The 288358-nt window shown below is 40.6% G+C and overlaps 3 protein-coding genes and 1 long non-coding RNA gene across 11 annotated transcripts; 2 read left to right on the forward strand and 2 right to left on the reverse strand.

Annotated features, from left to right (window-relative positions):
- Positions 1–4561: 4561 nt before the first annotated feature.
- Positions 4562–136171, reverse strand: LOC117135856 (neurotrimin). 4 transcript variants are annotated; one of them, XM_033296376.1, is made up of 7 exons: positions 136033–136171; positions 135777–135982; positions 115665–115781; positions 75986–76073; positions 17105–17232; positions 4766–4934; positions 4562–4708 (listed from the first exon to the last, which is right to left on the reverse strand). In XM_033296376.1, the coding sequence occupies exons 1-7, from the start codon at positions 136070–136072 to the stop codon at positions 4611–4613; spliced, it is 846 nt and encodes a 281-aa protein (XP_033152267.1). In that variant the 5' UTR covers positions 136073–136171; the 3' UTR covers positions 4562–4610. The 4 variants fall into 4 exon arrangements, with proteins under 4 accessions (XP_033152267.1, XP_033152266.1, XP_033152268.1 ...); XM_033296375.1 differs by having other exon boundaries at positions 4563–4708; positions 75986–76079; XM_033296377.1 differs by lacking the exon at positions 4562–4708 and having other exon boundaries at positions 4883–4951; positions 75986–76079.
- Positions 136172–136290: 119 nt separating this feature from the next.
- Positions 136291–140601, forward strand: LOC117135857. The gene is made up of 2 exons (XM_033296380.1): positions 136291–136455; positions 139773–140601. The coding sequence occupies exons 1-2, from the start codon at positions 136453–136455 to the stop codon at positions 140157–140159; spliced, it is 390 nt and encodes a 129-aa protein (XP_033152271.1). The 5' UTR covers positions 136291–136452; the 3' UTR covers positions 140160–140601.
- Positions 140602–175251: 34650 nt separating this feature from the next.
- Positions 175252–179843, reverse strand: LOC117137291. Of its 5 annotated transcripts, none has more exons than XR_004459148.1 (4): positions 179805–179843; positions 178598–178624; positions 178376–178477; positions 175252–175699 (listed from the first exon to the last, which is right to left on the reverse strand). It is a non-coding gene; the product is annotated as an uncharacterized LOC117137291 (long non-coding RNA). The 5 variants fall into 5 exon arrangements; XR_004459147.1 differs by having other exon boundaries at positions 178598–178897; positions 179805–179837; XR_004459145.1 differs by having other exon boundaries at positions 175252–175525; positions 175625–175699; positions 178376–178897; positions 179805–179837.
- A 590-nt stretch (positions 179844–180433) lies between these two features.
- LOC117137290 (sarcoplasmic calcium-binding protein, alpha-B and -A chains) lies at positions 180434–233433 on the forward strand. The gene is made up of 6 exons (XM_033298664.1): positions 180434–180523; positions 180648–180744; positions 202946–203112; positions 219105–219185; positions 226048–226200; positions 233141–233433. The coding sequence occupies exons 2-6, from the start codon at positions 180693–180695 to the stop codon at positions 233255–233257; spliced, it is 570 nt and encodes a 189-aa protein (XP_033154555.1). The 5' UTR covers positions 180434–180523; positions 180648–180692; the 3' UTR covers positions 233258–233433.
- Positions 233434–288358: the final 54925 nt, after the last annotated feature.

The following is a 288358-nucleotide window of genomic DNA, read 5'->3' on the forward strand; positions in this document are numbered from 1 at the left end:
TTCAATGAAATATTCAATAACCACATTCCTCAAGCCTACAAAACAAGCCTAATCATCCCAATCCTCAAGCCAAACACCGATAAAACGAAAACTTCTTCATAACGACCCATCTCCCTCAACTGCTGTATAGCAAAGACACTTGATAAAATAATAGCGAAAAGACTCTGGTGGCTAGTGACATATAACAATCTAATTAACGACAACCAATGTGGAAGAACGCACATTCCACGTCTCTGTTGATGGGTACAAATCGTCAATCAAGCCAATTGCAGCTGGAGTTCCTCAAGAAAGCGTTCTTGGCCCAACCCTATACTCAGTTTTTGCTTCGGACATGCCTACTCACACACCAGTCACAGAGGTAGACGAAGAAGATGTGCTCATAGCCACCTACGCTGACGATACTGCTGTGCTCACGAAAAGTAAAAGTATCCTGGCTGCCACTTCTGGTCTACAGGAATACCTGGATGCATTCCAGCAATGGGCTGAGAACTGGAATGTGCGCATCAACGCTGAGAAGTGTGCCAATGTGACGTTCTCCAACCGAACAGGTAGCTGTCCGGGTGTCAGTCTGAATGGGAGACTGATCAGACACCATCAGGCTTATAAATACCTTGGTATTACCCTCGATAGGAAGCTCACCTTCAGCAGGCACATCACAAATATTCAGCAAGCGTTCAGGACCAAGGTTGCTCGGATGTCTTGGCACCACGCAACAAACTGTCGCTTGGCTGCAAGGTCAATTTGTATATATTGGCCCCCTGCCTGTTCTACGGCCTGCAGGTATACGGCATAGCTGCGAAGAGTCACCTTAATAAGATCCGGATCTTACAGGCGAAGACCTTAAGAAGAATTTTGGGGGCTCCTTGGTATATGAGAACAAGAGACATCGAACGCGACCTCAAGGTGCCCAAATTAGGAGACAAGCTCCAGAACATCGCCCAAAAATATATGGAAAGGCTTAATGTACACCCCAACAGCCTAGCAAGGAAGCTAGGAACTGCAGCTGTGGTCAATGCTGACCCTCGGACTAGAGTCAAAAGAAGACTCAAGCGACACCACCCTCATGACCTCCCTGACCTGGTTTTGACCTAGAAAGTCTTAGTTTTAAAATTCATTAGAATAATCAAATAAATAATAATTATTATGTTATATCAACTATTATAATTCTCCCTATCATTTTTAGGATTAAAAATCTGTTAGTCTTAAGTAACCAAGACATATTGTAAAATAAAATAATTTAAGCAGATCAAATTAAGTTGCCGCATGGGTAACAGTGCGTTGATCAAATAATAAAAACATCATCGTTCAATAAAGAAAAAAAAAAAAAAACAACAAATACAAATGGAACACACACATAAACCTACTTCTACCCAAACTACACAACAAGCTAAATATAATAAAATGCTTATCTAGTCTTAAATTTAATTGCAACACGCATACACTACTTAATGTCGCAAAAGCAACAATTATAGCCAAACTAGAGTATGTTTTGTTTCTGTACGGCCATGCTCCCAAAAGCATTTTAAACAAAATAAAAACACCGTTTAACTCCGCTATCCGTCCAGCTCTCGGCGCCTATCGCTCTACCCCAATAAATAACTTACTTTACGAATCGAATACTCCCCCCTTAGAAATGAAACGAGAACTTCAAATAGCCAAACTATCCCAAAACCTAATCTTCTCCAAAAACACACCAATACATAAGTTCTTGAAGCCTAAAAAAGCTAATAAGAAAAAAACATCAACAATAGACCGAACAATCAAGCTTAGCCTAGAACTTAACCTACCCTACAAACCAATAAAACTCCATAAACACAGGCCATCATGGACCCTCCCCAATCTAATAGACACGTCACTTAGAATCCATAAGAAAGAACAAACATCTCCAGACCAATACAGAAAATTATACGAACACACAAAGAATGACCTCAAAACACATAATTTCATATTCACGGACGGTTCAAAAATTAATTACACAATATCATTCGCCATTACAACGGAGACAGACGTCTTGAAATACGGCATACTGTCCCCATATTCATCCGTCCTCACCTCCGAAACAATCGCAATCCTAGAAGCCATAGAACTTACTAAAAACCGAAGAGGCAAATTTATTATCTGTTCCGACTCCCTATCAGCAATAGATTCAATTCAAAACACAAATAATAACAACTTTTACCCAAGCAGAATACGATCGCTAATAACGCAACACGCACCTAAAATTAAAATAATGTGGATTCCTGGCCATTCAGGAATAAAAGGAAATGAACTAGCCGATCAAGCTGCAAAATCAGCAAGCAGTATGCCACTAATCCTCACCCCAAACATAAATACCACAGATATAAAAAAACACCTTAAAGCCGACCTTGCGACAAAACAGAAAGAACACATAATAAACTGCAGTCCATGGTACCAATCTATTAACACGAACACCTCACACACATGCGATTACCTTAAACAATCCCACCCAAATTGGACCAGACTCGACCAAATAAAAATAATACGACTTCGACTAGGACACACAAACATATCCCACCAACACTACCTAAATCCCAATTCAATACCAACTTGTCCGTTTTGCCAAGGTGATATTTCTTTAAACCACATATTAAACTCATTCCCATCCCTCCTACAAGCCAAGCAAGATATATTTAACAACACCAACCCTCTAGACCTTCTTAGCAAACCCAATCCAGATAACATACAAAAACTGATACTTTTCCTCAAAAAAACTAAATTATACCACAAAATCTAAAAACAAAACAGACATTTGTACATAACAAGCCAGCAATTAGTTACCAAATTAGATATTAACTAAATTAAGATATAATAACATTGTAAATAAATATAGCTGTAAGCCCCGTAGATAATGCTATACTATCCAAGTTAGTCTAGTTTTGTAAACTATTCTATCTATCATAATAAATAAATAAATAAGTGCATGGTCAGCATTCCCACGCCGACCAAATGCATAATACATAAGTACATAGCTCGCTCTCTCGATAAGCCTAGATATATAAGATATAAATAAGAAAGCCGCTCCGCCGCTGGTGTATCCGGCAGCGCAGCTACGCGGCTTAGCCTAAGACGAAATATATTCAAAACTCACAACGCAGACACTGTAAAGACGTTGAACTGGCAGAACCATTTCTGCCAAACAAAAATTAAATAAAAATCAAATAAAAACCTAAGTCAGCCTGACGGCTGCAATCAAAACCAAAAGACTTGTGTTATCAATGAACGAACCATTACACTAGCTAAATCTAGCTATTAAAAACTAGTAAGAAAAGCTGATAACTCCGGAGGGAAATATTAAATAATTATCGGAAATTATTTAGGTTGGTTGTTTTTTATCCTCTAAGAAATAAAAGACTAAATCGGGGGGGAAATAATTAGACAGAAAACCGGGAAGCATGCAAATATAATTTTTGGTTAAATATATCGCTACAATTTTTTATTTATGTTTGGAACGAAGGACTTTTCTTTCTCAATTTGGATGTTTAGGTTATATTTTTATATCTTTATTTGTATTAGTTGTATAATATAAATGTGTATTGTATTGTGGTATATATTTTTGAGGACATTTTTAACAGCAATTTAGGGATGGACGATATAAATGAATTGCGGATTTGTGGGGGTAATATATATATATATATAAATGCTTGGGCACTAGCGGATCACAGTGAGACGTAGCAAGGTCCCATATAGGCAAAGTGCTTATGTAAATTATTTTCCGTTTAATTAAAAGCTCAGAAACTTTAGGTCGTTGTGGTTTTATTCAACTCTAAATTGTGACTGAACAGAAAAGATCTTATGGTACCCTAAGCTAGCTGTGGGTGTTAGGAAGCGACGCGGCAGAGCTCGGCACATCTGGTTTGAACTAACCATGATCTACAATGTCAGCAATTTGTCGTCAAGGGCCGAAAATGCGCACGCAAGACAAACTGCGGACGCTGTTAATGACACTTGCGACGTTTTGAACGGATGATTAGTTTATTGAACTGAAGAGTGTATTACAATGTTGCAGTTCTTCAGTTGGGTCGGCGGATGTTTAGTTTATTGAACTGAGCAATGTTGCAATATTTTGTTATTTATTATTTTAGGCATTTATTGTTAAATGTTGTTTTGTGTTATTAGCTGTGTTAACTTGTATGCACTTTAAAACAATAGAGAATGCTATAGACGAGTTCCCCGACTATCAGATAGCCGTTACTCAGCTAGTGTGAATGCGAACCCGAAAATTTTATTATTCTGGAATATCAATAGATATTGTGGAATAAAATAAGTCAAAAATTTAGAATTGTTCAATAGTGCGTTTTGCAGGTGAAAGGAAAAAACCGCTTCCACTCTAACGACCCCAAGCCGCACTTGTACCGAAATGCCAAATAATATTGAAATTCCTTGTTCACACTTCCAGCCGAGTAACGAGTATTCGGGAAACTTGACTATAGAATTCTCTTTTGTTTGAGTATATAATTAAAAAGGCACGAAAAAAAAAATAAATTTACATATATACATATAACAAATATATTCTCAAAAAATAGAAATTTTTAATTAGAATTTTGAAATTTTTATTTGGAAATATAGTTTTATTCGCAATTAAGAAGTACTTATTGAGCTGATAATTTTAAACAAATCTGAAGAAAACACAGACTTAAAAGTTCCGATACCAGTAAGTGGGATTTTTGAACTGCTGCTGGGTGATCACCTGGTTATGTTGAAAAGAAAATTATGAAAAATATAAAAGTCATTTAAATGTATTTACCCTTTAAAATATGAACATTTACGGACTTGGAGTTTGCATTTGACGGTAAGCAAGAATATTGCCCTGAGTCAGCAATGCTTGCTCGTTGAATCAACAGATACGATGTTGTTATGTCTCCTTTTTCAGTTATTACTGAAACTCCTCCCCTTGGTGAATCATAGTTAATTTCCTGCGAAAAAAGTAATGCTTTTTGTTGGTTAAAGAGTTATCAATTAGAATTATCGAATAAGAAAGATATATTCAAAACAAAATTTTTTAGAATCGTGGCATTTGGGAAGATAAAATCTATGGTTATTAAATTAGACTAAACCAATTAGTGCATAGCTTGAGGTGTGTCAGATATTCGTGAGAAAATTTATATATATACCCAGTATGTACCAGGCAAAAGGACACGTTTCTGATTTCGTTCACTTGCTTCAGCAGTATCAATGCCCTTTGCAGTAAAATTGTGGCCACATGGACGTCGCCGTCGATTGAGTTTACCCTGGCCATCATTTCGTCAACCCTCCGTAGGGAGTCATGCGTAGCGTCGAGAACCTCGTATTTATCATTGATGAGTATCTTTTTCTATCCGGCGTAACGCAGGTGGGCCGTATTATTGCCTTTTGGTATCTGAACCTACTAAGGTACGGTTGCCACACAATCCACTAGGCGGTCGCTTCTGTATTGATAACACTGGGCGTATCTAGTAGATTACCCACATCAATTTCCTTGTCATTTACATAGTGGTGTATTTGCGCCACCCAAGCCGGCCAATTTCATTAATTCCATGAACAATAAAGCACTTAATTGGTTCCCGTACCGTATGCAATCTGCTCAGAATGTGTTTTGATAAACAAATTCTTTGGCAACGATAAACGAATTTTTTGGCAACGGCACTTAGCCATTTATGTAAACAAATTCCAAAGCCTAACCTAAGCAGTTTTGCCTGCCCTCTCTGAGGCTTCTCCTCAACTCAAGAATCCAAGAGCAATGCTTTCCCAAAATGCACAAACATATTTCTGAAGTACAGAGGCTTCTTCTCAATTTCACTTGCATTTAATTTAAAATCTTAAGCTGAGCATTAGACAATATAGAACAAAATTCGGTCTCAATACTTAAATCGTCTTTTTTATTTGGAAAACACTTTGATTTCAGCGTTGGACTAAGTTTGTATACGAAACGGATCATTTAATAGATTCAAGGCGATTTGTTTTAGCCTTTTACCTATAACTATATACCCGCAAGTACACAACGATAGTAAGGAAATAACATCACCAGAACGAATGAAGAAGAGGGACTAGCGTCGAAGAAAATCTAGCCAGTGCAAGGCGTACGAAGACCAGAAAATGGGGATCGTAAAGATAGAGTCAAGTTGACGAGTAGTAAAAGAAGTCGTCGAGGGAGGTTGTCCGATCATAGAAGTTAGTGGGTCTGAGGGTCAATTGTCGTCAATCGTACATCTCGCTGGGGCTTATCGCACACTTGCGCTGATGCAGCGTTACCTGTTTCTCTTCCTGGATCGTTTGATACATCTTCATAAGGTGATACGGTTTCTTCTTTACCTTGGGGAAAAACAGTATGTACAAGATTAAGGTTCCATTCGTCATGAACGAGGGACGCAATAATTCGATGGCGTCAACCGTATTCTGATAAGGCAAATTACTAACCTCTTCTAATATTTATTCGACTTCCACAAGGTCCAATCTCTTAGACTTTATGATTCTCGTCTAAGCAAGCTCGCAAGCTCTTGTGATTTCAGCGACTTTGCTGGCAAAGATGTTAGCCTTGCTTAGGATACCAGTCGCCGCGTAGACGTCTCTATCGATAACATTTACTCTAACGATAACCTCTTTTATTCTCGTAATTGAATCGTGCGTGGCTTCAAAAAATCTTGAGTCCATCCTCAGTTGTTGGTCGCTATTCTGCGAGGCCATGTCGAGTGAGGTTTAATACCATCAGTTACGGTTTTGAGACCTTCTGTCTTCTTGACCGATTTCCTACACTTGTCTTATTTATCCCAGGTCCACGACGTGAGCCAGCTTGAAGACGTGATTGATCCTCCAGATATCGCCGTGATGAAGCGGGACTATCGAGCCTTTGTTCTTGTAGGTCTGGACGGCTACCACTATGCATGTGAGAACAAAGCTTACACAAAAGGGCTATACAAATCATTCCTATGCTGTATTGTATTAACAGGGGTAGTTTTTTTGTTATATAGATTTCATAGTGTTTTTGCGTGTTTATGTAGTTGTGTTCACTTGTTACTTGTTAAGTTTTATACCCTTTACTCGAAGAGTAAAGATATATACAGTATGTCTAGAAACTGTTTACACACTGTGAAAATTTTTGACTTTAAAGGTAAAGATTAAGGGTTCTTTGCTTAATTAAACGCAAATTTTTTATGAAATATAATTAAACAATACTTATTTTACTTATAAATCAAAAAACAAATCAAAAATATTAAACATACAAGAAAATAAACAACAAAATCCTAGATTACACAGCTTTGGCACTGTCAAGAAACTCTTTACACAAAACACTAAATCGAAGGTTAATCCTAAATTTTTAAATTATTTTATTAAAATTTTAAAAGTCCCCCATTGGCTATGGCTACATATACATATATATATGGCTATATATATGTATATAATTAAATGTTTGCAATACTCATATGTGAAAAAATATAATTTTATTTCACTGAATGATTACAATATTTTATTTGTTGAAAAACGCCGACCGATTACAATTAGGTCTCAAACTAAACTCATCTAATTATTCTGATTTGATTGGCGTTCAAGCCTTGGTATCGAGCTTTTCTGATATGGACTTTAGACCTTAGGGATCTGATCAAGTGAAGAGAAAGAGCTTTGGAGTTGCCGACTTTAATTGTCTTTGGATTTCCCTTGGATTCAAGTGCACTCGCTATTGGATACAAGTGCTCTTAGATTCTTATAGTTTTGTTTATTGAAATCTAATATTTTTGTTTTCGGGATTGCGAGTCCGAGCTTTGAACGTGGGAACGTGACGATGGGGTGAGGGCTTAGGCAAGGAATGTTTAAATTAGGGGACGGATGTTTAGTCTACCAGTGGGTAACTTATTTGGACTTGTAATTTTTTCCACTCAACCCAGTCTTGAGGATCATATGATAATCTTATTCATATCTGGTATCTGTTAGGTACATCCTGAGTAGTGTAGGGTGTATATGTTGTATGTGTATCAGTGTGTAGGCATGTGCTTAAGTCAAAGAGACTTATGGATATGTCACTATATATATTATGTCGGATATTGAGTAGATCTAACGTATTATTTTAATAATTATTTTAATGTAACCGAAATTAAGTGGTTGATCCGTTATGTTAAGAAGGAGCAGCGAATACTAAAATTCACGGTAAGCGTTCCGTCATTGAGTGGGCATCAATTGTGTGTTTATCAAATGAGCATGGCGCCTGTTGTTGTTTTGGTAGAGTTTCGTGGAAACGAAGTAAGGATGATCAAATCACAATATGTACGGTGAAGTGAATGAAAAATCGCGCTCGCCTTCTCCGACATATATATATATATAGTGACGTATTTGGGTGGTCCAAACCGGCCACTTCAATTATTTCAAAGAAAACAGTAATGCACTTTAGTGATTTTCCATAATGTATCCCAGCTGCGCAGCATCCGTTTCTAATAAAGAATTTTTGGCAGCGGCACTCAGCCGTTCTTGTAAACATCCTAAAGCCTGACCTAAGCAGATTTGACTGCTCTCTTTGAACACTTTCTCATCTTAAGAACCCAAGAGCGAGGCTCTCCCGAAATACAAATATTGTTAAATACTGAGGCTTCTCCTCAATCCAATTTGCATTTGATTTTTAGTCATAAGCTGATATCTGAATAAAGAAGTTCAACAAAAACCTTCGTTAAAAAATTCTTCTCGACGTTGTCCTTAGTCAACTGACGGGACATTTATTCGACTCAAATAAAAAATATTACAACACTTACACTTATTTTAATATGGTGTTTTGTAATTCCTAAGAATATTTATCCACCCTGTGATGTTAAGATACAATATTATGATGTACGGATACTTCACTTAATAAATAATAATTAAAAAAAAAACTTTTGTATAATATATAATATTTAGTTAGTCCAAGGTACTTGGCATATGGGTGTAAATAATATTTGATTGTCATTGATTATAATTGCGAAGTTTTTGGGTTGTCGTTTTAATATACACAAAAACAAATACCGATGACAGAGTTGGAACCAAGAAGATTAAAACGCAGAACTCCATCAGAATTAAACTATTAAATTATTAATTTATTAGCGTATCCTTGCACTGGGAAGGGCCGCTTCTTTTATTCTTCACATCTAATCAACAATTACTTATTGTTAATTAAAAAAAAAATAGATTGTAACTTAAAGAAAAATAATTTAAAAAAAAAAAAAAAATAGTTTACAAAGGTCACAAAGGTGCTGTTCCACGAATTTCGAAATGGTCTGTTCCATCGGCAAAAGATTCGGCGGTAAACGTTCCTCCTACTTGGTTTCAATATCGACGATTCAAGATTCTTGAAGACAGACTATCTAAAAATGAGGGCAAGTGCTGAAACTTCCCGAATTTGGGTAAAATTCCTTGTCATCAATAACTGATCTCGTAATGATGGAATTTCTGAAACACGAAACGTGGGTATAAAATCATTGACGGCATTAGTGTAAAGATTCGAAGAGAGAGGCTGTTAAGCACCATTAACTTGCAGGTCCCCGGCTGTTCAATAGAGCAGGTATCAATTCGATCATTAAATAAATTTAGTTGGTGTTCTTGGATGAATAAAAAAAATGTAGTCCCTCTTTCGGATGTCGACAGGTGAAGATGAATCGGAGGGATGGATAAATGTGTGCATTTATCAGGTGACTTATCTAGAATCCCCAAAGGCGTTTCACGGCTTAAACTAGAGAAATCTAAATATATTCATGAAAATCATATTGACATCATCCTTTTTTGAAAACGTCTTACTGATAAATGCCACATCCAAATAAGCAGATTTTTGTTCTTCGGAACAAATCATCCAGATGGAGAAGCACATGGCGGAAAAGGCAAGAAATGACCATTCAGTTTCTGCATTCTACCGACTCATAAGAATATTTTCCTTATCTCACCCCCTACTTAGGACACGTATGGCAGCGTATCAGTTTGATTTTCGAGATAACATGGAACCATTGAACAAGTCACTCGAATAACATTAGAAGAACGAACTGTTTTGAAAAACGGGAATATTGCATGGCAATATTTTTGTGTATCTCCAGGCTTTTGATTTAATGGTTTAAAGTTCAAAACTTAAACAATGCGTACTTAAAACATCCACAAACTCGTGAAATCGTGTCTCTACTAAAGAGCCCTTGCTGTGAGATGGAACTCTGATATATCCGACGACCATGCTATAAACGCATAAAACCCGAAAGCAAATAAAGCTTCCCCCTCCCAACCCCGCTCGATACCACCACTGCAGCTACGGTCATTGTTCTGCAAGCGTTTATAGCATGGTCGTCGTAAAAATGTGGGCGTGACAGTTTTGCGCTGTTAAAGGGCGTTAGGGTGGGCGTGGCAAAAAGTTTTCTGCGAGTAGTGGGAGTTAAAGTGGGCGTGCCATCGTGACGCGCTGCGTCTTTGTCTCTAAAACCTCATCTCAACCTTCTTGCTTTTTTAGTTCCTGAGATCTCGACGTTCATACGGATAGAGGGACAGACGAACAAACGGACTTGGCTAGATCGACTTGGCTATTGATCCTGATGAAGAATATATAAATTATTTAAAGATTAATCGAACCGACTTGCGATATTGTCACCCATCGCTTCCATCGCTGGCTGCTCCGGGTGGTCCGGGGAGCAGGAGAAGATTATTATTTACGTTGAGAGGAACTTTCCTCTTTCAACTGCCAGCCATGTGGCAGAGTAAGTAATAAAAATGTGTTTTACGACATATATTCGGAATAAAAAGTTGACGAGCTGCCGCTCTTTATTCTGGTAAATGCAAATTCAAACTGAAACATAAAATGATTCTTAAAGCTAACAAAGACTCGCAGCGGCCACGCAAATATGCTGTGTTTGCGGGCTGCACACGGGTTTTCGGACAAATGCTGAGTCAGCACTTTGATATTATGTTTTATACACTGAGCCAACTGTTCTAGTTCGTTGGCTTGTGTTAACTACTCCCCCTTCAAGATTACGATATCAAGATATCCCGTTTATTTGCATCGCAGATCTCCGCGCTTCGATGAACCGTAGACAAGTGATGCCGGTACAAATCAATGCACAACAAGTGAATGATGTGAATGATTAGTATCCATTTCTCTTCCAAACTCTTTGATGAACTCCAAGTTACGTTCACTCATCTGGTGAAGATAGGGGAGACTCAGAATATCCCTGTTGGCGTTGATATTCAATGATGGGGAACTAGCTACCTCTGGAGCTCGTATTTGGGCCTTGCCGTGATTTATAAAGGTGGTGTCATTTATCACGACGCGATCGTTGAAGGTGATGACATGTGTGCCACGTTGATAGACTTCTGTTCCGTTGTCCACCGTGACCCTGGCTGGCCGGTCATTGATGATGATGATTCTCTCATCCACGCGGGTTAGGTCGCTTGGTTGCGACTCGCAATGCGCTAGAACGCTGATTGTTGGCAAAAGGTAGCCCCCGGTGTTGGGGTGCAGTTTTTGATTGTATGGACTTCTTCTCAACACTTTGCTACTATTTTGAAAGTGACTGGAAAAATAGTGACCTTCTTACAAGATAATTTTATTTTAGGGAAGTGTATTATGTTAGAGGATTGTAGTATTTTTACAGACGATGCGGACATAAGATCCAATATGGGGGTATCTGTGGGTTCTTTCAGCCAAACTGATTTTAAGTCTGCATGATCTAGGATATTTGGACTGACAATATTATTTTTCGTCAGTGTTACAGCCAACATTAAATTTTGTAACTTCATCATTAGTATTCTATTCCTAGCCAGCAGTGTCTCATATAAATGGCCGGTGTCAATTCGGGTATTTTTATGTGTTTGCAAGATTTGATTTACAGTGGTTGTTAATTGGTTGATTCGACTTTGTATTCTAGTATTAATTTTGATTTGCTTATTGTTTGACTGTGTCAACTGCCACTCTGTGAACCTAACTCTTTCTAGATCATCCGGCGTCCCCGCTACTACCTTTAGAATTGAGCCAAAAAAATCTAAGCTCGTTGCGATTCTGTGGTGGACTCTTAACGAATCCGTAGGTGCGAGGTGTCCACTTTTAGCAACTTCCTCATTGGAGACTGTGGAAACATCTCGTTCATGCTGCTTGTTTCTTCTATTACGCGCATGTGCGATGACACCAATGACAGTGAGAGAAGGATGAAAATTCTGCGCCTGTGGAAATGTATTTTTTTAAGTCGCTTCTTCTTGTTCGCTGAGATTTATCCCATCACCAATTATACTAATACTAAAACATCGTGCCTTTCCAACGGACTTAATGTCTATTAAATGGAAGTTTGCCAAACGGCTGATGATAGGTAGTAATAATAAAAAGTTTAAAATTAATTGAAAGAGTCATTTAAAGTTGTCTTTGTAGACCACCCTCCCTTCAATGAGGAATGTGGTCCCAGGTCTGCTTGTATTGATTTTTCGAAATGCATTCTCTCTAGACCTTAGCGCGTCTTGGGCACTCTTAATTTTGTCAGCAATCCGTTCTTGTGTGTCGTCCGTGGATTCTTGTATTGCGTCGACTGGCCTCTTATCGATGAGCGAATAGATTGATTTATTATATCTGGTAGTGGCTAAGAAGATTATCTCCACCTGGCGAGCTCTAGTAGAGTGCTGTGAAAACGTTCCACTTGCCCGTTTGAAACTCTGTGAAGGGGTGGCGCATTTGTGATGCTGACGCCAAAATGGTTGTCTAGCATGGCCGTGATCGTGTGCGATTTTAACGATGGCTCGTAGTCGCAGTAAATCACTTTGGCGCTTGGGAAGACATTTTTGACCTGCAACACGGCCGGTTTTAAGTCCTCAATTGTACACGCTGTACGACGGCGAATTTAAAAATTTCTTAATGCAAGTGAGAAAATATTTACTATCCGTTGAGAAAATGTCTATGTGTCGCATTTCTCCTACTTAAGATTGAATCGGTGACTCGCCAATCTCTTGTTTCTTCGAATGCCTATCATATTTACCTTTCGCGCATGCTTTGCAGTTTTGGACAATTGCATTGGCCAGTTTGGCCATTTTTGGGAAGTAGAACTCTGTGAGATCCTGCTTCACATTTTCTTTGGCCGACCGGTGGGCAATATTGTGTTCTGCTAATATCACTTTCTTCCTTTCCTCGACCACAAAAATATCTGTAACATGGTTTATGCAGTGCCAGAATCTTGTAGTCGGGAATCTCCGCACTAAATCGTCCTGCACCGTTGCTAACGTGTGCAAATCGCAATGGGGGACGCCCTTGGGGACTATTGAATCCGCAAGGTCAGGAGTAATGACTCCTTGTCGGTGAAGTTGATTGCATGTCGATTCTTATCTTTGAAGAGAACGAAAGAGCGTTTTAGCGGACCTCTTCTAGAATTATTTGTACCTGGAAGCAGTTTCGGGGGTTATCCGTTGATTCTATGGCGTGTTCTTCTATGGCATTAATTTGCTGCATAGACAGGGCATCAGCAACCAAATATTCTTTTCACGGTTTATATACTACTTTCGCACCCGTTTCCTGGATGTGACCCTTCCACCTTTTAATTTTCGCGTTAGAGTTAGAATTTGATACCGAGAATGACAATGGCTAATAATTCTCTTTCATTTGTGGCGTAGTTCATTTCCCTATCCTTTAATGTCCTCGAGATCATTGTAATAGGACGGTTCTCTTGTGAAAGAACTGCTCCAATAGGCTTCCATGCTCCGTAGGCTGAAGCATACGTCGTTAGATGGAATGGCTTATTGTAATCCGGGTATCTGAGCATAAAATCTTCGGAAGCCAAAATGTTGCGCAGTTTTTCGAAAGATTTTTTTTGTGCCTCATTGAATTGTACTTGGATGTGTCGCGATCTATGTCTGCTTACACTTCCATTTTCGCCCTTTAAGATGTCCGAAATAGGCCTTGCTATGGCTGCAAAGTCCTTAATAAAGCATCTGTAATAGCTAGCGAGACCTAGGAATGATCTAACCTCAAATACAGTTTTTCGTTCGGGGAACTCTTTTATGGCTCTGACCTTTTCTGGGTCGGTAGTGGTGCCATCACTGGTGACTATTAAGCCAAGAAAGTTTACGCTTTTTTTTTTCCACAACTTGACTTTTTTACTGAGACTCTCATATTTGCATCGCTTATGGTTTTTCTCATTTTCTGAGAAGATTATTACATCATCGACGTAGACATAGCAAGTCTTGCCGACTTGCTCTCTGAGAATATCATCAATGGCTCTCTGGAAGATGCTGGCAGCATTTTTCAAGCCAAAGGGAAGCCTCTTGAATTCGTACTTCGGTCATTTTCCGCTAAGACGATCTGCTGATACGCGGACTTGAGGTCCAGTGTCGTAATAAATTTGGCCTTGCCCAAGTTGCCCAGTATCATAGAAATATCTGGCATCGGGTATTTGTCCGGGATAGTCCTTTCGTTAAGCTTACGAAAGTCTATCGCTAATCGTCTATTTTGATTGCCGGCCTCGTCGGTTCCTTTTTTATCAGCCACCCATATTGGGTTTTTAAAAGGAGACACCGACTTCTGAATTATACCATTTTTAAGCAGATCTTGGATCTCGTTGTTGACGAAATCTGCTGCCGACATGGAGTATTGATATAATTTGGCGTAAATGGGCTCTTTGCTAGTCGTTCTAATCGTGGCCACTACCGATGTGTTATATGGCAGGGCCTCGTTGGGATCTGCGAAGGCGTTTTTTCGGCTTCTGATCATCCCCAGAAATGCCCTTTTCACCAAAGGTGGTGCGTCTGCGCACTCCACGTTAGTGAATTTGACATCAGTGCATTTATGGAATGAAATCTTCTCAACCTCGTTACCCCATTTGAGTTGGGCGGACGCGAGGTAATGTGACGCGCGGGCCTGTGTTAACAGATCGGCCCCGATTATCCCGTGGAATATTGTAATATCTGGTAGAATGAAAAAAGTCGCTTTCGAATTAAAAATCGAGACGAAGCTTTTTTTGTCTGGAAGGACACTCACGTCAGTGAGGTTGCGTTTAAGTCCCGTGCCGTTGCCCACATGGAGAATTATTAGTTATATCTATGGGTTCGTAGGTTCTGATTACGGGGCCACGGCTGAGGTGGGGCGACATGTGCTGCTGCCGACCAGCTGGCCAGCTGAATTTTCTGACGCATTTCATTTTGTGCGAGTTCCTTTTTGGCGGCCTCCTCCGCTAAAGTCGGACTCTGAGTCTGTGGAGCATGGTTTATTATTCCTATACTGTAAGTATCCGGGCTGCATGAGCAGTCCAACTCGCTTAGGTATGCAAAAGCTGCCTGTGTGAGTGGCAGTTGACCAAAGACAGACAAACAATAAATATAGACAAAGGATGCAGCATCGAATGTCGCGCTTGGATCGAATGAAAATATAAAATGAAAAGCGAACGTACGCGCTGTTACAAAAAATAATTATATGATTTTTGTTTCTATTCACATTGATTTCTGTTAAAAATATATTTTTTGTGTGTTATTTCGTCACTTATTCCCCTTCATTTCTCCCGCGCCGCTGTCTTTTGCTTTGCCGCAAATTTAGAAGCTTTGCTTTGCCGCATATTTAGAAGCTGTTTGGGCGGTATTGGTCATGGTGGTGGTGGGTGGTGGTTTTTACCACTAGTTGAGCGCCAATTATTTAACGATTAATCGCGACGTATTGCGATGTTGCCATCCGTCAGGTTTCCTCCAGAGGTGAAGGGCTTCCTTGGCTGGCTGCTCCGGGGGGTCCGGCGAGCAGGAGAAGATTATTATTTACGTTGAGAGGAACTTTCCTCTTTAACTGCCAGCCTTGTGGTCTGGCAGAGTAAGTAATATAAATGTGTTTTACTAAGTTTAGTCGGAGTTGACGAGCTGCCGCTCTTTATTCTGGTAAATGCAAATTCAAACTGAAACTTAAAATGATTCTTAAAGCTAATAAAGACTCGCAGCGGCAACGCAAGTATGCTGTGTTTGCCGGCTGCGCACAGGTTTCCGGCCCAATGCTGGGTCAGCACTGTCAGTTCTAGTTCGTTGGCTTGTGTTAACTTATGTACTTTATATAGTCACAAATGCTTCGTTCTTCCTGTTACATACTTTTCAACGAATCTAGTATACCCTTTTGCTCCACATGTAACGAGTGTAAAAAACTGATAATGTAAAAGTGGAAAAATTTTACTTTTCTTGCGCTTGGGACATTTCATCTTTTAAGATGACTTTCCCTAATGAGCTCTTTTCGACCATATGTTTTTGTGATTTTTGGCCGGATAATATGGTGGTACAACAGTTCGAAACTAAGATTAAAAATAGGATAAAGGGACCCGTGGGAATTAAACTTCCCTTTTCCGACACTGTCCCTTCTGACCACGCCAGGCCCTGGTCGTCTCTGCCAACGTACCACCTGCCGGCTCGAACGGTGGTTAGGTTGCTATGGGGTGTGTATCCGTTAGTTCAAGCCAGCGCTCCTCCCACGACCACGACCTTTGCCGACCAATGACTACACTGTCCCTTGTGACCATTTCAGGTCCTTTTATTCTCCTGTACCGTGGATATCTGGATTTCTCTGTTCTGCACTTGCAGTGATCGTCCTTAAGTATCAGCTTTGACACTCACTAAGTGATTCCCTTACCTTATCGACGGGTGCGCGCTGATCATTATCGCGGCGTTCCTCTTGCTTTCTCACTGTCCGTTCTCACTCGCGGATCTCTCGTCGACTCGATGGTATAGCTCTCCACGTGTTCTAGCTGGCTGCCCCGAGCTGGTCCCTTTATAGACCGCCGGAATGCCGGTATTTCCCCTATTGCGCTAGGCCCACTCGGGTGCAAGGCCCAACTAATGTCCCGTTAGTTAACGGTGCGTCCGCTTTGAGCCAGACCTCTGTGCCCTTGGCCGGCTCGAGTCCACTATTTCCCGTTTGACCTGGCTGCCTTTGACTCCTCTCGCATTCTAGCCTTTTTCGCAAAGCAGCTCTGCTGTACACAGACTTGTGGGGAGTTTTAAGACTCCTTACAGTACATTAACCGGTTTATAGTATAGTCACATGGTAAAGGCTAATTTTAATAGACTTAAATATGTATAAATAAAAGATTTCTCTTTAATACGAACTTTCTTTCCATCCTGGTATATCTTCCATAAATATTATTGTCATCAAAAGAAATTTTTCTTTTAGGATATTTAAGTTTACCTGATTGTTATGATTCCACTGCACTGAAATTGGCGGGTCCGGTAAATGTTTTATCACGCATGTTAAATTAACCGTTGATCCCAAATCAATGTAAATCTCTGGACCGCCAAGGATACTAGTAATAGGCTCTAAAAATAATAAAATAAATTGGAAATTGAGTCACGTTATTTGTAAAGTAAAAGAGAAAACAAAATCGTATTTAAAGTTTGGAGCATTTAAAAATATATATGATATATACTTACGTAGTTATTAATTTGTCAGTCGAATAAATGATCCGTCAATAACAAAGACAAAGATCAACGCTGAAAAAACTTTAAATCGAAACACGAACAATTTCGGTGAACGTCTTTATTTAAGAAAAGTCATCTTAAGACTAACTGAGCAAAAATGTGAATTGGTTTTATGTGTTTATGCATGTGCAATATTGTATGTACATTGCTTATGTAAGCGTAATATGTGAAGCATATTATGCTACTATATAAGTTAACACCACAAATGTTTTGATAAGAACATTTGAAGCTGCACGCGTATCCGTTTGCTCAACACTCGTCAACAAAGGTACTTGGGGTCGCACGAGCGTCCGGTTGCGAAACATACGTTGCACCTGCATAACATAAAAGTGCGGACGTAGCGTCTGCCCAATTTCCGTGAGAATCAGCGAGCCAGCGAGTGCAGCAAAAATCAAAGCAGCGCAGCACCGACGCCGGCAGAATAGGTGGGTAGGCGAAGTTAGGTAGGGACAAATTTGTCAAACTAAAATCAGTTCTGTTTTTGCAATCAATTAATAAAGACCTTACGGTCCTAACACAAATAAAAAAATATTTTTTTATTTAATTGAAACTCCTTTGGAATTAACTTATATAATTCAATAACTACGTCAAAATCGCCCTCCAAGCTCAGAGAAATCACTAGCAAATCATCTAAGTAATTGAACCCCTCATTTCTGAAATGAGAAGGCACGCTTTGTCCATTTACTAAGTCGTCGTACTTGTACCATTGCACAGCCATGGCAATGGCATTACCTTAAGTTGGTTCAAAAGGACTGTGAAGGCCATCTTCTCGAGGGGAGACCTCCAAAGGCACCTGCCAATACGCGTCCTTCAGATCAACGCTAGATATATATTCAGCTTTTGGCAAGCGACTCAAATTATATTTATTTGAGGAAGAGAGCAGCACCCTTAGCGGCAAAACTTTGCACTTTGCACTAGTTGGGCACTCCGGGAAAAAGTCGACTCAAAGTTAGGATGTTACAGAGTTGGCTGAAATGTTCCCATATGTCAAGGCTGTAGGTATTGATGATGATTTTTTTAATTAATAGAGCAGCAGAATGCGTACGGGTTCGTCTTAAGCCCGTTTTCAACATACACTGATTATATAATTTATTCAGGAACTCAAATTCTCTTTTGTGTTGCCTTGTATTGTTTTACCAGTTTCATAATAATCCAAAGATTTTGTACTTGTTGGTTCATTATTATTAGATAGCGACTTACTGGTCACTGCTTTAGATTTTTATTGAATGCTTAAAACATAGCCATAAATCGAAGGGCTGAGCTACTGCTGAGGACAGCAGAAAAACGGCTGCGGTGTATATTACTTACAAACATGTTGTTGAGTATGCTAAGGTAGGCATATTCATGTTACCATATGGAAATCAAGGATCATATAACATTTGAATTGAAGTCCAGCGTTTATATGCGCATTCCAAAAGTGTTACAATGATTTGGCTGCTATTCTTTATAACCGTACTGGAGTAAAGTGGTTATAAAATAAGAAACCGCATACACTACAAACTGTACCTTTCCCCATAAACTGGATTATCGGATTTTCATTTACCCGCAGAACCTCCGTCGTTTTTACTGTTCATTGTTCACTGTTCACTTGGGGCAATCACTCGGCACCACCAAATCACATTCGGAGTCCAAGGCTACATTTTGTCGTTCCTTGAGCCGGATCTTCGAGGAATAGTTCACGACAGCTAAGTACATACACATATTCGACGACATTTCCCTTGTGTAACCCGGTACCCGACTGCCATATCTATTTTCATTTCCATTCGACATTTCATTTTCTTTGGGAACAGTTTCAAGATAAGCGGAAGCCTTTCGCTGCTTCAGATAGGTATAAGCATAAGTTTATCTAAGTAAGTTAATCGTATAAGTTAATCGGTTTACAAAAGATGTGCTACCCAGTTAAATCAGTATATTGACCGTCTGTCCGCTCCCAGTTCTCAGGCAAGGGCAAATCCATCCGTTGAGACGTTCTCAAAGTGCTACAGTCTTCCGATATGCAACACGGAAATCTTCGATAGCCCACCTTTCGTGACCCATTTACAGCTATCTAAGTTAACAATTCTCTGCTAACTCCAGTGGAAAAATTATTTTACTTAAACGCAAAACCCAGCGGCGAAGCTCAATCCATTGTTTGCAAGATAGTTTTGAAACTTCTTTCGAACGACCACCAGATCTCTTGACGGGAAATATGTAGTATCCCTACCCTTAAAGGATTCTGAGCACATCAACACATCCAAATACGGACACAGTAAATTTCTATCTCCCGCACCACGCGGTTTTCAAGAGCGTTTGTATGACTACAAAGGTACCGTGTGGTATTCAACGTGGCGGATATTCAAATTTGTATTTTAAGCCGAAATGTAGAAATGATTGTAGAGTCATTACAGACTATGAACTTCAGAACATCATCTTTTGGGGCGTGACTGCATCTGAGTCTTTATATGCAGTAGTCGACCTACTGGCAACAGCAGTTATTGAATCGTCGGCCTCGAAAAAAGAAAAGAGTCGAGCAGGGAGAGAAGGCCATGTCCGAAAGTCGCAAAACAAGTCACGGAATGGTCCTTCCACTAACGGAGAAGAAAAACTTCTCGAGTTCCTGGAGCAAGTGGTGCGCAGTTAAAAAAAAAACGGACTATCTGATTATTACTTGGAAATGTTTATGAATTCACATTCAAACATTGAAAATGGATCGGAAGCTGGGAAGAGAGAATGGATTTTGACCGCTGCTCAGCGAATTTTTTGTGTTTGTACTATCAGAGGAAACTTTAACGATAACTACCCGACAACACCAGCTACCTTCAGTAGCCCAAAAAAAAACATAGAACGGCCTTAGCACCAACATCACTCCAGCTGTGTGATAAGAGATATTAGCAGCAGCCATCGATTATAACAGGATGCGTGGTATGTAAAAGCAACAATAACCAGAGGGCAAACAAGAAAAATTAAGAAAAAAGAGCAAGAAGAAAGGATGGAAAGCCTAAGGAAAAATCGAAATAAGTAGAGTTAGAAAATTGTAAAATTGGCAAAATGAATCCAAAAATAAATAGCTCATTTGTAGAGGCTACTGTATTCACAAGAAAATCCACAAAATTGGTCAACCGCCTGCAAACTACAAGCAGAGCTGGACAATTTTAACAATACTCCAAGCGAAATAAAGCCCACAAATTGATATAAATGTCTTAAGACAAGAATAAATAATAAAACCTCAATCTCCAAAGGTGATACCACAACTGAAAAAAAACTGTCCAGCTGATTGCCCTGAACCGATGGACAGTGTGCGTTGATATTCCACGTGCCGACACTGCAACACGAAAAATAATATGGAAACAAAAAGTTACTTTTAATGTGTAAAATCGATAACTAATTCAATGAACCGAAATAGGGGGTTCGAAAAACGAAAAATAAAACAAGTTTAATAGTTACAACAAGAAAAACAGGAAATAAAACTAAATGGATATAAATCAAAAATTTTTATTTTTTTTTTTTATTTTTTATTTTTTATTTTTTTTTTTCGCACGGGTCCCACGGCCACACCTCCCGCCCAACCGACCGAGGGGCGCTGCCGTGTATCGTACGGCTCGATTCGCGAGAAGATATAGACGCGATATAAAAAATAGAATAGGAACGAGGAAATGAATATAATGAGGAATAACTACCATATGTTAAATATTAGTGTTAGTAGGATCTAATTATGTAATAGAAAAGATAAAATCGATTGTTTTAATAGCGGCAGAGAGTCAAGATTACAGATAATAGGATAAAGTCTATTATAGTCAGAACATAAAACTCTGTAAGGGTCATGCAACTCATAATTAGATCTACAATGATTTAAGATAAGGGGTATATAGTTTCTAGTGAATCTACTTGGAACCGAGAAGTTAAGCCGACTAATCAAGTCGGGACTCTCAACATCCCCACGAATAAGTTTACAAATAAAAACTGTTCCAAGCATAGTTCTACGGTTAGCTAGGGATGGTAAATTAATTAAAAGTAGTCTACTGGAATAAGGGGGTAATATATGGTTTGCATCCCAATTTAGGCGCCGCAAAGCAAAAAGTAAGAAGTTTTTTTGGACCGATTCAATGCGGTCCGAGTGGACTGCGTATTGTGGACTCCAAACAGGTGATCCGTACTCGAGAATCGGACGGACTAACGAAATAAATAAGGATTTAGTCAAGTAAGGGTCATCAAATTCCTTAGACCACCTTTTTATAAAAAAAAATAAATTAAAAAAGCACACCCCTGGCCTTATTGACAATAGACGAAATATGGTCAGAAAATTTTAGTTTAGGGTCCAGAAGATCCACCAAGATCATCAACTCGTGTTATTCTGTCCAAAGGGCACCCTCTTAGAGTGTAAGTCGTGCGTATTGGGTTGGCACCACAAAAGGTCATAACTTTAAACTTGGAGCCATTTAAATTTAATACGTTATCACAGCACCATATTTGAAAGCTGTCTAGATCGGATTGTAAGTCTAAAAGGCGCGAAGTGTCCTTGTGCTGGAAGCATAATTTAACATCGTTTGCGTACATTAGTACACGCGAATAAGGTAAAAAATAGCGGACCAAGGTGGCTCCCTTTGGGACACCGGATGTGACTCGGAGAATACAAGACAGATAATTTTTAAAGAGGACTTTTTGCGTCCTGCCATTCAGATAGCTTTAGAATATCAACAGGGAAACCTAATAGATCAAGTTTCCTTACTAGAAGGTGATGATTAACAGAGTCAAATGCTTTACTAAAGTCAGTGTAGATGACATCTGTTTGAAGATTATTTTTGAAACCCTGTATTACGAATAAAGTTAACTCCAAGAGGTTAATGGTTGTTGATCTGCGTTTCATAAAACCGTGCTGACACGGTGATATGATTGATCTACAAAGGTGAGTGATAACATTTTTAAAAAGTTTTGGGATAGCCGACAATTTTGGCTGACAATTTAGAGATTCCTCTGTAATTGGTTACATCCAGTTTGCTACCTTTTTTATGAAGAGGAATCACAAAGGACTCCTTCCATATATGAGGGAATTGTGAAGATTCCAAAGATAAGGTAAACAGTTTCAGTAGAGGCTTGCACAAGGCTTCCGCACAGAATCTGAGCACACAGCCAAGGATTCCATCGGGACCTGGCGAATAGACCGGTTTAACACGCTGAAGATCGTTAAGCAGTGAGCTTTCGTTTATAGTGGGGCAAAATATTAAATTCGACTTAGATACCGCATAAGAGTATGGCTGTTCGGAATGAGGTAAAGTTGAATATGTTGTTTGAAAAAACTTGGCGAATAGATCGGCTATTGCCTGATCCGATGTAACCGTAGTGTTTTCAAAGAATAGCGAGGAAGGGTAAGAACTTGTTTTTCGCTTAGTGCTAACGAAATTATAAAACTGTTTCGGATCCTGTGCAAACTGGAACTTACAACGGTTTAAATAATTTTTGTAGCACTGAGCATTAAGCACGGTAAAGTTTAACCGAGCGCTTAAATATTTACAAAGGATGGTCTGAGAACCGGTATTTTTAAATTTCATATAGAGTCTGGACTTTACATTTCTTAGGTGTGTCAACTCTTTATTATACCAAGGAGGTTTAGAGATTGACGGATAGTACATCGGAACAAAAAATGATTTAATTGCGGTATAAAGCATATTAATCGCATCCGCCATTATGTTGCAGGAGTAAAGATCGGACCAATTAAATCCAGCTATAAAATTGTTTAGCCTCAGAAAATTTGCCTTGCGAAAACAGGGAATTCGCTTTGTTGACTTCTCTAAATTTACTTTTAATACCGTACCTAAGTCGATTTCCACCTCGAGTAGGATGATATTGATCTTCAGGTTGAGTAAGAGGTACTACCCTGGACAGAAACACACTTTCAGGACTTGTTACAAAACATAGATCCAAAAGTCGACCAAGAGAATTTGGAATATAATTAACTTGCGACAGCGATAAGTTAAGCAAGAAGGATATTCGATTGTTTTTCTGGGGACCATATTGTGCCAGGTATATTAAAATCACCTAGAACTACCAATTGGTCCCTGTCAGAAAGTTTATTCAAGATGGACTGGATAGCGGACAGATGATTCTGATATTCTGGGAATTCAGAAGATGGCGGAATATAGGAGCACGTAATATAAACTGATCTGTCGGAAAAAGACAGCTTTACACATTCGAATTCCGAGTTACGGGAATCGTCCAAAAGTAACTCCTCCGACGCGAGGGTAGATCTAACCGCAATTAAGACTCCACCTCCCCGTCTGGAGGGACGGTCAAACCTATATATAGTGTACATACCTGGGAAGACTTCGGAGTTGAGTATCTCCGGCTTTAACCAAGTCTCGGTGAGCACTATAATATGGGATGTAAATGAAAGACTATCACAATACAATTTGATTAATTTGCTACGCAAGTCTCTAACATTTTGATAGGAGATAGTAAGTTTTGTAGTTAGTTTTTTGAAGAGGAAGAAGATGAAGAGGCGGATGGTGCAGTGGTCTGGCCACGTGAGGGAAGTTTAATTCCCACGGGCACCTTTTTCTTATTTTTGGTCTTAGCTTCAAACTCTTTTACCACCATACTATCCGGCCAAAAATCACCCGAACATATGGTCGAAAAGAGCTCGTTTGGGACAGTTATCTTGAAAGATGATATGTCCCTAGCATAAGCGAAATTAAATTTTTCCACTTTTATATTATCGGCTTTTGTTTTGTCTTGTATATAAGACAATACATCCGACGATGTTTGATCAGGGGAACGCCGAGAAACAAAAATTTGTTTCTTTAGTGGAACCACCGCGAGGGGTTTTGGCCCTGCAGATTGTATTTCTGAAGCGCCAACTTGTGCCGGTAGTCCGGACTCAATGTTCCCTTGTGGTGGTAAACTAATCGAGACAGATGGAATCACTGGTTGAGAAACCAGTGCAGACAATTCGGAATTTTTAGCAATCACAAGGTGGGGTCCATCCACAGCTGATTGATCGGATTGCTCCGAATCTTTTTTAGCTGCCGATCTTAGCAGCATATGTGGATTTGCTGCGATTGACAGCTGATCAGTTGTGTAGTCCTGTTGATCATTTATATGCATATATATGTATAAAAAAAACCAAAAGCGCAAAAAATTCAGCCACAGTGGTGCTTCTTTTAATACATATTAACAATTGTAACAGTCGCTCGGTCATATTAACGCTATATGTTAAGCACAATAAACTTTTAAAATTAGGTTATATAAGAAGAGCGAATCATTTGGATAAAATTTAAAAATAAAATTGCAAAATTGCAAAAATATAAACAAGTTTGACTTGGTCGTTGACTAATTACTCGAAACTCGGTAATGCTAAGGTATAATCAATTTTACCTTATGTAATAATGAACAAGTAGTTGAATAAAATAGCTATCTAGGAGAAAGAATGAGATTTAATGTTCTCCTGCATAGATACATCTATGTTAATAAAGAAATGGACTGGCAAAATATACTAAACAAACTTGGAGAAATAAAAACGACTTTCGGTAAGTCGTCCAAGTGCATAGGCCAGAATCGGGAAGTGCAACAAGGGACTCTGCATAAACATGCACAAATATTGGTCGAATTCTTTAACGAAGCACACGAAAGAAGAAATCACATAGCAAGGGAAAGACTAACAAAAAGACATCTAACGCGAGCCGTGAAATTTTTAAACAGGTTCCGTGAGAACTTGCTGAATATAAAAACACGGCAAAATTTGAATTTAAAAATCCCTGTGATACTCAACACACCTGTATTTGTTGAAGTAAGTGATGATATTGAAAGCATAACGGACTCTGATTTAGACATCAAAAAGAAGATCTTTACGATCTTTCTATCCCAGCGGTAATAACTTTACCAAAATTGTTAAAGCGTAACAGCTCAGATTCCAATACAGTAGAAATTCGAAACACAATGACCGAATCAGCTGAAACCTCAAGGGAATGTGCGACAAATTTCGTCCACAAAAACTCAGTTTGGAACAGTAGAGGAAATCAAGACAAATATAATTGGTCATTTTACGTTATAAATCAATGGACAATTATCGGTAAAATACGTGTATTAAAGGCACTAGTTGAAGGAGAATCGCTTAATGTCATTAAGGCTAAGCTGCTTACTACACAGCAGCGCGGCAAAACTGCAGTGCAAAAACCTACGTATTTCGCTTGAAGCAGCCTATATAGATGATGGTCTAGATTTTGACAATGCAGATAAATTCGCTAAAAAGGAAGCGATCTCTGCAATGACAAAGAATTGCGAGCACGATAAGCTTAAGGCCATACTGGAAGCATGAATAGTGTGATTGAAAAATATGTACACTTCTTTACCGAATTGACCGGCCACTTGAATAGTGTATTATTCTTCAATAATAGAGGACACGTTCGAGGAAATAATAACCGAGGAAACTACGAAAACAGAAGTAATGGCTGAGGTTATTATAATAACTATAATAATAATAATTATAGAGCCGAGGAGTTTATTATAGTAATGTAAAGAACATACAGACGGAAATCGAACATCCCCCTTGAGCAACAATCAACAGTAAGGCTGTATAAAATTAATCTCAATTTTAGCATTTTCATCCAATTAAAGAATATAAGTAAAAATTAATTGGTAACTCTTTCAGTAGATACAGAAGCAAAAATTTCCTGCTTAAATGTAGAACAAGTAACGTAAATGATTTAAATTCACTGAACACAACTAGTATATCAGGAAAAGGGCAAGGGACTGTTCAGTCTTTAGGTACTATAAACTTGTAAATGTGTGTTGCATATGCAGCAATACCATTTGAATTCCATATTGTGATATGATGGATACTCTAAAGGCCCATTGTACCATGCAGTAGCATAGTTTACAAACTTTAGGTGAGCTTTATCGGGATCAGTTATCACCGGAGCCGCCCTGCAGGTGGTTCTTGTTCTGGACGAGATAAACGCAAGCGTGGCCGTATTGCAGAAAATTTACGCAGGAACCAACGAATCGAACAACTCTTTGCGTGTTCGCCACAGACGTCTTCGAAAATAACATTGAAGACTCTTGCACATTTTGACGTACTCTAGAAGCACCAATGTTAAAGTTAACAGCACCAAAATAAACATCACCTATGATAGCACTGGTGAGGAACATACCAGTGCTAGGAAAGAGACTGCTGTCAGTGATGATCAACACCAGAAAACAAGCGTAAAAAAACTTCTTGAATCTCCAGCAGCATCTCTAGCCTTGGCAAAAAAGGTCAGAATGGAGTACTAGGGCAATTTATTTGCGCGTAAATGGGTCACACAGCTTCAGAACATTGGCAAGTTTTATAATTTGGACGACGGCTGGATGCATATGCTTCAAATTGCAGATACTTCAAAAAGCAAACTCAAAAATCAAATCATTATAATTTTCGCGCATTTCCATTGACTCGGGAAGTATTCCAGTCTGAGCATGGGATTGTATATGTATGTCAGCAATCGGATGCTGGTGACTTGTCTCTCACTTGTTAACGCACAGGCCGGCGTGAGATAAGAAAATGATTTCTATTTTTTTCCGAGTTGAAAATTTAGTTATTTATTAAATGGATAAAAACACACCTTCTAGTCCACCGGTCTCGGAAGAGCTGAACTGATTCGAGATGATGAAGAAAATAGCTGGACATACTCAAGCAGAGAACGAGCCATGATTGCCTCAAGGCAATACGATTCTTTTGGCCTTTCACAAGGAAGTTTTGGTAAAACCAGCTCTGCTTCAACAGTAACTAATACAGTTACCACTTCCCTTGTTTGTTCAACAAAAACAACGTACACTGTGGGAGCTTCGACAAGTACTGCTGCCCCGTCTGGGGTGCTCGTTTCAGACCATCCCCCCTTCTGGACGCAGGAAGCGGAACCCTACCGATTCTGGAAATGATCCTACAATATTGAAAAAGCAAAGAAACCATTTCCCGTGCGTCTACAAAACAAACAAGCTTCGTGCGAAAAACAAAACAAGCTTCGCCCTCAACTAGTCTGTGCAACAACCGTTTCGTACCTTTAGGTTAAGAAATAAGCCTTACCCAAGATATGGAAACTGATGAGGAATCAATTGAATTTAGCGCTGACAACTCAAATATTGACCAGCCGCGTCAAACGGCAGCTCCAAAACCTCCTCCAATATGTGTTCCTAATGTTAACAGTATCAGTAAGCTAGAAAGCACCCTCAACCAGGTAATCTCTGAAGATAAATATGACATAAGTACTTCCAGAGCAGGATTTCTTGAATCTACACAGCAGATGCAACGTCATTCAGAAGTGTGGTTCGTAATTTGACTGCCCTGAATTGCCAGTTTTGGCATCATCAACTACGTGAGGAAAAACCATATAGGCTGGTGCTGAAGAACATACACTCAACTGTCCCAAGAGAAGAAATAGAGCGCTGCTTCACAGAAAAAGGCTTCGTTGTACTGAACATCTACTCCCCAAGGAAGCCTGGCTGGAATAAAATCTTGGCTGATGGAAATGACGACGAAGAAGCCATTATCGCACAAACTAGATAAAATCTGTTCTTTGTAAATCTTAAGCCGACTCCGAATGTGGCCGAGTCTCTAAAAGTAAGCCATATTGGAAGGCACAGGGTTACAGTTGCGAAGGCTACTCGCAACAAGGACATAGCTCAATGTTACAATTGCCAAAATTTTGGCCACACCCGCAATCGCTGTCATTTAAGCCCAGTCTTCGGGAATTGTGCGGGTGAGCATCCTACCGGTTCTAAATCATGTGAGACACACCTAAACAATCAATACGTATGTGCAAACTGCATGGAGAATCACCCTGCCAGTTTTACAGGCTGCAAAGTCAGAATAGAATAGAAAAGAAGAAAAAACTAAAGCCAGGGCCTAGACCACCCAACTACACCATTAACAGAAATAATGAAATCCGCCATGTACAATACGCGTCGTCGTCAGCTGTCAGAAATGGAGTCTTCTATGCTGATATAACAAGAACTAAAGCTGAAAACAACTACAGCGTTCCTGCTAAGAACACAATCAATCTTAATATTGGGGAGCAATACAACTCTAACAGGAACCTTGCCACTCTCGAGAAGGCAATCTTGGACATTAACGCCAGATTGGATCAACTTTTTAAATTAGTCATGGAAACAATTGAGTCCAACAAAGCTTTTCGTGACCTAGTCCACGTTCTGATTTCTAAAAAATGATTGTCTTAAACTTAAAAATCGGATTGTGGAACGCAAGAGGATTAGTACAGAAGAATGAAGAACTTCGACTTTTTCTTATTGCCCACTCTATAGACATCATGCTAATTACTGAAACTCATATGCGCCCTGGACTAAAAGTATACACTCCTGGCTATGAACAATATTATGCCAATCATCCAAGTAACCCCGCAAAAGACGGTTCTGCAATCTTCATCAAAGCTCATATTCGCCATAGTCAAAATAAATCAACAATGCGCACTGATTTACAAGTCACCAGTCTCAATGTGGTGGTATTATCAAAATAGCTTCTCTGTATCTTCCTCCAAATAAGCGTTGGACTAAAAACGACTTTGATCAGCTACTGTTCACATTAGGCCCCAAGTGTATAGCAGGAGGGGATTACAATGCTAAGCACCAATGGTGGAGCAACCTAAGGGCATGCAGTCGAGGAAAACGACTACAAGAGGCCATCATAACTAGTTCTAGCGAAGTTCTAGCTACAGGTAAACCTTCCTTTTACTCATCTAACACTAGACTGACGCCAACAGCTTTGGACTTTTTTATCGTAAATAGGGTGCCAATAAATAAACTTTCAATTGAAACAAAATACGATCTATCTTCTGATCACCTACCTATAGTAGCAACATTAAGCCACACTCCCCAATATAAATCCAGAAAGAAATCCTTACTAGCTCCCGGCTCCTCTGTCGAAACATTTAGGAATGTCCTAGACAGAAGCATTAACCTAAACATGGACATAAATTATCCAGAAGACATCGAAGATGCTATAGTGATGTTCATGGACAAAATTCACGTAGCTGCGACACTTGCTACACCAGGAAGCAGAAATTCTCCTACCCAGAGTAGACGCAGTGTACTTCCACAAAACGCTTCAGTTCTCATACATCTCAAACGAAGAGCTAGACGAGAATTTTCCAGAACAGGAGACGCACGCGCTCACAACATTTACAAAAGATTGTCAAATCATCTTAACAAAGTTCTGGTGAAAAACAAACAAGACCACTTTGACCGAATGCTGGAAAATGCAAGTCCTGATGCATCGACTAACTACTCGCTGTGGAAACTCATGAATAACCTTAAAATACAAGTTATTCCAAAAGCTCCCATCAGAAATCCAGCTGGTGGTTGGTGCGGCTCCAGTCAGGAAAAGGCCGATATCTTTACAAACAGCTTAGAGGATAGATTTAAGCCATTGAATCTTACTCCGGCAGAACACCGAAACAGGGTGAAAACACTCTTGGACCAACCTTTTCAAATGGCCCTTCCCACAAACCCTGTTACTTTGGAACCTTAAAATCGCCTGGTGAGGACCTCCTAGATAACAGGACGCTCAAACTCCTTCCCATCAAAGCTGTACTTTTCTTAGTCCTATTGTTCAATAGCGCCCTAGGCTGGGACACTTTCCAAGCAAATGGAAATCAGCAATCATAACGATGATTCCGAAGCCTGGAAAGCAACCCACTGAAGTAGATGCATATAGGCCCATTAGTCTTCTACCCGCGCTAGGGAAAATGTTAGAAAGGGTAATATTAGAACGCATCCTCAAACTTCCAAGCGTGAGCCAAGCTATTCCAAAGTGGCAGTTCGGTTTCCGAAAAAGTCATGGCACTCCAGAGCAGCTACACCGAGTGACAAACTTTGCTTTGGAGGCAATGGAGGACAAGATGTATACAACAGTTGTATTCATGGATATACAACAAGCCTTTGATAGAGTTTGGCATGATGGTCTTCTAAGTAAGCTTAAGACCATTTTGACGCCACAGCTATTTCTCCTTATAAAAAGCTTTCTATCGAACAGACAGTTCAGTGTGGTTGTCGATGGCGACAAATCGTCTACGCGTACAATCTCAGCAGGCAGTGTTTTAGGCCCGACTCTTTATTCGTTGTATACTTCTGATATGCCGGATTCCTGGTGCTGTACAGAAGTTGAATACGAAAACGTTCTTATTGCAACCTACGCAGATGACACCGCGGTAATGGTCAGGAGTACAAGCATAAGTGATGCAACCAGGGGCCTAGAGGAATATGTGACGGCCTTCGAGAAGTGGGCAACGGAATGGAATATCGGCATTAATTGTAGAAAATGTGCTTGCATCACATTCACAAAAAGGCCGTTGAACTGCACTGGAATTTCCATGCTCGGCTCCACACTTCGACACGAGACCTTCTACAAATACCTCGGTGTGATTTTGGACAGAGGACTAACGTTTCAAAGACATACGACTATGATCAAGCAAGCAGTACTTTCAAAGGCTGCAAAAATGTCGTGGCTCTTATCGCCGAAGAAAGATCGGCTCTTATCGCCAGAGATATAGAAAGAGATCTTAATATTCCAAAGATAGGCGATGTATTGAGGACCCATGCGGAAAGTTATATGCGGCGACTAGGTTCCCACCCCAATACCCTGGCGAGAAGGCTTATCCATCCCCCGAAAAAAAGAAGGCTAAAAAGATTCCACCCACATGATCTCCTATCGAGATTATTATAATTATATAAATATTGTTAGAATAACTTAATTAAACTTGTTTAATTCCAATTAATAAAGTTTCCAAAAAAAAAAAAAAAGAAAAAAAAGACTCGCCTACTCGGAGAAAGAAAAATTACGAAAATAGCTAAATGAATATTTAAAATAAGGAATTATGCAACCTAGCGAATCAGAATATGCTTCAGCACCAATCGTTTTGGTCAAACAGGAGACATACGGCTACGCATAGACTTCAGGAAACTAAACCAGGTGTTAATTAAAGACATTTATCCGATACCACTTCTCGATGACCTTTTAGACAAGCTGGTCAAAAAGAAAGTCTTTTCGAGGCCTAATTTATAAAATTTATTTTCCTGTATTTGTTGATAAGAAATCGTCATTTGTTACACCGTTAGGGCAATTTCTCAGAATGCCAATGGACCTAAAAACTGCGGCAGCGGTGTTTCAAAGGTTTGTAAACCAAATTTTCGAGGATCTGATAAGGGATAACAAAGTCATTGCTTACATGGACGACATCATGATCGCCAGCAAGGAAACTGAGTACATTTAAACATTTAAAGGAAATTTTTCTCATATTAGCTCAAAACAAATTGGAATAAGAATGGATAAATGTGAGTTCTTTCAGACAAATATTAAATATTTAGGATTCATTATAAATGGCGAAGGCATTAAGGCTGCTGATAAAGGGATATATCCCATTCAAAATTTTCCAGTTCCAGTCAAGATACAATCCTTTCAAAGTTTCAAAGGTTTATGCTCATACTTCCGTAGATTCATAAAAGAATTTTTAACATTTGCGAAACCATTATATGATCTGTTGAGAAAAGATGAAAAATTGAAATTTGGAGACAAGTTTTAGCCATTTATAATTTCAAAGACGAAATAGAACTGCACTGTGATGCAAGTGCCTTTGGTTTCGCAGCTGTATTATGCCAAAAGAAAGAGCACGGAAAATGACACCCCATTATGTATTTTTCGAAGCTGAGGCAAAATATCACAGTTTTGGACTCGAAACAATGGCAATTATTCACGCGTTGCGATGATTTAAAATATACTTGAATGGCAAACGCTTTAAAATCATTACTGATTGTAACGCTCTTACTTTAACGCTTAATAAGATTGAACTCAATCCGCGAATAGCTATATGGGCGTTAGAGCTCCAGAACTACGACTATGAGCTTATACACCGAGAAGGTTACAGAAAATTTAACGATGGCAGATTATTATTTTATGTTCCCACAGACATGGAAGATCGTATTCTATATAAGATAAGTATCACAATGAGGTTGGACACATATGTAGAGACAAAATGTTAGAGGTCATTTGTAAATCTAATAAAGTTTCCCAATGCCAAAGACAAATGTTTAAACCATAAAGAAAATTGCTTAAAATGTGTTACGTTCTACCCTAAGACGGGCAGGGAAAAAACAGTTGACTCAGGTAGATCAAAAAAACATATTTTTGTTGTCATAGAGGGTTTTACAAACTTCGTTCGCTTATATGCTACAAAGACCACTAATACAAGGGAGGTCATTACAGCCCTGCAGGACTATTTTAGAGCTTCAAGCTAATGCATAATTACAGATCCGGAAAGTTATTTTACATCCAATGAGCTTGAGGATTTCTTGTTAGAGTTCGATGTTAAGCAAATAAAGGTTGCGACTGGATCACCCCAGCCGAACGGAGAGGTTGAAAGAGTCAATAGAAATCTGGGTCCAATGATAGCGAAATTGGTAGAACCGGAGAAAGGTATATATTGGGACACAGTAATAGAGCACGTATTAAATAATACACAACACCGCAGTATCAAGCCAAGTGCTGTTTGGTTTAGAGCAAAGAGGAAAAATAAAAGAAGAATTAAAATAAAAGAGGGTGATGTGGTAGGCACACATAACGGGTACCAACTGGTCCCATATATCAACAACCTTTTAATATAAGTTATTGCCCTAGAAGCGATTGTCCCACATCTTGTGTTCCAATATTGTTTCTGGGTAAACACAAGTGCCCAAAATGCTGACCAGAGGTCTGAATAGTCTCCGCTGCCATCAACGCCAACGAACGGTTAAAGTGCGACATCAGCACTTCTCCGCTGCGCCGCTGCTGATGCCACCACTTGATTGCTAGGGACTTAGGGAAACATTTTTGTATGTTAGTTTTAGTTTCAAATGATCAATTACAATAATCGGTTGCTTGCGATCTACAAAATTAAAACAAATTAACTGTAATTATTAACTTATATAAGTAAACGTTTTTTAAAGTGTGTGATCGTGTGTGCGGCTCCGGAGATTAATAAATAGCAAGATGAATTCGTTGTATCAGATTGAGAAACTGGACGAAACAAATTATGAATCATGGAACTTCCAAATTATAAGTGTTCTAGTGCATTCTGGGCTATGGAGAGTTACATCAGGGAGCTGAAACATATGGAATGGTGCTATTTGCAGGGGTGCTATTTTGTATTGTAAATAAAAGAAGAGCTTTGCTTCTGCTCTGTTCGAGGTTCTTTATTTGAATAATCAAAGTGTGCTGAAGTTGGGTTCAGCTAACCCGCACATACATTGCTTATATCTATGTATTCTTACTTATATTTATACATATACATATGTATGCAGAAGGCATTGACCACTTGAGCTGCAAAGTGCATGCTCAGCATTCCCACGCTCCGCGATCGGCTTATGTATAAGCGTTAGATCGTATTACTGGGGCGCTGGAGTGCTTACGTAGTTTTTGGTGGTCTTTTTGTATATCTGTATATTTATATTTATTATGACAAAGTGTCACAATGTATTGACGCTAAGTTATACCCAATCATTTATTGTATTTTTAGGGTAGATTAGTCCAATATGCTACACCTCCCTTTTTAAAGAAATGACGTAATATATGTAGTCATTTAGTTATCAATATTAATATTGTGTTTAGAAAGGAAAAAATTTTTTTTTTTTTAAATGATATTGATTTTTCTTATTAATTATTAGCAATGTTTTGTCTCAAAGCATTTTTGTATAATGACAGAATAATACAAAAAATGTATGTTGAATTATGATATTTTTGGATTTATGTTTAACTTTCTTAGAAGGAAAAATAATTAAATTTTTTTTTTATTATTTTTTTTTTATTTATTTATTTTTTTTTTTGTTTTGAGGTTGATCAGACCTTTTCTTAAGTGAAATGAAACGTTTCATTGATTATATATTTTTAGTCTATCCTTATGTACTTTTTGCTTCTTTTGTTTTGTATCTCTAATTACTATGTTATCTCTGTCTTCTATGGTTTCTACAGTATAAGGGCCTAGATATACTGGATCTAACTTATGACCCGATTCGTTCCTTAGTATAACTTTATCTCCTATTTTTAATTGAAAATCTGAAGTTTTCTTATCATAAAGTTGTTTTCTATAAGACTTAGCTTTTTCTAACAAAAGTCTAGCTCTTTTATATGCTATTTCTAATCTAAATTTTATTTCCTTTGAGTAATCTTCTATATTATACAGTGGTTCTATTCTATCTGTTTTATTAAAATTTGCGAACTGCCTTGGTAATCTTCCAAAGACTAGTTCATATGGACAGTAATTATGCATGACTGATGGTGTTGTGTTGAAACAATATGTAAAGTATTGTATCCAAACGTCCCAATCAGTTTTATCTGCAGAGATGTATGAACGAATGTATTCATTGAATGTTCTATGACTTCGTTCGATTGTCCCTAAAGTCTGGTGGTGATATGCAGTGGATGTAAGATTTTCAATCTTCATATATTTACACATATCTTGAATTACATTGTTTTCATACTCGGTACCCATGTCCGAAATGAACGTCTTCATTGGACCGTACTTTAGTATAAAATTTTCGAATATAGCTTTTGCGACAGTATTTGCGCTCTTATTTGCAACAGGTATGGTTACTAGATACTTCGTCAAATCACATATTAGTGTGACGATGTATTCGTTGCCATATTCTGATTTCGGTAGTGGACCAACTGTGTCCACTATCACTATATCAAAAGCATTTGTTGGGGTTTCTGTGTGAGTCATTGGGGTCTTTGTATGTGTCGTTGTTTTTGACATTTGGCATTTATGACATCTACGTATGTACTCTTTTATATGACGAGTCATATTTTTCCAATAATAGTGTCTTTTTATTTTCGCTAGCGTTCTTGTAATGCCTGTATGACCTCCTTGAATTGGATCGTCATGATATGTAGACAGTATCGATTGTATCTCTTTTTCAGTTTTTATAATGGTCACCGGCTGGAGTAGCGCTACTCTTAATGATTTCAATTTTATATTGCCCATATTTTTGAAATTATCTATTGAAATGGTTTCAAAGATTTTTTCACTCGGTGCCAATTTGAGTTGGCTGATTTTTAGTATACCGGCTTGCATTTCAAGCCTTTGGAAGAACTGACCTAAATCAAAAATTCCATTGGTATATAAATCGTCAACATCAATTCTTGCAATAACTTTATTTCCTCGTTTTAGTAAACAAATAGATTCAGTTATTCGCAAGGTCACTACTTTTCGTACTTCATCATTTGTTATGACTTCGTGTACGTTGGGCTTAGATACATTTTGGATACTTTGCCTAGGCAATAGTTCCTTATTTGTTACTGTACAGTTTTCTTGTCTACTTTGTTGCCTGGTAGTGACTTTCAGGACTTTATGTTGCATGTCTTTGAGTTCCTTTATATTTATACGTGAGAGTGCGTCTGCTACAAAATTATCTTTCCCCCTTAGGTATTCTACTGTGAAGTCGTATTCTTCAAGCTCTAGCCGCATGCGAGTTAATTTTGAACTGGGATTAGTCATAGAAAATAGGTACGTTAATGGTCTGTGGTCCGTTTTAATGGTGAAATGTTTGCCATAAATGTATGGTCTAAAATGGGTAATTGCCCAATGAATTGCCGCTAGCTCTTGTTCCGTTGTACTCTTATTGCTTTCTCCTTTTGTAAATGAACGTGATGCATAAGCTATTGGGAGCTGAATCCCGTTACGGTTCTGAGTTAGAACCGCTCCGCAAGCTTGTTTACTAGCATCCGTTATAATGCAAAATTCTTTGCGAAAATCAGGATATTGTAATAGTGTGGGGTGCATAAGATTTTCTTTAAGGTATTCGAATGCGTTCTGGCATTCGCTTGACCATTCAAAAGGGACATTCTTTTTACATAATCTAGTTATGTGCCGTGAATAGTCGGCGAAGTTCCTTATAAATCGACGATAATAGTTGCAGAATGCTACAAATCGTCTTGCACTGTCCGCATCATGAGGGACAGGATAATTTTTGATGACGTCATATTTCTTGTCATCTGGCAATACTCCTTTGTCTGTGCATTTGTGACCTAGGAATGTCACTTCGTGCATGAAAAATGAACATTTTTCTGGATGCAACTTTAGGTTATATTTCCTACATACATTAAAAACGTCAGTTAAGTTTTTAATCATGTGTTTTTCGGAACATCCTATCACCATTAAGTCATCCATGTAAAGGAATGCCTGAGAGGGTTCTAATCCCGAGAATGATATAGTCATCATCCTCTGAAATGAATTTGGTGCTATTTTAAGACCAAATGGTAATCGCGTGAAGCGATATGAGCCATTGCTCGTTGAAAAAGATGTTATATTCCTAGAGTTTTCTTCAAGTTCTATTTGGTGGAAACCTGACATCAAGTCAAGGCATGAAAAGTATTTAGCTCGACCTAGTTGATCTAAAATGTCATCAATTCTAGGGAGTGGAAATTTGTCAGAAAGAAGTTTTTTGTTTATTTGACGATAGTCAATTACTAATCGCCATTTTTTCTCTTGTGAATTTGGTAATGATTTTTTTGGAACTAGCAAGAGTGGGCTGTTATACTCAGATACAGACGGTTCGACGATTTTGTCGCTTATTAATTTCTCTACTTGTTTTTGAATTTCCTCAATTTGGCTATGCGGGCTTCTATAGTTTTTTATATAAATGGGTTCATCGTCTTTAAGTCTTAATGTTTGTTTATAAAAATTATTTGTTGATATTGGTTCGGTTTCCAGTCCGAACACATCACTATACTGTGTGCATAATTCTGTTAATTGATTTTTAAATTGGTGTGGAAAATTTTTCTTTAGTTTTGAAAGTATTTGTTCGTTTCTATTTCCAGTGTCGGTATTATGAATGTCATAATCCTTTAGATTTTCATATTGTATTTTATTTACTTTGACCACTTGGTCGAAATTAGTTGTATTTAGAAATCGAACGTATACATGTTTGGATGCTGCTATTGTATTTGCAACATAAATCCCATTGTGTATTTCTTGATTAGGAACAAATATGAAATCATTTACAACATTAATGTCTATTTTCCGAATAACTTGTGATCTGGCTGGCAGAAGAACTGTATTGTTTCCAGCGCTATATGTTATCGGAACATATATTGGATAATTTAAATTTTGGGGTCTAATTATAAACCAGTCTTCACTTGGTTTGAAATCTAGTTGACAATTGAATTTCTTTATAAAATCAATGCCTATTATTCCATCACATGGTATTGCAAAATTTGGGTTTACCAAATGAAATTCATGTGGAATAATATATTTTGTTGATTGGAGTTCTATTAAGGTTGTTCCTTGAGACTTTATCACACCTTGGCCTATGCCTTCGATGTTTATTATTTTTTCATTTTGAATTATGAAGTTATCAGAATTTACTTTCAAAAGTGAGATATCTGCACCAGTATCTATGAGAAATGTTAGTTTATTTTCAGTTGAATGATTATAGAAGGTTACGAATATATTAAGACTATAATTGATGGAATGAACTTTTACATTTATTGGTTGTTTCCTAAAGGGTTCTGTTAGTTTTCCGACGTATTTTGCGCGATTCTCACACTGCTATTATTATTATTACCATGGTTGTAGTTTCCGCGGCCTCTCCCTTGGTTTTGGCCTCGCCTACCTCCACGGTTATTATAGTTATTATTATTGTTGTTATTGCTGCCTCGGTTGTAATTGTTGTGGTAGTTATTTCTTCCACGATTATAACCCCGGGCGCCTCTATTATAATTATTTGCACCTCGTCGATAATAGAGTACAGTGTTACTTTGACCTGTTATCTCTGTGCAACTGTTTACAAATTTGGAGATGGCATCATTCATGTTTGTGAATGTGCCTGCTTGCATGATAAGTTTTACCTTATCAATGGAGCAATTCTGTGTCATTGCTTTTACAGCTGTTGTAGTGCTGTATTTATTCGCTAAGGATTGGCTGAGACCTTCACTGATATAGGCACCTTCAAGGGCCTTTGTCAGTTTCTCCACCTCTTGTGTGTATTGGTTAGCCGTTTTATTTCTCTGTTGTAGATTCAGAAGCTTGGCAGATATCACTTCTACCGATTCTCCTTTTACTGCACTTGACAGTTGGGTAATGATTGCAGCAATCGTCTGCTCATTACTTATAAGGTTTCTTACATGGCCTTTAAGTTTAGTTTTTATTAGGCTTATTGCTGTCGTTTCATGTGTGCTCTTTAAGCTATCTAGTAGACCTAGAGCATCCAAAAAACTTTGTAGATTTTCTGGTTTACCATCAAACTCTGGTATCAGAGATGTGGCTAGCCTGATAAATTCTATCACTGTCTGTGCCATTTCAGAAATTGTTTTTGGTTCAAATTTAAATTCAATTCGGTCGCTTCCTTCTAGCGTTTCAATGTCACTATCGGACTCAGCGCTGCTTGATTGAACAGATTCGTCTAGTTCTTTGAACTGGTCTGTGTTGAATTCAACCAATTGACTTAGACTTTCTGGTACATCTAGCAGAATATGCCTTCTTTTTCTGATGTTATTTAATCTTGTGTTTAGGGATTTTATAACCCTTAAACATTTGTTATTATGTTCAGATGTGAGCCTATTTGCATATTTATTTACTAATGTAACTATATTATTATATTCTCCTACTAATATCTCTATATGATTTTTCAAAGTTTCGGATTTTATTACTGCGTCTCTATTGATACATTTATAAGACTTATCGAACCTGAAGCGAAATTCATCTATTCGTATCGCTATTTCGCTCCATTCCATTCTTGTCGGTAAAAAAAAAAGTTTTTATTAAGCTTTCTTCTAATCCATATTATTTTTTTAAATCTGGTCTAAACGATTTGCCCTATTCATATAACGTCTTTTGATGATCTTGTTATGCTTAACATAAATTGTAAGCAGAAATTGTAGAAGTAGTACTATTGTAATGATCAGCAATAAGATCCACAACGCATTTATATCGTCTGTGTGATCTATAATTTTTACGTTATTAACTACGTTGGCAGTATTGTCCTTTGCCTCACTAGAATCGCTAAACCATCCCATTTTTTTTTTTTGGTTATTTTCAGTGAAACGTTTCTTTTCTATTTATGAGTTTTTTCTCATTATTATGATATTAATTTATTCTTCTAGAAAATCAAAAATAAAAATGTTTACGTTTAATGAAGATAAGAATTGTTATATTCTGTCATTAAAAAAAATTTTTTTTTTTCAGCTGAATATATATATATACTCAGTAGCGGAGACGTGGAAATATTAGTTGTTAATAAATGTGGTTGGCTCACATATTTGTTTACAATATAAAAAAAATACTCCAACCGCATTGTTAGTAAAAAGCCTAACAGATATTAGTGTTTTCAAGCAGCGGTTTCCCGCATCGGCTTGGGTTTAGAAATTAAAATTAAGGCAAATTGGGGCATTGGCATTTATTTATGCAGCCCGTTTGCGTTGTTTCGCACCTTGCGAAATCTTGCTTTCGATGTCCTCAAGACGCTCTTTGTAGCGTTGTCGGGATGCCTCGTCCTTAGCCAGTTGGGTCATCTCCTTGACCAGTCGGCGTTGTTTAAGTAGTTTTATCCTTTTTCCGGAGCGTTTGTGCTCCCTTGGTTTTTTCCTTTCCTGCCTTGCCCGGTACTCAGCTATTGTGAGTGGGCGTGGTCCATCTGCAGGATTTTGCTGCAGAGCTTCTTCCAACGTTGGCAAGTCCCTTTGTGTCGTGGGCTGCGCGTTTGAGAATTGTGGCTCTTCCGCCATCAATTATTATGTTTTATGTTGTCATGTTTATTTATCAATTTATTTAGTTTATAGTCGAATCAGTCGACTGTAATTATTAACACTTTAAACACTGTGTCCTTCAATTGTCCTGCAATCGTCCTGTCACGGTCGCCATATGGAATGGTGCTATTTGCAGGGGTGCTATTTTGTATTGTAAATAAAAGAAGAGCTTTGCTTCTGCTCTGTTCGAGGTTCTTTATTTGAATAATCAAAGTGTGCTGAAGTTGGGTTCAGCTAACCCGCACATACATTGCTTATATCTATGTATTCTTACTTATATTTATACATATACATATGTATGCAGAAGGCATTGACCACTTGAGCTGCAAAGTGCATGCTCAGCATTCCCACGCTCCGCGATCGGCTTATGTATAAGCGTTAGATCGTATTACTGGGGCGCTGGAGTGCTTACGTAGTTTTTGGTGGTCTTTTTGTATATCTGTATATTTATATTTATTATGACAAAGTGTCACAATGTATTGACGCTAAGTTATACCCAATCATTTATTGTATTTTTAGGGTAGATTAGTCCAATATGCTACAAACAGCTGAACAGCTGAAACAGCTTCTGTGCCAGAAGCTGTGGATTGCCAAGGTCAAAAGGCTTTGGCGACGCTAATATTGAGCGTGAAACCCTCACAGTTTGGTTATATTAAACACTGTGTGCATTCTTTTGAGGCGTGGATAAAATTAAGGGACGTACATCAGCCAAATGGACCGATGCGCAAGGTAGCGCTGTACAAGAAGCTATTGGGTCTCAGGATGGCATGTCCGAATGATTTCGTCAGAATTTGGGATCAGTTGGCAGCTATAGGAATAGCGGTAGATGATGAGCTACGAGGAATTTGATTGATTTCCAGTCTGCCTAAAGACCTCGAATATTTTGTTGTCGCCATTGAGGCGGATTTCGAGAGTCTTTGCATTAAGTTGAAAGTAGAAGACGAAAGGAGAGACGAGAAGAACACAGGGGCACAGGCATTGATTGCTACCACGAGTCAGCAACGAACCAACGGTAAGAGGTATACCCCAAAAACGAAATGCTATAAATGCGGCAAAAAGCAGCAGCGCGACAATTGAGAATGGAGACAAAACGGAACACAAGCAATGCACTTTGCTTGGCTCTCTGGACAGGGAAGGCTTTGATCGTTCGATGTGGTGTCTAGACAGTGGCGCCACCAGCCACATGTGTTGTCAAAGAGAATTAACGAACTTCGAAGAACACAATGAGAGTATAGGACTAGCACTCTTGCTCTCCGTCGTTGCCAAGCACAGTTCCAAATTTTTTTAGCGAAGAGTGCGCTTTCCCAATGCCGCAACCAACAACAAATTACTCACAACTCAGTTAACCATTGCTAGCCTACTCGCTTAAGCCTAGCTTCAGTAACTACCAGCACGGTTGCCTCTCTCACAACTGCAATCACATCGAGAACAAAAACAACCGCAACAGTCTCTTCAACTCAAACGATTCTGTCAACGACCTCACCGGCTTTTCATTGCAAGCAAAACAATTAACAGCTAAATATCGATTTATATGAGTCAAAGAACAATCCAAGTGGCCGCCCGAATTCGGTCATGCAGACTGGTATGGATCGCGACGTTTTTGTAAAACGTAAACGGAGTCCGCAACGCACAACAGGTAATAGAGCCAAAATAAATTGTGGTAGCAGAAAAAAAAACTACAACTACCAACAATAAAAACATGTTTGCACTGCTAGCAGAAAACGCAAGCGAGGAAGCTAATAAAACAACAGATAGTGTATCTCAAAAACCAACGTTTCTACCAATATACATCCGAGAGATTACTACGAACGCACTGATTAATAAAACAGTTCAGCTTATCGGAAATAATAATTTTCACGTTACACCTCTAAAAAGAGGAAAAATTTAAGAAACTAAGCTTAAGGTTAAAACCGAAGACCAGTTTCATGCGGTTTCGAAGTTTTTAAACGCAAACGGCAAGAAATATTACACGTACCAACTCAAAGGCAGTAAACGCAAACGGACGCATGTGGTACTAAAAGGCATTGAGCCTGATGTCACACCCAATAAACTTGCGAATGCACTTCACGAAAGGGGCTTTAACGTTAAATCAGTTATTAATATGCTTAATAAAAATAAGAAGCCCAACCGCTCTTCAAGGTCGAGCTAGACCCAACTAGCCAAACACTAAGGAGAAATGAAGTGCACCCAATTTACAATCTCCAATTCTTATTACACCGTAAAATTACTGTAGAAGTACAATGCTCCAACTGCCAAGAATATGGCCACACCAAGACATATTGTACTCTTTATTTCGTTTGCGTCGCCTGAGGGAATCTGCATGAATCTGGCACTTGCACGGCTAATAAACTTGATCCAAATTCAAAAAAATGTGGCAATTGTGGGGAAAACCACACAGCTAATTACCGGGGATGCCCCATCTACAATGATCTTAAAAGTCGCATGAACAAACGAATTGCTTCGGCACGTAGTACTGATAATACCCAAAAATTTATGGTACCCTCCAAATCGTTTACTGACATTTTCTTCTCCAACGTCAAAATGTCATCCCTTCCTCCAGTAAGCACCATACTGTGTGTTTCAAATGCTAGTGCACTAAAATCGGGAAACGGAAGGTCCTGCATCCACAACTGAGTTCTCAAAAGCGCCGCAACCCAGATACGTGCCAGACGACCTACAACAACCCACAATTGGTGTTCTGGCGTTCATGAGAACAACAATGCAGGATCTTTCGCGTGCCTTAGTACAAGTACTTGCATCTCAACATTCAAAATAAAAAAAATTTCCCCCCTTCGTATATGTTTATGGAATGCGAATGGTGTCTCGCGCCACAAACTTGATCCCGCTAGGTTCTTGAAAGATAAAGAAGTTTATGTAATCTTGATCTATCTAACCAGCAAGTACAATTTTCAAATAAATGGCTACGTGTTCTACGCCACTAATCACCCCGATGGAAAAGCACATTGAGGAACCGGCTACTTGATCAGTAGTCGCATTAAACATAACTTCCTTGATCATTTTGAGAAAAACTACCTACAAGCGACATCTGTTGTGGTCCATGGCCGCCGTCTACTATCCGCTCCGTTTCTCAATTACTGAGAATCAATTTAGGGAATTCTTTTGCACCCTTGGGGATCAATTGTTTGCTGCGGGCGACTACAACGCCAAACATACACAGTGGGGATCCCGTTTAATTAATAACAAAGGTAAACAGCTATATACTGCAATTGTCAATCCGATAAATATGTTGAATGTTATAAATATATCACCTGGGAAACCCACATACTGGCCTACAGACCCACGAAAACTACCAGATCTGATTGATCTTGCGATCGTAAGAAAAATTCCTTTAGTGCTTCTTAACGCTGTAATACTTGAAGATCTCTCATCTGACCACCCGTATTCTTCAACATTTTTCGGCAGCCAGAAATTAAATAAAAGGCCGCGTCATCTTACAACATCAGCCACAAACTGGTTAAAGTATAAAAAATATGTCAGCACACATTTAGACTTAATCCTATGCTATACAAAAATTCAGATATTGAAATTTCTGTAAGAATATTTGAGTCGATAATAAAAAAAGCTGCTAGTGCTGCAACACCTCAAATGACTTCTAAGCAACACTAAAGATATGGGACTACGAACAGGCAAATCGAGAACTTAGTGCTAGAAAAACGCACAGATCACCAGCCACAAAGCAACGGCTGAAGACGGCCACACGCGCCCTAACGTGAGCTCTTAAGAACTATAAGGATAAATAACATCGTCGGTATATTGAGAAACTATCGCCGACAAACACAAGGCAGTCATTGTGGAAGGCAAATCTTTGCCTAAGTATGCCTATGAAAGCATATCAACAGAGATCAGAACTTCTTTTGAGCACAAGGAATAATGCATAGCCGTATTCCTCGACGTCGCCCAAGCATTCGACCGAGTGTGGTTGTAGGGCCTTATGTATAAAATAAAAACACTCCTACCACCAAATACACACAAGCTGTTTGAATATTATCTTTTCAAAAGAAAATTTACCTTAAGGTGCAATGCGAATACCTCCGAGGACCATGTCATCGACGCGGGAGTCACTCAGGGTAGCGTTCTTGGTCCGACACTGTACCTCCTATACACAGCTGACATTCCTACAAGTGATCGAACAACACTATCAACTTTTGCTGATGACACCGAAATTCTCAGCGCACCGCTGGGCACCTAACTGTTGTGGAGAATTGGCTGGCTAACTGGCGTATTGCAATCAACGAGCAGAAATTCAAGCATGTCACATTTACGCTTAATGGCGTAGCTGTCCCCCATTAACTCTAAATAACGTCCAAATTCCACGAAGTGATTCAGCAATTTACCTCGGAGTTCATCTAGACAGAAGATTAACTTGGCGAAGGACATTGAATCCAAGAAAACGCTTTTGAAGCTGAAAGCCGGTAGGTTTCGTTGGATTATCACGCTTTCCACTAAGTTTGGACTACAAGGTGCTGTTATACAATTTGATAAAAAAAGACTATGATGAATACTTTAGGAAAACCACCATTTGTTTCTTAAATGAAAGAAGAAAACGACAAAAAAAAAACAACAAAAAACACAAAAACAAGGCAAGAGCAGAGGAGCATGATAAGCGTAATAATCAAACAAAGCTTAACAAGAAACAACAAAGGCAAATATAATAATGAACAACACAATCAGACGAATAATATCTTTCAAATAATAACACTTGCAACCATTAGTCATACTTACTACTTTATCTATAAATATAAGACTATACCCCAACACTTAATTGTAAAATTTGAAAATCAAACCCTAAAAAATTAAAATATTATAAGTCCTGAAACAGACCATAGTGCACCCCCAATACCCTAGTATTGTACCCTAATCTAAACGCCTGAGGACAGGCTTTTTTCTTAAGGATGGGGAAGTAACATATCCATTCTACACCCACAACTCCCCAACCACACACACTATTGTAAAATATCACACACACACATTAATGTCTAAGTACGAAATGTAATCAAATCGAGAGCGCTTCGATTAAGCTTAGCTGTCATTTACGCACAGCAAAGTGCCAAAGTCCGAAGTCCAAAGTCTAGACTCTGCTGCGAGCCAACGTCCACGTCCCCTAAACATTCGATTACATGGCGAGACAACTGAAATATCAAAAACTACCGCCCACACAATCGTCTCAGGATTCTCAAATTACTCCTATTTTTCGGGAGCTCCTCTCTTAACGGGAGAATAGACACCTCTCTTTTCGGGAGAATATACACCTATCTTTTCGGGAGAACAGACGTTGATAACTTTATTCTCTTAAACTTTGCTCTTAAGCTATCCCAATACGCCTATATAAACCCAAACATCTCCCCATACAGTAGCTCATCAACAAGTCAATACCTTGCCGGATCATCAATTTGGATTTCGAAAGGAACACGGAACTATTGAACAGGTCCACAGACTGGTGAAACACATATTACAGGCTCTTGACGACTGCGAGTACTCCAACGCTGTCTTTATAGATATGCAACAAGCCTTCGACAAAGTATGGCTTCTTGGATTATTATGAAAGATAAAGACCCTTCTACCTGCGCCCCACTTTTGTACTTTAAAGTCATATCTGGAAGAACGACAATTTAAAATCACGGTGAGAAATAGCTACTCCTCTATATACCCAATGAGAGCTCGAGTCCCACAGGGCAGTGTTCTCGGACCGCTACTATATTCCTTGTACACTGCTGATATCCCTTGCCCGAGTTTCGAACACATGGAAGCACCGAACAGGACTCTTATTGCAACCTATGCAGATGACATCGCAGTTGTATATAACTCTAGGGACAGGAGAGGCAGTTAACGGTCTACAAGAATATATTAATGCTCTGGCAGCCTGGTGTAAACGGTGGAACCTAAAAATAAACCCACTGAAAACAACAAATCCATTATCCTTTAAATAATTATCCATAATTAGATCCTACTAACACTAATACCTAACATAGTTATTCCACATTATATTCATTTCCTCGATTCTTCTCGCGAATCGAGCCGTACGATACACGGCAGCGCCCCTCGGTCGGTTGGGCGGGAGGTGTGGCAGTGGGACCCGTGCGAAAAAAAAAAAAAAAAAAAAAAACTTATCCCGAACACCCCTCAAATTCGGCTAGAAGGAGTTACCCTGAATAAGCCCCTGCAAGCATCATATCTAGGTATCACCCTGGATAAACGGCTCACCTTTGGGCCGCATCTAAAAAACACGGTAAAGAAATGTTGTCACAGATCACAACAGCTAAGATGGCTCATGAATAGAAGGAGCACTCTTTCGCTGAGGTACAAAAGAGCTGTTTATGCGCAATGTATCGTACCGATGTGGTTATACGGGATCCAGACTTGGGGAATTGCCACCAAATCTAATTATAAACGTATCCAGGTGATGCAAAATCGCGCACTACGACAAATAACCAACTGTCCCTCGTATGTACGTAACTCCGCACTCCATAAAGACCTCAATATTCACACAGTTGAGACACAAATTGGGAGACATAAAAGTCGATATAGTGACAGATTACTGAGCCGTACTCTTCACTCATGTTCCTACTTCACTTATTTTAATATAGTGTTTGGTAATTCCTAAGAATATTTCTCCACCCTGTGATGTTAAGATACAATATTATGATGTACGGATTCTTCACTTAATAAATAATAATTACAAAAAAAATGTTTCTTTGACCTGTTATGTCTGATCTCAAAAGAAGTATTTTAATTAAATCAGTGCTCGTGAATATGCGATAAGTGGCAATTTTTTTGCAAATGTAACCAATATATTTTTTAGCCTCGGTCTAATCGGCTGCAAATCCCTTATTTTGAATGCTTATTATTACTGAATTCAGCACAGCCTGAGCTTTTTCTGCATACGAGCCCTCTTCTGTGCACCAAAGCTCAAAAATATGCATGTGTGAAAACACAGCGCCTATCAAAATATTTTCAGAGGACAAAATGACATGCAAGTTTATTATAAATAACAACATAAAAAAACAATACCTTTAACTTTAAAATCCATTTTAAATCAATTTAATCGGAGCACAATAGCAAAAGTTGACCCCTATAAAGTAAAATTTTATTTTCAAAATAGCTGACAGACTGCAACTGCGTCGCGCCGATGAACACGCGTTCACGACTTTGAGGAATTTTTCTGAAAGTCCCGTTACATATCTAGCAAAAACCGGCCACTTAGAAGCTTGGACGTTTTAGAGACAGTTGCAAAAATTTGTTGTGAGGGATTTTTTGATTGGTGGCCTATGGACACAACCAGTGTGCGTGTGTGATCGTGGCACTGAGTACTACGGAGGCAGAATATGTGGCGCTTTCAGCAGCAAAAAAAGCGGTGTTTAGAGGTTGTTGATGACGCTGAAGGATGAAGCCCGTGAGGCAGTGAAGGCGCTATTAATTCATCCAGGGAATGAGCCGTCATGGAGCAGCTACGCTTTAGATTCGGCCGACCGGAGCAGCTTATACGTAAATCTGATCTCTAAGCAGAATTTGGCAAAGATCATTCCCTTCGCGACTCGAGTGAACAAACTTGCGGCAGTCAGCGAAGGCGGAGCAGCACCTGAGAAGGCCAACCCTCATGAAGGAGCTAGTGGCCAATCTTCCCACAAGCAAGCGAGAGGACTCGGCCAGGAATGCTGTAGCGCGTAGCTACAGGAGTACGCAAACGTGGTTTGCACTGTCTTGGATGCCGAGGAGTCGAGTTCTACATACAAGTGTCGACCATTACGAAGGCGAACAGGATGATAGGCATGGAGGTTGTCCCATCTGCGGAAGACAACACGCAATCACGAATTGTCGAGAATTCGTTGGAGCTTCGCCGCCGGGAAGGTGGAGCACTGTAAGGAGGAACATGCCTACGAACATGCCGGGGACGCTTCTAAAACTTGTTACATGCAATCTGAAAGCGGTTGCAGCCGGATGAGGTTGTGGTGAGGAGCGACCGGCTCTGGTGTCGAAAACCCCAACAAGCCCGACAGCTGTCAAGGCCATCACCGACTACTATCAGCGTATCTACCCGGTTGATGGAGACACACGCGGATGCTGGATTCAAGTTATGCCAGTTATGCCACTGGTGAGAGCGAGAGATCAAGAGCGCCCGATGGGCTTAGGCTGAGCAAAAGATTCTCGAAATGTGTTGGCAGGTAGCAGCGTCATGAGTTGAGATCGAGTCCCTACGAAGAGGGAATATTTGAGCCTGAGCTTGGTAAAATCAACGTTTACTGCAAAGCTGCTGTTGTGATAGATTTGGAGACAGAAGATCCAGTGGGACGAAACGCTACCGGAGGAGCTAGGCAAGGTCTTTGGCTTGTTTAAGGGTTACGTATGAGGACGACGGCGTCCTCCAGCCAGCAGCTAGCTGACCGGGTTCCTGATGAAGAAGAGATGGCCAGTGAAGTTGCGTTAGACTACGTCGGTAGCTTGAGCGACATTCGAGAGAACTGAATTCCGTGAGTTTACGGCAGAATTAATGCTGCACTGTGCATGCCGTACAGTGCGAGGAGTCCCGTAATAATGTCACACAGGCACAGTGTCACAGAACTTTTTTTTATTATATTTCTTTAAATTACAATCTGTTTTTTTTTAAAAGTAACAATAAGTAATTGGTTGACTAGATGTGAAAAAGAAGAGTAGCGAACCTTCCCAGTGCAAGGATACGCTAATACATTAATAATTTAATAGTTTAATTCTGTTGCAGTTTTGCGTTTTAATCTTCTTGGTTCCAACTCTGTCATCGGTATTTGTCTCAAGTTTGAGTTTTGGTGGCTAAATAGTTTATTTGTGTGTTTTTGCTGCTATTTCAATAGTTTCGTTGACTATGTTTCGTTTCTATGTTTAAATCATTATGTATATCTTCGTTTCTAATGTACCTTTCGGCTTTTGTGATTATTCTGAGCATTTTTGATTGCGTTCGCTGAATTAGCTGTAAGTGGGATTTACTGTCGGTTCCCCAGAGTTCTATTCCATACGTCCATATTGGTTTTATTATCGCCTTGTATATTGCTATTTTATTATGAAATTCTAGTTTTGAGCTTTTTACGATTAGCCAGTTAAGTTGTCGAAATTTGTTTTTCATTTCATTTCGTTTAATTAGAATGTGCTGTTTCCATGTTAGTTTTGAGTCAATAGTTAGTCCAAGGTACTTGGCATATGGGTCTAATAATATTTGATTGTCATTGATTTTAATTGCGAAGTTTTTGGGTTGTCGTTTTGTGTATATTACTTGTTGAGTTTTGTCTTTATTTATCTCTATACCCTATCTCTCAAAGCAGGATACTGTTTGTGTCATGATTTGTTGTAGTGTACTTGCAGCTGTTTTTTCGCACGCGCTTGACGACATAAACACAGTATCGTCTGCGAACGTCGCAATCATTGATCCAGGGGTCTTTGGCGCTGGGATATCGGAGGTATAAATCAGGTATAATATGGGCCCAAGCACACTACCTTGGGGAACACCCGCTGACACTGGCATAATATCTGATCATTCATTGTCGTATTTAATATAGAAATATCTGTCCGTTATATAGCTTTGAAGGATGGTATATAGGTTATATGGTGGTATATTTCTTAGCTTATGCAGCAGTCCTCTGTGCTTTACTTTGTCAAATGCTTTAGCAATGTCCAAGTACACAGCATAGGAAAACTTATTTTTGTCAAAATCGACTGTTATTTTGTTAATTACTCGATGGACCTGTTGGACAGTCGAGTGCTGCTTCCGAAAGCCGAATTGGTGAGGATGTATTATATTTTTTTGTTTTAGGGTTGGCTCGATTCTATTAAATAGGACTTTTTCAAATACTTTTGAAATTGCTTTAATTTGGCCTACCTTCCCAGTTATGGGAAAGTAATGAAATCGAAGGATTCCGTTAAACAAGTTTCCAATATAGGTGATTATAGCGTCCGGTAGTTCTTTAAGAATTTTTCCTCCGAATAAATCATATCCGGGGGCTTTCTTGTTTTTAATTTGTTTTATGTGAGATTTAATTTCTGCCTTTGTTATAGTTTTAATTGCACAATTTAAGTTGGTGATTTGTCTTGCAAGCTCAGCATTGTCATTGTCCACGTCATTGGTAAATTATGTTTTAAAGTGTTTAGCAAGAGTGTCTGCTTTTTCTTTGTTTGATCTCGCCCATGTGTTCTCGTTACTTTTTATAGGTGGATCGTGTATAGTTGAGTTCGTCAATTTTTTGGATGCTTTCTACAGGGAATAATTTGTAGATAAGAAAGTTCGAAGTTTGCTAAGGTAGTATTGAAGCCGCTTATTCTTGTCTTCCCTGAGAATTCTCTTGATCCCGTCTGTTGCCTGATTTTATATATAATAAAAGCGGGAGTTTTCTTTAATGTGATCATTTTTATAGATGGTGTCGATTGCGTTGCTGTATATATGATGATATCATTTAAATATGATATTGCAGAGTCCAATTCGTTGTTTGTCTTTAGAGAGATATTTATTTCCATGTTCTGTTCCAAAATGTCGCGAAACATGTTCCAATTTGTTTTGTGGTCATTGTTGTTTTCTTCTGGCCCACCATGTAATGTTATTAATATTGGGGAATGGTCATGATTTTATTGTTAGGTTATCGCTTGTTATATTTCTTGTAATGCAGAAGTCAATTAAATCCGGTAGCTTATTTGTGTCAGTTGGTCAGTAAGTCGGCTCTCCTGTGCTTAGAGAACGGCTATTATTGTTTCTTATTGCTTCATACAGTTGTCGTCCTTTGCGGTGGTAAGTCTGGACCACCAAGTTATGTGTTTGGCATTATAGTCACCTCCTCCCAAGTACCGATTACCCAGTGATTTTAGAAAATCGAGGAATTGGTCTTTTGTATTAGTAAATATAGGTGGGCAATAAACTGCAGATATATTTATTGGCCCCGTTGTGTCTGAGGTCGATATAGTAGTAGCCTGTATGTAGTCCGTTTTGAATCCATCCAGCTCTATGCACATGATGTTTTTTTTAAATTATTACTGCAGTACCACCACGGGCCTTACCGTCCGGGTGATTAGTAGAGAAAATATTATAGATAGGTATGTTTATATAGGTTTTCTCAGTTGAGTATGATTCAGAAATGAGCATGACGTCAATTAGCTTTTCATTGAATGTTTTTAGTTGAAGTAAATGGCGTGAAAGTCCGTTAGCATTCCAGATGGCGATTGTTATGTGTTTATTTGTCAAGTTTAGATAATAAAAGCGTGAAAATGTTCATCATATTTGTCATTTGGGCTATTAATGGTTTCATCATTCGTTTAAGTTCGTCAAAATCATTTTGTGCAGTTTGCAATGATGTAGGTGTTCAATTTTATAAATGTCTTTATTATTGTCTTTCATTTTGAGATGTTTTTTGCTGCATGTTGTGTAAATTTATAACTTCATGCCCTTGCTGAGCTAGTTCATTATTAATATCGTCTTTGTCTGTAGCATGATGGACGTTACGAAGAATTACCTTAAACCCTCTCTGGTCTTTTGGTCTGAAGATGTAGTATTTGGTCGATTTATCTTTTAATAGGCTTAATATGTTGTGAGTAGTAGTTTTTTATTTAAAGCAATAGTTAGTGCGTATATGTTTTCAACATTTTGAACATATATAGGGGGCGGTTTTGCTTTTTTGTGCTTAGTTTGTGTTGGGTCATGCAGACGCCAAAACTGTGCAGTAGACTAATCTCATATTCTTTAATATTATAAGCCAAATTAGTCAATGGTAGCAGTTGCGATGCCCATAGTGCAAACCGCTGTTCTCGCACGCATTTATCTGTACGGCGCTCATTCCTTGTTTGTTGTTGTTAGCTACCTACGTTTAGCTTGGGCGCTGCATTTCGGCTGCCTGCCCCGCCAATTGCCAATTCGTCGTGTTTCGGAAAAGACTTAGCTTAGGCCCTAGCTGCCTTAAACAATTCGCAAAATAAACAGTGTCGTAATATAAACAAACTTTCTTCGGTTTTCTTATTTTTCGCAACAGCTATTGAAAAAGCTCAATAGCAAAACATTTGGTGACCCCGACGTGATAGTGTTAATTTGCATGCATTAATTAATGCACTTATCCCGTTTATAAATAAATATAAATACATTAAATCGCAATCGGTTGGACAAGTGAGTGGAGATTTCGGTGATAGTGGCTGTGTTTAAGCGAGCTAGCATTGCATATATACATACATTGCTACATATATCGTTACGTGCATTGACCCCGCTTGCATTTTCGGCATCTATTTTGTGCTCATCTTCCCGTTGAATCGAATTAAAGGCGATTTGTTGCTATGCCCGCTGAAGGTGAAAAAAACAGGGTGACCTTTTTAAAGCGCAAAGCCAATGCGCTGTTCAGCAGGTTGCAGAGGCTACAAACGTCGCTGTCTAATGAGACGCTAAGCGGATACGACGAACCCACTCTTACGGTGAGGCTGGAGCAGATTGATGAGCTGCAAAGTGCCTTCAATGTTCTGCATACAGAACTGGAGGAATTGGACTTCGACGAAATTGGCAGTGAAACGCAATGTGCATTTCGCGCCGCACTCAACGCTTGCGGAAGGTGTTGTGCCCCACCAGTGTAATGGTCCTCAAACGCAGCCGCGGCCGAGGCCGATGCCGTTGCCGCCTGTGCAGCTGCCAACGTTTGGCGGAGGCTACGCAAACTGGGCTGATTTTTACTCCGTGTTCACGAGTATAATCGACAGCCATCCGGACCTCTCCAACATTGAGAAATTTCAACATCTGCGGTCATGTTTGAGGGATTCAGCGCTGGAAACTATCCGATCATTGGAGATTTCAAACAGCAATTACGAAGCGGCTTTAGAGTTGCTTCAAAAAAGGTTTGATAATCGGCGTCTCGTTTTTCAGGCGCACATCACCGAGATTCTGGGTTTAAGGGTAGTACGGAATGGTTCAGTGGCATCGCTTCGGGAATTGTCGGACAAATTTAACGCTCACATTCGTGCGTTGAAGGGTTTGGGCACCACTGAGCAAATCGCTGGCTGCATCATAGTGCAAGTGCTGCTGCAAAAGCTGGATGCGGCGAGTCAAGCTAAGTGGGAGGAGCGCTTGGAGGATCCGGTCGTTGCCAACCTTATTCCGTCGTGGGAATCGATGGCTGCATTCCTGGAACAGATGTAGGACTTTGGAGGCCGTGGATTGCGCCATGGCAACCTATGCGCCAAGCGTTCAGGTGGGCAGAAATCGCTCGACGCTAGTTGCTACCACCCAAAATTCTCTTGGTTGCATGCTTTGCCATAGTGCAGAGCATGCCATATATTATTGCCCGCAATTTAGAGACTTAGCGCCAGTAGATCGTCCGCGCGAGGCAAAGAGACTAGCACTATGCCTGAATTGCCTAAAGGCAGGTCATCAGCTACGGTAATGCAGCTCGAGCCGCTGCCGCACCTGTGGAATCAGGCATCATACGCTGCTCCATCTGGATGGTCCGCCTTCCTCGCAGCCACACGTTCCGGTGTCCTCAAGCTCCCACACTGAGGCTTCTGCCCCGCTTTCGACTTCTTCTACTCTAATTGCCCAGGATCTCGGTAGTGACCTTGTGCTGCTAGCCACTGCAACCGTTCTAGTGCAGAATCGGTCAGGACTGTTCGTTCCCTGCAGGGCCTTGTTAGATTCTGGCTCTCAACTGCACTTGGTCACCTCTCGGTTTGCAAATCAACTGCATTTTAAAAGGTCGAGGTCGTCCGGCTCCGTCACTGGAATCGGGGATTCCAATTTCGCGACTGATGGATTCTCGGTAGGAATTGCGATTCGGTCTGTCACTTCGGATTTCTCAACGAGCATAACAGCAGTTATCGCTCCCAATATCACGGATCGCCAGCCAAGTTTTAATGTGGACATTGGGGACTGGAAGATTCCAGAAAACCTGCAACTCGCCGATACGGATTTTTATAAAGCTCAACGTGTTGACCTGTTAATAGGAGCTAGCCTGTTTTATGAGCTGCTGTGCGTAGGTCAGATAAAGTTGTTGCCAGGACTGCCCCTGCTGCAAAAAACTCGTCTGGGCTGGGTTGTGTCTGGAGGCTGCGCGCGCCCTTGCGGTAGCGCCTTAATAGCTTCACGCGTTCTCTCTTCAGCCAGCAAGGAAAGCAGCATTGATGTTGAACTTGATTCACTTCTGCAGCGCTTTTGGGAGGTAGAAAATTGTCCCGGTCCAATAGTTCAAGCCACTAAGGAGGAGCTAGATTGCGAGGCCCACTTTGTTAAAAATTACACCCGACTGCCAGCTGGCGATTACTCGGTACGGTTGCCGCTAAAACTCCATTTGGACTCTTTAGGAGATTCCTATCCTCAGGCTTTGCGGAGATTCTTGTCGCTGGAAAGGAAGCTTACGAAGCACCCTGGCTTGAGGGTTAAATATGCGGCGTTCATGAAGGAATATCGTGATCTGGGACATATGTCGCCTGTGCCTGCCTCCGAGGTCAGCTCGTGCCGATATTTTTTGCCACATCATTGCGTCATGAAGGAGGATAGCACTACCACCAAGCTTCGCGTTGTCTTTGACGGATCAGCTGCCACTTCCACTGGTTACTCGCTTAACGATGTGTTAACGGCTGGCCCGGTCATCCAGCCCAAGCTATTTCACATCCTAATTCGATTTCGCTCACACCCCTTTGCCGTTACAGGAGACATATGTAAAATGTACCGATGTGTAAGGGTCTCGCAAGAAGATAGCTATTTGCAGTGCATTGTATGGAGGGACTCCCCGATCGATGACCTTCAAGTATACAAACTCGACACAGTTACCTACGGCACCAAACCAGCCTCCTTCTTGTCCGTAAGGGCTATGCAGCAGTTGTCAATCGATGAGCAGGCATCGTTTCCCATTGGATCAGAAGTCCTTCGGCGTGATTTCTACGTGGATGATCTTATCTCCGGCTCAGGCACGGTAAAGGATGCTATCAGCATAATGCAACAGACGGCTGGCATTCTTGCGAAGGGCGAGCTCAAGCTAAGGAAATGGTGCTCTAACATTCCGCTTGTGCTGGAGGGTGTGCCCGCCGAGGACAAGGAGTCATTCATGAAGTTTGAAGATGGTAGCGATTTCACCAAAACTTTAGGACTCGCTTGGGATCCCGCCTCCGACCAGCTATTGTTTTCGTTCTCTGCCTTTCAGTCGCCACTGAGACCCTGCAGGCGCTCTGTTTTGTCTGCGATTGCTAAATTTTACGATCCTCTCGGCCTGGTCGGTCCGGTAATTACAAGGTGTAAAATCTTTTTGCAGCAGCTCTGCAAGGAAATGCTGTCCTGGGATGAAAGCCTCCCGGAAACTCATAACACGAAATGGCTTAATATATGTCGCAGTTTTGAAATAATAAGTCATGTTAGTTTCCCTCGGTTGGTGTTTAGCGCAGAGTCTGGTCTTGAGGTGCATGGTTTTTGTGATGCAAGCATTGATGCCTATGGAGCCTGCGTTTATGTGGTTTCTAAAGGGAATCAAAGTTTTAGCCATTTGCTTTGTTCGAAGTCGCGCATAGCTCCGTTGAAGACCATAACAGTACCAAAGCTGGAGCTTTGTGGTGCGGATCTTCTGGCTAAAATCATGAGGGAAATAGTTGGCTTGAAAGTATTTAAAGGACGCTACTATTGTTGGTGCGACTCGACGGTGGCACTTTCCTGGATCCGAGATGAGCCCGCCAGGTTCAACATATTTATGGCAAATAGGGTTGCTGCCATTCAGGAGCTGACAGATGTCACGGCTTGGCGTTATGTTCCAACAGCGTTAAATCCGGCTGACGTCTTATCCAGAGGATCCCTGCCGTCTGAGATTAGCGAATCGTCACTCTGGTCGCATGGACCCGCCTATCTTACGGAGCCTGAAAGAGATTGGCCAACAGCTGTTTGTCCTGACAAACCGGTGCTTGAGCTTCGTCGAAGTGTGTTCATCGTAAAGTCGCCATACGTGGATGTAATTGCTAGCTCCAAATTTGCAAATTCTTACCCCTCACTGCAACGAGTGTTTGCATACATTTACAAATTTTGTAATGGAATTCGTCATCCTGGGCTCACCGTCACACACATTCAAGAGGGTACTCATATGATGCTGCGGTTGGTGCAGCGTGTGCATTTATGGGAGGACCTGCAGTCCCTAAAAACGCTGGGAAGAGTTTCCTCGTCTAGTCCCATATCATCGCTCTCGCCGTTCCTGGATCAATTTGGACTTCTTAGATTAGGCGGTCGCCTCCGGAATTCGTCATTGGACTTTGATGGCCGCCACCCGAAAATCCTTCCAAGGTCCCATCCGGTGACCGCCATCAATGGTGGTCCGCCTTCGTCGTTTGATGAGCCAGATATAAGGGGCCTAAACTATAATCTGCTTGACTCTTGGCAGCGCATCTCCTTTCTTCAGCAAATATTTTGGTAGCGATGGAAGGAGGAGTACTTGACGTTGCTCCAGCAGCGTTCCAAGTGGCGCACCCCAAAGCCTGGCGTAGCCGTGGACAACGTCGTTCTTGTTAAGGACGAGAATCTACCCCCAATGAGATGGCCTTTGGCGAGAGTCATGCAGTTGATTCCTGGCAGAGACGGCGTCGCTCGAGTTGCAGAATTGAGGACCGCGTCTGGAGTAATAAGGCGGGCAGTGAACAAGCTGTGTCTGCTTCCCCTTGAGGACTCTGTTGGAAGCCAAGCTTCCAATGGGGGGAGGATGTTGGGTCATGCAGCCGCCAAAACTGTGCAGTAGACTAAGCTCATATTCTTTAATATTATAAGCCAAATTAGACAGTGGTAACAGTCCGCTAAAAAACCGCTGCTCTCGCACGCATTTATCTGTACGGCGCTCATTCCTTGTTTGTTGTTGTTAGCTACCTACGTTTAGCTTGGGCGCTGCATTTCGGCTGCCTGCCCCGCCAATTGCCAATTCGTCGTGTTTCGGAAAAGACTTAGCTTAGGCCCTAGCTGCCTTAAACAATTCGCAAAATAAACAGTGTCGTAATATAAACAAACTTTCTTCGGTTTTCTTATTTTTCGCAACAGCTATTGAAAAAGCTCAATAGCTAAACAGTTTGCATTTGCGTGATATAATATTCGCTGAAGAAGAGCATATCGGCTTTGAAGCATAGCAAACTGTAGTTGTTGTTGCTATAGTTGCTGCAGTTGTGGTGTTGGTTTCTGAAGTTGCTGAGAGCGGAAGAGTTGAGAGTGGGAGAGCTGAGGGCGTAACTGCTGTGAGCGGGAGAGTTGAGTGTGTGTTTATTGGTATAGTGGCAGTTGTTGTTGGTGTACGTGCAGATAAATTTGGCGCTCATTCTGCGCTCCTGTGCTGAGAGTGATTGTTGGGTCTCTCTAGTGCTGGAGAGCAAGATCGCGTTCTTCCATAACTTTGAGGGTGTAGGCTTTGATAATTGTTTGTGTAGTTTGATATGTGGGTGAATGAGAGGTAGGAGTTGTTTTTCACAGTCACAGAACTGATGGTCCGACATTTTCACGCCAGGATGAAGCATCAAAAGGTGAATGCTACAATTGCTGAGATCCGGACGAAATTCTGGGTCACGAAGATGAGGCGTGTGATTCGGAGAGTGATCTCATCGTGCACCGTGTGCAAGTTGCAGCCAGCGCTGCCGTTGCCGCCGATAATGGGACCCTATCCGGAAGACGGACTGGATGCGGGTGGATGGCTATTCAAATATACTTGATTGGATATACTTGACTGGACTACTTTGGGAAACTGTTGATGACTGTGACCCGGCACAAGGAAAAGCGTTGGGTCGCCTTGTTCATGTGCTTGACAGCAAGGGCGGCAGCTAGCGCATAGCCTATAAACGTATTCCTGCATAATTGCGATCAGGAACTTCGTATGCTGTAGAAGGCCAGCAAATAGACTGCGCAGCGACAATTGCAAGAAGTTCGTGGGAGCTGACAGGGAAGCCAGACGCTTTTGTGACGTGTTCAAGATGGAAAATTTTTAGAGTGATTTGTCAAGCAGAAGTGAACCAGTGAACCCGTTTGAGGGAGCGCATGGTGCAGTGAGTACCGCGTCATATCCTGAAGGAAGTTTCGCCAAGAGGCCACGTATTGGAGAGTCTCCTGATCGAGGCGAAGAATATCTTGAATTCGCATACCCATTTGCCTGTGGACACGGACCAGGAGGCACCGTTGACGCCAAATGACCTACTCAAATTGGCCACTCCTATTTTCGGGATAGGCCTGGATTGGATGTGGAGCTGCCCAAGGAGGGTTCTACGAGAAAGCAGTGGAGGATTTCTCGCCTGCTACGAGACCCTTTCCGGAGGAGGTGGGGCCTGGAGTATCTGCCTACGCTTGTTCGCCGCGAGATGTGGTCCCGAATAACGGAGCCCGTCCACCAGGGTTATATGGTCTTTGTCTGCCTCGCCCCGACGAGAGTGATTCAAGGGCATCGTGGAGTATGTCTACAGCGGGTCCATCAGCGATTCGTCAGACGCGCTAAGGTTCGAGTAATAGACAATGGCCTATAGAGGACAATGATTCGAACCGTCTCTAAACTTGCACTTCTGGTATTTCAGTAAAGCGGTTCTTCACGTGGTTAGGGTATTCGGGGAGGTTAAGTGAACTTATGCTGTGAACCAGTTTTAAATCTGAGGGGATTTGTTAGCTAATTGTTTGCAGGCACACTGTTTTTTCGCCATCGCCATGTTGAAAATTAGCCGGGAAACTTGGCTTTTTAATTGTCGTGTGAAAGTCTGGAGGTTGTAAAAGTTAGTTGTAACTGTTATAACCATGAATTCTTTCAGAATAAAACGAGCCTACTGCCACGAATTAGTTTGCCACTTTCTTTCGGGATCCAGGGTGGAGTAGCCGTTTAAGGCAACTCCGTTCGCGCAACGTCAAGTATATGGCCTTGGGGGCTTCTCCTAACACCCTTAAGTAGCCTCTTACGACATGCCGGGTACGCTGAGGTAGTATCCTTCTCCCGCCATCACACATGACACCTGCTTGGTTTCAGCCAGTAGTCTAGTGGCTAGTAGTCTAGTGGACTAGTGGTAGTCCAAGCATTTGTGTTGGCACTCTGCCCATACCGACAAGACCTCCTTCCCCATCGCAACGTTTGCCATTTGTTCTGCCACTCAGCAGCCACTCGTGGGCTGAGAGCATTGATCTTCAGTATGCCAGTGCTAGTGCCGCGACTTCGGATATCGTCCTGAATCCTCTAATGAGCCTGAGGGATATGGATCGTAGCACCGAGCGCACTCCTTTTTTGGTGCAGCTTATAGAAGCGAAAGTTGGACATGAGTCTACCCAATGAAGAAGCTGTGTTTGCTGCCTTATTGCTCGCGTAACTCGTGTGGTTCCTGAACGATAGTCTGTGGTCTATCATAACACACAGGTACTTTGGGGACTCTTGAGTGGTCACCTGTGTCCCATTGACAGAGACTAGCATAGTCTCCACCTTTTTCCTGCTACTGAGTTGAACTGCCTAAGTCTAGTGCGCCGCGCTTGCTATCCCGGCTTTCTTAAGCTAGTGGATGGAAGATCCCATCGTGGCGTTATATTTATCTTGCAACTCTGCAATTGTTTTGGCGATTCCTGTAATTGACACATCGTCAGCAAAACAGTGCAGATCTATTCCCAAGGAGCTGTTGATGGCCGAGATCCCATCGAACATGATGTTCCACAGGATCGGATCCCTGGGAAATTCCAGTCGAAACTTGGTATGGGCCAGCTTCCGTATATATATATATGGGCGTGCATTATAGTGGCTCATAGTTTCTTTTAGGCTCGGTCTGTAGGTCGGGCACGCAAAACTAACTCTCGAGTGGTTTCTGTCCACCTCACTGCTGCAGATTAGGCATTTTGATGGTGCAATAGTAATGTTTGTGCTAGTTTTGAAGTCGCTACAGGCGCCGCTACATGCTAAGCTTTATTATTGTATTAACGGAATTTTTATACCAGATACTTTTATGGTAAAAGGATAAACATGTTGCACGCCCACTGTAATGACCACAAACCGCACCAAACTGCCACCCACACTCTTTGGAAAAATGTTTTGATATTTTTTCATATAGTTATTAGTCTTTTAAATTTTTTTTTCCCAAAAAGCCCACGCCCACTCTTACGACTACAACTCACAAATTTTATTTTCATATTATTAACCAATACCTATCGATATCTTCGTCATCATCATCATATCATCTTTTCATTTATATTTAAGGATAATTATTAAACTAAGATTAATTAAAATTAAACTAATTAAAATTATATTAATTAAACTAGATTAATTATACCCGATACTCGTAGAGTAAAAGGATATACTAGAATCGTTGGAAAGTATGTAACACGAAGGAAGCGATTCCGACCATATAAAGTATATTTAAATGAAGTCCTTCCTGTCCCGTGTCGATATAGGAGGCGTGTCAGAGTACGTTGTCCAGCGGCGCTAGCTGTTGTTCGTGAAATGTTGCAGTGAAAATGCAATTTGGTTACAACCAATCTTCTTATGATGTTTACGTTTACTCCCTAATCGCTGGCCTTGTTGCTCAGTAATTATACTCACAGATTAGACAAAGTTATTACGGCTAAAGCCGGACCAATGTTGTATTCTCGAAGCGTAATCTTTTCGATCTTGTACAGAACTAAAGTACAAAAATATTAAGCATAAGTCTATACTAGCTCCAATGCATAGCGCCATAAAGTCATGGTCGGAACGCCGACTCGCATGCACCGCATGCTATGCGAGGGTACGTTCTTGCTGAATCATATACATCGAGTGCTCTTTTCAGTTATTAACTACCCCCCTCCTCATATTTATGAGCGTCCCCGGTTAAATTAAACTTGTAATGATTCGCTGGTTCTTATTGAAGGATCGTTTTCTACTTAACCAAAAAAAATTATGAACAAATCAATCAGACCAACGTTCCGGATCACTCCAGCCGCGAACCAATGTTTGGGGAAGCCTGCGTCAACCTCGTCCTTGAAATCTTGGTCGGTGTAGAAAAGGTATGCTCAGCACCGGGTCATGGCCGACAATGTTCAATAGTGGTGATTTTACTATGCCAGGGTTCTTGTTCAATGTTCTTCGCAAATTTACAAAGTCCGTTCCGTTAATGGTGGGCCACCGCCCGTGCTGATGCGGGCTGTTGCCTCGTTGATGATAACGATGCCGTCATCTACAGCCATTACAGCCCTCAGGTGGCTGGGTTGAGTATGACATTGGGCCATGTTTTTCGCACGGAACGAACGAGCTCAGGTTACGCGACGATATCGCTCGCTGATGGTGTTGTGCGCGGCTTCCGTGCACTCGGTGACCGCAAAGGTGTCTTCTTCACATTCTGCCAACGTGTCTTCTTCTTCGTCAAGCCGTAGGATTACTTGATGGTGTAATACCGGGTAGACGAAGACCTCCTTACTTTCACTCTAGGATACGCTACTAGTATTTGGATTATGTCATCGGACTGGAGAACCCTATTTCTTCTAATAAGCTAACTATTTGAGTGTCTTGTTTAATAAGTGATTTCAGATCGGCATGGTCAAGGATCGTGGGATTTACAATGCTAACTTTTCTACAAACAAGAGAGATTAGCGTTGCTCGACCGATAACTTCACTCACATAGTGAGATTGCGAACGAGAAAGCTCAACATTATTTTTTGGCATTTCGATAGAAATAATAAAAAGAATAACATCAAAAGTGTGGGCGTGGGAGCTTGGAATGGTTTGTGGGCGTTAGAATGGGAATGGCCAAAATCATATAAAAAATTAAAAATTAAAAAATTTAAAAAAAATTATAGTCCGTTTGCCACTACAACAAACCACCTAAAACTACAACGTCCAAACTTTTGCAAAATGTTGTTTAATTTTTGTATATTTTTATTTGTCTTGTAAATTTTATAGTGAATTAGTACAGGCAATTGATTAGGTATTGATTTTCCAATACTGTGAATCGGGGAGGGCAGTATACGACCGCTAGTGTTAGGTGAGTGATGTCCTCCAGTGATTCTCAGCCAACTCTCTTTAACAGTGGTGCTTCATTCATATGCAGGCCACACCGTGTGATTTACCGAGAGTGCCGCATCAGTCCGCATTCTCCATAAAAAACCTTACTACTACTGTAAAACCCTGTTGCTGTTTCGTCGATTTATGGTTCTCTGTCATAGATAGTAAGTATACAATACAAAAATTTTGAATTCAATGTTGATTTATTTGGATTTGAAATCGATCTCCGGTTACCACCCTGATCAAACGGTGATCCTCAGTGATTGTAAGGTTCCAAAGAACCTACCATTATTAGACCCTTATTTCAACAAGTCATAAAAATAAGTATATACCACCATGAATACAACAAAAATGAATTTCTAAAAACTTAAATGCTGAGCTCGGCTGGACATAGGGTACCAAAGGGGCCACTGGAGCCATGCTCTTACGGAAAGTGGTCATAGTAGGGTAGGGCAATCCGCGAACACGATTACGCCGGTGTTTCGCAGGCAAAAATTCTCAAGCTGTTCCTCTTCTTCTAGAACTGTCTCCTTTCGAAAATATTAATTTGCGTCCTCCGATTTTGTATACTAGCTGCTCTATTCTTTTGTTGCGAGCACGCTCAATTCTTAATCTTATTCATTAATGCCTGTAGCGAAAAGGTATCTGTACAAGCCAGACCACGTTTCACAGTTTAAGGAAGGCTTACAGCCATTATACTTCTTGGTCTTATTTTAATAGTATTCGTTCTTTAAAATACCAAATACTTGTCCAACGTAAATTGGTTGGAAGATTTGACACTTCATCACAATTTTGCAAAGAGGCATTCGCGAGCTATGTGAAGATGAACCGAAAAAAAGCAAAAAAATATGACTGTATCGGAAGAATTAGTAGCTATTGAGCAACAAAAATTACTGTTGCTTAAAAAGAAAACTAATAACAAAAGGAGAAAGACGACGATGAGACAGTTTTAGACAGCCTAATACCATACATATATGCGGCAAATGGATCCAAAGAAAAAATTATTATGCTGAATGGAGATATAGAAAACCATTTTTAATTTTTCTTTTGCCAGTAGTTCCGATACCAATGTTACTAAAATTATACAATTGAAATATATTAAAAACTTACCAAAATGTTATTAGGGTGTTTAACATAATTTTGCCAATTCTTTGTCAAACGACTATTAATTTTATTTTAATATAATCAAAAGTGGAAATAGACATCCGCGCATAGTTAAAGAACTTTTCTGGGTAGTTTTGTAAATCATTATATAATTTATTGAATTCGCATTTTTCAATTCTACTCCAGTTGCGGGGGTGGACGCCAGTTTTTTGAAGAAAGTTAGTAGTTGCGCTTGATGCAAAAAATTCCTCGTCCTAATCCATCACGTTCACTCTGCCATCTTCTCGCTTTGCTCATCGCTTCTCGCGCGCACCCTGACGTCAGCATAACGCTGGATTGTATTATTTTGGAATCCAAGATAAAAGAAGACCTTGGTTTGCGTGCATTTCCCTGGCTTGTCCTGCTCAAGCTGATGATGCCAAAACTGCAATTCACCATTGATAAATGCCTTAAAATAGCACGAAAATCTAGTGGTGCGAATACTATAGTTATTCTAACCAGCGCATGAATTCAGACCCTCACATAGCTGGGGGCTTGGAGGGCATATTTGTGGACTGTTTTCTACTGACTAGTTTGGGAAAGGACCGTGTTGTTCCAGGACTTGCGCCAAGAATTTTCCTCAACTCCTCAAAGTCCCGCTTATCTTTAAAAAGTGTAATGAACTGTTTTTGCTATATAATGCTTGCTACGAATTGCAACGGCTAGGTCAGAGAGTTTGTGCGTTCGTCCCACCAAATTTATGATTTTTGTAATTGCCCGACCAAGGAAAAGCAGATGGTTCTAATTATAGTCGATTTATTGTACTGTTTTTACGGCTGACTCCTCCGTTAGTCGCGCTTCTCCTGCAACGCCTTGCCATCGTTGTCTTGTGCTTCCTTGACATCAGACGACGTGCTGGCCCGAACGGGATTAGGATGTTATGGGGCAGGGTGTATCGTCCACGGGCGTGGCAACGCTCGGCCTGGTACCACCTTTACCGACCACTGACTCCACTGACCCTTTCAGACACGCCAGGTCCTTGCTCCCCCAATCCCAGGATCAATCTTCACTTGCCCTGCTCGTCCTTCCGTGTCCTGCGGGCCTCTTGCTGTCCGACGCTTCCAATGTTTGTTCTTTACCGACTTCTTTGCTCATTCTTACTCACAAACTCTTTCCACGCGCAGTCTGGTTGACTAACTCCTACTCTTCCGCCTTCAGACTTCGCCTTCTGACCTCGCGACTAGCACCGGTAGCGTATAGTCTCCTCGACTATTCTCACGTACGTACGGCTCCTAGAGTGTTGTGACTGACTGCCCGGGCTGCACTTGCTCCGTCCCTTTATAGGCCACAGGGATCCCGTTATTTCCCCTTTTGCGCACGTCCCGCTCGGATACAAGATCCAACACATGTACCGTTAGTTCACAGTGCGTCCTCTTTGTGCATGTCCAAAGTCTGCACCGTTACCGTTCGACCTCCGTGCCCTTGGCCGGCTCGTTCACGGTCTCTCCGCTTTGACGGGGTCCAAGGTCCAGCGCGGTACCGTTTAACCTGACCGCCCTTGATTCTTTGTGCATCGCAGCCGTCTTCGCTGTAGCTAGGCCGCTCCACTGCACCCAGATTTGTGTGGAGTTTTTGAGTCGATGATTTTTCGTCAACTTTTTTCACTATCAAGGCAATAACCGCCTTCCGCTTACGCTGAGGGCAGGGCGAGACGCGTACTAAGTGATGAGTTATATTTTCCACAGAGCAATTGATTCCTCGGACCCACTTTTATTAACAATTTGTTCAAAAGAAAGAGGGTGAAAAAATAGGAAAAAACCACTTCCGAAGGCAGTATAAATCTTTTAAAAATACAGTCTAATTTTAAACCAGATCCATCAGACAAAATATTGGATTCACATTCTGATTCTGATTTGAGTTCAGATTCGGAAATTAATATTATATAACTAGGAGGAAGAGGGCGATTATTCATAAATCAATATATCTATACACATTTATTATATTTAAAAAAAACAATAAAATTTCGTTGACTCCTGAGTCATACCAGTAGTTAATATGGGACCCAAGGAGGGCGTGGTCGCACGGATTTTGTGTGCAAACTATTTGTGATTTAACAACAAAATGTACGTTCTGTAGATTAATTTTTAGACTTTATGCCAAAAAAATCGAATTCTTAATCACAGTGCAGTGACTAAAAATATATAAGCAAAGATGAGACCTATATTAATAATCTTTTTCGGACACTTTATATAATAACTTCTTGCTTCCTTATAGCGGTCAGCGGTAAAGCTTCTTGCTTTAGCGGTCAAAACTTAAAATATCGCCGCCAGTTTTTAGGTAGCCAAGACAGAGGTGAAATTCCTGCCATTTGCCCCTGTTACTCTAACCCAGTCTGAAAATTGCTGCCTCCCCGTTTCCAAAAAGATTGCGGCACCAAAATACTACTCGAATCGACAGACTCACATACTTTCCTTTGGTGCAAATGCATTATAATAAACTTAATCCTATTATCTATAATTCTGATTCTGCCGCTAGTTTATTTACGAGGCTATTGACCAGGATCATTTGGCATGAAAACATAAGGCGGAAAAGGTGGTAAAAGAAGTATGGAAATTTTGGTATTCACCACACATAATCGGATAATGGCAAAACGTTTATTGGGGCTTTAGTATCCACATCCAAGGACTTCATAGAACCCACGAGGCTTCTGTGTACCTTGGCCCTTACGGCGCAGGGCTTTAAGTCTCGCTTCTACTAGCAGCAGGCTGTCGAAAAATACATATTTGAAGAACTCGTTACCCTACTAGCAGAATTAAGTTCCTGTCGGAACTCGAACCCTATATCTCGAATGACCAAAGAAAAAAATGTAAGGCCTAAAATAATGAAATGGATAATTCAATAAACCGTTGGCAGCGTCTTAATGTTCGTCAGCAACAGAATTATTTTCTGTATAAAGGAGAGTATCTGAAGGGCGTCATTAACGAAATTTCCAATGCGAAGCACTCATGTCAGGCGCAGACAGAACTAATTTGCGCCATCCGAAGAGGAACCGAAAAAATGATTTTATCTCCGAGGGGTACAAACGACTCCAAGTGATTCCCTTGCCTTTCAGATGGCCACTGGCAAAAAGTCTAAATAGTCCTTGTTCATGTAATCCTATATTATCAGTCCTCATATATGGTCATTAGCATCATCCATAACATTTAACCTCTGTTTATTAACTGCCAATGATGTAACCAATGATTCCAACTGGTAGATGGTTGGAAGCTCGCTTGACCATGGCAATGAAACGCATACAGAAGCCGTCAGAATATGCAAAAGCTTCTCCGCGCTCCCCGTTCTGAAGCGGCTCCGCCTAAATTCTACACTGATTAAATTCTAACTGGAGTCCCCCCTAGTCGGAACGGAATACCCACGGTACAGAACACTGCATTGGGGGGCTCCCTTCGGAAACTTGTTTCCTCTGTTGAGCTGGAATTCCTACCAATGCGAGGCGAGGGAAAATGTTTATACCAAACAAAGCTGTAGCTATATCGACATCATCTAGTATGGGCTTATTGTATGGTAGTCAGTCCAGCCATCATTACCGTTGGCATTCGACTCACTCGATATCTGTATGCTATCTGCATTCACTTATATGGTCTTAAATGCAACTGCAAGCGAAGAAAGAACAGCACTAAGCTTTCAGTTATATTACAGTGTATCAGTATTACTTATATATAGCACACGAAATAATTAAAATATCCTAATACCTATTATAAGGTTTAATAGGAGTACTACAATAACAAAATGACCATCACACAGTATAACTCCTACAATTCGGCCGTCCTGACATTACAAGATCTCCCGATCTTTATTATTTAAAACTGATTATCCTTTATTTGTGAGTCTTTTTCTATTCTTGTATCGCTTTCTAATTCAAAGGCGTGGAGGTCACCTTGAAGACTACAAGCAACAATAACGTTCGCATGATGACCCATGACAAGAAAAGCTTCACCGCCTTAAAGGATTTTTTTAATTAAATCCAATAATAGGATTCAAATCTTACAGCCCTGAGATGAACGCGCCTATAGGGTAGTCATCAAAGGCATTCACTACTCAACGGACGTGGATGAAAGTCGTCAAAGCCAATAAAGTCGAACGACACTGCCAGATAGAGCACAGATGTGTGCTAGATATTACCATTTGGAACGCAAACGGTCAGATCCACAACAGGCCCGAGGTCGAGCTATACTGCAAGACCAACCAAGCAGATATTTTTATTTTTTTTTTTTTTTTTCGCACGGGTCCCACAGCCACACCTCTCGCCCAACCGACCGAGGGGCGCTGCATATCGTACGGCTCGATTCGCGAAAAGATATAGACGCGATATAAAAAAGAGAACAGGAATGAGGAAATGAATATAATGTGGAATAACTATGTTATGTATTAGTGTTAGTAGGATCTAATTATGTAGTAGAAAAGATAAAATCGATTGCTTTAATAGCGGCAGAGAGTCAAGATTACAGATAATAGGATAAAGTCTATTATAGTCAGAACATAAAACTCTGTAAGGGTCATGCAACTCATAATTAGATCTACAATGATTTAAGATAAGGGGTATATAGTTCCTAGTGAATCTTCTTGGAACCGAGAAGTTAAGCCGACTAATCAAGTCGGGACTCTCAACATCCCCACGGATAAGCTTACAAATAAAAACTGTTCCAAGAATAGTTCTACGGTTAGCTAGGGATGGTAAATTAATTAAAAGTAGTCTACTGGAATAAGGAGGTAATATATGGTTTGCATCCCAATTTAGGCGCCGCAAGGCAAAAAGTAAGAAGTTTTTTTGGACCGATTCAATGCGGTCCGAGTGGACTGCGTATTGTGGACTCCAAACAGGTGATCCGTACTCGAGAATCGGACGGACTAACGAAATAAATAAGGATTTAGTCAAGTAAGGGTCATCAAATTCCTTAGACCACCTTTTTATAAAAAAAAATAAATTAAAAAAGCACACCCCTGGCCTTATTGACAATAGACGAAATATGGTCAGAAAATTTTAGTTTAGGGTCCAGAAGAACACCAAGATCATCAACTCGTTTTATTCTGTCCAAAGGGCACCCTCTTAGAGTGTAAGTCGTGCGTATTGGGTTGGCACCACAAAAGGTCATAACTTTAAACTTGGAGCCATTTAAATTTAATACGTTATCACAGCACCATATTTGAAAGCTGTCTAGATCGGATTGTAAGTCTAAAAGGCGCGAAGTGTCCTTGTGCTGGAAGCATAATTTAACATCGTTTGCGTACATTAGTACACGCGAATAAGGTAAAAAATAGCGGACCAATGTGGCTCCCTTTGGGACACCGGATGTGACTCGGAGAATACAAGACAGATAATTTTTAAAGAGGACTTTTTGCGTCCTGCCATTCAGATAGCTTTAGAATATCAACAGGGAAACCTAATAGATCAAGTTCCCTTACTAGAAGGTGATGATTAACAGAGTCAAATGCTTTACTAAAGTCAGTGTAGATGACATCTGTTTGAAGATTATTTTTGAAACCCTGTATTACGAATAAAGTTAACTCCAAGAGGTTAATGGTTGTTGATCTGCGTTTCATAAAACCGTGCTGACACGGTGATATGATTGATCTACAAAGGTGAGTGATAACATTTTTAAAAAGTTTTGGGATAGCCGACAATTTTGGCTGACAATTTAGAGATTCCTCTGTAATTGGTTACATCCAGTTTGCTACCTTTTTTATGAAGAGGAATCACAAAGGACTCCTTCCATATATGAGGAAACTGTGAAGATTCCAGAGATAAGGTAAACAGTTTCAGTAGAGGCTTGCACAAGGCATCCGCACATAATCTGAGCACACAGCCAGGGATTCCATCGGGACCTGGCGAATAGACCGGTTTAACACTCTGAAGATCGTTAAGCAGTGAGCTTTCGTTTATAGTGGGGCAAAATATTAGATTCGACTTAGATACCACATAAGAGTATGGCTGTTCGGAATGAGGTAAAGTAGAATATGTTGTTTGAAAAAACTCGGCGAATAGATCGGCTATTGCCTGATCCGATGTTACCGTAGTGTTTTCAAAAAATAGCGAGGATGGGTAGGAACTTGTTTGACTTGACATTTCTTAGGTGTGTCAACTCTTTATTAAACCAAGGAGGTTTAGAGATTGACGGATAGTACATCGGAAGAGTCAAAAAATGATCTAATTGCGGTTTAAGACATATTAATGGCATCCGTCATTATGTTGCAGGAGTAAAGATCGGACCAATTAAAGCCAGCAATAAAATTGTTTAGCCTCCGTAAATTTGTCTTGCGAAAACAGTGAATTCGCTTTCCTGATTTCTCTGAATTTACTTTTAATACCGTACCTATGTCGATTGTCACCTCGAAAAAAGGATGATATGGATCTTCAGGTTGAGTAAGAGGTACTACCCTGGACAGAAACACACTTCTGCAGTGTTCTCGACCTCTACCTACTACTTCAAGAACTTGATGTATGGCTGGGGCAGGCCGTTTCTGAGCTTCAGGAGGAGACCGGGGTGCCAAACCCGATAAACGGCCTGCTTAATGTCCATCAGTACTGCAAGGCAGTATTTTTTTCGGTGGCCTGGGATATCGTCTCGGAGCCTGCGAGAAGTTTGGTCAAGAGCCTCCGCCTCAGACCCCCAAGAAGCATCAGCCATCATCCAAAGCCAACTGGATGCCTCATGGTTGAAACGATGGAGTATCGCAGAGAACGCAGAGAAGTCCTCACACACCACATTCTCGCTGCGCAGAGGAGGCTGCCCCAGTCGTGCTTAACGGAGAAACCATCCCATCGTCAACCGAATGAAGGTGAAGTAAGATCTGTCTGAGAAGTGGGCTTAGTAGTATACATCACATCGTCTATTAGCTTTGAAAGCGAACGGTCGTGTTTTTTTTTGCTCCCCGGTTTTTATTTTGTGTTTGTCAAACCAGCCGTGGTTTTTAAATAATCTTCTTTAATTATCATATATTTAAACATATTTATTAAAGATCCGTTCGCTTCGCGAGTGATTCTTTTGTGATTTGTGCAGTAGTTTAAACAAATATACAAAGTAGTTTGCATTTTTCGACTCTTTGTTTTGTTTACTCTCCCTTTATGTGCGTTGTTCGCAGTGGTGTTTGGTGTTATTTTTTGCATGCACATAAACTGCACTTTTCGCTCTCACTCTCTCTCTCTCTCTTTCGCTCCCCCACACAAAATCTAAATCTCTCAGCGTGCAGACTGCTCTCGTGCGGTTCTTTTAACAGCTCGCTTGAAAGTTTTGGTCTTGTGTTTTCGTGCACGCACAGTGGTCTGATTTCAGTTAAACATGGAAACCGTAAATGTTGTCTGCTTTTATAAAAATTGTTGCCAGGTTAAAAAACCTGAGCAGCCAAAAATGACTTGTTGGCTATGTGATAGAATGGTGCATACTAAGTGCGCTGGTTTTAATGGCCGTACAAGTGATGACCTAGCAAAGGGTAAAAATCTAAATTACTGTTGTGATGCTTGCATTGTGGTTGCGAACGAGATGAAATCGTTTATGCGCCAAACTAAAGGTGGCTTGAAAGAACTGATCAACAGTTTTGGCGTAGCTAGAGATAGTTTTCGTCGAGCCGATGATCTTCTTTCCGCGCTTAATTCACAGTTTAATGGCCTTAAGCTATTAGATGAATCTCCAAAGCGCAAAAAAGCCGCTGGTGGTAGGCTGCCTAAGGCCCCGCAACCACGGGCAAATGATCAACAGGACTCCACAACTGATCAGCTGTCAATCGCAGCAAATCCACATATGCTGCTAAGAACGGCAGCTATAAAAGATTCGGAGCAATCCGATCAATCAGCTGTGGATGGACCCCACCCTGTGATTTCTAAAAATTCGGAATTGTCTGCACAGGTTTCTCAACCAGTGATTCCACCTGTCTCGATTAGTTTACCACCACAAGGGAACATTGAGTCCGGACTACCGGCACAAGTTGGCGCTTCAGAAATACAATCTGCAGCGGCAAAACCCCTCGCGGTGGTTCCACTAAAGAAACAAATTTTTGTTTCTCGGCGTTCGGCCTGATCAAACATCGTCGGATGTATTGACTTATATACAAGACAAAACAAAAGCCGATAATATAAAAGTGGAAAAATTTAACTTCTCTTACGCTAGGGACATATCATCTTTCAAGATAACTGTCCCAAACGAGCTCTTTTCGACCATATGTTCGGGTGATTTTTGGCCGGATAGTATGGTGGTAAAAGAGTTTGAAGCTAAGATCAAAAATAAGAAAAAGGTGCCCGTGGGAATTAAACTTCCCTCACGCAGATCTACAACCACTAACCTCTTAGAGCTAACTTCTTTTGTAATACAGGGTTTCAAAAATAATCTTCAAACAGATGTCATCTACACTGATTTTAGTAAAGCATTTGACTCTGTTAATCATTACCTTCTAATAAAAAAACTTGATCTTATAGGGTTCCCTGTTTATCTTCTAAATTGGATTTCAAGCTATCTGAATGGCAGGACACAACAAGTCCTCTTTAAAAATTCGTTATCTTCTATTCTCCGAGTCACATCCGGTGTCCCACAAGGGAGCCATCTTGGTCCGCTTCTTTTTACCTTATTCATTAACAACCTCCCCTTAATAATAAAACATTCGCGTGTACTTATGTACGCAGACGATGTTAAATTATGCCTCCAGTACAAGGACACTTCTTGCCATTTGGACTTACAATCCGATCTAGACAGCTTTCAAATATGGTGCTGTGATAACGTATTAAATTTAAATGGCTCCAAGTTTAAAGTTATGACCTTTTGTGGTGCCAACCCAATACGCACGACTTACACTCTAAGAGGGTGCCCTTTGGACAGAATAAAACGAGTTGATGATCTTGGTGTTCTTCTGGACCCTAAACTAAAATTTTCTGACCATATTTCGTCTATTGTCAATAAGGCCAGGGGTGTGCTTTTTTAATTTATTTTTTTTTATAAAAAGGTGGTCTAAGGAATTTGATGACCCTTACTTGACTAAATCCTTATTTATTTCGTTAGTCCGTCCGATTCTCGAGTACGGATCACCTGTTTGGAGTCCACAATACGCAGTCCACTCGGACCGCATTGAATCGGTCCAAAAAAACTTCTTACTTTTTGCCTTGCGGCGCCTAAATTGGGATGCAAACCATATATTACCTCCTTATTCCAGTAGACTACTTTTAATTAATTTACCTTCCCTAGCTAACCGTGGAACTATGCTTGGAACAGTCTTTATTTAGTCATAAAGTCGCGGAGTTACCAAACACAACACAAATAGTATCAATGATAGCCACTGGTCAAGTGCAAGCATCTTTAAATAACGTTGTAGTTCAAAACGGATTGGCCACTACCCAAACTAACAACAAGGCCGCTACTGGTGAAGAGGTACCACAAAACATTGTAATAACTACTCGTCGTCAATATATGTTACCCGACGACGCTGTTGTGTATTGCAATTTTAATCAGCTATACAAAATCGATCCACAAACCCTCGAGTCATGGGTAGAAATTTTAAAAAATGTGCCTAAGTCAGTTTTGTGGTTATTAAGGTTTCCAGCAGTTGGTGAGCAAAATATTAAAAAAAACCGTCAGTGACTTTGGAATATCTCCTGATAGAGTAATATTTTCCAATGTTGCGACAAAAGAAGAGCACGTACGACGGGGTCAATTAGCTGATATATGTCTTGATACTCCTTTATGCAATGGGCATACAACATCTATGGACGTTTTGTGGACGGGTACCCCTGTCGTAACTTTGCCAGGAGAGACATTAGCCTCAAGAGTGGCTGCCTCTCAGCTTGCTACCCTTGGATGCCCAGAGTTAATAGCGCGTACAAGAGAAGAATATCAAAATATTGCTATACGCCTGGGAACAAAAAAAGAATATTTGAAAGCCTTACGGGCAAAAGTATGGAAAGCCCGCGTAGAGAGTCCTCTCTTTGATTGCTCACAGTAAGCCAAAGGATTAGAAAAATTGTTTCTACGAATGTGGGAAAAATACGAAAATGTAGAAATTCCGGACCACATTTCAGCAGTATAAAAAAACTTTTATAATGTCAATTGCAATTTGGACATGGGAATCAAGAGATTCATATAATTTTAATATAAAAAGCAACACTTTAAGTAGCTCGTATGTAACACATATGACTAATACTTCTATGTAAAAAGCAAAAACTGCATACCCTATTTCGTTTAAATATTATTAATAAGATGTTACTTTTTATGAATAAAGTTATACGACATATAATAAGGAATTTGTAAGCTTATTCGTGGAGATGTTGAGAGTCCCGACTTGATTAGTCGGCTTAACTTCTCGGTTCCAAGTAGATTCACTAGGAACTATATACCCCTTATCTTAAATCATTGTAGATCTAATTATGAGTTGCATGACCCTTACAGAGTTTTATGTTCTGACTATAATAGACTTTATCCTATTATCTGTAATCTTGACTCTCTGCCGCTATTAAAGCAATCAATTTTAATTTTTTTAGTATATAATTATATCCTACTAACACTAATATTTAGTAGAGTTATGTTATTATTTAGTTACATTATTATTATTTCTTACATTATGTTCATTTCCTCGTCTCTGTTCTCTTTTCTATAACGCGTCTATCTTCTCGCGAATCGAGCCGTACGATACACGGCAGCCCCATATTGCCGTGTCCCTCGGTTGCCTTCTGTTGAGCCTCCTTGGTGGGCGAGGTCTGTTTAGAGCGCTGCCAGCCGATTTCTGTGGCGCTCCAACCTGTCATGGTATCTACTCGAGTGCTGGTTTATCTCGTCAAATACCGTTGCGAGTTTCAGGTCTCTGTGCAGGGTGGTGTTTCGCATAAACCACTCGCAGCTGGTGATGAGTCTTGCGACCTTATTTTGGATAGCCTTGATCCTCTTAATTTGGCTGTTGCATGCCAAGCCCCAGATTTGGCACCCATACTTCCAGTTTGGTGCTAAGATCTGTTTGTAAATTGTCAGCTTGTTGGATAGCGACAATTTACTGCGTGAACAAAGTAGCCAGCAGTGCTTCACAACCTTAGCACATAGGCGCGTTCTGATGTCGGTCACATGCTTGGCAAATGTGAGTCTGCGATCCAGAAGCACTCCAAGGTACTTTGCTGCGTTCGGCTGTGGTACGAGGGCTTCCTCGATGTAGACGGGCGGTGGCGTTCTCCGCTTTAAAGTAAAGCAGACGTTGTTGGATTTACTGCTATTGATGCCAATGTTCCAACGTCTTGCCAGTATGCAAAGTCCTGGATACCATCGGCTGCGTCGTGCTCGCATCGGGACCTGTAGGTGACGCACACGTCATCGGCAAATGTGGCCAACATAGATTTCCCGTAAAGGCTTACATTCGACTGAAAGAGCACAGCAAACCTCCTTCCTTCCAGGTACGATTTTAGCAACCCAAAATATGGAGCAGGCAGCGTCTGCTTGATTTTTAGTTGAAGTCCAATGTGCCACACTCGATCAAACGCCTGTCGAATGTCCAAGAAGAGGCATCATCATCATTTATATAGTTTACACCACTACAGATTCACTTCATTGTTGTACTTTACCCTTTAATAACTATTTTCCATTAACTCAGACCCACATGATTTTCTTTGTTATAATTTACTTTTTGTTATGTTTTATCTATGTTTACTTATTTTTTTTATATAACTCACATTATAATTTACTACACCATTCTCTCACATACATTGATATAGCGATTACGATTTTGGGCTCTCTTCTTCTGTCTTTAGAATAAATTTCAGCGCTTATATTTCGCTGGCTATGTTAACTCTATTCTGAAGATAGCCAAATAGGATAAGTTTTTTTTTTTTTTTTTAATCCAATCGGAGATGTCGATGTGGTTGGGTTCCGAGTTGAGCGGAGTTTCGGGTTGGGATCAGCTTTATAGACCCAATTTCCGAAGGCCGTAATAGTTTCCAGTGTCTTGTGGTACTGGAAAAAGTCATGTCATCCCTGAGATGAATGGCGAACCCCTACTAATTATACCTGTTACTCGTAGAGTAAAAGTATACTAAATTCGTTGAAAAGTATGTAAGAGGTAGAAGAAGGTGTTTCCGACCATATAAATTATATATATTCTTAATCAGGATCAATAGTCGAGTCGATCTGGCAATGTCCGTCCCTCGGTTCGTCTGTCTGTCCCTCCATTTGAACGTTGTCCGTCCGTATGAAACTATAAACGCTGGATGGTTGAGAATAAACATACAGATTCGAGAGACATAGATAGACGCAGGGCAAGTTTGTTGATTCATGTTGCCACCCCCACTCTAACGCACACAAATCGTCCGAAACTGCCGCGCCCACACATTTTGAAAATATTTTGATATTTTTTCATATTTTGATTAGTCTTCAAAGTAATTTTGTTGATTTGCCAAAAAACTTTTTGCCATGCCAACACTTACTCCCAAAAATCGCCCAACCCTTCCGAGCCCACACTTTTGCAAAATTGTGAAATATTTTCACATTTTTATTTTCTTGTATATTTCTATCGATCTGCCAAAAAAACTTTTTTCACGCCCACACTTTCGAACAATTTAAAAATTTTTTCTCATTTTATAGATATCTATCGATATCCCAGAAAAATTATGAAGTTTCGCAACCGCATTTCCAATAGCTGAGAAACCGTATTTGATAGACAGGAAAGTCGACTAATTTGTTGCAAAGAAAAAGTATCTGACGCACGACTCAACCGTTAACTAGTTAAAGAGTATTAAATTCTTGGGAAGATAGATGACTTTTCTAAATGTCGTATGATTTGTTTGATAATATCCGCTTGCTGTTAATTCCAAGCACAACATTTAAGAAGAAGGACTTACCTACAACTGAAAATACCATGGTATATCCCACTGGTGGTGTTGTGGATACTTGACATTCGTAGATTCCCGAATCTCGTAATTGAGGAAACTTTATCTTGAAATAAACAAATTTAAATTTAAAGTATGTGTATTATAAAAATAACTTCAGATAAAAAAAAACAAACTAATTTCGATATTATAATATAATATAATATATAATATTATATTTTTTTAAATTTTTCTGTAAGTCCGAACGTTTTTGTAATCTATTATTTAAAAATTACGGAATGCTCGATTAGACTCTACTTTTGCTTGGACTTTTAGTTCGATCGTGTCTGGTATATTATTAGAAATCAAACTTTGTGAAATCGTTCTACCCGACTGTTATGGAGCAAAGAAGTATTGTACTTAAGAATAGTCGGCACATTTCCGTTTTGTATTGTTTGAGAAAGTATTGATTTAACTATCGCGAAATTAGGAAATTAATTAATACAGCTAATAGATGTTTCTTATTAGTTGACCAAAGGCCTCTCGCCTGAATATGGTGACGTGCTCGAGGCAATATTTCTTTAAATGTATATCGTACTTGAAGTCGCTAACGGAGAGTCCGGGCAAGTGGCGTCCGCCTGGTCTGGTTAGCCTTACCCGGGAACTGCAGGTCTCTGACCGGGTGGACCGCTTATTTCTCTGCAACTCGTGGGAACCATGAAAAATAGACCCAAAATTGTTAAAATACCGCAGGCTTTGACTGCGAGAAATGTCGCAAGACAGTTCGAGAACCGTCTCATTGACGGGGAGCGGCCTACTTCGGTGGTAACACCAAAAAATACTCACTCGACTGTTGTCCAAGCCGGCCAAGCGGGACGGGCTAACAACACGTTACCACAACGTGGTCAGCCTGGGGCCCGGGATGACCCTAACCGTAAGGGGCTGAGCGTGGACAGTACGAAGTGGTATCTTCGTTACCTTCAGCAAGGCAAGTCACCTGCGGAAGCTTTGTCTCTGGCTAAAACACCGCAGCCGCTAGAGCAAAGGTCCAACTCTGCTTCGAAGCGGGCAAACTCCATCCTGACACCTCCGACGGAAACGCCTAAGAGGCAGAATGTGGAGAAGAGCAGGCCTCTGACTGCTCCCTTCGATGGCCCAAGTACCTCATGGGCTGCAAAGGCAACTGAGGTACGCAAGCCATCATATGCAGCCGTAACTGGGGCCATTAACGTTGCGGTCGTACCAGAGGGGTACCCCAAAGTCGTCCTCAGCAGTGAGAACCTCTCACAGCTCGAGGACGCACTACTGTAAGAGATACTCCTCTCCGGTTGGGATTCTCCAATCAAGTTTGGAGGAATCCACTTCACGGTGGGTCACCTGATAGTGGACTGCCGCAACGCAACCACTGCTGAGTGGCTGCAATTAGCAGTCCCCAGCCTCAGTAAGTGGAGCGGTGTCTCCCTGGAGGTAAAGATGGGCGACGACTTGTCATCGTCACACAACATTACCATCTTCTGCCCCAGGACATGGGACAAAACAACAAAGTGGATCATGGAATTGATAAGGAAACAGAATGACTTGGACACTGAGAACTGGCGTCTCATATCAAGGAAGAATGAGGGTGGTGGCTCGCTCCCCAGCCTTGGCTTTGATGACAACTCATGCGATAAGATTATTTCTAGTGACCACAAGCTGAGCTTCAGGTTTGGAGACATCTCAGTTTGTGGTTTAAAGAAGGCCAAAGCGATCAAATCCGGCACAACACAGGTCGAGACTCCTCGAAATCCACCAGTCTCCGCGGAGAAGGAGAAGCAGAATAGGCTCTCCGAATCCAGCCAAGAAATGGCGGATGATGAGGATCTCAATGCGACCATCATCGAAATGGGGGATCAGACCCCGATATCCTCTCAGGAGCTAGGCATGGAACTAGACCTGCTGAGTAAGGAAGAAGCGATACCGGTGGATGGTGATCTGGGTATCTCCAGATCAGCAACGCCGACGATGTCGGAAGTACAGGGATAGCTCAGGTGAACATCCATCGCGCCAAGGCGGCCTTGGCTGTGCTGGCAAGGATGTTCACCAAACAACATCTTGGGCTAGCCCTGGTACAGGAACCCTGGTATAACCAGGGAATAAAAGGACTGTACGTGAAGAACGCCAAGGTAATTTGGGATCAACGGGCCTCTAGCCCTAGAGCCTGTATCCTGGCATGTAGAAGTATAATTTGCCGGTGACGAGGCGTGCCCACCGCCTGAAATCACTGCACTGGCAGAATACTGCAAGAGGACACACCCATCATCATCGGATGTGATGCAAATGCACATCACGTGATATGGGGCAGCAGCGACGTAAATCAAAGAGGTGAGTCACTCTTAGAATTTATCTTGAATAACAATCTAGAAATCCTAAATGTCGGCAATTTTCCGACATTTGTTACCAGGGTAAGATTTGAGGTTCTGAACATTACACTTTCCAGCAGATCAGTGGCTTCGCATATAAGCGACTGGCACGTATCTCCTGAGGAGTCAATGTCAGATCACAGAATTATTCGTTTTAACGTAGGGCTAAATCTAGAATATAGCGAGCGTAGGCGCAATCCCAGGAATACGAACTGGGAAGGGTTCAATGTCTCCTTACTGCGGAATCCAGCTTCCGCGTGCTACTAATTGGGCCAAAGCAAAATCAATAGTAACAACGGAGAGATTATGATGGGCAATTGGTACATTCCAGCCCTACTAATCTCCTGGTCCAGATGGCATACAGCCAATCCTGCTACAACGAGCGCTAAATCAGCTCGCAGTGCCGATCAGGAAAGTACTGATCAGCAGCCTAGCTTTAGGACACATTCCAAAAGCTGGAAAGAAAAACATCACTGATCCGAAGTCGTTCAGACCCATCAGCTTGACATCGTTTTTAATAAAAACGTTGGAAAAGCTAGAGGATGTCAGCATTAAAAGCACTCTGCTTGTGGAGCATCCGCTCCAACGGACGCAGCATGCCTACAGGTCGGGCAGATCAACTGATACTGCCCTATATCACCTGAAAAGCCTTATTGAGGATTCACTTACTGCTATGTGCCTTTTTAGACATACAGGGTGCATTCGACAATACCTCTCATGAGGCGGTCAACACATCCCTGGCAAGAAGAGGACTAGATGCAACAACATCTAGGCGAGCCATGGCCACTATAGGAGGACAGTCGTCCGCAGTATCTACCACAAGGGGTTGCCCCCAAGGGGTGCCCTCTCGCCTCGAGTTGCTGGACAGACTGACCGGCAGAGGTACACTTTGCCAAGGCTATGCTGACGATATTGTCCAGAGCACTTTTCACGTGTAGGAAAATTGCTGCAAAGTCGTGAGGAATCTCACCACGCAAAATAAGATGGCTGTACCTCATGGTAGTCAGACCCATACTAACCTATGGGGTAATAGCCTGGGGTGATAGAGCACGCCTTATCACCACTAAGGTGAAACTTTTTAAGCTGCAAAGAATGGCCTGCATTTGCATGACAGGAGCAATGCGTACCTGTGTCCCACTGCAGCCTTAGAAGTACTAATGTAGGTAACGCCGCTTCATACCGTCATTGAAATGAAACGGAAAGCCACCCTAATAAGAATTGAGGGAGCAGGAAATGACTGCAACCTTACAAGAAAGGATGCTGAAAGCCTAAAAAGGGATTTCCCTTTGCTGATGCAACCAAGGGATGAGATGCCAGCTGAGCACAGGTTCGCTCAGAACTTCAGCACTCATCTCAGTAGTAAAAACAGTTGGACAACCCTGGGGAAAGTACACCCTATGAAACCACAAACAATAAAGTGGTATACAGATGGATCCCTCACCGACGAGGGAAGTGGGCTGGGGGTTTTAGGCCCCACGTTAAAATACCACGAATCAATGGGCAGATACACGAGCATTTTTCAAGCTGAAGTCTGTGCTATTGGACGCTGTGCGGAGTTCAATCTGCAAAGGAACTATCGTGGCAAGGACATTGCTATACTGTCTGATAGTCAAGCAGGCTCTAAGATAACATCTAAGCTAGTAAATGAAGTGACGAAAGCATTAGATAAACTAGGAGCTGTCAACAAACTCACAATAAGGTGGGTCCCGGGACACAATAACATCCCGGGCAATGAGCTAGCGGACAACCTAGCCAGGAAAGGGGCAGAGAACCCTCTAATTGGGCCCGAACCATTCTGAGATGTTGGTCACCACAGAGTACTGGGCTTAATTAAGTCAATAGAGGAAGAAAAACGAGGAACGAGGAAAAAATAGAGGAACTTAAATGACAGCTCCGACTTGTGTCGTAAACATAATCTATTTTCACGTGAGGACCCACTCATTTCAAGGCAGAGATTACAGCTGAAGGGCCGCTATCAACTGTAGGAGAGATAAGGAAGAACGAGCTACCGTCACTGGAGTAACGGAACGGAAGACTTCAGATAGGCAGCTAACCATTAGTAAAGAGATAATTTATATACGAGTAACGGGTAAAAACATTAATGACAAAAAATGGGATAGAAGGGAATATAGTTTATATTATTTTATTAATTATTAGATTTATTATTAAATAATTGTTAAACATGTCGGAGATAGATTTTCAATAGCGTCGTTCATGTTTGATAATTTGTTTCACTGTCGCGCAGCGTGTCGCAATGGTCACTTCTGTTCTGTTCGGAGGCAAATTCGAACTGTCTTTCCTCTTCTTGTTTCTTCTTCCTCCTCACCTCACATTGCGCCACGCTCAGCAGGGATGTTCGCTATCTTTCCCCACAGCGCTCTTATACAGAAACTCTCATACACGCGCTCTCTCAATAAAGCGCTCTCTCTCTCTTCTCATTACTTTTTATCATCATTTATTTCCATAGCGAATACACAGAGAGACTTATAATTAACATTAAATCTTATAGACCAAGTAAATTCCCGACAAATATAATAATTTACGTCGGTCTTTAACCCACATATGGTATACCCCGATATATATCGCATTTAATGTTATCGCATAAGTGTAATCTATAAGTTCTTTTTCTGTACCGAAGAAAATGTGTGTGCGCAATCACCTAAATCCTTAAATAAAACTATTACTCAGCGCAAAAGCACAACAGGTTATGGGCCCAGCACGCTTCCACAGCGCCAGAAAATAGTTAGAACAAGAATAGTAAGCACCTTTGAGTTTACATGAAAGATTTCTTTTTGTGGCGAAATTGACGACACACATATGCATGTACTAGTCTGAGACTTCTGGGGACCAAAATAAGGTATCTTATTGGCGACAGAAAAAACAGGCAGAGAAAAGAAACTTTTTCGTTGCTTGCGTAGAATCTTTTTAATGTGGCATAACTAATTGCAAAGAAATCGAGTATTGCTACTAAACGCATAGAGCCCTTGGGCAAAGAAAAGTTTGACACATGGAAAATACAAATGCATGCGTTATTGATAAAATAAAACGATTCGTCGAAATATGTCAACGGGACTCTTTTAAAACCCGCAGATAACTTTGCACAGTGGTTAAGCGAAGACGTGGTTAAGCTAAGTCCGATCTCATTTGGGCCATGTCAACATCGGAACCAAGGCATACTAAAAACTGCGAAACAGCAAATGATGAAATGAAAATCTGCATAACACATACCACTGAAATGCACTGTTGTAATCCCTTATTCCACTGAAAATGAATGCAGGCGGTGATATGAGAAGTCACATAGATAAGTTTTCCGATCTAAGAGTCAAAATAAAGGAAGTTGATCTCATGAATATTGACGGTTTGTTAACCATCATGCTACTATGGTATACAGTATCCCAGCGGAATACGAACAGTATCGAATCGCGATTGAAACTCAAGAAAACTTAATCTCAACGGAGGATAAGTTTAGTCCTCAAATTTAATGATTGTCCGCAAAGGACAGTTTTAAATTAATACATCCAAAAAAAAAAAAAAAAAAAAAAACTGAGGCTTTTAAAATAAAGTTATTAGACGAGTGCGAAGCATGAAACGGAAATCCAAACGAGTCAACGCCTGGAGCATTAATGGTGCATAAGAAGTGCAATCCCAAAAAAACCGAACTGTTGCTGCGGAAAAGTCGGTCACCGTTCAGCTGAGTGGTGTCTAAACTTAGGAGCCACGTCACACATGTGCTCAGAGCAGAATATGTTTGATATCCTGGAGCCTGAAGAATGCTCAAAGCTCAGACTGACAAATGATGAGGCCACCGAAATAAAAGGATATGGAACTGTGCAGTTCTCCACAAGCAACAAGTTCAGCGCCAGCCTGTAAAACGCTCTCTACGTACCGGATTTAAGGACCAATCTGTTATCGGTCTCAAAAATTTGCGATCACGGCTTCAACGTAATCTTCAAGAGGGATAAAGCTGATGGGAAGGGAAGAGAAATTGTTTTTACGGCTACCCGTAAATTGGACTTGTACCAAATCAAAGAATCACACGAAAGTAGCCAGCACGCTGTAAGTAAGCGAAACAGCATCAGAGAATGGCATAAGCTTTTTGCCCATTGAAATGAGTCGGATTTGAAAGACCTTTTCAAAAAAGGCAAAGTTCAAGGAGCTGGGGTAAACCTAAGAGAGAGAGGTAATTCAAGAACTACGAAGCGAAGCGGAAAGAAGCTAAAAATAATCAGGTCAGATAACGGAATACACTAATAATGAGTTTAAAATCAAGAGAGAATGCTATATTCAAGTTCCCCGACTATCAGATACCCGTTACTCAGCTAGTGTGAATGTGATGGCGAAATTTCATAATTTCTCTGGGATATCGATAGATATTGGGAAATAAAATGAGAAAAAATTTGAAACAATTTTAAAAGTGTAGGCGTGGCCGTTTTTGGGCGTTAGCATGGGCGTGGCAACATGGGTCAACAAACTTACGCTGCGTCTTTTTTTATTAATTTATTTATTAAGGCATACGGGGAAGTCTTGAAGCCCCTTTGTGTCCTTCTTATCTATTAATTCAGCCCATATGGGCTCGCCGTCTAACTATAGTTAGCTTTTTAACTGAAAAAAACAAAGCCGACGTCCATCTTCTGCACCAAGGACAGCGCAGCCGACAGCTAAGGACTCACACCTTTTCAGAGACAGTTAGGGTAGTTTAGTTGCTAATGGGGCTTAAATCTATATGGACATTTATTTTACATCTACTTGAAGTCCAATTTTTGTTATACCCGTTAGTCGTACTAGTCTCGTTGAAAAGTATGTAAGAAGTAGAAACGCTAAAAACTTTAAACGAAACGACTAAGTAGAGACAAGCAGTCATAAGCAAGGAGTTAATGGTAGGGGTCGGTTTTCAGTTCGGAGGCATCCACCTTCGATCTCTCCTTTTTACTAGAAATAACTGGAGGTACAAGCAATTTATAAGAAATTTTTTAAAATATATGCAAACTGATCATCTGGTTTGAATATGTGTTCACAGTTGAACATGGGTATAAAAGAGTATAAGTTAAGACAATTAATGAGTTAACTTAAGTCGGTATAAGTCTTGGGTGATTATTAGATCACCCTAGAATCTTTATATGCTAATTTAGCATCAACGCCTTTAGGAGTTGTGCCTAATTCCCATTGGTTGCCGGTATGGTGAGATATGCTGTTTCTGCCAGTGTCAGCACTTTGGTGGACGAACGGTCGGCTGGCAGGCCGCTGTTAGCTCTAGTACAGTTGGATACGTTTTTAGTTTTGCTTTGACCACTGATTCAATAAAGAGCACAAGGACATAAATAAATAAATCGAAACTCAGGCGACTAGCCGTTATATCCTTATTATCACGCTCTAGGCCAGAAGCCTTCGTAATCATCCTAATTCTACATTTGGATCTACAACCTGGAATCCAGGGCAAAGACAGTGGCGTGGGAAACCGTAACTCCCGTATACGCGGAGCCCCCTAGTGATTACATAATTTATATATGAATTGTATGTACACGGATTATCAACGCTTGAGCGTTAGAAGTGAAGGCAATCACAAATTAATTCGGCTCTCGTACCCGCGTAGCTCACCTAGTTAAGATAACGGACATCTTAATGGATCTCGTAAAGAAAGCTCCCCAGAAAGTTATTGTTTAATCGTGTGTTTATTTACTCCTTCGTTACAACAGAGGTTTTTGCTTGTAGGGATGACTGCTCGAGTTGGGGCTGGTTTACACCGGCTCTAGTGCTGAATGCAGTGTTTTGCCAATACAGGAAGAGGGGCAAAACCCAGCAAAGCATTTGGATTACGAAAGATACGCTTAAAAAAGATACTTCAATTGGAGCGGGACCTTGAAAGACCTGAGGAAAATTCTGAGTGATTAGAGTTATAGAAGTGTGAGATGGGAACAAGGCGCAGTGGTGTGAATAAAATAATACAAAAAAGAATAGTGGCTATTAGATTCGCAAGAAAATGCACCATATTGGTCAACCGCCAGTAAAATACAACCAGATTTGGACCATTTAAAAAATAGTTTACTCGCAATTAAGCCCACACCTTCTAAACTCACTCAGAAAACTCACTCACCCTTGCAAACCCTTGCGTCTGTCTTCGAGGAAGTGTCAGCGTGCCAACACCGGCGACGCCCAGCTGACATTGGAACGGCAATATCGTGGTGACACGAAGGAAGATGTCATTTTTTTTTTACCTTAATGTCAATTTAAACAAACATAATAGTGATCGGTATCATTACTGCCCAATACGCTCGTGGACCCGTAAAGTTGACAAAGAGTTAGAACATGTTAATCAGGAACGAAATCAAAGAGCAGAAATAGGTGGTTTGAAAAAAAAAACACGAAAAAAAAGTGGAAATGAAAACCACTAATTTAAATCTAATTACCGTTCTTCTGCTAGGAACTTGTATACTGTTAATTATAAATGCATTCATAAAGGCATACAAATTACACAATGCGCCTACTTAAAAATTGCGGAAGCAGGTCTAAACATTTAGAAACAATTTAAAAAAAGGAAAAAACAAGATAGTATGCTATAGTCGATTTCCCCGGCTATCAGATGCCCGTTACTCCGCTCGACGTTCATACAGACAGACGGACATGGCTAGATCGAATCGGCTATTGCTCCTGATCAAAAATATATATACCTTATATAGTCGGGAACGCTTGCTTCTGCCTGTTATATACTTTTCAACGAATCTAGTATACCCTTTTATTCTACGAGTAACGGGTATAATTATCTTCAACTCAAGGAATAAGGCACGAGTATTTTGTAGAATATACCCTTCAACAAAGCGGTACACTTGTAGAAATGTCTCTCTGCCTGATGATACAGGCCGCACTTCCTGCGAGTTATTGGGCGGAAGCAGTCAGCGCTGCGAACTACGTAATAAACAGATGTCCCTCAAGAAGACTATGCGGAGAAACTCCCTTCAAGCTATGGAACAATCGCATCCCAATCGTAAGGCATATGCAGAAATTTGGTTAATTTGTATACTAGCTAAACAAACAATCGAAGAGTAAGTTTAGCTCGAAATCCAAGAAATGTGTTTTCGTTGGATACTGCAGTGATGCCAAAGCTTACAGGCTATATGATGCGGAAACGCAAACCTTAATTAAAAGCCGAGACGTCGTTTTCACAAATTTATTTGGGCATGAAGATTTTGGCAATTTTCAATCGATATCGACATTGAACCAGTATAAGGTGATCGATCAAAAAATAACAACCCAGATGACAACGAAGGCAATCGAAAGGAACGAAGGAAATTTTAGAACAAGGTATAATTCGTAAATCAAAGTCACCTTATTGTTCTCCTATTTGGGTGATCCTCAAAAAGACAGATCAGTCTGGGAAAAAAAAACTTGGAATGGTAGGAATCTCAATGAAATTATAGTCAACGGCAAGTTCCCCCATTCCTAGAATGGATGAAATATTGGATAAACTGGACAATGCCCAATATTTTATAACAATTGATTTAGCTAAAGGCTTTCACCAAATTCAGTTTTCACCAAAATTACATGGCGAAACAGCTTTTCAACTAAACATGGGCATTACGAATATATTCCTTTAGTCTTAAAAAATTTCCCTGCAACATTCCAAAGATGTATGAACAATATTTTGGAATATTTAATTTACAAAGATTGCCTAGTATACTTAAACGACATTATAATATGCTCCACGGCATAAAATTCCCGTTACCCAAGACACCAAAACAAATTAAATCAATTATGTGAATTATGTGCGCTCTATCTCAAGTTCATTCCTAACATTGCCAATGTAATTAAACCTATGAACCTTAAACTGAAAAAAGGCGCAGTACTTAATACCAAATGTAAAGGTTATGTTAAGTCGTTTGAAAGTTAAGTCGTTGAAAGTTTTGATAACAAATATGGAATTTGATTATAAAATTAAATATCTTTCAGGAAAAGAAAATTATGTAGCGGATATGCCGAATTTAAAGACTAAAGGCTACTAAAAAGGCATAAAGAAGTTTTACATCCAGGAATAGAAAAAAAACTATTAGCTGGTTTCATGAAGAATACTATTTACCGGAGTTATTCAAAGTAAGAGAAAAATATATATATAAAAATATATATATAAAAAATATATATACAGCTGCGGTTAAAATAATGATAAATTAATGATAATGATAAATTTCTATCCCACAGATAACCAAATATGTATGTCTTTCATGCATTGTCATCTATTCGAAATCTGAATCACTAGTTGAGGAGAAAAGTAAAGATTCGTAAGGATTTACCCTTATGTGCGCGGAGGTCGTAAACATATCGCAAACAGGAAGAATTGAAGAGCTAGACGATAAGCACTTTGAAAAAAACGAACCAAGGTTATGATCTTTCTACCGCGGTTCGTTTTTTCAAAGTGCTTATCGTCTAGCTCTTTAATTCTTCCGGTTTTCCTAAATACATTGGTTAGTTTGCTCTTTACAACTGGAGTTTGCCTATATTTCGTGTTGGCTGCAAAATAAATTCAAATTACAAAAACAAAAGAAAATTAGTAAGAGTACATACGATAATTCCAGAACAACGGAAGAAAGCTTAACAACATCACATACTTCCAATATTACTTGTCTGTATGATACCTCATCTCACCATGGCCCAAGGCAATAGTATAGAAATAAACCAAAGACACTAGAATAACAAGATGCGTAACGCCATACAATTTTTTGGCCGTGGCTCTAGAGGTGGCTCCAGGCTCTCTCGAGTTTTTGTTCGAGAGAGAAAGAGCGGAAAGCGCTACAGCAAACAGCTCTTTTCTACGCATACAGTGATATCAGACAACTGTATGTGTGCACACGTAAGCTCATGCATTGTAAATTTGACAAAATATGACCTTCACCTTAGAAGTTCGTTGACTTTAAATCTATATTATTTTTTATCAATTGGCACCATGCGAAAAATTATTGTTTTGCATTGCCTTAACGTTATTACTATTTAAATAAAGCTTAGAAATAGTAATAGCCTAATCTATGTACATCACAAAATACATTTCAAAAATGACTTTATATTAGAATACTTGTCATTAGGGTATTCAGCTTGCGACGTGTGAAAAATGAATAAGGCAATGATTGTTGAGTGCTTGTGTCCGGACTTCGTGCCTCAAGATCTAACTTTTGCAATAAACAGTTTCATATTTTTATTTATTATATAAATTTGTATTATTCAATAGACTCGGGTTTCGGGAAACTGGAAAATGGTGCCTTTACCATCTGTTTTTTTAATATTTGTAAAATACACATTAAAGTTTTTGAAATATTTTGTAAGTTAATAAGGAACAAATGTGTATAAAAAAAATTATTGTTGAGCAATGCATTAAGTGCACAAATGAAAGTAGTGCGTTCTCTTTATGGTTTTATGTAAATAATGAATGTTATATATATTACACTTAATTAATTATCAACATAAATATAAATATGTAAACGGTAGCTAATTCGAGCGGCGATCTTAACAAATGAATTTAAAAAAATTTAAAATTATAATAGTCAGGGCGTGAATTTTTAATTATTATTTTATTTCATCATATTTCCAAAACTCCAAATATGTAATTTCGTGGGCGTTGCATAATGTTTTATTGCAAATCGATAAAAATTTACACGACTAATAAAATTATGAATAAATATCGAAAAGTTTTTCAAAACTGTGAGCGTGGCAGTATTGGACGGTTTAAGGACGCTAGAGTGGGAGTGGAAAAAGATTTTTGGCAAATCGATAGAGGTATAAGCGACTAATAAAATTTGGAAAAAATATCAAACAATTTTTTAAATATGTGGGCGCGGCAGTTTTGGGCGGTTTTAGGGCTTTAGAGTAAGGGTTACAAAAAGTTTTTTAACAAATCGATAGAAATTTACTAGACTAATTAAATTATGCAAAAAAACTTCAAAAATTTGGGCGTGGCAGTTTTGTTATTTGTGGGCGTAAGAGTGGGCGTGGCAACATAGGTAAACATAAATGCGCTGCGTCTGTAGGCTGAATTTCAACCTTCTAGCTTTGGTTGAAGTTTGGTGTCATTGACATTTCAAACCCTATCCAAAGATACTTTGGTACTACTTTTCACGATTCTGAATTAAAAACATGCCTCCTAAAAAAGCATATAATCATAAAACCTTTAAAAAAAGCCGTAAACGTATATTACAGCTACTTTCAGTTCAAAGTTAAAAGTACTAATAACTGTCATCGATAACTTCCTGAGCCCTGACTCCGGTAATCCGAAATAATTTCCTAACGAGAAATGTACTTTTATCTGGCCTCATTTTCATTACGCTAGTAGACCCCATAAAAACCATAGCTCACCCTCCTTTTCTGACTTCACCATTGCGGTCTGCAGTCTGGGAAGGCTCCTTAATTCGAGAACCAATCAGGTGGATTCCAAGAGTATAAGCCCCCTCTAGGTGTCAAACTCTCTAAACATCGTGTGTAAAAGTGGATCCCCTTTAATTCCTCAGGAGCAGCACTGCATACCAATGGATCTTACTGTAGAGTTTTTCGGCTGAGTAAATGGAATAAATATTCCATTAACCCAAACCCCTAATGTAGTAATAATTAAAGGCGCGGATCAAGAATATGTGGAATACTTGTAGAATATTTGTACCATCTATGTCACCTACACCCAACAAAAACATTGGAACAGAATTTGCGATTTTCCCTTTGGAGCGGCAACCCAGGACGTTTTAAATACGAGACAATGGAGACAACCATGAAATGCCATGTGCATGGCTATTTATTTAGATGAACAGCACACAGATCACAGATAATCTATGAGTTCCCTAGTTATGATCATATCTTTGATCAGGTCATCGAGCCAAGTCAACCAAAGATTGACAAAGATAACCAAGCAATGGTCATTACCATACGTATTAGAAAAGTATCCTTTTAGTTGTTGCTTATTGTACCAATATTTATAACCGTTAGATTTTAAAAATGTCACAAATCAAAAAATTCTGCTGACTTGCGTTGCATTTTGAAATGTTTAAAATTAAACGGATCTAGTCCTCTATTGCCTGAGTATGAACGGTTTTTAATCTGTATGATGAAAAGCTAGAAACTTTGGCTATTGTCCAATTACCGCATTGTTTATAGATAGCGTATTGTTTCCTGGGTAAATTGTAAACGATTTTACTTCTACTTTATTGAATGGGTAAAGAGAATTTTTTGTTTTTAAAACATGATAATTAGCCAATAAAATGCTAGGGTTCACAGTTCATGAAAAGTTTTTCTGCTAATATCTTTCAATTTGATTCGGTATCGTTTTCCATTAAAAAATTCAGTTTTTGTAATTTTTAAGTCAACATTATTGACACGCAGTTTCGTTTGATTAAATATATCACCGTGAATTATTTTAAATAGGCAACGGAGTCGTAATCTTCTTCATCGGTGTTTTCTTCCGGCATGAAGTTGATTTTTTGTCGAGACCGTGCCGACTGCCCTTTTTGCCATGTTGTGGGTTGTTTGAACCGGGAGGAGGTGTCGACCTCCATTGGCTCTGGTGCCTCTGGTTTGGGTTGGTCTTGGCTCCACTCCCTTTGGAGTTCTGACAAAATGGGGATTCTTTTTCACTGCTCCCGAATTTTGATTATGTTCGTTGTAGGAATGCGAATTTCCCCAACCTGCTTGTCGCTGGTTGTTTGGCTTATACGTTTTTTCCTCATTGTGTCGGGCGAAGGTCGCCGCAAAAACACTTCTTTCATTACTTGACTCAGCTTCTTGGGCTAACGCCCAAGCTGAAGGCAAGTCCTGTGGTTGTGCCGGAAAAACGGCTATTTTCAATGATTTTTTTAGGTCAGATATGAATGCGTGTAAAGCGTCATTTCTGTGCTGCTCATTCAAGACGGCCGCTGCGGCTGCGTCATGAGTCATGATTGTTTTGTTTGTTAGAAGTGTTAGCTTCCGCTCTATTTCATCATAATATTTGAGTAGTGGTAAATCGCCCTGTCTTGACAGACTTAGTTCCTGTTTTATTACATGTGTCGGCGTTTTGTCGGCATATGTAAAATCTAAACGGGCCAGAATGGCATGGAAATTAAATACCGTATTGAAGGAGGCCAAAACAGCAGCCGCTGGGCCCCTTTTTTTGTTTTTTAAAATTCCTACGGCCTGATAGTGCCGGTTGCTACCCTCGTTCGACTGGAAAATTTTGTGTGCCGCAGTAGCGGCTTGTCTCCAAGATACGTAATCTTCTTGCTTCCCATTGAATTCTGGGACAGATTTGACCATATCAGGGGGTTCATTGCATTCAATCTCTGGTTTAAATTCAATTTCCTTGAATGTTTGGATTTTTGTATTTTTATTTTTTAACAAGTCTAACTCCCCCATAATTGAGGCTAATTTTGCATCGAATAATTCTTCCCGCCATTGCAGTGCGGCGGTTATGGATGCCTCCATATTCGCAATTTGTTCTGCCTGCATTGTTGCTACCTTACTGGTTGATGGATTTTCGAACTGATATTTTTCTGCCACCCTTTTATGGGCGAGTTCTAAGACTTCTTCGTCTGAGGAGATGTTCCGGGTATTTCTGTACATTAGTCAGTGTAAAAAAAAAATTGTTGGTGCCACATTCAATCAAAAGTCTGTAGATAATTATATTTTCCGCATCTATGGTTATTCACAACAAGAACTTAATATTAAATGAAATTTGCATACAATAAAAGCTTTTGGGTCTCTTTTTTTTTGCTGTATTTATTTTTATTTATTTCTGAGATAAAAATTTTTATTCACGAACACTTCGCAACAAGAATTTGGTATCAAACTAGTTTGGCATTTATTGAAAATTCAATACATTTTTTGAAAAATTTCCATTAGCTGTATTTATTTTATTTATTTAAGAGTTGCTTAAAGTAAAGTAGTTAGATCACCATGTAACTCCCCCTGGTACATGAGAACCAGAGATATAGAAAGAGATCTTAATATTCCAAAGATAGGCGATATATTGAGGACCCACGCGGAAAGTTATATGGGGCGACAAGGTTCCCACCCCAACACCCTGGCGAGAAGGCTTATCCATCCCGCGAAAAAAAAGGCTAAAAAGATTCCACCCACATGATCTCCCATCGAGACTATTATAATTATTTGTTCTGGTCAAGCTGCCACATAGGTAGCAGTAAACTTGTTTAATTCCAATTAATAACATTTACAAAAAAAAAAAAAATGTTTATTTATTTCTTAGATATATTTTTCTGTATTAATTTTTTTTTATTGGCGTATAAAGACAAAATGCCTACTCAAATTTCTTATATTTTATCGTCGTGTGTTTTGCCGACGGTTTTTGCCACTGGTACTGCCACTGCCGCTGCTCTGCCGCTGTCACTGCTGTCGTCTTCGCTGCTGTCGCTGCTGCTATTGCCGCCGCTCGTTTGCGGGGGGTGAAGGGATACCTTGTAGTTCCTTTTTTTAAGTTCTTTTTTGAAGGGGCTAAGGGAATTCCTATGGCTCCCGTTGCAGTTTTTATCTGAATTCTCCACTTTGTTAAAAGTTGGGAATTTATTTGTCGATTTTGTTTTATTGTATTTGTTATGTTTTTTAATTTTGGTGTTACACTTAATGTTGCACCGCGCCGTTTTGTTTTTTATCGCATGAGACTTCGTTTTCACTTGAAATTTTTATTGCACCCGTATCGCGTGAGTCGACAACGTTGGGCGACAATTATAAAAGTCGGTTGGTTGATTATTTATAATTGATCCTTTATTTCTACACACCCGTTAGGGTGAGGGTAATTTCTGGAATATGTTATTTCGGAGCGTATGCTCTGGAGTACAAATTATTACTAAACTAAATGACGATCTAGCTGCAGCTTGAGGGCCCCGGCCCGCTGCAGTGCTGCCTCCTTCGTCCGGTCCGAACACTCGCTCCGCGAGTGCTCCAGACGGGCTCCGGGCCGTTGGCCCTGGAATGCACGGCCAGCATTTTTCTGACCGCGCGTGCAGGCTTGCAATTCTGCACTTTTACTCCGTGAGAACTGCTTGGGTTAACTTATATATTTTATCGTGTGAAAACGAATTATTGCTTATTTCTCGTTTATCGTTAATTTTATTGGGAATTTCAGATGATTTATTTTCCGGTAAGTCCGGAAACTCGAAACGGTGGACTTAAGCTTTTTTTTAACATTCAATAACTTAGAAGTGTCTTTTGATTTAAGATCTTCTTCATCAGTTTTTTGAGGTAAATTCGAGAGCTCAGTCTTGTTTGGAAGTGGAGAAAACTAAGGTTAGAAGTGCTAGGACTTATATGAAGCAAATCTATATTTTGAGATTCAGCTGTTTTCGTTAAATTTAAGTATGAATTATGAAATTAACAAGATTTACTACACTTTTTATTTTGATAGGAACTCAGTTTTTGTCGAATCTTATCCACTTATCAAAATAACTTATGTAGTTTTTATTTAAAATTGGTAAAAATTTTGTAATTTTTAATTCACTCCCTCGACCATTGTTAAGTAATTGTTGAAAGGTATTGGGGTGCATTAAAATTACTTTATTTAAATTATGCCTATTTTTATTCATTATTTAAAATCTTTCCAAAAATCCTTAGAGCTATTAGAATTGGTTAAAAACCACAGAGCTTAATGTGAGCTTTGGAAGCAATCACAATGCATTATTATACATTTTTTATGCATTCAGATACGATTTTTTGTAATGAAAACTATTTCTACTATTTTTTTTACCAGCTCATTATCACCATTGCTTAAAATTGCCTCCCGTAGTTTGTTGTTGGACCTTTTGAGAACATACAATATATGTTTGTTAGATTTCAAGCGAATTAGGCTCTTTTCGTAAACCATTTTCGCTCGTATATCCCGTATATCTCAAGAGATCGTTTATTCCCTGAGTGAGATCAATAAGTAACGACCCGTGCGGTTCCTCTGTTACTTGTTTATATATTATAAATAACTCCATGGGGGTTTTTGGATAAATTTATTTTTCCAGACATTGAAATCGAAGTTTGTCGCGAAGATTTTTAAATGCAATAATAAAGTTTGTCTCTGGTATGCGATGATTTATGAAATATATTTTGAGTAACCACAATAACATATAAATTTCGGTGGTGGGAACCTTTAGTAATGCGTTCACATACATTTTTGTTAAAGGCTCACATCATCAAGTCGTCCAGTATCAAGTAAACAGGCTCATTAGTTTCATTTTCGATGGTTTCAAGAACTCCTTTAAAGTATTCAATATTATTAAAATTCTTTTTAATCAACTGAATTTGAAAGGTCTTTCTCCTTCATGTACCAACAAGATCAGAATTTACTTTTAGTTTAAATAAACCACTCTAAGCCAATGGACACATGTATAACTAAAGGAATGAATCTGGTTGCAGAGCAGGCGCCTAGCAACAGTGAAGACGGCTGGACTGCAAGAAGAGTCAAGGGCGGTCAGGTCGAACGGTAATTAATGGACCATGGAGACCGTGAACTAACGGTACCGCGCTGGACCTTGAACTAACGGGAAATTAGTGGGACTTTGTACCCGAGCAGGCCGTGCGCAAAAAGGGAAATAACGGGATCCCCGCGGCCTATAAAGAAACTGCGCAAGTACAGCTTGTGGCAGTCAGTCACAACAAGCGAGGAGCCATAGTCCTGGAGAGTACGGGAGCGAGTCAGGACACAGAAGGAAGGACGAGAGAGGACCTGTCCTGTTTGAAAGGGAGAGTGGAGTCAGTGGTCAGTAGAGGTGGTCCCAGGTCGAGCGTTGCCTTAACCCACGGACGATACACCCTGCCCCCATGACATCCTAATACCATTCGAGCCGGCACGTGGTCCGTTATCAAGGAAACACAAGACAACGGAGGTAAAGCGTCGCAGGAGCATAGCCGTGCAGCAGACGGCGATCACCGGAGGAGTCAGCTGTAAAATACTACTCGGCCATGATTTGCATGCAGCAAAGTAAAAATAATTACGTTGGATTTGATGAAGACGAATGGATGCACTGCTCTCATATAAGGAATATATACAGCTGAAGCTTGACCAGTATGACTTCTGATGTCAGATACTAATATTAAGCATCCTTGCATGCCTTCAATAAAGTGTAATTTTAGATTTAGGAAGTCACATAAGCACTACGTTTTTGTACAATTTTGTAGCAAAATTGAGTTCGATTGTTAGTCCTGGAGATCTTTATTAAGATTGGGTATCTTTTATATAACATTTTTGAGCTAGTATTCCATATTACGACAAGAAGATATTTATCTTTATCCCAAACATATAATTCCTAAGTGTGCATCCTTACAAAAGTCAGATATTCAACTGTCTGATTAAGAGGGTTCTATGACAAAGATGTGCAAATAGATTTAACTTAAACAAATCAAATCCTGATGATGAGAAAACAACAAGTTGCCTATGAAATTCATAAGCCTGCTCGGTAAAACTTTAAACGCCGTGAATTCGTTCAAAAGGGAATAAATGATACATGGCAATTCAGTTGAAATGATTCCATTTAGTAAAGAAAATAAATGATACAGATATTTACTGACCGTTATTTGCCCGTTTTCAACGTATGCGTTTGTCGAAGCGGTTAAGACAAAGTCTGCCCCAGATGTAGTACAGGCAATGGAAACTGTTTTTAGAAAGAGTAAATGTAGTCAGATCAAGGAAAAGAATTTTTTAATTCTACTTTTAGGGAATTAAGAAAACAATGTCATATAAATCATTACCGTACTTACACACACCTAAAGGCTTCTATGTGTGAACGCTTCAATTGAACTCTAAACAAGAGAGAATGCTATAGTCGATATCCCCGACTATCAGATACCCGTTACCAAAGACACTAGAATTCTAGTGTGTTTGCCGTTAGACAGCTAGTGTGAATGCGAAATCGAAATTTCATTATTTTTCTGAAATATCGATAGATATTAGTGAATAGAATGAGAAAGAATTTAAAAATTGTTCATCAGTGTGGGCGTGGCCGGTTTGACGGCTTTAGGGCTAGAGTGGACGTGGCTAAAAGTTTTTGGCAAATCGATATAAATTTACCAGACTAATTATATTATGAAAAAATGGCGAAAAATGGTTCAGAAATGTGCGCGTTGCTATTTTGGGCGGTTTTAGGTCGTTAGAGAACGCTTTAGTCGAACTCTAAAAAATTGTATGTGGAAATATTTCAAATTTCTCCTAGATAAATACAATAATTCTTATCATCGAAATATTAAAATGAAGCCTGTGGATGTGTGTGCTGAAAATAAAAATGTAATTTTAAAATAACTATATAATATATATAATTATATAATATAAAATATTCCCAAAACATAAATTTTCAGTAGATTTTTTCGTAAATTGTTCATTAGAATAAGTAAATACAAGGGAGTATTTATGAAGGGATATGAATTTAAATGGACTACAGAAGTTTTTAAAGTTAACTCTACAGGGCCTACAATTATGTATGAACTAGAAGACTAGGAGTAACCCTTTCCATGTTTTGCTTATTTATTGAATCTTCCCTCATACTTAAGAAACTAACAATAAGTTTTCAAATCTTATTCTAAACTAACTAAATATCATTTTATGAAATGATTCGTGCTGTGTGGCCTAAAAAATTTAACGCTGGGCTGGTTGGTCGTTCCGGTGCAGGCGGATTTGGCTGCATACTCGAATAAGTTTTCTTGCAAGAGGATTTGAATGTGAGGCTAGTTTTTTATTGTATTTTACTTTCTTCTCGGAGTAACCCTATTCAAGGTTTGTTTTATGAAGAGGAACTAATGACTGTGGGCTAGAGTGTCATAATTATCTTGTAAAATATATCTCTTATCATCCTATAGTTACGACAAATTATACCCGTTACCCGTAGATTAGAAGGGTATACTATATTCGTTGAGGAGCCTGTAAAACCCGTAAGAGTAAAGTTAAAGGGTATACTAGATTCGTTGACAAGTATGTAACATTCAGAAGGAAGCGTTTCCGACTGTATAAAGTATATATATTCAGGATCAGGATCAATAGCCGAGTCGCCATTTCCATCTGACCTTTTGACTTTTTGCCACTATAACGCTCTATAGGACCCGAACCAGCCACGCCCACACTTTCAAACAATTTAAAATTTATTCTCATTTTATTCCCTAATATCTATCGATATCACAGAAATATTGTGAAATTTGGCGTTCGCTTTCCCACTAGCTGAGTATCGGGTATCTGATAGTCGGGGAACTCGACTATCGCATTCTCTCTTGTTTTTTAGTTGAATGAATCAACTTCTTCCATACAAATTATGGAATCAAAATAATAATAAATAGAATGGTTCGCCAAGTACGCGAATATATTAGTAGTTGTGAGATCTGTAAAACGATGGGTCAGGCAGCGGAATCGGAGCGTCCTTTCTAACGGATGTACGTTGACATGTTAGGCCCTTTTACTTGGACTAATCAAGGACATGTTGGATTATTAATAGTAGATCTTTTCTCAAAGTATCATTGGTTGTGCCCTTTGAATAAGTTTACTTCAAAAGCGTTGCAGGAATTTTTGCAGAATGAATGAGATTTATGTTTGGAGTTCCCGAATAATGGTGATAATGGCTCACAGGCTCAGAGCGTGTGAGCTTCACGCTTTTTTAACTACATATGTGGTATGGCTTATGAATTCGTCCATTTATTCGCCGCAATCCAATGCGGCAGAACGCGTTAATAGGTCAATTATTGCAGCTATTCGAGCGTACTTGAAAACAGAACACACCGAATGGGATCACCACATACAGGCAATTAATTAAAAATTAATTAATTCTTGCAATGTTCCCTGTGCTCTTTTCGGATTTTATATGGTTGTTCACGGATCGCAGTTTCGGTCGTTAAAAAATGTATCAGTACTTAAAGAACGTGCATGGAATTTAAATAAATCGGACCAGTTAGCTTTATTTCGGGATAAACTGAGAAGTAATAAATAAAGAGTTGACGATCAGAATGCCGCCACTTCTAATCTGCGGTCTAGACCCGTTGAGTACAAAGTTAACCAGGATGTTTTTCGCCGGAATTTTGCGCAAAGTAAATTTCTGAAAAATATAAATGAGAAATTTTTTCCCCCCTTTCTTAAGTCTAGAGTGCGAAAAAGGTTGGGAAATTCCTGTTATGTGTTGGAGGATATGCTAGGATAACTAGTTGGAACGTATCATACGAAAGATATTCGTCAAATTATTTTATGTCTAATTCGCGACGTTAAGAACTACTAATTAGACAGTGGTTGTAGGAGACCGTGGGAATCAAACGGACATTGAAAGTAAAAAGGCTTGGTTAAAATTTTAGTACTTTGTTAACAGACGGCAGGCGAATCCGCGAATGCGACAAAACGCAGCGAAATCACGATCAGCAAGAATTAGATACGAAAAGAGTGCGATTCTTTGTGAAAGCTTAGGAAGTAATGCAAGTATGCTGGTCTATTGTCTACGATTGTGAACATTGCAAAAGCACTGATCAAAAAGCGTTGCGCATTATTTCGCTTATAGTATTCATACGACAGGCTTGCGCCCAACTGGCGGATACCTTAATCGTATGACAGCAAAGCTCGAGCTACATTAATCTTACCCACGTTGCTAGGTAGTGGATACATCTGGAATTTTGGCAGCTGCCCGAAAGGGTCATTTAATAACGTTAACCAGAAGTCGGAATTCGACCAGGATCAAGAACACGCAGACTCCATAACGAGACCCAACCTTAGTTGTACCCGTTCTGAGCGTATGCACATGGAGTAAGTGTTGCTGAAGGTGTAGGTTTAAGTAAACATAATGTTGGGTCATGCAGCCGCCAAAACTGTGCAGTAGACTAAGCTCATATTCTTTAATATTATAAGCCAAATTAGGCAGTGGTAGCAGTTGCGATGCCCATAGTGCAAACCGCTGCTCTCGCACGCATTTATATGTACGGCGCTCATTCCTTGTTTGTTGTTGTTAGCTACCTACGTTTAGCTTGGGCGCTGCATTTCGGCTGCCTGCCCCGCCAATTGCCAATTCGTCGTGTTTCGGAAAAGACTTAGCTTAGGCCCTAGCTGCCTTAAACAATTCGCAAAATAAACAGTGTCTTAATATAAACAAACTTTCTTCTTTATTTTTCGCAACAGCTATTGAAAAAGCTCAATAGCTAAACATTGGTGACCCCGACGTGATAGTGTTAATTTGCATGCATTAATTAATGCACTTATCCCGTTTATAAATAAATATAAATACATTAAATCGCAATCGGTTGGACAAGTGAGTGGAGATTTCGGTGATAGTGGCTGTGTTTAAGCGAGCTAGCATTGCATATATACATACATTGCTACATATATCGTTACGTGCATTGACCCCGCTTGCATTTTCGGCATTTGTTTTGTGCTCATCTTCCCGCTGAATCGAATTAAAGGCGATTTTTTGCTATGCCCGCTGAAGGTGAAAAAAACAGGGTGACCTTTTTAAAGCGCAAAGCCAATGCGCTGTTCAGCAGGTTGCAGAGGCTACAAACGTCGCTGTCTAATGAGACGCTAAGCGGATACGACGAACCCACTCTTACGGTGAGGCTGGAGCAGATTGATGAGCTGCAAAGTGCCTTCAATGTTCTGCATACAGAACTGGAGGAATTGGACTTCGACGAAATTGGCAGTGAAATGAGCGAGTCTTTCGATGAATTCATCGTTGAATTCAAGGCTAGTGTGCGCGCGGAAATAGCCAAACGCAATGTGCATTTCGCGCCGCACTCAACGCTTGCGGAAGGTGTTGTGCCCCACCAGTGTAGTGGTCCTCAAACGCAGCCGCGGCCGATGCCGTTGCCGCCTGTGCAGCTGCCAACGTTTGGCGGAGGCTACGCAAACTGGGCGGATTTTTACTCCGTGTTCACGAGCATAATCGACAGCCATCCGGACCTCTCCAACATTGAGAAATTTCAACATCTGCGGTCATGTTTGAGGGATTCAGCGCTGGAAACTATCCGATCATTGGAGATTTCAAACAGCAATTACGAAGCGGCTTTAGAGTTGCTTCAAAAAAGGTTTGATAATCGGCGTCTCGTTTTTCAGGCGCACATTACCGAGATTCTGGGTTTAAAGGTAGTACGGAATGGTTCAGTGGCATCGCTTCGGGAATTGTCGGACAAATTTAACGCTCACATTCGTGCGTTGAAGGGTTTGGGCACCACTGAGCAAATCGCTGGCTGCATCATAGTTCAAGTGCTGCTGCAAAAGCTGGATGCGGCGAGCCAAGCTAAGTTGCCTAAAGGCAGGTCATCAGCTACGGCAATGCAGCTCGAGCCGCTGCCGCACCTGTGGAATCAGGCATCATACGCTGCTCCATCTGGATGGTCCGCCTTCCTCGCAGCCACATGTTCCGGTGTCTTCAAGCTCCCACACTGAGCCTTCTGCCCCGCTTTCGAATTCTTCTACTCTAATTGCCCATGATCTCGGTAGTGACCTTGTGCTGCTAGCCACTGCAACCGTTCTAGTGCAGAATCGGTCGGGACTGTTCGTTTCCTGCAGGGCCTTGTTAGATTCTGGCTCTCAACTGCACTTGTTCACCGCTTGATTTGCAAATCAACTGCAACTTAAGAGGTCGAGGTCGTCCGGCTCCGTCACTGGAATCGGGGATTCCAATTTCGCGACTGATGGATTCTCGGTAGGAATTGCGATTCGGTCTGTCACTTCGGATTTCTCAACGAGCATAACAGCAGTTATCGCTCCCAATATCACGGATCGCCAGCCAAGTTTTAATGTGGACATTGGGGACTGGAATATTCCAGAAAACCTGCAGCTCGCCGACCCGGAATTTCATAAAGCTCAGCGTGTTGACATGTTAATAGGAGCTAGCCTGTTTTATGAGCTGCTGTGCGTAGGTCAGATAAAGTTGTTGACAGGAGTGCCCCTGCTTCAAAAAACTCGTCTGGGCTGGGTTGTGTCTGGAGGCTGCGCGCGCCCTTGCGGTAGCGCCTTAATAGCTTCACGCGTTCCTTCTTCAGCCAGCAAGGAAAACATATTTGTGGCAAATAGGGTTGCTGCCATTCAGGAGCTGACAGATGTCACGGCTTGCCGTTATGTTCCAACAGCGTTAAATCCGGCTGACATCTTATCCAGAGGATCCCTGCCGTCTGAGATTAGCGAATCGCCACTCTGGTCGCATGGACCCGCCTATCTTACGGAGCCTGAAAGAGATTGGCCAACAGCTGTTTGTCCTGACAAACCGGTGCTTAAGCTTCGTCGAAGTGTGTTCATCGTAAAGTCGCCGTACGTGGATGTAATTGCTAGCTCCAAATTTGCAAATTCTTACCCCTCACTGCAACGAGTATTTGCATACATTTACAAATTTTGTAATGGAATTTGTCATCCTGGGCTCACCGTCGCACACATTCAAGAGGGTACTCATATGATGCTGCGGTTGGTGCAGCGCGCGCATTTATGGGAGGACCTGCAGTCCCTAAAAACGTTGGGAAGAGTTTCCTCGTCTAGTCCCATATCATCGCTCTCGCCGTTCCTGGATCAATTTGGACTTCTTAGAGTAGGCGGTCGCCTCCGGAATTCGTCATTGGACTTTGATGGCCGCCACCCGAAAATCCTTCCAAGCTCCCATCCGGTGACTCTAGCAATTATCTCGCATTACCATGAAAGCAATCTTCATGCCGGACCTCGAGCTCTTCTGGGTGCAATTCGATCCCAATATTGGCCTATTGGGGGGAGGAAGACGGTTACCAAGGCCGTGAACAGGTGCATCAGATGTTTTCGGATTAGGCCGCGGCTGATAGAGCACATAATGGCGGACCTTCCCAAGGAGCGCTTGGAAGGATCTCACGCTTTTGAGGTGGCTGGTATAGACTTCTGTGGACCCTTCTTTCACAAGTCGAATAGTCGCAACAAGCCCGCGGTTAAATGCTACGTCTGCGTATTTATATGCTTTGCAACCAAGGCAGTGCACCTGGAGCTGATCAAAGATCTCTCGACAGTTCCCATTTCAGAGAACCCTGCCGATCTGGATGTCCTCACTCCGGCGCATTTTCTCAATGGTGGTCCGCCTTCGTCGTTTGACGAGCCAGATATAACGGGCCTAAACTATAATAGGCTTGAATCTTGGCAGCGCATCTCCTTTCTTCAGCAAATATTTTGGTCGCGATGGAAGGAAGAGTACTTGACGTTGCTCCAGCACCGTTCCAAGTGGCGCACCCCAAAGCCTGGCGTAGCCGTGGACAACGTCGTTCTTGTTAAGGACGAGGATCTACCCCCAATGAGATGGCCTTTGGCGAGAGTCATGCAGTTGATTCCTGGCAGAGACGGCGTCGGTCGAGTTGCAGAATTGAGGACCGCGTCTGGAGTAATAAGGCGGGCAGTGAACAAGCTGTGTCTGCTTCCCCTTGAGGACTCTGTTGGAAGCCAAGCTTCCAATGGGGGGAGGATGTTGGGTCATGCAGCCGCCAAAACTGTGCAGTAGACTAAGCTCATATTCTTTAATATTATAAGCCAAATTAGACAGTGGTAACAGTCCGCTAAAAAACCGCTGCTCTCGCACGCATTTATCTGTACGGCGCTCATTCCTTGTTTGTTGTTGTTAGCTACCTACGTTTAGCTTGGGCGCTGCATTTCGGCTGCCTGCCCCGCCAATTGCCAATTCGTCGTGATTCGGAAAAGACTTAGCTTAGGCCCTAGCTGCCTTAAACAATTCGCAAAATAAACAGTGTCTTAATATAAACAAACTTTCTTCGGTTTTCTTTATTTTTCGCAACAGCTATTGAAAAAGCTCAATAGCTAAACACATAAATTTAAACCGTTTTGAACATTTGCCTAGTGTCCTTGAAATTATGGAGCAGTAACGGATAACAGTCTCCTTCACAATACAAAAGGGTAATCTAATCATGTTTGGGATCTCTAATATATATACAGTCGCACCGAAGGGCTCATAAGGGAAGGCTGGGTTAAGACGCGATTTCAACGAGCAACATCCACGTAGGAGCGGAAATAGGGGTCAATAGCAATTTCAGGTCTCTATTCGAACTTCACGACCCACGTAAATTAAATATTTGGCAAGGATTTCCTATATTTATCGTGTTACAGCTCACGGAGACGGACATTTTCAACGAGTTTATTGGCAAGCTGATTTTTGAAGGAAATTCATCACAAAGGTCTTCCGTCCGAAAGAAACGAGGGTAATCAGGAAATAGCTCCGAGAAGTATGTTAAGTTCTTGCTCAAGAGAAACAGCAGCTTACTGCCAGTACTCTCCAAGATACTCGAAAGAGTATTTTTGTGCAGAGTATTGCCGGTGATTGAGGAGGCTGGTCTGATCCCTGATAACCAGTTTGGCTTTAGGCGCCGCCACGGGACACCAGAGCAAGGCCACCGAGTAGCGCAATATATCCTGGACGCCTTTGAGAATAAGAAATACTGTCTAGCAGTAATGCTGGACATTAAGCAAGCCTTTGATCGTGTTTGGCACCCCGGTCTCCTCCTGAAGCTCAAAAACGGCCTGCCCCAGCCATATTTCTAGTTCTTGAAGTCGTTCTTGGAGGGCAGAAGGTTCGCCGTCAGGTGTGGAGAAGCGCGCTCAGGCGTCAAAGAAGCCCGTGCAGGAGTTCCCCAAGGAAGCGTTCTCGGTCCGCTCCTCTACAATGCGTATACGGCCGACCTGCCGGTGATACCGAGCCAGTACATTATGGCAGCCACTTACGCCGATGATACTGCGTTCCTAACAACAGCAGATACCCCAGCAGAGGCCTCCCAGACTATGCAGGAGCAACTAGATCTACTGAACACGTGGCACAAGAGATGTAATATATCGGTAAACAGCGACAAGTCAACCGCCACCACCTTCGCAACTCGGCGCGGCACTTGCCCTCCAGTCAGTCTCAACGGGTCCCCAATCCCAGAGGTAGCCAATCCAAATTATCTTGGCTTTACACTGGACAGGAGACTTACATGGAGACCACACCTGCTAAAGAAGCGGAAACAGGCGGAGAACCGAGTCCGTGCATTCTACTGGCTGATGGGCAGACGATCTAAGCTACCGACTTCCACTAAGCTCCTTATCTACAAAGCGATCATAAGGCCAATCTGGACGTATGGCATTCAACTGTGGGGCACTGCATCGAAATGTAACATCAACATTATCCAGACCTTCGAAAACAAAACGCTCCGCACCGTCACCAACACTCACCCTTTCCACGATAATGCCACTATCCACGAGGTCCTCAGCTTCCCCTGGGTGAAGGATGAGATGAAGAAAAGCAGCAGGCAGTACATGCAGAGGCTTCAAGACCACCCAAACAACCTGGCACAAAACCTGCTGGATTCCAGTCAACGCACCAGGAGGCTGCACAGATCCCACCCTTTGGACCTCTCTGGGATTAGACACGCACATTAAAATTAAATTATATAGATACATGATGATATACATCATACATACAATATCGACAGTTATTGTAAATTTTTCGCAACATGTAATCCATTAATTCTCTACCGTTAAGTTTAGTCCTCAAATTTAATGATTGTCCGCGAAGGACAGTTTTAAATAACTACACCCAAAAAAAAAAAAAAAGAGAAACAAGGAAATGCGAGGCACATCACATGTGTCTCCAAAGTTGTCATATTTACAAAAAACATTTTTAGGCGGCTGGGAGACCCGGACTTTCGTTTTTGTCTCTGTGACGAAGTTATTTCCTTGATTTCACATTTTTAATTGTCGTAGTGTTAAGACAATAACGAGAATGTTATTGTATTGATTTTCGTGTTTTATAAAATCTTGTCTTTTTGGTTTGATATATTGTAAAATAGTTTTTACAGGACTTGTGTTCAGAAGCAAATAACTGTTACTCGAAGCTGTTGTCAACGTTATTTTTGTTTATGTCAATATTGAATTAATTTTATCCTGCCTTTTGAAAAGGATTTACTAAATTCGCATTACTTTTCATTTCCTTTTTAACATTACTAAATTTAAATTCTAATTCATCTTCCTCCCGGTTTTATTAATTTGATCTATGTCATGTTATTATTATTTTTATTTTTTTTTTGTTATACTAGAAACAAATATTTGTTATTTTGGACATATCATAAAAACTTACGTGAACATAAGTGACTTTTTCAATATTCATTATTTTATCTCAGTTCTTAATTCTCAGTTTTTCGCAAATGGGATCTTTCTATATCAACTATACAATTTTTTATCGTAGTAATTTCAATAGAAATATTTTCCATTTTACCAGTTTTGTAATTTTAACATAGATCAATAAAATAATAGTGTACTGAATATTAAACGCGAATATTTTTAGCTTTCGGAGTCTTACGAAAGGCAAAGACAATTTTTTGCGTTCTGCTCTACATTGTTTACATTGCGACATTATGTGCACATGTAATCATTATATTATTATATACTAGAAAAACGTTCAGTCATATTACTATTAATTATTTTATAAAAAGTAAAAAAAAAAAAAATTTGTCGTTTGGTGATTTGTACGCAATTCGTTTTCTTCTTATATTCTATACCAAAGACGCAGCTCTCGCTTGTTGGCCCATGTTGCCACGCCCACTCTATCGCCCACAAACCGCACAAAACTGCCACGCCCACACTGTTGAAAAACGTGTTGATATTTTTTCACATTTTTATTAGTCTTGTAAATTTATACAGATTTGCAAAAAATCTTTTTGCCAAGCCCACTCTAACGCCCTACAACCGCCCACTCTTACGTCTATAAGCCTACCAAAACTGCTATGCCCACACTTTTAAACAACTTTTAAAATTTTCACATTTTATTCACCATTTGCATTTCTACTAGATTAGTAACGGGTATCTGAAAGTCGGAGAAGTTAACTATGGCTTCCAAATCGTCGAAAATACATTGTTTTGCCACGCTAACACCCAGTGAAAAGCTACCATCACCTTTGGCTTAGCATTCTGCTTTTCGCTCTGCAATTAAGAAGCCCCTTTTTGTCCTTTGCTTTCGTTAAGTTGTACATATAGCATCGTTTAAAAATCATTACATAAATTTCGGCTTTTTATTATTAGATATTCTTTAAGTATCTTCCTTGAATATATTTAAGATTTTCAAATCAGTTTACAATTAACAAGAATAGAAATATTTAATCTTAAAATATTCAAACATGAAGAGTATCCGAAAATAAACGAAGTAAAATTATTATCAATTTTAGTGTGCTCTCCGTGACAGCTCAACGACGACTGACTCTACATTTATTCAGCACGTATGTATATACTATTTCGTTCGCGACTCTTATAATTAGTTCTCACATTCTAATAATGCAATGGGGCTTATACTACTATACTTATATACAATTACTACTACTACTACTACTACAGCTCGGCCATTCTGATAATTAGGATCTCCTGGTCCTCGCCGCTCTACTTGTAATCAATACATTTGTTTCATTTTCGTTACTTATTTCAGTATTTGTTACATTTGGTTTGGTTTTCTTTTTTACATTTACTTTAGACTTTTGTTTTTCTTTATCCTTTTTCTTATCTGTATTTTAATTATTTGACACCGAATTCTTTTCTCGAAGCCATGGTTTAATGTTATGAGCCGCCCATATTCCATCGTTTGGTTTTTGTGTCAACTGAACGATTTCATACGGCCTTTATATTTGGTTATTAATTTCCTAGACGCTCCAACTGTTGAATCAAAATTCTTGACCACAACGTAGTCTCCTAATTTGTATTTATTTGCTTTTAATCGTTTAGCGTCAACATATTTCTTGTTATAGTTCTGTACTTTTTCCTGCGAAACTTCTGGATTTTTTATAATTTTCTCTAAATTAATTTCTTTTCTTTCTATCCTTGACTCCAATACATTATCTTATAAACAAGCTAGCATTTTTCCTTTTTGATTCACTCCAAACAGCATTATACTTGGGTGTTCATTTATGCTTCTGTGCTTTGTATACTCATTGCATACTCTACTTCTTCCAAAACTTTGTGCCACTGTACGTTCTTTTCTACATCTACGAGCTTACTAATCATGGGTCCTAGGTCTCTATTTTTTCGCTCAACTTGTCCATTTGCTTGTGGTGAGTCTGTTGCCATTTTGTAATTGATAACATAATGCTTAATGTTTCTTGATTCCAAAAATTCTTCGAACATATCTGATGTAAAACATGTCCCTCTGTCTGGAACAATGGTCGTGAAACAATACGCTCTAAAATTATCACTTAAGGCTTCCATTGCTTCTTTTGAGTTCGTTGATTTCGCTGGATACAATCTCACAAACTTTGTGCATCCATCAACAATTACTAATACATGTTTTTTTGTAGAATTCTTTTGATTTACCGGACAATAGTGATCTATATGTATGACTTCAAATTGTGTATTTCCCTTTGGTACAATATTAATAGTTCCTTCTTGCTAACCATTTCTTCCTTGAAAAGCTATACATTTTAGGCAGTTCTTAACATGTTCATCTGCTTCACTTCTAACATTTGGAAACCAATAACTTTTACCGACCATTTCCGTAACTTTGTCTTTCCCTACATGGCCTATCTCATTGTGGTATTTATACAATACGTGTTCTTCCAAAGCTTCCGGGACATAGAACAATAACTTATCTTTTACTTTTTTGTAAATCACACCATTTCGCATTTCATAGAATTCGCTTTCTTCTTTAATCTTTCATCATTTCTTTAATCTTTCTCAACTTCTCGTCTCTGTTTTGGCATATAACTAAATTTTCCTGGAACGTATTTTCCTCTATTACCAAAATCGTATTACATCTACTAATAGCATCAACGTGCTTAATTCTCATCTTGCTATTCTTGGGTTCAACTCTTTTTTGTTCAACTTCATTGTGAGGGAATTACAGTCTGTTACTATTTTGAACTCAACTCCTTGAAGGTACACTCTAAACCTTTTTAATGCATATATTACTGCCTGTGTTTCCAGTTCAAAACTATGATACCTTGATTCTGTATCCGTTGTCCTTTTTGAGAAGTAAAAAATTGGATGTAGCTTACCATCTGCTTTCCTTTGCAAAAGGATTGATCCGAAACCTATCGAACTTGCATCGCAATGCAATTCTGTATCATCCTCAGGACTGTACAATGACACAATAGGCGTTTTTAACAGCACATCCCCAAAAAACTTTGAACATCATGAACTTTTTGTGGCACGGGAAAAGTTTCAGTTGCTTTCACACCGTCGTCATCTGCTGTAATACACTTTTCTGATATTATATATCCTAAATATTTCAACTCACATTGGAAAAACATTCATTTATCGATTCGCAGCTCTAATTTGTTTTTAACTAATCGCTCATATACTATGATAATCGCTACCATTATATCATCGAGATAAACTATCACTTTCTCTTCCCTAATCATGTCGTCAAATACTTTGTTGACGAACCTTTGAAAAACAGACGGAGCATTTGTCGGCCCAAAATTAATTCTTGTGTACTCATACTTTCCTAGTGGCGTGGTAAATGATGTATACTTTATCGATCCTTCGTCCATATAAAAATGGAAGTATCTATTTTTCAGGTCTAACTTCGAGAACGCAACTTTCTTTTCTAGGGTATCTAATAAATGAAATTATTGGCATCGGTTATCTAACTTTCACCGTGATCCTATTTAGTTTCCTATCTATGCACATCCGAATGCCACCCAATTTCTTTTTTACCAATAGAATTGGCGAGCAATACTCAGACTCACTTTGTCGTATAATACCATCTTTTAAATAATCATCAAGGATTTCTTGTAATTTTGCATTCTCTACATATGCCTGGCGCCTTGGCGAAAAACTAAAGGGCTCGTCTTCTTCTAACCTTAGCTTCATTTCACATTTTATATATTATACTCGGTCTTTTTGGTTTAATGTAATATTCTTCAATAACATTTATAAATTCGCATCTTTGTTTAAAATTTAATTGTGAACATATCTCATATACCTTTTCATTATCATTGTAATCTATCATATTATTAATAGTTGTTTTTAAAAATTATTTTGTTCGTCTGCGTTTGTCTCATAATGACTTTTAAATTCTTTATTTTTATTTTGATTTTCTTCAACTATCGAATCTTTTTTAATTTCAGATATTTTTTCATGTTCATTTTCAATTCAAATTTTTGCCTTTACTCTTGTTAAAAAATCCCTTCCCAATAACATAGCATATCCCATAGATTCATCATCCACGACATATAGTAACATAGGAGTATCTTTATTTGAGAACTTAACTGAACATTTTACGCTTCCATGTATTTATAATTTACTTAAATTTGATCCAACGTAACTTAAAGAGGTAGTCTTTTCCATTTTTATTTGACTTGGTATAAAACGTTTTTTAATAATACTTATCGGGCTGCCAGAATCTATGAGACATTCTATGAAAATGGGGTTCAGCATATTATTCTTTGTACAAAATGTTAATTCAATATAACTTACATAATCGTTGTCTCCGTCCTTCGATTTCTTGTATTGGTCGGACTCTTTAGCCACATGTCCTTGCAAGCCACATGCGTAACAAGCCCCATATTGTCTCTTAGGCTTGCGGCACTCTCTGGCCAGGTGGTCCCGACTGTGGCAATTGTAGCACTCTGCATTAGCTCGTGGCTTCTGATAATCTTCTGCTCTACGGTCTTCTGGTAACTTGGGCTAAGGAACGTAGCCCAACTCAACATTTCGGAATGCATCCAAAAGCTACAATCCGGTCTTGAACGAACGCGACTTAGCCAGATTGCGTAGATTGACATCGTGTATTCCGTCAATGACATATTCCAAAAATTCATCTTCTGCCAGTGCTAAATTATCTGCCAGCTGCCAATTCTCATTGTAGTGCTTGGAGAACTCCTCACCTTTGATCCAGACGCAGTTCTGTAGCTTCTGCCGCACTTTGACTCTTTGGACATTACGAACCTTTTCTCCAGGTGGCTTAACATTTTATCCGCTGTCTCCATGGTAGCGCTTGTGTTTTAATACAGCCATATTTCAGCATCGCCCTTAACTTTGTAGTGAATCAGCGCATCATTTTGTCACTGACCTTAAAATTGATCTGGACCTTCAAAAGTTGAGATAGCCAAACATTGAAATTGTTTCCGCGATCTCCTTTAAAATTTCGAAAGAGTCTGTGTCGTCACTTCGTTGTTGTTGATTTTTTGATTGGTCGATCTCATTTTGCAGCTTCAATATTTTAAACTCATTTTCCAGTCTTTGAACATCGCCGCCTTGCGTAGTTACTTTGTTGCGCATCATTTGGTTTTCAAAACATTGTTCCTGCTTATTGTTGCCAGCCATTTGCATCTCAAGATCATTGTTGCTAGCCATCGGGATCGCGAAACATTTGTTGGACTCATTGTTGCTGGCGCTCACCATCTGCCTCTCAGAACATTGCTCGATCTCATTTTTGTTGTTGACATCCATTTCACAAGATCCCGTTACTTTTCGCGAACCTTCTGTTTCTTGCATTCCTTTGTATGTATGTTCAAACGTCGCCGTCATCGTGTCGCCGTCGTTGTCGCTGCCTCTTGCTGTCTCGTTTTCGCTACTTTGTTCTTGGCCGTTGTCGTTGTTTTCATCCTTGTCCAATTTACTTTTTTTTTTTTTTTTTTTTTTAATTAATCTATTTATTAAGGCATACGGGGAAGTCTTGAAGCCCCTTTGTGTCCTTCTTATCTATTAATTCAGTTATTTAACTAGAATTACATAACAATCACATATAACAAATAGGGTTTAAGATAAGCGTCAGCTTCTGCGGACCCTTGTCAAAGGAGATCGGGAAATGAGATCCCTCGGTTGCCTTCTATTGACCCTCCTTGGTGGGCAAGATCTATTTAGAGCGCTGGCCAGCCGATTTCTGTGGCGCTCCAGCCTGTCATGGTATCTGCTCGAGTGCTGGTTTATTTCGTCAAATACCGTTGCTAGTTTCAGGTCTCTGTGCAGAGTGGTGTTTCGAACCAACCACTCGCAGCCGGTGATAAGTCTTGCTACCTTATTTTGAATAGCCTGGATTCTTTTGATTTGGCTGTCGCATGCCAAACCCCAGATTTGGCACCCATACTTCCAGTTTGGTGCTAAGATCTGTTTGTAAATTGTCAGCTTGTTGGATAGCGACAATTTACTGCGCGAACAAAGTAGCCAGTAGTGCTTCGCCACCTTAGCACGTAGGCGCGTTCTGATGTCGGTCACATGCTTGGCAAATGTGAGTCTGCGATCCAGAAGCACTCCAAGGTACTTTGCTGCGATCGGCTGTGGTACGGGGGCTTCCTCAATGTAGACGGGCGGTGGCGTTCTCCGCTTTAAAGTATAGCAAACGTTGTTGGATTTACTGCTATTGATGCCAATGTTCCAACGTCTTGCCCATTCCGAGAACCGGTACGCAAAGTCCTGGATACCATCGGCTGCGTCGTGCTCGCATCGGGACCTGTAGGTGACGCACACGTCATCGGCAAATGTGGCCAACATAGATTTCCCGTAAAGGCTTACATCCGTCTGCGGCATGTCGTGGCTATACAGGCAGTAGAGCAGGGGGCCGAGGACACTACCTTGTGGAACACCAGCTGCCACGTTGTGCTCGGTAAAAATTGCTGAATGAAAGCGCACAGCGAACCTCCTTCCTTCCAGGTACGATTTTAGCAACCCAAAATATGGAGCAGGCAGCGTCTGCTTGATTTTCAGTTGGAGTCCAATGTGCCACACTCGATCAAACGCTTCTCGAATTTCCAAGAAGAGGCTGTTACAATATTCCTTACTGTCGTAGGCAGTCAGAATTTTCTCGACGACTCGATGGAGCTGCTCGACAGTACAGTGGCCAGCACGGAAACCGAACTGGTGCTCAGGGGTAATCCCCTGGGCTTCCATAATCCTTACAATCCGGACAGCAATCAGTCTCTCAAACAAATTCGAAATTGAAGGGAGGAGACTGATCGGCCGGTAGGAGGCGGGCTCCCTTTCCGGCTTGCCAGGTTTGTGGATCATGGAGATTATCCCGAGCTTCCACTGATAAGGGAAGTATTGCAACCTCACAATAGCGTTGAAAACCAACGTTATGTAGAGGATCGCTTGTCTGGGCAGGGCCTTCAATGTGGCGATGCAGATGACGTCATGTCCAGGTGCTTTGTGGTTACTCTGGCGCACAATGACTTCGGCTACCTCGCAGGGTTTAAACGGCGTGATTGGCAGATCCATTTGAAGCGCTTGGTGCAGCTGGTCCTGAGTTTCTTCAACCTGTTGCAGGCTGGCAAGTTTGAATGGTTGAAATCGCTCGGTGAGGTGCGCAGCGAATACCTCCGTTTATCCCAAGTCGGTCCGACACCGTATCCCGTTGCTATCGACTAAAGGCGCCTTCCTCGTGCAACGCCTTTTGATTGCGCGCGTGGCCTTCCACAGCGAATGCGTCGCTTCGCTTTCGACTCCAGTATTGGCAAGCCTTTCGTTGAACCATACGGCTTTGTGCAGCACCAACGCGCATCGGAGCCTACTCAGCGCTCGATTCCATTCCGTTTTGTCCAACGGGTGCCGAGACCTCATCCACCCAGTGCGTAAGCGCCTCTTCTCAGCTATAAGCAGCAGGATCTCCCTGGGTATTGGGATTCGATCTGCCGCGGGCTGCCGAGATATTCTGCGAGTTGCCAATCTAGCTGCTGACTTGATATTGTTGGTGAGCAGTTCGATAGCATCATCAACGTCCTTTCCAGAGTTTAAGGCAGTGTTGAGGGGCAGTGTGGACTCCAGTTGCGATTGGAATACCTCCAGGTTAGTACGCCTAGTAATAAGCCGCTCCATCTTAGGGTAGGATATTGCCCCCGCATCCAGCGTAATTACCAGAGGCAGGTGGTCGGAGCTAAGCTCAACAACCGCACTTATACTAGCGTGGATGCCCAGCACACCCTTTGTCAGTGCAAAATCGATGTATCCTGGTGAGCCTCTACTGCCGTACGGGTATCTTGTTGGTCCTCCTGTTGCTAGCGAATTTAGGACGAGATTCGCTAATGCAATGCCTCTTTGGACTATTATTTCACTGTTAGTGACTTGGGGGGTCACTATTTGCTATATGTGCCAGTATTCTGGACTTGTCCATAAGTTTATTACCGCGAAAACTAATTTCACTTTATCCACTTTGTCAGGTGCGTATTGTTAGACACGAACCTTTTCACCGAATCCCCAATTTACTGGTTTGTTCTGTGGCGTTGATTTTTTTTATTGCTGTTTTATTTTTTTCATACGCGCACCACTGAAATTTAATCTTTTCAAGTCTTTTAATCAATTCGATTTTTGGCCACTACTTTTAGGTTTGCTTTGCACGCACAGAGCTTTTAGTTCTTTCAATGTATAATTGCCAGGATTACAATTCATTAATGCCGATTTTTTTTTTCTGGGGGGTGGGGGGTTAGGTATTTTATTTTCCTCTTCCATGAGAATCAAACCAATAATTTCGATGCCATTGGTTGCACAAATCACAAGCCACGATTCCATTTTTAACTGTTTATAATTATTTTATATTTATGTATGTTTTATTTGAAGTTATATGTTTTTAGTTCGTTATTAAAATATTTCACAGTAAATGGTTTGAGTACTCACAACAAATTGGACCGGTTGTCGTGATACCCCGATCAAGATCGAACGAAATTATATTATATATATTATATTATAAGAGCAACATAAGGGGATCCATTTCTATACACAGGGAGTTTGACATCTACAGGGGGTGTATACTCTTGGAATCCACCTGATTGGTTCTCGAATTAAGGAGCCTTCAAAGACTGCAGACCGCAATGGTAAAGTCAGAAAAGGAGGGTGAGCTATGGTTTTTATGGGGTCTACTAGCGTAATGAAAATGAGGCCAGATAAAAGTACATTTCTCGTTAGGAAATTATTTCGGATTACCGGAGTCAGGGCTCAGGAAATTATCGATGACTGTTATAAGTACTTGTTACCTTATTATTACTGGATACTTTATAAGTAAGATTGTAACTTTATTATTACTTGTTACTTTATAAGGCATAAATTCAAAACTCGTGTAGCCTTAAGATGAAAGTCGCTATGACTTAAGATTATTGAGCCTTTCTTCTCGACGGTTCCATAGCTTTGAGTTGAAAGTAGCTGTAATATACGTTTACGGGTTTTTTTTAAAGGTTATATCAAAGACACTAGAATAACTTTAATAAACTTTAATGTGCGTAATTGGCGTATTTGGCCAACATATATTAATAAAAAGATCAGATGGTGCCATTAGTTTTCCGAAGTATTAAACATTTAAGTAATAAAAATTAATAAAATAAATAAAAATATGAAAACTGTTTATTGCAAAAGTCATATCTGGAGGCACGAAGTGCGGACACAAGCACTCAATAATCTTATAATTTTTCTCACGTCGCAAGCTGAATACCCTAATTACAAGTATTCTAATATAAAGTCCTTTTCGAAATTTATTTTGTGATGTACATAGATTCGGCTATTACTATTTCTAAGCTTTATTTAAATAGTAATAACGTTAAGGCAATGCAAAACAATAATTTTTCGCATGGTGCCAATTGATAAAAAATAATATAGATTTAAAGTCAACGAACTTCTAAGGTGAAGGGCATATTTTTTCAAATTTACAATGCATGAGCATACGTGTGCACACATACAGTTGTCTGATATCACTGTATGCGTAGAAACGAGCTGTTTGCTGTAGCGCTCTCCGCTCTTTCTCTCTCGAACAAAAACTCGAGAGAGCCTGGAGCCACCTCTAGAGCCACGGCCAAAAAATCGCGTGCCAAAAAATCGTATGGCGTTACGCATCTTGTTATTCTAGTGTCTTTGGCTAAACTAAAGATAATAATTGGTGGCGTGGCAGTTTTCGGCGGATTAAGGACGTTAGAATGGGCATGGCAAAAAGGCAAATCGATAGAAATTTACAAGACTAATTAAATTTTGAAAAAAATATCCGTAAAGTGTTTAAAATTGTGAGCGTGGCAGTTTTGTGCTGTTTGTGGGCGTTAGAGTGGGCGTGTCAAAATATATTAATATAATTGATATTATTTATATATTTTATAATGATAATGTCCAGATCGACAAGGCTGTTGATCCTAATCATGAATACAAATACTTTACCATATATGGTCGGAAACGCATCCTTCCCTTTGTTACATACTTTTCAACGAATCGAACATACCCTTTTACTCTACGAAAGGAAAACCTAACCAGAATCTAAAAAATACTAACAACAATGTCGAGTGATATGACTTTCCAAAGCAGACAGTGATGTTTTGTAGTTTTGTAGGCGAACTTGCATTTTCGTTAACGCTATAAAACTTTCCGTAGTACATCTTTAGAGAGGGACCACATGGTTAATCGAAAATAATTTTTTTTAATCTGATTCTCGGTATGCAAATATTATTGAAGCTTTTTTAGAAATATCACTGCAATTCCTAAAATTAATACTTTGTAAATATGGCAACTTTTAGCTCTGCGGCACCTCAGCTGTGCTATTATTTTTCGTTATCTAAGTTCCTCTTTCTTGCGCTCTTTCTAGTACTCTCAAAATCTCGTTCGCTAAAACCAATAAAAACATATCGATCGCTACAAAAATCTCGTCTTTTAATGTCTCTAAAACAGCTAATAATAATAATATCAGTTTTACCGCAAAATATAATGAAAGCTATTGATGTTATTATACACATAACTTGTAGAGTAAGGAAGCGTTTCTGACTATATAAAGTAGATATATTCTTGATCAGGATCAATAGCCGAGTCGATCTGGCCATGTCCGTATGGCCGTATGAACGTCAAGATCCCAGGAAATAAATATTAAATAAAATAATTATATTTAATAGTAAGATCCAATCATAAGTTAAAATATTTAGAATTGATTGCTTTAAGAGCAGCAGAGAGTCACGATTAAAGACAATATGATGATGTCAATTATTGTCAGAATATATTACTCTTTAAGATTCATGCTCAGTTAGATTTTCAATGATTTAAATTTAGAGGTACGTAGTTTATAGTGAATCTACTTGGAACAAATGTGTTTAGCCGACTAACCAAATCGGGACTATCAACTTCACCACGGATAAGCTAACAAATCCATCGTTCTACGGTTAGCTAGGGAAGGTAAATTAATTAAAAGTGTACTGCTGGAGGGAGTTGATATAAGGGTTGCATCCCAACGCAGGCTCCGCAAGGCGAACAGTAAGAAGTTTTTTGAACCTATTCAATGCTGTCCGAGTGACCAACGTATTGTGGACTTCAAACAGGTGATTCATACTCAAAAATCGGACAGACTATCGAAATGAATAATGTTTCGGTCATTTAGTTTAGGGTCTGGGACAACACGAACTCGTCCTCGCGATTAGGAATATAAATAATGTCGAGCTTGAACATTAATTACCACCCACAATGCATATAAATATTGGGTATATATATCTTTACTTAAAACTAAGTGTCGTACCTGTAAGGACCAATCTCCAGTTTGCTTATTGTAAATGGAAGTAAAACGCTGATCCGAAGTGTAAGTGCTTTCAGATACAGTAAGTAGATGCAAATCCCTATGCCGTATCCATGACACCTATTAAAAAGAAAATTTTGTTTGAGGGCGTTTATTATTTATTTACAATTGGTTGCGACAAAAAATAAATTATCTCTTAGTCTACAGCATACAAGCATACCTTTAGATAGTGAAAGTGCGAGGGAGAAATCGTAAAATCTATCTGATATATCGATGCAAATTTTTGACCAAATAATATTCAAATATATTCAGGTATTTTTTAAAGATGTAAAATGACTATGACAGCGTTCAGAAGTTCAGAAACCAACTTCCCAAAAAGTTTACCTTATACAGGAACCATTTCTGCACACAATGCTATATACGTATTAAATAAGACATGCGTAAGGACAAATGCAAGAGAATAACGACGAAGACGAATGATGAACGACGATTATGGTGGGAAAGCCACATTGGGTACATAAACAAGAATAACGACGATCAAAGAGATTGATTGTTCAAAAGTATGGTCGTGACCATTTGGGCGTTTTGTAGATGAAAGGAGGGGCATGGTCATAGTGTTTTTGGTATACCGATAAAATTGGCAAGACAAACAATAAAACGAAGAAAAATCGAAACATTTATTAAAAGTGTGGGCAACAAAACTGGCGATCAAAATTTAGAAAACTAATTTCATTTATTTATGAAAAAATATCAAAACATTTTTCAAAAGTGTGGGCGTGTGGCAGTTCTTCGCGGCTTGTGGGCGTTAACAAAAATGGTAAAATGGGCGTGCGGGCAGATCAACTGATACTGCCCTATATCACCTGAAAAGCCTTATTGAGGATTCACTTACTCATAAGGAAGTGGTGTTATGTGCCTTCTTAGACATACAGGGTGCATTCGACAATACCTCTCATGAGGCGGTCAACGCATCCCTGGCAAGAAGAGGACTAGATGCAACAACCAGTAGATGGATCAAATCACTACTGGCATCTAGGCGAGCCATCGCGACTATAGGAGGACAGTCGTCCACAGTATCTACCACAAGGGGATGCCCCAAGGGGGTGTCCTCTCGCCTCTCTTGTGGAGCTTGCTGGTAGACGAGCTGCTGGACAGACTGATCCGAAGAGGTATACTTTGCCAGGGCTATACTGACGATATGGTCATTATAGCCAGAGGTAAATATGAGGAAACACTCTGCGATATCATACAACTGGGCCTCAATATGACCAGCGAATGGTGCAAGGAAGTAGGCCTGAGCCTAAATCCTAGCAAAACTGTTATTGTTCCTTTCACAAATAGGTACAAGCTACAGAGAATGAATGCAATAACCCTGTCAGAATGTCGCATAGAGACCAGCAAGGAAGTTACTTATCTTGGGATAACCATCGACTCCAAACTTTGCTTCAAAACTCATGTCGGTAACACAATTGATAAGTGCACCAGAGCACTTTTCACGTGTAGGAAAATTGCTGCAAAGTCGTGGGGAACCTCACCACGCATAATAAGATGGCTGTACCTCATGGTAGTCAGACCCATACTAACCTATGGGGTAATAGCCTGGGGTGATAGAGCACGCCTAAGCACCACTAAGGTGAAACTTCATAAGCAATGCGCACCTGTCCCACTGCAGCCCTAGAAGTACTAACGGAGGTAACGCCGCTTCATATCGTCATTGAAATGAAACGGAAAGCCACCCTAATAAGAATTGAGGGAGCAGGAAATGACTGCAACCTTACAAGAAAGGATGCTGAAAGCCTAAAAAAGGATATTCCTTTGCTGATGCAACCAAGGGATGAGATGCCAGCTGAGCACAGGTTCGCTCAGAACTTCAGCACTCATCTCAGTAATAAAAACAGTTGGACAACCCTGGGGAAAGTACACCCTATGAAACCACAAACAATAAAGTGGTATACAGATGGATCCCTCACCGACGAGGGAAGTGGGCTGGGGGTTTTAGGCCCCAGGTTAAAATACCACGAATCAATGGGCAGATACACCAGCATTTTTCAAGCTGAAGTCTGTGCTATTGGACGCTGTGCGGAGTTCAATCTGCAAAGGAACTATCGTGGCAAGGACATTGCTATACTGTCTGATAGTCAAGCAGCCATAAAGGCGCTCAGCAAAGCTAAGATAACATCTAAGCTAGTAAATGAAGTGAGGACAGCCCTAGACAAACTGGGAGCTGTCAACAAACTCACCATAAGGTGGGTCCCGGGACACAACAACATCCAGGGAAATGAGCTAGCGGAAAACCTAGCCAGGAAAGGGGCAGAACCATTCTGTGGTGTTGGTCACCACAGACTAAGATTCTAAGATTCTCCTTCGCGAATATAACCATAAAAGATTCAAGACCTTAATGACACACGGGAAAAACACCGTGCGCATTTTGACTGGCCTTCTAACGGGGTATTGCCGACTTCGCAGTCATTTGCATAAGATTGGCATTGCAGACAGTGAACTCTGTCGCTTCTGTTGAATGGAGGAGGACAGCTCTGCACATATTATATGTGACTGCACGGCGCTTTCCATCAGGAGGAACTGAATACTGGGCATGTAGTCCCACGGGAAACAATTGCAGCCCTGAACCCCAATAAAATTCTGGCTTTTATACAGTGCATTGGACTTCAGGGAGATCTTTGAGTCATGAAGGGGTAGTTCAATAGATACTACTGGGTCGCAGTACACATAGAAACCCATTTAATAATAATAATAATAATAAAACTTGTCTCCAAATTTCAATTTTTAATCTTTTCTCAACAGATCATATAATGGTAATATAATGATCAAATAATAATAAATTTTTTAAATTAAGCCTCGAAAAGACTTTCTTTTTGACTAGTGTTCATAAATAAACCCGCCAGTGTTACTGTTTAGTTTGATTTATTGGTTACTTCAGACACTTAATAGTAATTAATTCGACACCGATGCGTACGTTTTCTCGACGATCAAAAATGTGACTAACTTAAGCTTTGGCTGTACTCACGCCATACGATTAAACTAGCATAAGACGTAAACAAGTTACAGTTAGAAGAGAGTTAGAAGTTTGGAAAAGTACTGGGCAAGCTCGCGGACAATTACAGCAGTGCGATGCTTACATTGATTCCGCTGATAAGCTCCGCTGAAGCTGCAGACAAATGTAAACAAAGATAAAGGGTGACTTGTTCGCGTAGACAGGCTGTCTCGTTCCCAAAAATACCGGCCCCCCTGAACGGTTGTTCAGCAGAGAGGCAGTACAGCGATTTTGGCAATTGGGCGTTTGTATAATCCGTGAGCAGTCTTCACTGTAACGACTCGGACCTTGTTGTCGATACCTGCGTGCACTGCGGTGATGCGGCCAAGAATCCATTTAGAGGGCGGTAGATTGGGCTCCTTGAGTACTACCAGTGTGTCGATCTTCAGATTCTCGGTTTCCAGATGCCACTTTGTCCGCTCATGAAGAGAGGTCAGATATTCCATATGCCACCTTTTCCAAAAGCCTTGAACCTGGCTTGCAGCTGATTCCACCTCTCCAATCGATTGACTTTCATATCCAGACGACAGGGTTCAGGCAATGCAGTATACGGAGATCCAGTCAAAAAGTGAGCAGGCGTCAGTGGATCCAAAGAATTATCCCCAGTTGGGCACAGCGGGCGTGAATTCAGGATAGCTTCAATTTAGGTCAGGACAGTAGAGAGCTCCTCAAACGTTAAAGCCTTTGATCCAAGTATCCGTTTCATATGGAGTTTAATTGAGCGAATTCCAGCTTCCCACATCCCTCCAAAATGGGGAGCAGACGGGGGTATAAAGTGCCAAGAAATCCCTTCATTGGTAAAGAATCCTGCTAGTTCCTCATCTTTGGCTTGTTGAATGGCCAGACGTCTCATGTCATCCAAAGTTTGCTTGCCTCCATGAAATGTAGTTCCATTGTCCGAATACAGGTCAGTAGGCTTCGCTCGGCGGGCAATGAATCGTTGAAAGGCTGCGATGAAAGCCTGTGTAGTTAGATCACTAACAACCTCGATGTGAAGTGCCTTTGTAGTGAGGCACACGAAAATAGAAAACCATGCCTTTCCGATGCGTGGAGTTCTTCCCTTTGATTCCTTGATTGCGATCGGTCCAGCGTAGTCCAGCCCTGTGTGTTGAAAGCAGCGGCTAGCTTGAACTCGAGGAATTGGTAGCTCTCCCATGATCTGGTTGCTTGTGCCCTTTCGTTGAAGAAAACAGGATTTGCATTGGAAGACTGCCTTACTGACGAGATTGCGGGCTCCCAGAATCCAGTACTGCTGACGAAGATTGGTGAACGTTGCATCAACTCCAGTGTGCAGATAGGAGACATGAAAATGTCGAACCAGCAGTCCAGCTAGTGGTGTATCTTTAGGTATCAGAATCGGGTGCTTGGCGTTGTAGTTGAGTGTAGATTGCTCGATTCTCCCACCGACTCGCATTACTCCATAATCATCCAGAAACGGAGAAAACCGGATAAGATGCGATTTAGCGTTAAGCTGGCGTCGATTCTCTAGCTGCGCATATTCTCTGGCAAAGGATTTTTGTTGCACATGTCGAATAAGTCGGCGCTGTGCGTCCAGCAACTCTTCAGACGTAAGGAATGGTGCCGAATTCCTATGATGGGATCGAAGAGTGTGAATAAAGCGATGACAGTAGCTAGATACCCTTATATGGTAAGACGCGTCCAGGTTGAGAATTTGTGGATGAGTAACTCGTGTATACTTTCATCAGGAAAGTTATGTAGAGTCGTGGGCTTTATGGCTCGTTCTTCAGTGTTGACATCGAAACTTGACGATACGCTGAACTTGCTTGTAGAAGGTGGCCACTCAGAGGTGGGTGTGGCCAGCCAGGACGGACCTTTCCACCACAGTCGATGCTCCAGAAGCTTTGACGGATGAAGTCTTTGGGAAGCACAATCTGCAGGATTGTCTTCCGTGCGAACATGGTTCCAGCAGCTACGGGGAAAGTCGCTCAATATCTCAGAAGTTCGGTTGCAGACGTAGGTGTTCCACCGTCGAGGGGGAGCTGAAAGCCAATGTAGCACAATTTCTGAATCTGTCCAGCAGCTCGTGCTGAAAAGAGGAATTGTTAATGATGTTTTGACAATAGAAAGCAATCGAGATAGAAGTAACGCAGCGTTTAGCTCCAAACGTGGAATTGATACGGGCTTGATCGGGGCCACTCGTGTTTTGGCGGCAACCAGAGTTACTTGAAAGCTGCATCCAACTGCAACTCGAGCGTAAACTACCGCACCGTAGGCGTGCGAGGATGCGTCGGCGAATCCGTGTAGTTGAACATCTTGAAATGGTGACGCAATATACCGTGGTACTTGGCATTGCGTAAGTGCTGGCAAATCCTCTACTAAGGCTCTCCAGCGCGTACGTAGACTTTCAGGAATGGGGTCGTCCCACTGCAGGACACTTGTCCAGCTTTCTTGGAAGATTAGCTTGAGTAGAACTGTGACCGGCGCTACCAGTCCAAGCGGATCATAAATTCTTGATAGCTGAGACAAGAGTTCTCTTTTCGTCGGAGAAATGGTCGCATCGCATCCCTTTAGGTTGAGATACAGAACGTCCTTCCCAGGGTTCCATTGGATACCAAGAACTTTGACAGGTGAATCCGCAGCTGATTTGTTGAGGAGCTGGATAGGTTCAAAACATCTATCTTCATCTGGTAATGATTTCAGAAGACGCCAACTATTAGAACTCCATTTGCGTAGCTTGAATTTTCCCTTATCCAAGAGGGCTATAAGCTCGTCCTTGAGAATCATAAGCTCCTCGAATGTGTTGGCGCCTGTAGGGATATCGTCCACATAGGCATCGTGCAGAAGAGCGTGAGCTGCTGCAGGGTATTCATGGCCATGATCGTCGGCAAGTTGCTTTAGAACTCGAACAGCCAGAAATGGTGACGGTGCCAATCCGTAGGTAACCGTCAGCAGGCGAAAATGAAGCAGAGGTTCATTCTCAGTCGTGCGCCAAACAATGCGCTGAAAATTGGCGTGTGGCTTAAAGATTTTAATGCCTCGAAACATCTTTTCGACATCTGCGCACAAAACATATTGGTGCTGCCGGAAGCGTAGACAAACGCCAAGAAGATCGCGTTGAATCGGTGGACCAATATGTAGTCTGTCATTGAGCGATACTCCAGAGCTGTCCTTTCCTGATCCATCAAAAACTACACGACATTTGGTAGTCAGACTGTCCAGTTTGATGACAGCGTGGTGCGGCAAATAGAAGCAGGTGTCTGGGGACTCCTCAACCTGAGCCGAGGTAAGTTGTTCCATATGTCCACGTTGCAAGTAGTCGTCCAGGAAAGCTTCGTACTGCTGCTTCAATTCTGGATACCGACGAAATTTGCGTTCCAGCGAGAAGAAGCGATTGATGGCCTGTGGCAAGGTTGAATCAATAGGCGGTGCCTTCTCCTTGAAGGGATACTCGACGACGTACACCCCGTCCGTCGAGCGCTTGTGTGTGGCAACAAAATGACGCTCTGTGGGATCGCTGGCGTCCAGGAGAGCCTGGTTAGGCTGAATGCTGTCCATCTCCATGAATGAACGAACCATCGTGTCTAGGTCCGAGTGATGAGTAACCGCAGAAGTAGGGTGATCATCGAATGCAGAGTAAGAGCCTGCAAGAATCCAACCAAATACAGTATTGAGAGCGATAGGAAAGTCGTTACCAAAGTGTTTCCGATCTCCTGTGTATAGAGACCAAAGCTGATCCGATCCAACAATGACATCGATTGCTCCAGGTGTGCAGAACGTTGGGTCTGCCAAAGGAAGCTCGCAGATTTGCCTCCACGTAGAGGATGAGGTGTCAATAACTTGGGCAGGAAGTGATGACGTCAGCGAGTTGAGAATGAACGAGACCAATTCGACAGTTTGGCCCGAATGTCGAGAGCGCAGCTTGATATGTGCGCGTCCTCGGGTAACGCCCGCGCTGTTGGCGGCGAGACCGAGAATAGAAATCCGTGCGTGCGTTCGACGCACGCCTATTCGCTGAACAAATGATTCCGATGCCAAGGTTATTGTAGATCCAGTGTCCAGGAGCAGCCTGCAGGTTGTAGTGTTTCCCCAGGCGTCGATGACGTCAGCAAGGATGGTTGGCAACAGAGTCTGAGAACCAGCCGCCGGAATATTCTCCAGAGTATGATGCGTAAAGTTGTTTTCCGCGGGAGTCTCGCTTCCCAAGCGATGACCTTCTCGAGCTAGCGGTTGATTGTGGCCAATTGTAGATCCCGCATGTGAGACTGCTGGTCGATCGCGGCTGTCAACACTTGCGGTGTCAATGTTGTTGCCATTTTGAATTGGCTGCGACGAGCCATGAACCAAAGTATGATGCTTGCGGCGGCAGATCCGACAAGTATGCCTCGATGTACAGTTGCCCATCATATGAGCCGGGCTGAGGCAATTGAAACAGAGCTTTCTTGATTTGAGGAAGTCTCGGCGAGATGCAATGTCGAGTGCGATGAATTGAGGACACTTAAACAGATGGTGATTCTGCTGGCACGATGTGCACTTCGGCTCTTCCCGTCTTGGATGCGTGTCTGCGTGGTGCGTGGTAGCTGCGCGTCGAGCTTGGGTTGATCGAGTTAATTCAAAAGCCTCCAACGTATCGCAGCGTGATGTGAGAAATTTCAAGAATCGGTTGATGGTCACACCTTTTTCCTCGGATTCTGCGCACTGAGCCCAGGCTTGGCGGGTATCGCTATCTAATTTTGAAAGTAAAATGAAAATTAGCCAGGGATCCCTCTCTTCGCAATTAAGAGCTCGTAGACCACGAATAACTTCGTCTGCACCATCGGCAATTTTCCGCACTGTGCCGATATTTGAATTTATAGCACTCGGAAGGCTCATGAAACTGTTTAAGAACGATCGAATAATTAGCGATTGTTTGTTATATCGCTGTTCCAGCCGATCCCATGCTTCCCGATAGTTGTCATTAGTAACTGGAATATGTTTAACTAATGCAAGCGCGTCTCCGGCAAGGTACGATTTTAAATAATGAAATCGTTGGCAATCCGTCAGGCTCGAATTGGAAGCAATCGATCCAATAAACATGTCCGAAAAATGTTTCCAGTCCTCATAATTTCCAGAAAAAGTCGGGAGTTTAATTCGCTCGAACTGAAAATCGACATGACTTCTCTGGGATGTGTCTGCGGCTTGAACTGTGGCATCAATACTGTTTGAGGTGACATCCCGTCTCAACTCCTCCAAAGTATTGCTGAGAATAGCGTGTGTAGCATAATGTTTGTCCTCATATGCGTCAAAATCCTCGTCAGGGTTCTCCCAATCGGCTTCCGATTAAAATGCATACAGCTCTTCCGAGAGCCGTACGAACCGCAAATAATTTTCCTGTAGTTGCGCCAGGCGGACAACTATTGTTTGCACTGAATGAATGTCATCAACAAATTTTAAGGCATTATTATGCGCACGAGTAATTTGGCTTTTGCAGAAGCCCCGTTGTTGAATCACACTCCGCATGGTGGTCGAAAGAAGGGAACGATTCTATACGATGTAGGAATCTATAGATTATCGTTTGCCAAAAGGCCAATAATCAAAATCAAATGCCCGAAAGAAACGCAGTTCCGGTAATCCGGCTCGAAGGACCAATTTTTATGTTCATAAATAAACCCGCCAGTGTTACTGTTTAGTTTGATTTATTGGTTACTTCAGACACTTAATAGTAATTAATTCGACACCGATGCGTACGTTTTCTCGACGATCAAAAATGTGACTAACTTAAGCTTTGGCTGTACTCACGCCATACGATTAAACTAGCATAAGACGTAAACAAGTTACAGTTAGAAGAGAGTTAGAAGTTTGGAAAAGTACTGGGCAAGCTCGCGGACAATTACAGCAGTGCGATGCTTACATTGATTCCGCTGATAAGCTCCGCTGAAGCTGCAGACAAATGTAAACAAAGATAAAGGGTGACTTGTTCGCGTAGACAGGCTGTCTCGTTCCCAAACAACTAGCTTGTCTAAAATATCATCGATAAGTGTTCTTTATTAACACCTGGTTTAGTTTCCTGAAGTCTATGCGTAGTCGTATGTCTCCTGTTTGACCAAAACGAATGGTGGTGAAGCATATTCTGATTCGTTGGGTGTATAATTCCCTATTTTAAATATTTATGTAACCATTTTTGTAATTTTTCTTTCTCCGAGTAGGCGAGTTTTTTTGGGGCGCAGCTAAATACTTTTGACGTTTCTAAACAAAGTTTCATTTCACATTTGACTAAATTAAGTTATTGCATTTAATAATTTCTTTTAATTGATAGTTTGTGGCTTGGTAAATTATTCGCCCACTCTGTTCGTAGTCAATGCTAAATATTTCTCTAATGGTTTCTGCATAACTGGGTGTAACTGCAGCATAAAATTTTTGAATATTTCCGCATTCCTTTGTTACACTGCCCAGAGGAATCACTGTATCGGAATGTTTCACTAACTGTTTCATTGACTGATTTCCTATCAATAGAACTGACTGTTTCACTCTTTGTTTTTCTATCTCTTTCACTATCTAATGGTTTAACCGTAACCCATCCCAAAGATCTGGATCCAGTTTCAGTTTTTGGAACGCTCCCATGAAATCTCGTCCAAGAACTACATTATGACTCATAGACCCGTCTGGGACCACGTATAAATAAAAAAAACATTTTATTTTTTCATTTATAATATAACATAATATTTTCCAAGTATTGTCAGTTGGATCTTATTCAGCGCGAAAAAGATTTTCAGAAACGTATTGAAAATTAATTTAATTGGATATACTGCTCAATATTGCAAATGATTTTGGGGTCCCGGTGTCTATGAGGCATTCTACAATTAATGGCGTTCTACAGCTATTGTGAAAAAAATTTTTACATGTATTACAAAATTGTTTATATTTGCGCTCTTGCGTTCCTTTAATTGTCCAAGGAAGTGTCCAAACGTCCCACAGGAATAGCAGGATCCCGGCTCCCTCTTTGGCTTAAGGCACTCCTTGGCAAAGTGTCCTTTGGAATTGCAATTGGCACAACGCAAATCCTTGTTGGTTGCACCTCCTCCAGTAAGGCGCTTCGATGAACTAGCTCCTGTGTTGCGCTTTGGCAGACGGACTTCCGAGAAAGACCGGAAAATCTGCGTCGGATCGGAGAAGCACTGTATGCGAGCCTGGGTACGCAGCGTTGGTGCTGGAATTCCTTCTATAATGTTTTTCAATGATCGATGTTGATGACATTGATCAGCATCTTGTCCTTGTCCACCTTGTCCTCGAATTAAACAGGACATTTTTCATCTGAACGCCATTTACGTCTATGGAATGCGCTCCTTAGGTCTCCTTTCGACATTTTAACCCCAAATGTCATAATTTACTGCTCGCACAAACCATTGGTTTACTCTAGAATGCACGAGTTACCACATCAACAGTCTCGACGTCTACTCCCCCGCCCCCTAAACCACCACGCCCGAACTGTTAGTTCGTCGCCCTCTAAAGCTGCAACATAGTGTAAGATAGCATCTCAGCAAAACGGAGGCATTCACCAAATCCGCTGGGTCAGCAGATTCATAACAACCAAACACAAATATAGTAAAATTGTTGTTTTATTTTTCAGTCGAACTAATGTCCCGTCAGTTGACTAAGGACAACGCCAAGAAATACAAAAAAAAATTTTTAGGAGAAATAGTTTCACGACTTTATTATCTATCGTTCAAATAAATAACTAAAACAAGAATCAAAACCATCTTATGAATATATTGGATTGGAGGGCAAAACACTAATACTTAGACCAAACGGACTAGAAGGAATTAGTCAGAAAAGACAACCCTGACTATAACTCGCGGGGCTTTGGCCTGCAGCCAGCGTTGTGCGTTCCCCTTCAGTTTGGCAATTAGAATTATATGCATGAAGCCGTCGTCCTAATTATAAATCTTGTCAATGGTTTTATGATTATAAGCTTTTTTTAGAAGGCGAGTTTTTAATTCAGAATCCCAAAACTGGCAAAACACATTTTAAATAATTGTTGGATACTTTTTTTCATAATTTTATTAGTAGTGTAAATTTCTATCAATTAGAAAAAAAGCTTTTTGCCAATGTGAAAACAAAAGAAGAAACGACGAAAGAACAATAATGCCAACAATGCCAATAGATGAATGGACCAGAACCCCAATATGCAAGCTCAGCGTCTGCATAATTTCCTGCACGCGCCGATTTGCCAAGCCTGACTCGAAGAATCTGTTTACCAACGCTTCCTCTCCCACGGCACATGTGATTCTAGGAAAACTTTTTTTTTTATTAATTTATTTATTAAGGCATACGGGGAAGTCTTGAAGCCCCTTTGTGTCCTTCTTATCTATTAATTCAGCCCATATGGGCTCGCCGTCTAACTATAGTTAGCTTTTTAACTGAAAAAAACAAAGCCGACGTCCATCTTCTGCACCAAGGACAGCGCAGCCGACAGCTAAGGACTCACACCTTTTCAGAGACAGTTAGGGTAGTTTAGTTGCTAATGGGGCTTAAATCTATATGGACATTTATTTTACATCTACTTGAAGTCCAATTTTTGTTATACCCGTTAGTCGTACTAGTCTCGTTGAAAAGTATGTAAGAAGTAGAAACGCTAAAAACTTTAAACGAAACGACTAAGTAGAGACAAGCAGTCATAAGCAAGGAGTTAATGGTAGGGGTCGGTTTTCAGTTCGGAGGCATCCACCTTCGATCTCTCCTTTTTACTAGAAATAACTGGAGGTACAAGCAATTTATAAGAAATTTTTTAAAATATATGCAAACTGATCATCTGGTTTGAATATGTGTTCACAGTTGAACATGGGTATAAAAGAGTATAAGTTAAGACAATTAATGAGTTAACTTAAGTCGGTATAAGTCTTGGGTGATTATTAGATCACCCTAGAATCTTTATATGCTAATTTAGCATCAACGCCTTTAGGAGTTGTGCCTAATTCCCATTGGTTGCCGGTATGGTGAGATATGCTGTTTCTGCCAGTGTCAGCACTTTGGTGGACGAACGGTCGGCTGGCAGGCCGCTGTTAGCTCTAGTACAGTTGGATACGTTTTTAGTTTTGCTTTGACCACTGATTCAATAAAGAGCACAAGGACATAAATAAATAAATCGAAACTCAGGCGACTAGCCGTTATATCCTTATTATCACGCTCTAGGCCAGAAGCCTTCGTAATCATCCTAATTCTACATTTGGATCTACAACCTGGAATCCAGGGCAAAGACAGTGGCGTGGGAAACCGTAACTCCCGTATACGCGGAGCCCCCTAGTGATTACATAATTTATATATGAATTGTATGTACACGGATTATCAACGCTTGAGCGTTAGAAGTGAAGGCAATCACAAATTAATTCGGCTCTCGTACCCGCGTAGCTCACCTAGTTAAGATAACGGACATCTTAATGGATCTCGTAAAGAAAGCTCCCCAGAAAGTTATTGTTTAATCGTGTGTTTATTTACTCCTTCGTTACAACAGAGGTTTTTGCTTGTAGGGATGACTGCTCGAGTTGGGGCTGGTTTACACCGGCTCTAGTGCTGAATGCAGTGTTTTGCCAATACAGGAAGAGGGGCAAAACCCAGCAAAGCATTTGGATTACGAAAGATACGCTTAAAAAAGATACTTCAATTGGAGCGGGACCTTGAAAGACCTGAGGAAAATTCTGAGTGATTAGAGTTATAGAAGTGTGAGATGGGAACAAGGCGCAGTGGTGTGAATAAAATAATACAAAAAAGAATAGTGGCTATTAGATTCGCAAGAAAATGCACCATATTGGTCAACCGCCAGTAAAATACAACCAGATTTGGACCATTTAAAAAATAGTTTACTCGCAATTAAGCCCACACCTTCTAAACTCACTCAGAAAACTCACTCACCCTTGCAAACCCTTGCGTCTGTCTTCGAGGAAGTGTCAGCGTGCCAACACCGGCGACGCCCAGCTGACATTGGAACGGCAATATCGTGGTGACACGAAGGAAGATGTCATTTTTTTTTTACCTTAATGTCAATTTAAACAAACATAATAGTGATCGGTATCATTACTGCCCAATACGCTCGTGGACCCGTAAAGTTGACAAAGAGTTAGAACATGTTAATCAGGAACGAAATCAAAGAGCAGAAATAGGTGGTTTGAAAAAAAAAACACGAAAAAAAAGTGGAAATGAAAACCACTAATTTAAATCTAATTACCGTTCTTCTGCTAGGAACTTGTATACTGTTAATTATAAATGCATTCATAAAGGCATACAAATTACACAATGCGCCTACTTAAAAATTGCGGAAGCAGGTCTAAACATTTAGAAACAATTTAAAAAAAGGAAAAAACAAGATAGTATGCTATAGTCGATTTCCCCGGCTATCAGATGCCCGTTACTCCGCTCGACGTTCATACGGACACACGGACATGGCTAGACCGACTCGGCTATTGATCCTGATCAAGAATATATATACTTTATTTAGTCGGGAACGCTTCCTCCTGCCTGCTACATACTTTTCAACGAATCTAGTATAATCTCTTTTATTCTACGATTAACGGGTATAAAAGGAAAGGAAAATTAAACAACAAAAAGAAATAAAGTATGGAGCCTATGGTAGAAATGCTAAAAATAAAATCGTCCTATTAAAAAAACAAATATTACAATTTATGTATGTATGATTAGGATATAGTAAAACTAAATGTTCTATATAAATCATGAATAAAATATAAAAATAAGTAGGAAATAGAGACAAAATAGATAGATAGAGACGACATAAATGGACTGGCAGACATTAATAAAAGATTTTAAATCTTTTAGATGACATCGACAATTGATTGACACACAAATGTCTCACCCAAAATAGACCAGTACAGCCAGGCACCATAAATAGGCATGCGTGCATTTTGGTAGAATGCTTTAATTCGTTTAATTCGAGAAATACTAGATAGATTAAACCTAACAGGGAGCGATGCTATTAAACAGGCTTCTCGAAAATCTGCAAACTGTAAAACGCAGATATATTTTAAAACTATCGGTACCTAAAATTTTCGATAGTCCAATAAATATCAAGGTAGATGAACCCGAAGGAAAAGAGGATTTCAAGGAAAAAGAACTACACGATTGGTAAGCTTTTTTATTAGCTGTTCTTGAGCAATTAAAATACGGTTTATTTTATTTTGGTTTATTTTGCGATTTTGAACGATATGTTTTATTGGTGTAGCGAACGAGAATTGCATCGATGCGATAGTAAAATGATACGAAAGCGAATGTTAATGAGCGCCCTAACTGCAGAGCAATCAACAGAACGCTAAGTTTAGGTGCGAGAGAGAGTACAATAAAATGTGCCAGAGAGCAGAGGGCTTAGATGGCCGCGCGTCCATTTGCATAGATAACGATGATATTGCTGCACAGCTGAGGTGCAGTAAGGTGTAACCAAAGTCACTAGAATAACAAGATGCGTAGCGCCATACGATTTTTTGGCACGCGATTTTTTGGCCGTGGTTCTAGAGGTGGCTCCAGGCTCTCTCGAGTTTTTGTTCGAGAGAGAAAGAGCGGAGAGCGCTACAGCAAACAGCTCGTTTCTACGCATACAGTGATATCAGACAACTGTATGTGTGCACACGTATGCTCATGCATTGTAAATTTGACAAAATATGCCCTTCACCATAGAGGTTCTTGTACTTTAAATCTATATTATTTTTGATCAATTGGCACCACGCAAAAAATTATTGTTTTGCATTGCCTTAACGTTATTATTATTTAAATATAGCTTAAAAGCAGTAATAGCCGAATCATAATATCACAAAATAAATTTCAAAAATACCTTATTGTAGAATATTTGTCATAAGAGTATTCAGCTTGCGCCGTGTGAAAAATTAATAAGGCTTGTTGAGTGCTTGTGTCGCACTTCATGTCGCAAGATATGACTTTTGCAATAAACAGTTTTCATTTTTTTTATTTATTTTATAAGTTTTTATTACTCAACAGGCTCGGATTTCGGGAAACTAATGGCACTATCTGATCTTTTTTTAATATTTGTAAAATATTAAAGTTTAAATATTAAAGTTTTTGAAATATTTTTAAAAATAATAAAAAAAAAATGTGTATAAAAAAGCTTATTATTGAGGAATGCATTGCTCATTGCATTGGACAAATAAAAGAAGTGCTTTCTCATTATGGTTTTAAGTAAATAATGAATGTTATATATATTACACAAAATTAATTATTAACATATACATATATAAATATGTAAACGGTAGCTCATTCGAGCGGCGATTTTACCAAATGAATTTAAAAAACTTTAAAATTATAATTGCCAGGGCGTGAATTTTTAATTATTATTTTATTTTATCATGTTGCACGAAATTGGCCACAACTCCAAATATGTAAATTCGTTTCTTCGATCAGAATTGATTTCGGCCCGAAAATCGTCTTCTTGCACAAGTACGCACACATACACACGTTCTCGTCTATTGTTCTTACTCACACTAGCAAGAAAATTCTATTTTTAGATTTCTTACGCTCTCAGCGTAAGCGAGCGGACAGAGAGCAATTTTGGCAGTCACCAAAAAAGTGGTTGCATAGTGCCAAACCAATGTATGGCCGTTACACATCTTGTTATTTTAGTGTCTTTGGTCTTTGGTGTCTCCAAAGTTAGCATGTAAACAAACAACAATATTTGGAATTGGTGGCGGCTGTATGGCCCAACAACGATCTAATGCCAGCGGTAATAGAGTTGACAGAAATAGAAAATGAATCTTCTGAAACAGACTTTAACAAAAGTGATGAGGAAAAATCTGCAACTATGACAGACAGCGTGGCAACATCCAGGAAATATGTGCGACATCTTTCGTCCACAATACCGGAATTCGATGGCCAGAAAATTATCCTAATTATCCTAATTCGATTCCTCAAGGCTCTCTGAATAACTGATCTGACAAAAGGAGATCAGGAACCAATAGCAGTAGAGGTAATCAAAAAAATCGGTATAATAAATGTATTAAAAGCATCAGTTAAAGGAGAATCGCTGGTGTCATTAAAGCAAAAATGATTAATCTACATAAGCATGGTAAAACGGCAGTGCAATATACATCAGAGATAGAAAATCTCCGTAAATCACTTGAAGCTGCATATAAGGACGATGGTCTAGAAGAGTTGTAAGAACGGGCGAATAAAAGCGCGATTGAAATAAATATAAACTATATATATATATAATATATATATATACCATAACAAAAACAAACAAAAAATTGAGATTGGACGATAATACCCCTGTGTACATAAAAAACTAAAGAATGCCAGAAAGTCAAAAGCCCGAAATACAAAGGTAACTGATAAAAGACGGTATTGTAGAACCATCTATATCAGAATATAACAGCCCACTTCTATTGGTACCCAAGAAAACACTGCCTCATTCGACGTAAAACCGATGGAGACTAGTAGTTGACTATCGTCAAATAAACATGAAATTACTAGCAGATAAATTCCCTCTTCCAAGAATAGAAGATATTCTTGATCAATTAGGACGAGCAAAATATTTCTCGTGGCTAGACCTGATGTCTGGATTCCATTAAATCGAATTAGAAGAAAGGTCAAGAAATATAACATCTTTCTCAACTTCAACAGGTGCATTCCGCTAATTCCTTCCAATGAATGATGACACTTGCGTTCACAGGCTTACAACCTTCGCAAGCGTTTTTATATATGGATGATATAGTAGTAATCGGTTGTTCTGAAAAGCATATGCTAAAGAACTTAACCTTAATAAAACTACATCCAGAAAAATGTACTTTCTTTATGGAAAAGGTTACATATTTAGGTTACGAGTTAGAGGTATTCTTCCTAATGATGAAGCATTCGAGCATCTTAAAAGGGAATTAATGAAACCTACATTTCTTGAGTACCCAGATTTCAGCAAAGAATTTTGCATAAACACAGACGCTAGTAAACATGTATGTGGAGCGGTACAATGGCCAGACCTGTGGCATGCGCTTCAAGAACCTTTACAAAGGGTGAAAGTAATAAGTCCAAAACAGAGTAAGAACTCGCAGCAATTCATTGGGCAATAAATCATTTCAGACTATATATATATATGGTAGGCATTTTTTAGTTCAAAGTGACCACAGGACTGACCGCATACCATATACTTCCCCCACTCCAGCTACGTCGCTCGGCGACAATTCGAATATATATAAGCGCCGCTGCAGACTATGCCGGTAGCGCTGCTCCTCGATTTAGGCTAAGAACCCTTTATACTGTAGATCCTAAGAACACTTACAAAATATACATTGATTGGAGCGGTACCTTGCCACATCTATTGGTACCGTGTTCTACAGTGGCTTGAGGAATAACTCGTGTAGGTTCTGCGTCTGCACTGACCGACTCATTACTAAACTGGACTATATAAGTTCCAGCCAAGTTGTGGGTCATGCGTCCAGCTTTCAACGTCCCGTTAAATTTGGACAAGAACATTGTTCCCTCTTCGACCAGCTCTATGCGTGTCTCGTTGTTCCTTAGGAAGGCGCATCTTTCCAGACCGCCCTTTAACAGCTTAGGATGCAACTGTTTTCGTCCATCTTCAGGTTTCTCTTCTTTGGGCAAACAGTCGTGTTAGCAACGAAGAGACAATCGCCCATTATGATTTGCTCCCATCAAGGGTTGCTGAAAAAAAAAAATATATAGAACCTCCGTTCCATTTGCTAACACGCACGGCAAGTTCCTGTCTTCGGTCTTCGGTCTTCGGTCTTCGGTCTGTCTGTCTTCGGTCTGTCTTCGACTGTACTTCCTCGTGATCCAGTAAACGGGAGATCCCTGATTTAGCTATTTGCTTGGGTCAATTTGCTGACCTGACTGTTGATGATCAGATCCTTGTGCATTGACTCTCGCTGTAACCTCGTTAAGTTGCTTCAAGGATTAATGCGAGGTTTTCAATAATCCCGCGTTTATCCTGACTTGTTGGTCGGCCGATTTTACAACTTTCTCTGGCGTACGAATTATGGCGTTCCAGTCCGGCGCATCTGGGAAGCCCGCGATCCACTTCCTTAAGGACCCAATCCAATCAAACGAACGACGTCTGCGCGGCTTACCCATAAATCTTGAGACGAACTACTGTGAAACCTCTAGGTAGTGCGTTACAAGCGCCCCAAGTCTGGGATCCGTTAGTAGCGCCGCCTCGCGTTGCACCTCCTGATGTGAACCTCCTAAGTAGTGTCAAGTTTTCACATGTCAATTACGTATGCCAGTTTGAAATCGCCATTGAAACGCCAGACTATGCCTTCCTGTAAAGGGAGAACTGGAGCCTGATTCTTGAAGATGTCCCACCATATGGGCAAGAAAGATGCAAACTTGATTAAAGAATGTAACCTCATGAGTACATTTTTTTAAAAGGAAAGAACTTATACTAGATTGGAAGTGTGTGCGAATATTAAGTAATGTTGGTGCTGTGTTTTCTTGGAACGGAAAAAAGTGTGAGTGTATTACGGTGTTTTCAAAAGTGTTAAAAAGAAAAGTTCTTAAATCTCCCCACGAATCCTAGTGCAGGGGAGCGGCCTAGCAACAGCGAAGACGGCTGGAATGCAAAAAGAGTCAAGGGCGGTCAGGTCAAGCAGTAATTTATGAACCTTGGACACCGGCAAAGCGGAGAGACCGGCCAAGGGCATGGAGGTCGAAAGGTAACGGTGCGGACTTTGGGCACGCACAAAGAGGACGCACCGTAAACTAACAGGAAATTAGTTGCACCTTGTACGCGAGCGGGCCAGGCGCAAAAGGCGAAATAACGGGATCCCCGTGGCCTATAATAACGGCGCAAGTGCAGCTCGGGGCAGTCAGTAACAAGACGCAAGGATATTCGAGGAGAGTCGCAACGAAGTCTGAAGGCGGAGACAGTGAGTTAGAACGCGGAGAAGTCAGTGAAGAGCGACCTGTGGAAGTGTCGGGCAGTGAGAGGCGCGCAGGACACAGAAGGACGAGCAGTACAAGTGGAGGCTGATCCTTGGAGTAGAGAAACAAGGACCTGGCGCGGTTGAAAGAGTCAGTGGAGTCAGTGGTCAGCAAAGGAGGTCCCATGGCCGAGCGTTTCCTTAACCCGTGGACGATACACCCTGCCCCATAACGACCTAATCCCATTTGACACACTAGACAAAGTAGGGAAGGCGTCGCAGTAGCAACGCCACGCATCAGACGGCGATCACCCGAGAAGTTAGATTTAAAATAGATGTAAATAAAGCGACCTTAATCTGAAACTGTATTTTCCTTGGTCGGGCAATCACACAAATCATACAGTTGGTGGGACGAACACACAAACTCTCTGAGCTAGCCGCTGCAACTCGAGCGAGCAGAACTAAGAAAAACAGTTCGTTACAGCTTGTTAGCGACAAACACTTTGGCGCCCTGGCTGTAAGAGCTTCGTAAGAAGCTCTGTTCTTGTTATGAACTGCAATTGCTAGGCCTTGCCTATATTCTATCAATCCTCTAACGTCCTCCAGGACTTGTGTTCTGAAATAAGTCAAGACTTGACCGCTCGCGAGCGGTCGAAAAATAAATCCGCTGGCTTATTGTTAGTTATCGAGTAAAGAGAGTTGCTATGGCAACCAATTCGGTATTTTTGAAGTCAGGGTGCTGTCACTGTCACGACCACAATTTTGAAAAATTGTTAGAAATTTTTTTCATAAGTTTATTACACGTGTTAATTTCTATCGAATTGCCAAAATAAATTGACAAGACGAACGGTAAAACAAAAACTGGCATAACTATTCGCTACGAACAGCCATTCTCTTTGAAATAACTAAGCTAAATGATCGGTTGAAGTGCATTTGCTTGATTCAATTTTAAGAATACATACAAAAGTACCGTAATAACTAATTATGAGCCGGCAAAAACAAATACAACGGTCACAGTGAATCGTTAAACAGTTCATATTGCCCAGAAGCATCGCTGAGGCCGAAATGGTTAACGTGGAATCAAAGTAATGACAATTCGTAACATACAAAGTAAATGGTAGAATATATAAATTTAAGACTTTAAAACGACTACGATAGAAAACCCTTCATACCCTTTAGAAGGGTATAATCTAAAATATATAAGAGTACATCCGTGAACAAAGAAAGAATACATGAGCTCACCGTTTTGTTTCCAAGATTTTTAATGCGACAATTTAGGTGTCCTGTTATCCCAACTAAGGATGTCACGTTTTTAGTAGCTGAAGTATCAAAGTAAGGGCCTCTATCCAGAACCCTTCTCATTGGGACAATGTTTTCACTTATTAAATGCAGGTCTGTCACAGTAACATTCCCTCTTAAATTTTGTGGGCAAGTTTCCCTTAAAATTACTAAGTAACTTATTATTTGTATGTTCCTTTAGACATTTAAGTATACTTACAAATGCAAAGAAATATTCGAAAAGTTAAAAAAACTTTCATTTTTAATGATTTTAGTTTTCAGTCATCATACACATTAGTTCAGGGAACTCTTTAGTTTTTTTCTTGTATCACCTTTCACATGCGCAAACGCATGCGCAATAATAAATGTCTATAAAAATGTTAAAAGTTTTTCTCGGCAGCTAGCCTTTCTTCTTAAGTTAATTATATTATCATAATTATAATTATATAAAATCACGTGTGACTCGATATGGAAACTATACTGGGAGATTGTACGACAGGACGATTTGTAGCTCACTTGCAAGACACTCGAATTGCGTTAACACATTTACATTTACAATTACATTTAAAAACTGCGTAAAGAGACACTCTATATATGGATTGTTCACAAAAATACTGCAACGGATTGCATATTGTTTTGAATGGTACGAAATCTGGAATATAATAACGCGAGATTACTCAAATAGTACTTGTTTACGAATCGTGCCTTTGAATTTTTATTTTGGTATACTCGACAAGATTCTGAATGAGAAAGTCTCAGTGGTGGAGTAAAATATTTTTATAGACATAGACGAAGCGCCAGCTTGTTGACTTATGTTGCCACGCCCACTCTAACGCCCACAACACGCCCACTTTTGATAATTGTTTTGTCTTTTTATCATATCTCAATTTGTCTTGCAAATTTCTATCGACTTGCCAAAACCCTTTTTGCCACTCCCACTCTGACGGTCAGAAACTGCCAAAAACTGCCACGCCCACACATTTAAAAAAATGATTAGATTTTTCTTCGTTTGATTGCATGTCTTGCCAAATTCTTTCGGTATACAAAAAACACTTTGGTATACACATACCCCTCCTTACACCTAAAAAACGCTTGAAACGGACTCGCTCACTTTTGTAAACCATTTTAAAATTTTTTCTCATTTTATTCCCCAAGATCTATCGCAATACCATTAGCTGAGTAAAGAGTATCTCATAGTCGAGGAATTCGACTATAGAATTCTCTTTTGTTTTATATTCAGCTTATCTTTGTCGCCAAATACTGATTTTTGTATTAATAGACTCCCTCACCCACTATAAGTCATTGGTTAATAAGAATTCTGTTCAATGTGGCCGGTCGATATCTTTATACCATCAAAGCTTACTTTGCCTCTTTTCTTGACAAAAAATTTCTCCAGCATCTTTCTCAATAACTGTTAAGCTATACTCACTTAAAAGCGGAGTGGGTATTTTTAGGTCTTACAAATTTTTTAAATTAGGGGGAGATGGTCAATCTTGATCATATTACTCAAAACAATTATATATATTATTATATATATATTTCTAATTCGCTTCAGAAATATTTCAGTTCAAGCACTCAAGACATTTTATTGTAACCAGAAAAAACTATATTCTTAAAGTCAAAGCCACTGTCCGAATGGTTGATCTAAAAGCTCAGTGTACGTCAGCACAATTTAATTTTGCGATTATAATAACTGAACGTTTTTATTTGTAATCCAACCTAAACGTGCTATGTCTAAGGCGAGGGCTGGGTAGGTGAGACTTCACTTGTTGAAACTGAGGCTATTCACAAAATGGACACCATCTGGGTTTCTATGAGACTTAATGCAGTATTTTAACCGCTACAATAAAACCCTGTGCATTCTAAGGTCTGGAAATTGTTGACGCAGAGCCATAATAAGTTAAACAGCGTGATTTGCAATCTCGCCGGCAAAAGGCTATTCAGATTTTAAAATTATGTTAGCGATGTGCTTGAAAGCATAGATTAAAGGTCTGTGGAGATACGAGAGCGTTTTTGTAAGAAAAGAACCGAAAGTTGGCTATGATACCAGGGAACTCAATTCGTTGACTGCGAAAAACGCTTCTAGAATACTGCAAATAGACGACATGTTACTTAAACTATTTTGGTCAGAAATGATTACTTAAAACATAACCTATATCGCAAGCTATCCTAGCCGAAATCGGAGCACTTAGCGGCATAGTCCACACAACATGGGACACAAATATCGCCGCGATAAGCGCATAGCATTTCTTATGAATGGGATTTTTACCTTTTCCTTTGTTTTGGTCAAAACATGAAAGACAAAGGTTTCTTACAAATTTGAAATTGCTGGCATATGATGTGGTATTGAAAACAGCCGATATGTTTGAAGTAAAACGTCAACAGGTTAATATGAAGCAAATTATAAGATATGAAAGTATTTAAAGGGTGCTTCAAAAATAATCCCTCTTGTATTTTATCGAGTCACCTTCGGCGTCCCACAAAGGAGCCACTTTGAGCAGCTGGGCTGGTAGAAATATCGAGCGGTCAGTCACAATTGGACGGGGAACGCATCAGCATAGCTAAAAAAACGTACATTGTCAAGCTTATTCCTCGAAGTCTTTAAACTGAATTCCCCGACAGGAAAACCACATTAATGGAAGTTCCAAAATACGTTAACAGTAAATATAAAAATTTGAGTTAAAAGATATAACAATGAGTGCATTGAAAGGAAAAGATCTTCCCTTTGTTAAAAAAAAAGTTTACCGAAGATCCTCGTTTCTGATTTTAATGTGCTGAAAAGAAGCAACAACCCAGCAGTTATTACGCAGGCCGAATCGTGGGAAATTAAACATAAAGTGGCTAGTGGCAGTGTGCTGTATGGCAATCGTACCCGAAGAGGCAGATGACAAAAAGGATAAATATGGCCCATTGTGACCCGGTGCCCGAGTAAATATACAAAATAAAAACCCATACTTTACATTTACATAGCCCACACTGAACACATAAAGCAAACTAAATCACACAGTTCTTAATTGTTCATAAGAAAAAGTAAGAGATGAAAAAAAATAAAGCATTAAGAGGAAGAAACTAAAATACCAAACAATTGTATTGATAAGAGAAAAATGTTTTTTTTTTTGTTAAATAACGGGATTTCTTATTTTTTTATTATTGTTTCCATTATTATTTTGTTTTCCCTTATCCTTCCCATTCAAATTTCATTAAACTTAGTGGAGCCCTGAATCAAGCGCTCCAGCGGTAGGGATAGAGCCCTAGGCTGTTTTACTTGTCGAGTTAGTGGCGAGTACTCCAAATTGTTTGTGGTCTTCTTTGGAGTTGCAAAGTGTCGTTCAAAGGGCCCCTTATCACTGCTTCCCCTAACAGGCCACAACGTCCTTCGTTCTATTCGGCGGTCGCAACCCTCAGACTCCAAGGTGACTTCCAACCCCAGAAGTCATCCATGTTCAGGCCTTCATATGGCTCGAGATTGTTAAGGAATTTCCAACCGCATTATAGGCACCAATGTCTGTGAGCAGCCATAAAAATGAAATCCAACCGATCAGGGCGCAGTTTTCCTGCCCCTGTGAAGCCCAACGGGGAGAAACTGTATAGGCTAATAATAGGTTTCAAACGTCTGAACGCAGTCACGTATTCCGATACCTATCAGATCCCAGACAAAAATTTTACCACAGGTAGCCTCGGGGGAGCGAATACTTTATCACGCTCGATCTCGGGATTTCATCAGATTCATATGTCTGACCTATCAGCACTATAATATTATTATTTGAAACCCTTAATCTTAAGGATCTTCAAAACTGCGGCTTAGCAAATTTTAATCTTAATAAAATCAGTTTAACGCAGTGGCTCGTAGTAGACTTAACGACAAAGAGGCGATTTATGATGTTATTGAAAAAGAACATCGCATGGATCTAAAAAAAAATTCAGGATCACCCAAGCAATAAGCGCAATTCAAATCTTTAGATACGAAGCCCCCGTGGTACCAATGCGACAAGCAGCACTTGGCGCGTCAATGGCGTCTTCAAATTGGCCTACGATATCGACCTGGATAAAATACAGCAGACCATTGGCAGGATATCACGGGAGGCAACGGACAGAGCTGACCAAAATCCGGAAACCTTGGTAGACCATTATCAGAGCGAAATAGTGGAGGCAATCGGGAGAAAAGCAAGTCCGCCGCCGAGGAAACCGCGCTATAGTGAGCGCGGATCACCGGACGCTACAGACGGGAACAGGATGCGGAGGCGAGTAACAATAATCAACAAGTTAGGATCAATACCTGCCTGTTCGATGCGACCCACGAAATGTTTGGAAACATCAACAATATCGTTGTCCGGATATACTCAATAAATACCAATTTCTGGACTATATCGAACTAGAAAGAATACTTGACGAGGTCGACGATCTCCCCTACCAAAATGCAATTGAAGCAGAGGAGTTCTCTATTCTGTCCATGGTACGATGCTCCTATATGTGTTGGCATTCTCTAGAGTGCTCGACAGGGAATATACACGAGTACACCTTTATCCAACAATTTTCGATGGAAAAGAGATGGCCCTGGAGTACAGCGCCCTGGCGCGAAAGAAAGCGAAACCTACGTACATGACGTGAGCTTGAAGAACCTGGAAAGGACCGCTCATCAGAACTCTAAATTCCAAAGTCCATATTCAAAAAGCTCGAGACCGATGCTTGATTGATTGACGTCAATCTAGGTCAATAAGTTGAGTTCAGTTTGGGACTTCAAATTAAATGGTTGGCGATCTTCAAAGTAAATAATTCTAATTATCCAGAATTGCATAGAGAAACGTGGAAACGTGCTACGGCGTGATCCATACCGATTTTTTTAGTTTCTTATGTTTAAAATGTTTAATCATTAGATAAATATATATATAAACCTTAAAAATCTACAAAAATACCAAATATTTTGAAAAAGTTATTATGAGGATTTTTTCTCTTGATGTGTGTGCGTGCACTTTATGTTATTTTAATTGAATATTCGACAAATCCGTACATATGTGTAAGAACGATAACAGAAGCAGCAGCAGAGTTAGCCGGGTGCGTACCAAACAAGGTTTATTTTCAATTTAAGATCACTTTCTCCTACCTTTATCGAGGATCAACCCGACACCATACAAAATGCAGGGTTTTCAGTTCCATCGACATTCATCGTCATCCATCGACCCGACTTTCGGAATTGTCGTTCGTCACTCGCAAAGGATAATTTCAGTTTCTGCGTGTACCTCCCTCTCCGTCATTCAAATTCGCATAACGTGTTCCAACTTCATGTAACCGATATCTTCTGGGATCGATACCCTAAAATCGAAATAAAATAAATAAAACAATTCCGAACAGAAATTTTTAAAAACTTTCCAAATAATTATTTAATAATTACCTCCAAATTTGTAAGAAATTTTCAAGGTATTCTAAAGTATTTTCTGGCAGTTCTGGCGGCTTTTTCTCAGACTTGGTCTTAAATTTTTGTCCTCTTATTAAAGATAAAATCCGATATTTATTTAATATTTCCCTCTGGAGCTGTCCGCTTTTATAGCAAGTTTTTAATAGCAAGATTCAGTATTATTTCCAATTATTGACTGTTGAGCTAACAAGCTTTTTTATTAGCTGTTTTTGAGCAATTAAAAGACGATGTTTTTGTATAGACATTTCAAACGATTTTATTGGTGTAGAAACTAAAAGAATAGGTGCGAGTGTACAAAAGAAAGAGCGAGAGAGGGGAGAGCTTAGATGCTCACGCAGCTGATCAGCATATTGAACGATGATATTGCTGCAAAGCTGAGGCACAGTAAAGTTGAACTTTATGTTCAAAGTTTGCATGTAACCAAATAACAATACTACGAATGGCTGGCGGCTGCGAGGCCCAACATACTCCCCTCGTTGGAAGCGTGACTTTCTACAGAATTCCTAAGGGGCAGCAGACACACCTCATTTACTGCTCGCTTCGTCGATTTTCAGCCGTATTATCCCTCGGTACGCTGATTGGGTTTCGGTCTCTGAATCCAACGAAGACTTCTCCAGTTGATGGTTGTCCTGATCCTTTGGATTGCGGAGATTTTTCAAAAGAGACTCTTCGACGAAATTCTAGCACTATCTTCTCCGCTAATGTTGTAGGTTATAGAGTGTGTGTAATCCGAGCGACTGAAACACCCGGAAACAACGCATCCCAACCGTGTCTCTTGCATTAGCTTGATTTGACCGATGCACAGCAGTTCCTAAAAGAGACTGGCGCCAATCAGTAAATCAAAGCGTTGAGAGCAAGAAAACTCTGGGTCCGTGAGCTTAAGGTTTTGGGGTATGTTCCAGCTGCAAATGTGAATGTCAATTTCAATTATATTAGAGGCAATAACAGCAGTGATATTTGTCAGGAACGTTCGAGATCGCATTGAAATGTTTGCTAACGAACCATCTGACTCAAAACTAGAATTGACTATTCCGGTGACATAACCTGGCGATCTTGTCCTCTTAAGTTGAAGCAGTTGAGATCCAGAGTTGAGCAGGGCACGGCCAGAAACGAAGATTCCTGAACGGTTCCTCACTAATACGGTGGCAGTGGCTAGGGGCACAACATTCTTACCAAGATCCTGTGCAATAAGAGCACAAGCCGTTCCAGGCAATTCAGAGGGTTCTTTGGCATGATGCGAGTCAAAGGCAAGCGTTTCTTTAGAGTGTTATCTTTCATGTTGTGAAGGCGAGGACAAGTTTCCAAGATGAAGCAGGGCGTGGTGCTTAGACCCAGACACACGGCAATTGCTGGAGTTGCACTCATTTGATGCCCAGTCTTGAGGCAATTTAAACAAAGAGCCAGTTTCTTCTCGCAATCGACTTACTCGGTTCAGGTTCTTAAAACTTTGGCAGTGATAAATTGAGTGCCAAGAATCATTGCTGATAACACAGTTCGCAGGGTTGAGGCTTGTGGCAAGAAGGGCGGACCTACGCAAATCAGATGTTCTATTACATCCCACCTGACTGCATGGCGCTTAGCTTTCCATGGCAAGCTCCATGTTCTCAAGCGTCCTGCATTGCTGCTCCAAAAACGATGCCATGGATTACCATGTCAGAATTGCATTTTTGAACACTGGGTCCTCCAAATGCTCCTCTTATTTCGCCTGACTCGGCGGATCCAACTTTTGGACAAGTACTTGGACTATAATGAATCCAGCGATTTGTTCCGTCAAGCACATTCCATTTAGCGCACAAATATGAGCGTTGAATTTATCCGACAGCTGACGAAGAATTGAAACGGAACCACTCTCCACTGCCCTTAGCCCCAGAATCTCTGTTTTGTGTGCCTGGAATACTAAACGACGATTAGCAAATATGTTTTGTAACAAATCAAATGCTATAGCATAGTCAGAATGGCTATCTATTATTGTCGTAAGCATAGAATAGAAGTCCAGCCAGTTAGCATAGCCTGTGAACGCTGCTGATGGCCCCAATCACACGAAGAAATACCCTCAGCCAAAGTTGAGTGGGCTTGGATTTGTGAGGCGCGCCTTGAAATCTCCCCATTAACTAAGAATTCAAGCGCTCACTCAAATCGCTTTTAATTTCATCCAAATGTGGCTCGCACCGTTCATCATCCTTTCAGAAATGTTTATGCAGGATATTTGGTTGCAGGACTTAGGCTGGGACGATAAACTTCCCACCGAAGTGAATCAGAGGTGGCAATCGTTCTGACATGGGTATTCCGACCTCACAAGATTCGCGTTCTGAGATGGGTCTGGTATCAGCCGGAGGTTACCATAGAGAATCACGGACGCGTCTCAGAATGCATATGGAGAGGCTAAATACATCCGCGTTCAGATAGGGCAAAAGATCTTGACTGGCCGCCATTTCCTTATTGGAGGGCCGTTGCTTCACGGCTGAGCCCGAGATAAAGGGCGGAGCCAAGTCGATATTAAATCGATGGCAACATCACAAGGCTCCACAACAGTTAAGTGCACGGTGGAAAAAAGAGTATCTTAAAGAACTCCACAAAAGCAATAAATGTAATTTCCGACCAGGAATCTCCAAGTCGCCGATGTAGTAACGACTACCAAGGAGGACAATCTTACATCGAACGAATCACGGCTCGGCAGAATCGTTTCTGCCTTCCCTGGAGCCGATGGCAGCATTCGCATCAAAAAAGAGCGCCCTGTCCAAAAGGCCACCTACCTGAGGAGAACAAGGAGTCCTCCTTTCCTAAGGACTAGTGCTCTTCCCTCATTCCGGGGTCCAAGGTGTAGTCTACCCATACTAAGCCCCGTTTTGGTTCTTTTCTTGACAGGGAAAATTTCCTGGAATGGCTCCTCGTCCTCGTGCCACCCAATCCTTAGAGCTGAGACGAACCCGAGGTATTTAATCCTACCGGTGACGATTCTGCCCGGGAAGCCATCCTCTTCGGAAGTGTAAGAGGTTCCACAAACTGCCTCGCCCATCAGCACTCAGGAGGAGACTGCCGCAGCCAAGAGGTATGCACGAAGTTTTGGTGGAACCACCACACCCTACTTCACACTGCACTGCTGCACCTCGTCCGATGTCTCTTTTAAATAGGTTTAAATAAAATTCAAGTAAAGTGAAGCTACCCCGATGTCTTCTTCTTTCCGGGACTTATAGCACCAGCAACAGCAACGACGGCACTAATCCAGCGGCCGTAATGTTTGGATTTATCTGCCCCTTCCACTTCAGCCAGGGATTTTAAAGGAATTTAATTATCCTTACACGACTAAAGCAATGAATCTGTTCAAAAACAATTCTTACTGTTTGCCTTTAGGCGTGTAAATTGGGATACACACCTTTTATAAACCTCCTTACTCTAGTACACTTATGTTAATAAACTTACCGTCCCTAGCCAGCTGTAGAATGATGCTGGAAGTAGACTTTAATTCCAATCTTATTTCTGGAGATGTTGATAGTCCCGAATTGGTTAGTCGGCTGATCTTTTTCCAAGTATATTAAAAAAAACCCTTATTTTAAAGCACTTAACATATAACTTTGAGTTGCTTATCTGTCTATAATAGACTTTATCCTATTATCTTAAATTTTAATTTATTCAGTGTTCCTTAAATGCAAGTGTTCCGGCTTTACGAACGGCAGAGAGCGTGCGGTGGCTCTCAATCGGTTATGGCTCAGTCTTAGTTTCAATGCTGCTGGTTAGGGAAGACGATTTGAGCCCTTCCGTTACGGGTGTGTTCCAAAAGGTGTGGATATTGCTTATACTCTGTAGGTTTGACACGTACAGGTTATTGTTTCGTACGCTTCCACCACACCTCAAACCCTTGAAGGCTAGCGGTTAGCATACCCCTCGATGCACCGTCTGCTGGGTTATCCTTCGAATCGATGTGATGCCATGGGCAGCGTGGTATGACAACTAGAATCTCCGACGTACGCTTAGCTATGAATGTTTTTAGCTTCGATGGGGTGTGTGACACCACGTCAGGGCAATTGTGGAGTCGCACCAAGCGTGGACAGTTATTTCCTCGTGACGTAAGCCCTACTTTACAGCTGAGAGGAAGAGGTGCTTTAGAGGTGCAACTCGTGTTTTTGATGCGATAAGCGCCACTGAACATGTGCCTTCAGCATTGCTTAAACGGCTGTACACCACAGCTACATAAGCTTTTATAGACGCATCTGAGAACGCGTGTACTTCGATTCTCCAGGAATCGTTAGTAACTTATCGTGGTATCTTGATGTTGATGATTTTGTTAAATTTTTGCAGGTTTTCCACCATTCAGCCAGCCTTGGTGGCAGTTTCGAGTCCCAGCCAGAGTAGAGTTCTTGAAATAGGAACTATGGCCTGTTGTAGTCAAGTTCAAAATCCCAAGGGATCAAACATTCGTAAAACGTTTGGTATTGTCCGGTTGTGCAAAAAGCGAAAGTTTGCTGGGAAATGTGTCGAATATGGGTGATATTGAATTCTTAAAACGTTGACCGCTTTGCTTATTGAATGCTATTCTTGATAGTCGAGATTGATTCGGCATTTTGGAGGCGATCAGAAATACTTCATGGTGTTTTAGTGCAAGCTGCTCCAACACTCTGACTGCAAAAAAAAGTGTGTACAGCTTGTATCATAAGTGACTGTACAATGGTGGTAGTGTTGGAGAGGATCAGTAGAGTCATCTCTCTATACAATTCGTTGATAGTTGCGATGCTCCGGCGTCACCCATATTTCACGAAATATCTTTACTATGTCCGCTGAAAACACAAACTTATGCATATAAAGAGGTTCTCTCCCAGAACTGGGTGGTAAGGCATGTAGAATACGTTGTAGGCCTAGCTGGCGCATGTCTCGGAATCTCAGATATTCCTTAAAAAAATTTGCCTATTGTAGATGTAGCTCTGGGTTACGCTGAAGGCGACGCTCTACGGGATTGAAGCGCAAATTAAAACCTTCTCGTAGACCATGTCTAAAGTTTTCTGCCAGCCCAAATGCATTACAGTTTCGTGTACATGATTTATAACGGGCCACCTTAACGATTTAGGGATTACTGGTAGGCAACGAGTCTTGCCATTACGCTGTATTTTTCGATATAGTAATCCAGTTCGGACCTCATATCGATCTTTGCCTCCGTGTCTTCGTTATTCAATTGAGCCAATATTCTGTTTATGCCCTCATCTCTTTGCTGTTCGGCTAATAGCCAATTACCTGTTTTTGTCGCAAGATCATCTACTTGCTAATGGCACTTGAATCTGTGGGAATCGGATTTCGTGATAAAAAATCCACGTGAGCCATTTGGGTACCCCTGCGATATTCTACACTAAAGTCAAATGCTTGTAAGTACGCCCACCAGCAATGTACTCTTGAGGTCAACTCAGCTTGTGTACGACTAGCTTTAAACGAATTGCAATCAGTATACACAACAAATTTTCTACCGTGCAAATAATGTCTAAAATGTCTTACTGCATTATAGACAGCTAGCGTCTCTAACTCATACGAGTGATACTTGGCTACTGATGTTGACGTGCATTTGCTATAATATTTGACTACTCTATGTTTCCCTTCTATTTTATGCATGAGCATAGCGCCGTAGCCATCTGTACTGGCATCAGTATGCAATTCAATTGGAAGCTCGAATATGGTCAGTACAGGGTCCCACGTAAGCACTTTGATAATATTCTGCCAGTCTTTTGTAAGCTCTCAGCCTGAAAGCACCCGCGTACGCATCAAATTCTAAGCAACGAAAAATAAAGACAAAGCAAAACACAACAAAAAATCAAAATTACAAGAATAAAGAGATCGTTATCTGTTGACACCGTTATGTCACCTAAAGCAGTCAGAAAGAAGTTGAAAAAACAAGACACTGCACTATGGTTTTTTTTGCGTTTTTTTTGGCAGAAATTCGAAATGATTACCTATCTTCACCAAATTTGGTTTGTGATACTCTTTAGTTCCCCCAAGATGATTCACAAAGTTTCAAGTGATTTGGTCAACTTTCATATAGCTGCCATATAAACGATCTGGCCGATATGCCATAAAAATATTTACATTACCAAAAAAAAAAAAATTGTATCTATTTTTAATTATATTATATTATGATATTATATACAGAAAATTAAATAAAATAAAATCATATTAAGATGTATATGATGGTCCAAAACAGTTTGTCATGAAATTTAAAAATAAATTTATCATATGTCATTGTTATGCTATTATACTTACAAAAAAATTAAACTTATTATTTATTAATTTAAAAAAACTCTTCGTCTGAGGCTATTACATCAAGTTCATGATCTTGCTGTAGAAGTTCTCTTTCATCGTCCTCCTCCCCCTCGTCGATGTCCTGGCAATCACCATGATCATCATGATCGCTTCCAACACATGGTGATTTAAGTAGAGAAATTACCTCTTGCGGCATATTTTTGTTTTTATTTTTCCTTTGTCTTTCTTTTAGATAAATACTAGACAACAAAGGATCAGACGTATCTAGAGCTCTGTTAAAAATATCGGTCATAGTATCTAGGCGACTGCATTTTCTTGCATGTCTTCTCCGATCGCTCTTATAAAATTTGTTCCTCGATTCGGACGCATGCTTACCGTCTATTAGTGTCATTTGACCGACATATTTTACAAATATTTTAATGTTGTTTATTTTATGCAAATATATGTGCAGATTACGAATCTGGGTATCCAAGTTTTCTTTTTCTGCTAATATAAGCTCTCGAGTTTCCTTAATAAATTCAATTTTTAAAGGACGACAAAACCGTATAGATTGTGGCGATCTGTTGATCGAAATAATTTTTTGTTCATTGTCTACTAATTTTAATGGCACAATTGTAGTAACAAACAGCGATCCATCATATACAGCACCGATTTCCTCATAACGTTGCTTATAAATACTCTGACCAGTTGATCCATCATATCCATAGCTAAATATTAATTGGCATTCTATCGAGTTGGTATTTGCTTTGAAAGTTTCATACTGCATTTCAAGAATCCGCGAAGTTGTGTGGTTTAAGAGTTGTTGTAACTCAACTTGCGCTTTATTCTCAAAATACTCGATGCCATTTGGTCTAAGCTTTAGTTTAGCGTTAAGAACATCAGGATATGATGGGTAAATATCAAAGCCGTGTACTTTTGTATTCCGTTTTAAATTGATGTATTGGCTTTTTGTAAATCCGTTTTCAAATAAAAAGGCTAATGCATTGTCGACGGACATTTGTGTGGGCTCAGAAGAGAACATTTTTCTTTTTATATTATTGATATTATCGCTGTTACCAGCTGCTTTTAATACAACTGCCATGTCCTTTTCATTTCCTTTTTTAGCCGAAACTGAAGCAGCATGCAAGAGTAATGGTACAGAATTATTATTTTCATCCGCAAGGTCCGAAGCTAATTTTCTTTTTAGTCTGTCACTAGCCTTTTCATAAACTAGTTTTGGACGACCAACTTTGTTTGGAGTTTTCCAATCAGCGATTATACAAATACTACATGCCAGCCATTTGAAGTGTTTTTTCTTCAACCTGTCCAGCGATCTATTGCAACCTGGCAAATGTTTCCTTATGTAATCAAAGAAGGACTTAACTTTTTTATTTATCAATGAAATACAACATTCATTTAAATTATTCTGACCAATTTTTTTTAATATATGCTGTCTAACTGCATCCTCAGAGCGGATATTGTTGCTCCAAATGTCTAGCAGCTCTGCATGCCCAAACCAGTATTCATCTACAAAAACGTAATTTTTTCAAAAAGGAACAAAAAGGTGCAAATGAAACCAGTTGTATAATATTATACACATGTTAGTTAATAACTTGCCGTTTAAATTCTTTTGCAGTGGTTTGCCATACAAAAGTTATATTCCACGAAACACAGCTACATTTGTTAAGTTGACTGTAAAAAAGGTACATAAACAAAACACGATACAACTACACAAAAACATATAACATACACAAAAATTTTACTGAACTACAAATCTACATACCTGGCCTACTGTTTTCCATGACACCACCTTAAAATTTTTAATTCTCTGAGGAAATATTAACCACAAATGTTTCACAATGATTTGCCGCCAATTTTGTCTTACGCATGTTATCGACAATCAGCTGTCTTTGAGAGGTGGGCAAAGCAAAAAAGTAAAAATGGATTTTTTTTTATCTAATTAGACTATCCTAAATATAAAAAAAATAAAAATTTTTTTATTCCGTTCAAAAATTTTTTTGACTTTCTGCCAAAAAAAACGCATAAAAAACCATAGTGCACTGGGCAGCAGTCCTATGTCAATGCAAACTATTATTCTCCGCTTCAAACTTAGTTGAGCAAAGAAGAAGATGAAAACACTGATAAGAACGATATTGACTGTTTTTTTTTTTTTTTTTTTTTTTTTTCCTTTATTGAACGATGATGTTTTTATTATTTGATCAACGCACTGTTACCCATGCGGCAACTTAATTTGATCTGCTTAAATTATTTTATTTTACAATATGTCTTGGTTACTTAAGACTAACAGATTTTTAATCCTAAAAATGATAGGGAGAATTATAATAGTTGATATAACATAATAATTATTATTTATTTGATTATTCTAATGAATTTTAAAACTAAGACTTTCTAGGTCAAAACCAGGTCAGGGAGGTCATGAGGGTGGTGTCGCTTGAGTCTTCTTTTGACTCTAGTCCGAGGGTCAGCATTGACCACAGCTGCAGTTCCTAGCTTCCTTGCTAGGCTGTTGGGGTGTATCATACATTAAGCCTTTCCATATATTTTTGGGCGATGTTCTGGAGCTTGTCTCCTAATTTGGGCACCTTGAGGTCGCGTTCGATGTCTCTTGTTCTCATATACCAAGGAGCCCCCGAAATTCTTCTTAAGGTCTTCGCCTGTAAGATCCGGATCTTATTAAGGTGACTCTTCGCAGCAATGCCGTATACCTGCAGGTCGTAGAACAGGCAGGTGTGGACTTGTATATATTGACCTTGCAGCCAAGCGACAGTTTGTTGCGTGGTGCAATGAGCCAAGACATCCGAGCAACCTTGGTCCTGAACTCTTGCTGAATATTTGTGATGTGCCTGCTGAAGGTGAGCTTCCTATCGAGGGTAATACCAAGGTATTTATAAGCCTGATGGTGTCTGATCAGTCTCCCATTCAGACTGACACCCGGACAGCTACCTGTTCGGTTGGAGAACGTCACATTGGCACACTTCTCAGCGTTGATGCGCACATTCCAGTTCTCAGCCCTTTGCTGGAATGCATCCAGGTATTCCTGTAGACCAGAAGTGGCAGCCAGGATACTTTTACTTTTCGTGAGCACAGCAGTATCGTCAGCGTAGGTGGCTATGAGCACATCTTCTTCGTCTACCTCTGTGACTGGTGTGTGAGTAGGCATGTCCGAAGCAAAAACTGAGTATAGGGTTGGGCCAAGAACGCTTCCTTGAGGAACTCCAGCTGCAATTGGCTTGATTGACGATTTGTACCCATCAACAGAGACGTGGAATGTGCGTTCTTCAAGGAAACTTTTAACAAACAAATATAGCTGCGGCGGGAACAGCCTCTTCGCTTTGTACAGGAGCCCAGGGTGCCAGACTCTGTCAAATGCCTGTTGAATATCAAGAAAGGCACCTACTGCATACTCCTTGTTTTCCATAGCTTCCAGAGCAAAGTTCACTACTCTATGTAGTTGCTCAGGAGTACCGTGCTGCAACCGGAAGCCAAACTGAAATTTGGGAATCGCTTTGGTAACATCCTTGCAAGTGAGCAGCCTGTTTAGGATCAGCCTCTCCATAATTAATATTGACTGTGAACAAATCATCACCAAAAACAAAGTTTACATTCCTCCAATAACTGTGCTTAAATGCTCAGTGGAGCAACTGCATAACTTTTGCAAATCAATTAATTGCTCCAAATGTCTATTGGAATTAAACTTTTCTGTATGGTTTATGTTTGACTATGAATCCGCGTGTGCTTCATTAAAGGGGAAATTTGAATTCTTCTCCTACGCTGATAAAAATGTTAAACCCTACAAGGTGCTACTTTTTGGACTTGATGAAATGGACCCTAGCTCTCTAAAAACTGATATCATTGGTTTAGGCCTACAATGCCTCGATGTTAAGCGCGTAAAGCGAACGCGACCCAATAACTCAGTTGTAATCTTTTATATGATCTATTTCACAAAAAAATCAGTTTCGCTTAATGAGCTCAGAAAATCATACTCCGTCATAAATTATGTTAAAGTAAAATGGGAATATCAAAGGAGAAATAGCAACCAAATCACCCAATGCTACAATTGTCAGATGTTTGGACATGGATCAAGCCAATGCGCAGTCAAATCATATTGTTCAATCTGTGCAGGAAACCACAAAACTACTGAATGCCCGGAAGGAGCTGCTGTCAAATGTGCCAATTGTAATGGCCCGCACAAATCTAACGACCACGGCTGCCCTAGCACGTTAAGTTATGTTAATGTAAGATCCCAATTCCAGTCAAATAGAGTAAGACCAAAAGCTAACTTTATTTCTAAGCCTCCGCAGCTGGACTATACTAAAAATTTTCCAAACACTCTTAATCAATCTATTTTAAATCTAAACGCCACAAGGGTTAAACCAAATGTAACGTCAAATACGGGTGAAGAGCTTTTCTCTTTAGAGGAAATTAAGTCCTTAACATTTGATCTCATTAGAAGTTTAAGAAACTGCAAATCCAAGGCAGATCAATTTGAAGTGATAACCTCACTGGCTTGCAAATTTCTAACATTATGTTAAAAAATCTTTCAATATTAACTTGGAACGCTCGAGGCGTTAAGAACAAAAAAGATGACCTTTTTGATTTTTGAAAGATATTTGTTTATTAACCGAAACTTGGCTAAATAGTTCAATTTCAATCAAACACAATAATTACTATTGCTACAGGTATGACAGATCTAGGGGGTAGCTATAATCATTAAAAAATCTATCCGCCATACCTTGCTACCCCTTCCCAACACTAAAACTATAGAATCAATTGGCATACATTTTATTAATAATAATGGAATAAGTACTCCAATTTTTTGCTGTTATTTCCCCGGAGGGAGAGCAGATTCTGCAAATAAGCAAAGATTTTCAAATGATATTCGACTATTGTGTACACATTCGGGAAACTTTGTGTTAGGAGGCGACTTTAATTGCAGGCATAGACTTTGGGGTTGTAACCGAGCCAACGCTTGGGGTTCAATACTAAATGAGTTTTTAATGTCACGTGGCTTGTCAGTTCATTTTCCTGACCAACACTCCTATTTGCCAGCGAGTAGTAGAAGTCAATCCTCTACACTTGATATTTTTATAACAAACAGCTTCCAATCATTAAACTATATTATACTATACTATAGTCAATAATCTGGGCTCAGATCACCTCCCAGTCCAAACTTCTCTTCAATTAAACTTCACCAGAATCAAAAAATATATTTTTGATATTACAAACGCAAATTGGATTGTTTTTGGTAGAGTTATCAACCAATTAATTTCAGAATGCGAGTCCATTTCCATTCAAACACAAGCTGACATAGACAGGTTAATAACACATTTCAACTCAGTCATCCTTACAGCAAAAGAACGCTCCATTCCGAAAAAAGAAATTCGATTTGCCCAAAAAGCTATTCCCCTCAACATATCACTAATTATGCGGAGAAATCGACACCGTCGAAATTGGCTAAGGTACAGAAACAGAGCAAGTTATCCAAACTTAGAAATGAGCATTGGAATAACCTTTTATCCTCGCTCGAAAAAAATTCTTCCTCCTTTTGGAAAGTTTGAAAAGTTATAAAGAAGAAAAATACCAGCATTCCAATTTTAAGACAAAACCAACAAAATTTTGCAACAGCTGAACAAAAAGCCGAACTATTGGCATCAATATTCGCCTTGAATCATTGCCATTCAAACAATCTAAGTGATCCTATAACAATATCTGAGGTCACTAACTTTCTGACATCATTTGACTCGTCGTCTGTAAATGAGGAGTTGTACTTGTCGGACTATCAAGATATTTCTTCGGTCCTTAATAACCTTAAATTAAAAAAATCTTCTGGTCTTGACAACATTGACAACATGTGTTTGAAAGCTCTCCATAAAAAAGGGGTAAAGTATTTAACCTTGATTATTAATGGTTGCCTTCGCTTAGGTTATTTCCACAGAAATGGAAACACTCCAAGGTTATCCCCATTTTAAAAACGAACAAGCCCCCAGAGTGTCCCACATCTTATAGACCCAAAAGTCTGCTCTCTTCGGTTAGTAAAGTTCTTGAGAAAGTTATCAAAAAAAGGATTTTCGACTTTACTGAAAATAATGATATACTTCCTTCCCAGCAGTTTGGTTTTCGTCCTGAACACAATACTGCACACCCTCTTTATAGATGTAGTGGCGACTGAAGCAGTAGGTGAGAATAATCTCGATGAATAATCGATAGGGCGGTCAGCTGTGACACACTAAAGTGAGGTCTTACTAGATGTAGCAAGAAGTAGCTAGAATATACCAGTCTGGATGCAACCCTATTTAGCTGCACCCGATAAGTTTGGGATATTTCGGTTATCGGAGAAAAAGCTCAGCTGATCGTGGTTTCCGCCGATGGCCTACGCCTCGACTAATGTTTCCGGTTTGTCTTCTTTTCGATCTGTACAATCAACGCGTTCGTTCGCCTATATTGGTGCGCGAAATAAGTCCGGCGTGTGTTTCCCGGCGATATTCAGCCGAAGAGATTGGCGTTTGTCACGGCCATCTCACTGCCGCCAAATCCTAGCTTCGACTAGGTCAAATTGCAGGTTAGTGAATTTCGAAATATTGGTGAACTGTAGTTTGATGCGGGAATATAATCGCAGCCGAAATTGAAGCCCGGAGGTTTTTCCCTGGGCATCTTATACGTTCACATCACTGCCCGGGTCCCACGGTTTTACGGAGCCGCCACCGGCGGGCAGAAGGAGAGACGGCAACTGCGCCAGACCAAGAAGTGGAGCGCCTTTCCAGCAAACCGGAGCGAAGGACCAGCCGCAGCAGCAGGACAGCGATCGCCCTAAGCCGGGGCCACCAGGAGGGATATTCAAACTAATTTCGATGCAGCCTAAGTAGTGATTGAAGTGAGGTTAGAGTGAATGGAAAATTTTGTTTCGCTTAATTGGCAGTCCCGAATGCCAAAGAATTAAATTAAATCAAAGTCAATCCGCTCAGAATTTCTAATTATACGGAAAATGCTGAAAGTCAGACCTAACCTTACTAGAGAGTATTAACCCAACCGGATCGCCATCCTGAACATAGAGTGGCAGAAATTAAAATTTTTCCTTGTAGTTTAAGATTAACGTTAAGCTATAAAAATATGTACTCTAGTAAGAAACTCGGTCATGTTGTTTCATAATTTTCTTGGATTTAAATTGAATTCTTATTAGTGATTAAAATTTTTATAATGTAAGTGATCTAACCTGAGCGAATTAAATTTTTCCCTTTTCGGAAAGTGCTCATTTGAATTTTAGAGTAGAGATTTATAAAAGTTTGATCGCAGTCGTGTAATCCAAAATTATGCCTCTTTATAGTGTTAGTGGAAGAAGCCACCTTTTCGTTTCAGCTCATCTGCGCCGGGAGATCGATCAGCCTGTGTAACTTTTTCCCTGCGACCCGGAACCTGCACAGATCTGACCTTCAATGGAAGCCCTATCACCAATGCTAGATCGCACTGCTACCTAGGAGTTCATCTAGATCGGAGACTGACCTGGGGGGCCCACATCACGTCGGTCAAATCTAAGTCACTGGCGAAGCTAAAAAAGCTCGACTGGCTCTTCCACTCCAGCAAACTTCAAATGAGCTCTAAGGCTCTTTTAATCAAAGCCATTCTCGCTCCAACGTGGAGTTATGCCATCCAGGTGTGGGGAACTGCCGCCAAATCCCAGCTTAATAGGCTCCGTGTGGTCCAGTCGAGAGCTGCACGTCACGCATCTGGGCTCCCCTGGTACGTGACGAACATAGTCATCGAAAGAGATCTGAAAATTACCCTTCTTGGGGATCAGATTAATTTCCACAGCAGCCGTTATGCCGACAGGCTTATGGCCCACCCGAACCGACTAGCAACTATCCTAGCTGATCCCATCTCCCTCCGAAGACTGAAGAGGGTACACCCCAGCGATCTCCTTACCCGGAGGATAACATAACATATTACATTTTCTTTTGTACTTTATAATTAAGATACCACTTGGTCTCATTTATCTTTATCACACATTAGGTTAAGTTCAGAGGAATTACTGAACGATTCCTTTTGAAACCATAATAAATAGAATTAGAGCAAAAAAAAAAAAAAAAAAAAAAAAAACAATCGAATATCCTTCTCCCTTTAGCACAACATGACTTTATTGACGGCTTGCTCGACTTATCGCTGTCGCAAGTTAATTATATTCAAAATTCTCTTGGTCGACTTTTGGATCTATGTTTTGTAACAAGTCCTGAAAGTGTGTTTCTGTCCAGGGTAGTACCTCTTACTCAACCTGAAGATCAATATCATCCTACTCGAGGTGGAAATCGACTTAGGTACATACCGTAAAAGTAAATTCAGAGAAGTCAACAAAGCGAATTCCCTGTTTTCGCAAGGAACATTTTTCGGAGGTTAAACAATTTTATAGCTGGCTTTAATAGGTCCGATATTTACTCCTGCAACATAATGGCGGATGTGATTAATATGTTTTATACCGCAATTAAATCATTTTTTGACTCTTGTGTTCCGATGTACTATCCGTCAATCTCTAAACCTCCTTGGTTTAATAAAGAGTTGACACACCTAAGAAATGTAAAGTCCAGACTCTATATGAAATTTAAAAATACCGGTTCTCAGTCCATCCTTTGTAAATATTTAAGCGCTCGGTTAAACTTTACCGTGCTTAATGCTCAGTGCTACAAAAATTATTTAAACCGTTGTAAGTTCCAGTTTGCACAGGATCCGAAACAGTTTTATAATTTCGTTAGCACTAAGCGAAAAACAAGTTCTTACCCTTCCTCGCTATTTTTTGAAAACACTACGGTTACATCGGATCAGGCAATAGCCGATCTATTCGCCAAGTTTTTTCAAACAACATATTCTACTTTACCTCATTCCGAACAGCCATACTCTTATGCCGTTTCTAAGTCGAATCTAATATTCTGCCCCACTATAAACGAAAGCTCACTGCTTAACGATCTTCAGCGTGTTAAACCGGTCTATTCGCCAGGTCCCGATGGAATCCTTGGCTGTGTGCTCAGATTCTGTGCGGAAGCCTTGTGCAAGCCTCTACTGAAACTGTTTACCTTATCTTTGGAATTCCCTCATATATGGAAGGAGTCCTTCCTGTCTATTAAATAGTAGCAAACTGGATGCAAGCAATTACAGAGGAATCTCTAAATTGTCGGCTATCCCAAAACTTTTCGAAAATGTTATCACTCCTCATTTGCAGCACCTTTGTAGATCAATCATATCACCGTGTCAACACGGTTTTATGAAACGCAGATCTACAACCACTAACCTCTTGGAGCTAACTTCTTTCGTAATACATGGTTTCAAAAATAATCTTCAAACACATGTCATCTACACTGATTTTAGTAAAGCATTTGACTCTGTTAATCATTACCTTCTAACAAAAAAACTTGATCTTATAGGTTTCCCTGTTGATCTTCTAAATTGGATTTCAAGCTATCTGAATGGCAGGACACAACAAGTCCTCTTTAAAAATTCGTTATCTTCTATTCTCCGAGTCACATCCGGTGTCCCACAAGGGAGCCATCTTGGTCCGCTTCTTTTTACCTTATTCATTAACGACCTCCCCTTAATAATAAAACATTCGCGTGTACTTATGTACGCAGACGATGTTAAATTATGCCTCCAGTACAAGGACACTTCTTGCCATTTGGACTTACAATCCGATCTAGACCGATTTCAAATATGGTGCCGTGATAACATATTAGACTTAAATGGCTCCAAGTGTAAAGTTATGACCTCTTGTCGTGCCAACCCAATACGCACGACTTACACTCTAAGTGGGTGCTCTCTGGACAGAATAACACGAGTTGATGATCTTGGTGTTCTTCTGGACCCAAAACTAAAATTTTCTGACCATATTTCGTCTATTGTCAATAAGGCCAGGGGTGTGCTTGGTTTTATAAAAAGGTGGTCTAAGGAATTTGATGATCCTTACTTGACTAAAACCTTATTTATTTCGTTAGTCCGTCCGATTCTCGAGTACGGATCACCTGTTTGCAGTCCACAATACGCAGTCCACTCGGACCGCATTGAATCGGTCCAAAAACTTCTTACTTTTTGCCTTGCGGCGCCTAAATTGGGATGCAAACCATATATTACCTCCTTATTCCAGTAGACTACTTTTAATTAATTTACCATCCCTAGCTAACCGTAGAACTATGCTTGGAACAGTTTTTATTTGTAAGCTTATCCGTGGGGATGTTGAGAGTCCCGACTTGATTAGTCGGCTTAACTTCTCGGTTCCAAGTAGATTCACTAGAAACTATATACCCCTTATCTTAAATCATTGTAGATCTAATTATGAGTTGCATGACCCTTACAGAGTTTTATGTTCTGACTATAATAGACTTTATCCTATTATCTGTAATCTTGACTCTCTGCCGCTATTAAAGCAATCGATTTTATCTTATCTATTACATAATTAGATCCTACTAAAACTTATATTTAACATAGTTATTCCACATTATATTCATTTCCTCGTTCCTATTCTATTTTTTATATCGCGTCTATATCTTCTCGCGAATCGAGCCGTACGATACACGGCAGTACCCTCGGTCGGTTGGGCGGGAGGTGTGGCCGTGGGACCCGTGCGAATTCATAAAAAATTTCCGCCTTGCTACGTTACGGCCACGGTGCAGCCAGAACTAGGGTATGTTAATGCACTACGGGAGCCACAACGCAACTTAGTGGTTACTGCGCCTGGGTCCTACGGGACAGCACCGGCAAGTATACCAAATGTATGGACGCCACGTAGATTGCCGGATCTTCCAGAGTTCGAAGGCCAGCCCGAGGAATGGCCAATATTCCAGTGCGCGTTTACGGAGACGACGGAGGCATATCAGTGTACAGCCTTGGAGAACAATCAAAGGCTAGTGAAGGCTTTGAAGGGTGAGGCACGAGCGGCAGTAAAGGCGCTGCTCATCCACCCGAACAATGTGCAAGAAGTTATGGAGCAGCTTCGATTTAGATATGGACGCCCGGAGCAACTGATTCGAAGTCAACTGGAGAGCGTGCGAGATGTGCTGCCAATATCAGAACCGAACATAGCCAGAATTGTGCCGTTTGCCACAAAGGTGAGCAACCTTGCAGCGTTTTTGAAGTCAACGAAGAACGGCATTTAGCATTTAGGAAATCCTACCCTAATGGAGGAGCTGATAGCTAAGTTGCCTATAAGCAAGAGGTTGGACTGGGCGAAGCATGCAGCTACGATAGAACCATATCCAACAGTGGTGCATTTTAGCGAATGGCTACACGAGCTCGCTAAATTGATATGCATTGTTACGGATGCTGCAAGTAAAGATCTGAAGCGAAGGCTATTGCACGCAAGCACAAGTCGTATGGATGGAAAGCATACTGACTCTCATAAATGTTGTCCAATATGTGAGAGCAGCATGGGATCAAGGACTGCGAAGAATTTCATCATGCACTTCTCACAGCGAGAATCGAGTTAGCAAGGAAGCATAGGATCTGCTTCGCGTGCTTGGAGAGTGGACACATGGCCCGGTTCTGCAAGAAGGGCACCAAATGCAGTGTCAACGGGTGCCAAAGAAGGCATCACTACCTGCTCCACGATAGAATCGGGAATTCCAGGCTACCCCAGTCGAACGGCGGCCGCTTGAAGGAGCATACGAGCACTTGAGATCAGGAGCTACAAAGGGACACCAGCCATCGTCGACGTAATCCCTTTACGTCAACGACTGCAACGCTAAAAGCAGGACAAGCCGAGGATGGCCAGGAATCGCCACACCGAAACCTTAGCTGCGTTGACCCGGATGGAGATGACCTGCCGGATTTTGCCCGTGACGTTGTACGGGAGGAATAAGCAAGTGGACACATACGCGCTGCACGATGAGGGATCGTCCGTAACGCTTATTGACGACGACATCATCCAGAGCCTGAACCTAAAGGGAGGGAGTCGACAGCTCAACGTGCAGTGGTTTGGTGGCAAATCCGCCAGAGAGCACACAACGGTAGTTAGCCTGCAGATAAGTGGCACGGGCAAATCCATGCGCCATGACCTACGAAATGTGTTCGCTGTATCGAATCTAAATCTTCCGATGCAAAGCTTGCGTCGGGAGGATGTTAAGGCAAGAAAGGAAAATGCACGCCTACCCGTTAAACCATACTTCGATGCAACGCCAAGGATCTTGATCGGCTTAGATCACGCTCATCTGGGTATTCCACTGAGGAGCAGAAGCTTTGGAGCAGGAGGACCATTTGCAGCCGCCACCAAACTTGGATGGGTAGTGTACGGACCGGTAAAAGGGAGTGCAAGTCCACCGGTATCGAGATCATGCCTTTTAGCCGTGTCATACGATAATCTTCTAGAGAAGATGGTCAGCGATTACTTCGAAACTGAGAATTTTGGAGTACAGCCCGCACCGCCGGTCGCAGCTGGTGACGATGTGCGAGCCTTAAGCATTTTGGAGGACACGACGAAACGTGTAGGCTGAAGATACCAGACTGATCTGCTATAGGAAGACGACGAGGTGAGACTGTTAGACAGCTACAACATGGCACTCAAGAGACTCGTCAACATTAAACGGAAAATTAAGCGCGACGAGGTCTTCGCGCGGGCTTACAAGGGAATTATGGATGATTACATGAAGAAGGGATATGCACGACGACTAGAGCCGCAGGGGATAACTCACACCAACGGCGGCAAGGTATGGTACCTTCCGCATTTCGGGGTCGAGAACCCAAACAAACCGGGAAAAATCCGTCAAGTCTTCGATGCCGCAGCCAAAGTGAACGATATATCGTGAACTCGGCGCTGATTAAAGGCCCTCAGCGCTACAAGTCCGTACCAGCAGTGCTCTTCCGCTTCCGGGAAGGTGCAGTTGGAGTATGTGCAGACATAAAGGAGATGTTTCACCAAGTGCTGATACAGCCACAGATGTGCCCAGCGATTCTTGTGGAGAAATGGAGAGGATCGTCGGAACCCGGGCATCTACGAGATGCAGGTCATGACATTCGGAGCAGCTTGCTCTCCTTGTGCAGCGGACTATGTGAAGCTCGTCAACGCTTCGCAATATAGTAGTACGGATCCGCGAGCGGTTCTGGCGATAAAGGAGTACCACTACGTGGACGACTATGTGGACAGTTTCATGAGCAAGGACGATGGTATCGCCGTTTCGTCACGGGTGAGAGAAATAAATGCAAACGCAGGATTTGATTTGTGTCGGTTTTCCTCCAGTTCGGCAGATGTGGTCAAAGCTCTGAACCCACAAGGATCCAACACGAAAGTTAAATGGAGCGAATCTGAGGAGAAAGTATTGGGAATGTACTGGCAGCCGGCTACGGATGACTTCAAGTTCAGCATCAAATACCATCGGGTACCCAGCAGTGTGATGGACGGGAAACGCGTCCCTACCAAGAGGGAGTTTCTAAGCCTTGTTATGTCCACATTCGATCCGATCGGGTTCTTGAGCTGCTACATGATAACCGCTAAACTGTTGATGCGAGAGATTTGGCGGAGAAGAGTCAAGTGGGATGAGCCCCTCCCAGACGAATTGGCCGCAGCATTTGAGTGCTGGCGGCAAGAAATGAAATACATTGAAGAATTCCGATGTCCACGTTACTACTTCGTCGCTGGACGTGTACAGACGCAACGCCGCATGGACTTCAGCGGTGGTTAAGCGGACCACCATTCCTAATGGGACCTGATGAAAGTTGGCCCAAAATTTCTGTAACCGATGGACGCGCTCCACAGGCCGCTGAGGAAGAAGAGATGTCAGGTGAGTTTGTATTGGCCATGGCAAACGCGCCGCTTCTATCTTGGCAGATGTTCTCGAGTTTCAACCGACTGGTAAGAACGACAGCATGGATCCTAAGATTTATTCGACGCTGTCGCGGGCAACGCTACGAGCGAGAAGAACACGGGCTTACCTCTGTCGAACGTGCTGACGCGGAGCACACATTGGTCCGGCTGGCGCAGAGAGAAGCGTTCGGCGAGGAAGCCCAAACAGGAACGGTCAGCAAGAGCAGCCAATTATCAGGACTTTCGCCGTATTTGGATAGAGAGGGTATCATGCGTGCCAATGGAAGGATTGAAGCAGCGGCATGCGTACCATATGGGGCTCGCCGTCCGATCATTCTGTCCCATAAAAGCGCACTGGCGGAAATGATCGTTCGTCACAACCATGAGAGGATGTGCCACCAAAACGTGGAGGCCACCATCGGCGAGATTCGTCAAAAGTTTTGGATAACTAACGTGAGGAGGCTACTACGGAAGGTGGTGGCTAACTGTAACGTATGCAATTTGCGGAAGGCACCATCGACACAACCGGAGATGGGCCCATTGCCGGAGGATCGGCTTGAGGCCATTTAAGTTCACTGGCCTGGACTATTTCGGACCATTGCTTGTGTCGATTGGGCGCCGAACAGAGAAGAGGTGGGTGGCGCTATTTACCTGCCTAACTACGAGAGCCGTCCACTTGGAGATGGCTCATGATTTGTCAACAGATTCATGCATCATCGCTATGAGAAACTTCATGTGCCGCCGTGGACCTGTGGTTAGGATAAGGAGCGATAATGGCAAGAACTTCGTGGGAGCCGATAAAGAGGCCAGACGATTCACCGATGTATTTGACCCAGTGAAGATACAGGGCGAGTTGTCATCTAAAGGAATCAAATGGATCTTCAACTGCCCATCAAACCCAGCTGAGGGAGGTGTCTGGGAAAGGATGGTCCAGTGCGTGAAGAAGGTTTTGGCGCATACGATGAAGGAACTTGCACCCAAGGAGCACGTGCTGGAGAACTTGCTGATCGAGGCGGAGAACATAGTGAATTCCCGCCCGCTCACGCATTTGCCGATCACAGTGGACCAGGAGGCTCCACTGACACCGAACGACCTGTTGAAAGGAATGCCCGACGTGCCAAATCTTCCTGGAGATGATGAATTGGCATCTGAGAGATGCACAACAAGGAAACAGTGGTGTATCGCTCGGATGATGAGAGATCGGTTCTGGAAACGATGGGTGCACGAGTACTTGCCCACACTTGTTCGCAGAGAGAAATGGTGCCAGCGTGTTGAGCCCATGCGTCGAGGAGACCTGGTATACATCTGCGACCCGGCCATACCACGCAGGGAGTGGAAAAGTGGCGTCGTTGAAGAGGTGTTCACCGGGAAAGATGGAGTGCCACGGCGGGCTTCGGTGAGGACTAGCGAAGCCGAGCCAAATTAGTGCTGCGTCCCGCTTCGAAGTTAGCCGTTCTGGATGTGGTGAATGCTGTTGCTTCACGGGGGAGGGGATGTCACGGAACGGATAAGTTGGCTATCGATAAGTAGTTAAGTAATTTGTCACCGATTGAGGGCACTCGGGCACATTAAATACTAAATGTATGCATTTCTATCGCTATTGTAGTTAGTCACATCGATTTAACTAAGAATTAAGCTACTTTGCGCGTCAGATCAGTTCGTCTGACGATACCAAGAGTGAGGGAAGAGAAACTGCGGTACGTAAGATTCAGAATAGATATAAGGTCAAATTTGTAATTCCTTTCAAACTGTATTATTTCCCTATAGAATAAAACGATCTTCATTCGTCTAAGCCAATGAGCGTTTAAGGCATTTCCTGGGTATTGTCGGCGGCTCGACACTCCCGTCAACAACACCGATGGAGCCTCCCCTGCTCAGCTGCTCCTGGCCACTTACGCTGATGACACCGCCGTGCTTGCGTCACACTCTTCCTTGCAAATCTTTTCCAATGCAGTTCAGAAATGGCAAATGGAACATAGCCTTTAATTTTGAGAAGTTGTGTGGCAATTTATAAATGTTAATGTTTCAATTAATATTCCAGTTTTATTTAAATATATTTTGCCACAAAGGGCTGTAGTGTATAAAACGAACGGAGGCAGTGCCCGTACAGAACCGATTAAAAGTTAAAGTGCATCCCAGTGCTGTTTGGGTAGAACGCAAAGTTTAGCAACGGCTCTATTGAAGATTCCAGTGGCCGTTTTGAGAACAGCTTGTGCGACGCTATCGGGTCCAGGGATCAGATTAATTGTAGGTCAGGGACGGCTCGCTGTGAATAGATCCAAAAAACTAAGAAACTTACGAGAACAACTATTTTCAAAAAAACCAATTATTAATTCATAATATTATAAGCGAATTCCAAGATTTAATCTAGCAAAGTCAAAGTTCCATTTAAACTTACCCCGAGTATAGAATTCCGTAGAGATAAATTCGTAATAGAAATTTATTCAGCCGAAGGCGAGCACTACTAGAGTTGCATAGACATTTATTCAAAATTCGCTACACTGGCTAAAATGCAAAAACGCTCTGATGCGTATATTTAATCAGTTAGAAAAAGAGAGGCTCATTCTCGAGCCTAGCATTAAAAGAATGGTTATAAACAGAAGGAGTAGAACTCCAGCTAAATACAAAAACAGAAGTAGTAGATATAGAACGTCTTCATAAAACCATTAACGAAAGAACAATAATAATGAATACTATGAAGAATCCTGGAATATACCTAAGCCAAATAGAAACTATATTTTGCACTTACAATCACAAAACAAGACATGACACCATGGGACAAGCTATCAGATACCCGTTACTCAGCTAGTGTGAATGCGAACGCGAAATTTCATCATTTGTCTAGGATGTAGATAGATATTTTGGAATAAAATGAAAAAAAATTTAAAATCGATCAAAAGTGTGGGCGTGACCGACTTGACGGCTTTAGGGCGTTAGAGTGGGCGTGCCATAAAGTTTTTTGGGAAATCGATACAAATTTACAAGACTAATAAAATTATGTAAAAATATCCATTAATTTTTCAAAAATGTGGGCGCGACAGTTTTGGGCGGATGTAGGGCGTTAGAGTGGGCGTAGCAAAAATGGTTGTTTTCAAATCGATAGAAGCTTTCAGTACTAATAAAAATGTGAATACAATATCAACACATTTTTCAAAAGTGTGGCCGTGGCAGTTTTGTGCGCTTTGTGGTCGCAAAAGTGGGCGTGACAACATGAACGTCAACGTCTCAGGAAGGTTGAGATTAAGCATACAGATTCTAGTTGACCATGTTTTTTCATATTTTAATTATTCTGTTAAATTTCTATCGATTTGCCACAAATGTTTTGATATATTTTCATATTTTTATTAGTCTCTTAAATTTCTATCGATTTGCCACGCCCACTGTAACGCCCTACAGCAGCTAAGCCGTTCACGCCCACGCTTTTGATTAATTTTCAATTGTTTTCTTATTTTATTCTCCAATATATATCGGTGTCCGAGAAAAATTATGAAATTTCAAGTTCGCATTCACACTAGCTGAGTAATGGGTATCTGAAAGTTGGGAACTCGAATATATATTTTAAATTTCCGCTACTTCGGCAACCTTACCATATCAAAAATTGTGCATTTTAACTAAGGCGTACTTTTAGAGGTTTATCGCTAAACTAATTTTGGTGTTACATTTTATAGCCTTACTTATAGCTATCCTGTTAACGGAGTTTTACATAATACTTTACCAATTTTCGGGAACCGGTGAGCTGCTGAAATTTTCCCAACAGCTAAGTATTCTGTAGGACATCTCTATGCTACAATTGAAGATACCTGCTTTACTTAAGAGGTTGTGTTTTATATCCGATACTTGTACATTGAAAACTAATTATGCAAATATCAATTTAAAAACTTTTAACCTAATTCTGAGTGCTTCATAGAACGTTGGTATAAACCCCTAAATGACTTTTAACCCAGTAAGGTACCCGTCCAGTAAGGTACCGATAACAATAATGTCATCTGTCATGTCATCATCAGGCTGTCGGGTCAAGCAGCCGCCAGCAATTCCTAAAATGTTTGTTTGCTTACATGCCAACTTGGGAGACACAGTTCAACTTTACTGCACCTCAGCTGTGCAGCAATATCATTGTTATCTATGAATTTGAGCTGCGTGAGCGTCTAAGCTCGAACCTACAACTTTGGCTCGTTCTGCTGTTCGCTCTCCAATTAGGTCGCCTATTATCATTCGCTTTCGTTAACGTGTGCATATCTTATCGATGCAAAACCTCGTCCGCTAAAACCAATATAAACAAATCGTTCGAAATCACTATATAAACCTCGTCTTTTCATTACTTTAAAATAGCTAATACTTTTTTATTATTAGCTCAATACAGGCAAAACTCTGAATTCCTCAAGAGATACTAGATAATATAATAATATTATAATTATATAATTATAGACTTTAATATAATACATAGTAGGCCATTTTTGTTACAAGAACCTTGTCCAGTGTTTAATTATATATATATAAAATGCAGTCAAAAATTATTGATTTTCCGTTCGAAAGCTTTACCGCACTAATTGTTTGAACAATATTAATATATTGCGGACTTAACAAGAGAGACCGCTATAGTCGAGTTTATCGACTATTAGATACCCGTTACTTAGCTATTTTAATAATACTACGTTGATAAAATTATATCTTTTTTAGATATTGACAACAATGGATTTCTGGACCAAAATGATTTTCTTTGTATGGCAGTAAGAGCATGTGTCGTAGAAGGAAAAGGTGATTGCAGCACTGCTCGATTGGATGATTATAAAAAGCTAATGAAAAATTTATGGGATGAAATCTCTGCTATTGCTGACGACGATAAGGTATTTTTACAAATAAAGCTTAAATTTATTCCGTTGTAATCGAAAAAAAACATACCGAAATACATATCCAACTATTTTATACCCGTTACTCGTAGAGTGACATAGCCTAGTCGATCTGGTGATTTTAAAACTTTAAAACCTATGAAGTTGAGATTAAGAATACAGATCCAAAAAACGTAGACCCAGCGCAAGTTTGTTTACTCAAGTTGCCACACCCACTCTAATGCCAACTAACCGTCAAAAACTGACACTGACACAAACGCCTCGATTTCAGGAATTATAAAAGTTTGAATGTTAGAAAATTGAGAATAAGCATGAATCTTTCAGGGACATAGACGCAGGGCAATTTTGTTGACTCATGTTGCCACGCCCACTCTAACGCCGTCAAACCGTAAAATACTGCCAGGACGACACTTTTGAAAAAAAATTTTTGATATTTTTTCATATTTGTATTGATCTTGTAAATTTCTATCGATTTGAACAACACATACGGTTCGTTGCGCCACGAACCACACTGATCTCCTTAAGTCGCTCACGTCACCAGCATTTAGCGTTTAGCATTTCTTTTTAACATTTTAACTTTGTGTTATCTCCGTCACTAACACTTGAACACTGTTCTGTGTGTGGCCTTTTTTGTGATGTCTTTTAGATTCTTCTATTTCGTAAATTCGATCGGCTCGTTGCGCCAAGATCCATACTGATGTTCTTAGGTGGCCTTACCGGCATTTAGTAGGACCTTCGTAGGACCCCTGGACCTTAAAGGAATGCTCAAGAAATTTCATTATTTGCCTATCACGTAACTTCCCGTTGTTTATTTACTCTATGTACTATTCTTATTCTCTTAGTCAATCTGCATCCACGATCCGCTTCCCATACATAAGCTGTTTTCTAGGTGCTTTTACTAAGAGTTTCCAGTGTTGGAAGATGAATTCTAGTATCTGCCCGCCCCTGGCTGATGGTCTGGCGACGCCCTTGCAAGTGACCGTATTTCGCAGCCTTATCGACTAGAGAGTGTGCGTTTTATGATAGCACTAGCGGGGGAGCATAGATAAAATCTTCATCAAATGGTTCTTTGCGCGTACATCAATAGCGATCCAAGCGAGACCGTCTGCATGGGGCACACGGAAGGGTACCTAATTTCAAAGAGTCCAGACAAGGTATTCTCGCTCAAGAAAGCAATAATCGGTTTGAAGCAGTCAGCAAGAGCCTGAAACAAGAAGGTGAATAATGCTCTAGAGGACGTGGGTTTTGTTCCCTGTGACTATTACTAAAAAGCCTATTGTACTAGTGTTGGGTAACCCAGGCGCCTGCAATTCCTTAATTTATACTTTGTAAAAATACCAACTTTGGAGATAGTTAAACTCTACGGCATCTCAGCTGTACAGTATGTTTGAGTTTCGGATCCCTCTGAACTTGTTTTACAACCACGACACTCAATACACCCACAAGTGAACATATGATGCATGTGTCTGGATACGCGATACAAGCGTAGAAGCATACATACGTAGCGACCCGGAAGCAATTGCTCGGCAAACACTCCCCCTTGCCGAGAAACGAGATTTTCCTAATATCTGTACTGATCTCTGGGTCACAGCCCCCGAGTTTTGAGCAACCAGCCCCGAAACTCAAATGTCGGACACCCGCAATATGGGTACCAACCACAGCAACCACGATACTCCTACCTAAAATAAGTAGTCTTGTAGTAGTAGTAGCGATACAAGAGGCTTGGTCAGCCTCCTCCTTTTGCTCCGACAAGCATGGTTAGAGGAACATATTGCCGTATTACGACAAACAACAGCGGACTGTGGTAGTATTCTCGCCCGCTATCCCCGCTGTACAATAATTTCTCCGCTATATAAGCTCCTATCTCTTAAGCTCTCTCTAGAACTCTCACACCTACACCTTTGGCTTTGCGTTCTGCTGTGCGCTCTTCAATTAAATCGCTCATTATCATTTGCTTTGTGTAAAACTCGTCTCTTTATTAATTTAAAATGGCTGATGGAAAAGCTTATTAGCATGCGGTGACCCCTGCGTGATTTGTGTATCAACAATATATAGTGCAAATCATTCAAAGCTATTTAACCTTTAACTTTAATTAATTCGCTGTTGTTGCTGAGTGAGTTGTTGACAACAATTTGTGTCTGCAATATTCAAACAAAGTTAAAGGCGTGAACATTGAAAGTACATATATCCGTTGGTCACGGAAGATTACATATACGAGATATAACGAAATATATTTGTGCGCGTACATAGCCATATAGCGGAAGCTTTCGCCAATTCTTCTTTGCGCTTATCTTCCCGCTTGAACCGACTTTCGAGTCGCTGTTTCTGCTGATTCGTTGCTGTTGCCATGCCTGCTGAAAATTCTGGAAACATTAAACATAACAAATCGTATGGTCGCTGACGTGTGAAGACGTGTTTTCATCGAGCTCCGCATAAAATCGGTTGTTTTTTAGTGAAGTGAATATATAAACATAATACAAACAAATAAATCGAAAGCGAAAGAGACGCTCTGTGCGATGCACCATCGCTCGAATACATATTCTGTGTTTGAAATAGTATAAGCAAGTAGTTTTACACTATGAGCCAAAACGACACTCGAGTTCAGCGACAACGCGAGCAAGACGACCGCCGGCTCTCATTGCAACGAAACAACGCGTACTTCTCTTACGTCTCCGCGACTTCTGCAAACAGCGAGCGGTCAATCACCCCTAACCCGACAAGTTTACCATTGCCAACAACTCAAGAAAGAGCGCGTTCTTGCTCTCCCTCACTACTGTCACAAAACCCCCAATCTCCAAACACTTGCGAAATTTCTTTACGCTTACCTACGGTGACTAGTACTGTGACAACAACAACCACTGCAACTGCAATCACAACAACAACTGGAACGGTATCGTCAGCTCGCTCAATTTCGTCGACGCAAGCATTGGCTCCTACTGAACCAGCGATCAAAACAAAAACACAACTTAAGGGTTCTGCTGCGCTACCAGCAAGCCAAAACGTAAACAAGAATGCCGGGTCCACCATACAGACTGGAATGGATCGCTACATAACAATAAAAAGAAAACTCAGCCCTCAAAATTACAAAAGCCAACAAACAGAAAACAAACCAAAAATTTCACGCGACAATGCTAACATGCTCACTAACAAAACGCCAGAAAACACCAACAGATTTGAGCTGCTGGCAAATTCTACTGATGAAAGTATACAACCGGCAAAGTCACCTAAGAAGGTCAAGCCTCCTCCAATATACATTCGCGAAAAAAGCTCAAGTGCACTAGTGAACAAAATTGCCACACTTATAGGAGAAAACTCATTTTATGTAATACCCTTAAGAAAAGGGAACATAAATGAAACAAAGGTTCAAACTGAAACCGAGGATAGCCATCGTCTACTAACCAAATTCTTGGATGAAGCAGGAAAAAACTTTTATACGTACCAACTAAAAAGCGCAAAGGGCCTACAGGTTGTTCTCAAAGGGATTGAGGCAACTGTTTCGACCACTGAAATCGTAGAAGCGCTCAAGGAAAAGAACTTTAGTGCGAAAATGGTCATGAACATATTAAACAAAAATAAGGAACCACAACCAATGTTCAAAATCGAGTTGGAGCCAGAACGCCAGACACTGAAAAAAAATGAAGTTCATCCAATCTACAAGTTACAGCTCCTACTGCATCGGCGTATCACAGTGAAAGAGCCACACAAGCGCAATCGCCCAGTGCAGTGCACTAACTGCCAAGAATATGGCCACACTAAGGCGTACTGTACGCTGAAATCTATTTGCGTAGTCTGTAGTGAAGCTCATAGCACAGCGAACTGCCATAAGAACAAGGAAGACATCTCTGTTAAAATGTGCAGCAACTGCGGTGAAAGTCACACAGCGAACTGGCGTGGCTGTGTAGTATACAAGGAACTAAAGAACCGCCTTAACAAACGCGGAGAATCAATACGCGCTCAGACCACCCACATCGCTCACACCCCGCCACAATCGGGCCCGTCCTACACTGCACCCCCCCCTACACATCGTACCAGTCCTAGCATTTCCTTCGCTAGTGCCTTAAAATCGGGAATTAAATCCGTGAATCCGATAACACAAAAGTCGACTTCTACTCGGGAAGAACAGAAAATAACTACCTCGAACGAACAAACGCAGCATATATCAACTGGCATTGAAACGATGATGATCTCACTCCAGCAAACCCTAAAAGAGTTTATGACATTCATGCAAACCACAATGCAAGAGCTTATGCGAAACCAAAATATGCTGATACAGCATCTTCTGTCATTCAAATCAATATAATGTCTCCACTTCAAATATCTATGTGGAACGCGAATGGCGTTTCACGGCATAAAAACGAACTTGCCCAGTTCTTATTCGATAAAAATATTGACGTCATGCTCCTCTCCGAGACACATCTAACAGACAAGCACAACTTCCATATCCCAGGATACTTATTCTACGCCACAAACCATCCGGACGGCAAAGCCCATGGGGGCACTGGTATACTTATCAGAGGTCGCATCAAACACCACCTTTATAACAGAACTGAAATGGACTACCTGCAATCCACTTCCATAAGCATGCAATCCAGCAGCGGCCCCGTCACTCTGGCCGCAGTCTACTGCCCACCTCGTTTTGTAGTTTCTGAGGACCAATTCACGGAATTTTTCAACTCACTCGGTGAGCGATTCATAGCGGCCGGTGACTACAATGCCAAGCATACGCACTGGGGATCACGTCTTCTGACCCCAAAGGGCAAACAACTTTATAACGCGCTCATTAAGCCGCGAAACAAGCTCGATCATGTGACTCCGGGTAGGCCTACATACTGGCCAGCAGATCCAAATAAGATACCGGATCTCATTGACTTCGCAATAACAAGAAAGATTCCAAGAAATAATATTACGGCCGAGTCACTTGCAGAACTATCATCTGATCACTCTCCAGTTCTACTTACTCTCTGGCACCGACCACATATAACTGAGCGGCCCTACAGGCTGACAGGCAACAGGACCAACTGGGCAAGGTACGCGAAATATGTTTGTACTCACATGGAACCGACTCAAACAGTATTCACCGACGAGGATGTTGATCGCCTGGTCAAATCGATAGAGGAAACACTTGTTGCTGCAGCCAAGGCCTCTACACCTCCAGACACACACAAAATGACAAACCATAGCAAGACAAATCGTGAAATCGAACAGCTTGTACTTGAAAAACGAAGACTAAGAAGAGAATGGCAGAATCATAGATCCCCAACGGCTAAGGAACATCTAAAAATAGCAACACGTAAACTAACCAGGGCACTTAAGCTTGAGGAAGCCAACGCTCAGCATCTATATATCAAACAACTATCGCCCACCAGTAAAAGGAACCCTTTGTGGAAAGCACACAAAAGCATACAGCCACCGGCAGAAACAGTCGTTCCACTGCGAGGTCCCTCTGGAAGCTGGATACGCAGCGACGAAGATAGAGCTAATGCGTTCGCCGATCACCTTCAGAAAGTATTCCAACCAAATCCTGCTAGCAACTCATTTGTACTCCCTGTAGTAACTAAAAGCTTGCCCCCTGTAAATCCAGTTACATTCAGCCAAAGTGAGATAGCATCTATCATAAAAGGTCTTAATCCCAAAAAATCACCTGGACATGACTTGGTGGCACCAAAAATGATCATAGAACTCCCACCGTGTGCGGTTCTGACCTTATGCCATCTCTTCAACGCTATTACGAAACTTGGATACTATCCCCAAAGGTGGAAAAAGGCGGTTATAGTAATGATTCCCAAGCCAGGCAAAGACAAAACGCAACCCTCATCCTACAGACCAATCAGTCTCCTAACGTGTCTCTCGAAACTGTTTGAAAAGGCATTTTTAAATCAACTAACTCCCTACTTAAGAAGGCGAAATACAATACCATCGCATCAGTTTGGCTTTCGCAAAAATCACGGAACGATCGAACAGGTCAATCGCATCACAAACGAAATTCGTACCGCTTTTGAGCACCGGGAATACTGTTCAGCTATATTCTTAGATGTTGCACAAGCATTTGACCGAGTCTGGCTGGAAGGACTAATGTACAAGATAACAAAACTGCTTCCCCAGAACACGCACAAAGTGTTCGAATCGTATCTCTTCAAAAGAGTGTTCTCAACCAGGTGTAACAGTTCAACTTCACACGACCGCGTTATCAATGCTGGAGTCCCCCAAGGTAGTGTACTGGGCCCCGTTCTTTACACCCTATTCACAGCAGACATGCCTACAAACTATCAGCTCACAACCTCTACGTTTGCTGACGATACCGCAATACTTAGCCGATCTAGATGCCCAGCAAAGGCAAAAGAGCAACTTGCCTGCCATCTTAAAATAGTGGAAAGATGGTTTGCGGACTGGCGCATTAAGATAAACGAGACCAAAAGCAGACATGTAACCTTCACACTGAACAGACAAACCTGCCCACCCTGTACCCTGAACAATACACTTATCCCACAAGCAGACGTTGTAACATATCTCGGCGTTCACCTAGATAGACGCCTCACCTGGCGGCGACATATAGAATCTAAGAGGACTCATATGAAGCTTAAAGCAGCCAATCTTCACTGGCTTATTAACTACAACTCTCCCCTTAGTCTGGAATACAAAGTACTCCTCTACAATACCGTGCTGAAACCCATCTGGACATACGGCTGTGAACTATGGGGAAACGCTTCAAAAACCAACATTGAAATCATACAGCGAGCTCAGTCCACGATTCTGCGAACTATCACTGGGGCACCATGGTACCTACGCAGCGAAAGCATCCATAGAGACCTCCATATAAACCTTGTCAATGAGGAAATTCAGTTGAAAAAAAGTAAACATCAAGCAAAGCTCGCCGCACACGAAAATCCTCTCGCGAAGTCGCTTACGCGAGTCTACAGTCAGAGCCGACTGAAGCGCAAAGATTCTCCAGCCCAGCAAAGAAATCCTAGGGCCGTCTCTAACTAATACAATTACTTCATACTGTATTTAATATAAGTTATATAATAAGATTTGAATAATTATTGTTAGTCTCACAAAAAGAGAAGATCCAATAAATAACGCAATAAGTTAAAAAAAAAAAAAAAAAAAAATTAAACATAACATTATGCAAGCAGGATGACATTTTTGAAGCGCGGGGCAGATGCAATTTATAATCGAGTGGAACGTCTAGCGGACTTCCTATGAAACTCTGCAATTTTGTTTAATGAGTTCGTTCCTAATGTGAGGTTGGAGCTGATCGATTAACTTCAACAAACATTTAGAAAAATTCTTAACTAGCTTAAACAACTTGATTGGGATGAAGTCGAAAGTGACTAGGTTAAGAAGTTTAATGCCATTATCAACTTTTGCTGACGGCATTGCTTCGTATGATTGTGGCCACCAGCAGCGTACTTTTAGGAATAGGGCACAGTCGCTTTCCCCTCTTGAGCATCCAAGATTCGCTGGAGGCTATGCTGACTAGGGCAACATGGGTCCACCACAAACGCACTGCCGCAATCCCAAATGCTTCAGGGCGGACAGGGTCAGGGACAGGGTGCCATTGGCCCATCGGCGGTCTGAAGCATATATCGCAGCCGCCAGCAATTCCTAAATTAATACTACTCGCTCGCTAAAACCAATAAAAATATTTCGTTCAAAATCGTTGTAAAAGATTCCAGATTCTACTTGGTCTAGACATATCAAGCTAAGAAATCACTATCACTAAAAAAATACTATAAGCTCCAACGAATTACCTCTTAATGAAATACTTTCTAAACCATTCTAGCGTAATTTACGTACATAGGTGTTGAAAGTGGCAATAAAATAAAAGCAGACAAATATTTATCGCTTATGAGCAAGTCTTTATAAGTTTGGCTGAAAACAGCAATAACAGATGTAGAACGCTTTCACAAAACAATAAATAACGCCTATAAACTTCTGCAAGACAAAATATGTATAAGTAAATTTTGAAAAATCAGATACCCAACAGTCAGCTAGTGGGAATGTGAACAGGAAATTTCATAAATTTTCTGGGCAATCGGTTGATATTTTGTGGGGTATATGTATATGTATGTGTGTGAATGTGTTTTTTTTTTTTTTTTAATTTATTTATTTGTATAGAACTTATGCTTATTAAATTAAAAAAAAATTGGAGATCAAATTCAGAACCCCCTGCGGTATGGCCGTGAAGCATAGATTCGCGAAGACGATCTAGATCCGCTCACTCGTGAACCCTCCTGCCTCTCTCAGCTCTCCTGAACTCGGTTGTTACCGCTGCTGCAAAGCTGTTGGCAGCTTGCCATATCACCTCCCCCTGGATTATCCGCATTCAGTCTGCTGCCATGTTCGGCTTCCAGGGATCTACTTTCGCTTGCATATATTTTTTCTCGCACTAGAAGAGAACGTGCTCTGGGGTTTCGCACCGTCCACTTTGGTACCATTGGCAACTCCTCGTGTCCAAAGCGCTTCAGGTAGCAGCGAAAGCAGTCGTGCCCACTGATCAAATGCGTTGAATGGAACGTCTTGAGGTTGGAAATCAGCTGCTGTGACCAGCGACCCTTTAGCCTGTTGCTCTACCCGTCCTGCCATGTCTCCAGGGTGCGCTGCCTTGCTTCTGCTCGTAGTGACCACTTCGCGCTGGAGAAGAGGCCTCTACCGTGGGTTTGGTTGAAGACCATTTTGATTTCTTGGTCTTTTAGGTCTAGAGGCGGTATTCCTGCGATAACCAATGCCACCTCGTTGGACACTGTTCTGAAGGGGCTGCAGATACGTAGTGCCGACAGTCTATGAGTAAAGGAGTCGTCCGAAACATCTATCCGTGGCCTGGTCCGCGTTGCGCCTGGCCAAACAGATGAAAAGAAATCGTTCTGCAAAGAGAATCGATCTAGTGAACCTGCAATAACCCTTTTTTCACGCTGTTGCGATGCCCTAAACCTTGCTACATGAAGCCCAAACAATCCACCTGCCTCCCATAGCATAGGGTATGCGAATTAGAGAGCTGTGAGGAGTAAGAGAGACGGCATTGCCAGTCGCGAAACAGATTAAGTCGCCGAGCGAATCCACCGGAATTTTGGAGCTGATATGACTGCGATTGGCAGGTTTAGGTTATGTTAGGTTAGGGTTTCTTCTCTTTTATTGTTAATTATTATCTATGAACACATACATATAAGTTAATAGATTTGTGTTTTTATGGATGTCGTGGCTATGGCCTACGAATTATATTTAGATTATATTTGAGCTTGTAAATTTATTGAATAATAATCAATGTCTGTGTGGCGACGACCGACGCGTTCGATGATCAAATTCGCTCTGCCCTTCTTTCTTAAGCTCGCCTTTGATCCCAAGCCAGAAGCTCGACTCTTATCGTGATCGCTTCAGGGCTTGCATTGGCCTCTCTTTGCTGCTGGTTGAATGTGTTAACTCCTCCCCTTCTAAGACGAAGGCTGTCCACAGACTTCTTAAGAAGGTTTATGATTAATGTGTGGTGACGATAACATTGCCGGCTACCTCTTATAATAGTTAAAGCGGTGACCGTAGTCAGAGTGTTACGTACGTAAAATTGAGCAGGAGATGGCATCAAGTTGCAAATAGATTTGAGTGGCAATCGTCAATCAGCAGGATCTGGCTTCTGAAATTGGTTATGACCATCAAAAGTAACAGCGTGTCGGTGCCATATTGATTCTTTAGAAATTACAAACATTACAGACTAGTATAATTGGATATAATATAAATATATTAATGAACTATGTTCAGCGCTAATTGGTTTTTTGTTGTTGTTGTTTTTTTTTTTTTTTTTTTTTTGTTATTGAAAAATATTGGTAAAGGCTATTAATGACAATAGGTTTTTCCCAATTTCTGGATTCGAATTCTTTTCTATCTTCCAGGGAAGTAGACTTGCCAAAGATTTAATTCATTAAATGTTTGCCAAATCCTTATTTATTTAAACAACAGATACCTAGCGTAGATTATCTTTATTGACTACCCTTCCATTTATAAGGACATTAGTTCCCATATCTGCATTAATCTTTTCCTCCTTGTACCGGGGGTGATTTTATTTCCTAAGCGTTTATTTTCTTTTACCAAGACCGTTTGCCCAACCTGAAGAGTTCTGTCAGAACTTGATTCGTTAATCCTTTTTAACTGTATCTCCTGTGCTTTGCCAATTGTATTTGTTATTTCATCTGCAAGTTCGGGAGGCATTGCATGAATAATGTCGATCGGTCTTTTGTTAGGGTAGAAATGTATGAAAAAGAGCAGAACAAAAAAAAAAAAAAAAAATTAAGAGAACAACCAAAAAGTGCAGGCGACACTATGTCGCCAAAACTGATAAGGTGACGAAAATAGACACTGGGCAGCGCCAGAGCAACAACAATTATTACTCTCCGTTACAAGCACTGGATAATACTACTGAAACCGAAGGCAGTAATGCAGAAATTTCTGCAAAAAAAAAAAGACTTTTGTCCCGCCAATTACGGTGCTCACAACATCAAAGGATTAAGTGGATGATATGTGCAATCTACTCAACACTCAAGATTACTCCATCAGAAAAATTTTTATTGGAGTAAAACTGCACTGCACGAATATTAAAAGCTTTGAAACACTGTGCACTCATCTAAAAAGTATGAAGCATGAGTGTTTCTCCACATTATTTATTTCTCCAGATTTTCACCAGATTAACTCTGTTTCCCCTACGAACCGTAACGCTGAAAGTTCTAGCCATGATCTGTTAATGTTCATGTTGAAACACCATTTTAAAATCAAAAATTCTTTTACAAACAGACGGATCCGACTTCAGGTTTACTATTCCATTTCCAACCATAATCATGAAATCTACCGTCCGGAATATACTACAGACAATATAATAGACCTAAAGAAACATCTCAACCCGTCGATAATAAACGGCACCCACATGAGATATTGTGGAAAAATACAGACAATCTAACGACACCCACCACCCAAAGTCAGAAATTTAATGAAACTCCTATTCTAGATTACCCAGATCACATATGGCACATTTTCAAGTGAAAGACACTTATTCCTCACAGCCCTAGATAAATTTTCCAAAGTATCGCAAACGAGAATAATATATAGTCCCGAAATATATCATTATGGATAACGAGAAAGCTTTCAATTCCCAATAAATGAAGTTCATGCTGGAGATGTCACAGATAGTGGTTCATACTGCCCCACCAAAAAACAGTTAACGCTTCTATTCGACACTTTCCGAAATAATGAGATGCCTCAAAAAAGGGGGCACAGAGAGCCATATCAAAAGATAACATTTTTTTGCAGGATATTACTATAGACTACACACGACGCCGGGCGAACGATGAACTTAACGAACTAATCGAACGCACAGGTACTAATAATGCCCAGAGGTATAGGGAAGTTGCATACTTCAACGACTAAGCCGGTACACCTCATCGACATCGATCAAATCCGAACTGCCCTAGACATTTTACATGAGCACACTGAAAATAGTCCTAAACGTAGTCCATTATACGATACCCTTCACCATGAGATAATCACAACTATGCACACATTTCCAAAATTGTATAGCCTTTCCCAAAACTCTGAAAACTAGGTCCTTGAATCTCCAGATCAGGATGACCTAATCATAATAGAGCAGAGCTCATAGACAACAATAACAAACAAGTCCTTGTTAACAAACAATTACATGACAGAAGTATCTACTACAGTATCTAATGCTCTAGCAATTTCTATACAAAAGACCAGTTCCGTTCGTTTAGAAATTGCTCGTAGTTTACATAACCAGATTAGACGACTCCTAAAAGAAGAAATTATTCACATTAGTAATGCCATCCAGTGGGCGCGACTAAACGTTTTCAGATGAATTAATTGAAATAGAAGGAATATTTAAAAGAACCAACATGCCATTACTAGTGATGAAAGAAGCTATGGAGTTTTCCGAAGTCTCTATGCTACATAATAAAACAACACATTTGTGCATCGTAAAAGTCCCAAGCTTAGAAGAAACACAATACCATGATATAATTGTTAAACCAATAGTTAAAAACAACACAGCTATACACTTAGACTTTTATCAAATCTTTGTTTTCAAAAATCTTACCTATAGTAATCCCCAAAGAAAACAACTCTTAATATAAAAAATTTTAATTGTATTCCAAAGTTAGTTCGGGGAAAGAAAGATCTGTGTAGTTTTAGCAACAACCGACAACTTATCCAGAATAGAAGAAGTCGACGACGGAATCATCATATTAACCGATTACGATGGAATCATATCCTAGATCCTCACAGAGCTTCACATAGAAGCTTCACTTACCTTGTTCAGCTATGAAACGACTCGATGATAACCGACAACAACGTTTCACCAACTTGGAACCGGCAGCCCTGTCTCCTAGGTCGCCTCTTGTACAATTTACAGCTGAGGAAAAAGAAAGACTTTGGTTATATCTCTTGAAGCGTTGCATATACATAAAAGGCACATAAAAACCCATTTAATGGCCAACAGCATAACCCTGCATAACCCGCTCTTCGGTATTACTCTGATTATCATCCTGGGCCTTCATACCTATAGTCAAAGGAAAAGAAGCATAAAAGAAGCATAAATTAGAGTGGGAAGAGTTAAAAACAATAATGTCAACATTGGTCTACACCAGAAAGTAATAGAGTAACGAGACCCAATATTCAAGCTCAGCGCCAGCATAATTTCATGCACACGCCGAGCTACCAAGCAGAGTTCCCAGAATGTGTTTGGCAATTGTTTCCGCTCCCACCAGCGCTTGTGATTCAAGATTGCAGTTCATCTTTCCCTATTGGAAACAACGAAGCAGACGTGGATCCTCTGCCAATAAAGACAGAAAAAGACAGCTAAAGACTCGCAGCTTATTAGGGGCAGCATAAGTAGTTCAGTTGCTAATTGGATTTCAATAAATAAAGAGATTGTTCTCACTTCAATTTAAAGTCCAACTTTTTTTACACCCGTTACTCGTAGAGTAAAAGGGTATACTAGATTCGTTGAAAAGTGTATAACAGGCAGAAGGAAGCGTTTCAGACTATTTTAAGTATATATATGCTTGATGAGGATCAATAGCCGAGTCGATCTAGCCTTGTCCGTCTGTCCGTATGAACGTCGAGATCTCGGAACCTATAAAAGCTAGAAGGTTGAGATTCAGAATACAGATTCTAGAGACAAGACTCAGCGCAAGTTTGTTGACCCATGCCACGCCCACTCTAACGCCCACAAGCCACACATAACTGCCACGCCCACACTTTAGAAAAATGTGTTAATATTTTTTTTCACTTTCTTATTAGTGAAACTAGTTCACTAATTTGTATCTATTTGACAAAAAAATTATTACCACGCCCTAAAGCCGCTAAACCGGTCACGCCCATAATTTAAAAAATTTTTGTACATTTTTCAAATTGTAATTAAGCGTGTATATTTATATCGATTTGCCAAAAAATATTTTGCCATGCCCACTCTAACTCCCTTAAGCCACCGAACCGGTCCCGCCCACACTTTTGAACAATTTGTTATTATTTTCTCATTGGATTCCCCAATATCAATCAATATCCCAGAAAATGTTGCAATTTCGCGTTCGCATTCACAGTAGCTGAGTTACGGGTATCTGATAATCGGGGAGCTCGACTATAGCATTCTCTCGTAGAATCAACGAATCTTATTTTACTCTACGTGTATCGGGCATAGAAAACATATATATATTTATATATATATATAATATTATTACTTAACAGCAATCGACAACTATAGACCTCCGATCACAACGGCATTACGCCTTAAAATTGTACATTTGAATGTTGAATATTGTATTTCCTATCTATGTATGTATATGTATATGTAAATAAAACCGAAAATAAGAATTGTGAGTTTTATAAAATGTGTGCTTTATAATAGGTTATGCATGTACTATAAATATATACTTGTGAATATACCTGTGTGTAAGCTAGTGAAAATAGTAAATATATTTCTATTAATAATCATGTCAATTAATTAACATTCCTTTTAAATGGTAAAATAATTTTAAATATATTTTACTATTAGTGTTCAAATACAAAATTAAATATAGGTGAATTGTTCATTTAATAAGTATTTTTTACCTTTTAAAATAGTTAATTAGAGCCTAATCTATCTGGGGACTTTCATGAATAACATCGTAACAGGTAGTCCAAATATTTGGTAGTAGAAAACTGGATTGTTATTGATTGGGATTTAAAAACAGTATTATAGATTACCTAACATAATAATTACCATTAGTACAATGAAAACTCTTAATTAAAAATAAACTACCTTTTGAAAGGGAACAAATATACTTATACACTTTCTATACAATACACGTTTGTCTGTATAATGTTTAGATACATACCATATACATAATGTTGCCAAAGTGTACGACTTTTGGCAAAAGGTTTAGCAAATTTAGTTAGTCTGAAGTAAGCTATTCCGAAGGTAAGGAGCTCATATTTACTATTCAACTTTATACATTAAATTACTATTTATAGATACCAAAAAAATGTAATTTATTTATAGACATTTATTAGTTCAGATAGTAATGGTATGTATATATTTCTAGCCATATAAATTTTATGAGGATAAGCTCCAAACAAATTCCGTCATAATGGCTTATTCCTGGGATAACCGTGTCGATTTTGTCGTTCGGTATATGTATGGTGAGTAGAAAAGGGCTTGGGATAAACGCATCCCTTAGTGAATTAAAATTCCTTAAAAACATAAGTATGTTTTATACATAAAATTTAAGTTTATAGTCCTTTGCATTGAACACATAAAGACATAGGAAAAATACAAAAAATTGAAATATCTTGCTATAGTCTGCCTCTTAACAATATATAAATTTTATTTTAATTTTATCAAATATGGGACGAATATCATATAGCTCATTAGGAACTGCTTCAAAATTAATTAAACAAAATACACGATGGGTTCTGATTAGATATACATATGTTTTTATAATTAGGGTAATCGGATAGGATTTTTCCAGTTTGCAAACGCACAAATTGCGAAATATAATAAAAATAACATTTACCATTGCTGCGGATCGAATTTATGTAACAATCGCAAATCTGGCAACTTAAATGTCGTGCCATATTTATGTATTCTTATAATCCGTTAAGGATTATTATTATTATGAGGGCACATGGATAACTGTCATGTTAGGCCAAGCGGACCACTCTCAAATTATTTCGTGTGAAGTGGTCAATGCAGCCGGCATGCAAGACTTATATAAGGTTAAGGCAAAGACATTAGAATAACAAGATACGTAACGCCATTCAATTTTGTGCACTCAATTTTTTCGGGCTGGCTCCTCTAGAGGTGGCTCAGCAGTTCTCTTCTACGCATACAGTGACAGCCGACAACTGCACTGCCTGCACATGCCTGGTAAATTTGACAAAATATGCCCTTCACTTTACTAGTTCTTCGACTTTGAATCTATAATTTCTTTATGTACAAATTTTTTGTCTTTCATTGCCTTAACGATATTATTATTTAAATATATCATAGCTTAGAAATAGTAATAGTCGAAACGATGTACATAAAATAACAAAATAAACTTCAAAAATGACCTTACTGCCTCAAGATATGACTTTTGCAAACAAACGTTTTCATTTTTTTATATATATTTTATAAATTTTGTATTTTTCACTACATATTATTTTTATGAAATATTTTTTCAAATATTTATGTTTTAAATTACAGTAGCTATAATAATTTATATTGGATTGGCTTTAATTATTAAGTATATTTATTAAATCATTTGACTTAATAATACTGTACTTATGCGACCCATTTTTATTAAATTCCAATTTGATATTTTTAAAAAGCGCGCAGTTTTGGGTGGGAAGAAAAGCGTGCCAACATTTTGTTTTTCCTTTTAATTTCTCTTAATCCGTTTGCGTAAAGCTGACTATACGCAGAGCTTTTTAATTGTTTTAAAGTATGGATATATAACCGAGTTTATATTCAATTAAAATCGTTTCGTTGTAATAGTAAAGTACGGTAATATATTCACGGCGTGAATTTCGAATAATTATTTAATTTCAACATACTGCAACGAATCATCTTCTAGGAAAAGTACGCACACATATACACCTTCTCGTCTATTGGTTTTACCCACACAAGCAAGAAAATTCTATTTTTAGATTTCTTACGCTCTCAGCGTAAGCGAACGGACAGAGGGCAATTTTGGCCATCACCAAAAAAGTGGCTGCAGAGTTCAAAACCAATGTATGGCCGTTACGCATCTTGTTATTGTAATGTCTTTGGTAAAAGGGTACACTAAATTCGTTGAGAAGTATGTAACAGGCAGAAGGTAGTGTTTCCGACTATATAAAGTATTTATATTCTTGATCAGGATCAAAAGCCGAGTCGATCCGTCTGTCCGTATGAACGTCGAGATATCAGGAACTATTCTAGAGACAAGGAGGCAGCGCAGGTTTGTTGGCTTATGTTTCCACGCGCACTCTAACGCCCACAAGCCGCACAAAAGTTCGACCCCCACAATTTCAATAAGTGTGTTAATATTTTTCCAAATTTTTATTAGCCTTGTAAATTTCTATAGAGTTGCCAAAAAATTGTTGGCCACGCCCACTCTTAAGCCCACAAACAGCACAAAACTGCCACGCCGACACTTATGAACATCATTTCATTTCTTTTATTAATTTTGTTCGCCAATATCTATCCTAGAAAAATTATAAACTTTATCGATCAAATTATGAATTCATGAAACCCTAAAAAAATATATGTAATCAAAAACATGTACACGTAGACTATCGGGCCAGGCAGCCGCCTGCTATTCCTAATATTGTTTTTTATTTACATGCTAACTTTGTACACACCGTCAAACTTTACTGCACCTTATCTGTGCAGCAATATTGTCATTATTTTTGCAGTTCAGCTGCGTGAGCATCTAAGATCTTCCCTCCCTCGCTCTTTCTTTTGCATTGTAGCACATACACTTTTGGTTTAGCGTTCTGCTGTTCGCTGTGCACTTAAGTCGCTCATTATTCGCTTTCGTTGTCTTGATTCAAAATCTCGTTCGCTAAAACCATTATAAACATATCGTTTGAATTCTCTAAGTAAACCTAATAAAGAGACGTCTTTATTGCTTAAAAACACTAATAAAAAAACAACATTTGTTTACCCCGATGTGATTTGTGCGTAAAGAATAAATTATGCAAATCTTGCACAGCTGATTAAAGCATTAATTCACTTTAATGAATTCGCTATTGTTGCTGAGTGCGTTGTTGAACAACAATTTTGGTCTTTAATAATCAGACTAATTGAAGGCAGAAAACACTGAAAGTAACTCCGTGGGTTATGCAAGATTGCATATATGTAAATTAACATTTATATTCGTGCGCGTACATAGCGTACAACGGAAGCTTCCGCCAATTCTTCTTTGCGCTCATATTCCCGCTTGAACCGAATTTCGAGAAAATTCTGGAAAAGTTACCGATATTTAATCAGTGTGACATTTATAATCATTTATAATCGAGTATATCAGGTATATATCAAGTTCTGCAATAATTTCATTTGATTAGTCCGTTCTTTATGTGTGGTTGGAGCTGATCGATAAGCGTTAACAAACATTTAGAAAAATTCTCAACGAGCTCGAAGAACTAGATTTTGAGGAAATTGAAAGTAATTTGAATGAGAAACTAAATGACATTCTCGTAAATCTTAACTCCTCTGTTCGGGGGGAGATTTAAAAGCGAGTCTCGCAACTCAACTCCAATTCAACTTTTGCTGACGGTATTTCTCCGTATGATTGTGGCCATCAACACTCCGGCGTAGGGCACCGCCGCTTCCCCTCTTCGGCTTCCAAAATTCGCTGAAGGCTATGCTAACTGGCTGGACTTCTATTCTCTTGATCTTAACTGCACCCTATAACATTCCGATTCTCAAATCAGCTTCAACTTAAGAGAACAAAATCTCGCTAGCTTGTGTCACCGGAATAGGCAATTCTAGTTTTGAGTCAGTAAAAATTTTAATGCGATCTCGAACGTCTTAGTTCTCGACCAACATCACTGCTGTTATGGCCTCCAATTTAATTGAAAGTCAGCCGTCATTGAATATTGACATTTGCAGCTGGAACATACCCCAAAACTTTAAGCTCGCGGACCCAGAGTTTTATTGCTCTCAACGCTTTGACTTACTAATTGGCGCCAGTCTCTTTTACGAACTGCTGTGCATCGGTCAAATCAAGCTTATGCCCTGATTGCAGCTTCAATCCGGATGTTTTAGTCGCTCGGATTAACGGAGAAGACAGTGCTAGAATATTATTAAAGAGTCCCTCCTGAAAAATCTCCGCACACTAAGAGATGAGGACAGCCATCTAGCTCACATGCCTCCCTTTTACCCTTTGTTCACCAAGATGGCCTTCGTCGAGTACATGGTCAGCTGGAGAAGTCTTCGTTGGATTCAGTGACCGAAGCCCAATCAGCGTATCGAGGGATCATAAGGCGGCAGGACCGTCGAAGCGAGCAGTGAATGAGCTGCGTCTACTGCCCCTTTGGAATCGTTCTGCATTTTGATTTGTTATATAGTTGGCCAAAGCTGGAGAGGATGAAGCTTAGAACTTAACGGCCTGGACCTTCCCAGAAACACAAGAGTCTTGTTAATCAGGTCTTGGTGAAACTTTTCACGTATGTCTCCGGTTATAGCGACTTTGCGTTCACTGAATCGTAGGTACTGTAAATAGTACCTTACCAGGAGCGTGAGCTGTGTATGAGTCGCCCTACCGCCATAGGGTGAGATCCAGTTTGTCGTACCTCAAGATATTAAGCCAGTTTGCCAACGCTTTGCCATGGATTCGTGTGTGGTCTTGGCCTCCATTATGCGAGTGAAGCGCTTGCCTTCTATAGACCTTCCGAGAACATCGTCTTTGTCCATGTAGTGGTACCGGTATGTACCGAAACGGCGCCTTTGAAGGTTCCCTTCCGTGAAGGATAACTGGCTAAGCGCCTATATAAGGCAGGCAGCATCTCACAAAATCCCAACGTTTGTTTCGGAACACATCAAGAAATTCTGGACTGTGCAAACTTGTCGTGCGCCTATGTGCATAGATGAGTCTTGAAGATCTTCAGGGCCACGCGCTCTTGGCAGTGGCCAAATGCCTATGGGACTTGTTTGGACTCCAAATGGCGACCTCAACTTCATTTGGTCGTAGGGAAAATATTTCAGAGTGTTCAGAGAACACGGATTTCGAGTGTTCGCTTAGATCTCCAATGATAGTTAAGCTATGAAATCACCGAAACCTTAATTCATTGTTAATTAGTCCGTACAACCGTACAATATCGAAAATAAACATATAATTGCAGTGGTGCATCTGCGTTGCTTCGCTTTTTGCCGCATTATCTACGGAGTAGGTAAGTCTCGACGCAGGGTCGAATTAATATTTTCGAACTTACGGCATTTTTCGACTTAACACCTATTATTATTTGTTTAAATTTGTTAATTTATTTGTTTTCTCTATAAAAGATAATCTGTTAAATATTTATCCATTAATACGAAAATGTATTTTTGAAGGATAAGCTAGTCTAATGATTCTGAAATAAAAATAGTTCACGTTACAGATTGATTCTAAGTCACTAATTAATTCCGAATTGGTCTATAATTATAAGTAAATTATTAATTTTTTCGATGTGAGGATGTTCTGCTTAGGTAAATTTGAAAACTCTATTTTTCTGTAATTTCAGGGGTTTTAAATTAAGTTCTGTTTAATTTGTTGTTTGTTCCTGTTGCAAATTCATTTCATTAATTTTTATCTTCGCCTTTTAAAAGTGATGTTAGAGGCTTTGCCAATTTTGCATTATTTGAACCTTTTATAATATCCGAAAAAGCCTAGGAAGGATATCAGATTCTTTTTACCTTTTCCGGGTCTGTTTTGGTCCCTCGGAGAAAAATATCATTACGTCTACGTAGACGTAAGAAATTTTTCTCCGTGTTAAATGTAAGCGCCTCGTTAGAGTGCGAAAACACTTGTTTTCTCTTAAGGATCATTTTATTGAATTCACCTTTCATCGAACTTGGGACTTCTACGTCATAGATATTTGTGAAATTCACAGTATCGAGTAAAAAAAATGGAGACGTTATGCCAAATATGTGGATTAAGCACTTTTCCTTTACTTTATCACAGTGAATGGGGAGTCGACAAGAGTTATGTTTTTTTTTAGCTCCCTTAGGGGCTTTACATAATTATTTGTAATGCCATCATCTATGAAAATTTTAAAAACTCTCCGCGTTTCGCGTTTTCGTAATCATCATCTTATTTAGCATTGGCGGCTTGCTCAACATTGAAAACCCCTGGCGTCTTTGTCTAGAATTTCTCTCAAAGTAGTTTGGTCTTTCAGGGGCATGTTTCTTCCTTCCCTGCTTAAAGTTCAAGGCATGTCTAAGGTTTAAAGACGATGGATGGATCTCCATTGGTTCTGGGGATTGATTTTGCTGGGGTAGGTTAGAGACCCTGTCGTCCCGTTTGCGCCATGAACCAGTATTTTTATTCTTGTTTGGCTTTTTTAAAAGGGGGGTTTTTTTCTGGACCGTGGTCGGCACCAGAATTTTTGCTTTGTTTTTCAGGCGCTCGGTGTTGGATCTTGTTGAAGTCAATATTCTGGTTTATTTGCTCCACCGCCCTGGCATATGTGGTCGCGAACATGCTTCGTTCGATACTGGCCTCTGCCTCTCGTGCTAATGACATTGCTGCTGGCAGGTCTTTGGGTTGTGATGGAAAAACAACAGCCCTTTGGGATTTTTTCAGCCCTAACCTCTGTATCAACCAATGTGGCTCATTCATATGTCATGACAAATTCGTTTGTAACGAGGGTTAATTTTCGTTCGACCTCATCGTTGTACTGCTTTAGGGTTTGGTCGCCTTGACGGACCGACTCAACTCCCTGTTGTAATAGGCGTAAGGATGTTTTATCTGCATAGGAGAAGAGTCTAATCTACCCAAAATGGCTTTAAAATTAAGCACTGTGTTGTGCGAAACTATCAGAGTTCTTCTTCACTATCATTTTGCGATTTGGTTTATTTGGGTCTGGGAAACTCCTAAGGCCATTAATTGATTAACACTGAGCACAAGTTAATGAGAGGTCGAATACTTAATATGGCAGAAAGATATGTTTACATTAATAACCGGCGTCTGAAAATTTTTATTTAGAGACGGCAGATAATAATTTATTGAACATTTTATATGTTAAGACTTTGGGTACATAAGTTGTTTATTTTCTCCCTGTGTGATTTGAAGTTGTCTTAGGCTTTATCAGCCCACTTAGATGTTTTTTTTGTGCTGTGTTCTGTTTGGTGGGGCACCAATTATGTAATCACTTGGAGGTCCCACGCAGCAGTCCGTGAACGGCAGGCCTGGCGATTATGGTTTCCCACGAAACTGTCTTTGCACGGGATTGAAGGTTGTAGATCCAAATGCAGAATTATGATGATTACGAAAGCTTCTGGCCTAGAGACTCAGATAGAGTGATAATAATAAGCTCTTTAGTGAATCAGTGGTCAAATCAAACTGAAAAACGTATCAAACTGTACTAGAGCTAACCGCGGCCAGAAAAACGACCGGTCATCCAGCAAAGTGCTGGAAACTAGAAAAAACAGCATTTTCCACCATATAACGGCGTGTATGCTAAACGTGCATATAAAGATTATAGGTGATCCAATAATCACCCAAGACTTATACCGACTTAAGCTTACTCATTAATTATCTTAACTTATATAAATACACTTCAAATAAAACGGTTTAACAGAAATGATCTTCGTGATTAATTTTTTATTCAGTATACGCGACTTGAAATCGGAAGCATGCTACGGCAATCGTAACTTTTTTTTAGATTTCGGCAAAATCTTTCGATTTCTTTATTAGGTACTCCGGCTCGCAAATTTTTGGTATCGGAATTTTTTGTGAATAGTAAACAGATGTTTAAGCTGTTTCCAGACAATAAACCGGGAAACTTTTTCACAGTTTTTATTTCGATGTTCGCAATTACACTTTTACTCCACTTTGACCATTTATATATTTGAATTAAACATCATTATTTACAAAAAAAAAAAAACAATTTGGCTCTCCTTTAAATTAATTAATTCATTTTTTTATTTTGTAAGCATTTATACCTGCCTGTTTCGTTTCACCAACAGTCTGACAGTCTTCCCGATTACATTTGTCGACGTACGTTTAATACCAATCCAAATCTAAACTTTTTGTTGCCGGCGACAAAATTTTGTTTTTCAAGTTATGAGGTGGGGTCAGAAATAAATTTTTTATAAAATAACTAAGTGGCAAAATGATCTTGTGGTGATGGGGAATAAACATCAGTAGACCACTGAGTAAACTATATTTTCTATTTGTAAATACGATCTCATTTAATATTCCAAAAAATACATTTACTTTTAATTTCGACCAGATTAAAGTGCACGTTTTACAAATCGAAAAATTCTTACGATTACGATTTCAAATCGAAATCGAAAAATTCTTACGATTACGATTTGAAATCGAAATCGAAAAATTCTTACGATTACGATTTCAAATCGTAATCGTAAAATTCTTACGTATTCGATTACCGGAGCATGCCCGATATCCTAATACTTAACTGACGCAGTCGGTAGGATAACGTAAAGTGCAACACACGACTGTTTAAGCAACAGGCAGTTTCCAGAATTTAACGGAGCTATAAATCCAGAATTTCTTTGGTTGCTCTGAACGAAGCGGAACAACTGGATATAAATAAACATAAAACTAGATATATTAGGAAACTATTAAACAAGTGAAAATTTAAATTGAAAAAAAAATTTAACAAGAAAATAATTCAACTAATAATTTTAAGAAAATTATATTACTATATCAGAAACAATTTTATATACTACTATAAATATGTCAATAACGAACCATTGAATAAGTGGATATAAAACAAAATATTTGTATATATTACTAAATATATTTGTATGACGAAATATGGAATAAGTTCACGTAAAACAAAAAAATATATGCAACTGAAAGAAAATATATAATAAATATAAAAATAAAACATCTAAGCTTAACAGAAAATAATAAAAGATAATAATAAAAGCTCATAATCTTCGGACATATTGAGCGCAACATCGGTGGTGATGGACGAAACTCAGGACTCAACTGATCCTGAACTACAAGCCCTAGTGACGAAATCATCTACTATCCAAAAACTTCCGGAACAACCAATTCCGAGGTAACGTTCGAAAATTTTTGGAAGATGCCGATTGAAGCTGCAGTCTTCATTGTAGCAAGTAAGCTAGAGTTAGAAAATGATATTGAGGAAACCACTTTGTATAACCAACTAATACGAACTAGTATATAAACCTTAATTATAAGATTGAAAAAGTATATATAAATCAACCAATTCGTCAGTCACTTTCATATATGTCTACCACTTTTAATACGAACGCCGTCAACCTTACCCACATCCTAACGCATATGGGTTATACCAAAGACACTAGAATTACAAGATGCGTAACGCCATACGATTTTTTGGCACACGATTTTTTCGAAGTGGCTCTAGAGGTGGCTCCAGGCTCTCTCGAATTTTTGTACAAGAGTGAGAGAGCGGAGAGCTCTATAGCGAACAGCTCTTTTCTACGCATACAGTGACAGCCGACAACTGTATGTGTGTACACATATGATCATGCATGGTAAATTTGACAAAATATGCCCTTCACTTTACATGTTCTTATGCTTAAAATCTATATTTTTGATCAATTGGCACCATTACTAAATATAGCTTAGAAATAGTAATAGCCGAGTCTATGTACATAATATCACAAAACAAATTTTAAAAATGACTTTATATTAGAATATTTGTCATAAGAGTATTCTCCTTGCGACGTGTGAAAAATTAATAAGGCAATGATTGTTGAGTGCTTGTGTCCGCACTTCGTGCCTCAAAATATGACTTTTGCAATAAACAGTATTCATATTTTGAATTATTTTATTTATTTATTTATTATGATAGATAGAATAGTTTACAAAACTAGACTAACTTAGATAGTATAGCATTAGCTACGGGGCTTACAGCTATATTTATTTACAATGTTATTAAGATATAATAATTTAGTTAATATCTAATTTGGTAACTAATTGCTGGCTTGTTATGTACAAATGTCTGTTTTGTTTTTAGATTTTGTGGTATAATTTAGTTTTTTTGAGGAAAAGTATCAGTTTTTGTATGTTATCTGGATTGGGTTTGCTAAGAAGGTCTAGAGGGTTGGTGTTGTTAAATATATCTTGCTTGGCTTGTAGGAGGGATGGGAATGAGTTTAATATGTGGTTTAAAGAAATATCACCTTGGCAAAACGGACAAGTTGGTATTGAATTGGGATTTAGGTAGTGTTGGTGGGATATGTTTGTGTGTCTAGTCGAAGTCGTATTATTTTTATTTGGTCGAGTCTGGTCCAATTTGGGTGGGATTGTTTAAGGTAATCGCATGTGTGTGAGGTGTTCGTGTTAATAGATTGGTACCATGGACTGCAGTTTATTATGTGTTCTTTCTGTTTTGTCGCAAGGTCGGCTTTAAGGTGTTTTTTTATATCTGTGGTATTTATGTTTGGGGTGAGGATTAGTGGCATACTGCTTGCTGATTTTGCAGCTTGATCGGCTAGTTCATTTCCTTTTATTCCTGAATGGCCAGGAATCCACATTTTTTTAATTTTAGGTGCGTGTTGCGTTATTAGCGATCGTATTCTGCTTGGGTAAAAGTTGTTATTATTTGTGTTTTGAATTGAATCTATTGCTGATAGGGAGTCGGAACAGATAATAAATTTGCCTCTTCGGTTTTTAGTAAGTTCTATGGCTTCTAGGATTGCGATTGTTTCGGAGGTGAGGACGGATGAATATGGGGACAGTATGCCGTATTTCAAGACGTCTGTCTCCGTTGTAATGGCGAATGATATTGTGTAATTAATTTTTGAACCGTCCGTGAATATGAAATTATGTGTTTTGAGGTTATTCTTTGTGTGTTCGTATAATTTTCTGTATTGGTCTGGAGATGTTTGTTCTTTCTTATGGATTCTAAGTGACGTGTCTATTAGATTGGAGAGGGTCCATGATGGCCTGTGTTTATGGAGTTTTATTGGTTTGTAGGGTAGGGTTAAGTTCTAGGCTAAGCTTGATTGTTCGGTCTATTGTTGATTTTTTTTTCTTATTAGCTTTTTTAGGCTTCAAGAACTTATGTATTGGTGTGTTTTTGGAGAAGATTAGGTTTTGGGATAGTTTGGCTATTTGAAGTTCTCGTTTCATTTCTAAGGGGGGAGTATTCGATTCGTAAAGTAAGTTATTTATTGGGGTAGAGCGATAGGCGCCGAGAGCTAGACGGATAGCGGAGTTAAACGGTGCTTTTATTTTGTTTAAAATGCTTTTGGGAGCATGGCCGTACAGAAACAAAACATACTCTAGTTTGGCTATAATTGTTGCTTTTGCGACATTAAGTAGTGTATGCGTGTTGCAATTAAATTTAAGACTAGATAAGCATTTTATTATATTTAGCTTGTTGTGCAGTTTGGGTAGAAGTAAGTTTATGTGTGTGTTCCATTTGTATTTGTTGTTTAAGGTCATTCCTAGAATTTTTAAGGAAGTAACGGTAGGAATTTGGATGTTGTTGCAGCTTATCTTGCATGTGCAGTGACGTTTTCTGCATATGTGGAGGTGTTATTGTATAGAGATAGCGATGCCCCTGAGTAGGAGCACCAATTTTCTATATCGTCGAATAGATTGTCTAAGTTGAAATTTGTATTTGTGTTTTTGTTGAAATTTATTATAAGGAAGAAGTCGTCGGCATATGCATTGAATTTAATTTCTTTATGTAGGGATATGATGTTGGATAATTTATTGAATGCTATGAGGAAAAGTATTACGGATATGGGTGAACCTTGGGGGATTCCGTTGAATAGGGGTAATGGGTTCGATGTATGCGGACCGACGCGGACAGTTATTTTTCTGTTGCTCATGAAGTTTTTAATGTATTTTATTATTTTGGGGCCCGTTTTCCATTCCTGCAATTGCTGGATTATGGAGTGCACACCTACTCGATCGAAGGCTCTTGAAAAATCAAGAGTGACGAGGGAGGTGTGCATTTTTGACTTCGTTATGAGATAGTCTACATAGAGTAGACAGTCCGAAGTCGATTAGCCTTTTTTGAATCCGAATTGGTTGTCGTTAATTAGATTGTTATATGTCACTAGCCACCAGAGTCTTTTCGCTATTATTTTATCAAGTGTCTTTGCTATACAGCAGTTGAGGGAGATGGGTCGGTATGAAGAAGTTTTCGTTTTATCGGTGTTTGGCTTGAGGATTGGGATGATTAGGCTTGTTTTGTAGGCTTGAGGTACGTGGTTATTGAATATTTCATTGAATAGTTTCGTTATTCTGTTTTTTGTTGTGTGGGAGCTATTTTTGATCATTTCATAAGAGATTCTATTTAGTCCTGGAGCACATCCTTTTAATGTTTGTAGTGCTGAGCTAAGTTCTAGATAAGTTATGTTCTCTTCTATGGTTTGGGCTATTGGAGAGGGGGTGTAGAGATGTAGGTTATTTCTATATTTATTGTTCCGGAACTCCTCTGAAAAGTTCCAGTCGCCGGAAAGGTCAGAAAGGTGTTGTGCGAATATGTTAGCAATTTCGTTGCTAGCCAATGTAGTCTCATTGTTTACTGGGTTTGTGATGGCATGAATTTGTTTTGCTGGGTTAAGTCCGCAGAAGCGTCTTATATTGGCCCATATTTTGGATGAGGGAGTAGTGGGATGGATGGTTGAGGTGAAAGAGCTGGAAGCTTCTTTTTTCCTCTTTTTTAGTTCGTATCTAAAAATTGCGTTTTTGCGTCTATAGTCTAGAATGTTGTCAACAGTAATTGTGCGGTTTAGTTTTTTCCAGGCAAGTTGTTTTTCTTTTCGTAATTGGTCGAGGTGTTTATTCCACCATGGAACCCTGTATGGATGTGTGTTAGGTGAGGTTTGTGGGATGGAGAGGTTTGCGCTATAAAGAATAATTCTATTGATTAGAGCGGCTTCTTTGTTTACGTTGTGGGAGGTGGGGTATTTCTTGTTGGTTTGGTGGGTAAGTGCGTTGAACTGCTCCCAGTTGGCTTCTTTGAGTTTAAAAAAGGGTCTGTAGAATTTTTGTGGATTGGTTGTTGGGAATAGTGTTGTGATAATAGGGAAATGGTCGCTACCGTGAAGATCGTTTAGTATTTTCCACTTGGCGTGGGGGGCTAGGATTGGAGAGCAGAGTGTGAGGTCTATGTGTGTGTATGTATTGTGTGTTGAAAAGTGTGTGGGAGATTTGTCGTTTAACAGGATAAGGTGCTTGTTGTCAATGAATCTTTGAGTTATTTTTCCTCGTTTATTTGTTGTTGGGGAGCCCCAGGATGGATGCCATCCATTAAAATCTCCCGTAATTAGAGAGGGTGTTTGTTGTATGTTAAATGTGTTATGGAGTGTCTGGTTAGTTATGTTTTTGGTCGGAGAAATGTATGTGGAAAATATGTTTAATTTAAGTTTAGATTCTATATTTATGGCTATTGCTTCTATATCGATTGTTATGTTGAGGACAGTGTGTTGTATTGACTTATGCACTAGTAGTGCTACGCCCCCAAATCTGTTGGTGGCAATATTTGTTAATAGTTTGTAGTTTATTGGGGTTGGAATGTTATTAGTGTATTGTATATGGGTTTCTTGGAGGGAAATTATGTGTGGGGAGTATTTTTTGATTCGAATAAGGAGTTGGTTGTAGTTGTTTAGATATCCTTTTAGATTCCATTGGATTATAGTTAGTGACATTTGTGAGAAAATTAAAGCTTATAACTTACTTAAAGGTAGTGTTAACAGTTTAGGTTTTGTGTAGAGTTTAAGGTTCTATATGGATTCGCTGTCGCTGTTGTTAGTGTGCTTGTTTTTGTTTAGAGCTTTGGTCTTTAGTTTCGATGCTTTAAGGTTTATGGATAGGTTATTGGACTTATCTTTCGGGAAGATTTTTATTTTTAGGTCTTCTGTGAGTTGTGATGAGTATGCCGTAGATGGTTTTCTGGTAGGTGTGTAGTCGGTATCCATGTCTTCTAGTTTGTCGTAGCTGTGGTGGTGATGGTGTTGGTGTGGTTGGTTGGATAGTAAGGTTGATTTAGCTGGTTCAGTTGTTGGCGTCTTAGATGAAATGTTTTGTGCTGCTGATGTGGATGTGTGGTGCGGATTTTGGTGTTGTGATTGGGTTGTGTTTGTGTGAATATTAGGTGATGGAGTGTTTGTTGTCCTCTGGGTTGTGCCGTTTGTAAGTGTTTTGGCGTAGGTGTTTTTCGTTTGGAAGCCGTGACGTTCGAAATATATGTGTTGGGCAGTTTTATGGTCAACTTTTTGTGTGGTTTTAATTGCTGTTAATTCCTGGTTTTTTATGAACGTAGGGCATTTACGGTCAATTGGGCTGTGTTGATGGTCAATTTCTGGGTTGTTTCGGCAATTTAAGCAGTTTTTTTCGTTTGTGCATTTTTCTCCGTCGTTTGTGTGTTTTGTTTCTGAGCAATTGATGCAAGTTTCTACACTTTTGCATATGGGTGTTGGATGACCGAAGCGGAGGCATTTTTTGCATCGAAGTGGGAGTGGAATATAGTCTCGTACTCGGACTGTTTCGTACCCGATTCGTACTATCTCGGGGAGCTTATGCGATTCAAAGGTTATAATTATTAGTCCAGTTTCAACTAATGTGATGTTGTTGGTGTCGGAGTTAGAGTTGGGGTTTTGCCGTTTCATTATTTTTTTAACTTCAGTTACTTTTTGTGATTTTAGTTCTTGTAGAATTGTGTCTTCGTCGATGTGTCTAAGGTCGTTACAGTAAATAACTCCCTTAGAGAAGTTTAATGTTTTATGTTCACTTGCTGTTACATCCACATCTGCAATTTTTGTTAGTTTTAGGAGTTTTCTGGCTTGTAATTCGTTTTTGGTTTTTATTAGCAGGTTGCCGTCTCTTGTACGTTTGCATCCCTCAACTTCTCCTCCACAGGCAAAGTCCACCGATTTTTTAATGATGAATGGTGAAGTTCTTTCGAAAGAGTTGTTATCTTTTCTTTTAATAATTATAAATTTGGGTTCGCCTAATTGGGATTGGTATGTTTTTGAAGTAATTTTGTAAATGTTTGGTGGGTCTGTCATGATTGTTGGTTAAGGGCTTGAGCCCGGATTGTTGTTTTTGTTGTTAAGTTTTTTATTTTCTCTTTGTGGTTGATATTTTTTTATCAAGATTTTGCTGATAAGAGTTTTGGGCTTACGCGAAGCGAGGCTTTAAACTGAGTGGCACGACTTATCTCTTCGGAGGTTGAAGTGGTATAAATTTATAAATTTTTATTTTCTACTACGTTTTATTTTTATGAAATATTCTCAATGATGACTTCTTTTCGGAAAATTTATGTTTTAAATTACAGTAGTTATAATAATTTCCTTTGTATTTGCTTTAATTGTTTAGTATATTTATTAAGTCATTTGACTTAATAATAATGTATGTAAATGATCCATTTTTATTATTTAAAATTCAAAAATTTGTTCCCCAACATAAATAATTTGAGCGGCGATTTTAACAAACGAATTTAAAAAACTTTTAAATTATAATAGTCAGGGCGTGAATTTTTAATTATTATTTTATTTCATCGTATTGCTACGAAATTGGCCAAAACTCCAAATATGTAAATTCGTTTCTTTGATCATAATTGATTTCGGCCCGAAAATCGTCTTGTTACACAAGTACCAAGTACGCACACATTTACACGTTCTCGTCTCTTGTTTTTACTCATACAAACAGCGTAAGCGAGCGCAGAGAGAGCAATATTGACCGTCACCAAAAAAGTAGCTGCATAGTGCCAATCCAATGTATGTTATTGTTATTCTAGTGTCTTTGCTTATACCGAACTACTTTTGCCTCTATCGACTGCACTTTCTTCCACATGGACTTGCAACAACCCAAAAAGCCAGGCTTCTCTTCCTATCAGCAATTCCAAAGCACTTGCTTTAGTGACTCGATTTGTGGTGCAATTCATGGCTAGTTGGATTTCTGAAAACGCATCCTGCTATGATCGCTGACTCGTTTCCACAGCAGTAAGCATAGTCTTAAGAGTGCTCATCACCCATTCAACATGCCCATGTGCTCTGCAGGCATCTGTAGCTATTTAGTGCAACTCAATCCTGTTTGTTGAAAAAAACTCACGGAACTTGTTGATGGCATAACTTCTGCCTTGATCCGCTGTAATACGAATGGGAACTCCAAAGAAAGACTATATATCTTTAATAAAATTTGTCGAGTAAAGAATTCGAGTATGATACAAGTGAACAAACATAGTAAACGCATCTATCTTAACTGTGATATATGAACAATAGCAGACAAATATCCAATAGCGAATATGGATGAAATCTTAAGCAAGTTGGGAGGATGTACATTTTTTGTATGTGTGAGTTCATATCTAAGACAACCTTATATTGATATTAAACACTTTAAAGGCAAAGAAAATTATGTAGCAGATGCTCTATACAGGATTTATATAGGGGAAGCGCTCTTTTCTGAAGCTACGCAGCACAGCGCCAAAGAAGGTAACAAGAAACTAATATTTATAACGGAAAAGCCAGTAAATAATTACACCAGACAAGTAATTTTCATTAAGGGATCAGAAAAGGTAAAACAGGAGAATTATTATAAAAAACAGATCACCAACATATCTTAGGAAATGCCAATTCATAAAAATACCAAGCAGTATTTGATACAGTTTTTCGTAAATAAACACAGTGTTTTATACTTTGATAGCGACGCTGATTCTGAAACAATACAGGAAGCTCATCCAGAGATTATCAACCAAGCGTTACTGAGATAGTGTGAATGCGAACGCGAAATTTCATCATTTGTCTAGGATGTAGATAGATATTTTGGAATAAAATAAAAAAATTTTTTAAATCGATCAAATGTGTGGGCGTGACCGATTTGGCGGCTTTAGGGCGTTAGGGTGGGCGTGGCAAAAAGTTTTTTGGGAAATCGATACAAATTACAAGACGAATAAAATTATGTAAAAATATCGATTAATTTTTCAAAAATGTAATGCGCGACAGTTTTGGGCGGATTTAGGGCGTTAGAGTGGGCGTAGCTAAAATTTTTGTTTTCAAATCGATAGAAGCTTACAGTACTAATAAAAATGTGAATACAATATCAACACATTTTTCAAAAGTGTGGCCGTGGCGCTTTGTGGTCGCAAAAGTGGGCGTGACAACATGAACGTCAACGTCTCAGGAAGGTTGAGATTAAGCATACAGATTCTAGACCAGATTGTTGACCATGTTTTTTCATATTTTAATTATTCTGTTAAATTTCTATCGATTTGCCACAAATGTTTTGATATATTTTCATATTTTTATTAGTCTCTTAAATTTCTATTGATTTGCCACGCCCACTGTAACGCCCTACAGCAGCTAAGCCGTTCACGCCCACGCTTTTGATTAATTTTCAATTGTTTTCTTATTTTATTCTCCAATATCTATCGGTGTCCGAGAAAAATTATGAAATTTCAAGTTCGCATTCACACTAGCTGAGTAACGGGTATCTGAAAGTTGGGAACTCGAATATATATTTTAAATTTCCGCTACTTCGGCAACCTTACCATATCAAAAATTGTGCATTTTAGCTAAGGCGTACTTTTACAGGTTTATCGCTAAACTATTTTTGGTGTTACATTTTATAGCCTTACTTATAGCTTATAGGTTCACGTTTGACCGCCGAAGTGTGAAGACGTTTTTATCGAGCTCCGCACAAAATCGGTTGTTTTGAGTGAAATGAACGCCAAATAAAGTAAACTAAATAAAAAATCCGAAAGCCAAAGAGACGCTCTATGCGATGAAAGATCGCTTAAATATATAGTGATTTGTTGTCTTAAATTATAAAACTATGAGTCAGAACGACGCTCGCGCTCAGCGACAGCGCGAGCAAGACGAACGCCGGCTCTCAAGCGGTCAATAAACCTTCTTCTACCAACAAATCAAGAAAGAGCGCGCTCCTGTTCTCCCGCTCTCTTAGCTCCGACAGAAGCCCCGCTACCTCCAACAACAACAGCTGGAGATAGACCGACAGCCCGCTCTACCTCGTCATCGGCTGCACCCGCTCACGCCCTGACTGAGTCAGCGAAAGCAAAACCGCAAGCAATAAACGGTACTGCTGCACTACCAGCAAAACAAAACGAAAACGTAAACAAAAAAGCTGGGTCGACCTGGCAGACTGGAATGGACCGCTACATTACAATAAAGCAAAAGCTCAGCCCGGAAAATTCAGATTTGGAAAACAAGCCGAAAAATACACGCGACAACTCTACCTTGATCAAAAATGTAGCCCCTGCAAATACCAACAGATTTGCCTTGCTGGTAGATAACGCGGAGGACGTGCCGCTGGGATCCGTTCATATCAAACCGAAGAAAACAAAACCTCCGCCAATATACATCCGGGAGAAGAGCACAAGCGGTTTTGTAAATACTTTGATTGGCCTTATTGGAAAAGATAGCTTTCATATAATTCCCCTCGTAAGAGGTACTATCAACGAAATCAAACTTCAGACGAAAACGGAGGACAACTACAGAAAAGTCACAAACTATTTTACCGCACAAAAAATAGGCTTCTACACCTACCAGCTTAAAAGCAGCAAGGGCCTGCAAGTAGTCCTGAAGGGCATTGAGTCTGATGTTACGCCCGAAGAGATAACTGAGGCGCTAAAGGAAAAGGGATTTTACGCCAAAAGCGTGTTCAATATCAAAAACAGAAACAGGCAGCCCCAACCACTCTTCAAGATTGAGCTTGAACCAGAAAACAAGCCTCCTAGAAAAAACGAGGTTCACCCAATTTACAAACTCCAGCTCCTTCTGCACCGTAGGATCACGGTAGAAGAGCCGCACAAACGTAACGCTCCTGTACAATGTACAAACTGCCAAGAGTATGGCCACACGAGGTCGTATTGTACACTTCGCCCGGTATGCGTAGTCTGTGGAGATCTCCACGACTCCAAACAGTGTCAAACTAACAAAAAAAATGCATGCGAGAAAAAATGCAATAACTGTGGGGGCAACCACACAGCAAACTACAGAGGCTGTCCAATCTACAAAGAGCTGAAAATCCGTCTTCACAAAAGAATGAACACGGCGCGGGCACACCAAGGAACAGCTACGCTGATACCATCAGAGACAAATCCTGAAGTAATTTTCTCGAAAGCAGCAAGTTTCGCTCCCTGGCCTACATCCAACACTAACAAGACAACATTTGCAAACGTTTTAAAATCAGGTATGATGCCTCCAACCCAAAATTCCCGAACTCCACATGAAGTGCACACAAAATTAGACACACAACAAAACTATAACCCAGCTGCGCAGCAGGAAACAAAAACTGAAGCTATGATGCAAGCCTTACAACAGAGCATGATGGAATTTATGACATTTATGAAGACCATTCAAGACATGATGCGTAATCAAAACCTTTTGATACAAATGCTTGTAGCCCAACAATCAAATAAATGATGGCTACCTTACGCATAGCTACGTGGAACGCCAATGATGTCTCACAGCGCAAACTTGAGCTAGCTCAATTCCTACATGAAAAGCATATCGACGTAATGCTTCTTTCGGAAACTCATCTCACAAGCAAATACAATTTTCAAATAAGAGACTACCATTTCTACGGTACAAATCATCCCAACGGAAAAGCACACGGTGGCACCGCCATACTCATAAGGAACCGTATGAAGCACCACTTTTACAAATAATTTGCGGAAAATCATCTTCAGGCCACATCCATCAGCATTCAGCTGGATGACAACACTCTCCTTACACTAGCGGCCGTATACCCCACCCCCATTGTGCATTGCAATCCATCCTTACTGCAGCAGCTCTTACTGCAACACCCAAAATAACAAATAATACAATTAATTCAAAAAAGACCAACGTACAAATCGAGCAACTCGTCCACGTAAAACGACGCTTACGCAGAGAATGGCAATCTTCCAGATCCCCAACTGCAAAACAAAAGCTAAAAGTAGCCACACGGAAACTGGCCAACGCTCTGAAACGAGAAGAGGACGACGATCAGCGCCGATACATAGAGCAACTCACACCAACAGGCACAAAACAAAAGTCACTGTGGCTAGCCCACTCAACTCTTCGCCCACCGACTGAAACCGTTTTGCCGATAAGGAATTCCTCAGGTGGCTGGGCCCGTAGTGATGAAGAGAGAGCCACCACATTTGTCGCTCACCTACAAAGTGTGTTCACGCCAAACCAGGCTACTAGCACATTCGCGCTACCGTCCTATCCCGTAAACCGCCACCAGCAACACACCCCAATTGTGTTTCGTCCTAAAGAAGTAACTAAAATAATCAAAGACAATCTCAGCCCGAAAAAATCCCCCGGCTGCGACCTTATAACACCGGAAATGATCATCCAGCTGCCACATTCTGCAGTTCGCCTAATAACCAAGCTCTTTAATGCCATCACCAAACTTGGTTACTTTCCACAACGATGGAAGAGGTCGATTATCATAATGATTCCAAAGCCTGGTAAGAACCACACAGTCGCTTCATCTTACAGACCAATAAGTCTACTCTCATGTATTTCGAAACTATTCGAAAAATGCCTGCTGATCCGACTTAATCAACATCTGATATACCACAATATAATCCCAGCCCACCAATTTGGATTTCGCGAAAGCCATGAAACCATTGAACAGGTGAATCGTATTACAACGGAAATAAGAACTGCATTTGAATATCGCGAATACTGTACAGCAGTATTTTTAGACGTATCCCAAGCATTCGACAGAGTCTGGCTCGACGGCCTAATGTTTAAAATTAAAACATCCCTACCCGAAAGCACACACAAACTTCTAAAGTCTTACCTCTATGACAGAAAGTTTGCAGTGCGGTGCAACACTGCCACTTCCACTGATCATACAATTGAGGCTGGAGTCCCCCAAGGCAGCGTTCTTGGACCAACCTTATACCTCATCTATACAGCCGACATCCCTACAAATAGTCGCTTAACGGTATCCACATTTGCCGACGATACAGCTATCCTTAGCCGTTCAAGGTCCCCTATCCAAGCTACAGCACAGTTGGCACTGTACCTCATCGACATTGAGAAGTGGCTCTCTGACTGGCGAATAAAAGTAAACGAGCAAAAATGCAAGCACGTGACGTTTACGCTAAACAGACAAGACTGTCCTCCGCTCTTGTTGAACAACATACCACTCCCGAAAGCAGATGAGGTAGCGTACCTAGGAGTACACCTTGACAGAAGACTCACATGGCGCAGGCACATTGAAGCCAAAAAAACCCAACTTAAACTCAAAGCCAACAACTTACACTGGCTCATCAACTCTGGTTCTCCGCTCAGCCTAGACCACAAGGTCTTGCTCTACAATTCTATATTGAAACCTATCTGGACCTATGGCTCACAGTTATGGGGCAATGCCAGAAACAGCAATATTGACATCATACAGCGAGCACAATCAAAGATTCTGAGAACCATCACTGGGGCACCGTGGTACGTTCGGAGTGAAAACATCCAAAGAGACTTAAATATCCCATCAGTTACCAACGCAATCACGGAACTTAAGGAAAAATACCATAGCAAGCTTTACACGCACCCCAACCACCTAGCGCGAGGTCTAATCCAGCTCAGCAGCCGTTCCCGTCTCCGGCGAAAGGACCTACCAACCCAGCGAATAAATTATTAGGGCCGTTTAATCATAGAACAGTTGGAAAAATAATACAACTGTTCAAAAAATACTGGTTATAGTTAAGATTTTTAAACTTATTGTTAGATCTTATACAAGAAGATTCAATAAATAAAAAAAAAGCTAAGTAAAAAAAAAAAAAAAAAACTTATAGCTATCCTTTTAACGGAGTTTTACATAATACTTTACCAATTTTCGGGAACCGGTGAGCTGCTGAAATTTTCCCAACAGCTAAGTATTCTGTAGGACATCTCTATGCTACAATTGAAGATACCTGCTTTACTTAAGAGGTTGTGTTTTATATCCGATACTTGTACATTGAAAACTAATTATGCAAATATCAATTTAAAAACTTTTAACCTAATTCTGAGTGCTACATAGAACGTTGGTATAAACCCCTAAATGACTTTCAACCCAGTAAGGTACCCGTCCAGTAAGGTACCGATAACAATAATGTCATCATCAGGCTGTCGGGTCAAGCAGCCGCCAGCAATTCCTAAAATGTTTGTTTGCTTACATGCCAACTTGGGAGACACAGTTCAACTTTACTGCACCTCAGCTGTGCAGCAATATCATTATTATCTATGAATTTGAGCTGCGTGAGCGTCTAAGCTCGAACCTACAACTTTGGCTCAGCGTTCTGCTGTTCGCTCTCCAATTAGGTCGCCTATTATCATTCGCTTTCGTTAACGTGTGCATATCTTATCGATGCAAAACCTCGTCCGCTAAAACCAATAAAAACAAATCGTTCGAAATCACTATAATATTATAAAAATATAATTATATACTATAATATAATAGATAATAGGCCATTTTTGTTACAAGAACCTTGTCCAGTGTTTAATTATAACATACTTTTAACTTTTAAATTATTTTCTAAAAAGTCATTGATACTTCTGCGAGATATTAAAGTTCTTAAAGAAAATGCAGTCAAAAATTATTGATTTTCCGTTCGAAAGCTTTACCGCACTAATTGATTGAACAGTATTTATATATTGCCGACTTAACAAGAGAGACCGCTATAGTCGAGTTTATCGACTATTAGATACCCGTTACTTAGCTATTTTAATAATACTACGTTGATAAAATTATATCTTTTTTAGATATTGACAACAATGGATTTCTGGACCAAAATGATTTTCTTTGTATGGCAGTAAGAGCATGTGTCGTAGAAGGAAAAGGTGATTGCAGCACTGCTCGATTGGATGATTATAAAAAGCTAATGAAAAATTTATGGGATGAAATCTCTGCTATTGCTGACGACGATAAGGTATTTTTACAAATAAAGCTTAAATTTATCCCGTCGTAATCGAAAAATAAACATAACGAAATTCATATCCAACCATTTTATACCCGTTACTCGTAGAGTGACATAGCCTAGTCAATCTGGTGACTTTAAAACTTTAAAAGCTGGGAAGTTGAGATTAAGAATACAGATCCAAAAAACGTAGACCCAGCGCAAGTTTGTTTACTCATGTTGCCACACCCACTCTAATGCCAACTAACCGTCAAAAACTGACACTGACACAAACGCCTCGATTTCAGGAATTATAAAAGTTTGAATGTTAGAAAATTGAGAATAAGCATGAAGCTTTCAGGGACATAGACGCAGCGCAAGTTTGTTGACTCATGTTGCCACGCCCACTCTAACGCCGCCAAAACGTAAAATACTGCCAGGACGACACTTTTGAAAGAAAATTTTTGATATTTTTTCATATTTGTCTTGATCTTGTAAATTTCTATCGATTTGAACAACACATACAATTCGTTGCGCCACGAACCACACTGATCTCCTTAAGTCGCTCACGTCACCAGCATTTAGCGTTTAGCATTTCTTTTTAACATCTTTGTGTTATCTCCGTCACTAACACTTGAACACTGTTCTGTGTGTGGCCTTTTTTGTGATATCTTTTAGATTCTTCTATTTCGTAAATTCTCTCGGCTCGTTGCGCCACGACCCATACTGATGTTCTTAGGTGGCCTTACCGGCATTTAGTAGGACCTTCGTAGGACCCCTGGACCTTAAAGGAATGCTCAAGAAATTTCATTATTTGCCTATCACGTAACTTCCCGTTGTTTATTTACACTATGTACTATTCTTATTCTCTTAGTCAATCTGCATCCACTTCTATCGATCCGCTTCCCATACATAAGCTGTTTTCTAGGTGCTTTTAGTAAGAGTTTCCAGTGTTGGAAGATGAATTTTAGTATCTGCCCGCCCCTGGCTGATGGTCTGGCGACGCTCTTTCAAGTGACCGTATTTCGCAGCATTATCGTCTAGAGAGTGTGCGTTTTATGATAGCACTAGCGGGGGAGCATAGATAAAATCTTCATCAAATGGTTCTTTGCGCGTACATCAATAGCGATCCAAGCGAGACCGTCTGCATGGGGCACACGGAAGGGTACCTAATTTCAAAGAGTCCAGACAAGGTATTCTCGCTCAAGAAAGCAATAATCGGTTTGAAGCAGTCAGCAAGAGCCTGAAACAAGAAGGTGAATAATGCTCTAGAGGACGTGGGTTTTGTTCCCTGTGACTATTACTGAAAAGAGTATTTTACTAGTGTTGGGTAACCCAGCCGCCTGCAATTCCTTAATTTATACTTCGTAAAAATACCAACTTTGGAGATAGTTAAACTCTACGGCATCTCAGCTGTACAGTATGTTTGAGTTTCGGATCCCTCTGAACTTGTTTTACAACCACGACACTCAATACACCCACAAGTGAACATATGATGCATGTGTCTGGATACGCGATACAAGCGTAGAAGCATACATACGTAGCGACCCGGAAGCAATTGCTCGGCAAACACTCCCCCTTGCCGAGAAACGAGATTTTCCTAATATCTGTACTGATCTCTGGGTCACAGCCCCCGAGTTTTGAGCAACCAGCCCCGAAACTCAAATGTCGGACACCCGCGATATTGGTACCAACCACAGCAACCACGATACTCCTACCTAAAATAAGTAGTCTTGTAGTAGTAGTAGCGATACAAGAGGCTTGGTCAGCCTCCTCCTTTTGCTCCGACAAGCATGGTTAGAGGAACATATTGCCGTATTACGACAAACAACAGCGGACTGTGGTAGTATTCTCGCCCGCTATCCCCACTGTACAGTAATTTCTCCGCTATATAAGCTCCTATCTCTTGAGCTCTCTCTAGTACTCTTACACCTACACCTTTGGCTTTGCGTTCTGCTGTGCGCTCTTCAATTAAATCGCTCATTATCATTTGCTTTGTGTAAAACTCGTCTCTTCATTAATTTAAAATGGCTGATGGAAAAGCTTATTAACATGCGGTCACCCCTGTGTGATTTGTGTATCAACAATATATAGTGCAAATCATTCAAAGCTTTAACCTTTAACTTTAATTAATTCGCTGTCGTTGCTGAGTGAGTTGTTGACAACAATTTGTGTCTGCAATATTCAAACAAAGTTAAAGGCGTGAACATTGAAAGTACATATATCCGTTGGTCACGGAAGATTACATATACGAGATATAACGAAATATGTTTGTGCGCGTACATAGCCATATAGCGGAAGCTTTCGCCAATTCTTCTTTGCGCTTATCTTCCCGCTTGAACCGACTTTCGAGTCGCTGTTTCTGCTTTTTCGTTGCTGTTGCCATGCCTGCTGAAAATTCTGGAAACATTAAACATAACATTATGCAAGCAGGATGACATTTTTGAAGCGCGGGGCAGATGCAATTTGTTTAATGAGTTCGTTCCTAATGTGAGGTTGGAGCTGATCGATTAACTTCAACAAACATTTAGAAAAATTCTTAACGAGCTTAAACAACTTGATTGGGATGAAGTCGAAAGTGACTAGGTTAAGAAGTTTAATGCCATTATCAACTTTTGCTGACGGCATTGCTTCGTATGATTGTGGCCACCAGCAGCGTACTTTTAGGAATAGGGCACAGTCGCTTTCCCCTCTTGAGCATCCAAGATTCGCTGGAGGCTATGCTGACTAGGGCAACATGGGTCCACCACCAACGCACTGCCGCAATCCCAAATGCTTCAGGGCGGACAGGGTCAGGGACAGGGTGCCATTGGCCCATCGGCGGTCTGGAGCATATATCGCAGCCGCCAGCAATTCCTAAATTAATACTACTCGCTCGCTAAAACCAATAAAAATATTTCGTTCGAAATCGCTATATAAACCATTGCTTTAAAAAAAAGCTAAAAAAAAAGATTTTTAGCTGAACAGCTAGACAAATAAAAGTTGTAAAAGATTCCAGATTCTACTTGGTCTAGACATATAGACTATCACTAAAAAAATACTATAAGCTCCAACGAATTACCTCTTAATGAAATACTTTCTAAACCATTCTAGCGTAATTTACGTACATAGGTGTTGAAAGTGGCAATAAAATAAAAGCAGACAAATATTTATCGCTTATGAGCAAGTCTTTAAAAGTTTGGCTGAAAACAGCAATAACCGATGTAGAACGCTTTCACAAAACAATAAATAAAACGCTTATAAACATCTGCAAGACAAAATATGTATAACTAAATTTGGAAAAATTAATAATAATAACAAAATAAAATAAGAGTTGAACTATCAGATACCCAACAGTCAGTTAGTGAGAATGTGAACAGGAAATTTTATAATTTTTCTGGGGAATCGATGGATATTTTCTGGGGTATACAGCTGTGTTACACAAAGTAACACGAAGGTATTTTTCCATATCCCTTTTCGGAATCCACTCTTTATAGTTTAGTTTAGTTTTTCATGTTATCCTTTTCTTTATTTACATTCTTGAGCAAATTCACCACTTTTAGGCTGTTCATAAGAATAGCAGTGTGTGGTTAAGTTAATTCGTATATATAAAATGGCAATAAATTAAAAAAAAAAATTAAAGAAAATTATATTTTAGTGGGTAGAGGAAAGAAATATAGAGCAGACAGCACTGCTCCCAGGAGAAAAGAATGTTAATTCTTAAGCTAAGAAAGGAAGGAAAACATATGGGGACATTCAAAAAATCCTTGAATGTTCTGCCTAAATGGTATCCAATGCCGTTTACTATGAATGGAAGCCCGAAAACCGTGGTACCATACGTAAAATCACAGATATAGAGGATCGACGCATATTTCGTTACAACAACGTCTATCCTTTTGCTTCCTTTGGGGATATAAAATCTGAGGTGAACTTGGGAATCAACGACGTTTTTATTCGGAGACGACTACTGAATACAAAATTTTAGTGCAAGGAGTCCACTTAAGGTTCCCCTACTTAGCCTAAGGCATATTAAGGCAAGGTTAAGCTTCTCTAAAACCTACCTAATATGGCCAGTCTCCAAATGGCGTAATATCCTTTGGATTGATGGGTCAAAAATAGTGCTATTTGGTGGAACTGGTTCACTACAGTATATCTGAAGACCTCCAAACACGGAGTACCACCCAAAACACCCACTTCAATCATGGTGGACCGAAAATTCTGGTATGGGCTTGTTTTTTTACAATGGTATAACATGTGATTTATGGTATTATAGATCAAAACGCATATGCAAATATACTTAGTGATGTCTTACTGTCATATTCTGAATATAATATGCCCTTAAAATAGACATTCCAAAAGGATAATGATACGAAACGCAGAAGCAAATAGGCTAAGAATAGGTTCACCCAAAATAGAATAGATGTAATGGCGTGGCCAGCACCATCTTCCGATTTAAACCCCATTGAAAACCTGTGGCGCGAAAAAATTGCAAAATTAAATATTTTTTTGTATTTTATATTAATTGAGGAATCCGTACATCATAATATTGTATCATAACATAAATATTTTTAAAATATTCTTATTCTACTAAACACTGTATCAAAATAAGAGAAATAAAATTAAATATTGAATAATTTATGAGCGACTTACTTGCAAAATACAAACCTGAGAGACGTCGCTAAATTTCTAAGAAAACAATAACGATCTTGGCGAGTCAAAATTTAAACAGCAACGGAACAGAAACGCAAAAATATGAAATGCTGTCTATGCCTTGATTTGATTTTCGTAAGTACCGTTTGTTTAAATACTGTTTGCACTTTTACTATGGCGATTAAAAATATAGCGTCTGGCAGTGTAAGAAAATGTACATAAATGGTTTTGATTTTGTTTCACATATTTGTACGATGTATGTGGCTACAAATGTATGTGGGTTAGAAAATGTATGAATGTATTTAAACAACTAGAGAATACTATAGTCGATTTCCCCGACTATTAGATATCCGTTACTCAGCTGGTGGCAATGCGAACGCGAAATTTCACTTTTGGGATATCGATATTGGGGAATAAAATTATAATAAATTGAAAGTGTGGGTGTAACCGTTTTGTCCGTTTTCTATGTAAAAGGAGGGGCGTGGCCTCAGCTTTATTGGTCTACCAATAAAAATTGGCAAGACAAGCAATAAAACGAAGAAAAATTTAAATATTTTTTGAAAGTGTGGGCGTGGCAGTATTGGGTGTTTTAGGGCGTTAGAGGGGGTGTGATAAAGAGTTTTTCGCAAAACGATAAAAATTTACAAGACTAATAAAATTATCAAAAAATATCCAAACATTTTTAAAAACGGTGGGAAGTTTTGGGTGGTTTAATGGTGTTAGGATACAATACAGGATAATACAGGATAAATAGTGTTCATTGTCAATAGCATAAAGCATACCAGGGTGTAATAACTTTATGTATTGAGTAATAATGAATTCCTTGCATTCAGCGTAAGGGTTAATAGCCTTTAGTTTAATTATTCTTTTTACATTACTGTTTGGTTTAGAAGTATTTGGTAGAGTCATTTCAGCGTATTTTTTTAGTGATTTAAGTTTTAGTGATACATTTTGATATGTCTACTTGGTTTATAGAATCTTTAATAAATTCTATTTGTTTATTAAAACGGTATATAGGGTTTTCATGTAGTTTTCAATACTTTCAGATACTCTATGTTTTTTTGTTTCTTTCCAAATATTTTATTTTAATGTTGTGTTCACTAAGCCTCGTTTGCCAAAGTTGTATTTTCATACTTGGTTCTTTCATGTTAAATGTGTAAATGTGTGCGTGCTTGGTACTTGTGTAACAAGACGATTTTCGGGCCGAAATCAATTATGATCAAAGAAACGAATTTACATATTTGGAGTTTTGGCCAATTTCGTAGCAATACGATGAAATAAAATAATAATTAAAAATTCACGCCCTGACTATTATAATTTAAAAGTTTTTTAAATTCGTTTGTTAAAATCGCCGCTCGAATTATTTTTATTACTGAGATGAGTGCTGAAGTTCTGAGCGAACCTGTGCTCAGCTGGCATCTCATCCCTTGGTTGCATCAGCAAAGGGATATCCCTTTTTAGGCTTTCATCATCCTTTCTTGTAAGGTTGCAGTCATTTTCTGCTCCCTCAATTCTTATGTGGCTTTCCGTTTAATTTCAATGACGATATGAAGCGGCGTTACCTCCATTAGTACTTCTAGGGCTGCAGTGGGACAGGTACGCATTGCTCATGTCATGCATATGCAGGCCATTCTTTGCAGCTTATGAAGTTTCACCTTAGTGGTGCTAAGGCGTGCTCTATCACCCCCGGCTATTACTCCATAGGTTAGTATGGATCTGACTACCATGAGGTACAGCCATCTTATTATGCGTGGTGAGGTTCCCCACTATTTTCCAGCAATTTTCCTACACGTCAAAAGTGCTCTGGTGCACTTATCAATTGTGTTATCGACATGAATTTTGAAGCTAAGTTTGGAGTCGAGAGTTATCCCAAGATACGTAACTTCTTTGCTGGCCTCTACGCAACATTCTGACAGGGTTATTGCCTTCATTCTCTGTAGCTTGTACCTATTTGTGAAAGGAACAATAACAGTTTTGCTAGGATTTAGGCTCAGGCCTACTTCCTTGCACCATTCGCTGGTCATGTTGAGGCCCAGTTGAATGATATCGCAGAGTGTTTCCTCATATTTACCTCTGGCTATAATGACAATATCGTCAGCATAGCCCTGGCAAAGTATACCTCTGCGGGTCAGTCTGTCCAGCAACTCGTCTACCAGCAAGCTCCACAAGAGAGGCGAGAGGACACCCCCTTGGGGGCATCCCCTTGTGGTAGATACTGTGGACGACTGTCCTCCTATAGTGGCCATGGCTCGCCTAGATGCCAATAGTGATTTGATCCATCTACTGGTTGTTGCATCTAGTCCTCTTCTTGCCAGGGATGTGTTGACCGCCTCATGAGAGGTATTGTCGAATGCACCCTGTATGTCTAAGAAGGCACATAGCGCTACTTCCTTATGAGTAAGTGAATCCTCAATAAGGCTTTTCAGGTGATATAGGGCAGTATCAGTTGATCTGCCCGCCCTGTAGGCATGCTGCGTCCGTTGGAGCGGATGCTCCACAAGCAGAGTGCTTCTAATGCTGACATCCACTAGCTTTTCCAACGTTTTCAGCAAAAACGATGTCAAGCTGATGGGTCTGAACGACTTCGGATCAGTGATGTCTTTCTTTCCAGCTTTTGGAATGAAGACCACTTTTGCTATACTCCAGGCAGTAGGTATGTGTCCTAAAGCTAGACTGCTGATCAGTATTTTCCTGATCGGCACTGCGAGCTGACTTAGCCCTCGTTGTAGCACGATTGGCTGAATGCCATCTGGACCAGGAGATTTGTAGGGCTGGAATGTACCAATTGCCCATCTTAATCTCTCCGTTGTTACTATTGATTTTGCTTTGGCCCAATCAGTAGCATACGGTCTACTTTGTGCCGTTACTGGGGTATTCCCATTTGTTTGAAGCGTGCTTCCCGGAAAGTGAGTTGCCAGTAGTAGATCAAGTTTCTCCTTACTTCCTATAGTATAGGAGTTATCCTCCGTTCGTAGTGCCTGATTTGATTCTGGCACTCCTTTGGAGATTGCTCTGTGAAGTCTTGCGCCTTCACATGTGTTTACTATTGCCTCACAGAAGGTTATATAGTTCCTTCGTTTGGCTTTCCTGATCTCATGGTTATACATAGTCAGTTTATTCCGGTAGGCATCCCAGTTCCTTTCTCTTTTTGCTTTGTTAAAGAGACGCCTGGTCGCTTTCCGTAACATCTCCAAGTGGTCGTTCCACCATGGAGCATCTTTTTCCCTCTTGGCTCGACCAAGGGAGCAGTTTTCTCTAAACGCGTTTGTAAGACGCGAGTTAATGTCTTCTACGGTGGCCTCCAGTTCTAAAGTGGTATGGAGTTTCCCGGTTACCCCAGTAACTGGATCTCGCAGTAAGGAGCCATTGAACCCTTCCCAGTTCGTATTCCTGGGATTGCGCTTACGCTCGCTACATTCTAGATTTAGCCCTATGTTAAAACGAATAATTCTGTGATCTGACATTGACTCTTCAGGAGATACGTGACAGTCGCTTGTATGCGAAGCCACTGATCTGCTGGAAAGTGTAATGTCCAGAACCTCAAATCTTACCCTGGTAACAAATGTCGGAACATTGCCGACATTTAGGATTTCTAGATTGTTATTCAAGATAAATTCTAAGAGTGACTCACCTCTTTGATTTACGTCGCTGCTGCCCCATATCACGTGATGTGCATTTGCATCACATCCGATGATGATGGGTCAGTGCAGTGATTTCGGGCGGTGGGCACGCCTCGTCACCGGCAAATTATACCAATCCCACCACAGTCTTCTTGGCTGCTCCCACATCTTCTACCACGATCGGTACACAGTCCCTCGTCAGAAATTCTGTAAGTATATAATAATTAATACTTCTACATACCAGGATACAGGCCCTAGGGCTAGAGGCCCGTTGATCCCAAATTACCTTGGCGTTCTTCACGTACAGTCCTTTTATTCCCTGGTTATACCAGGGTTCCTGTACCAGGGCTAGCCCAAGATGTTGTTTGGTGAACATCCTTGCCAGCACAGCCAAGGCCGCCTGAGCTATCTTCTTCCGACCATTAAATGATCGGCTCCATCGTCGGCGTTGCTGATCTGGAGATACCCAGATCACCATCCACCGGTATCGCTTCTTCCTTACTCAGTAGGTCTAGTTCCATGCCTAGCTCCTGAGAGGATAACGGGGTCTGATCCCCCATCTCGATGATGGTCGCATCAAGATCCTCATCATCCGCCAGATCCTCGCTAGATTCGGAGAGCTTATTGGGCTTCTCCTTCTCCGCGGAGACTGGTGGATTTCGAGGAGTCTCGACCTGTCTTGTGCCGGATTTGATCGCTTTGGCCTTCTTTAGACCACAAACTGAGATGTCTCCAAACCTGAAGCTCAGCTTGTGGTCGCTAGAAATAATCTTGGCACATGAGTTGTCATCAATGCCAAGGCTGAGGAGCGAGACACCACCCTCATTCTTCCTTGATATGAGACGCCAGTTCTCAGTGTCCAAGTCATTCTGTTTCTTGATCAATTCCATGATCCATTTTGTTGTTTTGTCTCCTGTCCTGGGGCAGAAGATGGTGATGTTGTGTGACGATGGCAGGTCGTCGCCCATCCTTACCTTCAGGGAGACACCGCTCCACTTACTGAGGCTGGGGACTGCTGATTGCAGCCACTCAGCAGTGGTCGCGTTGCGGCAGTCCACTATCAGGTGGCCCTCCCTGAAGTGGATTCCTCCAAACTTGATTGGAGAATCCCAACCGGAGAGGACTATGTCCTCCAGTAGTGCGTCCTCGAGCTGTGAGAGGTTCTCACTGCTGAGGATGACTTTGGGGTACCCCTCTGGTACGACCGCAACCTTAATGGCCCCAGTTACGGTCGCATATGATGGCTTGCGTACCTCAGTTGCCTTTGCAGCCCTTGAGGTACTTGGGCCATCGAAGGGAGCAGTCAGTGGCCTGCTCTTCTCCACCTTCTGCCTCTTAGGCATTTCCGTCGGAGGCGTCAAGATTAAGTTTGCCCGCTTCGAAGCAGAGTTGGGCCTTTGCTCTAGCGGCTGCGGTGTCTTGGCCAGAGATGCGGGTGACTTGCCCTGCTGAAGGTAACGAAGATACCACTTCGTTCCCCTTACGGTTAGGGTCATCCCATCGGTTTTTAGCCCGTCCGGCTTGGACCAGATTCGAGTGACTTGGTGTGGCTGCCCGATTGCCGTTGGCACACTCCGCCGAAGTAGGCCGCTCTCAGTCAAGGAGACGGTCCTCTTAGTGTCTTGCGACATTTCCCGCAGTCAAGGCCTGCGGTATTTTAAAATTATTTGGTCTATTGCTCATAGTACCCACGAGTTGCAGAGAAATAAAAGGTCCGCCCGGGCAAAGATCCGCAGTACCCGGGTAAGGCTAACTAGACCGGGCGGACGCCACTTTCCCGGACTCTCCGTTATCGACTGGGCTAGTTATTACACGGGCCCCCAGCCTGGCAGACTTTCGGCACGGGTCGAATGACACCTTAGTCCGGCCCGGAGATGTGGAAATTTTTGAGAGTTACCAGCTCCAGCCCAACTACGATTAGCCAGCACTCTTAGCAGAGACCAGAACTAACTAAGAGCCTGTTTCCAGCCGGCCTCGCGTGGAGAGTTTAGTTGCACTTCCAGTAGTGTCACAATTACGGCGCGTGATACCTACTGGCGTGGCCGTAGTAGAAAATAAAAATTTATAAAATAAAATAAAATATGAATACTGTTTATTGCAAAAGTCATATTTTGAGGCATGAAGTGCGGACGCAAGCACTCAACAATCATTGCCTTATTAATTTTTCACACGTCGCAAGGTGAATACTCTTATGACAAATATTCTAATATAAAGTCATTTTTAAAATTTGTTTTGTGATATTATGTACATAGACTCGGCTATTACTATTTCTAAGCTATATTTAAAAAGTAATGGTGCCAATTGATCAAAAATATAGATTTTAAGCATAAGAACATGTAAAGTGAAGGGCATATTTTGTCAAATTTACCATGCATGATCATATGTGTACACACATACAGTTGTCGGCTGTCACTGTATGCGTAGAAAAGAGCTGTTCGCTATAGAGCTCTCCGCTCTCTCACTCTTGTACAAAAATTCGAGAGAGCCTGGAGCCACCTCTAGAGCCACTTCGAAAAAATCGTGTGCCAAAAATGGCGTTACGCATCTTGTAATTCTAGTGTCTTTGACATGACCTAAGAATTTTTTTGCTTTTACAAAAATTCGAACTTGTCTAACTGTTGCTTTTGTAAGCTTCTGAAAAGCTTTCTTTAGTGAGGCTAAGTGCACAGTAAGAGATAATGAGTAGATGAAATAGGGCTGTTTATGCTGTTTACACGTAGAGTAGAAGGGTGTATACTAGTTTCATTGAAAAGTATGTAACGTGCAGAAGCGTTTCCGACTATATAAAGTATATATTCTTGATTAGGATCATCAGCGGAGTCAATCTAGCCATGCCCGTCTGTCCGTATGAACTACGAGATGCAAAAGGTTGCAAATTTGCAAATTAAAATTTTGCCACGCCCACCACTGAAACCACCGAAAACTGCCACATCTTATAAAAATTTGTCATTGAGAAATCATTGTTGAACCCGACAGACGTGCGCACAGCTCGATCGATCGATCATCGAGCTTTACCCGTTTTTTCCCACCGTTATTTTTCGACAATTCCGCGTGCAAAGCGTGATCACTGTCAAAAATTGCTTTTGTGTTATGTCCCCATGTGTGACGCAGTTTTTAGCAAAGGTTCTGTGAAACTGCGAACGGGATCAGCATAAAAAAAAGCCCTTGTCAGTGAACGGTTAATAATATAAAATAAATATTTAATACGAAAGCGATTAAATAGTCCGAAACGCTCTATGCGATGCAAGATCGCTCATATATATATTATAGTTCTTTATCTAAAAAAAAAAAAAAATACTTAAATAATTCTTAAATAATCAAAATATGAGCCAGAACGACACTCGCGCTCAGCGTCAGCGCGAGCAAGACGAAAGCCGGCTCCCAATTCAACGTAACAACGCCTGCTTTTCTTATGTCTCCGCGACAACTGAAACGCAGGCAACGAGCGGACAATAAAGCATAACCCAACGAACCTTCTTGTACCAAAAAATCAAGAAAGAGCGCGCTCTTACTCTCCCGCACTTCTAGCTCCAAAACAAGCCCCGCTTTCTGTAACAACAACAACTGGAGCAATACCGACAGCCCGCTCTACTTCGCCGTTGGCTGCACCCGTTCACGCTCTTACTGAGTCAGCGAAAACAAAAACAAAAGCGTAAGAGCCAAACGCTACTGCTGCACAACTAACAAAACAAAACGCAAACAAAAAAGTTGGGTCGGCAGACTGGAATGGACCGCTACAATACAATAAAGCGGAAGCCTAGCCCTAAAAATTCCAAAACAGAAAACAAGCCGAAAAATATATGGGACAATACTACCTTGATCAACAATGAAGCGAACGCAAATAACAACAGATTCGCTGTGCGAATTTTAGCAAACAAAACATGTTTTTACACCTACAAGCTAAAAAGTAGATCGGGTCTACAAGTAGTACTAAAGGACATTGAGCCTGATGTAAAGCCCGAAGAAATAGCTGAAGCGCTAAAGGAAAAGGGATTTAGCGCCAAAAGCGTACACAATATCAAAAACAGAAACAGGCAGCCGCACGAACTATTTAAGATTGAGCTTGAACCAGAAAACAAGCATCTAAAAAATAACAAGGTTCATTCAATTTATAAACTCCAGCTACTTATGCACCGTAGGATTACAGTAGAAGAGCCACATAATGTACAATTTATGAACTGCCAAGAATACGGCCATACGAAATCGCCCAGTGTGTGTAGTCTGTGGAGATCTACACGTCTCCACACACTACCAAGCTAATAAAGAAAATTAAAGCGCGAGAAAAAGCGGTAACTGTGGGGGTAATCATACAGCAAACTACAGGCGCTGTCCAATCTACAAAGAGCTGAAAACCATTGTCCACAAAAGAATGAACACGGTACGGGTACGCCAAGGAACACCATCGAAACAAATCCAGAAGTACTTTTTTCGAAACCAACAAGTATCGCTCCTTGGCCTATACCAACCACTAACAATATAAGTTTCGAAAACGTTTTAAAATCAGGTATGACGCCTCCAACCCAAAACTCTCAAGCCTCACATGAAGAACACACAAAATTGGACACACAACGAAACTATAGGCCATCTGAGCAGCAAAAAACGAAAACTGAAGCTATGATGCAAGCTTTACAACAGAGCATGATGGAATCTATGACATTTATGAATGGTTGTTATTCAAGACACGATGAGTAATTAAAATCCTTTGATACAAATGCTTGTATCCCAGCAATCAAAATAAAAACCGGCTACCTTTCCTTTCACAGCACAAACTTGAGCTAGCTCAATTCCAACACGAGAACCATATCGACGTAATGCTTCTTTCGAAACTTATCTTACATACAAGCAAATAAAATTTTCAAATAAGAGATTACCACTTCTGTGGTAAAAATCACCCCGATGGTAGAGCACACGATGGGACCGGTATTAACATTATTAACCGTATGAAGCACCACTTTTGCAAAAAATTTGCTGAAATTCATTTTCAGGCCACATCTATCAATATACAGCTGGAGGACAACACTCACCAGCGGCCGTATACTGGTTAGAGCTGAATGTCTGCCAGATCTGTCATCTGATCCCTCGCCTGTACTAATTCATCTGAGCCGGTACGCAGAAAACGTAAAACCGCCTTACAGACTGACTTCACACAAAACAAACTGGCTCAGGTATAAAAAATATATAATCACACATTGAGCTAAACCCAAAACTCAATACTGAATCTGATATAGAGGGCTGCCCAAGTATACTGGAATCCATTCTTACGGAAGCAGCTTGTAATGCAACAACTAAAATCACAAACGATACAATTAATCCAAATAAGATTAACGCACAAATCGAACAACTCGTCCACGCAAAACGACGCTTACGTAGAAAATGGCAAAGAAGAATACGCTCACATCCGATATATAGAGCAACTTTTACCAGCAGGTACTAAACATAAGTCACTGTGGAGAGCCCACCCAACTCTTCGCCAACCGACTGAAACCGTTTTGCCCATAAGGAATTCCTCAGGTGGCTGGGCACGTAGTGATGCAGACGGAGCTCCACCACATTTGCCGCTCACCTACAAATTGTATTTACGCCAAACGAGACTACTAGCACGTTTGCGCTACCGTTTTCAACCGCAAACTGCCACCAGCAATACACCCCAATTGTGTTTCGTCCAAGAGAAATATCTAACATAAATAAAGAAAATCTCAGCCCGAAAAAGTCCCCCGGCTACGACTTTTTTTCCCCGAAATGATCATCGAGCTGCCACATTCTGCAGTTCACTACCTAACGCAGCTCTTTAAGCCATCACAAAACTTGGCTACTTTCCACAACGATGGAAGAGATCGATCATTACAATGATTCCAAAGCCTGGTAAGGACCACACAGTTCCCTCATCCTACAGACCAATAAGACTACTATCAAGACTATTCGAAAAATGACTGCTAATCCTACTGAATCCACACCTGAGAGCCCACAATATAATCCCAGCCCATAAATTTGGCTTTCGCGAAAGCCACGGAACCATTCAACAGGTGAATCAAATAACAACGGTGATAAGAACTGCATTTGCAAATCGATAATACTGTACAGCCGTATTTCTAGCATTCGACAGAGTCTGGCTAGCCGGCCTAATGTTTAAAGTTAAGTCCTCTTTACCCGAAAGCACACACAAACTTCTGAAGTCATACCTATATGACAGAAAGATTGCAGTGCGGTGCAATACTGCCACTTCCGCTGACCACGAAATTAAGGCTGGAGTCCCCCAAGGCAGCGTTCTTGTGCCTAAGGATTGCCCACCACTTTTGTTGAACAACAAAAGCAGTAACTTACCTAGGAGTACACCTTGACAGAACACTCACATGGCTCAGGCACATTGAATCTAAAAAACCCATCTCAAACTCAAAGCCATCAACTTACACTGGCTCATCAACGATGGCTCTCCCCTCTGCTTGGACCACAAGGTCTTACTCTATAATTCTGTATTGAAACTCATCTGGACCTATGGCGCACAGCTATGTGGCAACGCCAGCAACAGCAATAATGACATCATACAGCGAGCACAAGCAAAGATTCTGCGAACCATCACTGGGGCACCGTGGTACGTTCGGAACGAAAACATCCACATTTAAAAAAAAATAAAAAAATAAAACAACTGTTTAGAAAAAATGTGTAATAGTTAAGATTTTTAAACTTAGTGTTAGTTCTTAATCAAGAAGATTCAATAAATAATAGCAAATTAAAAAAAAAAAATCGAAATCGGAAATTTATTGTTAATAGTTTTTTTTATTTTATTTTCGATGGTCGACGACCAAACTGAATTTGGGTTAATTTCTGAGTTAATGTCTTTGTGCAATGCGTTAATTATTTCATCATTAAATTTGTTTCCTGTATACTTACTTCGTACATCCTCCACTCATTACTGTTGATTTCGGTATCGGTGATGGTGGGTTCCATTGGAAAATTTTCGGATTGGCGAATTTGCAGATTTGTATACTCATTTTGTATACCCGTTACTTACTTGCTAACGTAGAGTAAAAGGGTATACTTGATTCGTCAGACGTTATACTCTATGTCTTAAGAATCTTTACGCTTAATCTCAACCTCCTAGCTTTTATGTTTCCTGAGACGGACGAACTGTCCGTCTGTTCGGGCCCGATAGACTCAGCTATTGATCCTGATAAAGAATAAATTTACTCTATATGGTCAGAAAAGGATTTTTACCTGTTAAACCCTTTTTTGATTTTCTTATTATACATTGATCATTTTCTTTCTAATATAATGTCATAAAATGGGGGAAATTTACAAATTGGTTTTGTTTTGATTAGCCAGTCATACTTCGGAAAACTATTTAAATTCAACGTGAATATTGATGATCCAGTATCGAGTATACATCGGTATCTGTGATTGTTGAACATGATTTCTATGTAAGTGTGGGTTCCATTGGAACATTTCCGGATTGGCGAATTTGCTGATTTATATACTCATTTTTTATACCCGTTACTTACTTACGTAGATTAAATGGGTATACATGATTCGTTACTCGTTAAACTCTATGTCTTAAGAATCTGTATCCTTAATCTCAACCTCCTCGCTGTTAGTAAGATGTATTGAATTTAAGATCCATATTTTGGACGTTGCTTAAAGTATTATTTAGGTATCTCAATAAGAGATCCTTATCATTTCATTCATCATTTCATTTCATCATTTTATTTGATAAAAATGTATTATATTGGTGCAATAAAGTACATTATATATAACTGTATTTTCAATTTAAATACTTTCTAGGATGGCAAAATATCCAATCAAGAATTTAAGGATGCTGTAAAAAAAACATGTGTGGGTAAAAAGTACGAAGAATTTCCACAGGTAAGACCAATATCTTTGTTTTTACGGGTTTGATTTCTAGGAGTAAAAATATATACCAGAAATATATACCAGAACATCCGACCGTATTAGGTATATAAATTCATATTCCACATCCGTTTGAACAATGATGGTTCAATGAAAATGTGGAGACCTTATTTCGAAAGTTCAGCATGTGAGCTCTCATATGGGAATATAATGACTATAGTATCTAAGAAAAAAAACGGTTATTGTTAAAATTAATGTAAATTTAAGCAAGAGAGAATGCCACAGTCGAGTTCCCGGACTATACTATACTATACACGTTACTCAGCTAGTGTGAACGCCAACTCATAATTTTATTATTTTTCTGGGATATCGATAGATATTGGGGAATAAAATCAGAAAAACTTTTTAAATTGTTCAAAAGTTTGATGGGGGAGGGGCGGTATGACGGCTTTAGGGCGTTAGAGTGGAATTTACACTACTTATAAAATTCATCCATGTTCGGGATATATATATAGTTAAATTGTTTTTTAATTGAGCCGAACAAATGATCCGCATTTACTAAGATCAACGCTGAAAGTTAAATAGTTTTTATTTTCCAAATCGAACAAATGATCCGTATTTAAACTAGGATCAACTCCGAAATAAATGAAACACTGAATAAATTCGTTTTTGGTTTTATTAAATATCGGTTTAAGACTTATTGAACTTTACTGTATAACATTCAACTTAAGACTGAGTTCGAATGTGAGTAAGATTTAGGAGGGGCCTCAAAGGGTTACAGAAATAAAGAATAGGAAAAACGGAATATTTCCCAAGGTTGTGAAGTGAAGTAATAGACGACCGACACGTAGATAACGCAGAAAATAGCTTTAAACGGTAAATCAGCAACTGATAAAATCATGTTATGTTAGTTTAATCTTGGGAGATGTTCTTGGATGTTTACTATGAGGAGAGCCTCAGAGAGAGCAGACGAAACGGCTAGGTCAGGCTTGGGAATCTATTTACAAGAGCGGCCCAGTTTGGGTGGCGCGAATATTCAATTAACTGAGCTGGCCAGCTTGCGTGGCATATCGTGATGAGTTGGCGTGAATACGTCACTATATATATTGCCTTGTTGTAGAATTATCCCAATTTGCTTATTAACTTCTGTTTCACAAGCAAAAGGATATACGTAGGGTCTTTGGTATACTGCGTTTTTATTTCATGACGTATTATGCTTGCAAAAGTTAGGTCTTCTTGTTCGGAATACTGGATATCTTTAAATTATTTTAATAATTGTGTATATTTTTTCTTCATTGTTTAAATGGTCTAGTCGGTAAGTCGGCTCTGAGATAATGTCAATGTTCATTGAGTAGTTTATTTCAGTTGTAAATTGGTTTTTTTTTGTATAAATGCTGTTGTAAAATGGTTTTCCTCTATAAATGCTTCAAAATTTTCTGATGAATTTACATGACATGGCTGAAGTTATTTTGTGAAGGAATATTTGTCCACTAATATCTGCTGATTATCAAAAATAATCAATACAACCCTTATTTTCCATTAATGCTTTTCTTCCTAATAGAATATCATAAATGGTGAAAACGAATGAATATAGAATTTCTGTGTTTGCTGAAAGACTTACAGGCTGCTAGATTTACAAATTTTTTTAATTTTGAATAGCCTGTCATACTTCGGACAATTATTTGTTTATGGTAAACTTGAAGATTGAAAAAGTTTGAGTTCATCATGTTTATTGATGATCCAGTCTCAACTAGACATCGGTATCTGTGATTTTTGAACATGATCTCTATGTAATTGTGGGTTTCCAGGCTGGTATTGAAAATTTTCGGCTTGGTGATCTTGCTGATTTGTATACGTCTCGTTTTGTTTATGCTGTAATTGATCATCGAGGAACTGCTCATCGTTCTCACTCACAGAGAGTCAAAATTACAGATAATAGGATAGAGTCTATTATAGTCAGAACATAATACATGCAACTCATAGTTAGATCTACAATGGTTTATGATAAGGGGTATATAGTTTCTAGTGAATCTATTTGGAACCGAGAAGTTAAGCCGACTAATCGAGTCGGGACTTTCAACATCACCACGAATAAGCTTACAAATAAAGACTGTTCCAAGCATAGTTCTACGGTTAGCTAGGAAAGGTAAATTAATTAAAAGTAGTATACTGGAATAAGGAGGTAATATATGGTTTGCATACCAATTTAGGCCCGCAAGGCAAAAAGTAAAAAGTTTTTTGGACCGATTCAATGCGGTCCGAGTGGACTACATATTGTGGACTCCAAACAGGTGATCCATACTCAAGAATCAGACGGACTAACGAAATAAATAAGGTTTTAGTCATGTAAGGATCATCGAATTCCTTAGACCACCTTCCTTTTTCTTATTTATTTCCTTGTTTCCATGTGTAAATGCCGGCTGACGCATTTAAAATGGTTCTTTTTTTCACAGTTTCAAACACACACACAAACGGCCTAAGTCACGTTGCGCGTTACGTGCGATTCAGCGTGTTTCTTTCTTTACTTCAACTTTCTCTGAATTAAAAACTTACCAAGTTTTTTTTAGTTATTATCATTATTTACCGAATTGTGAGTTCCTGAGATCAATCGTGTGTCATAAGAAGAAGAAAGCTTCCTCGAACATCGTTCTTTCAAAAACAAAAACAACACCATCTGTTGCTTTCGCCGCTGTCTGTGGACCTGCTCTTTCGTCGCTCTCTGGATCGTATGGGTATGAGCTTTTGGAGATTATAAAATTTGAATAAAGTCTCTCTCATTAAAAAAAATCGATGTCAAAATTATTAGCTACGACTTATTTCCCTACAAATTTTGAGTCGGCCTGGCTCATTGTCACATGTATCGATTAACATGTAGATTCCGAGCTTTCCTAGTACTTTTTCCACGACCACTAAACGGTAACTGAAGTATGATCCATTCACCGCTTCAGTCACATTTTTGCTTTCAATGCAATCACGCGCATTGCGGTATCCGAAGTCCAACTGTGCGAAGTTTGAACCAATAAATATTATAAAACCAGACGCATTAGGGGCGTTTTATTTATAAACATAAACTTTTTTTGGTCTTTCGAGCCGGATTGCCATCATCGCTTTTGATTTTCGACAGCTTGACTAATTGAGGTTTTGTAGACAGTGATCTATAGACTCCTATTCTCGGTCGCCATGCGGAGTGTAATTCAACATCGGGGCATATGCTAAAGCCAATTTACTTATAATAATGCCATCAAGTTTGTGGAGGACATTCAATCTGTCCAAGAATTAGGAGTTCGTTTGGCGCAACTACAAGACAATAATATGCGGTTGTGCGGCACTCGCAAGATCTGTATGCCTTCCACGATGAACATGATTGGTAAAAACGCTGACGACGACTTTCATGCGTATAAGGATAAGCATTACTTTACATACGTTATCCTTAGCAATACCCTTGAAGAATTATGGGCTGAGGGTACGATCTATAGTACCCCGACCGTTTCAAATTACAAATACCACCCTAAGAAGCAAGATAGACTTTCAGTTTGAGCGAATTAAACTTCCTACCTTTTTCTGAAATTATGAGGATTGAAAACATTTTTTTGGCATGTTTACGGCATCTATTGATACCGATGTGAGCCTTACTGACTGCTAATGACGACGAAGCGCTTTTATTAGTAAACAAATTTCTGTCAGCAATGAAAACTATTGTTAAGCTTGTAAGCGGCTACTGATATATATGACGCTTCCTGTTGCTAGCAACCCCAACACCAGCCACTTGCGTAAGGTGGCTGACGGCGCTGATGAAGTTATTCGGGGGTTACGGGCACAAGACTAAGGAACAAAATGCCTGGTTAATTTTTGAGCGGACTCCAAGAAAAAGGGTGTGATCATCGACCAATTTTTAAAATTTGTTGCATCTCCTTGCGATACTTTTGAGGCTTTTCAACTCGTACGCACAATTCAGCTAAAATATACATTGTGCACACAGAATCATCCACTGTTTAGGTGCCAACAATTAATCGCACTGGATGACATCACGGCCGGAATTTCTCAAATTAAAGAAGCTCAGTTGCAATTGTCTCAGTTCTACGCTGGCTGGTACATCAAAACACACATGTCGAATCTGTCGCCACTAGCTTCACACGCTGGTTTATGGTTCAACGCAGCCATATGATATATGCGCAGACAACGTCGACCGCACTCCCACTTCAGGAGTTGAAACTTCAAATACACACAACCCGTCTTTACAACAAGATCACTATAAGAGAAACGTTTCGGCTACTGACAATAATTATACTAATCACACAATGGAAACTCGTACGATCGCAGGTACTCTTTTCAACTATTCTTGGAGACGTCCACGACGCCTGGGGAAATATCACGAGGTTCAGGATGCTACTGGATACTGGATCTATATTTACACTGGCATCAGAATCATTTGTTTAGAGGATAGGCGTGAGTCGAGTACACGCAAGGCCTTCCGTTCTTGGTCTTGCAGCCAACAGCTCTGGCGTTACCCGAGGACACGCAAACTTTAAGCTGAGCTTCCTGATTGATACATCTTCATCTACGTAGAGGCAGATCTGCACGACGGGATCGATCGATGGCATCGTTGGATCGGATCAACTCTGATCTGTTTACACGGTTCGGTTATTTATAGATATGCAACATAGCCAGGCTCTTATAGACGCCAGAAACAGAAACGCCAGAAACATTAGAAAAGAAATTTCGTCGATCTTCGGAACTTAATCAGAAGTACGAGGATTTCTTGGATGACTATCTACATCGGAGTCATAAGAAACCACTCACACCCGCTAATATTCAGGAAAACGCAGAAAGGGTTATTTGCCGCACCACACTGTCATCAAGATGGATAGTCTGACTACCAAGTGTCGCGTAGTCTTAATGGATCTTGCAAGGACAGCTCAGTAATGTCGCTCAATGACCGGCTCAATGACCGTCATGTTGGACAGTCGATTCAGCATGACCTTTTTGGAGATTGTGTACGCTTCCGACAGTATAAATTTGTAATATGAGCCGATATTGATAACATGTTCCGAGGGATCCAAAGCCCACAACAACTTTTAACGTATTGCTTGTCGCACTCATGAGACCGATCCATTGCTTAATTTTCGCCTTTTGACTCTTACCTACGTCTTGACGCCATCGCCTTTTCTGGCGGTTAGAGTTTTAAATCAACTGGCCAACGACCACATCCAAGAGCAAGCGCGCTCACGCAAGGTGCCTATGTCGACGATGTCCCTACAGGATGCGATTCGTTTTAAGAACGTTTGCTATTAAAGTACGAGCTAATTGGTCTGCTAGAGAGAGCGAAATTTAAATTTCGAAAATTGAGTTCTCGCCTTTAAGATTCCTTGCCAGAAGAAGATGGGAGCCAAGCATCCCTCCCCTTAACAATTCATATTTTCAGCACTAGCTGTTAGACAGATTTCGACATTGTTCTGCATTGGCTTTCCAACAGCACCGAACAGTTGGATACTGACTGATTTTCCTTTTAGTTGCTGGAACCATGTTCGCACGGAAGACAATCTTGCGGATAGAGCCTTGAGAACTGCGTCCATACAAGCTTCTGGACCATCAACTCTGGTAGAACGTTCCGTTATGGCTGGCCAATCTAGTTTACGATAAGCTACCGGCAACAAGTAAGTTAGAGGTGCGATCTAATCTCGACGTAAACACCGAAGAAAGTCCAACCCAGCCAACAATTTTGCATACTTCGGCTGACGAAATTATAGAGCAGTTATAGAGCATAAACAAGATCATGGAAGTGTCTCATACGCGTATTTTGCTACTGTTATTCTGACTCTTCGCTCTCGTCAAAGGAACAGTTAATCATTCCTTACCTCAGAAGAGTTGATAGAAGCACGACGTCGACTCCTTCTTGATGTACAACACATCGCGGTCTCCGAAGTCCAACTGTTCTAAGTTCGAACCAATAAAACAGATTCACTAGGAGCGTTTCTTGGCCCAAGTTTTTTGACCCATGTTGCCACGTTTACTCAAACGCCTCCCAACTGTCACACTCACACTTTTCAAAAATGTTGTAATATTTTGTCTTATTTTTCTTAGTCTTGTAAATTTTTATCGATTTGTCAAAAAAAAATTTTTGCCACGCCCACAAACCTTCCAAAACTGTAACGCCCACAATATTGAAAAATGTTTTGATATTTTTTCATATTTTTATTAGTCTTGTAAATTTTTATCGATTAACCAAAAAACTTTTTCCCTGCCCACTCTAACGTCCACACCGCGGCCAAAATTGACACGCCTACACTTTTGAAAATTGTTTTTTTATTTGTTCATATTTTTATTGGCCTTGTAAAAAAATAAACAGGGATCTGATCGAAGAGGAGATCTTTCTTTTATTTTATTTATTTCTTACACTTTGACACACAAAAAGAAGCATTTTTACCACAAAATGTACATATGTTTTCCTCGGTATCACTAGCCAAGTTCTTCTGGTCATACCTATCTGTCTTGCTAGTTCCTATCGATATCCCAAGAAAATACTCCCTCTTACTTCCAATAATTAAATTCCGGGTATCTGAAAGTCTTTGTTGTTTATTTATGTTTTATTATATATTATATGTTGTCTATTAAAACTATCGTTATAGCTTTTACTTTGCACATTACAAGTGTTTAAGTTGTTTGGGAAATGTAACTTTTTAAAGAGTTTTCCGCTTAAGAAGAAGGTTTACACAACAAAAACTTACTGTGAAAGGCATTAAAAGCTTTTTCCTAATTTTTCATTTTTTTTAAGAAAATTCAGCGTTCAGAGTGTCAAATATAGTTCTTAAGTTAAAATTAAATGATAAAAATGTATTATGTTATGACATTTATCCATTTTCTTTTTTATATTTTATAGGCAATGAGAGCATTCATTGAATCAAACTTCAAGCTTCTTGACATAGACAGCGATGGAGTAGTCGGAGTTAAAGAATATCGTTATAACTGTATAACTAGAGTAGCCATCGACGATATTACTCCAATTGATAAAGCCTTTGAAACATTGTTGAATGTAAGTTACATATAATACCCTTGTCTAGGTCGATTGACCATAAAATTGTGTTGGTGACAATAAACACGTATTATAATTTTAATAACGCAGAATTTTTGTTATTCCAAAACGTTTTATATTACTTTTTCGTGACCTTTCGTGATTGACACTAATTTATTGCTCGTCATGTATATTGGTTCATATTTGATGTGTGATATTATCAGTAATTTACCGTTACTCGAATAGTATAAGTGTTTACTGAAATTGTTGAAACAATGTATCAGGTAAAAAGACGTTTTGAAACATAGTATTACTATTTCCCCGTGGATATTTATGTTCTTTATTATTTAGATTTAATACCAACAATAGGATTATACTTCCATAATTATAAAATTTGCCTCAATTTTTTTTAATTTTACATATTTTTTATTGCCAATTTTTATCGCTATGCCAAAAAAAAAATACCGGGTTATCACTAGCGCTCCTACTATCAGAGTCAAGGGAATCTACTAATGCGTTCTCTGATGTCACTAAGATTATTGATGCGTAAAACCTACATCAAAAATAAAACTTTAGTCATTTTAAAAAATAGTTCACGTAGATACATTGTTCACGTCGTTTATCAGATACCGCACTCAGCTAGTGAAACAGCACAAAACTGCCGCGGCCACATTTTTGAAATTTTTTTGGTATTTCTTCTTCATAAATTTCATAGTCTTGTAAATCGATTTGACAAAAAACTTTTTTTTGTTATTTTTCTTCATAATTTTATTAGTCTTGTAAATTTGTATCGATTTTGCCCTCTCTAACGCCCTAAAACCGCCCAAAACTGCCACGCCCACATTTTTGAACAATTTTTAGATATTTTTTCATAATTTTGTTAGTTTTGTGAATTTTCATTGGTTTGCCAAAAAACTTTTTGACACGACCTCTACAACGCCCCAAAACTGCCACGCCTACATTTCTGTTTTGTTTTTCGTATTTATTTTATAATTTGATTAGTCTTGTAAATTTCTTTCTATTTTCCAAATAAAAAGTTTGCCCACTCTAACGCCCTAAATATGCCAAAACTGGCACACACAATTTTTTGCAATTTTTGTTGAATTTTTTTAATAACTTTATTAGTCTTTTAAAGTTCTATCGATTTGCTTAATAACTTATTGCTACGCCCACTTTAACGCATTTTTGAAAAATTTTTGGATATTCTTTCGTTACTGTGAAGACTACCCGTGGCGTGTACAAGCCCCCAATTACTAAAATCACTGTGGCCACGCCAATCCTTTTACATACAAAACGCCGAAAACGGTAACGCATTCACTTTTAAACAAATTTGTAAATTTTTCTCATTTTATTCCGCTATATCTATTGATATATTCAACTTGCTTATCTTGTAGATGCACTACTCTTTGCATAATACAACATTTTCCGTGTCTTCTTATTTGTTGTATCGATATTCTTGACAATCTCATCGCACAGAAAAGTATCTTTAAGTATCACGCATTTATTAAGATGGATCGTAGAGTTTGGATTTAGAAGGAAAACAACCATATGATTTATTGGAGATTATAATGCGACGACGAACATATCTTTATGTCTCGCAGAGACCCGAGCTCAACAAATTACAAATATTGCACAAAGTAACGGTTAATGGAAGGTACCATGATAGCCCTTGAACTTGACAGCAGCCGCATGCAGATCCTAATAAAATTTAAAATGCAGAAAATGTTGACTATCACACCATTCCCGCATTAAAAACACTATCTAGAAAAAGGCCGAAAATATGCAAATTCAGGAAGTTTGTTCGTTGGACAGATACGTAAATATCCAGGCCGAAGATTTTAAAGCCATCGCTAAAAAAAAGCCCATAGTGAATGCATCATATATTTTTCCCCGATCCGTGGAAACTAAGAAGGCTGGTCTTGATAAGCTAAGAAAAACGCGATCCGATATCGACCGGAAAGGTCATGAAAGGAGCCTCTACACTTAAAAGGGCTTTTTTAAGTGTAAGACGAATGGCATGTTTCAGGCGCTATATCTAATGCGCCATAATCGCATTTACTTACAGAAACGGAAACCGATTTACAGGACAAGAGAGGGGAAAATTGACATAACTTTTGGAGACCATTATGTCTCTTGTTCTCAGGCTGGACTCAAAATTAACATTTGTGCTAATTATGTCAGAGACAACAGAAAAACTGAGTAGACTCATGGCAAACGTTGGCGATCCACTTCCACCTAGTGTTCCAAGGTTCGCACTATAGAAGTCCATCGGACACAATAGGGAACCTGATTTAGAAATTTGAAGAAAGAAAAAGATCGTTGGCGAAAGATTTTGAACATGGTTATAGGTAAAAAACGCGGAAAGCAAGGACATGAAGTGCGAAATGTGAATATTTTACCATGGGACCCACTTCGAAGTAATACAAAAGCTTTTCCAAAGTGACGACGTCACGAAGAAGAAGTGACGAAGAGCGGAGGTTTTAAGTGGGTGCCCCACACAAAATTTCCCGTCTCGATCAAAACAAATTATTAATATAACGAAATGTGTCTACATGTCGTATGACAAATATTTTTATTTTACTGTCATGAATATTTCTATCGATATGCGAACCAAATTTTGATATTTCTCCCTAGAACTACCACTTGATGAGTGAAGGGATCAGATACTCAAGAAAATCGATTGTAGCGTACTCTCTATTATTGGCTTTTATTTTGTTTCAATATGGAGAAGTTTTTGTCAGCTTAATGAGATTTGTATTATATTATATACATATTGTATTATGTATATTAAAAATTTAGTTTTCTATCACAAAATTATTTCTCTTTACAATTTAATGATTTAAGAATTTAATTACATTTTAGTAGGTGCAGCCTCCTTCAATATCCTCATTGGGGCAAATAGTCCTAATGGTTTGAAAATTTGTGCTGTTTCATGTTTTATCAGTAGTTTGGTGATGGTTGTTTAATTGTTTTCCAATATGAAGCTTAAAGTCTTCCTACTGGAGTACTTCCCTGTTTACTTGACTTTGACATGTTTAATTATGAACTCCTCAAAATTTTCATTAAGACTTTAATTGCATGAGCACCTATTTATGATCCCAAAAATAGTCACATTCCACTGTGGTTCCGTCAGAATTAAAGTTATTCAAACGTGTTCATTTGTGAAGCGAAATTGCATGCATTGTAATTTCTGCAAAAACTTCAAGCAAGCAAACTTCAAAGGCATCATACTTTTGGTGAGAAGCTTCGATTTAAATAATTTAAAATGGATTTTAAAGTATAAGGTATTCGAAGTACTAGAAGGATGTAGAAGTACTTTGTATACAAAAACTAATAATTAACTAATCGGTTAACTAAGTAATGTAAAATTAATATATTCAAATGGCCTTTTTATTGTCTTTTTTTGTGCGTATTTTCATGTTTACTAAAACTTTTAGTTGTGTTCCTCAAAAATGCAGAGCTAGACTCCTTATATATTAAATTAAGCATAGTTTTACGATAATAAAAGTGTTGAGTTCAGCTGCGGAAACTTGCGGATGTGCTTGTAATATTGAATCTACTAAACACCCATATTTGTTATTTTTGGGTTAAGTTTGTGTCGTTTTGTCTTTTGTGTTTGTGTATAATCTTAAATGTTAATTTAACTTTTATTATATTAAACAAGTAATTATATTGATTTGTTTAAATTTATTTTTGCTTATGGAAAACGATTCAGAGCTCTGTGTGTTTTCACACCAATATATTTTTGATTTATGGTGCACAAAGAAGGGTACCCACGGAGAGAAATTACAAGAAGTCATCATTATTGTACAATGTAATATTGAAAATAGCGGATACATGCCTATAGTAACTGAATTAATTGAATGTGTTGAAAAAATTTGTCAAGTATATTGGAGCTTCACCATCGTCAACACGTTACTGCAGGCCAGTACGCTATCAATTTAAAAAAGAGAAAACCAAACTTTCAATCGAAGAGTATTTTATGGAAAAAATAAACCTTCTGAATCCAACTGAAGTATTTAAAAATGATAAAAAGATAAATGTTGAACATAGCTCATAACTAACCATGGTGGATGGGAAAATATGCAACGCCTTAAGTGACTCTTCGTCTATGAAATGTTACTTATGTTGATCAAGTCCCACAGAAATGAATAACTTGGCAAAATGTATGAGTAAAAACAACTCAATATTTTGAATTTGGTTTATCTCCACTTCATTATTAATTAATTATTATCATACTGTTTATTATCATTACCTAAAGTTAATAATAATTGCAACAATTTAACATTTCCACACTTTGTTTATGTTTGTTTCTGGTTATGTTGGAGTTTGGTGGTTCCCTGGGGGAGGTATATAACGCCATATCATATTCATGTTTTTACCACATTTTAAAAATATTTTTTTAGACCATAAGTTACGATTTTATCAGTCTTCTATGATGTATGGTCATGTTATAAATGATTTTAAAAAATGCTGCTTACTTTTACGGAGGGAAGAATATTTTGTTTGCCGAAAAAATGGGGTGTCTATCGAAGAACTGAAACAACTTGTTTCCTTGTTGAAGTCAAAAAAGCCCCGGGTCAAGACCTTCTCGACAACAGAACGATAAAACTCCTACCAGACCAAGCTCTGCGATTTCTGGTACTCATTTTTAACAGAGTTTTACTTGAGGGTTATTTCCCAAAAGTCTGGAAAAGAAAGAAAAGTCTGCAAACATAATCCTGATACTGAAACCAGGGAAAAAGCCAACAGAGGTAGACTCGTATAGACCAATCATCCTCCTCCCTTCCCATGGTAAAATTATGAAAAGGATAATTCTCAACAGGATACGTGACATTGAGCCTGTAGTATTGGCGATACCTGATTTCCAATTCGGATTCCGGACTCAACATGGAACACCCGAGCAACTCCATAGAGTTGTCAATTTTGCACTAGAAGCCCTAGAAAGGAAAGTATGCGGTAGCAGCTTTTCTGGACATTCAACAAGCATTCGACAGAGTGTGGCATCCTGGACTTCTACATAAAGCAAAGGAAATTCTAACAGCCCAGCTATTCCAGCTTGTGAAGAGCTTTTTGCTAGGACGAAAAAGCCAACAGAGGTAGACTCGTATAGATCAATCATCCTCCTCCCTTCCCTTGGTAAAATTATGGAAAGGATAATTCTCAACAGGATGACGGACTTAATATGGAACACCCGAGCAACTCCATAGAGTTGACAATTTTGCACTAGAAGCTTTAGAAAGGAAAGAGTATGCGATAGCAGCTTTTCTGGACATTCAACAAGCTTTCGACAGAGTGTGGCATCCTGGACTTCTACATAAAGCAAAGGAAATTCTAACATCCCAGCTATTCCAGCTTGTAAAGAGCTTTTTGTTAGGACGTACCTCCTGGGTGACGACCGATGGATGCACTTCGTCTATTAAAGCCATCAAAGCTGGAGTACCTCAAGGAAGTGTGTTAACAACATATGCTGACGACACAGCGGTACTGACAAAAAGCAACAGCATTATCGAGGCTTCAGACGCACTGCAAGAGTACTCGGACGCATTCTAGAAGTGGGCAGAGCTGTGGAACATCTGCATCAATGCCGACAAATGCGCAAACTTCACCTTCACAAAGCGCATAGGTAGTTTCCATTCTGTCTCACTTAAAGGAAGAGTGCTTGACCACAAGTCATCATACAAATATCTTGGAGTGATTTTAGATAGAAGCTTAACCTTCGGAAAGCATATCACGACGATACAGCAGTCCTTTAAAAAGAAGGTTTCTAAAATGTCCTGGTTAATTGCTGCTCGAAACAAGCTTTCCCTTGCCTACAAGGTTAAAATTTACAAGAGCATATTAGCTCCTGGTCTATTATATGCCACACAGGTGTATGGAATCGCTGCCAAAACGCACCTGAATAAAATTCGTGTTCTTCAGGCAAAAACCCTGAGGAAGATTACAGGCGCTCCTTGGTACATGAGGACCAGAAGTATCGAACGCGATCTGAATTTGGCAAAAATTGGAGACAGGATTCAGGAAATAGCGAAGAAATACAACGACAGTCTAGAATCTCACCCTAATAGCCTAGCTAGACGACTAAGAATCGCAGCCCAAAGCCATCGGACAAGTACGAGAAGAAGATTAAAACGTCACCATCCTCAAGACCTGTCCATTTCCTTAATACTATTAATTATGTGATCTTTGTAAATAACAACTTAGATAATAAGAATAACTAAAATTATACCGATTAGATTCAGTTGTCCAAGAAGGATAATAGTACGCTAGTCAATTAAATAAAAATAATTTCTTAAAAAAAAAAAAAAACTGGGGTTGGAGGGCCCCAATCTCAAAAATCTTTTTCGTATGTCTTCATAAGCTCTAATATATGCCTGAAACAAAATCTTAGGCTTCTAGCTATACTGGAAGTATTTATGGCCGCTGTTCCATACAAGCGGAACCACTGTGCATTCGTTACTGTTCATGTGTTCTTTGGACTGCTTTCAATGTGCTATCATATCCAGTGATATCGGCATTTAGAAGACACTTTAACGCAGATTTCAAACAGTATTCGCTATTTGACCAAGTAATCGAAAGATTTTGTTGCATTGGGCTGGTTTTGTTTCTGAGTATGTAGTATTTAAGGTTGTCAGATGACTTTTTTTGCGAACCATTAACACATTTTAACTTTAATATATTTGCATTAGTCACAATTAGTAGATTCTAATTTACTAACAAAAAGATTTCTTATTTATCTATCTGTAATGAAGTATGTATTTTTATGATCAGAGTAGCAGCGTAAAAGGCTAGATTAAGGAATGAACTACATTCTTTATGACCAGATATCATATAAAGGGTAAGAAATAATTATTAATGGTGCGGGAAACTAACTTGCGAGACAAACTGTGAAAAAGGCTTTTATATTTAAATGCAATTTTTATTATAAAAAAATAAAAAGTTCTGAAATTGTCTTTTTCAGGACGAGGATCGGAAACGTGGCGGTCTCTCCCTAGATCGCTATAAGGAACTATATGGTCAATTTTTGGGAAACACAGCCGATAATCATCCAGCAGTAAATCTCTTTGGGCCCTTATAAACATGGTTTACAATTAATTGTCTTCGCTGTTGTTCAACAACTATTTATTAAGTTTTATTTGTAATTACTATGACTTTAAATTTTCTACCGTATAGAAATAATACATTCATATCATTTTGTGTAGAATCGTCAGATGAGTTCGTTATATTTAATGCTTTATAATACGTTAAGTACAATTGCTCTCAGAAGTTAAAAATAGGATATAGAGTTGGCGTTCTCTCTTAAAAGGGCTCTTTTGTTAAAACCTCTCTCTCAATACAAAGTTGATTTCGATTAAATGTTGTGTTAAATTAATGTTACCATAATGTAAACTATTTAATAAAATGCCTAAACAAAATAGTTTGATTTCTGTAATAAAAGGAATAAACTAAAGAATCGTAGGTCGACAGCAATTCCAATTGGTTTTCAACGCTATTGTGAGGTTGCAATACTTCCCTTATCAGTGGAAGCCCGAGATAATCTCCATGATCCACAAACCTGACAAGCCGGAAAGGGAGCCCGCCTCCTACCGGCCGATCAGTCTCCACCTTCAATTTCGAAGGTGTTTGAGAGACTGATTGCTGTTCGGATTGTAAGGATTATGGAAGCCCAGGGGATTACCCCTGAGCACCAGTTCGGTTTTCGTGCTGGCCACTGTACTGCCGAGCAGCTCCATCTAGTCGTAGAGCGAATTCTGACTGCCTACGACAGTAAGGAATATTGTAACAGCCTCTTCTTGGACATTCGAGAAGCGTTTGATCGAGTGTGGCACATTGGACTTCAACTGAAAATCAAGCAGACGCTGCCTGCTCCATATTTTGGGTTGCTAAAATCGTACCTGGAAGGAAGGAGGTTTGCTGTGCTCTTTCAGTCAGCAATTTCCACCGAGCACAACGTGGCAGCTGGTGTTCCACAAGGTAGTGACCTCGGCCCCCTGCTCTACTGCCTGTATAGCCACGACATGCCGCAGCCGAATGTAAGCCTTTACGGGAAATCTATGTTGGCTATCTATCAGCCGATGGTATCCAGGACTTTGCATACTGGTTCTCGGAATGGGCAAGACGTTGGAACATTGGCATCAATAGCAGTAAATCCAACAACGTCTGCTTTACTTTAAAGCGGAGAACGCCACCGCCCGTCTACATCGAGGAAGCCCCCGTACCACAGCCGAACGCAGCAAAGTACCTTGGAGAGCTTCTGGATCGCAGACTCACATTTGCCAAGCATGTGACCGACATCAGAACGCGCCTACGTGCTAAGGTGACGAAGCACTACTGGCTACTTTGTTCGCGCAGTAAATTGTCGCTATCCAACAAGCTGACAATTTACAAACAGATCTTAGCACCAAACTGGAAGTATGGGTGCCAAATCTGGGGCTTGGCATGCGAAAGCCAAATCAAAAGAATCCAGAATCTATCCAAAATAAGGTCGCAAGACTCATAACCGGCTGCGAGTGGTAAACAGATCTCGCCCACCAAGGAGGCTCAATAGAAGGCAGCCGAGGGATCTCATTAACCGATCTCCTTTGACAAGGGTCAGCAGAAGCTGACGCTTATCTTAAATCCTATTTGTTATATGTGATTGTTATGTAATTGTAGTAAAATTACTGTAAATTTTAAAAAGCTAACTATAGTTAGCCGGCGAGCCCAAATGGGCTGAATTAATAGAAAAGAAGGACACAAAGACTTCCCCGTATGCCTTAATAAAGAAATTAAATAAAAAAAAAAAAAAGTAATTCCTAGCCTAAGTGTCTATCACCCACGGGACCGTCAAGCCAACGACACTAGAATAACAAGATGCGAAACGGCCATACATTGGCTTGGCACTATGTAGCCACTTTTTCGGTAACGGCCAAAATTGCCCTCTGCCCGCTCGCTTACGCTGAGAGCGTAAGAAATCTAAAAATAAAATATGCTTACGAATATATATACGTGAGAAAACATCAAGTGCGCTGGTTAACAAATTAGCTGCAATTATCGGAGAAAACAAGTTCCATGTTATACCTCTTACTAAGGGTAACATACAAGAATCGAAAGTGCAGACTCAGGATGAGCCTATCCACCGATCAGTGACCAAGTAACTGGACGAAGCTGGGAAGAGTTACTATACCTACCAGCTGAAAAGTGCCAAAGGATTGCAGGTTGTCATTAAAGGAATAGAGTCATCAGTGACCTCATCCGAAATTATCGCGGCACTAAAGGAGAAGAACTTCAACGCCAAAACGGTGATCAACATTCTCAACAGGAACAAAGTGCCGCAGCCACTCTTTAAATTCGAACTGGAGCCATCGAGTCAGTTAAACAACAAAAATGAAGTACATCCTATATATAAGCTACTGTATTTACTGCACTGAAGAATAACCGTAGAAGAGCCACACAAGCGCAGGCAACCTGTGCAATGCACCAACTGCCAAGAATATGGCCACACCAAAGCGTACTGCACCCTAAAATCCATCTGTGTCGTGTGCAGCGATGCCCACAGTACTCTAAACTGTCCTAAGAATAAAAACGACAGTTCAATTAAGTTATGCAGCAACCGTGGCGAAAAACACACAGCCAACTGGCGACGATGCATTGTTTACAAGGAACTCAAGAGTCGCTTAAACAAATGAGTGGATTCAGCTCGAGATCGTATCACACCAACAGCTCACAAAGTAATGGAACCGACTACAACTAACATCCCTTCGTCTGCCAGCCACCGAACAATGCCAAATTCTTCCTTTGCAAGTGTACTAAAATCAGGGATGCAAGTACCAACAGCAGTCACCTCCAGCGTCCAGCATAAAATTCACCAAATAAACACAAATAAACAAATAAACACACAGAACATGCAACAGCATCCAACGGGCGTTGAAGCGATTATGCTTTCGATGCAGCAAAGCATGAAAGACTTCATGACCTTCATGCACGGAACTATGCAAGAGCCTATGAGGAACCAAAACATCCTTATTCCAATGCTCGTTTCTTCTAAAACAGGATAATGACTTTCTTAATAATAGCTACCTGGAACGCTAATGGCGTTTCGCGGCACAAGCTAGAACTTGCTCAGTTCTTAACCGACAGAAACATTGACGTTATGCTACTCTCAGAGACTCACCTTACCGAAAAGTACAACTTCCAAATACCAGGATATAAATTTTACTTTACGAATCACCCGGATGGCAATGCCCATGTAGGCACTGGCATACTAATACGATTGCGAATTAAGCACCACTTTTTTGGTAATTGGCAAGAAGACTGCTTACAATGTACCTCTATAAACCTCCAATGTCATAACGGTGCTCTCACTCTGGCTGCTGTCTATTGCCCACCTCGCTTCACAATCTCTGAGGAAAAATTCACAACACTTTTTGACTCGTTTGGTTAAAGGATTGTTGCACGGATTCCCCCCTGGCTTTTACGGATGGAGGTTTATTCCGCCTCGACTCGGACACCAGAGCCTCTGCTTAGGCACCAACACGGTGAGAGGATGATGTTTGGTCTGTCCGCGACCTTTGTGCCTTTTTCCCTTTCTTAACGACTTGTGCGCTCCCAGTAACCAGTAACAAAATTAAATTAAATTAAATTTCAACGGTTTAATTTTAAATTTAATTTTGAATTTCGGGCCCTACTGTCGCAACACAACATTGATCACACGGTTGATCTGGCAACGCCTCCCTCTCCAGATCACCCGCTGCGCCAAGTTAGCAGCGCTATCACCTGTTTTATCCGCTGCAACAATAGCAAGCTTATAAATTTCCTATTTACCTGAAACAGGCGCACAATTAAATCGCGTGATTGCAGCGCAAAATTATGGCGCGACTCCACCGTGTGGGTTTGCCGCACACACCGGCCGACACAACTTCTTTAACTTCGAGTATTTTGCGCAGCGTTAATTTAAGACGTCCGTCTTCACGGAGATGTAGACTTGAAGAGTATTGGTATGCTTTTTGGTTATTTCATAAGAATAGTAATTTCATCACTATGGTAATGTTGCATCAGCCTATATTTGCATTGAGAATGGTTGTTGTAGTTCTATAGTTCTGAGAACAACCGTAAATGTGGGTTGTGTGATTAACGACCGAATATTTGTTCAACAATCGCTGTTAAGGCACCGGGATCCCTTTCACTTATCAATTTACATGAACAATGTGTACATCAGTCGCCGCCAAGACAACTGTACCTTCCGCACAGTGGTTTATAAAAATGAATGTGAGTTGTGTGATTAACGACCGAATATATGTACAACTATCGCTGTTAAGGCACCGGAATCGTTTTCACTTATCAATTTAAATGAACGCAAATTTTTTTTTACAAATAAATATAAAAAATAAAGACAAAATATAATAAATAAAAATTTAAATTTGTATACAGTGGTACGGTTTCCTTCGGCAAAATCAAATAAGCATTTATGTGTTTGTGTTGCGCCGCTTGCGACGTCGGCGCATCACTGTACATTGTCTGCCGCCAAGAGCTGATGTCTCGCCAGAGTGCCGGCGCGACGCTTGAAACCATGTTCGCTTGTACACTGTTGAATTCTTTAGAACCACTTCAAAAAACAAATGAGACACAAAAAATAAGAAAGGAAAAGAAAAAAGCAATAAAATTGATTCAGGAATTGTATTATACAAGTAAACTACAAAAATTGCACAACCTAACTCAGCTCGCTACATTGTAATAAAAAGCTGATCTAGCGTCTGGAAAACTTCCTCACCAAGGCGCGAGCAACCTTAATTCCCCTTCCACTGCCTCTGCAGCGAACACGCCATCCGCTGCTGACCTTTTGCCAAAACTTCTCACTCATCAGTTTCTTGTAGCTGCAGCTTTGTCGCAGCATTCGCCGACGCCGCCGCAGCCAACTCAGCTTAGCTTAGGGATAGCATTGATCTAAGTCTACATCTAAATAAAGGACACCAAAATTACTTTGAAGGGTTTATATACGATACGATTCTTTTGGCCTTTCACAAGGAAGTCTTGGTAAAACCAGCTCTGCTTCAACAGTAACTAATACAGTTACCATTTCTCTTGCTTGTTCAACAACAACAACGTACACTGTGGGAGCTTCGACAAGTACTGCTACGACAAGTACTGCTTCAGTTATGTCCACAGGTTATACTACTTCACCAGAGGTTCCCCGTCTGGGGTGCTCGTTTCAGACCATCCCCCCTTCTGGACGTAGGAAGCGGAACCCTACCGATTCTGGAAAAGATCCTACAATATTGAAAAAAGCAAAGAAACCATTTGAAACCTATGGGAAAAACAAAACAAGCTTCCCCATCAACTAGTTTGTGAAACAACCGTTTCGCTCCTTTAGCTGAAGAAATAAGCCTTGCCGAAGATATGATGAGGAATCAATTGAATTTAGCGCTGACAACTCAAAGACTGACCACCCGCGTCAAACGGCAGCTCCAAAACCTCCTCCAATATGTCTTCCTAATTTTAACAGTATCTACATTAGTATCTCAGTAAGCTAGAAAGCACCCTCAACCAGGTAATCTCTGAAGAAAAATACGACATACGTACCTCCAGATCAGGAATCTCTCGAATCTACACAGCAGATGCAACGTCATTCAGAAGTGTGGTTCGTAACTTGAATGCCCTGAATTGCCAGTTTTGGCATCATCAACTGCGTGAGGAAAAACCATATAGGCTGGTGGTGAAGAACATACACTCAACTGTCCCAAGAGAAGAATTAGAGCGCTGCTTCACAGACAAAGGCTTCGTTGTACTGAACATCTACCCCCAAGAAAGCCTGGCTGGAATAAAATCTTGGCTGATGGAAATGACGACGAAGAAGCCATTATCGCACAAACTAGATAAAATCTGTTCTTTGTAAATCTTAAGCCGACTACAAATGTGGCCGAGTCTCTAAAAGTAAGCCGTATTGGAAGGCACAGGGTTACAGTGGAGAAGGCTACTCGCAACAAGGACATAGCTCAATGTTACAATGCGCGGGTGAGCATCCTACCGGTTCTAAATCATGTGAGACACACCTAAACAATCAATGCGTATGTGCAAACTGCATGGAGAATCACCCTGCTAGTTTTAAAGGCTGCAAAGTCAGGATAGAACTGAGTAAAAAATTAAAGTCAAGGCCTAGACCACCCAACTACACCATTAACAGAAATAATGAAATCCGCCATGTACAATACGCGTCGTCGTCAGCTGTCAGAAATGGAGTCTCCTATGCTGACATAACAAGAACTAAAGCTGAAAACAACTACAGCGTTCCTGCTAAGAACACAATCACTCTTAATATTGGGGAGCAATACAACTCTAACAGGAACCTTGCCACTCGCAAGGCAATCTTGGACATTAACGCCAGATTGGATCAACTTTTTAAATTAGTCATGGAAACAATTGAGTCCAACAAAGCTTTTCGTGATCTAGTTCACGTTCTGATTTCTAAAAAATGATAGTCTTAAACTTAAAAATCGGATTATGGAACGCAAGAGGATTAGTACAGAAGAATGAAGAACTTCGACTTTTTCTTATTGCTCACTCTATAGACATCATGCTTATTACTGAAACTCATATGCGTCCTGGACTAAAAGTATACACTCCTGGCTATGAACAATATTATGCCAATCATCTAAGTAACACCGCAAAAGGCGATTCTACAATCTTCATCAAAGCCAATATTCGCCACAGTCAAAATAAATCAACAATTACTGATTTACAAGTCACCAGTCTCGATGTACCAACGAGTGGTGGTATTATTAAAATAGCTTCTCTGTATCTTCCTCCAAATAAGCGTTGGACAAAAAACGATTTTGATCAGCTTCTGATCACATTGGGCCCCAAGTGTATAGCAGGAGGGGATTACAATGCTAAGCACCAATGGTGGGGCAACATAAGGGCATGCAGTCGAGGAAAACGACTACAAGAGGCCATCATAACTAGTTCTAGCAAAGTTCTAGCTACAGGTGAACCTACCTTTTACTCATCTAAGACTGACGCCAACATCTTTGAACTTTTTTATGGGGTGCCAATAAATAAACTTTCAATTGAAACAAAATACGATCTATCTGCTGATCACCCACCTATAGTAGCAACATTAAGCCACACTCCCCAATATAAATCCAGAAGGAAATCCTTACTAGCTCCCGGCTCCTCTGTCGAAACATTTAGGAATGTCCTAGTCAGAAGCAGAAGTGTCGTGGCGACACTTGTACAGCAGGAAGCAGAAATTCTCCTACCCAGAGTAGACGCAGTGTACTTCCACAAAACGCAGTATACATCTCATACATCTTAAACGAAGAGTTAGACGAGAATTTTTCAGGGAACATTCCCCGGAGACGCACGTGCCCACAACATTTACAAAAGGTTATCAAATCGTCTTAACAAAGTTCTGGTGAAAAACAAACAAGACCACTTTGACCGAATGCTGGAAAATGCAAGTCCTGATGCATCGACTAACTACTCGCTGTGGAAACTCACGAATAACCTTAAAAGAAAAGTTATTCCATAGGCTCCCATCAGACATCCGGCTGTTGGTTGGTGCGGCTCCAGTCAGGAGAAGGCCGATATCTTTGCAAACAGCTTAGAGGATAGATTTAAGCCATGGAATCTTACTCCGGCAGAACACCGAAACAGGGTGCAAACACTCTCGGACCAAACCTTTCAAATGGCTCTTCCCACAAACCCTGTTACTTTGGAAGAGGTAGTAACGCAAATCAAAAAGCTCAAACCTAAAAAATCGCCTGGTGAGGACCTCCTAGATAACAGAACGCTCAAACTCCTTCCCATCAAAGCTGTACTTTTCTTAGTCCTATTGTTCAATAGCGCTCTAAGGCTGGGACACTTTCCAAGCAAATGGAAATCAGCAATCATAACGATGATTCCGAAGCCTGGAAAGCAACCCACTGAGGTAGGTGCATATAGGCCCATTAGTCTTCTACCCTCGCTAGGGAAAATGTTGGAAAGGGTAATACTAGAACGCATCCTCAAACTTCCAAGCGTGAGCTAAGCTATTCCAAAGTGGCAGTTCGGTTTCCGACAAAGTCATGGCACTCCAGAACAGCTACACCGAGTGACAAACTTTGCTTTGGAGGCAATGGAGGACAAGATGTATACAACAGCTGTATTCATAGATATACAACAAGCCTTTGATAGAGTTTGGCATGATGGTCTTCTAAGTAAGCTTAAGACCATTTTGACGCCACAGCTATTTCTTCTTATCAAAAGCTTTCTATCGAACAGACAGTTCAGTGTGGTTGTCGATGGCAACAAATCGTCTACGCGTACAATTTAAGCAGGCAGTGTTTTAGGCCCGACTCTTTATTCGTTGTATACTTCTGATATGCCGGATTCCTGGTGCTGTACAGAAGTTGAAGACGAAAACGTTCTTATTGCAACCTACGCGGATGACACCGCGGTAATGGTCAGGAGTACAAGCATAAGTGATGCAACCAGGGGCCTACAGGAATATGTGACGGCCTTCGAGAAGTGGGCTACGGAATGGAATATCGGCATTAATTGCAGCAAATGTGCTTACGTCACATTCACAAAAAGGCCTTTGAACTGCTCTGGAATATCCATGCTCGGCTCCACACTTCGACACAAGACGTTCTACAAATACCTCGGGGTGATTTTGGACAGAGGACTAACGTTTCAAAGACATACGACTATGATCAAGCAAGCAGTACTTTCAAAGGCTGCAAAAATGTCGTGGCTCTTATCGCCGAGAAACAAACTCTCATTGGCAAATAAAGTTCGCCTGTATAATTTTTATAATCCAATTTGGAAGTATGTGTTGCAAATATACGGAATTACGGCCAGAACTTATCTGAATAAAATAAGAGTTGCTCAAAGTAAAGTAGTTAGATCACTATGTAACTCCCCCTGGTACATGAGAACCAGAGATATAGAAAGAGATCTTAATATTCCAGAGATAGGCGATGTATTGAGGACCCACGCGGAAAGTTATATGGGGCGACAAGGTTCCCACCCCAACACCCTGGCGAGAAGGCTTATCCATCCCCCGAAAAAAGAAGGCTGAAAAGATTCCACCCACATGATTTCCCATCGATATTATTATAATTATTTGTTCATGGAAAAGAAATCAATTAAATATTGTTAGAATAACTTAATTTGTAAAGTAATGTATAAGTAATGTATATATTGGTATGCCTATGCTGTAAAATTTTATGTAAAACCTGATAAAGCTGTCACATAGGTAGCAGTAAACTTGTTTAATTCCAATTAATAAAATTTACAAAAAAAAAAATTTTAGACTTTATGCCAATTTATATATATATGTCGCAGCGTTGGCATTTTCTTGCTCCTGATCTTCCATATTAGCAAATAAACCTTTCGAGTGAAGCGAATTCCAACCGGCGTGCGCGACTGTCTGTATGCAACTGATCGTATTTTCTACGCATCGATCTATCCTTTACACACGCTAGCTGGACTACACTTGGCGACAGCGCGACAACGCTGTCGCCTCACTCGTAACGGTACTTTGGCGCCAGTCATATTCTACGTTGTAGTCAAATTCTAAGAATGTCCTCACAATATACCAAACTCATTGCGCAGCTGCGTCTTGCAAGCACAGTGGTCAAACCATGCTAATAATATGACAGACACGTACAGTGGTCAAAATACATTCGTAATGCGACACGGCCTTCCTGACATAATACACGTCCTCGTGTGTTGTCTTAAATCTACCACATAAGTGATAACACTTCAGGATTCAAAGACTCCTTGGATATTTCAAAGAATTATTTCCATTCAATCCTTTTCTGATTCAAATTAGTTTCAACTTTAGTCTTATCATAACATGACTAAATTACTTAAATTTTCGTAACACAACTCAAATTTAACAAATCATACCACTCGTGTAATTCCTTTAACACATTTTTCTCTTAATCTTTCAAATCAAACATATTTTGTAGTTCCTTTTACAAATAATTAACTTATCTTTTGTGTAGTTCCCTTTACACATAATAAACCTATCTTTAGTGTAGTTCCTTTTACACATAATTAACTTATATTTTGTATAGTTCCTTTTACACAAACTGAACTTATATTTTGTGTAGTTCCTTTTACAGACACAACTCCTATTGTGCTGCCCCTGTCTTTACATAACTCATCTTTATCGTATTCTGCTTGAGCTTTCATGTTCTTTTTAGCCTCCTTTCTCAAATTTTCTATGTCTACCTCATCATCGTTATTTTCGTTTAGCGGCAACAAGCCAAAAGGTCGAGCTTCCTTACCAATCAATAATTCCAAAGGGCTAAACTTAGTCACACGATTAATCGTGCCATTCATTGCTAGCTGCACTTCAGCCAACGCATCCTGCCATGATCTCTGACTAGACTCGGCTTCTATTTTAGAAATAGGATGCAGCTCAGCCTGCACTCTTCCCGCTAGTGGCTTAGAAACTTCACATGTAATGCAATCTTCTACGAATCCACGCACTCATTTAGACATATTTTCGAATCGATAATAACAATAGACTTTGTCCAGCGTCTTTTTCCATCCAAGTTGCATAATAACGTAACTCATTATTCTTTAACTTTACAATTATATCTTGTAACTCAGTATCTCGCTGTTCTTCTGAAACCAACCAGTTATCAGATACCTCGGTCAAATTGATTCGTAACTCTGAAATCTTATTCATACCTTTCTGTTGTTCAAGCACTGGATTTCGAGAGAGAAAATCCACATGCGCCATTCGCTCGCGAAATCAAATACCTGTAAAAACGCCCACCATGCACCCTCGGTGTTAAATCTAATCAATTTTATGTAACAGGATCGCTCCATAACCAATAAAACTTGCGTCAGTATCGCCCTCTCGTTGCTTTCCTTATATTCCTCAACTTCACTTCATCAATATCCGAAACATTTTTATCAAATAACATATCGGCATCCCTTGCCTTGCTCAAGCTTTTTTTTTTTTTTTTTTTTTTTTTTGCAATTTACATTTTATGACTTCATTTCTTTTGATCAAACAGTAATCGTATCTCTTGCCACACTTCTTTCTTTTTTTTCATTCTTTACCTTACCATTCTCTCTCTTTTGTCTCTATTATGTCACACTGTCAGGCTCTTGCTGCACTCCTTGCAACGATCTCACGCATCCTCATGCGTCATGGTCCCTCCGGACCCTCATAGCTGTAGCCTTGTGAATACTTAACTCAGAGTCTATGGTCTCTACGAGTGCCTCAGTCGGCGATCTCTCGCAGTGGTCTCTACGAGTGCCTCAGTCGGCGATCTCTCACATTGGTCTCTACGAGTGCCTCAGTCGGCGATCTCTCGCATTGGTCTGCGTCTACCTCAACAGGCATCGACCATAACTATTCGTGGGCCTACTATACGTTCTCTTGCTTGTCAAAGATCTCAACACATATCGGTCACCATCAAGCTTTTCCGCCATTACATATGGGCCCAAACCTTGGGTTTAGCTTTGTTTGATGCCACTCTTCACTCTTGAGCAAGACATGGTCGCCTACATTGAATCTTATTTCTTATATTAAATCTTTTTCATTTATGAAATTAAAATTACAAATCTTTACGTAGCTAGAACTTGCCACTCATAAGCACAGCACCACTAATTCATCCTTTCATAATGGAATCAAAAAAAGTATGGAACGGACTCACCGGTTGAACTTTTTACTATTCCTGATGGTGGAGCTACAGTACAGATGCCAACACGTTTCTCGGTTACTTGGTCGTTTCCTCGTGATCGTCCTTTTGGACAGGCGGATGCGAAGTGCCCAAGCTCGTTGCATTTGAAACATTTGACTGTTAATCGGTCTTTTGATCCTTGCGTTGAACTTCCGTTGTGACTTTGATTTTGTGACCTCTGCCGAGCACGACATTCAGCATATTTATGTCCAGTCTTTCCACAATAATTGCATTCCACTTGAGAGAGATACTTAGACTTTTTACGCTCCTGGTCTGTTGTAGATGCGTCGTCATCAAGGTTCCGTTTTTTAAAAGTGTGTGCTTGTAGTTGTTGTTGCATGTCATTTCGAGTTTTAATATTGTTTGTAAAAACCCAGCGCGACAATTTGTTATCAATTTGTGCCATGTGAGCCAGAGTAAGTGAAACCGCAATTTCCTCCAGATCAATAGATTTAAATTTGGACATAAGTAAGGTGACGATTCGGCTTCCATGTTCGGTGTAACTTTCTCCAGATTTTGGTCGCCCGTTCAAAATTTTCATCATTGTGGCAGCAGACGTTTCGATGCCAATGAAGCGTTGAACGAAGAGTTCTTTAAATTGTGGCCATGTGATGCCAGCAAAGCATATTTGGGACAGCCATTGTGATGCACTTCCCTCTAGCGCCTTACTTAAAGTTATCATCAGGCTGCTACCTTCGGGCATTTTATCAGCAAAAATAAGATCCACTGTTGTACACCAAGCGGAGGCATCTGCACCAGGTCCCTCAGGATGAAACTTTGGGAGAGTTATATGTTTTCCCTTTTCATCAGTTGCCGATGCCTTTGGTGTCTGCATATTTTTGATGATCTCCAATAGGTTGTTGTTTTGCACTTGTAAAGCTGCCAGGTATGCATCGGTGATATTTGTAGGCAAAGCAGATCCCACTTCTGATGTCGCAGCGTTGGCATTTTCTTGCTCCTGATCTTCCATATTAGCAAATAAACCTTTCGAGTGAAGCGAATTCCAACCGGCGTGCGCGACTGTCTGTATGCAACTGATCGTATTTTCTACGCATCGATCTATCCTTTACACACGCTAGCTGGACTACACTTGGCGACAGCGCGACAACGCTGTCGCCTCACTCGTAACGGTACTTTGGCGCCAGTCATATTCTACGTTGTAGTCAAATTCTAAGAATGTCCTCACAATATACCAAACTCATTGCGCAGCTGCGTCTTGCAAGCACAGTGGTCAAACCATGCTAATAATATGACAGACACGTACAGTGGTCAAAATACATTCGAAATGCGACATATATAATATATTTATTTGCATGCAGTCGATTGCGCACGCCGGTTGGAATTCGCTTCACTCAAAAAGTTTATTTGCCAACATGGGAGATCAGGCGCAAGAAAATGCCAACGCTGCGACATCAGAAGTGGGATCGGTCTACTCCCAAGACATCCCGAGTGATCAGTGGCGTGCATTATTAGAATCGGAAAGTAAAAATTTCATGGAGTTGATTAAATCTATGCAGACTACCGAAGTGACGCTACCGAAGTTTAACCCAGACACTGAAAGTGCAGATGCAGCTGCATGCCGCAAAACTGTCGATATAATTATGGCAGAAATTGTGTTGAAAGGAAGCGCTTTGGTTATGGCACTAAACAACTCATTCGAAGGAGGAGCGTCCCAACGGTTATCGCAGATTTGCTACAGTGGAATTAAGTGCCCAGAATTCAGAGAATTATTTACACAGCGATATTATAGTGTAGAGACGCCGGCAGCCACTTTGTTAAACGTGTATAAAAATGGCCCAAGAGCAAATGAGTGCTTGTATATGCCAGCAGGCAAGTAACGGCATTGCTCTTGAAATGGAAAGAAATGAGCAATGAGGAAATTGCTGTATCGGTCGTGCTCGCACAAGTAGCTCAAACAGACCACCGACTGTACGCTGCAGTCACAAAAGCGAATTGGAAAGACAACTGCAAGAGAACGTATAGTAGGCCCACGAATAGTTATGGTCGATGCCTGTTGAGGTAGACGCAGACCAATGCGAGAGATCGCGGACTGAGGCACTCGTGGAGACCAATGTGAGAGATCGCCGACTGAGGCACTCGTGGAGACCATAGACTCTGAGTTAATTATTCACAAGGCTACAGGTACACCATATGGTTATCTGCGCAGTGACCATGTGGCGGGGGCTATGAGGGTCCGGAGGGACCATGACGCATGAGGATGCGTGAGATCGTTGCAAGGAGTGCAGCAAGAGCCTGAGAGTGTGACATAATGGAGACAAAAGAGAGAGAATTTTACACTAAAGAATGAAAAAGAGAAAGAGGTGTGAAAAGAACTACGATTACTGTTTGATCAAAAGCAATGATTTGATCAGAAAATGTAAATGGGGGAAAAAAAGCTTGAGCAAGGTAAGGGATGCCGATATGTTATTTGATAAAAATGTTTCGGATATTGATGAAATAATAAAGTGAAGTTGAGGAATATAAGGAAAGCAACGAGAGGGCGACGTGAATTAGTCTGGTTTGAACGATCGAAGGGACAACACGCAGGAGACTTGCTGTGCTAATCAATATGGACACGGAAGTGAATGATAAATCGCACTCGGCTTCTCCGACACCAGACGCCAGTTTTAATCATATTCGATCCGCAATACCCAATAGAGCTGCATACAGACGCAAGTCGTATTGGGTATGGAGCGATCCTGTTACATAAAATTGACAATAAACCTCATGTTGTAGAGTATTACAGTAAGTGTACGTCTCCCGCCGAATCTAAATACCATTCATACGAACTGGAGACGTTAGCAGTGGTAAATGCTATAAAACACTTCCAACATTATTTGCAGGGACGTAAATTTATAGTATATACTGACTGTAATTCTTTAAAGGCCAGCCGCACAAAACTTGATTTAACACGGAGGGTGCATAGATGGTGGGCGTTTTTACAGGCATTTGATTTCGAAATAGAGTATAGAAAAGGCGAGCGAATGGCGCATGTGGATTTTCTCTCGAAATCCAGTGCTTGAACAACACAAAGGTATGAATAAGATTTCAGAGTTACGAATCAATTTGACCGAGGTATCTGATAACTGGTTGGTTTCAGAACAACAGCGAGATACTGAGATACAAGATATAATTGTAAAGTTAAAGAATAATGAGTTATGTCCTATGTCCGTGCCGTAATGTCCTATGTCATCGTGGTTTGCTTTTGTTATACGGCAGCGGATAGCTTGGGGTACAACTAATTTGTTGCCGTTGGCCGTTTTGCGTAGAAGTCTGCTCGCTTCAACAACGTAGTCTGCTTTTACTTGGCTCCATTGTGAACTCTTCTCCTTAGTCCTAAATACATCAAATATCTGCGCCAGTATTGGGTCTTGCCTTTGCATTGCATACACCCAATCTTCGTCGGTAGGCACAATCGCTAATACATTGTCTGCTACTGTGTGCGAAGTTTCTCCGTGTGGCAGCACTGGTTGTCTGCTCATGCCATCCACGTGTGGCATGTCCGCTCCTGGTCGATGTTTGCATGTGAAATTAAACTCTTGTAGTTTGAGCCACCATCTTGCTATTGGTGGTTGTAGCTCTGTTGATTCCTTCAGCGTCGCCACCGCGTTGCAATCTGTCACCACCAGAAATGGAGATCCTAGTAAATATATCCGGAATCTAACCAGTGTCTCCGTAATTGCCAATATTTCTAGATCATAGCTTGAGTATCTGCTTTCTGCGTCGCTGCATAGCCGGCTGTAATAAAATACAGGCTTCGTTCCGTCTTCTTCTCTTTGAAACATAATTCCTGCTATTCCCAGCTTACTAGCATCAGTGTGTATTTCATGATATTTTGTGGGGTCGTATAAAGTCAACACCGGCTTCGATGTTAAAGCATCCTTTAGTCGTTGAAATGCCTGTTCCTGATCTTCTCCCCATATGAAGTCCACATCCTTTTTCAATAATTTGCTCAATGGATACGCAATCATACTGTACTCCTTGACAAATTTTCTGAAGAATCTTGTAACTCCCAGGAATCTGCGTACTTCTGTTTCGTTACATGGCCTTTGATATTCTTTGATGCAGTCAGTCTTCTCATTGCCTGGCTGAATCCCGTTGCCCGTGATCACATGACCCAAAAAGGTCACCTTCGTTTTCATAAAAGCGCATTTGGATGGGCGCAGCGTTAAGCCCGCCAACTTAACAGCATCCAGGAATTCCTTTAATATAATGAGTCCTTCTTCGACCGTCTTGGATGCAATTATGACTTCGTCCACATAATTGATAATATTCCGTTGGTGTTTCAGCTCTCGTATGATCTCAGTAATGACTTCTTGGAAGACCATCGGTGCGTTCACCAGACCAAAGGGCATGATATTTAATTCGTACAGTCCATCTGGTGCCATAAATGCCGTCAAATTTTTGCTTTTCTCGTCCATCGGAACCTGGTAATAACCGGATGTCATATCCAGCGTCGTGAAGTATACATTTCCGGATAGCTTTGCCAATTGCTCCTCTACAATCGGCATCGGATATCGCTTCTTTATAGTGACTGCGTTTAGAGCCCGATAGTCCACGCATAGCCTCCGTTCTCCATTTGCCTTTGGCACCAATATTGCTGATGCTGCATGCGTTGACTTGCTCCTTTCAATTATCCCGTACTTCAGTAAGTCACCTATTATCGTAGTCATCATCTCCCTTTGGGCAAACGGCACTTGATATCGCCGCCCCAAGATGGCTTTCGTAGTGGATACCTCTATATCCATCTTCGTCGTTTTGCACCTGCCAATATTTGACAAATCTTCGGCAAAACACTCTTTATAGCTCTTTAATAGATCGCTCACCTGTTCCTGGTGGTCGGGGTCAATGTCCGTGTTAACATTAAACCCGACCTGCTCCGCTGCTGTCAACGTTGATCCTGAATCTTCGGCAACCAGCATTTCCTGATCGTGGCAGATGATATCTCTGCCCACGAGGACATCATATGGTAGGACTTCGTTTGGTACCACCTGAATTTGCGTGAAGAGTCTCAGTTTGCCATATGCAAACTCTGAAAGAATGCACTCCTTCGATTCGATTACAGATCCTCCAAAGCCTTGCAGCCGTTTGACTCTCGGCTGCCGTATTGCTCCATCTGGCACTGCTGCTTCTTTCATTAGGGTGTTATCACTGCCCGTGTCGATGAATGCTTCAAACTGTTGGGCTCCAATGAGAACTGTATTAATTATTGGCGGATACTCCTTGTGATGCGACTCATTCACTTGAGCCACCGTTGACGATGTTTTCACCTTGCAATCCTTTTCATTATGCCCAATCTTAGAGCATTTGGAACATCTTTCCTTTCGCTGTGGCTCTGTGCATTTTGCTGCAAAGTGCCCGAAATTATTGCAATTATAACATTTAAGTGCTTTCATCTTGCCATCAGCATCGTTGTATTGCTTTTCATTGATCGTTGACGCGTTGTATTGTTGTTGATGTATCTCTTGTGAAAATCTCAAATTTTCCAACGACTTTAGCAGCTCTGAACAAGTGCGTATGTTCATCGCTAATAATGATTTCGTGAGTTCTTTTGAATTAAGCCCGTTGATGATATACGAATTTATTGATGGTTCATCGACACTCGCACGCCGTCCAATAGCTACCATCGCATAAAAGTATTCAATTAATGACTCGCTATTGCGTCGCTTGCGACGCATCAATTCTCTGTGCACATCGGCCGTACTCACTAAACATGGAAAATCAAGAGCAAATGCCGATTTGAATTGATCCCATGATCGATATACCTGCTGTGCATCCAGCCATGTTTTTGCTACTCCACGCATCTTATGCTGCACTGCAAACAGCACAGCGTCACTTGTCCACATGTATACGCTTTGTAGTTGCTCTACCTTTGCGATGAATTGCTCCGATGTGATAGATCCCTTGATTGGATCAAAATCCGGCAGAATTCCTATCATTTCTTTGATGCTTGTAAAACCTTGACCTTGAGCTTCTAGCTGTGGCGATGAGAGCACATTTTCCGGTTGCATCCCGTTTGGCGCATGTGTGTGTCTCGATCCATCCAGCGTCTGACGTAAGCGTGTCGTTTCTTGTTCCACAGTCCCTTGTGCTTGACTTTGTTGCTGCAAGCATGCCGTTTGGACCATCGTTGCCAAGTTTGCCACCATCTACTTAAGTTCGTTGATTTCAGCTTGCATACTTGTACTTGCGTTTTGTTCCATTATATCGTAGTCGTCTGTCTCAATTTCATCACTTTCCAGTTTCGTCATCAACTCATTGATCTTTGCCGTTTTGTTTCCTTTGACTTGGAGATCATGAGCCCTCAAGATCACGTCCAAATCCTCAATCTTTAAATCCCTTAACTTTACACGCATTTACAAGCCTTTACTTCTGCACGTCTGCACTCGTTGCCGTTCTGATTCGCTCTCCCGCAAAGTTTGTCGCTCAGTCCGTCTACGTTGCTCTCTCTATTTTCCTTTTATACCTGTACCCTTTGTGGCTTCGTACCTTTTTTTTTTTAACCGTTCTCGTTGTTTCTTGCTTTTTCCTTTCGATCAACCGTTTGCGATTCTTTGCCTTTTGCTATTCCTCGCCGTTTGTCGATCTTCCTTGGTTTCTTTTGTGCTTTTTTTTTTTTCTTATTCGACGTTTGCTATATCGTGCCGTTTTTCCGAATCTCTCTTTGCTCTTGTACAACCGTTTTGCAATTACGTGCCGTTTTGTTGTACGTCTCTAATCCAATCGTTTACTATTTAACTCGTTTTCTTTAATTCACATTTTCCACTTAGAAATGAATTTGTATCCCACTTCTGAATTGTCAGGTTGAACTTCATGTTTATTCTTTTCTTTTATTAATGTGTTACAATAGTTATATGTCTTAAGTATACATCTGCCTTCATCGTTCACGCAGCGAGCACACGTCCGCACTCCCTGGCATCTCGCAAGCAACTCCCCCTCTCTCATGCTCTTCCTCTTGACACATGAGTACCCTGAAAGGTATGCTAACGGCTGTCGAGTATAGTCAGAGATCATGGCAGGATGCGTTGGCTGAAGTGCAGCTAGCAATGAATTGCACGATTAATCATGCCGTTTGGATTTTTTGATTGGTAAAGAAGCTCGACCTTTTGGCTTGTTGCCGCTAAACGAAGATAACGATGATGAGGTAGACAAAGAAAATTTGAGAAAGGAGGCTAAAAAGAACATGAAAACTCAAGCAAAATACGATAAAGATAGGTTTGATATAAATAAGGCTAAGATAGTACATTTCAAAGTGGGTGATCACGTTTTGCTCAAAGACGAAGAACGTCATCAAATTAAACTCGATCCTATATTTAAAGGGCCATTTGAGATAATTGAAGTATTGGATGGAGATAGATATACGCTAAAATCTTTAACATGTACACGAACATATAAGTATTCTCATGAATGTTTAAGAGCAATACCAAATAATCAGATACACGATGAGTTATGTAAAGACAGGGACAGCACAATAGGGGTTGTGTCTGTTGCCCAATAGAGAAACTGAAGACCGCACCATATCAGAAGAGACTTGTTATGGCGGGGGTCGTATGTGTAAAAGGAACTACACTAAAGATAAGTTTATTATGTATAAAAGGAACTACACAAAAGATAAGTTAATTATTTGTAAAAGGAACTACAAAATTTGTTTGATTTAAAAGATTAAGAGAAAAATGTGTTAAAGGAATTACACGAATGGTATGATTTATTATGTAGATGGTATGGTAGATGGTCGTATGGTAGATTTAAGACAACACACGAGGACGTGTATTATGTCAGGAAGGACCTGTCGCATTACGAAGGTATTTTGACCACTGTACGTGTCTGTAACATTATTACCATAGTTAGACCACTACGCTTGCAGGAGGCTGCTGCGCAATGAGTTTGGTATATTGTGAAATCATTTTATTTATATATTTGACTACGACGCAAAATATGTCGCATAATATGACTACCGAAACGAGTGAGGCGACGGCGTTGTCGCGCTGTCGCCAAGTGTAGTCCAGCTAGCGTGTGTAAAGGATAGATCGATGCGTAGAAAATGCGAGCAGTTGCATGCAGACGATTGCGCACGCCGGTTGGAATTCGCTTCACTCAAAAAGTTTATTTGCCAACATGGGAGATCAGGCGCAAGAAAATGCCAACGCTGCGACATATATATATATATATATATATATATATATATATATATAATAATCGCAATACTCATATGTACAAATAATATAAATTTATTTTACTGAATGATTACAATATTTATTCTTGACCGACCGATTATAATTAGGCCTCAAACTGAACTCTCCTTATTATTCTGATTTGATTGACGTTCAAGCGTCGGTTTCGAGCTTTTCTAATATGGACTTTAGGGTTCTGATCAAATGAAGAGAGAGCTTTGGAGTTGCTGACTTTAATTGTATTTGCATTTCTCTTGTATTCAAGTGCATTCGCTCTTGGATACAAGTGCTCTTAGATTCTTATAGTTTTGTTTATTGAAATCTAATACTTTTGTTTTCGGGATTGCGGGTCCGAGCTTTGAACGTGGGAACGTGACGATGGTGCGAGGGATTAAGCAAGAAATGTTTATAATAGGCAACGGATGTTTAGTCTACCAGTGGGTGACTTATTTGAGTTTGGGTTAATTCCACTACACCTTGCCTTGAGGATCATATGACAGTCTTATTCTTATCTAGTATCTGTTGGGTACATACAGAGTAGTGTCGGGTGTTTGGTTTGTATATGTTTTATGTGTAGGCATGTGCTTAAGTCTTAGGGACTTATGGATATGTCACTATATATAAATACTAGACTCTTTGAAAAGTATGTAACGGGCAGAAGGAAGCGTTGCCGTTACCGTTCAAAACTCCAAAAACATGTTACAAGTCTTGTAAAATTCTATCGATTTAAAAATTAAGCAAAAGTGTGGGCATGGCCGGTTCGGAGGCTTTACGGCGTTTGAGTGTCACGCCAAAAGTTTTTTGGCAAATCGATAGAAATTTACTTATAAAAGACCACTTGCCGGCTGGAACGGGTTTAGGATGTTACGGAGCAGGGTGTACCGTCCACGGGTTGAGGCAACGCTCGGCCTGGGACCACCTTTGCCGACCACTGACTCCACTGACCCTTTCAAACACACCAGGTTCTTGTTCATCCACAGTTTGCTCTTCACCAACTTCTCTGCTCGTTCTCACTCACGATCTACTTCTCCGCACGTTCTGAGTCACTGATTCCTTCCACGCGCGTTCTAGTTCCCTCACTGTCCCGATCCGCGCTTGCGCCAACCCTTTATAGGCCGCGAGGATCCCGTTATTTCCCTTTTTGCGCACGGCCCGCTCGGGTACAAGGTCCAACTAATGTACCGTTAGTTCACGGTGCGACCTCTGTGCCCTTGGCCTCTCTCTCTCTCTCTCTCTCTCTCTCTCTCTCTCCCCGCTTTGCTGGGGTCCAAGGTCCAATTACCTTTTGGCCTGACCACCCCTGTACTCTTCTTGCATCACAGCCTTTTCCGCTGTTGCTAGGCCACTCCTCTGCACCCAGAGTTTTTAGGACTTCTCGCAGTCGGTAAAATGGGTACAAATATCGTAATTGAAGCGTCGGGGTGACTATTGGCATTGGAAAGTACCAAGATTGTTACGGAGGTTAATATCTTTTGCTTGTTTTACAAGATGGAATACAAGACTTTTGAATGAGGGAATGAGGGAACTTAAAATCATTTACAGGTAAACGGCGGGTATATTTATTTAATTCGTCTTAAAATATTGATTCGAATAATTGTTGTGGTTTTTTCTAGATGTTGCCGAAATAAATATCTACTACCCCTTGGCTAGTACCATGGCTTTTATTGACAAAACTCTTCTTTCCGAAATGAAAGAAGAGCCTGTCTGAACGACGATGCCAAGCTAAGTCTCGTCGTAAAGTTAGTTCCGTTCTTGAATTCTATTAACGGTTCGCAGTCAAAACAGACTACGAAGGTGATTCAGTTGGCTGAATCTCGCGGAGAAAGAGACAGCCAGCTAAAACGCGCGGAGAAAGTGATAACACACAGTGAGAAGGTGTCGTGCAGTGAGAAACGCGCAGGACATTGGATAAGTAAGCCAGTGAGTGTCGAGACGGACACACAAGGACGATCACTGCAAGTGAAGAACGGAGCAACTCAGTGATCCTCGGAGCAGCACAAAATACTTGCACGGCTAGAAGGGACAAGGGGTCCGTTGTCGAGAACACGCAAGACAAACAAGGCAAGAGAACTAAGGAGTCCATTGTCAAAGTATCGGACAATAAAGCTGTTCTAATCTTAAACTCTCTCTTCTTCTTGGATGGGATTTCACACAAATTTAAAATTTGGTGGGACGAACACACAAACCTCTTTGACCTAGCCGTTCCAACTCGTAGCGAAAAGAATACCACAAATCCACCCTTACTGCTAACATTACTTGTAAAGTTTGAACTACAGCGTCCGTGCGTTCACATTCCACATGCTTACATCAACATTTTGTTGAACATTTAGATTGCATGCCACTAGCGATATCTTGCGCCTGCCATCTTGTGCCGATTGCTGCCCATAGTGTGACCGCATGTCGCAAATCCGTGCGTATCCAGTATATTTTTGTCCCTATCAGTCTCACTATCGATCGGCGCCGCCATCCCAATGCTTATTTTACATGCGTTTTCGGTGTAGCAGCTCAATGAAGGTAAGTTTTGTGGTTTTATGCTCCATCATGCTCCGGGATGGCTGTCCCTGGCCCCGAGAGACCCGGAGGCCGACTTGGGTCTGCAAGTACCCCCCTCAGCAGCCACCCGTCGTTGCCGGCCTGCGTGCCTGGCCCCGCGTCACTCCCTCCCGCGCTTATCTACGGCTGCTGCGAATGTCACCCTCACCTTTTTTTCCAAGTGTTGTGCAGTGCCAGATCCCCTTTGCAAAATCATACACCTCTTATTCCGTCGATCGTAGCCACAGCGCTTCCTCTTCCTCCTGCAGCTAATCCAACCGCGCATCCCTATCTGCTGGAACCGCGGCAGGGTGGCGACTCGTGCCCCCACGAACCTCCTCAAATCCTCCGGGCCCTCGGTTGGTGGCGCGACTTCGAGGCCTATCCGCCCCTGTCCCTCCGTCGCCCGCCGCACGCTGTGGTACGCCATCTGTCCTCGTCCGATGACATCTCCGGGGTGACCGTCTCATCCAGAATCTTCTCCGGGTCCTCCACATTCTTCGCGGATGGGGATCGCGACACCAGGGGTAACGCCAGGAGCTGGAGATAGGAATCGGAATCCCTACTCCATATTGCTCCGGGTTGTTCCCCGACGTCGGACTCTCGAACCACCCGGGCGTGAACGATGCGTGATGCCATGATTAACTCTTGATTAAAAAGACCGACTCGACAGGTAACGAGGTCCGCGTACTCGCCTCAAAGGGAATCCGCAGCGGTGTGTGTGTTAAACGTTAACGGTACTTGGCTGCGTATCTTCCCTCGCACTCCAACGGGCCTGTGTGTGTGTGTGTGTGAGTGACTTCTGCTTTGATTCGAATCGCTGTTATCGTCTTCCCCTTCTCATCACTCGTTTAGCACTCGAAGTCCCCTGGCCCGCCGGCGCCCGCGCTTCCCGGCTTCAAATCGCTGATCTGATCCGTCTTCACTCTCCTGGTTGCGTTGAGTTCTAGGATGCAGATAAGATTTTTATTTTGTGTTTGCCAAACTAGCCGAGGTTTTCAGTAATTTTCTTTTATTATCATATATTGTAAACATAATTATTAACGATTCGTTCCCTTCGCGGGTGATTCTTTGTGAAGTAGTTTAAACAAATAAGCTAACTCTTTTGCATTTTTTATCTTTGTGTTTTGTTTACTTTTCCTTTCGTACGATGTTCGCAGTGTTGTTTGGTGTTGTTTTTGTATGCACATAAACTTCTCTCGCTCTCCCACGCAAAATCGAAAATTTCTGAGCTTGCAGACTGCTCTCTTGCGGTTCTTTTAACAGTTCTCTTTAAAGTTTTGATCTTGTGTTTTTTGCACACTGGTCTGATTTTAGACCAACATGGAAACAATAATTGTTGTCTGCTTTTATAAAAATTGCTGCCAGTTTATAAAACCTGAGCAGCCAAAAATAATTTTGTTGGCTATGTGATAGAATGGTGCATACTAAGTGCGCTGGTTTTAATGGCCGAACAAGTGATGACCTAACAAAGGACCAAAATCTAAAGAACTGTTGTGATTCTTGCCTTGAGGTTGCGAACGAGATTAAATCGTTTATGCGTCAAGCTAAATGTGGCTTGAGAAAACTGATCAACAGTTTTGGCGTTGCTAGAGATTTCGTCGAGCCGATGATCTTCTTTCTGCGCTAAATTCACAGTATTCGGTGAAAAGCTTCGTGTCTAACAATACGCACCTGACTAAGTGGATAAAGTGAAATTAGTTTTCGCGGTAATAAACTTATGGACAAGTCCAGAATACTGGCACATATAGCAAATAGTGACCCCCCAAGTCACTAACAGTGAAATAATAGTGAAACGAAAACATTTTCATTCAAAAATACAAAGTTAAGTTACTCGAACTGGGTCACAAACAGCTGTTTGCGAGCTTAAAGCTTTCTATCCCAGGGTTCAAGTTTTGGCTAGAACCCTGGTGATTTGGTGCACACTTCAATATGAACTCTTTAAATGAAACCGCTGCGGCTGATGAATCGTTGGATACTGCGTTTCTCTCGAGCCCCCAATGTGCTGCCCCGCAGCGCTTTCAAAAAATAAAGCGAAAGTCTCGTGCTTCTCCAGAGACTGAAAGGAAAAAACCCAAATCAAGCATCGGCAAACAAGGGGAAAACCCTTCGTCTACAGAACCTAGATATGGCGGCAATTCAAACCGATTTGGTTTACTTGCGCATCTCACAGCCGACAAACAAGTAGGCAATGAAATTGGCGATCTGTATGACCAGCCCAGTACCAGTCATCAAGCTGCTATTGCTGCCGCTAAGCGAGATGCAGCCTCCGCTGGTACCACTAGCTCAGTCAAAAAGGCGCAGTCCAAACCACCTCCTATAGTAATGGAGGGAGTGGACGACGTATGCCTGATGATGCAGGGCATTGAAAGTATAGTGGACCTAGAAAAGGTTGAGGCTAGCGGTGTCCTAAGGCTTTACGCGGCTGACGCTAATACATTTCGCACCATAGTGAACTGGCTCCAGATCGAAGAGTATGAGTTCCACTGCTACCAGCTTAAAGAGGACAGGCCTTACAGGGTATGCGAGAAAGGCCTGCACCACAGTACGCTACATCACCAAATCAAGGATGAGCTGGAAAAGATCGGGCACAAGGTTCTCGATATTCATACACCGCTTAGGCGAAACGAACCGGGTACCTCAAAAGCGTCGCCAGTCAACATGTTCTTCCTAAATATTGCTGCTGCGGCAAACAATAAGGAGATCCTGGCGGTAAGGGCACTATGCCATATGAGAGTAGTTATTGAGCCTCTCCGCAAGCGTAACGCTATTGTCCAGTGCCATCGTTGTCAGCAGTTTGGCCACACAGCCAAATACTGCCGTAAGGCCCATATTTGTGTGAAATGTGCCGGCGAACACCCAGCCAAGGACTGTCCCAGGCCACGCATCGAGCTGTGCACTTGCTACAACTGTGGCGGTCAGAATCCTGCAAACTATAAAGGTTGCAGCAAGCTACAAGTGTTCCTTCAGCGATCCAGACCCAGAAGTGGAGTGGCTGGAAGAACAGAAGTAAGCGAGCGACCAACTTCACGGGGCTTAGCTGGAGGTACGGGGCTTAGCCCCTCCTCTCGAGGCGGAATATCTTATGCAGATGTGGCTAGAGGGCCCATTCACCACAAGCAACCATTGAGCCTGACGCACCAAAAACAGAAGCAACAGCAACAGCCCAATGATGGAAGTCCCAGTCGTCAAAGGAGCCGCAGCCGGACAAGGGCGTCTAGGGGTACACTTCAGCGCTCGACGGATGCTAGCAGCAGCATTGAAGTCATCCTGCAGACGCTTAATGATAACATTAATTCTTTGCGCTCGATTCAAGAGAAGCAGATGTTATTAATGATGATGATGATGAAGCAACAGCAACAACAGTCACAGCAGCAGGGGCAGATTATCAATCTGCTCACTGCTCTCCAAGCGCGTCAAGCGCCATAATGATGCCGCTGCGCATCCTAGTGTGGAACCCCGACGGCGTATTCACGAAGTTGCCTGAAGTAGAGTGCTTCGTGGGACGTCACGAAATCGATGTATTACTGCTCAGCGAGACACACTGCAAGGGGGCAGAGACGCCTAAGCTATTCGGATTTGTAGCCTACACTGCCAATGATCCGAGTGGTGGCAACGCCAAAGGCGGAGCAGCTATCTTAATCAAATCTAGCCTTGCCCACTTTCCGCTAACACCAATAGCCACTGCCAAGGTGCAACTTGCGCCGGCGGTTATTGAAACGGCACTTGGTCCTATAAGCTTTGGAGCGGTCTACTGCCCACCGAGATTTGCATGGACTACGGATGAGTTTAAGGACATTTTGTAAGAGTTCCATGCATTAGCGAATCTCGTCCTAAATTCGGAGGTGGACTCGCTAGCAACAGGAGGACCAACAAGATACCCGTACGGCAGTAGAGGCTCACCAGGATACATCGATTTTGCACTGACAAAGGGTGTGCTGGGCATCCACGCTAGTATAAGTGCGGTTGTTAAGCTTAGCTCCGACCACCTGCCTCTGGTAATTTCGCTGGATGCGGGGGCAATATCCTACCCTAAGATGGAGCGGCTTATTACTAGGCGTACTAAACTGGAGGTATTCCAATCGCAACTGGAGTCCACACTGCCCCTCAACACTGCCTTAAACTCTGGACAGGACGTTGATGATGCTATCGAACTGCTCACCAACAATATCAAGTCAGCAGCTAGATTGGCAACTCGCAGAATATCTCGGCAGCCCGCGGCAGATCGAATCCCAATACCCAGGGAGATCCTGCTGCTTATAGCTGAGAAGAGGCGCTTACGCACTGGGTGGATGAGGTCTCGGCACCCGTTGGACAAAACGGAATGGAATCGAGCGCTGAGTAGGCTCCGATGCGCGTTGGTGCTGCACAAAGCCGCATGGTTCGACGAAAGGCTTGCTAATACTGGAGTCGAAAGCGCGATTTCAACCATTCAAGCTTGTCAGCCTGGAACAGGTTGAAGAAACTCAGGACCAGCTGAACCAAGCGCTTCAAATGGATATGCCAATCACGCCGTTTGAACCCTGCGAGGTAGCCGAAGTCATTGTGCGCCAGAGTAACAACAAAGCACCTGGACATGACGTCATCTGCAACGCAACATTGAAGGCCCTGCCCAGACAAGCGATCCTCTACATAACGTTGGTTTTCAACGCTATTGTGAGGTTGCAATACTTCCCTTATCAGTGGAAGCCCGAGATAATCTCCATGATCCACAAACCTGACAAGCCGGAAAGGGAGCCCGCCTCCTACCGGCCGATCAGTCTCCACCTTCAATTTCGAAGGTGTTTGAGAGACTGATTGCTGTTCGGATTGTAAGGATTATGGAAGCCCAGGGGATTACCCCTGAGCACCAGTTCGGTTTTCGTGCTGGCCACTGTACTGTCGAGCAGCTCCATCTAGTCGTAGAGCAAATTCTGACTGCCTACGACAGTAAGGAATATTGTAACAGCCTCTTCTTGGACATTCGAGAAGCGTTTGATCGAGTGTGGCACATTGGACTTCAACTGAAAATCAAGCAGACGCTGCCTGCTCCTTATTTTGGGTTGCTAAAATCGTACCTGGAAGGAAGGAGGTTTGCTGTGCTCTTTCAGTCAGCAATTTCCACCGAGCAACGTGGCAGCTGGTGTTCCACAAGGTAGTGTCCTCGGCCCCCTGCTCTACTGCCTGTATAGCCACGACATGCCGCAGCCGAATGTAAGCCTTTACGGGAAATCTATGTTGGCCACATTTGCCGATGACGTGTGCGTCACCTACAGGTCCCGATGCGAGCACGACGCAGCCGATGGTATCCAGGACTTTGCATACTGGCAAGACGTTGGAACATTGGCATCAATAGCAGTAAATCCAACAACGTCTGCTTTACTTTAAAGCGGAGAACGCCACCGTCCGTCTACATCGAGGAAGCCCCCGTACCACAGCCGAACGCAGCAAAGTACCTTGGAGTGCTTCTGAATCGCAGACTCACATTTTCCAAGCATGTGACCGACATCAGAACGCGCCTACGTGCTAAGGTGACGAAGCACTACTGGCTACTTTGTTCGCGCAGTAAATTGTCGCTATCCAACAAGCTGACAATTTACAAACAGATCTTAGCACCAAACTGGAAGTATGGGTGCCAAATCTGGGGCTTGGCATGCGAAAGCCAAATCAAAAGAATCCAGAATCTATCCAAAATAAGGTCGCAAGACTCATAACCGGCTGCGAGTGGTAAACAGATCTCGCCCACCAAGGAGGCTCCATAGAAGGCAACCGAGGGATCTCATTACCCGATCTCCTTTGACAAGGGTCCGCAGAAGCTGACGCTTATCTTAAATCCTATTTGTTATATGTGATTGTTATGTAATTTTAGTTAAATTACTGTAAATTTGAAAAAGCTAACTATAGTTAGCCGGCGAGCCCAAATGGGATGAATTAATAGATAAGAAGGACACAAAGGGGCTTCAAGACTTCCCCGTATGTCTTAATAAATAAATTAATTGAAAAAAAAAAAAAAAAAATTCACAGTTTAATGGCCTTAAGCTATTAGAGGAATCTCCAAAGCGCAAAAAAGCCGCTGGTGGTAGGCTGCTCAAAGCGAGCGCCCCAACCACGGGCAAATGATCAACAGGATTCCACAATTGATCAGCTGTCAGTCTCAGCAAATCCGCAAATGTTGCTACGATCGGCAGCTAGAAAAGAATCGGAGCAATCCGATCAATCCGCTGTAGATGGAGCCCACACTGGGATTGCTAGTTTCCGAATTGTCTGCATTGGTTTCCCAACCAGTGATTTCACGTGTGCCGATTAATTTAGCACCACAAGGGAACATTGAGTCCGGAATATCGGCACAAGTTGGCACTTCAGAAATACAATCTGCAGGGCTAAAACCCCTCGCGGTGGTTCCACTAAAGAAACAAATTTTCGTTTCTCGGCTTTCCCCTGATCAAACATCATATGATGTATTTTCTTATATACAAGACAAAACAAAAGCCGATAATATCAAAGTGGAAAAATTTAACTTCTCTTACGCTAGGGACATATCATCTTTCAAGATAACAGTCCCAAATGATCTTTTTTCGACCATATGTTCGGGTGATTTTTGGCCGGATAGTATGGTGGTAAAAAAGTTCGAAGCTAAGATCAAAAATGGGAAAAAGAGCCCGTGGGAATTAAACTTCTCTCAAGTGGCCAGGCATGACTTTATTGACGGCTTGCTCGACTTATCGTTGTCGCAAGTTAATTATATTCGAAACTCTCTTGGTCGACTGTTGGATATACATATGTCTTGTAACAAGTCCTGAAAGTGTGAAGAAGATCAATATCATCCTACTTTCGAGATGACAATCGAGTCCAATTTTTCGCAAGTCCAATTTTCGGAGGATAGACAATTTTATAGCTGGCTTTAATTGGTCCGATCTTTACTCCTGCACATAATGGCGGTTGACATAAATATTTTGTATGCCGCAATTAAATCATTTTTGAACCCGTGTGTTCCAATGTACTATCCGTCAATCTCTAACACACCTCCTTGGTTTAATTTGACACACCTAAGAAATGTCAAGTCCAGACTTTATACAAAATTGCGCTCTGTTAAACTTTACCGTGCTTAATGGTCAGTGCTACAGGAATTATTAAAACCGTTGTTCGTTCCAGTTATAATTTCGTTAACACTAAGCGAAAAACAAGTTCTTACCCTTCTTCGCTATTTTTTTAAAAAACACTACGGTAACGTCGTACATATTCTACGTTACCTTATTCCGAACAGCCATACTCTTATGCGGTATCTAAGTCGAATCTAATATTTTGCCCCATTATAAACGAAAGCTCACTGCTTAACGATCTTCCGCGTGTTAAGCCGCTCTATTCGCCAGGTCCAGATGGAATCCCTGGCTGTTTACTCAGATTCTGAGCGGAAGCTGTGTGCAAGCCTCTACTGAAACTGTTTACCTTATCTCTTGAATCTTCACAGTTCCCTCATATATGTAACGATAGTTATCGATATGCGATGATCGATAATCATCGCAAAAGGGTAGCAGTGAGCACAGGCAGAAGAGGAAGAAGGAGATATAAGAAACAGGAAAAGCATTGAGGCAGTCGAAGAAGAACAAAGCGAGTTGAAAGTTGTGCAGTAAAAAGATCGTCAAGCTGAAAGTTTTCGTGTCCGGAGTAAGGCAAAAATGTGTAGTCGTCGTATGTCCGGAGATCCATAAGTGTTGGTACGAGTCATCTTTTTATTAAATACCAAATATAATAAGCGAACTATTATAATATCAAAATATTACTAAGATAAACAATTGTGCTAAACAATAAATATCCTACATTTGGGGGCTCAACCAATAAAACAATAAAAAGTTGACCCATTTGTAGAGTGCAGAAAGTTGAACAGTTGTAGAATTACGTCAAAAGTGCCAAATATAAAGTTGTAAATAAAAAGTTGTGAAATTTCGCAAGTTGGTTGGCGTCGGTCGGACATTTCTAAAAGCGTGCGAATACGAAAGCATGAGTGAAGAGGAGAGAAAGGGACGGCGATATAATGCTGTCACACGGTCGTCGGCAAAGCGAGGAGAAGAAAATGAAAATGTAGAAGAGCAGCGTCTATCAGAAGTGTGTGCAGACCAAAAAAAAAGAGATGCAAGCAGAGAGCAATAAAAGTCTACAACAAATAATTCAGCTGCTTACTCTTAAGATTCAAGCTGATGAAATTACCCAGAAAGAGCCGAAAGTAAATGCAGACAATTTTGCAAAAATTGTACCCGACTTCGATGGCGTCAGAATCCCAGTGGAGATTTGGCTTGAAAATTTTGAGCAGAATACAGATGCATATGAGCTTACGGAAAAACAACGATATGTGCAGGCACGAGAAAAAATGCTTAAAATGGCCAAGTTGTTTCTGGAGTCAGAGTTGGTGAGCACATATGAGCAACCTAAAAATGCCCTAATTGGCGAATTTAAGCGCGCGTCGAAAAAAGCCGATGTACATGCAAAGTTGACGTACAGGAAGAAAAAGAGCGACGAAAGCATGTACGAATACACGCTAACAATGAAAAAAATTGCAGCGCTTGGACAAGTCGATGTTGAGTCTATTATCGCTTAATAGTTGACGGGCTGGATATTAAAAGCGAGTTCAAATTTGCATTGTACGGCAGCAAATCATACATACGAACTGTTAGAAAAATATGAGTTGTACGAGAGAGAGAGTGATGGCAGAAAAAACATAACCGATGGAAAAGGTATTTGTTGCTACAACTGCGGCTCTAATGAACACATGAGAAAAGACTGCAAGGCAAAAACAAAATGTTTTTAATTTGCAGGCAGCGGTCATATATCTTCAAATTGTCCACAAGCTGTAGAAAGTGTTAAAGTCGTAAAAGATAATAGGCGCTTGAAAGTAGTTTTGCTGAACGGTACAGAGGTCGCCTGCCTTGTGGACACAGGATCCGATGTGTCAATAAACTTCAAAGTACTGTGATGCAAAAGTGTTATTCCGGTCTACGAGGCCTTGGAAACGCTACGACGCAGCCGCTAGGTTCATTTATGGGCAGAGTACACGTTGACGGGATCGAAGCCATACGAAAGTTTGTTGTGATACCAAACAATCACATCGAGAACGACGTAATATAGCGCGGCCGGAATACGCTATATGTTGAGACTGGTAGTAACATAGATGCTTCTCCACAGTACAAGCCGATGATCGAGTCAATGATAGCGGAGTACAAGCCAGCCAACGCTGAATACCCGGTGTCGAAGAAGATCGTGCTAGAGGAGCGTACAAAACCATTTCGTAATCAACCAAGCCGTCACTCAGCTGTGCAATCCGAGTCGAACAGAAAACAAGTTGACGCCTGGTTGCAGGACGGCATTGTGCGCAAATCTTCATCGAACTTTGCCAGTCGAGTCGTCGTGGTCAAAAAAAAGGATGGCACGGACAGAATCTGCGTTGACTTTCGTCGTTCGTGCTGGAACAGCTTCAGTCCGCAAATGTATTCGCAGTTATGGATCTGGATAATAGCTTCATCCACATACCAATTCAGGAGTCTAGCCGCAAGTTTACAGCGTTCATAACCGAGAAAGAGTTAAGCAAGAAACAATCGAATGAGCTGACTGTGCTAAAGCAGCGCATGAATACAGAGATCCTAAACAGTTTGGAATTCATAAAGACCGCCAACGTTTAGAGCAGCATGCAGCAGGAGGAGCAGGAGGAGAATTTCCGTGAATCAATTAAGGAGTGGATGGCCAAGCAGGAGGAGGACATCAAGAAGCTTCGCAGTTCAGAGGCTCTTTAGTTCACCTCGGGCTCGGCTCGGGTCTTTAGTTCACCCGTATAAGCGATTTGGAAGCGGAGGCCGTGTTGGCCAATGTCACTCAGCAGAGCAAGACTGTCGACCAGTCGGGTCAATTAAAGTCAGCCCAGGACGATCTAAAGAGCTCGATAGAGAAGCTTACGGAAGCTAATTGCACCGGACGCTGCGTTCCGAAATCACGAGCCTGGTTGAATCTCTTAGTGCTGTGGAGGTGAAGTATGCTAACGGAATGATACAGCATTCTGCAGATATTCAGGAGCTAACCCCTTGCAAGGCCGAATTCTTCTTCATAGGGGTCAATCAAGCGCAGCAAATAATAAAAAGTCTAATTCCGTTCAAGCGAGGGTTGTCTTCGGTCAGCACTGCGGACGGCCGAAAACGAGGAGTAGTGGGTCGAACTAGCACTCCTCTACAGTGCAAAGGAAGGGGAGAAAATCTCGATCTGCATTTCATTCCTTCTCTTAGCCATGATTTATTTTTAGGTATAAATTTTTGGTCTAAGTTTGAGTTTCTGTCGGCGGAGATGCAAATATCCGAATTAATTTCTCTAACTCACGATAGTGATAGTTTCTACACAGCAACAAGACGAGTTACAAAAAGTAATACAAACATTTCCTTCATTTTCCGTTTTTGGCCAGTGTCCGCAGCTGTGGAAAAGCTTCTATATGATTGGTCGTATGCTTGAGCTTGGTGTAAATTAAGAGTCTGATAGCGCCTGGTCTTCACCAGTAGTCTTAATGCAAAGGCCCGGGAAAGTGCGACTGTGTTTGGATAGCAGACAGGTGAAAGCTGTCACCAGAAAAGATGCGTATCCTCTCCATCAGATAGATAGGATTCTAGGTCGCCTCCCAAAAGGTATGTTTACTTCTATCCTTGATCTAAAAGATGCAAAGATGCAGATAACCCTCGACCCAGATTCTAGGGATAAGAAAGCGTTTACACTACGCGGAATGCCGCTTTATCAATATAAAGTGATGCCTTTCGGGCTGAAAAATGCTTCACAAACGATGACACGCTTGATGGACAAGGTCATACCAGCAGGACTGCGAAACGAAGGGTTCGTTTACGTAAACGACCTATTGGTAGTTTCCGATAGCTTCGAATCACATCTGAAAGTTCTGAGAGTAGTTGCAGGTCATATTAAGACGTCATGCCTGACGCTCAATGTAGAAAAAGTAAATTTTGCATGCGTTCGGTGAAATACATATTTAGGGCACATTGTCGGGGAAGGCGTAATAAAGACAGATCCGGAAAAAATATCTGCGATGACCTATTTTCCGCTACCAAATTCGTTGAAAAGTCTTCGGAGGTTTTTAGGAATGGTTGGCTGGTATCGCAAGCTTATAAATAATTTTGCGTCAGTAGCAGCGCCTTTGACAGCCTTATTAAAGCCAAGACAGAAGTTCTTTATGACTCCTGAAGAAAAGCTAGTATTTGAGAAGCTGAAGGAGATGTTATGTTCAGCGCCTGTTCTTCGTAGTCCGGATTTCGGATGGGCTGTAAAGCTACAAGGATTTCATTTCAATATTGAGCACCGCAGCGGCAAGCTGAATGTTGTGCCAGAAGCTTTATCTCGGGTAAATGGGAAGATTGTAGCCGCGTTAGATTCCAGTCAAGGGTTGATAGTCGATTTGGATTCGTCAGAGTTCAAGTCCGACAAATACAAGCAATTTGTTAAGCGTTTGAAGGTGAACAATAACTTGTTGCCGGATATTAAATTAGTTGACGGCCTTATATATAGGAGAATGGATCATGTCACCGGTGATTGTTTGCATGATCAGTTTGTCCGGAAGTTGTGGATCCCCGAGGTCTTAATCCAGAGTGTTTTAAAAATTGCCCATGATCATCCAATGGCTTCACACGAGTTCGAAGATATTATTATTAAAGACGTTAAATCCTCTGTTCTAGCTTTCGACACATGTAAAATGACGATGGTACCTAATTCAGTACAGAGAACGCCTATTGGCGTGCCACCGGAGTCAGAAAGGATCTTTCAAAGAATATACATAGATTTTTTGGGTCCTTATCCGAGTTCGAAAAGCGGCAACATTGGTCTATTTTTTGTATTGGACCATTATTCGAAGTTCGTTTTTCTTAAGGCAGTGAAGAAGCTTACGGCCGATGTAGTCATAAAGTATTTGCAACAGGATTAGGGCCCGGAGAAAGGTTGGGAATTCGTACGATTTAAAAGATTTACAAGGTCAATTCGTAGGGAGATACCACGCCGAAGATATGAGGCAATAAGCTACCTGCCTCCAGCTTGGTGGTATAAGCCAAGTCCGATCTTGTAGAGGGGGCTGTTTGTAGCGCTTGTGGCAGCTGGTGTCGGCAGGGTCATCTATGGGGGTAAGAAAGTTTGGGGCCGCCATCTATGTTCAGTTCCCAGAACTAAAATTGGGGCAGAAGGAGAATTCTTCGGGTCAAGTCTTTCGGACTGAAAGAGGCAAAGAGATGATTGTCAGTTCCAGGAGAATGGCGGTGGTACTCAGAGAGAGAGAGAGAGAAATGGGTTCGGCCGGAATCCGAAGGTAAAGATGGTGTAATATTGGAAAGCCTTTGGTTCTTTCTTTATGGAGCATAGCTCCGTTTATTTAATAATTAGACTCGAGTCAGTGGTAAAAATTGACTGATTCTTAAAGCCAATACAATATTCTTCTTAGGCTATGAATTGCGCCTTCGCTGCCAGTCAGCAATTTCCACCCAGCAACGTGGCAGCTGGTGTTCCACAAGGTAGTGTCCTCGGCCCCCTGCTCTACTGCCTGTATAGCCACGACATGCCGCAGCCGAATGTAAGCCTTTACGGGAAATCTATGTTGGCCACATTTGCTGATGACGTGTGCGTCACCTACAGGTCCCGATGCGAGCACGACGCAGCCGATGGTATCCAGGACTTTGCATACTGGCAAGACGTTGGAACATTGGCATCAATAGCAGTAAATCCAACAACGTCTGCTTTACTTTAAAGCGGAGAACGCCACCGCCCGTCTACATCGAGGAAGCCCCCGTACCACAGCCGAACGCAGCTAAGTACCTTGGAGTGCTTCTGAATCGCAGACTCACATTTTCCAAGCATGTGACCGACATCAGAACGCGCCTACGTGCTAAGGTGACGAAGCACTACTGGCTACTTTGTTCGCGCAGTAAATTGTCGCTATCCAACAAGCTGACAATTTACAAACAGATCTTAGCACCAAACTGGAAGTATGGGTGCCAAATCTGGGGCTTGGCATGCGAAAGCCAAATCAAAAGAATCCAGAATCTATCCAAAATAAGGTCGCAAGACTCATAACCGGCTGCGAGTGGTAAACAGATCTCGCCCACCAAGGAGGCTCCATAGAAGGCAACCGAGGGATCTCATTACCCGATCTCCTTTGACAAGGGTCCGCAGAAGCTGACGCTTATCTTAAATCCTATTTGTTATATGTGATTGTTATGTAATTTTAGTTAAATTACTGTAAATTTGAAAAAGCTAACTATAGTTAGCCGGCGAGCCCAAATGGGATGAATTAATAGATAAGAAGGACACAAAGGGGCTTCAAGACTTCCCCGTATGTCTTAATAAATAAATTAATTGAAAAAAAAAAAAAAAAAATTCACAGTTTAATGGCCTTAAGCTATTAGAGGAATCTCCAAAGCGCAAAAAAGCCGCTGGTGGTAGGCTGCTCAAAGCGAACGCCCCCAACCACGGGCAAATGATCAACAGGATTCCACAATTGATCAGCTGTCAGTCTCAGCAAATCCGCAAATGTTGCTACGATCGGCAGCTAGAAAAGAATCGGAGCAATCCGATCAATCCGCTGTAGATGGAGCCCACACTGGGATTGCTAATTTCCGAATTGTCTGCATTGGTTTCCCAACCAGTGATTTCACGTGTGCCGATTAATTTAGCACCACAAGGGAACATTGAGTCCGGAATATCGGCACAAGTTGGCACTTCAGAAATACAATCTGCAGGGCTAAAACCCCTCGCGGTGGTTCCACTAAAGAAACAAATTTTCGTTTCTCGGCTTTCCCCTGATCAAACATCATATGGCACCATCTGTTTACAAACAGATCTTAGCACCAAACTGGAAGTATGGGTGCCAAATCTGGGGCTTGGCATGCGAAAGCCAAATCAAAAGAATCCAGAATCTATCCAAAATAAGGTCGCAAGACTCATAACCGGCTGCGAGTGGTAAACAGATCTCGCCCACCAAGGAGGCTCCATAGAAGGCAACCGAGGGATCTCATTACCCGATCTCCTTTGACAAGGGTCCGCAGAAGCTGACGCTTATCTTAAATCCTATTTGTTATATGTGATTGTTATGTAATTTTAGTTAAATTACTGTAAATTTGAAAAAGCTAACTATAGTTAGCCGGCGAGCCCAAATGGGATGAATTAATAGATAAGAAGGACACAAAGGGGCTTCAAGACTTCCCCGTATGTCTTAATAAATAAATTAATTGAAAAAAAAAAAAAAAAAAAATTCACAGTTTAATGGCCTTAAGCTATTAGAGGAATCTCCAAAGCGCAAAAAAGCCGCTGGTGGTAGGCTGCTCAAAGCGAACGCCCCCAACCACGGGCAAATGATCAACAGGATTCCACAATTGATCAGCTGTCAGTCTCAGCAAATCCGCAAATGTTGCTACGATCGGCAGCTAGAAAAGAATCGGAGCAATCCGATCAATCCGCTGTAGATGGAGCCCACACTGGGATTGCTAGTTTCCGAATTGTCTGCATTGGTTTCCCAACCAGTGATTTCACGTGTGCCGATTAATTTAGCACCACAAGGGAACATTGAGTCCGGAATATCGGCACAAGTTGGCACTTCAGAAATACAATCTGCAGGGCTAAAACCCCTCGCGGTGGTTCCACTAAAGAAACAAATTTTCGTTTCTCGGCTTTCCCCTGATCAAACATCATATGATGTATTTTCTTATATACAAGACAAAACAAAAGCCGATAATATCAAAGTGGAAAAATTTAACTTCTCTTACGCTAGGGACATATCATCTTTCAAGATAACAGTCCCAAATGATCTTTTTTCGACCATATGTTCGGGTGATTTTTGGCCGGATAGTATGGTGGTAAAAAAGTTCGAAGCTAAGATCAAAAATGGGAAAAAGAGCCCGTGGGAATTAAACTTCTCTCAAGTGGCCAGGCATGACTTTATTGACGGCTTGCTCGACTTATCGTTGTCGCAAGTTAATTATATTCGAAACTCTCTTGGTCGACTGTTGGATATACATATGTCTTGTAACAAGTCCTGAAAGTGTGAAGAAGATCAATATCATCCTACTTTCGAGATGACAATCGAGTCCAATTTTTCGCAAGTCCAATTTTCGGAGGATAGACAATTTTATAGCTGGCTTTAATTGGTCCGATCTTTACTCCTGCACATAATGGCGGTTGACATAAATATTTTGTATGCCGCAATTAAATCATTTTTGAACCCGTGTGTTCCAATGTACTATCCGTCAATCTCTAACACACCTCCTTGGTTTAATTTGACACACCTAAGAAATGTCAAGTCCAGACTTTATACAAAATTGCGCTCTGTTAAACTTTACCGTGCTTAATGGTCAGTGCTACAGGAATTATTAAAACCGTTGTTCGTTCCAGTTATAATTTCGTTAACACTAAGCGAAAAACAAGTTCTTACCCTTCTTCGCTATTTTTTTAAAAAACACTACGGTAACGTCGTACATACCATATTCTACGTTACCTTATTCCGAACAGCCATACTCTTATGCGGTATCTAAGTCGAATCTAATATTTTGCCCCATTATAAACGAAAGCTCACTGCTTAACGATCTTCCGCGTGTTAAGCCGCTCTATTCGCCAGGTCCAGATGGAATCCCTGGCTGTTTACTCAGATTCTGAGCGGAAGCTGTGTGCAAGCCTCTACTGAAACTGTTTACCTTATCTCTTGAATCTTCACAGTTCCCTCATATATGTAACGATAGTTATCGATATGCGATGATCGATAATCATCGCAAAAGGGTAGCAGTGAGCACAGGCAGAAGAGGAAGAAGGAGATATAAGAAACAGGAAAAGCATTGAGGCAGTCGAAGAAGAACAAAGCGAGTTGAAAGTGAAAATGTAGAAGAGCAGCGTCTATCAGAAGTGTGTGCAGACCAAAAAAAAAGAGATGCAAGCAGAGAGCAATAAAAGTCTACAACAAATAATTCAGCTGCTTACTCTTAAGATTCAAGCTGATGAAATTACCCAGAAAGAGCCGAAAGTAAATGCAGACAATTTTGCAAAAATTGTACCCGACTTCGATGGCGTCAGAATCCCAGTGGAGATTTGGCTTGAAAATTTTGAGCAGAATACAGATGCATATGAGCTTACGGAAAAACAACGATATGTGCAGGCACGAGAAAAAATGCTTAAAATGGCCAAGTTGTTTCTGGAGTCAGAGTTGGTGAGCACATATGAGCAACCTAAAAATGCCCTAATTGGCGAATTTAAGCGCGCGTCGAAAAAAGCCGATGTACATGCAAAGTTGACGTACAGGAAGAAAAAGAGCGACGAAAGCATGTACGAATACACGCTAACAATGAAAAAAATTGCAGCGCTTGGACAAGTCGATGTTGAGTCTATTATCGCTTAATAGTTGACGGGCTGGATATTAAAAGCGAGTTCAAATTTGCATTGTACGGCAGCAAATCATACATACGAACTGTTAGAAAAATATGAGTTGTACGAGAGAGAGAGTGATGGCAGAAAAAACATAACCGATGGAAAAGGTATTTGTTGCTACAACTGCGGCTCTAATGAACACATGAGAAAAGACTGCAAGGCAAAAACAAAATGTTTTTAATTTGCAGGCAGCGGTCATATATCTTCAAATTGTCCACAAGCTGTAGAAAGTGTTAAAGTCGTAAAAGATAATAGGCGCTTGAAAGTAGTTTTGCTGAACGGTACAGAGGTCGCCTGACTTGTGGACACAGGATCCGATGTGTCAATAAACTTCAAAGTACTGTGATGCAAAAGTGTTATTCCGGTCTACGAGGCCTTGGAAACGCTACGACGCAGCCGCTAGGTTCATTTATGGGCAGAGTACACGTTGACGGGATCGAAGCCATACGAAAGTTTGTTGTGATACCAAACAATCACATCGAGAACGACGTAATATAGCGCGGCCGGAATACGCTATATGTTGAGACTGGTAGTAACATAGATGCTTCTCCACAGTACAAGCCGATGATCGAGTCAATGATAGCGGAGTACAAGCCAGCCAACGCTGAATACCCGGTGTCGAAGAAGATCGTGCTAGAGGAGCGTACAAAACCATTTCGTAATCAACCAAGCCGTCACTCAGCTGTGCAATCCGAGTCGAACAGAAAACAAGTTGACGCCTGGTTGCAGGACGGCATTGTGCGCAAATCTTCATCGAACTTTGCCAGTCGAGTCGTCGTGGTCAAAAAAAAGGATGGCACGGACAGAATCTGCGTTGACTTTCGTCGTTCGTGCTGGAACAGCTTCAGTCCGCAAATGTATTCGCAGTTATGGATCTGGATAATAGCTTCATCCACATACCAATTCAGGAGTCTAGCCGCAAGTTTACAGCGTTCATAACCGAGAAAGAGCTAAGCAAGAAACAATCGAATGAGCTGACTGTGCTAAAGCAGCGCATGAATACAGAGATCCTAAACAGTTTGGAATTCATAAAGACCGCCAACGTTTAGAGCAGCATGCAGCAGGAGGAGCAGGAGGAGGAGAATTTCCGTGAATCAATTAAGGAGTGGATGGCCAAGCAGGAGGAGGACATCAAGAAGCTTCGCAGTTCAGAGGCTCTTTAGTTCACCTCGGGCTCGGCTCGGGTCTTTAGTTCACCCGTATAAGCGATTTGGAAGCGGAGGCCGTGTTGGCCAATGTCACTCAGCAGAGCAAGACTGTCGACCAGTCGGGTCAATTAAAGTCAGCCCAGGACGATCTAAAGAGCTCGATAGAGAAGCTTACGGAAGCTAATTGCACCGGACGCTGCGTTCCGAAAACACGAGCCTGGTTAAATCTCTTAGTGCTGTGGAGGTGAAGTATGCTAACGGAATGATACAGCATTCTGCAGATATTCAGGAGCTAACCCCTTGCAAGGCCGAATTCTTCTTCATAGGGGTCAATCAAGCGCAGCAAATAATAAAAAGTCTAATTCCGTTCAAGCGAGGGTTGTCTTCGGTCAGCACTGCGGACGGCCGAAAACGAGGAGTAGTGGGTCGAACTAGCACTCCTCTACAGTGCAAAGGAAGGGGAGAAAATCTCGATCTGCATTTCATTCCTTCTCTTAGCCATGATTTATTTTTAGGTATAAATTTTTGGTCTAAGTTTGAGTTTCTGTCGGCGGAGATGCAAATATCCGAATTAATTTCTCTAACTCACGATAGTGATAGTTTCTACACAGCAACAAGACGAGTTACAAAAAGTAATACAAACATTTCCTTCATTTTCCGTTTTTGGCCAGTGTCCGCAGCTGTGGAAAAGCTTCTATATGATTGGTCGTATGCTTGAGCTTGGTGTAAATTAAGAGTCTGATAGCGCCTGGTCTTCACCAGTAGTCTTAATGCAAAGGCCCGGGAAAGTGCGACTGTGTTTGGATAGCAGACAGGTGAAAGCTGTCACCAGAAAAGATGCGTATCCTCTCCATCAGATAGATAGGATTCTAGGTCGCCTCCCAAAAGGTATGTTTACTTCTATCCTTGATCTAAAAGATGCAAAGATGCAGATAACCCTCGACCCAGATTCTAGGGATAAGAAAGCGTTTACACTACGCGGAATGCCGCTTTATCAATATAAAGTGATGCCTTTCGGGCTGAAAAATGCTTCACAAACGATGACACGCTTGATGGACAAGGTCATACCAGCAGGACTGCGAAACGAAGGGTTCGTTTACGTAAACGACCTATTGGTAGTTTCCGATAGCTTCGAATCACATCTGAAAGTTCTGAGAGTAGTTGCAGGTCATATTAAGACGTCATGCCTGACGCTCAACGTAGAAAAAGTAAATTTTGCATGCGTTCGGTGAAATACATATTTAGGGCACATTGTCGGGGAAGGCGTAATAAAGACAGATCCGGAAAAAATATCTGCGATGACCTATTTTCCGCTACCAAATTCGTTGAAAAGTCTTCGGAGGTTTTTAGGAATGGTTGGCTGGTATCGCAAGCTTATAAATAATTTTGCGTCAGTAGCAGCGCCTTTGACAGCCTTATTAAAGCCAAGACAGAAGTTCTTTATGACTCCTGAAGAAAAGCTAGTATTTGAGAAGCTGAAGGAGATGTTATGTTCAGCGCCTGTTCTTCGTAGTCCGGATTTCGGATGGGCTGTAAAGCTACAAGGATTTCATTTCAATATTGAGCACCGCAGCGGCAAGCTGAATGTTGTGCCAGAAGCTTTATCTCGGGTAAATGGGAAGATTGTAGCCGCGTTAGATTCCAGTCAAGGGTTGATAGTCGATTTGGATTCGTCAGAGTTCAAGTCCGACAAATACAAGCAATTTGTTAAGCGTTTGAAGGTGAACAATAACTTTGTCGGATATTAAATTAGTTGACGGCCTTATATATAGGAGAATGGATCATGTCACCGGTGATTGTTTGCATGATCAGTTTGTCCGGAAGTTGTGGATCCCCGAGGTCTTAATCCAGAGTGTTTTAAAAATTGCCCATGATCATCCAATGGCTTCACATGAGTTCGAAGATATTATTATTAAAGACGTTAAATCCTCTGTTCTAGCTTTCGACACATGTAAAATGACGATGGTACCTAATTCAGTACAGAGAACGCCTATTGGCGTGCCACCGGAGTCAGAAAGGATCTTTCAAAGAATATACATAGATTTTTTGGGTCCTTATCCGAGTTCGAAAAGCGGCAACATTGGTCTATTTTTTGTATTGGACCATTATTCGAAGTTCGTTTTTCTTAAGGCAGTGAAGAAGCTTACGGCCGATGTAGTCATAAAGTATTTGCAACAGGATTAGGGCCCGGAGAAAGGTTGGGAATTCGTACGATTTAAAAGATTTACAAGGTCAATTCGTAGGGAGATACCACGCCGAAGATATGAGGCAATAAGCTACCTGCCTCCAGCTTGGTGGTATAAGCTTTGGAAATCTGGCTCCCAAGTCCGATCTTGTAGAGGGGGCTGTTTGTAGCGCTTGTGGCAGCTGGTGTCGGCAGGGTCATCTATGGGGGTAAGAAAGTTTGGGGCCGCCATCTATGTTCAGTTCCCAGAACTAAAATTGGGGCAGAAGGAGAATTCTTCGGGTCAAGTCTTTCGGACTGAAAGAGGCAAAGAGATGATTGTCAGTTCCAGGAGAATGGCGGTGGTACTCAGAGAGAGAGAGAGAGAAATGGGTTCGGCCGGAATCCGAAGGTAAAGATGGTGTAATATTGGAAAGCCTTTGGTTCTTTCTTTATGGAGCATAGCTCCGTTTATTTAATAATTAGACTCGAGTCAGTGGTAAAAATTGACTGATTCTTAAAGCTAATACAATATTCTTCTTAGGCTATGAATTGCGCCTTCGCTGCCTGGTGAGTTCGGCAGAGAAGCGGCTATTATATATGTATGTTAAAAGAGTTGGGCGAAAATGCTATGTGCGCACAGTATGTATATAGCGGCATTTGTTTAGCGTGGGAATGCTGACCATGCATTTGTGCAGTGTGCTTCAGAAGCGTGCGATCATATAACGCTTACACTTGAACATTATTGTTTATGCTAGCACTGCCAATGCGTATGTATTATGTTATTGATTTATGCAAGTATTCTGAGTACATTGTACTCTATGTAAATATGTACTCTAAATATATATGTACGCATACCACAATGGTTTTTTTTCTGGCCAGCGAAAAGGGAAAAGTTGAAATTATCATCGAGGCGCTGGATTCAGAATTCAGGGTAAGCGAGTGCCAAGGAAAATTCAGGTCAGCTATCTCTTAAACGTAACTTAAATATAATGTAGACGCAGTGCCTGTGAAGTGAAAAATTCGGAGCTTGGAGTGGAGTTTCGAGTCGCTTGGAGTGAAGTATTGGATCACCAGCCGAAGATAGAAGGACGGCGGCTATTTTGTTTGACACCTGGGCAGGGGACCTGGAGGCCTGTAAAAGTGGAAAACATAAATTTTGAGGGAGGGTCGCCATTGGTTAAATTGGTTACGCTTAAAAAAATTCAAGAGCAGCCTAATATTCCTGTTTCCCGCTCGCGTTTAAAGTTTCCAAACGGTTCGGGAAGGGAATACGGAGATCGAACTGATTAGTTCCCGGAGTCTGGCCCAAAGCAATGTACACGGCTTTTGCGACATTATTTTTTTCTTTGAGAAGCTCGTGAACGCTTCGACGTTAATCTTTTGTCGTGTCAACCCAATACGCACATATTACACTATCGGGATTTTAGTGTCCTTCTGGAGCCTAAACTAAAGTTTTCTGAACATATTTTGACTATTGTCAATAAGGCCAGGGTTGTGCTTGGTTTTGTAAAAAGGTGGTCTAAGGAATATGATGATCCTTATATGACTAATACCTTATTTATTTCGCTAGTCCGTCCGATTCTTGAGTATGGATCACCTGTTTGGAGTCCACATTACATAGTCCACTCGGACCGCATTGAATCGGTCCAAAAAAACTTTTTACTTTTGCCTTGCGTCGCCTAAATTAGGATGCAAACCTAATATACAGTTCCTTATTCCAGTAGACTACTTTTAATTAATTTACCGTCCCTAGCTAATCGTAGAACTATGCTTGGAGCAGTCTTTATTTGTAAACTAATTCGTGGTGAAATTAAGAGACTCGACTTGGTTAGTCGGCTTAACTTCTCTGTTCCAGGTAAATTCACTAGAAACAATATACCCCTTATCTTTTTTTATTATTTATTTATTTAGAAGCGATGAATCCATGCAATGCAGTAATAGTAACATAACAGCGCAATCAACAGATAAATGAAAAATCAAACCTCGCACTAAGCATGTGTGGCCTTACAAATATGTCTCATATTTCGAGGGGGTCTTTAGGGTTGTCCAAGTGTTTTGTCGAAACCCTTCCTTTTTAATCTCCTTAGAGGCCTAGCAGGGAGTAAGCGCCTAGCAAGTATACTGTGGTGTCGTCTAAGTCTATCACTATATCTGCTGGTGTGCCTCGAGATCTGCTCTTCCACTGTATGTGGTGAAGGGTGATCTTCAGATCACGGTGAAGGGTAGTACCACGAACATAGTATGGGTAGTCTGTAATTGCACGCATGGCACGATTTTCCAATACCTGAATGCGGTTGTAGTTGGTTTTTGCAGAAATACTCCAGATCTGTATTCCGTACAGCCAGATCGGGGCTACGCAGTGACATGGTGCGGTGACGGGACTTAAGGTCTTCAAGGTGAAGCAGGGATTGGTGGTCTTTTGTGGATTGACCTTTAAATTCCATCTTTTGCACCATGCAGCCAGTGTGGTGAGGTACTCTTGAAGACCCCGAGCTGCCTCGTTGCTACAATTAGAGCTGTACAACAGGGCAATATCGTCAGCGTACGTAGCAAGTAGGGCCTTCCTGGGATCTATTATATGATAGGCGTTTGGGCAGGGCAGATCTGCAGTAAATACTGAGTAGAGCAGCGGTCCCAATACACTGCAACTCCAGCTCTCATAACGCAGGGAGTCGAGTAGGAGTTTCTGACCCTGACCATGAATTTCCGATCTTCCAAGTATGATCTTAGAACTCCATAATATGGTGCTGGGAATAACTTTTTAATTTGGCTGAGAAGGCCGTCATGCCAGACCCTATCGAATGCCTGTTGCATGTCAATGAACACAGCATTACAGTATTCCTTATCATCAAAGGCCTGGAGGATGTGTTTTGTCAGTCTGTGTACCTGCTCCACAGTGCCGTGTCCCTGACGAAATCCAAACTGATGATCCGGCAGGATACGACGCTCGGTCTAATGTCATCTAATCTGTTGGCAATCAGTCGTTCCGATAGCTTAGATAGCGAAGATAAAAGACTTATGGGTCGGTACGATTCAGGGCTCTCTTCAGGTTTACCAGGCTTATGTATCATTAAGATTGCTGCCATTTCCCACTGTTTTGGGAAAAACTGCACCCTGAGTATGGCATTATATATCAGCGCCAAGTAGAGAATTGCTCGAACAGGTAGTGCTTTTAGTGTGGTATTGCAAACATTGTCGATGCCGGGAGACTTCTTTAACGGGAGAGATTTGATAACTTCGGCAATTTCCTCAACCCTGATGGGCTTAATGGAGTCAATGGGTGGTGACATTTGCAGAGGTGTCTCTAGGCTATCAAGCGTCTCTTGATACTGCTCCGTTGTAGCGAATTGGAAGTGGGTGAACCTTGTCTCCAGATGATTTGGAAAACAATTAGCCTGTTCCTCTTCATTTTTAGCAAGTTCACCTCCCGAACACCTTATAGGAACCTGTCTAAACGGCTGTCTTTTAAGGGACTTGGTGCATTTCCATAGCGAGTATCCAGCATCCACTGTGTAGTCCATAGTAGCTAGTTTCTGCTCAAAAAAGTAGCAACTACGTTTGCAACTACGTTTGCAGCACGGTTCCATAAAAGTCGGTCCCAGGGGTCTTGAGATCGGATTGGTCGACTTCGGAGTCTTCTTTTCTGTGTCAGAAGCTCTGTAGCCTCTCTTGTCAAGACTATCCCATAGGTGGTGCCTGTTCGAGGGACGGGAGAAGTAGAGACAGCTGCAGCCCTATGAATGCTTTCTGTTAGGTTGTCAACAGCCATTTCAATTTCCTCACCAGAATTAAGCATGGTGTTTAACGAAATAAGGCTTACCAAATGTTGACTAAAGGCAAGGAGGTCAGTGTGTTTGGTGACTAGCCTGGGATTTGACATGAGTACTATCTGTCTCAATGCTAATGATAAGAGGCAAATGATCAGAATCCAAGTCCCAGCTTTGTGTTATAGTTGCTAGGTGGTCTGGTATACCATGATACACTGCGAAGTCTATGCAGGACGGCGTATGGCTTTACACGTACGGGTACCTTGTCGGAGAGCCAGTTGCGAGGATCTTAGCTCCAGTCACGGACAAGGCTTCTGATAGTGCGCGCCCGCGAGGTGAATTGTAAGTGTCGCCCCAAAGACAGTGGCGGGCATTCCAGTCGCCACCTACCAAGTACCTTTCGCCGCAGGCGCCTATTATTTTAGTAAAATGTTTTTCCTCGATTCTGGTACTTGGGGAGCAGTAAATGACGCTAAACTGCAGATCCCCCCGTCCTGTGGCTTCTTTTACTGATGACAACTGATGTGGCGTGTCTCAATTACCCTTTGTGGAAAGTGGCGAAGAGTTGTCCTCACGAACACCGCTACTCCGCCAACACTATTATTATAAAGAAATGGCCTATATGCTGGATAGTACGCCTATCTATATATCTTCACAGTTTCACCTCTTTTAAGTCTAAGTTCCGTCACAAGAAGAATGTCCACCTTTTTGTTGTGCGCGAACACCTCAACATCTTTGGCTTTTCTTGAAATGCCGTTAGCATTCCAAATAAAAATCTTTAGTGGATTCATTGGGAGGCTGAGACGTTGTTAAAGAGCTGGGGGTTAAGTTCACTCCTAGCCCATTCTTTTAACATATTCGCTAGTTCAAGAACCATTTTTTCAAGCTTTTCCAGTCGTTGATTGGTTTGGCTTTTATACTGTAGTCGTTCTTGCTGCTGCTGTGGCAACCACATAAGAAACTGCTGGTTTTGTTGTTGTTGGATCTGCTGTTGCCATTCCAGAAACTGTTGTAGTTGCTGTTGTAAGAATACTTGCACATCAGATGAGCAATGAGCTGGGCTGGTCCATCCTTGGAAGGCGCTATATTTGGGTATCCTTTTACTACTGTAGCATAGGATACTGCTCTGTTTCCGCCAGTGCCTATAGATGGTTGGCTTTGGGCAAAATTAAGCTGTGATTGTGTTGGTAGCTGCTGTACTGTTGATTGGGTGTTGTTCTTGCGGCAGTTGGGCTGCAAGGCAGGAAGCTCTTGCTGGTCTCTAGAAGAGTGATGATGGTTGTTCCTATTTATTTCCTTCGTATAAAAAGTTGTAAGTGCACTTCATCTTTTTTTTGTCGCACGGGTCCCACGGCCACACCTCCCGCCCAACCGACCGAGGGGGCTGCTGTGTATCGTACGGCTCGATTCGCGAGAAGATAGACTCGATATAGAAAAGAGAACAGAAACGAGGAAATGAATATAATGTAGAATAACTCTAATAAATATTAGTGTTAGTAGGATCTATTTATGTATTAAAAAAGTTAAAATTGATTGCTTTAAGAGCGGCAGAGAGTCAATATTACAGATAATAGGATAAAGTCTATTATAGTCAGCACATAATACTCTGTAAGGGTCATGCCATTCATAGTTAGATCTAAAATGATCAAATGAAAAAAATGTAAAATGTTCAGAAAGGCTGTTCTTTCATTTCGGGTGTTGTCAATAAAGCCATTGCTTAGAAACCACCAAGAACGATCTCGTCCAACGTTGCCAAGTTAATGATATTTATTTAGAGGCTTTGAAGGGGTGTAGATATTTATTTCGGCAACATCTGGAAAAAACAACAACAATTATTCGAATCAATATTTTAAGACGAATTAAATAAATATACCCGCCGTTTACCTGTAAATGATTTAAAGTTCTTTCAAAAGCTAACACATTCCCACATGCAAAAGTCTTGTATTCCATCATGTAAAACAAGGAAAAGATATTAACCTCCGTAACAATCTTGGTACTTTCCGATGCCAAAATAGTCACCCCGACGATTCAATTCCGATATTTGTACCCATTTTACGGACTGCGAGTAGTCTTAAAAACTCTGGGTGCAGAGGAGTGGCCTAGCAACAGCGGGAAAGGCTGCGATGCAAGAAGAGTCCACGCTGGACCTTGGATTCGAACAGAAACGGTGCGGACTTTGGACATGGGCAAAAAGGATGCACCGTGAACTAACGGACGGATGTCGTTGTGACAACGAAGGCAAGGCGTCGCAGGAGTAACGCCGTAAGGAATCAGCTATAAAACACTACAATAAGGCGACTTTAATCTGAAACTCTGTCTTTGGTCTTTGCCTTGGTCGGGCAATCACACAAATCATAAATTTGGTGGGACGAACACACAAAACCTCTGAGCTAAAAGCTGCAACTCGTAGCGACCAGAACAAAGAAAAACAGTTCGTTACATCTGGCACCCAACCATGATTGTCCTGGCAAAGGGAAAAGAGGGCAATCACACAAATCATAAATTTGGTGGGACGAACACACAAACTTTCTGAGCTAAACTTTTCAACTCGTAGCGAGCAGACCTAAGAAAAACAGTTCGTTACATCTGGCGTGATTGTCCTGGCAAAAGGAAAAGGGAGTAAGATGGGGAAGCCGTGGCTGTACAGCTTTAAGAAGGATGACTTTCCCGCAATAGCAAGTGCCCTTGGGATCAAGCTGGCGGTTTTGGTCGAGGAAATGCGGAAAACGCTTTTCGAGATCAACGACCAGACCACAGACGAGCCCGAATCAGCCCGAAATCTGGAGGCATTAGAAAAGGAAATCGGCTGTAGAGGTCAAAGTCACCGGCGTTGAAGGCCTGGTGAGGAGCCTCGACTTCGCTAACATGGCGAAGGCCAGCGGAAGCAGGTCCGAAAAGCAGGAGTTCGGACAGGAACATCGGGATGACAGCCGCGAAAGAAAGGAGCCAGCCGTGATCGGCGGGAGACCACAAGGGCCGCACCGCAGGACTACGCAAAGGTGGCAAAGCAGGTGCGGGAATGGTGTTTTCGATACGACGGGAACGAGAAGTCGCTGGAATTCCTGGAACAGGTGGAGTGGTCAGCAATGACGTATGGACTCGACATCAACCAGATCCCAAGAGCGATCCGGAACTACTGAAGGGCCTTCAAGTGGTTTATTGCCAGCAACAGGTTCTGGACCGAGTTCATACAAAGCTTCCAGGAATACTTCCTGCCCAGACGCTTCATGACAAAGCTGGCGGACCAGGTCAGGCAGAGGAAGCAGCAACATGGCGAGAATTTCAAAGACGCTCGCGAGGATACAGGAGAACAGCACCCCAGCCTTGAGCAGGTTCATACGCCCGTACGATTGCCGACACCTGGATGCCCTAATAGCCCTGGCCGACGAGAAACTTTCAATAGCAATCGTGGAGAGGGCTGCGGACCTTTCGTAGAAGTATGTTGACGAATTCCTAAGGTCGAAATTGAACAATTTAGGATGGGCACAAGTTGCAGTGCACCTGATAACAATGAAGGACGATCAACCAGAACCCTAAGATGCACAAAATTCTACTATTACAAAAAGGAATTATCGAGCCGTCTAGAAGCCTGTACAGTTCATCAATAGTGATGGTGAAAAAGAAGACGTGAAAAAGAAGACCTAAACTACCCGTCGCAAGAGTGAAGAGGTGCCACTGGAATGGGATAACGTCACTCCGGATCCACAGATGTCATTCAGATCAAAATTCTCGGAGATTTCCAGTAAGCCGTCCCGATAAAATTTCGAGTCTCATTTAAAATTGGCGCCTTAAATTCAGTGGGACACAATGCGATATTCCTAGTGAAGATTTTTTAATTACAGAGTGAATTGTTTAACTTCTCGATGTTTAGATGGCGACTTGGACCTCTTTTAACAATTCGCCTATTTATTCTTCTCTGGACCAGCATTGTTATTCCACTGGCGCTCTCATCGACATTGGGCTGATAGAAATTGGATTACTCCATGTACCAGACTCAAAGAAAGACACCAACATCAGACGATTGTTTGGACGCGTATACGATAGTCGGATTCCGCCCTAGTTGATGCGGTCATGAAAAATTTGAAGCCCGATCTAAGACACGAATTCTTGCACATGGCATTCGCAAATTTGTCTGCTTTACGTAGCACATTCCATAAGGACGAGGAATTAGCACGTTACCCACAAGTTATCATTGTAACCCCACATCCCTAAGCGTGTGGTTCAATAAGTTATGTATGTAGATGGTGCTAACGCTGATCAAGTGGACAACCAAGATTCTGCGGGTTATCGTTACCACGATTGTTTAAAACTACGTCGAGTATTTTGTTTTGGATGTGGGATACTGGACACGTACAAGCCTAGCTAGCTAGCTCGGACAGAATATTCCAACCCCATCAGACACGTCATTGAACAACCAACTAGACGAGCGAATAAGAGAATACGACGAGCAGACATCTTTTTAGACGACGTCGACTTGTATTGTATGTATCAAACAAGTATTAATTTCATCTATAGTTCACAAGGTAGATGACATTCTACCGTTTTCATAAATTATTTTTATAAATGAGCCTTGCTAGAAATTTGCGCGAATAAAAGTGTCTTAGGCGGCTAGCCCAGAGAGTTTCGAAGCAAGGGGTTATATTCACCAAGTCATATGCGAATGTTAAAACAGCAGTAGTAAAAAGCAGGCATTATGACTCTGCCCATCGAATATAACTCACTTAAAGTTTCAAGTCTCAAGTTTCACTTCCAGGGTTCAATTTCTTATTGTGGAAACTATTACTCAATATGTAACTTGCGGAATTTATTTTTGGAAGACATTCAGGTCAAAGAGATCGGAGTGGAATCTTAGGACGGAAACCTATTAAATGAATTTTCTATCCAATATCGCCAGCTATGTGAAGCGAGTATTTGCGGAGGTTGATCAAATGTTAAGTCTAGGGGTATCGAAGAAACTCCAAGTTACTCATCGTCCTCGCCGGCCAATCTAATAGTATGATTCTGTCTAGATTCGCGTATAGTGATAAAGGTAACGAAGAAGGCTGCGTACCCAATGTTTAGAAGGATTACTTTGTCGTTTGCCTCCAGTACATTGTATCTCTAAAATCGATCTTAAGGATGCATTTTAGCAGATTTGCCTCGACGATACTTGCAAGCCAAAGACAGCATTTACCATACCGAATAGGCCTCTCTATAAGCACGCAAACGCATACCTTTTGGCCTCTGTAATTCTCTGCACACTATGTGTTGCGATATAGATCAAGTAATTCCCTACGCAATGAAGGATCACGTGTTCGTCTATTTAGATGACCTTCTGGTCATGTCATCTAAATTTGAGGATCACTTAAGCGAGCACCAAGCGACTGCGAGAGGCCGGATCAATATTGGAAAAAGCCAGATCGGATTGAAGAAGGTGGAATACTCTTCAAGTAAAGCCAGAGAAGGTACGAGCGATACAAGAGTTTTCGAGACCCCGTACAATATGTTAGTTACGCCGCCTCTTAGGAATGACTGGTTGGTACTAGAGATTTATTCCAAAATACTCAGCAGTGACTGCAGCTATCTCTGACTGGCTAAGAGGAACAGTCTTCGAATGGACTGAAGCTGCCCAAGAGTCTTTTGTGTTCAGCTGCCTTACTTCCACAATTACCACAGTATGGTGCAGTATTTGCACAATTAGACGAGGGCGGAAATGAGCTGCCGATAGCTTATATTTAGAAAATACGAAACCAAGCTCTTACTAAACTCTGAAACATACCCGAAGGTATTTTCACTGGCCACGTTGGTTTTAGGCAAGTGTGAACTGTGTGAGACTTCAAAATGTCCTACTCGATCGTTGACGCCACCGATGGGATCTCCGGTGGTTACGCATCGCCCCTTTTAAAGACTGTACGTTGAAATATTGGAATCTTCATCTCAGATAATCTTTTGATCCTGATCAAAAATATATATTCTTTATAAGGTCGGAAACGCTTCCTTCTGTCTGTTACATACTTTTCAATGAATCTAGTATACCCTTCTACTTTACGGGTAACGGGTATAAAAACGAATAGGGAAGTCATTGTACTTACAGGAAGACCCAAACGGAAGAAAGCTTGGCAGCTTTCACGCCAAGGATATCTGGGAAGTCAGAAGCTAACCACCCTTTTTCCAGTTGTAAACTCGAGTCAATAGACTGCCTTTAAGGCTGTTGGTGTGAGGGCGGATAAAAGCATTTTCCAAAAAGTCGAGATCTTGAGCGTTTATATCGATAACTAGTGGAGTTCCAACCCTACCATTTATGTCTAGGATAAATGCTGATCTGAAAGGAAAACCACATAAAACGTAGTGCTTGCGAATTTATTTAAAAAAAAAACGCGTTTTAATTAATCACAAATCATGATCACGGCAATCGCCGTAACAGGTCTACTGATTTAGACAGAATCAGGTGATGTTTATTTTCAACCGAATCGCGTATTGTGCAGTTTTGGGCATCAGCCTTCTAGTTTAGGTTATCTCTGGTCACAGGCAGTAAAACCTGGAACAGGGTACAGAGTGGGGTCTGCGGTTGTATCAAGCGCGTCAGGCGCGTTACCCACGCGACCGTGACTTTGGCGTGACCTAAGCTACCATCATCAACGGGCGGAGCACCCTAGGTGCCTTTTAACTCGGGAAAGTTGATTCATTGACGAACCACTAAGTACAACACTTCCCACTTTCTGTGTGGCAGAAATCAACGTATAAGAATCTCGTGAAACCTCGTGAGAATCTCCGCAAATACGGCATAGCCGCAATTATTAAACAGATATGAAAGTGTATCCTCCAGAAGCTCGCGTCCGACAAAGACACACGTAGTTTTATCTTGCCCAGCCGGCAAGATACTTAGACAGAGAAGAAACTCGTGCGTAGATAAACAGTAGTGTTCGTTACAGCCTTCAAAGCCAGCAGTATGGCTTCCGGAAAGGTAAAATCACGCTAGAAGTTCTTGCAGGCAACAGTAAGGATTACTGTGCCATCATCACGCTTGGCGTTAAGAATGTTTTCAACACAGCGAGATGCCCAACATCCTCGGTGCGATGCGCTACATGGGTATACCCGAATACCTACGGAGTGTACGCCAGCAGAAAAGCTGCAATGACAACTGCAGCACCGGCAAGAATCATGCTCAACGTTGGGGGACCCAGAATGCCGGTCAGGACACTACTTGGGGCGCTTACAAAGGCAACGCTGCTCTATGATGCCCACATCTAGAGCTGTGTTACCAGCACATCAATATACTTGAATAGTGCTCGTACAGAATCACGGACATTGGCTAATAGACTCATCAACAGGAGTGAGAGTGAATGTTTTTGTCTAGTACGTAGGCATTATTCTACTTGGAGGGTTATGAATCGTACATGCCATCTACGAACGGTAGGCGGTATCTTTAGAAGATTTCATTTTCCTGGCGCATATTTTTTTCATATAATATATTATATATTGAATCTTCCCTTTGTATTAAAAGACTAACAATAATTATTCAAATCTTAATCAAGCTTAATTAACTTTCACTTAGTAATAGCGTTTGCGATTAATGCCCTAATAAGTTTATTGCTGGGCTCGATTAATCCATTTTAAGATGAGGGCTAAAACTTTGAGAGACATGTTTTATCTTTTCCTTGCTTTAGAACGTTGACTTTTTCCATTTTTGAGGGAAGTATCCAAGCTTGTCCATTGCGTTGAACAACAGGCAGATGTGCAGAATAGCACACTTTGGGAATTCAATGAGAATTTTTGGAGTTATTTATTCAAAACCAGGCTATTTTCTTAGCTTCAGTTGCTCTTTGATAACCTTTCCTAGTTCACAATGGTCGGAAATCAATGGGTTCTCGAGGTTCAAAATTTTCTTTATAAAAGGAGAGACAATAAATGAGTTGGTAGCAAGATTTGGTCGAAACACATTTTGTAAACGGTCATAGAAAGCACTGCGAAACCAGGTGCTTCGTAGTGGCATAATTTAAGCTATTTGAGTATTTAGGTTTCTGTGAGCTCTCCACAAAGGGTGCTTAGTGCTGATGGTAGAGAGTTGTTTAAGAGCATTGGTTAGCCTGCGTGTGGCTATTTTAAGCATTTTACATTCTGTATTTACATTCTAAGATTTGTATTTCGCATTGGGTTACTCTTATCATTTTGTTTCCTTCCAATTTTATATTATTAATAGTTTCAGGTTACAGTTGTGTTTGGTTCTATGTATTTTATAATTTCTTACGTGGGCACTGGCTTAAAATTACAAATTGGTTAGAAGTGTTTAATATTATTGGTGACACATTCATTGTTTATTTTCCTTATTTTCGGGATTATAAACCTTATTTCCTTTTTCAAAATATGATTGTGTGACTTTGTAATCTACCTCATAGTAGAGTCTGGCTAAGGGATTATTTGAATTGTGTTTATTAGCGAAAAGAGTAATGGGTATGTGGGATATGATTAATAATTGGTTATCATTATAGTTAATCCAAAGACACTAGAATAAAAAGATGCGTAACGCCATATGATTATATTGCACACAATTTTTTCGGTGTGGCTCTAGAGGTGGCTCCAGGGTCCCCTTGAATTTTTGCTCAAGAGCGAGAGAGCGGAGAACTCTACAGCGAACAGTTCTGTTCTTCGCACACAGTGACAGCCGACAACTGTATGTGTGTACACATATGATCATGCATGGTAAATTTGACAAAATATGCCCTTCACCGTAGAAGTTCTTAGACTTTAAATCTATATGGCACCATGCGAAAAATTCGTGTTTGGCATTGCCTTAAAGTTATTATTATTTAAATATAGCTTAGAAATAGTAATAGCCGCATCTATTTACATAATATCACAAAATAAATTTCAAAAATGACTTTATTTTAGAATATTTGTCATTAGAGTATTCAGCTTGCGACGTGTGAAAAATTATTAAGATAATGATTGTTGAGTGCTTGTGTCTCATTTTTTGAAATATTTTTTTTCAATGTAATGACTTCTTTTTGAATGAAATATTTTTTAAATTACAGTAGTTATAATAATTTTCTTTGTATTTCGTCGTTTTGTTGTAATAGTAAAGTACGAAAATATGAGCACAAATAGTAATTGCGATAAGTAGTGAACAATAAACTCGAAGGTCATATAAATATAGGACCCCATTACAATTGTAATGGCCTCCCCGTGGTGCTCCCTGGGTACCGAATATTACATATATTACAAATAATTAATTAACATAACATAATATAAATAAAATAAGAATAAAATATAAATATCTAAACGGTAGCTAATTCGAGCGGCGATTTTAACAAACGAATATTAAAAAACTTTAAAATAAATTAGTCAC

The sequence above is a fragment of the Drosophila mauritiana genome, chromosome 2R (genome assembly GCF_004382145.1).
Source record: "Drosophila mauritiana strain mau12 chromosome 2R, ASM438214v1, whole genome shotgun sequence".
Classification (NCBI taxonomy): Eukaryota; Metazoa; Arthropoda; class Insecta; order Diptera; family Drosophilidae; genus Drosophila; species Drosophila mauritiana.

What these genes read in the sequence shown, in the direction of transcription:
- LOC117135856 (XM_033296375.1), bottom strand. Translation starts at nt 136,072, where the DNA reads ATGAAAGTTTTTTTAACTTTTCGAATATTTCTTTGCATTT. An exon ending in AAAATCTTGGAAACAAAACG is followed by an intron (nt 115,782 to 135,776) that starts GTGAGCTCATGT and finishes TCTTTTTAATAG; the next exon opens with GTGTCATGGATACGGCATAG. An exon ending in AGTGGAATCATAACAATCAG is followed by an intron (nt 4,935 to 17,104) that starts GTAAACTTAAAT and finishes CTTTTTTCGCAG; the next exon opens with GAAATTAACTATGATTCACC.
- LOC117137290 (XM_033298664.1), top strand. Translation starts at nt 180,693, where the DNA reads ATGGCTTATTCCTGGGATAACCGTGTCGATTTTGTCGTTCGGTATATG. An exon ending in TGTCGTTCGGTATATGTATG is followed by an intron (nt 180,745 to 202,945) that starts GTGAGTAGAAAA and finishes TATCTTTTTTAG; the next exon opens with ATATTGACAACAATGGATTT. An exon ending in CTATTGCTGACGACGATAAG is followed by an intron (nt 203,113 to 219,104) that starts GTATTTTTACAA and finishes AATACTTTCTAG; the next exon opens with GATGGCAAAATATCCAATCA.